This window comes from Coloeus monedula (genome assembly GCF_965178545.1).
Source record: "Coloeus monedula genome assembly, chromosome: 5".
In the NCBI taxonomy this organism is placed as follows: Eukaryota; Metazoa; Chordata; class Aves; order Passeriformes; family Corvidae; genus Coloeus; species Coloeus monedula.
Genome location: NC_138785.1, coordinates 3651801 through 3940158, shown reverse-complemented (window position 1 = coordinate 3940158; position 288358 = coordinate 3651801). Strand labels below are relative to the sequence as shown.

At 39.5% G+C, this 288358-nt stretch overlaps 6 protein-coding genes across 14 annotated transcripts; 3 read left to right on the top strand and 3 right to left on the bottom strand.

Moving 5' to 3' along the window:
- Positions 1-65820: 65820 nt before the first annotated feature.
- On the top strand, positions 65821-67514 carry MAD2L1 (mitotic arrest deficient 2 like 1; the record flags this gene model as incomplete). The annotated part of the gene is made up of 5 exons (XM_082282701.1): positions 65821-65916; positions 66090-66236; positions 66320-66440; positions 66764-66867; positions 67342-67514. Exons 1-5 carry the CDS (start codon positions 65835-65837, stop codon positions 67512-67514), a joined length of 627 nt encoding a protein of 208 aa, XP_082138827.1. The 5' UTR covers positions 65821-65834.
- Positions 67515-68769: 1255 nt separating this feature from the next.
- On the bottom strand, positions 68770-72585 carry RPL7L1 (ribosomal protein L7 like 1). Its single transcript, XM_082282259.1, has 7 exons — positions 72553-72585; positions 72303-72411; positions 70519-70682; positions 70210-70347; positions 69873-69982; positions 69488-69700; positions 68770-69230 (listed from the first exon to the last, which is right to left on the bottom strand). Exons 1-6 carry the CDS (start codon positions 72567-72569, stop codon positions 69492-69494), a joined length of 747 nt encoding a protein of 248 aa, XP_082138385.1. The 5' UTR covers positions 72570-72585; the 3' UTR covers positions 68770-69230; positions 69488-69491.
- A 24859-nt stretch (positions 72586-97444) lies between these two features.
- On the top strand, positions 97445-202995 carry PDE5A (phosphodiesterase 5A). Of its 8 annotated transcripts, XM_082281823.1 has the most exons (23): positions 97445-97516; positions 99611-99708; positions 145555-145657; positions 164734-165316; positions 166004-166093; positions 173113-173184; positions 174263-174352; positions 175570-175707; positions 176175-176242; positions 178325-178433; positions 180183-180267; positions 183067-183242; positions 184635-184694; positions 187823-187969; positions 189435-189560; positions 190812-190906; positions 193496-193583; positions 194717-194817; positions 194912-194989; positions 195332-195395; positions 195614-195688; positions 196168-196251; positions 197609-202995. In XM_082281823.1, the coding sequence occupies exons 3-23, from the start codon at positions 145575-145577 to the stop codon at positions 197744-197746; spliced, it is 2550 nt and encodes an 849-aa protein (XP_082137949.1). In that variant the 5' UTR covers positions 97445-97516; positions 99611-99708; positions 145555-145574; the 3' UTR covers positions 197747-202995. The 8 variants fall into 8 exon arrangements, with proteins under 8 accessions (XP_082137949.1, XP_082137948.1, XP_082137947.1 ...); XM_082281822.1 differs by lacking the exons at positions 97445-97516; positions 99611-99708; positions 145555-145657 and adding an exon at positions 152016-152249 and having other exon boundaries at positions 184635-184685; XM_082281821.1 differs by lacking the exons at positions 97445-97516; positions 99611-99708; positions 145555-145657 and adding an exon at positions 152016-152249 and having other exon boundaries at positions 184635-184691.
- A 4771-nt stretch (positions 202996-207766) lies between these two features.
- Positions 207767-209648, top strand: FABP2 (fatty acid binding protein 2; the record flags this gene model as incomplete). The annotated part of the gene is made up of 4 exons (XM_082282587.1): positions 207767-207833; positions 208500-208672; positions 209265-209372; positions 209598-209648. The coding sequence occupies 4 exons, from the start codon at positions 207767-207769 to the stop codon at positions 209646-209648; spliced, it is 399 nt and encodes a 132-aa protein (XP_082138713.1).
- Positions 209649-214631: 4983 nt separating this feature from the next.
- On the bottom strand, positions 214632-244529 carry USP53 (ubiquitin specific peptidase 53). 2 transcript variants are annotated; one of them, XM_082281618.1, is made up of 16 exons: positions 244496-244529; positions 236939-237634; positions 235152-235244; positions 232515-232649; positions 231335-231448; positions 231166-231248; positions 230741-230846; positions 230176-230322; positions 229489-229638; positions 228834-229005; positions 227761-227910; positions 226997-227140; positions 225871-226603; positions 223866-223939; positions 219034-219145; positions 214632-218260 (listed from the first exon to the last, which is right to left on the bottom strand). In XM_082281618.1, exons 2-16 carry the CDS (start codon positions 237080-237082, stop codon positions 217273-217275), a joined length of 3345 nt encoding a protein of 1114 aa, XP_082137744.1. In that variant the 5' UTR covers positions 237083-237634; positions 244496-244529; the 3' UTR covers positions 214632-217272. The 2 variants fall into 2 exon arrangements, with proteins under 2 accessions (XP_082137744.1, XP_082137745.1); XM_082281619.1 differs by lacking the exon at positions 244496-244529 and adding an exon at positions 244023-244112.
- A 12687-nt stretch (positions 244530-257216) lies between these two features.
- Positions 257217-272713, bottom strand: MYOZ2 (myozenin 2). The gene is made up of 6 exons (XM_082281909.1): positions 272560-272713; positions 271907-272010; positions 266752-266921; positions 265190-265319; positions 263880-264063; positions 257217-257643 (listed from the first exon to the last, which is right to left on the bottom strand). Exons 2-6 carry the CDS (start codon positions 271980-271982, stop codon positions 257412-257414), a joined length of 792 nt encoding a protein of 263 aa, XP_082138035.1. The 5' UTR covers positions 271983-272010; positions 272560-272713; the 3' UTR covers positions 257217-257411.
- Positions 272714-288358: the final 15645 nt, after the last annotated feature.

Below are 288358 nucleotides of genomic sequence, written 5' to 3'. Positions count from 1 at the left end.
CGAAGTCTCTTATTTCTCTCCTTTCCCAGTCTTTCTCATAGAGCCATAATTCACTAAGGGAGTGTTTGAACATTTCCACGACTGCAAGAGTTTGGACAGAAGGAATGGGTGAAGGAAATGCATTTTACCATTTAGCCCATACATGGTGGTCTCCTCCTATTTAAAGATGCAAGCCTGAAAAATTAAGAGGTGTGAAGTCCATACAGTCCAAGGTGTGAAAAAGAGACAGACAGGCATTTAAAACATTTATCACTTTTTATATATACTGATGTTTAAAACAATATTGTTTAATGACACAGTATTTTTTCTAAGGTACCTGAGTCCCTCATTACTGCTGAAGCCATTTAAAGAGATTATTCAATTTTTACATAATTTCTGCAGCACAATGAGGAAATCCCACGATGGCTGCATGAACATTCTTGCCATTGCTTGTGGTTTGAGATGCAGTGAGTTTCCTGGACCATTGTGAGAGAAAATCATGTGCTGAACATGTAAGCCAGCAATGAATGAGTAAATAGCTGCTCCTCTGAAGATCAGCTCATTAAGAAGCAGACACTGAATGAAATAAGGTTCCTGGGAGTCTGTAGCACCACACTTGCCAAGAAGAGAGGCATGAAGCCTCGTTATGTGCCATGACCAAGCAAAAGGAATTTCTACCTAGGCAGGATCTGTGGTTAATATTCTGCTCTTGTGCTTCGCCCACTGAAGTTCCAGCGTGCTTTTATTTATGATGTGGTTCTTGTTCAGCACATTTCCATGTGAGCAACTGCGAGTGGCTCTGTCACCCTGGGCACAGAACAGAGCCCAGCTGAAATGCCAGAGACTGCAGCTTTCTTTGTGATGTGAAGAAAACCAAAGAAAAATACCAGAATTTTTCTTTTTTTTTTTTTTTCTGTGACAAAAGCCTCAATAACAGCTTTCTTATTCAATAGAATGGTCTTGTATGGATATATTACAGCTGGTCAAAAGACTCCAAGGTTATTTAGCTTTTAGTTAGCTTTTTTGTACAGTTAATTTTGTTAGTCATAAATAGTTGAATGACACAGTATTTGTGTAACTTAGCAATACCCAGTAATATTCACAGCTTAATTAAATAATTCACATGCCAATCATTAGTCAGGATGCAAAAAGACCAAAAGACAAATTAAATAATCATAGCTCACTTGGCCAATTTGTTGAAAAGGAGGAGCAGGGTCTGTTTAGACATATGGCAAACAATGTTTTCTGCAAAACAGCAAACTAAAACACATCACTACTCCCACATAGTAGGAGGCATGATACATTTTCAAAGCACACTCACCCAGAGCAGCAGGTGTGTAACTGAGCAGTTGCACCAGTGTTTTAACAGGGAATTCGATTACCATGAATTGAAAGGTAAAGGGAGGAAGGCAGGAGAAGGGATGAAATATGAATTAAAATCTCAATTTCCCAAGAAATTTTTTTTATTGTTTGGAAATTTGTGAAATGTGACAAACAAAGAAGTGATTCAGAACACCCACTGCACTGAGATCTGTCTCTGCCAACACATGCATAAGTAGGAATCAGCGCTGGAATTAACTTAAGCACCCATGCCAGCAGGAGTGAGGAATGAAGCCACAGATTTAGTTGCTATACATCTGCCAAGGTTTGGGGTTTTTTCTTACATCCTGGCTTCATTCATACCTAATAACCCTGTTGTGATACATCCATACTGTATGCAAAAAAATACGTACAGCACGAAAGTCCAAAGAAGTCACTATGTACTGCTTTACATTGTGTTTAGCAGACATCATCCCACAAGAGAACAACAACAGTAACCTCAAATAACTATAGTTTTCTCTTGACCAGGTTCTCTGCTATGGTGATGTTATTTATGGTCATCCTGGTGTCACACAAGCAGCCTTGTGCAGGGAAATCCACTGGTGGCAGCACAATGGTAAGTGATCTATTTGTTCGTGTTTTTCTATTGCATATTTGAAAAAGTTAAACCCAAACAAAACCGCCAAGATACTATATTCCTTGAGAGGAAGAACATGGTTTATGTGTCTCAGCTTTGCCAAAAAACTGTGGAAACCAATGCTTCAGTTTGTGAATAAAGATGTAGGCACAAACACTGCCTTGAGCAGGGTGAAGACCACCCTTGGGCAGAAGTGTTTTGGAGCTGCAGTGGTGAAAGGATGGGGATGTGCTTTGTTTTGCAGAACATTTGGGTATGTATAACAGGCCTGTCTAAACAGAATTGGTGTGTCTGATGGCTGATCCAATGTTCCAAGGAGGTCCTCTATTCAGAACTTGTTTTCCTTCCCACTTACCCTACTTTGTGTATTGTGCTAGATTATACTGGTTTCATAAGTGGCAGTCACAGTTACTGTCCATCTGGATATGTTTTGAGGCTCTGTAAAGTTTTAACAACTGTGAAGAGGGAAAATACTGAAGTATGCAGCCAGTCTGAAGTGGTTATCTTGAGCTTTAACCTACTGTAGCCAGCAAGGCACAAAACACCCTTCACAGGGCATGTAAAACTTTTTAAGATTTGTACCTTAATAACACAGCAAAAAGCATTCTCTTACGAGATAAGAGATTCTCTCTTTGTATCTGTAATCTCTTAATGAATGAAAATTGTTATAATATTAAAATCATACTAACACATCTCTATACATTCAGTCTTGATTCAGGACATGTATAACTGAATCAGATCCTTGGTTAACTCTTGCACTTGTCTTATTGCTTGCCATTAAACAAGGAGATTTTATACTTTTCAATATTTTTAGTAAGAAAATTTATTCTCATATTATTCACGATGGAATGCCAATCAGTTCTCAAAATGCTTGTACACGCTTGTCATGTTTTTTCCATGTTTAAAAAGCCTTATTTTCCATGTTATCCCAGACTAAATTACCGTGTCAGTCTTTAACTCCTAGCTCTGTGATGACACATAATGATATACACCTGGCTAGGAAAGAGCATGGCTCTGCAAATGAACTACTCTGGTGCCCATCCTGAGTCTGTGCAGGCCTTTTGAGGTCAGTAAGGTTTAGACTGGTCATCTTTAAGTGTTAACAAGTCAGGGTCAAAGGGACACAGGGCATTGGGACCATGTCTCTCTAAGGTACCGCCGGCACATCATCAGCTAAGGCACAGCTGATCTCCCTCAGAGCCTGGGCTGGGGTTTGTTCCCTGCCAGGGTTGGCTTTGTGCCAAGGCGGGCCATGGCATGTGAGTGCAGACCAGCACAGGCCACTCACCAGCTCTCTTTGCTCCCTCAGCCCTCGGAGCTGCTGCAGGCACTGGCACCGCTCCCTCCGCTCAGCTCCTGCCTCAGGGCTGCCAGCAGGATGCGCAGGCTACCCCTGGATGGTGCTGACTGCAGCTCCCTTGGCACCTGTGAACACATTAATGGGGAACAAGAGCACAGCTCCCAGTGCCAGGTCTGTGCTGGGACTGCCTCTGCGAGAGGAGATTTATTGGCATGGCGAGTCCAGCTGAGTTGGGAGCTGAGCCTTTCTGTTGAGTGACGGGTACAAAAGGATGTGGCACTGGCCAAGTCCTGGTCCCCAGCGTGCCTTTGCATTGCCCCACTGCTCCAGCCTTCAGGTAGCTCCAAATCACACTGTTGTCCAGGTTTGCCTTCTGATAGATTGATGAACACACAGCAGAGGAGAAGCCAAATCACACAAAACTGTCTTGTTCTGATACATGGGGCAGTTAGTTACCATCAGGCCTCAGAGCAAAATAGTACCTGGGCTGAGAACAGGGCTCTTTGCACAGCAGCTGAAACTATGCCTGCAATTCCAAGTGTGATTTAAGTCTCTCTTGTTCATACACAGCTTTCTGGTACTTCATCCCTTGGCTATCCCAGATAGGCCGATAAATTCTTTCCTTTGTCATTTGTAATGGAGGATTAAACCATGTTGGGCTGGAGAAAATCTCTTCTGCTGGGGGGGGGGGGGGGGTGGAAGTTACTGCGAGACTATCATAAGGCAGAGATGCTGTTGAAACAGCAAAGGATTTTCCTGAAGGTTCTTACTACCCATCTGCAATAAATTTTTATGAGGGTTTGGATGAAATAGAGGCCTGGGCTAACCAGCAGGCTAGTAGTTTGGAAAGCTGCACAGCAGAGTTTCTGGCAAATCTTCATTTTATCCACCCTGACAGGTTCTGCCATACTATTTATTTTTCTAATGCAATAATATAAATCACTGTCAGGTCATCAGCATTCCCACAGTTTTCCAAAGTACTTTTGTGTCTGCCAAAGGTTCCCGCTGGACCTCTAGGCCTACAGGACGCTATACAAGCTCCTTTAATGGAGTGTGTAGTGCTGAGCTGTGCTATGCTGCAACATTCCTGCTCAGAGGAAGAGCTGTAAGGAATGAGGTGGTCCCAAGAGTTACAGTTTAAGGAACATATTAAAGACCACCTCTAGTGATAAAATGTCTTAAACCATGAAAGCAAAGCAAAGCAGTATTTTACTTAAACAAAAGCTTTTTTCCTTCACTATCCACTTAAGAGAATTCTATATGAGGAGCCCAGAGTAAAGTAAGACACTGTCAGGATACTGGAATCTATGCCATACTTCTGAGACCCATACTCCAGCTGAAAATAGCTTAAGAGCAATGTGTGCTGGCCACGTGTTCCCCTGTGCCTTGTTGTTCAGCTTTTCTTTTAGGTAACTCTTTCCCTTCTTCTTTTTCTAAACTGTAGTGGAGCATTTCCAAAAATGTTAAAAAATGAAATAGAATTCAGTTCACTGATTATTTTGTGAGAATCTTACTTCTGGGAGTTGAAATTATTGCTTTTACCAGCCAATACAACGACAGAAGTCCCAACAACAAGAGGTGGGGTCCCAGATCCCAGGGCTGCCCCTGCCATGCCACAGCAATGCCGCAGTGCTCTCAGGCTGCCCTGCTTTGCTGAATTTCAGGAAATCAAAGCTCCAGCCGTGCACAACAGGCCCTTTTATTTTCAGATCATCTCAAGGGTTTCTGAGCGTGGGAAGAAACCAAATGACAGCTAATGGATCAAGGAGGGCCTGACCTGAGGATAAGGTTAAGTGGTGCAATAATCTCCATCCTGAACTTGGTGCTGTGCAGCAGCTTCCTTGATGTGCTTGATCACCAGGTGAACCACTCTGAGCAAACCTCGCAGATTTTCTGCCCATGTCACTTAGAGCAAAGCTTCTGTTAAACACCTGAATACTCCCCTAAAACACTTCCTTTTCATTAAATAATGACTACTTTCCTCCACACTACACTCACTGATAAACTTGCCCTATTTCTGTGCACTGTCCTTTCTTTGGTGCTCTGATTTTTTGCCTCCAAAAGAAAAAGTATCCCATTTTCTAGATCTAAAACATTTCTTAGTTCAATTATAGGATTTCTTCTTTGAAAATCGAAAAAGTTAATGCATGAGTTCTCTTTGTTTGGCTTTGTTGTGAGTGAAGGAATGGTCTGGCTGCAGAGTTGGTTTTTTTCACAGAGCGTTGGATGGGCATATCAGTCAGATTTTTGCTTTTCCTTCTTTGAAGGAAAGATAAACTAACTAATGAGTTGCAGAGTTTCTCTAGGCAATGGCCTCTTTATGCTTGTTGTTAAGACCAGTGTAGGCAATGTTATCCACAAACCTTATTAAGGAAAAATATTTTAATGTCCTTTTCTCAGAGACATTACACATATCTTTCCAGTGGAGGAAAAACAGCTGAGCTAAATTTGGAATTTCTCTAAAATAAGAAAGAGACCATCAGAGTCTCTTCTCAAGAGAACCCACAAGGATTTATTCCCAATATATAATGTCCCAACTCAACCCAGCCATACTCTTGGTATATCATTGGGCTGGAGAAGCTCTTGAACTTACAAGACTTAACACCAATACACCAATGGTATTTCAGTATGGAGAGAAGAAACAGCCATCTGATTTAAAATAAACCAAACACTGAATAGAGGCAGGAAAGGTCATCATGATGAAGATAAAAAGTGAAGGAAACTCTACTCACCATTTCAGGATCATGTACGAAGTTCTAAACATTAATGAACATAGCTACATTGAAATACAATATGTCACTTGAATATACTACCTGAAATTTAAAAATACCAGGCTATGAGCTGATAACAAGATCAGTCAAAAGAAACGCTGGGGTAGGAGACCAACACTTGGTATGCAGACAAGCAAGGACGTGAATCTGAGCTCTGGAAGGTAGAGGGAACGGAGCAGTAGGCCGTGCAGTCAAGTAGGCAGCCAAGAAAAATGGAAAGGAACTGAAAAACAGAAAGGATAAAAATAATCCTTCTAAGAAAGTTACTCATCTTGTCAGGATGGAAAGGCTGCTAAGGAATTGGTTTGGAAACAGTGGCAGCTGCAATCAAAAAGTCTACTGTATTTGTAACAAAGGTACACAGATATTCTACTCTGACTTGGCTGTGAATTGTACAGATAAGAAAAGTGCAATTAGAAGTTTTTGAGAGATTTACAGAGTAGCTCCCTGTTTAAAGTGTTCATATGAGTGAAGGAGATGCGTGAGGGGATTCAGAAGTGGATGCAAGTTGTTTATAACACAAGCATTAAAGGTAGCATGCTTTTGTTTTGTTGGCATTCAAAAAAGACATTTGAATAACCCGTCATCTCTGCCAGTCGTTTTCAGCAAACTTACTCTTTCCCAAAGAAGCTGTGTGTGATTGATCTGTGAAGCAACTGCTGAGTTACAACGCAACAAGTAACTTGGAATTGCTGTCTGTTTGTGTTCTCTGGTAAGTTCAGCATTTTCACTTAATTCAGATTATAGTTGTCATGGCTCATGCTTTCAGCTCTAGGAATCCTCTGTCTGGCTTTCTGAGTTGGCCAAGGGAATTCCTGTACAAATAAACTTACAGGATTTTGTGTCAAGGGATCTTCTAGCTAATTCTCAAAAGGTCAGCATTTCTTCAGTTTGGTTGATTTCCCTGAACTGAGAAGGAACACATCAGTGAAGAAAATTCACACTTCTTCCAGCCCACAGGCTGGTTAATAACTGAGGTGCTAATGCATGGTCGTTAGGCTTCCAGACTGACACAGCAGCTTGGGAGGAGAGAAAGGATTTTGTGTCCTTGATGTGTCTGGTTTGTGGTACCACAAGACCCAGCAGAGCTCACCACACTGAACCCACTGTCAGTGTTTGTTCCCACATGCACATCTAGGCACCTTGATTTTAGCAACATATATCCCTAGCAGGAAAGAGAAAAAACAAAAGTGAATGAAATACATTCAGAGTCTTAATAAAACAATAAGAACTATAGCAGAAAGAATAATGAAACATTGGAAATGATTTATGGATGTAATGGATCACTCTCTCTGTCTTTGCAGAAAGAAAATATCCAAATTACCTCAGCTTTCATACTCATATTCCCAGTGACTGCATATGAGGAACTTTTAAATGTTTAAAAGTATGTTTAAGACTGGAAATGGTTATAAAAGATCAGAGGCTTTCAAAATTCACTTTGTACGAGGTCTAGTGAGTGCAATGCCAAGAGCAATATATGAAATCTGATCTGACAGTTTCATAATTTCCCTTTGTTTGAGGAGATCCCTGTGCAATGAAAACGTACAGCATCATGCCAGGACTAAAAGAAACAGTTAGTGGAAAGGACTCAGAGGTAAAGACCACTAGGCAGTTTCTCACTGGCAAAATATAAAAAGAAAATGAAGAATTAACTACATTAAGAAATCCCAAGGAGCGTGGTTTAGATTAAAGGACACTTTTCAACCAGGCCGCTGGAACATTGATGTAGCACTGTTCATGCAGATGTTTAGAGAGTATTTCACAAACTCTAATTTTGGAGAGGGCTTCTAAAGACTGTTGCTCTTCCACTACTCTGTGCTACCTCCAATTTATCTTAAGCCTAAAATAGAAAAAAAAAATAAAGAAACTACAGCTTCTAGTTAAATAGGAGTCTTTTTAAAGAAATACAGTAAAACATAAGATATAGTCCAAATCCCCTAGATCCTGTATCTGTAGTAGGCTGGCAGGTCTCCTTTTACCTATACACAACAAAAATGAAGTAAAAGCAAATCTGTCGAAACCCAGCAGGTTTAATGTAGTCCCTTGGTTCATACTGGCTGCATGTGAACAGTGCATGGAGCAATAAATTGCTATATTGAAATCTTGGGAGTTCAGACTTGGTTGTGTGGTCTATCTTTAAAAGTCTGGTTCTGTATTAAGCTCTGGCTATTGATTTTTAGCAGACTATGCACCTGGTAGCAGTTCTTCAGCCCTTCTCAGATATATTCCAAGTTGGACCGTGTTCCCTTAAACATTAAGCACACAAAAAGGCCACTTAAGTAAGATCTCAAGTAAGGGAGCTTGTGTTTGGGCCAAATTCTGGGTCAGTGCTCTGAAGTTCTGTTAATTAATTTTGCAAATTTTTGTTAAATTCTGACTATCAATTGATGAAGAGCTTTGAGTGTACTTCAAGTCAAAAGGCAAGAGCTTAATCTTCTCTCAAACAGAAACAAACCTGCCAAGTGGTGCCAGTTCAGCTCTGAAAATGACAACTCCACTCTGCTTATGTTCTGTCTACTACATTTTCCTGCAGGAGAGGAGAAATGCTCCATGCTGCTGTTCCCCTGCCTGCTCCCCGTTTCTGACTTTGTGCATTTTTGGGTAGCTTTTCTGATCATCTCTCCAAGACTCTCTCATTGTCTGGAAAAGGTGTTACCTCATGGCAATACCCCAAGGAAATAGTTTCTCCTTTCCTTTCCACATTCCATTGTTGCAAGTGCAAGATGTGATGAGGGATGGCTCTTGTCTTAATGAAAGAGAGTGAAGGTTCCATTGACTTCACTGGGGTCAAAACTTCACCCTCGGGGACCTATTGGTAGAAATGGGAGGGAATTTCCATTTTCACAGAGAATTTGCAACCCTTAATTGTGTTGAAACTTCAAATATTTTCTTCACAGGGCAAAGTTCGTATCTTATTTCGGATGAATGTAGTGGCTGAGCGTCATCTGCTGCTGGAAAACCTTTGGAAGTTACTTAAAACTAAAACAGGCATAAAAGAGAATCGGGGTGGGAAAAGGTTGTTTGCCATTAAACACCAACACAAACCAAGCTGGGCTTTTTGTCTGTGCCCTGCCCTTTTTGTTCACACACTCCTCTTCACCCTCCAGACAGCCTTAGAATGCTAATTTTCCTAAGCACTTGGAGAATGAAAACTATTATAGAAATCAACTGAAATATTATTTTAAACCTTGTTTAATGAGACTGGATCCACACTATAAAATCCTGATTTTTCCCTTCTTAACTTTCAAAAATGGTATTTCCCACACACTATACAATCTGTCACATTCCAATTCAAAGCAAATATTTGAAATAATTTTCAAAAAAAGGATGTTTACATGAACTGGCAGGTGAAATTTATGAAGAAATGGTTTTAAATAAAAGTCTGTTTGTCTCTTTTCACAGATATTTAGGATTTCTCTTCACATGGCAGCATATGATATGGATGCCCAGAAAGATTCAGTGCTATGATGCTGTAATGATAAAGATCTGATCGTGTCATTCTTTGTTGGGGTTTCCACCAGTTTCTGAACTTTAAGGTATTCAATTATTCTGTTTTTCTCAAGGGTAAAATATGCATGTAACCCTCAGTTAGCACTAAGAACAATGTGCAAGCCTTCACACATCAAAGATGTGACTATGTGCTTTTGTCTATCCTAATGGTTTGAGAGAAAATCTTGATAAATCAACATGAGATTTCTTTTTATTTTCCCTTTTTTTCCCTTTTTCTCTTTCTTACATTTTGTTGTCTTGATTAGATAAAAAATAATAGGGGGCTGTCAATCTGTTTTCTTTTCAGGTCTTCTCTGTCTCTTTCTAAATTAGTTACAGCCTGCTTTTTGTAGCTTTATAGCCAGCCTGACCTAATTTAATTACCATGACTTGTGTGGCTTAAAGATAAATAGTTTTATTCAGCCTGCTTACTTTTGTATAAGTTTTCCCTTTCACACATCTCTCTATATTTTGGCATTCAGAATTCTTGTCCACTGTTCTTCAGTAGGTTAACACAAGGTTGGTTTATAGCATTGTCCATATTTTCACAAAAAGGCCTTTGATGCTTTTAGTCCCTGCTTTGCTCTGAGTCTGGAGGCCTTTGTGGGACACAAATGAACATTAGCTGGGGCTCAGAAGCAGGGGATGGGAAATACAGCCCTATGCCCATCATGAGGGAGAAATCCTCAAAGCTTGCTTCTATATTGCTACTGTGGAAGATTTTTTCTTATTTAAGGAAAATACTTCAGAAATCAAAGCTTGAGACTTCTCTACAGATTATGGTAAACACATAAGTGGCTAGATGATCTCCAGTAACATAACTCTGTAGCATGAAAACGCCTTCAAGCTGTCCAAGAACACAAACGCTTCACACAGAGATGTCCCTAATGCCCAGATCCCTGAGGTTCATGCCAAGATCACTGACAAATCCTTTGAATACAGAAAGCAAGCAACCAGCTTATAAACTCCAAAATCCTACTTAAAAGAAGGGATCATCATATTTCTTCCTCTCTGTCAAAATGGAGAAAGATTGACCAGGAAACCCTGAGTGATGCTAGATAGTTGTTAAAAAATCTGATTCAGGTTCTCTTACATTCCTATAGTCAGTGCTTTTTTAAAAAAATCTCCCATATAACACTCAGATGAATGTACAGAGACTATCTCCATGTAAATATGTTGTGTTTTGCCTATGAACACTAAATATATTTTGCAGTAGTTTAAAAATAATTCTTTGGAGGCTTACTGTAGTTCTTAATACAAATGTAGATACAGAATTTAGTGTCATTGCTTGTGTCATCTGTATGTCATCTTAATGCTGCTAAAAGAGCCTCATGCCCTTTTTAAAAAATGCATCTACTTGGGTTTAAAAAGAGTATATCTGAGATCATTAGCAAAGGAAGTGGCCAGCATTAATTCTAAACTACCACAGGTTTTAACAAAAAGAACAAACTGTGAAACTTAAAAGGAAACCCAACAAATGTGTTTTATGAATACATGTGCAAAATTTTGGTTACAATCAAATAAAATACTGATATGTGCCAGACACCTTGAAGTTGCTCTCCTGTGTCTAATTCTTCTGAGCTAGATTTAAATTAATCTCCCAGTACTCAGCCTCTTCCCACCCTTGTTAGTAAACTAACAAAAGCAATTTATACCAACCACATCATAAGCAAATATAAAATAAAATATAGCAAAATAAAAATAGCAAAATAGCAAAATAAAAACTTTTTCAAGCATTTGCTTCATCCTGTTGGACACCTTTACCTATAATCACAATAATCTTCGATTAAATAAAATTACATACATGCAAGCTTATTTCAATATGTAAAATGTTTTGTTTCCAAGTGCAATATTCAAATGCCTTGTTTCAGTACTGTTGGTCTATTAATCTGATGGCAGTATTCCACAGAATTTACATGAAACTAACCTGAATAGTTGTAAAGCTCCCAGGAAGCTGATTTGCTTCAGAACAGATTGTGACATTTCTGTAGGTGTACAAAAAAACCAAATCCAAACATTTCATATAAACTTTTCAAGAAATATTGCAATCCTCAGCAAAATCACAGTTAACACATTTTGAGAAAACTCAAAACTTCAGAGCCTTAGGGCATATTTCTCACACAAATAGGTTCACCTGCAAAGGAATAATTCCCAGACATCCAGTTGGAGACATCTGAGTGGTTCAACCAGGCTTTCCCATTGTCCTTTTAATATTTAATAATGCCTATTTGGATCTTTTCCTTGACTGAGCTGGAGTATAACTCACGAATACAAACAGACCAGTGTTTGACACTTGAGGCAGCTGCTATCATTGTCCTTAACCCTATCTGCTTCCTGTGTGCCATTGCCTCTGTGGAAGGAAAGATGAGCCAGAAGAGACAGGGAAGCAGTTCATGAATGGCTCAGGCTCAGGCTCAGTTTACTACAGTAACTTCCATCATAGTCTGATAATTTAAAAACATTAGCACTCTGTATAATAACGAAGGCACCAGTAGTGGATAAGAACAGCAGAACCAGACACACATAAAATAGAATAGAAAATTTGTGTGGGACATGGAATCTGTGCTGAAGGACTCAAATGAGAGTACCTGGGCTCCTTGAGAGGTTCTTCTGTCAAAGGCAAAATGTTCTTGGCAACAGTGACTGGTCACTTCTGCTCTTCCTTCTGGGAAGGTATAAATCTGCTTCTTTTATGTGTCCAGAGTACTTTACTTTTAAATGCTTCACAAAGGCTACCAGTATGAGAGTACAGTGGTCCTTGACCGCATTTGGTGTCTATAGTTTCATGCGGCCAAAAGTAATATAAGAGCAACCACAGATGAATTTTAGAAAATTTCATTCCTTATTTACATATCTATGTTACACACTGTACAAAAATTATGCAGAATGAGATATGCCATGAGGAAAAAAAAAAGCACAAATCAATTCACTGGTCTGAATGTGGATCAAACGCCAATTGCACTTGGCAGAAGCACACATCTGATCATTACTGCAGTCAGATTCCAGGAAATAAAGGACAAAATATGGCACATATTCCACTGCTCTCATCATGCACAGAAAACAGCTGATATTTCGAGGTTCTGAGGTTACAACATGTGGCTCTTCTAAAGAGCAGACTGCAACCTTGAGGGGCTTGTTTTGTTTTCCAACTGAAATCTGACATGCATTACATGTGAACATTTGGAAGTCATATTGTTCATCAAGCATTACATCTAATTGCTTTAACTTGTACAGTGTGCAGTCATTAAAATGACTTCCAAAATAATAGAGCACTTAAGGGAACCCTCACCCACATGTGACCCAATAAAGAGGAGCAAGTGCCTAACTGCAAGCACTTTGTACTTTAGCACAGATCCATAAGCACCCTCTTTAAATGGGGTGATGCTTGCAGTGGATAGGAAGCAGGTCACCCTGTGATCTATGGACACATAAACACATACAAGGAGAAATTATTTCTGGCACAGATTTACTTCACTCAAGATTCTCTGAGCAGCAGGGAGACAACTGATATGTAAAACAGTAGGCCCCAGCCAATTAGTCTGTGACAGATAAGAACCTTTCCCTTATTTGTGTTATAGGGTTTCTATGTGGCCTGTTCCTTAGATGATTTCATGTTCCCCTCTGACTTCACTGAAATACAGTTTTTATCAACTGGGATTCTGGCATGCTTTCCAGGTGCAACAAAGAAATAACCTGTTTGGAAGGAAGGAAGGATGATATGTGGGCCTTGTTTCTGTCTTATGGGAAGAAATGCTTTTGTAGTATTATTTCTCAAAAAAAAAAAAAAATCTGTGAACAAGGAAAGTACTTTATTATCCATACAAATGTACCCTTTCAAAGCATCACAGGGGATTCAACCATTAATATCTAACTGCAGCATCTATCTAACTATCTAACTCAAGTATGCTGCTTTGGAAATCTGCCTTGCCATACTGGTGCAAAAAAAGTTCATATAAAAATAGTCAAGAAACATTTAGAAAATCTCCCCCATCATGAATATCTTACATTGCCTTTTATATCTGTGCATTACTACATTCCCAAAGTTAAGAAAAGTAAAATTCTCCTAAGCCAACATCCCCAAGGTGGATAGAGACCTGTGGGATCTGCTAGATTGTTGAGATGGCAATGTTTAGAACTTGTAAAATTTTAAACTGGTACTTGCATTACTCCACTACATCGGCAAAAGCAGCACCTCACACTTCTCTCAGTAATCATTTCACAGTGTGAACCTCAATGTTCATTCACACCCCTAAAAGGATTCCCATGGGGTTTTTTCCCTTCAATCTTGTGGCTCTGCATTGAAAGACCTAGAAAGGCTTCATTCTACTGATGGGAGTGGAATATTCTGAGTGGCAGATGGAACAGCTCCTGAAACAACTTGGTCCGTGGTAAAGGCAGTATTTCAACAAAGGCTATAGAAAATATTAGACCAAATGTTACAGGAAGCAAGAACTACCTTCTCATATATTTCTACTTTAAATTAAAAATTGAAAGGCCTGGCCAAAAAAAAAAAAAAAAAAAAAAAAAGAAAAAAAATTATAGTTCTTTTAGGTATAGTATAGAAATCATTTTTGAGGCCTTACAGAAGGGATTTTTTCTTTCTTCTTCTTGTTAACTTGATTTATTTTTATGTATCCTGAGAAGCTGCAGTCAAACTTCACACAAAAATTACTTCCAACAAAAAGGGTTCATGCTTCTGGATAGAAAACAAGAAAAACTCAGATCCAAATTCCTCCTTTACTTCTGTGACCTAGGGCAACTACTGCTGCCTTTTAAAGTATGCGTGCTTCTCCTGTCCCTGGTGATTGTTATTAATACAGGTTAGGGAAAGTGCTGATAAAGATCAATTCCCAACCCAGAAAAGAAACATTAACTGCTTCTTTCATGTCTTCCATAGTAAGTGAGCAGCTACAGTTTCAAATGATCCCCAGATGTTTACTACTCCTGGTGCTCAAAAGCAGTGTAGGTTTTCTCCAGAGCCATGTTGGGTATTTTTGGTTATCCTGCAGACTTCAACCCCTTGTCATCAGAAGGAAATGCAAAGGTGGAACAGAAAGCTTGTGTAGTGTAGAAGTCCAAGAAAAAATAAACCAAGGATGGCCTCTTACTGTTGGCCAACTTAAGCTATGCCTTTGCGTACTAATGCAAGGAATTCCTACAGAGATGGGTATGGGAACACTACAAGCTTGTCACTTAATTACAAAAAGATTTCATGACTCTGGTAAAAATAAAATTGCTGAGATCTCTCACAAAAACAGTGTTATTTTTCTGGTTCTTTACAGCAGTGTTTTCCTACTTCTTCTTACTCAGAGCTTGGACACAGGATAGTCTGCCTACATTTGTAAACATGATAGCTAACAGAAAATGAAAAAAAAAATATCCTCCTTAGATAATACAGATTAAGAATAATAAGAACCATTTAAATTCTACTTCTCTTTCCTTTGCACTTAGTCCTAATTATTCCCTGATGAATACTTACCTTTACTAAAGCGTAGTCCCACTGGAAGCAATTAATAGTGATAAAAATAGGCACTTTCCAAGAGCTTTAAACAGATTATTATCTGAAGAGCCTGACGATTTTGTCATTATTATAACCAGGTAAGTAAAGACAGAAGAAGAACACGCCATACACTATATTAAAGTACTTCACCTTCTTGGACTGCACCGTTCCTTTCTCCTCTCATCTTCTGAGGAACGTTGGCCAAAAGATTTAGTGCTGCATGAGCAGCAGAGATGGAGAAAAAATACTCCAAACCATGGTAGGACTCAAAGCCAATCTCTTACACCTGCTACAGTGTGTATAACTTAGAGAATGTAATGCAAAACAAAAGCCTCTGATCCTCATCTCAGGACAATTACTCTGACTGAACACTCAGGTAACTGAGCTGGGCTCCTCTTTTTAATGAACGAGAAGATGCCAATCTGACCTTATTGGATCAGCCCACATTGAAATTAAACATTTACATGTATTGTTACAGTTTTTCTTTTATGCCAAATAGGCAGGCCTCAAATTGACTTCTCTGCTCCCATACAATGTCAGAATGAACCAAGTTGTTCAGTCTCTGCAGGATCCAAACCAAAATACTCTCTGAAAGGTATTTTGAACAGAGGATGGAATTTTTGACCCTCTTTCCATTGCTGATACTAAGGTGATAGGATGGCCTTGTACACAAAAATGTGTTCCCAGTGGGAACAGGAACTTTTGAGTAAGACCGTGTTAACACAGCACAGTTCTCCCAATCAGTGCCCTGGCTCAACATGAAGCTACTCTTTATTCTACTGCAAAAATATTAAACATCTGTTTCTGAACAGAACAGCACCTACTTCACATGTGAAACATTTTCATCTGCTAGCATATAAAGGCTAATGAGTGTTGAGTTAATAGTCTGTTAATTCTTGGGTACTATCAGGCATAGATTTGTTCAAATTGAACTGAAAATTCACTTACTCAATAACTCCTGACTACAAACAATCTTACTTTTATCAAAGTCATGTTACTTACTGATATATTTCACCCAGCTTGTCAAAAACAGGTAGAAAGGCTCTGAAATGCAAACACCACAGCCAGAGGTCTTCCAATGTGAAGAGGCCAATCTTCCTGCTGGGAAAGCTGAAAAAATAAATGCACAATAAAGTGCATCATTGAATTTCTATTTACTGGGGAAAGACACATCTCTAAATCTTAAGAAGTAAGTCCAAATCAGAATCTCTCTTCCATAGCCCTGAAATGTGAAAGAGACATTAAAACTATGCTGACAATTTGGTATTGTGGTTTGCTGAGAGAAAATAGAGGAGCAGCTGGAAAGCAACTTAATAATTTCCACACTGTTTCTCCCACTTGCGATTCATTTTATTTCGAGTTTCTTTCCCCATTCCCAAGTCTTTCACCTTTTTGTTTTAGCACTTTAAGAAATCTTTAACTTATAGATTTCCCTTTCTTTCCCCCTTTTTTTGCAATCCAGCAATTTTTTCCCTCCCATTTCACCCTGGGGGAAGTCAATTTTCACAATTAGCTAGATGGTTATAGAGGAGAAACATGAAAACACATTGAAAAAATACATACAATAATTACAAAAATAGATTTTTTAAGAATTGCAGAACTATCTTCTCTTGAAAATCAATTTCATTGATAGGGATCCTAGTTCAAAGAGAAATTCTATTGTTAATTAAGAAAATTTTGCTCCAAAATACCAAACAATTATAATTAAACATGGGACCATTTGGTTACTTGCAACATCAGGGATTTCCCAAGTCCTCATGGGGTAAGTTGTCTTAAAAGCAAGGACTTGAGAGTTTATGGAGCTCTTGTGTAGGCCACCCCTTGAGGACATCCAGGGAAGCACAACAGAAACAACTTTCCAGTTGCACACCTCCTCCTAGGATTAACTGGCCAGTAAAAGTCAAAGGCAGGAATCCACAGTCCCATTCTGCCCTGACAACATTACCTGGTGGTTCTTTGTAGGAATTAGGATGCAAAGTCTTCGTTCACTCTTCAAAAGCAGATAAAAGCACACCTTAACTGGCCATGACAAGAATGAGACTTAGCTGCATGCATAGAATTAAAAGGGGATTTACAGACTTCCCGGAAAAGGACCAGTTTCCACAAAAAGCATCCTTCTGTTTGCCCATCACCAGAAAGGCGGTCACAACTCTAAGATGATATTAAACTGTAGAGACCGTGAGGCTTTTAAAATATTCTTTCATGTCCAAGATTATTCATGTATCCTTTTAAAGTGTTATTTTTGTATAGATTAGCTGTGTTTTCCATCTGAATTGCCAATGAGACTGCAACAGCAGTGTGACCTCAACTTTTTTTTTTCCCCTTTTAAATTTTTTTTTACTTAGCACAGATTTTAAGATAGGAAATAATAGCAAGCTCATTGGGCTTGAAGACAATCCCTAGTGGTGCACACTTTAGCTGGGGTGTAGCTGTTAATATGTCTGTGATCTAATTCCCCACAAGTGAAAGTCAGCCAGAGAGCCCACTTAGTCAAAACAAAATAATCGTTAGGTTAAATATCCTGGGATCTGTAAAATCCACGGTTTCTAAAATTAATCTCCTTTAGTCCATGAAAGAAGGCTAGGAGGATTATGCATCTGCAAAGAACACTCTACTATAGGTAGTTAAACTCTTCCCTCATGCAAACTGCTGAGGTCACTGCAGTTACAAAAGCAGAGGGTTTCCCTGCAGCATCTGCCAGGGGACTGGGGAGCAGATCCTGGGGATACTTCATGCAGCAGGATATAATTCAGTAATGGTTAATAGCACAGCCTTTAGCAGTTTTAGAGTAAAATGACACCTTGTACCTTTGAAACATTGGGGCTTGCTGGCATAGTCTGGCTATTTCCATTGGGGCACACACTGCAGCAAAGGAGCTGAGTCCACAAATTGCTCCATTGTGTGACCCAACCACACAACTGCCCCTAAAATACAAACAGGGGACAAGTGCAGACACTGTGCTGAGACTAACTCCTGATCTGTGCAAACCAAAACCAGCTCAAACAGATGGACAAAAGTACAGGTGTAGTACACTCTCTTTGCCCCTTTCCCACATTCCCTATTCTTGTGCATCCATTGAAGCCTTAAGGATGAAGGACACAGTTTAAAAGTGAAGAATTATGTTTTGCGTCCTTTAGATGAGAAACGTGGTAGCAAATGGCTTGTTTGGAGGCAGATAAATTTTTATTTCATCTGTGATAAGTGTGTCTCATCAAACTATACCTGATTTAACAACTTCCTTAAAACACACATTTCTAAAATAGGGCTCAGGACGAATTAAAAGACCACATGATTGTTTCTGTTTCATTCTTTCTGAAATTTTCTGGATGCAAAGCCCCTTCACTACATTGTAGCATGTTCTCTTACAAGATAAAGATTTGACTTTCTTAAAATATTGTTCACTTCTGAAGCTGCCCAGGAATGAAGGAACAAAGCCCTGTTTGGTGAAAGGCTGCAGATGAAGTGAGCATGACCAACAGCCACAAGGACACAACCTGTGCCCTGAGCAAGTGCAGTCAGCCAGGACAGGAAGCCAAGCCAACACAAAAATGTGGTGCAGATGGGCAAGATGATTGCAAAATAAAATAAACAGGCTTTAACAGGAAGCAGAAAAGCAGAAAGCTTAGCTTGTCCTTATACAATTCAAGCTACATTTGCAAGTGAACATGCTTGCAACTAATAAACATCTCCACTGACCACATTTTACATGAAATTGGAGAATAATCAGTTTTTTATGATAGGAATGAGTACATGAAGTGCTTTGCAGGAGCTCATATAATCTACTGTAACACTCTTGGCTTACTGAACACTTTGAAACAGAAACTGAGCATTTCAGCAGAAGTTAACCCAGCTCAAGAGCCCTTGAAATCGGCTTTCATTCATCACCCATAGATTATCTACTCTCATGACTACTCCTCCCTTTCTGCACTATTATTATTATTCATGATTTGTCAGCAGCCAAGAAATTCCTCTGGGTTTCAGTGATGAAGTGCTTCATTTGGACTAATTGTTTCATTTACTTTAAAAGAACAAAGAAATCTGTCAAAGCACATTTACTCTTTTGAGGCCACTTTTGGATATCTATTGCCAGTCATTAAGATTTTTGGAACTGAACACTGAAGATTGAACTTCCAAAAATATTTTAAGTCAGAGCAGCACACAGGAGACAAGGTGAAAAGAGCATCAAAGCTGTTGCATTTGTGCCGCTGCACAATTCACCTGGATGTCACTAATTTTCCCAGCCTGCCTTGGCAGATCTCAGATATGATACTGGAATTACAGTTCTTCATCCTCTGTTCCCTGAAAACTCAATCTTGTTTCATCCCAAACTTTTGTCTCTGCTCCGCTGCCTTGATGTTACAGTTCTCCTGTACCAGTGCATCCTGTTCCTTTCTCTTCTGCTCCTACCCTCTGCTTCACTTCCAGCTTACCTGCATCACCCTCACTGGCCTGCTGGAAAACATTAAACTGTAGCTTCACCTGGTTCAGTGCATCATGGGTTGTCAGAATGTGGTTCAGGTTAAACATACTCTGGTTGGCCCCCCAAAAATTGAAAATCATTATTTTACCGTGTACTTTTCCCTGGGCTGTGCCTGGACTGGTATCCATTTACACTGCTCCCCAGTCTCCCATCCCAGTGCCTGTGTGGCTAACGAATTAAAACTTTAGTATCCAGAGAATGTAATGTACCTTTTTATTGTAAATTTTTATGGCATTATTTCCTTACTATATCAGTACTCAAGAAGAATGTTAAGAGCCATTTGAATTCAACTATTTGCATCTTTCTGCAGACTATATAGAGTTGTTAAGGGAATACAAAATAGACCTCTGTCATTCTTTAAGCTGAACTTCTTGTCTCACTGACAAGCCACCTGTGATGCTAATTCTGTGATATATTATAGGCTTTTGTGCAAGACTGAAAGGAGTTTGTTAGGTGCTACAGATGATTAACCATGAGACAAGTAGAAAAAAGAAATTGTCACCCCTTTAGTATTTACCAAATTTAAGACTTATTTGTTGTCTGTCAAACTAATATTTAAAAACAGAGGACACTTCAGTTTTGAATGGCATTACACTGAGAATTTGCCTGTTACAGTAAAAAATAGACAATTTTATTTTATATTTTTCTTTCTGCAGACCATAAAATAAATAGTATACCTGCATTTTGTGTCATGTACTTGGGCATAGTTGTAAAGATGATGCTTCTCCTCACCTTGAAGCCAAACAGATTGTAGTTTTTCACCTAATGCTTAAACAAACCTGAGGAAAAGCTCTCATACTGTCAGTTCCATTTTCTCCTAGGAATTCACAGTGGAACTGTCTTTCCCAAAGCACTTGGGCTGTACAAAGACTTGAGCTCCAGCTCACAATGTAAGCAGCAAAGAGGATTTTGACACTCTAAGATAACTGGAATGGAGTTGTCCAGGCTGTCTCCAGTACCAACCGGAAGATGTTAAATAATGGCCAGCAGCAGGTGAGGTGAGTCCCTATCTTGCATCAAACAAACAAAAAAGCTGATATTGATGATGGCAGAACCAAAAAGAAACTCAAGTACTTCAGTATAAAATCATCACTCCAGCAGCAGCCTAGCACCCTCCCTGATTCTAGGCCTGCTGGCCTAGAGATTTCTCCGCATGGCAGAAAAAAGATTATTGAGCACATAAATCATCATCTGCCCCCAGAGTACGCCCCATAAAGTCTATTTATTGCAAAGGGAGTTCCATGAAGGCAGATCCTATAACACCATGTTTTCAAAAGGTATTTACCAAAAGCCTGTGGCTGAAGTCCAGGAGTGTAGCTCAAGACCACATGCACAGGCATCTGACAGGCACTGCATTCCCTATGCAAAGCAATCCATCCAGAGTGAGCACTTGCTCCAACAGAGCAAGATCTTTGCAATCTACTAATCTCCTCCCCCACATCACTCAATCTGTCCACCCTTCTCCTATTTCATACTCCTAGAGACAAGCAAATACTCCACTTTTCACTGTAACTTCTCTAGCTTCACGATTTCCCTCAGTTTCCTATCATCAGGTTTACTCAAGGCAGCTCCCTCAGATCAACCACCATTTTCTGACAGAGTAGAACCAAGACAGAGCCCAAGGCTCTAGTAAAACATGCTTGTCCCATCTCAAAACCTTGCTGAGCACAGGTTTCTGCTTTTATTCATTATTCACATTATTTTAAGAGTTTTCAAGCGATTTTTAGTACTATGGTACATTACACCTTTTGTGCAACTGTTGCTCCAAGTCAACAGGTTTTGTTTCTTTACCAGTTTTAGACTCTCTTGACGCCTCTTTAGTTTTTGCATTTCTAGGCAAATTAGTAGATGATCCCCTTCACTAGTTTGTCAATGTTTTTTTTTTTTTTTCCTTCTTTTGTGCAGCCTAACTCTTCAAGTGGTGTCCTTTGACTTGATTCCACACTGTACCTTCCTTCACATAGCATTTGCAATGCTTTGATCACTCTCCTTTCATCATTTTGTTCCTCCACCAGGAAAAATATATTAACACCAGAAACTTTCCACTCTAGGTAAGGGGGCAACTTTCTCCTTGGAAACTCTGCCTGTCATGCTCAGTTTTACATTGTGCCTCGTTATTGACATTGACAATGAATGTTGGCTACTTATGGAAATTGGGGACATAATTCTCACCATAAAACATTTACCAGAGTAAACTCAACCCCACAAACAAATTGATGCATACAAGTGGAACAGTATAAAAGCCACCAGCAGGGCACAGCTTTATTTTATGCAGATGTACAGTTTGCACATTATGGGACTCAACAGCACTCAAGTTTCCAATAACTTCTTTTTTTTGCTTGACCAATTTTGTTCATTACTTATAGGTCCCTGCAGAATTCTGAGCTGTTATTACAAACATATACATTACAGAAGGAACACGGCCTGACATGCATAGCTGTTTAATAAGGTATTCATCAGCTGCTTTTACTGACATTTTTCATTTCTCTTAAGCCCTGCTTTTAATGTCTCAGTCTTCATTTGATACCATGAAACAAAAGGAGTTGAACAGAATGTGTTCATGGCTGAATATCAAAAGAATCACACAATGCACTTGAAGCATGAAGGCTCTGTAGGCAATTTCCGTTCCTGTTTGCATATGCAATCTAGACTGGAAAAACTTTCCTCTTTTCCTATATCAGATCAACCCCATAAAAAAAAAATTCTCAAAGAATTGAAAATAATACTGAGTTATAAGTCTAACATCCAAAGAAAAGCACGCCTATTTCCATGAAGAATTTGGTGAAATTTTCCAAGAACTGCTCTTGTGAAACTGTACAACACAAGTGGATGTTCAAAAATCACCCATCCCAGAGAACATGAGCCAAAACAAAGTGTCCTTTTATCACTGAGAAGTGATTGTGAAGTTCTAAACTTTAATTATTTGAGCTAATAAGGTTGGCAAAAATAAAAAGCAGTCCTCTATCTTACCAAGATGTCAATAAAGTGAGAGTCTGATGGCCAATTCAGATCCACTAGGACCTGAGGCAAATTTATACTGGCTCGAGGGCACAGCTCTGGCTCATACAAAAAAGCATATTTTAACTGGGGCTACATTTACTAAAGAGTGGTCTGTACCCAAAATCAAATTGTTATGATCCAATCATTTAAAAAAAAAAAGCAAAAAACTCTGATAATTTTTTCAACTCACAGGTCAGTATTAATGGCGTCTCTACATCCCTCTCAGCCAAGCTTTCCCAGCAGAAAAGAGGTTGAAAGAAGATCTAGTACATTTTTTCTAGATATTTTTCCTACTTTGGTGGGGGGTGTAACTCTTCAACATGAGATGTTTCATGATATGAAGAGGAGAAAGAGAGTGAAGCTTCACAGCCTGTGGTCAAAGGAGGTGAACAGAAAGTTTTCCTATGGATGCAATCCTGCTGCAATTACATTTCTGTTCACTTCAGTGGATTTCTATCAATGGCCATTCTTATAAACCTCTCTTTTCCTTAGCTCACAGTTCAGCTCTGCTGCATGGGGTTGGCTTTGTCCCAGCTATGCTCTACCTCCAGCAGCTGTGATGGATGAAGGATTCAGATTCACAACCCCCTTTCCTGCATTTGGGACACACTACAACATTCTGGGCAAATAGAGTTTCTTTTTCAGATCCCCATAAATATCAGCAGGTAACATGAAACCTGAGCTGCTTTTGCTCAGATCTGATACCCAGCACTGCCAGAAAAGAGGGTTATGCTGAAGTGTCCTGGACAGCTTTACGGATTGAAAATGCCAGTGCCAGCACGTCTCAAAAGAATCTCAGAAGTTGACTGTTGATGCAATAAATCTGAAAATACATCCAACAACAGCACAGAACAAAGAAAAGCTGTGAAGGGTGGAGAGGAAGCTGGGAGAAAAAACCAGACAGGCTAAAAAGTTGGGAGTTGGTGTTCAGTGTTATAAATATTACCTAATTGTTTTGTCAAGACCTCTGCATTCACAGGTCATGCAGGATGCTCCAGAATTAGTCAGTGTCTGTCAGCTAAAACAATTCCCAAATGCCCTGATACCTTCAACCTGGCAAGTAACCCTACTGCCTACAGCTATTCCTTTTAACATCTGGGGGGATGATGATGCTGTCCATACAAATATCTACTGGACTTGCAAGTCACATTCAGGAGCAGTCATTACATTACCAGTGTGCAGTCAGAAATAAGTGCAGCTGGTAAAATACCCATCATTCAACAATCTAACGAGATTGTCACAAAGATGATTAAAACAAGGCCCAGATTCCTACTTTGACAGTCTCTTACTCAGGCAAGCAGTTCTGAACCTCTTTAGCCTCTGTTAATATAGGTATTAACAGTTAGATCCCAGATTTTACTTGCCTAAAATGGAGCTCACATAGTTTCTAGGAGTATTCAGTGATGTTATTTGATACCACTTTGCTCATTTGTCAGAAGGAGCAGTATTTTTGTTATTAAATTTTAATTTGCCATGGCATCTATGTAAGACTGCCAGCTGCAAGGTTTTGTATATGTGTTAAAACATTTCTGCTCCTACAGTCAGGTCCAAGTCTTATCAAAATTAAATGGGTATTTTGAGCATGTTTTGAATCACCTCTGATTATTTTAAGCTATGGTTTGTATCATCAGACAAAACCACCCCCTTAACCTAAAAATAGTCAAGAAATATGTAATAATTACTTTTTTAAAACCTGCAATTTACAGTGACATTTAACCCATTTTCCACAGCTGCAATTTGACAAGTATGTAATTACATCTGACCAGTGATAATCACAGACATAAATAAAATAAGGCACATTGAGGCTGACCTTTCTTAATTGAACTTTGCCTGCAATTAATGATCCATTGTCTGTATATTATTTACAATCAAGAAACAATTTATAATAATCTTCTATGATTACATCCTATTTTTCTAAATGAAAATGATATAATGGGTTGTTTAGTTTCTTAGTTATTTAGTGTAAAGGGACTGCTCATTTCTCATCACCTTCACTCCTGCCAGGAAGCACAATCCATAGGCCAGGTGGGATACCTGGGAGACCTGAGATGGCTTTAGCCCCCTGTACTTCAGACCATGGCTCCCATCTCTTGTGATGACAATGACAACATTAAGCTTTCCTCTTTAGCTCAAGTAGAAACAATGGATGTGGTTTATGTCTGAAAACAGCTAAATATATACAAATATATAGCTAAATATATACAAAGTGCCACTTACAAATATATGAGAACAGTTATTAAGGCAACCTGTGATGAACACATATTTATCTCCAAGAACTTCCACTTTTAATGGAGAAGCATAACCTGCCTCCCTAATTTGTTTTCTCCACAGACCTTTGTCTTCCATCCCCAGCTTTATTTTAACAATTAATGAAGTCATTATAAGTCTTTCTATTGATTTCAGTAGCCTCCAGTAGAAGCCTCCAGCCCTGCCTCTGGGAGCTGCTTTCAGTTCTCTTGGCTAAAAGGAATTTGTTAGCTGCTCAGCATTACATATTAATTTATACCACCAGGTCTGACAGTCTGCCTGGGAGGCAGTAAGGCTGTAATTTAATATTTTAAGGCACATTATGTTCATTAAGTGATATGTGTACATTACCTGACTGTAGAAGTTAACAGAAATTAATTTTCATATAATAGAGTGCAGTATAAACTAATGAGAAATAAAGGCATGCTGGTCACCACACCATAACAAAACATTCTCACATCCACACGTACCCCCTGAGAATTGTTACCTCATGCCCTGCGTGACAGATGTCTACCAACAGTGGGCTTTGTTGTCTGAGGTGACTCACCTGGAATAAGTTAATGCTTCTAAGTGAAGCCAAGGAATGTTAACATTTTAAAGAGCTCAGGGATACAATAAATCCTTACACTGGATTTATGGTATTGGCATCATATTTAACTTTAGTATCTGTGATGTTTTTCCACATTAGGTATGAAAAGTGACTGAGAGGTTACAATTGTACTCTAGAACATACCTATACTGCAACTAAAACCTCTTTTTTCTTCTCTAATCCCAAAGCTAAAATGACTGTATTGATCCACCAATGCCTCAGGATAAAAATGTGTGCATATTTAAAATCATATTCTATAAAATGCAAATTGGCACACCACTCAAAAAAACCTACTGAAATGACACAAAAGTAAATGGAAGAACAAAAGATTCTTATAGACCAGATCGCTATTCCTATTTGATAGCAAACACCTGACGTTTTCATGGCATGTTTATTCTGTCTTTAGCATTATGCTCCTTAGGACAGATGATTTCTCATGGCATCGGAAGGCAGCAAGTTCTGTCAAGATTTGCATGCCATAAATTTAGGCAAAAAGCACTGGAAAAGGTGCCTGGGCCTAAAAACTATTGAAACACAAAGGAATATTTAGATTCAAGATGCTTCGGATCAGCACATGAGTGCAAACCAACTTTTGTAAATAAACATTTTAGAAAAATAATGTAATGAAAAAGAAAATAGGAGTATCTGATGACTCATCTCCTTCCATGTATTCAGCTTCCAAATGATGTACCTAGACATATGTATACATCCAGAATCTTCTCTGCAAGAGGGACTTAATATTGAGACATCACAGCTTTCTTTGTATCCTTCATACTCTTCCCTGTGTTGCTATTGCCTCCAATGACCTATTTCTGTCCATTTTTAAGAGACCAGCTAATCCAACTGCACCTCTTGCTAACACCAGATCTTTACAAATGCTTTACAGTGACTCTTGAAATTCCTGATTCCTCTCACCTTTGACTGAGATCCAGAGTTTCCAATGGCAAATCCATACTCTCACATCAGAAAAAGAGACTGCTCCCTGGATGTACTTCGGCTTCAAGCATCAAAAGCAAACATCTGGCAGTGTCTTGGAAATTGTTCTCCACTTTACAAATACGAAATGGATTTTTCTACAGTGCCAGTGGGAACTCAAATTTCTAATAGCTTTGTGCTCTACTGGCCCTCAAGAAGAAAATGTCCAGGTCTTAGCCATAAGCACTATTAGTAGATATTCCCTAATTATAGTTTCCATGATACCTGAATGAATACACCTCAATGTAGGCTTCCAAAGCATGTGCCAAAGAAAGCATTTAACTTTCACTTGTACTTGTGCATGTACTACCCACATGACTGAATGCATGCAACAGAAGAGCACCAATTCAAAACTACTAAAAAAATAACTCTCTAACCATTTAGAAGTATCATCATTTACTTTATAAGGACTACGATGCAAACTTCAGCACAGCCATTCTTACGTCAGTTTTCAAATCCCTGCATGGGGGATCTCAAAATTCTCTGACCCTCACAGGCAATTTTATCAAGCAGTGAGAATTTTTGGAACTTTTCTCCTCAAAATAAAACTACAAAATCAAACTGAATAACAGAATCAAAAGTCAGTAAAACACTAAGAGTAGTGCCTAAATATTACAGAATTATTTCCTTTTTCCCTGGCTGTTTTTGGGGGGTTTTTTTATTATTTGATGAGATATCGCCTGGTGTAAAGTAGAATTCATTCTTTTTAGTCTGGAGCAGAACAAGACATTACCTACTCAATAACAACAAAGAAGCCTCTCCAATGTCAGGGTTTATCTACTGGTTATCATGGAGGGCTGTGATGCTGATGGAATGTGAGCACAGGTCCTGCCACTTTGACCACACTGCCTTTCCAAACCTTGTCCCAAATGGAAACAAAAACCAGTTGCGACATCAGAAACCTGATTAATTGAGAGTGGCATTCTGAGCCTGCTGCTGGTGACCCAATGACTGGGAATTGCCCTGGAGGTTTAAAGTCTCGTGTCCTTCCCAGGGTGGCAGTAACAGATGTAACAAACCTGTCCAGTTAAATTACATTAGCCAAGTACTGTTTACAAATGTGGGGATCACATACGGCCTGCCCCTTGTTTGGCACAGACAAACATAATCAGCCCTGGCATTTGAAGCTGCTGACAGATTGCCAGCCCCTGGTGCAGATGGTGGCAGCTCAAGAGTGCTAATTACCGATGACATTAATGATGAGGTAACCTGTCTCTCTTCAGCTAATAAACAGATGTAATGTATTTCCTATTAATTTTTTTCCCAGATAACAAATTGTTTCTTAGATAACAAATTGTAGCTTTAATGGTGGAGAGCAACAAAACCAAATTATCTATTCTTTGGAAAAATTTGTTTTCCACTAATTGCTCTAAACAATCAATAAGAGAATTACAACTGGCATTACCCACTGAGAACAGAATCAGAGGAGTCAAAGACAATTAGCTTCCTACAGTATGATGCATTCAGATGGAAAGAGTCATTACAACAGAGTGTAAAAGTCAAACTATAAAGTGTGCAGCTCCAGGAACAAAGCAGACTCTGACAAAGTCTAACTGAAGGCTTTTACATACCTGTCAATTCTTCATGTACCACTGCAGTTCCCAGTTTTCCTTTAGATGCTTCCAAGAAAGGATAAAAGACAAGGTAAGAGGGCATCCTTGGCTCTTGGGAGCTCAGTACAGCTGTAAGTCTTCAGAAGTCATGACCGAGAAACATCTCATCTACAGAATAGAAGGAACAGACAATCAGCTCAGTTCTCTGTCTTAGTACAAACATGATAAATGTGGAAAAGCCAAGAACTCCATGGGAGCTAGTGAAATATTGTGCAAGTGGCAGTGTTAGGTTTACAGGTGGACTCAATGATGTTAAGGTCTTTTCCAACCTAAATGATTCTATTGACCATCCATACCAGAGAAAAATTCAAGCACATAAAATAGACCTATTCTGCTGGAGTTCTCACTGGTGTTCTATTTCATTTTCCTCAAATGCATGAAGTTTTAGATTTACTTTTATGTTTTAGACATTATTCACACATTCACACACTACTTGGTAGTTCTAGTGCATTCAATTAGAAAGTAACATTCTAACACACTTTGTGTTGGATATAACTCACTTGGTGTGTTGGAAGAGTCAATTACTTCACATTAATTCACATTAATCCCTTGTACCCCACAGTGAAAAAACTTCTATTTTGCCCTTGAAAACTGAAATCATGGAGCGCTACATGAGCCCCTGACTGATTTATCTTCTCTCCTGGGCCGAGTTCCTCACTTTTAGTAAGGAGTGGCTCTGGCACAAGCTACTTGAATGACAGTGCTTGCCTCCCCCAGACCTTTCCGTCAGGACACTCTCCCGCACGGGTTTATTTCCCTACAACAACATCTCTAATTTTATACAGGGTAAAAATTGCTGACCACCCATGATCATAATGAACTGAGCAATGTTTTCAGCAGTGATGTAATGCTGTATTCAAAAACACATTATCTTCCCACTTTCTACTTTCTGCTGTTGCACACAAAGCAGTCCACTCACTCTTTCATGCAAGCACCATTGCAAAGGCATCCAAAACTTCTGTTTAAGGCCACCTACCACTGCTTTTCCATGAGTTATCAGAAACAACACAGCCAGCCTATTGAGAAGTGAATAGCAATGAACGCTGTTCAGGGCTGGGAAAGGTTTACATACATCCTCACAGCACTCTTTATTCAGAGATTGTAAATAACAACAGTGTGCAAGCCCTACAGCCACTAATTTAACACCACGTTGTGTCTCCCTCTGTTTCCTTCCACTTGCCTCAAACAAAGTCAAGTTCTAGTGACCTTTTTTGGCCACTATATATAAAACTGGCTTTTGTGACCTCAGTAAAAAGCATTAAATACCTCGTACAAAGCAGATAGTACAGTCTGTTGATTATCAATGGGTTATTATGACTGGGTTTATGTTAGTTTGTCTACACACTGGTGACTAATTAAGTTTTGTTGAAAGAGAAAACAAACATTTTGTTCTGTTTTGTTGCAAAACACTACTAATTCAGAAACTATTCTGCTGCAAAGCAGAAAAAGGAATGAAAAAAAATTATCATATTGAACAGTTCTCAGCTCTTCTCCTTGGCCAGGATTCTTGTGAAATGAAGGCAACATTCCTCCATGGCTGTACGCATAACAACAGTAAGTTAAGCCACCTGTATAACATGGTCTATTTTCCTCTGCAAGAGAGAGCACGTGGTGGTTGGAACGGAAACTTGATAGAGGAGGAAACATCTCTCATACAGACTCTTGTTTACAAAGCCACTGACAAAATTTTAAATATTGTTCCAAATGCCTTGCTTACTTTTCCACCAGAGATGTTTTTTTCCTGTGCTAACACAAGATAGATTTCCACAGAATGCCAGCTGAGTGCTAACCTTTGTTCTTTACAATGTATTCCTCTACAGAGGAGACCAAATTCTGCTTTCTTTCTCATTTCGGCAACTACTGTATAAGTATAGTTGCACTGCGTCATTCTGAATCCCAAGTTTTGCTTATAATTTGTAGCATTTATCTCATGTTAGACAGCTTTTCTTCCTTACCACTAGAATCCTCATACTTTAAAGATACACAGGGTAGGTATCCAACAAAACTTAAGTCAGCTCTCACTATGCAACTTTTGCTCTTCCTTCACACACATGAAGTGTTTACACAATGAAAGGAAATCTTTCCTTATACTTTCTGCTCATCGGGGTCACCTGAAATGTGCCATGCAAAATGAAATTGCTACAAACAGTACCCCAGCTCATCCCTCCTTCTGCACTCTGCTAACACTTCACCATGCACACAATGTGGTAATTGCTTTTGCTTGACTTGTTCAAACAGCCATTTTCATGATGTGACAGCTAGGGCACTAATATATTTATGCCCTTTGTAATCGGCCAGCACTGCTTGTAATTAGGTGCAAAGTTAATTAAGTGCAATGCATCTAATAACTGCCTGCCAGAAATTGTAAAGTCTGATTTAGCGCATGAACTGTCAAGGTGTCAGAATGGTGTGCTAAAAAATAAGTTGCTAACAGAGAAACAGTCCTGCCACAAGCCAGAGAAAAGCACTGTGACAGTGAGTGAGCTGAGGAAAGGAAAAGCTAAGTCAAAACTTACTATTTCCAACACTGGGACATGAGCCACCGGCACGTTGATAAGTTGTATCTTGCTTAATGGAACAATAAATTGAAGTATTCTTTTGTTTACCAGCCACTGTCTTCTCCTATAGACAACCCTTCCCTTCAAGAGCTATACATATGGTATAGAACTTTTTAAAGTCTGGAAATAATAGTAAAAGAACAGATTTTTTTTTAAGTAATGCGTAAAAAGGGTTATAAGCAGAATGAAGAAGGCCCAGAGAGTCTCATTTCATGTTCAGGGACCTGGTTTTATTTGTTTCTTTTATTGCATAAAACACAGCTTTTCTTCTACAGAACCTAAGAGAATATTCCATATTCTTCTTCCTCCTTTACCTTTGATTTGCTCAAATGTTCCCTTCACCTCCATCCCTATTTGGTATCAGCTGCAAAATGTTCTTTTCCTCATTTTAAGCGTTCAGGGCAGATGCAGAAGAAAAGCACAGCTGATCAGCAGGGGCAAAAATAAACACCCAACAAGCAAATGACACAAATTCTCCATACAGAATAACGCAGGACTAGCTGTACATCAGGTTAGAAGTTCCAGCAAGCACAACTAATGAGTTGCTCACGTACCACAGCAGCACAAGATACCTGCATAGTTCAATAATAATAATTTGATTACTAACACACACACAGATGGATGAAGCTCAGAAAATTTCCTGTAAGATAAGAAGAAGGAAAGCATGGGCAATGCTCTGAAGCTTTTTAAAGCCAGCAGATGCAAATAAATTGATGGAATTTGTATACATAGAGGATAGCTCACAAACCTTCAGAGATCATCTAAGTTCAAGGGGAACATTCCTACCTCCAAAGCAGTCCCCAGTAAAGCTCTCCTTTTAAAACACTTGGCAGAAATCCATGTCAGATAAGTCAGTCTTGGTGGTTTGTTTTAATGAACTGATATTTGATCAGGGAAATTATGCTCTGGATTGACATGAAATTAATAATGCTTGTTGTGTGGTGCCCAACGACAAAGGTAAATGCTAATAGCTCTGAAACCCTAATGAATGCCAAAGTACTCTTCTGAGCTTTGATTAGTGCTTGTGTTGTGCAATTATGCTTTTCTATAATTACTGTGAATTACCATCATGATATTATTATTCTCATATTTTCTATTCCTCTGAAATTCTCAAAATTTCCTGCAGCTAAAAATGGATTTCATTTGCATTACCACAAGCTTTGATTGTTTAATGAAAAATAATTCCATGCAGACTCTCTTGTTAAATTGTCCATTTAAAATTTTCCTGTTATCTAGATTATGTTGAAGTGTCCTTTCTTTCATTTATCATTTGCCTCTATTATCACAGTCACTGCCCTCACTTCATGCTACATTTCAGAGAGAAAGAAAATATGAAAGCTATTTTTACTCATACCCTCATCTTTTGCCTGGAAGCCCTTTCCTCTGCATGTTCTCCCTTTTCCCTAAAATTCCTCACTTGGAAAGCTTAAAATGAGGGGGGGGGAAAAAAAAAAAAAAAGCAAAAGCTTACTTTTCAGGAAAATGTGGTGGGTATGCTAAAAACAAATTTTTTTTTTTTTTTTTTTTTTTTAATTACAATAGGGTCTGCAGAAGGATACCTTGGACTTGCAAGTCAAAATGAGTATGGTACCAGAACCAGCAAAATCCATTCAAAAGCCAAGCTGCAAAAACTCTGGGAAATGTGGATTTGTAAGAGTATGAAGGAGACTCGGAGGCATTGAGCTGAATAATTTTTAAAAACCACCAGACAGATATGACCTTCACAATTAAAAAGTACAAAAGTGTCCCATAATATAAAGAAGAGTTCATCTGATATTTTAAATATTTCTTCCTACATCTATCACTGCTGCACAAAGCGTGTGTACATTTAAATAGGTGGACAAAAGGAGATAGAAACAGCCTCTATACTTCTAAATTTAGGGGAAGTCAGTTAACTTTTTCTTGGCTTACATTGAAAGTTTTCATTTCTATTGCAACAAAAAAGGAAAAATCTTGTGACCTTTGCACAGTTCTGATAGTTTTAAGATCTGATTTTCATGTTTTCCAGTCCCTCACCATCATTTTGCTGCCTGCAAATTAAAAGCATTCTTGCGGTATTTCTACTAAAAGAGTAATTCAGTTATTTTTCAAGTAGATTATGAGCAATTTTTTGATGTATTTAGAAATTATGGACTAGAAGATGGTCTATATAACTAAATTTATATTATGTATTTCACATACATAAAAATATTATTTTGTGGTTTTTGTCTCCGTTATTTCTTTCCAGCCTTTTCCAACTGCTTCCATTTTCACCTCATATATGCATCTGATTTTCCTCTCACATACACACAATTCTCCTGTGCAAAGTGTTAATAGAACATGTATGGTCACAATTTCACACTTGGATTATTCAAATAGCTCCCAAGTTAGTCAGGAGAAGTTTGACCATGTCCATATGCATACTTAAGGAGATGAAAGCCTGGATCAGATGAGGGAAAACAACCTTTTTAAAAAACCAAAAATCTTATATGAGGTTATTCATGCCTTCATGATTTTTTTTTTTTTTTTTTAATTTTCACCAGGGATAAAACCAAATGGAAATACTTCATCTCTAACTTTATTGTGATGTGGGGAAAATTGAGCCCACATGGAGCATCTGCAGATTGCCTCTTTCAAAGCCGTGCTGCACCAGGAGGATTTTGTAACGACAGCTAAAGAATGTTGGGAAGCAATCGAAGCAGGGATGTGCACTCATGAAACCATGGCTTCTTTTCCTATGTTTGGCAGCATTACCAACCTGTTCCCATCACTTCCTACATGGATCACCATCCCAGTGGGCTGTGCAGATGTCCTGATGAGCCTGGGATACACAATCATCTCTGACCTTGCCATAAATACCATCCCTTGTCCAAGGGAATAGGCATGGCCATGACACTGATCACAAGATTGGCACCTTGCACACTTGAAGCTGCACTGAATTAAGTAGGGCTGTTATTTAGGTACCCAAAATGAGAGCCCATAAACAAACAAGATGGAACAAGACAGGGATCAGGGATGGGGCACTGTCCTTGCCAGTGAGCCAATCTTCTGCAACTGGAACCACTATAAATGGAAATTATTAGAGAAGCTCCCACCCACACTTCATGGAAACTTCCACCCTGCCACCCACATGGTCACTGCCCAGTCTTACCCCTCCTATGGGAGGGTCAGTACAGATTCTGCTCACTTCAAAATTTTTCTTTCATATTACAGATCAGCTTCAAGGGCCTAGGAGAGAAGCTAATCCTACACACATGTGCCTCTGGTGAGATGGCAACTGTCCCTGGCCAAGGAATTAACACCCCTTTTAAAGTTATCCTCTTTATTCTGAGCGTCCAACAAACAAATCAAATCCAGCATTTAGCAACTGCATGTTTCACATCACCAAAAGCCCTTTCAGATCTCGAAGCTGTACACACTGTCTGCTGGAATGACCCCAGGCACTCTGTGGCAATTGAATTACAAGCAGTGACACCCTCTTTCCCACCCCACTGCACTGAGTTACCTCCACTGGCTACAGAGAGGACTCCACAAGCTTTCATGCAGGCAGCAATGTGCTGGACAACAGTGGGAACAGATTATTAAATATTTCTTTTATCTTCACTTACAATGGCCACAGATTAAATGAGCCCACAAATATTTTCCATTAGAGTATTGCAGCCACAAGGTTCCAAGCCTTGGAGACCAAGGGTGTTTTAGGTGGTTATAACTCTTCAGTCACTTTTATCTAGCCCAACCCACTTTATCCACAAAACCTTGAAGAAAATACTCAGCCACAAGCCACAGCACAAGACAAAATGTGGGTTGCTCTGCTGCCTGCTAGGCCTCTGAGATATCACAGGTTTAGCTGTTGACCTTTCACTGCAGTTTAGATTTTGTTTGAGGATGTCAGAAATATTCCCTGTGATTGGAGAGACTGCAGCCAGTGAGCTGGGTGGTCCTCTGCAGTTAGAGGCTTTCTGGGCTCTCAGGAAGTGATTGTGCTAATCCATCACTGAACTCAGTGGCTTGAGCAGCCATACTACTTCATTATTACTGCAGTGTGGAGGGGGGGGTTCCTTTCTGGATGAACTGGACTGGCATTGACTCTGGATCCTGCCAGTAAATAAATATTGTCTAATTTTTTAAATTATCTTTGTATTACTTTGTGCAATGCTTCACCTGTTTGCAGGAAGCATTTTACTTCCTTCCCTCTGGATGGTCTGCGGAGAATGGAAGAGCAGCCTGAATGCAGAGATGTGAAGAAATTACACAGAGTGCTGTATCCAAATCCCTTCAAACATGGAAACGGTCTGATGGGTTCATATCCATTAGCACATGGCTATTCTATTTATTCTAATCTTTTAAATCTACCTGGCTATGGCTTAATGCAGTGACTCTTAACTCTCTGTGGATAACTCACAGGGATTTGGGAGAGGGAGGTCACATCCAGGATCTACTGCTTCGCTCCTAAAGAATCTTGGATTAATCACTTTCCTCCCCTTGTTACTATTTCTGATTGCAAAGCACAGAGTTATTTAAGGGCAGGAAGCTGTACTAAAAGTCATTATTATTAAAGGATACCCTTCTTTTCAAACTCCACTAAACTAAAGGTTTAAAAAATGTGCTGCTGTAATCAGTAAAAAACACAATTTGTTTGCACTAGGATGGTTCTACCTGTCACCAACTAGGTCATATTATGTAACTGTGGCCAAACAGCATTATTTTTTTCCTAGGCAGCTACATACAAGCCTGGAGGGATGAATGAGCTGTCACAGAGTCTGGCTAGAAAGACACCAAAGAACTTGTAGTTGTATATAACTACCAAGTCCTTACTTGGGCAACCAGGGACAATATATGGAGTAACTCACACAGCTTCAATGCCCTGGATCAAACAGCTGTGAAGTAAGGAGGAAGCTCCTGACTGGCTCTTTGAATAATCCTTCTAGTGGGAGTCAGATACACAGCACATACAATCGTGGCTGAATCTGTAACCCATTCAGGTTGGCAGGTGATAAGATCTTCCAGACAACCCAAGTTATGCTGGAGATGGTGGCCCCAGCTGCCTGCTGACAGAATGCCACCAGAGTCACACATTTTGTTAGTTAGCTCCCAGACTGCAGTGTCAATCACAGTGTATGATAAACTAGGCCAGTCACTTAATTGCATTTCAAAGTGGACAACTAAAGAATGTCATCTGTCCCAGATAAAAACTGGACTGTAGCCAGCAATCCATAAATCCCTCTGTCCTATCCTGAAGGCCACATACAGCAACATTTTGGACTCTCTGGAATGATCTTTACCACAGAGATAACAGATGAGATCCTGTTGGGCAAACATCACTGGCCATGTGGCTATGACACGGAAAGAATACTTGGCAGCACAGCTGTGCTGCCAGGATGCGTGAGCAGCACTGAAGATGCTGAAAGCTTGAAGGTGTTTGTCTGCTTGTCCTGCATCACATTAACCCAGTCCAAATACTGCAAAGCAGAAGTTTGTAGCCTTACACACAACCCAAGGTTATACAAATAAACAATCAGTAATCACAAGCACAGCACACAGCTGACCAAGCCAGCACACTGATTGTCTCCCTCTGAGAAATGCCTGAAAGCAAACAAGTGCTAAAAACATTTACAGCCCTCCACAAAAGCAGCAATGATCTTCTCATGTAGAAAAAAATCCTAGGTAGTTATTTGATCTTACCTTCAAATAGTTTTGTAGTTTAGGAGAAAAAGCCTTTTGCCTTAATGTAGCTATCAAACAGAACCAATTTGAAGCTTGCTCTGTACTACTGCATCCAAAGCTCCATTCCAGCTGGGATCTTCACACACTAACACAGAGTGAGCTGGAATGTGTGAGGGTTTGTTCCATCAGTTTGATTTTTTTTAATTTTGTATTTCCCTCTGTTTCCTGCAGCAACTGTTCTCCCGTGTAAAATCTGCAGATATCAAATACAGCAGATTCAGGACGAGCTTATTCCTAGACTGTGACATTCCAGCTCTTGGCTTCCTAAGCTTAGCTTCTATCAACCATTTAAAGATGAAACCAAGTATCTCGAAATTCACCAACAGACCTTTGTAATAAAAACCCCTTTACTTGCATATCTACACACACTAACAGCATTTTTACAGTATTTCGAAATGACATTTTAACACCAATGGCAAACAGAGCAAGTGCCTTTCAGAGCCAGGAGAGGTTACTTTGACTCTGGCACCACCTACTGACCAGGGAATAAAAGTGCCTGGACTACGACGGCAAGAAAGGCCACACTAATCAAGGAAATAAACCCCGATTTCTTCTCGCAGTGTGAATATTTGTACTTTTTCATCCCAAAGACAGCTTTAACTTACATCCTCGAAAAATATTTTCTTAGCTTCTCATTACTGTTGACATTCATCAGAGTACAATGATATAATGTAATAGGATCTTTCCAGTCTGTAAGATAACCAGTACAAATAAACAAAAAGCTGCTTGCACTGATTTTGCAAGCAATTCTTCACCACAAAGACACCGAGGAGGAACGAGCTGTTTCAGTGTAACTGCCAGGAATGTACTCAGCTGTGCAAAATACATTAAAATATGAACGCCAAAATAAAACCTCACACAAAGGCTTAGTTTAGAAAGCAGTTTTCTTATTCCTGCCTTCCTAAATATTTCATTTTCCCTTTCTAGACAGAAAATATTATCTATGCATTAACAAGGAAATCATAAATGGTATGGGAATGTATGTTCTGATTAATATTGAGGCTGAAAATATTTCTTTTTTAAGAACAAATGGCAACTTTTTATCTGGATTTCAAGGTTACTGAGAAATACCAAAGTTGAGTTTCATAAATTTTTGCCACTAGCAAAAATCAACTATTCAAAGAGAGAACATTTGTACTAAATATATATATTTTTAAATATTGAAAACTACTCCTAAATGTTGTAAAATTATAGGAGTTATGTGGAAAATATTTTGCCTTTGTCTGTATGAATGTACTGACCTCACTTAACAAGGAAATTTAAACAGAATTTAAATTTCAATCAAAATGTGTAAGGACAAGTAGGGGTTACAGCAAATTCCAAAGATGAAGACAGAGGCTGGTAAGTAAAAACTGCTGCAGAATAATAAGAATTGATCACCTGTAGCTCTGGGGAATGAAATGAAGACAATGAATACTGTCTTAAGCCTGCTGGACATTCAGAAGAACAACCCTGTCATGCTTGCAGGGCCTGCTGATTAATGCTTGGCTTTAGTGTAACATAAGATTTATTGCATTTTGCCTTAAGTGGGTAATTGAATAATCCCTCTAAAAAGCAATAATTTTCCCATGAAGTTCATAAAGTTAATACACTTCAGCTCTCCAAAGAGCAGAAAAGAAACAGCTAGACATCTACCTGTGGAAATCACTGGACATAAATCATCATGCACAAATGTGACTTCATAGAAGTTTGTTATTACAGTGTTTTACAGGAAAGAATAAATAAATTATTTTAAAATAGTGCCTATGTACACCTCTCATGACTGGCTGAATGAACACTGATTCCTGATGTCCCATCTTTTTATATCATAGTAACTTCATTGGATCAGTGAATATAATTCTCACTTTATTTGGACTAAAATAAAACTGAAACTCAAATTAGCCTGACTCAAAATCTGGTTGTTAGTCTTCTGGGAGAATAAGTTCCATATGTAGTGCCTAGGCTCTTGAAATCAATGGGAAAATGAGGCAAAGGAAAGAAAATTCACATTGATTGGTAGTGCATTTGGGGTTTATAGACCATATCCCATAAAATGCACATTAGGCTCAGCCAATCAGCCAAGGAAGTAGCACTGAATTGTTAGGAATCACTGTGCATGGATGGAGGATGAATCTTTGTCTGTGCTCCACAGATCCCCAGAATGGAGATCCTGTCAGACCAGAGGAAAAGCAAGGTGTCCTCTTCTCATTTGTGCTACCTCAACCAGGTCAAAGGGGCTACAAGAACAACCATATTCCATAGGGATGGATTTCTAAGTGCGCAAAGCTGTAGGTTGGACTAGCTCACCAAAGATGAGCCACTTAATTTACACAAAAAAGCTGATAAAAAAATTAAAACTAAAAGCAGCATCTGGAAACAATGTGGTGATCAGAAATTCTGCCTCAGATAATAATAAAGAAATCTGAACTCACAGTGTCTTTCAAAACCACACAAAGTGAGCTGAAATATCCTCAAATCTACTAACACCAAACCTACCAAAACCCTCAAGATTATGTACTCAAAAAGTATCACCTTTAAGGCACCAACTGTTACCACACCTCTAGACATTCTTCTCCAGAGAAAGCACTGTACCAATACTGGTTTTGAGAAGAAGGAAATATCAAGCACTTAGACTGCCACACTTGAGGACACATGCTACAATATTCTTAATATTGAACACTATAACAAAGGTAGGGCAATATTTCAAGTTTCAGCTTCAACTGAAGTTTTGAACTCTCAACCTGTATTTTCTCTGTAGGCCCTAGGTAATACCGCAGTTCAGAGGTGCAAAATTATTAACTCCATATCAGAACGTGGACTCCAGGTTTTCACATGACTTTTCAGTCTCTGGGTTCCAGCTGTCTGTGACAACAAAATGACCTTCTTGCTGCGGTGTGCAACTTACACTTCCCCTATTCCCCTCAGTGGATTACAGCTGAGAAAACTGTCATTTCTTTTGCACTAATGAAATGATTCTCAAACTGGATTGCAGGGATACAATGCATTTCAGACATTCTTCTGTGAATTAATGCACATGGGGCTACTAATGTACTTTTGACATCAGCGATCTTTTTTGATAGTACACTTCATGTTACATGGTTTCACTAGGAACACCAGTGGAAACATTGGAATTCTCTATTCATAGTTTTAAGTTTCACTTTGAACCATCTGGCAGTCTCAGCCAGGTATGAAGTAAATTATGGGCCTCCAACAAATTTTCAGGACATTCTCTAGTACTTCAGACTAGATAAAAAGCACATTTTAAAAAACATGATATAGACATTTCAAATTTGAAAGCAATGTGATCACAACATAAAAAGTAAGACAATGAAAGAGGGAGGGCACATTTTTGGTACTAATGTGTACTTAAAAAGAATTATGCTTTCATCCTTCCATCAGTTTTAGCATGGTACTGCCTTGGGAATTCTGTGCTAAGAAAAAGGCCAGATGGGATGACATATTGGCCCAACAGCTCTTAGGAAGTAAAGGGATTTGGGTTTGCTCCTATTAGAGTAGACTGATGGCATATCAAAATGGCTATGAGAAACAAGGGAATTGTTGGCTGAAGAAAAGTTACTCAATCTCAAAAGCAAGCAAGCAGAGTGGGCTGCCAGTGAAGCAGTCCTCAGTGTAAGGCATTACACAAGTGATTTTCTTTGTTATTGGTTTAAGAATTTACAGTTCTTGCCCATGTTGGTCTGAAACATGATAAACATTGATTTGTGTTTCCATAAGAAGCCTGTAGTATTTCCTAACTCAGTAAGAGAATTGCTTGGATAATGTGCTATGCCATATTCTTCAAGGCTGCCAGTGAGCTGGGCCTGATTGGGTGGGAAGTATTTGGGATGCCAAATTGGCATTGTTCATAAAGCAACCAAAACACATTCTTTGGTGTCAAATTTAGGAGCTGTGGTAATGCAGCACCTTATGTAGGAAGGTCTGTTCCAGAGAGCATGGCAAATACTAACAGGAAAAAACTGGAAAGGGGAAGTCCATGACCTGTAAGCAAATTACAGTGGGGCCCAGTGGATGGAAGTTTGGAATGGCTCAAATATTTTGAGGGGTGATGAGGGGGATTGAAAACTGGGAGTAATGCGAGATAGCAAATCTTGCCAAAATATTTATGTCTCTGACCTAGGCAGGTTAGATCTTCAGATGAGAATCTGTTTGCAACAAAGGGCAGCTCATAAAAAGTAAAATTTATGGCTTTCTCATCGTAAACGCTGCCCCAGATGTTCAGACACAAAGTACATAGGTTCACCACCAAACCAAATGCAAGAAAGAAGATCAATAAAACAACATCAGAGTATCCTTTTACTGGTAAAGGCAGAGTATTTGTCTAAAGAGCAAACAGTATATGGTATCTCAAGTGGCTCCTTAAAACTCATGCCATAAAGTTATTGACGATGTTAATACGAGAATTGCAATATGAAGACCAAAGACTACGTTTTTTACTCTTCTTCTTTACAAGGGGAGAAACAGAGCAGGTCTGGAAAGCTGAACAGGACTGATACTGCTCCTGAAAGGTTATGAGAAGTTCATCTAATGAGATAAAACCCCTAAAACATGAAACATAGAATCATACTGTCCTTTTATTTGATCAAACCTACTCCACATGGACTTTGATGTATATTCTAGCAATAAACTACTTTCTGAATTATTGCACAAAGAGTGACACTGGAATTACTGTATCTGTGATCCCAGTGCTGTGCACCACACGATCCTTGGTTTCACCCAACAGCTGATTTTGAGGCAGACATTGCTGTGTTATATTTTATTTTGACACAGACATTGCTATATTATATATTATGTATAAATCTGATTAATCACTGTGCACTCTTCATATTCTACAGCCAAAAGGATCCAGAGCTATAACTGCTGAAATGCAAGATTTCCCTTGCTGTTTGCTGAGTAAGTCCAAAAAGCCTCAGTGTTAGCTGAAAATGCCTGTTTTCAGTTGCAAATAAGCTTTCTGCTATTATTCATAAAGTTCAGGGCTCAATGCACGATTATGCTAATCCTTGTGATAAAACAGCAATAAACTTGCAACCAGTTAAAAAGGTGAATGGTCCCTGCAAACAGAGAAAAACTAGAATAGGTTGGTGAATATTTTTGTGGTCCAAACTTTCAATTTTTCTTTTTTTCTATATTTGCCAGCAGAGCTTTCTGTCTTTTTCAGTGCTGAGGCTTAGGATCTCTTCACTACATTCTATATAAAACTCAGCCTTCTGTGCTTCTGCTCATTAGACACATTAGAGACTTTTTGCTACCAAATATTCAGAGATCATGGATAATATACAGAATTAAGCACATCTTGCCTCTAGTAAGCTTGTGAGGACACCATATGCCTGGTTCTCCTAGATTGCTTTAGCTGACAATCTAATAAGAAAGAAAGATGACTTCTTATTTCATGAGAGAGACTTTTAGAGTGTATCTATGGGGGAAACAGCTTTGGAAGCATATAAAAGTTGCAAATTTTGGTTCTGCTTTGCAAAGGAAATAATTAGAAGTACTTGTCATTTGCTGAAAAGCTAGAAATAAGCAGACTGAAAAGAAGACTTGTCTTTTTCAAAGCCAAGTTGGAAGACCAAAGGGTGCAGAAAGCTGAGCAAGGTATGCAGGGATGAACAGCATTCTATGGCAGTGGTGTGAGGAGCCAACTTCTGTACCATTTCTGACATTACATTACAGGATTATATTAACAACATTTCAGTTGCTAAAAATCAGTCCTATGAGTGTTCACGTGCGTGATGTCTCCATCATTTATGTCTCACAGTGCTCTCATTATCCATAAAAAGGAATGCCAAAAATTTAGGACAGGAAGCCTGATTAATTGCTTCATCCCTGCTGCTTTCCTCTATCTACTGCTGTTCAACACATGAGAAAATCATCTCTGGTCAGACCAAAGGTCCACAGCTAGCTGAGTAGCAGATGCTTAGGAAAACAAGGTATTTAGGGATTTACCCTTCCTTTGAGCTGCCCTCTCAGTCACTCGAGAACTGCCTGCTGGCATCTACTCAGGTCCCTCTTTTCTCTTATTGGAACAAGTGTATTCAAAGTAGAGCTCGTTTCTCTGGGATACACAAAAAAGGATGGGACAAAGGGGATTTAAAGACAGTTGAAGCCTGCAAAGAAGCTGAGCTATAACCCTTGTGCTAAGGGTTTCATTGTAGGAACCCAGTAGTCCACCACACTGGATTTACTCATAAAATGCTTTCTGCATTTATTTTCAGTTTCAGCCTCTCCTTTAAACAGCACTGCAGTGCCTGACTTGAACAGCCCATGTTTCTGGATCAAAACTTACTGTTCTTCCTTGAAGAATATTGTTCTTTGTAATGTCACTTGTAACGACTGCACTGTTAGGCTAATATAAATGTAGTCCAAATTTCACTTCCTTTCACATTCCATTTTTGCTGAAATGAAGTAGATGAGAAAAAACCAGAAACTTTAACAGGAATAGTCTTGCGCAGATGGAGGAAACCCAAATGTGCTTAGTAGAGCAGGTCTTGGTCAGAGTCAAAAGAGTCCAAAGGACAGATGTGTTGTTTGTTAATCCTTCAGGAAACCCTTGTGATTAGGAACTCCTAGATCTCCAAAAGGCCAGCCAACTGAAAACCGTACGGTCTGCTCCAGCACTCATAGTACTCCATTTGGGAGAGTCAGGGGATTGCTAGGCCAGAAATAAGAAAGAACAATGTAAATAAGGTTATTATACATAAAAATCAGAGTGCATGCCCTGGAGGATGGGGAGATTTCAGTTCAATAAATCAGCTAGGAAGATCTGGCAAAGTTCATTGTCCAACTGGCTTAGAAATTTAACAAGAATACTAGGGCAGCCATTTCTTTAAGAAGTTTAAGGAAAAACAGAGGTAGATTCAAGCCAATGTATTAAAACACTATGAAAGGCAAGTGAAAGCCATTAGTAAAGAACCTGAAAGCAATTCACTGTGACCCCCAGAGAATATCAGTGCAAGGGTGGAGGAAAAGCAGAGAGTATCCAATGAGAGCTAACAAATAAAAGCATGAAGTCATGTGGAATATAGAAAGAGTTCAGACTGTACGAAATTTCTGCATGGATGAAAAGAAATGTCTCCATTTTCTATAATTCTACCATTCTAATTTCTATAATACATGTGATACCCTATACTGCATTTAATCAACAACATTATTTTAAAACTTTTTTCTTATTAATAATTACTTGTATTACTGGGGAGTATTTCACAAACAAAAACAAAGAACACAGCTGCTGTCTCCGAATATGGACAAATACATAATAATCCCCAAAAAAGAAAATAAATTAGTCAACAGTACAATCAATTATTTCAGCACATCATCTACATACTTGCTTTCAATATTTCTGTAGACTTCATGGCAATGCAGAAATATCAGAGGGTGAAGCCCCTCAAGTGCCTTTGCTAACTCATGGGGAGCACCTTCTAAGCATGAAGGACATCATAGAAAAAAGTACAAGATGTTTCTTTGGAAATCTATAGGGGAATCAGCAGAGCAGCTCATATGGCAACTGCAGCACAGTACAGGAGCTGAGTTGCTGAGCCGAGCTGATGGTCCATTCAAGAACAGAAGCTCATGGAGAACAGCAAAGATTTCAGTCTGGACTAAAGGAGACACTGAATGTCCTTGCCGAGAGATTATCCAAAGCTAAGTCATAGAAGGAAAAGAGGAGGAAATCAGGGGCACAAAACCCTGAAAAAAGGAGAAGGGAACTGGAGAGGATTTGCTTGTGATGTGCTGAAGGAATCAATAGGAAACTAGAAGACAAATTGGGATAAGACAGAGGCAGGGCAGCCACACCAGACATGGTCTCAAGCAGGCAAGTGCAGCTGGATAGGTCAAAGGGAATGAGCAGAGACACTGACCAGAGAGGCCAGGAATGCTGGATAGAGCTTCAGTCATGCTAAGTTGTGCCACCAACTTGGCTCAAATAAGCACCATATTTAAGTATTGGAACTCAGTGGAACAAAATGGTACAGTACAGCAAAATCATCTCTTTCTTGTTATTCCTAGTACAAGGACTGAGTACTGAACAGCTTTATGGCCCATCTGTGAGAGAACACAGCAACTGAAATTATATGTGAACACTAGGACCCTGGTTTCAAAAAAAAAATTAGTAATACTAATGTTCTCTTGTTATGCATACTCACTATCCTGAATGATTATATGTTCATCACATCATTTTCTTGTTTTGATTCTTCACGACAAGCAAGATTAAAATACCACTGTGTAGTATGTTCCACTGTTCTATAGCTATAATCTCCCTACCTCAGCTGACCTAAGAGTTACTGAACAAGGAGTAGGAAGATAAAGAAATTCAAATTCTGTTGTTTTCTACTCATAGAGGAAACAATCAATACATAACTCTACTTCCACATTCACCCACACTAGGTCCAAGGGCAGTTCTGTCATTTCTAGCAGCAGTGGTAGCACCCTCCTGCACACTAATGAAAAATGCACCCTTTCTTTGGTAGCAATTTTTTTTCAAACACCACTTGAGGGTTTTGGACAGAATAACGTTTACACCAGCAATGTAACACCAAAAATACCCCACTGTGTTGATAGTTATAAAATGACATCAACCAACACATCAATTGATAACTCTTTATTAGTTTTGAAGATGCAGAAGAGATTTGAAGAGCCACAAGCTATGTAACAGCCTCAGCTTTGTATCTGACACTTAGCTAATCTGAGACTTGGTTTTGACCCAAGGGAAATTGGAATTTCACACATAAATGGTTGCCCAAAACAAATAAGCAACTTGCCCACAGTCAGATCTGATGTGGGAGGCCCTCTCCAGATAACATCACAAATAATCCCAAAATTAACAGAAATATGTTTTCATTTACTTATCCACATTCTGACACTCCATTTCTTATAACATAAATAAGTGCAGAAGTTGTTTTAAGGAAGGAAGTAAAAATTACTAGGTGTCGATCAAGAATTACAGAAGAATGCAAAATATTTTGATCACAGGATTCATTTCTTGCTAATTCATTTCAACATTTAGATCTTTATCATTTCAGGTATAGCCTGCATTAATAGTACATGTTTAAGAAAGAAACTCACATCAGGTAAGTATTATCTGCCAAGAAAGTGCACTTTTTAAATATTCTTTAGCATGCAAAAGAAATATTAGATTTCCATGAATTCATTCTTAAGTTCTTACTAACAACTGTCGTGGACAGCAAGTAGTAACAGAGACAGGCCAGCACAGCAGTAAAATATGTGAACACATCAATTTATAAAAACCAGCAATTGGTTATTATTGTTGGTTTTGAGGAGCAGCCTTGCCAGCTGTCACAAAATGCATAAAGAGTTCATAATCTGTAATAGTTCCTCAGACAGCTGCAAGACCATAAGGAAACAACTTTTATTCCTCAAATGAAACATGTTATTTAGGTCCAAAATGGACAGCTATTTTAGAAAACATATTCCAAAAATACAGCAGAAAATCAAGACTTTCTAAAAGACTTGCAGGGTTCCAACCAGATAAAACTCAACTTAAAATGCTTATTATCACTCACTACTTCCTAGAAGCCCTTCAGCTTCCTGTCTTCTCATAACTGTGTTATGCAGCAAATGAAGGCCCCTAAGAGTCATGGCATGAAAAAAAACAAAACAAAAACAAACACAGGAAAATCACATAAATATTCAGACTATGCAACATAGCTGTTCAGAGTTGGTGTTTTCCTTTGCAAGAGCTTGTGCAAACATTCTGCTCAATTTCATATCTGTGGGAGTTTACATCCCCCACATTCAATTTTCAAAAACAAACTCTCACAAACCCTTATTCTCACAATAAACATCCCCAGGTACATCTCACCTAAATTTTCCATGGTGCTGAGTTTAATAAAAGCTGGATTTAGCGCCATTATTTGGACAAGAATGATTAAACAGTTTCTTGTAAAGAATCCTTTTTTTTTCCATCTGCACTAAGAGAGGCACAGAACTGGGTGCCTCATTATTCTTTGCATGACTATAGAAAATGAGGTATCTTCTAACACAAGGCAACTTAAAGAGAAGTTTAGTGATTCCAGCATATAAACCCATTCCATTGCAATAATGCCTTCTATGTGTACTATCAAACGGAACAGTTAGGGAAAAATACAACACAGCATTCAGAAAGATTCAGAAATATTTTTTTTCTGTGAACAAATTCTAGGATTGAAAGTTTTCTAGCATTATTATAAAACTGAAGTAACAAGTGCTTTAGAAGAGTTTATTTCTGAAAGTATGCACATCACAGAAAACAGTTCCATGCCAAGTATCACTATTGGAAGACCTGTACTCATGTTTGAACAACATGTTCTGTCTGAAGCTATGGCTCCCAGCTTTCCAGCCTTTTAAATACAGTAGAAAACACTACACTGTGTTTCTTTTAACAGAAACTTTGATAACAAAGGCCTGTCATGCTTCCTTGCTGAAGTTTGCACTCCGTTAGGCTGATCTGGAAGGCCATCTGGAAATTACCACTGATTAATTAGCTGTGAGCCTATGATGTGAACAGGGCAGATGGAAGAACACAGCACTTCATTGCTCCCAGCCCTGCAGCCCTACCAATCCAACGCCCAATCCATGTCAAGGTCCCAGTCTCTTTCCAGGAAGATTGAGAAAGATTCAGATTCAGGAATTCTCCACAGTAATTGTATTTCCTTGGCTGCTTTTTCTCCCAGCTCTGTTCACAATGTTATCAATGCTAACAAACAATGTCTAAGAACCACAATGGAAGGGACCTGACTACAGAGTGTTTTCACCAGAAGTCCCACCTTCCTATCCACAGGACTTAGACAAAAGCATCTTGGTTTTACATTTATCACTTCTAGACATATTCTCAAACGAAAAGACTGCAGTATTACAAACCTTTTTTTTTTTTTTTCTCTAATGGAACAAGAGTATTTGCTTATCCTCCTGTACTTATCCACCAGAGTAACTTGCACATGTCCCAAACACACACACATTTACTGCCCATGATCTTCTGGCCAAGATATGCAAGTCTTTTAACAATATCCTGGTCTTACAAGCACCAGAAGTACAAAGAAGCAGTTTTAGACTGAGAAGGGGTGAAAGCAATTCAGCTTTATCTCTCCACTGAGCCTTCCACTTGCCCTCTCTCCATACACTCTAAGTGGGAAGGACAAGATGAAATTAATATCATTATCGTTATGCAAAAGCCAAACTATTCTGTAATTCTCTCATTATTGTCAGCTACTTTTACTTAAAAATTAAGACAGATAAGCAAAGAGGTATCAGCTTTGATAAACAGCTTTTCCTGCACAAACAGTATCACAGCACAACAGCTTAAATTTAGCTTCTTTCAAATTTATCACAGATTAAATACATATGCATGAGCATCACTGAAAACTGCACTTCACAGGTTTTCCAAAAAATGTGGTCATAACTAATGACTTATGATTAACCTTAGATCAACAACATCCAACACTGGCCAGAAGATGGCTGGCTAGGAGAGGGATGAAGAATTATAGTACATTTACTGTTGAGACAGAATTTAAGACATAAGTTCTTCAATAAACGTGTTTACAAATATTTCATTGTAATTGGATTACGATGATATTTTGGTCCATATTAAAATATAAGGCTCAGTACTTGTTCATCAAATTCTTTTTCTCTCTTTAAATTACTTTAGAGCCCCCGTTTTGAAACACCAAAGTCCTGACCAGGAATAAAAAAAAAAGCTATCTGATGTCTGCTCAAAAAAATCCTTCTTTCCACACTGAGACCTGAAAACAGAGTCAACCACCAGCTATTTTGCTCTGTCATATTTGCTGCTATCAGCTGTGCAGTTTTCAGCTTGTCAAACAGCCCACTGACTAGCTGTTTTTAAACTACATTTTAAACATTCCAGGAGCAGCCCAAAGGTAAATAAAACCATTAAATCCAGTTTGCAAAACCTTTCCAGCTCATCACTATTTTCCAAGTGGTAAGTGTAAAGATCTTTTTTTCCCAATAGGATGAATGACATACAGTCCCAAATCTGAGTCCATACATTAAAGTACTTAAGCTCGTGACTTTTCCATTACAAGGTGAGAAGTTCAAGGCTTTTGCTATCAGCTAACAGTAATATATGTGTATGCAAAATGTTGCTTACTTTTCCCTCCTATTCTTCTTTCCTCTTCTTCCTTCTCCAAACCCCTTCAGTGTCCATGTCTTGACACACTGAACTCCCCAGGTTAGGCTGCTTTTGATTTGCAAGGAGAGCCACAATAGTTAATTACAGAGCGTGGTCTTCTGTGCCTCAAACATTTTGCATTTATAGGCTCCTGATATAGTCCAGAGCAAGAGGCTAACCCACATTTAATTTGTCCAACACGTTTCTGGTTAAAGTTCCATCAAATGGGTGACTGGAATCCCTCCGATTCAGCTGGAAAAGTCACTTTGAAGGAGGCGTTTATTAGCAACATTTGCCTCAGTCACAACAGGAGGCCCTGAGGGCCTGGGCAAAATCAGTGGTTGCTTGTAACAGTCAGACCTGGCCATTCCCCACGGGATGAAGTGTCAATAATAGGTTAGATATTATTATTCGGAATTGATTTTACAGCGGGTATAAAATTAAAGCATTGAGGCCGTTTCTGTAGGCAGCAGAGGCCTGTGCTGTGCAATGCCCTCCGGCGGGGCCCCGCAGCCCCCGGCCCTGCGGGAGGCGGCGGCGGGGCTCGCCCCCATCCAGGTGCCCCGCACCGAGCTCGGGGCCCACCGCGCTCCGCACAGTGACAGCAGCAGCCAGCAGCTCGCTCCTCCAGCGGCACAGGAACAGGAACAGGGTGCACAACACACAGGCCTTGGCTTTCTTCTGTCCTGTTGTTTGCTAGGGCAGTTTTGGTGAATGTTTAAACCTCTCTGCAGCCCAACTTTTGCATGAAAATTTAATGCATGTGTGGTTTTGACTGAAAAAGACCCAAGTTGGAATATCATCAAGTGAAATATTCAGTAGTTAATTCTGAGGAGCTTCTACATTAAAATGAGAAGCATTTTCAGCAGTAGTGGGAAGGAACATGTTGGGTAGCCTTGTAACTACAAATATTTATTTCTCTCTTCATGCAGAAGTTCCTCTTCTTCAAGTCAACCATTATTATCCTTTCCGGCTTATTTCATTGTTCCTAGAAAATTCAATGGATATTGTTCTCAAAAGCTTTCTCGTTCAAATGTTTCATGAAACCAAAGCTCCTCATTGACAAACACCTCTAAAATTTAGCCTAAGTCTTGAAATGCTACAGGCACTTTGGAGCTGAAGTCTCAGTGAAACTCTGGTACAGACCCTTTCTGAAAACAGACTAGTTCATAAATCACTGAACACTGTCCAAAAAAGTGCAACATTTTTACATTTTTTCCCTGTTATAATCAGGTACAAGTCCACTAGTCCTACTGCACTTATACCCAGCAATATCAGGTCTAAGTTTCATCAACCCTATGTAAAATCTTGAATGTATGAAACTCACTTTCAATTTTGTCTTTTTCTTTTGAGGGAGTTGTATGAATTCCGTTTTTAAAATTGTATTATATTTTCCATCTTTATTCCCTTCTCTCTTTGCCTCCTTTAGAACCTCCTTCTACATTCTTTGCTTTTGTGTTTCCATCTCCATTCAATACTTCTTCACTGTCCCTTTTTCACAAGGTTTCAAGAATTATTTTTAAGCATGTTAAAACCAGGAAACTTGGACTTTAATCTCATGGGTGAACACTATATTTCAAAAGAAACCAGACTTCATCTAGGAAAGATGGTATAGGATTTTTTTTTTTCTGCCTTACTGTCCCCTCTGGGTGTGAGTGTGGAAACCATAGTGCCCAAAGGAGGATGTAGGAAGTGCATGAACTCAGGGAAGAATAAGATGATGGAATATTCGTTCTGTCCACACCAATTAGCCACAAACATTACTTCTAAGCCTGACAATGCATTTGCATATGTAGAATCACAGAAAGGCCTGAACTAGAAGGGACCTTCAATATAATCCAGTTCCAATCCCCCCACTAGAGGCAGGGATGCCACGCACTAGATCAGGTTGCTCAGCAACCCATCCCAACACTTCCAGGGATGGGGTATCCACAATTTTTTTGGGCAACCCGTTCCAGAGCCTTACCACCCTCTGCATAAAGAATTTCTTCTTAACATCTAACCTAAATCTCCACTCTTTCAGTTTAAAAGTTTTCCCTTGCCCTGTCACTATCTGCCTGTGTAAAAAGTCCCTCCCCCTCTTTTTTATAAGCCCCCAATGAGGTGTCCCCGGAGCCTTCTCTTTTCCAGGCTGCACAACCCCAGCTCTCTCAGCCGGTAGGAAAGGTGCTCCATCCCTCAAAATCATCTTCATGGTCCTCCTCTGGTCCATCTCCAACAGACCTACATCTTTCCTGAGCTGGACATAGCATTCCAGGTGGGGTCTCATGAGGGCAGAGCAGAGGGGGAGGATTACTTCCCTGGACCTGCTGCCCACTCCCCTTTTCATGCAGCCCAGGACAGAGGTGTCCTTCTGGGCTGTGAACACACACTGTTGCCTCATGTCCAGCTTTTCTTGCCAAGAGTGAAGGAAAAGCTGGGAATTCTCTTTATGCATATTTGGACGTTCCAGGGATAAGAATGCTAATACCAAATCTCTGTCATCCAGCACTACTCCACATACCTGGATGTGGCCTTTCTTCTCATACTATGCTTGTTTAAGGAAAAAGTATCCCCTGTACTTTCTCTACTTGTGAGTTGCAAACTGATTGTTAAATCTTTGTGGCAAATGTGCTCTTATTCGGCAGCAGAGACCGTTCTCAGTCTGTTGACACCTTACATGCATTTTATATTCACCCTCATTCTCTTCCATAAGCCGTCATGTAAGGGCTATTAATTGCTGGGGGGGACCTTGATAAATTTTCCTCACTGCCAAGATTAGGCAAACTTTGAGGAAACTGTGCTGGTGTAAACACACACCTGACTTCAGTGCTACAGTGCTCAGCTGGAATGAGAGCTGGAAGCAAAAAATGGCTAATTTCAGTTTCACAGTTATGATACAAGTATCCTCCTCCTATCACACACTGAAAGCAAAATAAAAATGTCCCAACTTTGCCCCTCACTCCCCAGTTCCTGTCCTCTATGGTAAAGAAACAGCCCTGATGGGACCATGATTTGATTTACATCATCACAGAACCAATACATTAAATACTTATTGGAGATGACTTTTGCCATGTCCTTGGTGCACTGCTTTCTGATGAAGTGTGCACAACACACGCAGCTGGGCTAATAATCTGTGGAAATGTTGTGTGAACCATGTGGTAAGGGCTGATGGAAAAAAGAGACCAGAGAAATCTTCTGATTCTGGAAATAGCCAGCACCAAGCTGGGGTAATATAATTTAAAATGTGCAATGTTACATGGGCCCAAATATAGCAGTGTGAAATCTAATATGCCACAAGAAATGCTGAACTTCAGTAGGTGATGCTGTTAACAATCATGTGACATTTCTAAGAAAATACCTTATCAATACAACCCATGATAGTGTGAAACCCCTTAAGTTTCTGTGTCTCTTTAAAAAAAAAAAATGTACCTATTTAAACAGATTTTCCTGCTCCTATGAGAAGAAGGTGGTAGGTTGCTCCCTGGGATTAGGATGTCTGACTAACAAATCTTGGAAGACACATTTCATTTCCATAGCTATCCCTGAAGTATAGCTTTGTAGCCAAATTTACACTTAAGTATCTATAAATATGATATGAACTGTTTTCCAAGCTAATAATCTAGCTAGTTATATTAAAGCAGTTTGGAGTATTTTTGGCTGAAGGAGATAAACCAATAATATTTTTCAATTATTTAAAACCAGTGCATTCAGATGGATTCTAAACTAGTACTTTTAGATTATTAATGCCAAGACTCAGGCACAACTTTTCAAGCTGCCAGTTTGATTTCAAATATGTCTTTTGTTTTGTATTTTTTTAAATAGGAGCAGGTAGCAGTGCTGGGTTCTGGTATTAATTACACATGGAAACAGAAAACCTGAAGTAGACCTGGTAGCATTTTAAGAATCCAGCTATTGTGAATTCATCTGGAATTCATTGGGCTACCCCAGGCCATAATAAATTCATGCTGTATTAGCAGTAACATCATATGTACACTAATAGATGTTCTACTGAGATCAGTATTATTTAATTGACTCAAAGGATTACTTTAAGATCAGTTTTCTTCTAAGTGTATTTTTAACATGGCTTTGTCCTGAAGCACAGCTTCCCACAAGACAAAATGGTGACATCAGAAGAAAAACATGCATAAGAAAATACACAAAATCAGACTACTTTTTTCTCCTTAGGAAAGATACAAAGAGCATTAGAATCATAGAGTCTGTCCCTGATGTAAACAAATCCATGTGTTTATTTATAATTTTCTCTGTGGGAAACAAGACATCCATCTCTCCAAAAGTGAACATATGCAGATTCAAGAGAGGTATAAGATGCAACTTAGTAAAAGTGATGTATCTTAAAGTGAAAAAACGATGCAAACAATCAGTTTGCAAAGAAGTACTGAGCAGTACCACCTGCACATTTCTACTTTGTCATGCACACTAAATAGAAGAGCACAAATAACATATTGAAGACTTGTCTGGTATCAGTTGTGTGACTGGGATATGGTAATTAATGGAAAAACCATACCTTGGATATTTTGGGTTGGAAAGGAAAGATGTTCTTAACTGTTTGCTGTGTCTTATGAACTGTACCAGAAACACTGATGTGACTGGTGCTACCCCTTGGCAACTTACGTCCAGTTCACACCTTAGTTTATATTTCCTTCATGGGTTAGCTGCTAAGATGGACAGGCTGGTCAGCCATCAAGGCTCAGATCCATTTAATATAATTATTTCTCATCATTTGATGAGAACAAAACCCAGGTCTTCCCAAGTGTACTGGTTCGGCATCACTGCATAAATCACAAAAAGTAAAAATAAAGAACTGGTAAGGTCCCTGCTTCTCATGTTTTTGTGCCAAACTCAGTGATGTCCTGAGTCAATGCTATGCCAAAGCAGCAGTGAAATGCAACCACAGACAAGGAAACGTGGCTAAAAGGAGACCTCATCTCCTGACCAGCCAACTAAGAGTGTGTGGGCATACAGTTAAAAGCAAATGACAGAACTTGGTTGAAAAAAATCTTGTAATTCCAACTCATACCTCCTCTTGATATCCTGAAGAAAATAAGGCATTTCTGTTTTCCCTGTACTTTGAAAATAGCCTGGCTTTCTTCATTTTTTCCTCTAAAGAAAGAAACCACTGCAGGGAAGTGGAAAAAAACCCAAAAGAGATAAATAGAGAATACCTGGATTTGGCAATTCTACTTTTCTCAGAGAGTATATTCCACCCATGGACAGCAAGCCTTAGAAACCACCAACATTCCTTAAGTCAAACAGCTGCATTTTCTTATCCTTTTCTTTCAGATTATCATCCTCCCTGATTCTATCAATCAACTACAGAAACAGCTCTTAGCAGAGTTCAGGGCTGTGTTCATAAAATAAATAGTCTGAAGGATTCAGGAAAGCTGCTCTCTTAGCAAACAGGAGTTACACGCTCATGTATCATGTATATATCCATTACTGAGCCATCCCTCACAATAACTTTAAAGCTCTGCCAGCCCCCTTCAAACATTTTTATCAAAACAGTAGGGGTCAAAAAGATGTTAAATTTCTACAGTTTTCATGAACGGGGGAGAACTTACTAATGTCCATGTGGTAAGGGATAGTGTCTCCCAATCCTTGGTAGACATCAGATAATTTACACAGGGTTTATTATGAATGTCCCAAACAAAGGAAAAGGTTGAAGGAGGTTTGCAGCTTAGCAGACCTCAGTTAATACATTTCTAAGCCATTTTAATTGTCCTGTGGATTTTTTAGAATCCATTTCCAACTGTCTCATTTCTCTTTCCTTTTCTCTGTCCAGATTACCTGGCAACACTTCCAAGAATGTAGTTCTTACTACTTCAGTATCACCTTTCACAGTGATTTTAAATAATCAGAAGGTACAGCAACATAAATTCATTTAAGGGAAGTGTAACAGAAATGAATGCTGTGGCTTTACACTAATCACCCACGACACTTCTGCATACAAAAATCCAAAAAAAAAAGTTCAAGTGTCTCCTGGGATAGCCTTTGTGTAAAAGTGGGTACTTTGGAAGTTAATTAGAGACAATCTGATTATTATACTGAGTTTTAAAAAAGCCAGTTAGAGTTAATGAGAATGCAAGTGATTGTCATTGAGATTTGTTTGATATGGCCCCTATTACAATTCTGTTTTTCACAGCAAAACAGCAAAATGGACATTAAAAGTGAGTGAACAGTGAAAGAATCCCAACTTGCTGGAATTCAATTTTCTTCCAGCAAACTCAGCCCTTGTGCAAGAGTTGTGAAGGCGCTGGGGATTAATTAAACAGCGTAAGAAAGATATACTGAACACATGGACACAACAGAGCTACAGAACTTGCTAGTATTCACCAAAAAATCACTGACACAGGGAAAGGAAACCTCCTTTGTGGAACACATTGCCTCATAGCACGTGGTGAAAGGACCTTTGTTACAGTGCGCTCTCCAGGCACACCCAACAGCCAGGGAACGGCCCAGCTCCCCTTTGAAGGCAAATATACACACACAGGAGGTTCACTGAACTGGAGGGGGCAGAAATTATCTAACAGCCACCAACCAAATCCTGTAACTAGATTTTCATACCTCTGCACAGCAGAAAGCAGTGAAGAGATCCTTGAACCAAGTCTAACACATTCCCACGCATCAAAGGGTCATGCAGTGCTGTTAGCTCTGGACCCCAGCTGCAACTATCCTGTACAAAGCCCAAGTCTGTTTTGGGACATGTATGTACCTGCTTTTGTTTGTAAACCAGCTACTGGCATGCAAGGAAAAGAGACTGCATTTTGTGGGCAGCTACAGTGGGGCTGTTGCAATCAGGTGTATAAGAGCACCTGAATAATTTAGTGTAAAATACACACATTCATTAAAGTGTCCAGTTTGGATAAGTTATTAAAAAGAGAAGGCTCATGTTACAAACATCCTCTATTCTAGTTGCTTCTGGTGAGTTACTGAGAGACATCTGGCTCCAAAGGTATTGTGCCAAAGCCTGTTCCCATTTTTTTGAATGTATCCTGGTTTCATTGTTAAACTAAGTGAGCTTGCCTTACTGAACATTTCCATAGGGGAAGCACCATTCCTGAAGACATTCTGATGTGGGTTTTGTTGATAAACTAGGGCTGAAGGCTTTCACTGCTTCATAAGCACATGCAATATTGTGTTGGCTGTGTTAACTCACCCAAGTGTATAGAAGAGAGACAGATGATGGTCAAGCCCCAAACCCCACTAACACCCAGTTTCACACATCATTATAAAACCAGTTAGGATTCTTGCTACTACTGAGACACCAGAAAGGTGAGGAGTTCTGTTCAGGGTTTTGCTGTCTTAGACAGAAGCAACCAAAGATGTCTTTACCAAGATGCCAAACTTTGATGCCAACCTTGTCATCACCAGGTGCTGAAAGCAGCAGAACCATTGTGCTGTCACTGACAGAGAAAAGGTCACTGAGCCTCAGTCTCTAAAGAAAAAAATTAAAGCAGATGCATCTGGCAGGCTTTACTCTTCTACAGATCCCTGAGGCTTCCCATTCCGCCAAATTTCATGAGAAAATGAAGGGACTTGGAGGCTTTCTGTGGTGTGTAGGTGATGGCTGGGGCTGTGAATGCTTTAATACTACCAAGACAAAGGAGATTGCTTAGTCCCAGAGCCTTCATGCCCAAAGCAAAAGCCTCTAAGATGCCTTTGGTGCACAATGCCCAAAGAAAAAAACTGCAATGCTTGTAGAAAAGTGAAGACCTGAAATTAAAACTACACAATTGATTTCCTAGAATTTTGAGACTTCTTCCTCACAGAAAAAAACCCTGTTCAGTAAAGTTCCTTATCCAGAGCTTTCCTGTCACATTTTTATTAATGGTCTGGATGATGGGGCAGGGTGTACCCTCGGCAAGTTTGATAATAGAAAACAGGGAGGAGCAGCTGATGCACCAGAGAGCCATGCTGCATCCAGAGGGAGCTGAACCACCTGGAGAAATGGGCGGACAGGAACCTCATCAACTTCTACAAGGCAATGTGCAAAGTCCTGCACTTGTAGAAGAATAAAACAGCCTTCATGCACCAGCACATGCTGGAGGCCAACTAGCCAGAAAGCAGCTTTCCAGAAAAGGATCTAAACACCAGGCTGAACATAAGGCAACACTCAGTCTCCTATGAAGAAAGACCGAGAGAACTGGGACAGTTTAACCTAGAGAAGATCTCCATCCTTGAAGATATCCAAAAGCCATCTGGGCCCAGTCCTGGGAAATCTGCTCTAGATGATCCTGCTTGAGCAGGAGGGGTTGGACAAGAAAACCTCCAGAGATGCCTTCAAACCTCAACCATTCTTTGTTCCTGTATCTCCTTCAAAGTGCTGGAAATAACGAGTGTTATGAATCAGCGCATGTTGAATACATATGTAACCTTTTCCCTTCTATTACCTGGAAAAGGTATCACGGAAAAAGGAAACCACCAGAGCAAGCACGTGTGTGTGTGTGTGTGTATATTTATTTATAACTATAAACCCTTGGTTGAGGTAGAATAATGGAAAAGCATGTAGCACAGTAAATACAAATGAGTATCTAAAACTTGACTTACTTGTGACTGTTTCACTTCCACACAGCATGTAAATGTACATGTTTCCTACTTCCTTACATTATCCAGAACTTTGCTTTTCATTTTCCTCAGATATGGACAGATTCTAATAATTTATAAAATCTGCCAGCAAGCCGATGCCAATTTTAGTGTATACATGATTTAGACTTGCTTTTAGTTTAATTGACATTTTGCTTATTTAAAACACAAAAACTGGCCACTGAGGAAAAAGCACTCACTTTTAACAGGATCATGGAAATATTAGCAACAGCAGTCCATAAATCACTAAAAATGATTTTTAGATTCTCAGAGAATGAACGGCCAGTGTGTCAAATAGAATGGAGGTTTGATGGAGAAGGAATGTGTTTTTCTGGGAACAATTATTTTACTTCACAAAAATGAGTCCTCTTATAAAGGGAGGTCCTATTCCAACATAAGCATGGTTTTTAGTGTTCCAGTTAATAATACAGTAAGCCAAATATAAGAAAATTCATTCTTAGGCATATAAGTGAGTAACTGCTAAAGGTACGGATAATTTCATGCTACAAATCTCAAGGGGAAATAAGCAAGATATGCAGTTCTAATGTCACACTCCCAGACCATGTCCTTCTCCTCCACTCAAAGACTGAGAAAAGAAAGCAGGAAAAGGGTCATAACGGGGTTGAGCAGGGACGGAGACTGCCTATTCTCGAAACACCAAGAGTGTTTTAACACAGCAGAAATACTCTGCATAAAGAAAAACTAAGGTAGCACTACATAGGTCAGTATTTTGTTTCACATTAGCTTTTACCCAAATCTGGACATAGTAACTTGTGGTCACTATTACCTAATACTGAACAGTGACTGAAAAATGGTTCAGGAGCCCTCTGCAAATTAGAACTAAGTCAAGTTTTCCAAAATGCTTTTAAAGTCACATCAAGAATTGAGTTGTGAAGGTGAAAAGTGTGCCACTGCCTTCTCAGAAGGTCTGCACACCAACACAAGTTACTCCCTTTTCGCAACAGCTCAAACACCAACTGCTCTATATGTAGCAAAGAAGGTACAGCTGATTTTTTTTTGAGCCTTTAACATACTAAATGTTGGATAAATCATCCTTATTCACAATTAATCATCTTAAGAGATGGGGCCTTTTTTTGGGTAACTTAATTCTTTGCCCAAATCTTCAGAGAGTCTCAAAAATCCCGCACAGCCAGTAGTTTCCCATTTGTGATTTCTCCATGTTAATCTCAAGTCACTAATTTTCCAGCTCTAGTTATGCTCAGCAGCTGTAAAATTCAGTTTGTACTCACTGCACATCCCTGAACAACTCTCTCAAGCAGGGCTGGCTGATGAACATTGCCCAAACACCACAATCTTTTACAAACCTATGTCATTTCTGGTACCATGACTACTGCAACCCCACCCTGGAGTACATGAAACTGAAGAATTGAATTCATTACTGCATGTTTTAAGGTGTTATACAAAACTTTTGTTTACAACACTTACCTTTAGCTCATGTCCTTTAGCTTTACAGCATCCTGTTTAATGTTGGAGAATATCCACATAACATATCCACTACTGCTCCTTTGCTACAGGTTTTTTTTCAGTCTAGGTTCAGTTTTGCTACTATCAGCATTTTTTAAAATACTTTTTCATATTTTTTATGAAACTGCAGCTGAAACTGGAGATGGAAACGATCACGTGCATGTCCTCTGCCATCTGCAGGGAATTTAGGTGGATTCTTTTTCCCTCTTTATGAATAACAGCACGATTTGTTTGGTAAATATAATGCAAAATCGCCAAGGGTAACGTGTAAAAACCCGCAGTTCAGCACAGATTTTTACAACGTCTAAATTCGTGTGCAACCTGGTTGGCCAAAATGTGCCCAAGGACAAAGCAAGGTTAAGGCTGCCATGGAGAGGAAATCTAAACATCATCAGAGTAATGCAAACCTCCTGTGTGGCAGTAACTGGAGACAGCCAAGCACAGCGAGATGGAACTTTTGGCAGGGAGAGTTCGGCAATGCGGCCATGCTGGTGAGGGAACGAGCTGTTCTGGGCACATGGAAGAGAACACAAGAGGATGCAGGGCATTTTACCCAACAAACTAGCACAGGCAACAAGCAGTCAAGGTATGTCATCCTGCAGCATTTCAGGGGATTATTTAGGTAATAATAACAGGAGAAAAATACCCCTAATTTCTTATAACCATCCAGGGCAACACATCTTTGTTACCATTTCCCACTAATATTGTTTTGTGGGTTTTTAACATTGTTGACAATGAAAGTGTTATACAAACAAATGTGACTATCAATAAAAAGAAATATTAGAGAAAAGGTTCTCTGTCAAGTTTAATTCAGAGCAAGAGACTCCACTGTTTATATTTTATTGGTATTGAAAAGCTTATGCAAAGTGAAAATACATGGAAGAGAAAGTAAACAAAACACCAAGTAATTTGACAGCTGGACTGTGGTTCTGCACTCTCTTTGCCAGGTTTGACCATTAAAGCTCAATCTCTTCCTCTTCCCTGCTGTCTCCAAATGGATTTTCAATTCCCTTCTGTTCTGTGGCACAGTTTCAACAGATGGGATAAGGAATGTTGCCTAGCCAAACTAGCTTAAAGACTAGTGACAACACCACTTCCCTGGGCATGAGAGATGAGGGTTTGGATTCCTCTGGATGCAAATATTACTGAACCTCAATGTTACATGACTGTTCTCATATCATAGTATTAAATGAGTGTGGGCTCTGTCATCACTGTCACACCTCTACCAAAAAAAAAAGTGGAGCCTCTCTGTTCTTGAAAGTAAAAGGATGTCAGTGCACAAGGCATCTCCAAGGTAGAAGCTGCAGAAAGTCAATGTACCTGAGCTTGCAGGACTGTTAAATCCTTCTGTGGAAATGTACATCTAAACTGATTAGCCCAAGTTCACACAAAGTCCCAGGTAAGCAAGGATGGAAAAGAGGCAGAGTGCTGACTCCCAGCTGCCACAAGGGAATTTTCCTCAGTAGCCAGAGTGACCTGACCCTTCAGGTAAGAATCTACCCTTGGTCTGCCTTCCACTGACTGTCAGATTATAACCAAGGAGTAGCTTACCTTGAGCAGCAATGCCATGTTTTCACTCAAATCAGATTTCGAGGAAGGAAGACTTTAAGGAACAATTAGCATCAAAGTGCTCCTCACATTACCAAGCCATCTGGTTTCCATTTTTACACTCCTAGCAATGTCACATTGTGGTTTGGATGAGACCATCCACTGTGTGCGAGGCACAGGTAACTTCTTTGAAATTGAACTTTCAAATATTGTTACACCCTTTCCTAGTTTCTCTCCAAAAAATTTTGCCAGTGCTGACAAACAGCAAGCAGTGAATAGAACGTCCTGGCTCATGAATGACTCAGAAAATTATTAGAAGATCAAATCATACCAGCAAATCTGATGCCTTGAGAAGCCACCTAAAAACAGAAACTAGACAAGAATAAGGGAATAAGGTAGGTATTTATTTGAAAGGCCTTCAAAGGTACACCCTGGGGAGCCAGAGGCTGCTGCTAAGATGGACCCCAAGGTGTACAACAGGTCACAAATTCTTCACATTTTTGTAAGTTTGGTTCATTTGCATATCAGCATAAATTCTCCAATTAAAGCTTCAGTTAATGATGTCGTTTCCCCAAGCTTGCACCCCCTTTAGAGGCTTTGGTTTACATTTTGGGCCTAGGACGGTCTGAGTGTCCTTGTAGAGCAGGCCTGGAGAGGCTTTGTTATGTCTGCCTAGCATGAGAGAGCAGAAGTTAACAGGCTACAAGAAACTTCAGAGTTACACACTAAGCAGTACAGGATTCAAAAAATATGAAAGTTAAAACCTAAGGCATCAAATCCTTTCTTCACTTGTTTTCACATGCGATGCAGAATTGTATAAGCTTTGGTTTCCACCTGATACTTCCCACACGTAGCTCAGTGCTGCTCTTGTGCAAAGGCAGCTTCTTTAATGGGTGTTAAGCCATCAGTGCTAGTAAACAGATACTGCTCCGATTTTCAGACAAAAACATTTTTAACAGTTCATGTTACTTCTGGACTGCTCATGTTTGTTCTGCTGTGAACCAGGAGAGCAAACAAGTTCTGATTAAGGCACCACAGAAAGTTTAGGAGTCAGGCATTTGTCTCCACACTATGGGATAAGACTTCCCAAGGAAGCAGAGTGCACTAAGAGATGCAGCTATGGGGTGGAGAGGAAGAGCTCAGGGTACAGTCCCAGCCCATGTGGGCTGGGTGCCTCATAAAATATTTTAGCTCATCTCACTGTTACAACTCATTGGTGACAATTTGTTCTCTTTTTTTTTTTCCAAGAAAGACATGCATGAAGTTGTCAAAACATATGAAAAAGGATGTTTTTCTTGAAATAAATTAAATTCTTTAATGAATTCCTCCTTCCACACAGGAATAAATATCTTTAGAAAGTCATCCTTTACCATTTTCTTAAACTGTCCAATACTTTGGAGAAAGAATTTGAATATTTCGCATGCCTGTTCTCAGTAATGATTATCATTCTGCCAACAGGACACCTAACTTGCCTGGAGATCTCACTATACAAAAAAATGCATAAAGGCTCCTAATTTTCAAGTGGAAATAAAGGAATTATTCATAATTTTGCCTCAAATATTTCTAATGCTAATAACATGCTTTTCACAATATATTTCCCTCTTCAGTCATCACAATTCTCAGGCATTATATAAGCTGCCTGTATTCCTTGCCATACAATCAATTGAACAAGCCCATCATGGTTCTAAATCAGAAGTGACATGATTAGAAAGCAATCACAAAGCAACAATTCCCATCTAATGTTGCAATCACACAACAGAATCCTATCAAAATTCCCTAGGGTACTACCAAGGCATATTTACTGTGCTACCAATCTTCAGGACCCTTTTGCCCCTCAATTTCTGATAACCCACCAAAAGTCTCTGCTGATAAACCTATAAATGATAAACCAATGCTCCGGGGTACTTAAGAAGGCCCATTCTGAACTTAAAGCTAAACTGCCAGTAATACTGGCTTAATAAATTTAAGCTACCTGAGAACTCCCTAGTTTTCCATTGATTTATTAATACAAAAACTTCAGATGTGACAGGAGCTAAAATGAACTGGATTACCATTCACCTTTCAAACTATCAGCCTTCAGGCTGGGGATTAAGTAATGAAGGGGATTAAGTTGTAAAGAGCTGGATTCAGTGGATTTCACATACCTGTTACCGGTGTAACATGACATCATCCAGCACTAAGGAGCTCTCAAGGCACAAAAACCTCATTTAAATCCTGAATCCCAATTCTGAAACAGGATTCCTATCCTCACTTGAAACGTTTAAAGATAATCATTCATCTGTTAAATTGTCTTTAGTGCAACAGCAACCCAAGGTAAACACAAAAACTGGGCATTAAAAATTCCCTTCATTCAGGAACAATGATTTTAAAACTAGCGAAAGACTAAAGTATGCAACAGTAAAACCAACTCGCTGTACTGCAAGCCGAAATTGAAAAGGTGCAGATAACGCATGTGCCTGCTGCCATCTCCTGGTAGTTAAGAGGTAAAACCATCTGAATTTTTTTTTTTCCCTCTGTATCCTTCAGAAAAATGTCAGGTCGTCCAGGGAATAGGAACAAAAGAAAAAAACCAAAAAACCAAGAAAAATATACCATTTTATGTTCTACAAAAGGAGCTTTCAAAACTTTCAAAATCTAAAAAAAGATATTTCACTGTACAAGGCAGCCACTACCAGAATGTAGCTACTTTCAGGCTAAATGGAGTTCTAACATTGGCTTAAGTAAAGAAACACCAAATCTCATTCATTTTATAGAAGAAATAAGTACTCACCCGAGTTATTTTAATTTCAAAACACATTCAGAAAATTAACTGTAAAAATTGCCACACGGTGTTCAAAACCAAATTAAGGAAGTCCCTTTGGGAAGCCTACTCATCATATTAGATGTTAGAGTGCAAATTATTGGCCCATAGTGACTCGTTTTAATATCCATTTCTTTTCATGAATACTTAAAGCTCAAGACAGTCTTTCACAGTTGCACTACTCTCATTGCCTTTGGTGAAGGACACAGCATTGCTATTTGTAATAATATTCCATGTTTTATGTTTTAAAAAGTAGGATTAGCCAACTTGAAAAGAAATGTTATGGTTATTTTGACAGCTGACTGGAGGTACCCTTACTTAGCCTGCAAACTTTAATGTTACAAAGACTGTTGAAATTTTCATTTCACAGACTATTTTGTTATGCTGGAGAGACCTGTCCATATCCTCCCAAAGGTTAAAAAAGAAATAAATAATGGGAATGAACTCTACAAGTGGGTTATGTCTTCTAGTGTGCTGAATGACTATGGGAATGTGACCTGGCTTGCCTTAAAAAAGAAATGAAGGCATACCAGTGATTTGGATTGCCCATGGTTTACTGACAATTGCCATGGGGAAACAATCATTAAATGTTGCAGAAAAGCCAAGCTAAATAGGAAACATTTCCTTTCACAGAATGAGAATCAAAAAAATTGTGTTGTAACATCAAGCTGTAATTGAGAAACGGAACAATGACTGAAGAGTTGTAAGAGACCTAAATTAAATCCAGCTAGGATTTCACATTCCTTCTGAAAATGAAGGTTTTATCATGAGATAATTAAAGCAAGGATAGCCAACTCCTGGTGTGCCAGAACGTATAACTTAGCCTGTCATCTTGGTTCGTGAGAGTCCCTCGGAGTTGGTCAGGAAGCAGCCTGTCACAAATCAGCCACTAACCCACAGCAGTCTCCCTGGCAGGAGCCCCAGAACCTTCCTCCTGCCTCCTCTGGACATTCTCTAACCACAAAATACAGGCACTGGCTATGGAGTGTGGTCAGGAACATGACAGAAGGACATCTGTGCCTGTCCCCATCACCCCTGGCCAGGCCATGGTCAGGTGGCAACCGCAGCTTAGTTACAGCACAGACAAAATGCAAAGGTGTTGGGGTTTTTTATGGGGGAGAGGGAAGCACATCAGGGCAAAAACCAGTGCTAACCACAATACAGAACTGGGGATGGAGACGTGACCCAAAACTCTGAAATACGGTGCCAGGTGCAGGAAGATTTAGAGCCACCAACATCTCTCAGTGCCTGCCAGGTGAATCTTGTGAGAAGTAATGAAGAAGCAATTAAGTCTGTAGTTGATAAACGTATGCACCTGATCATACCAAGAGCAGGCGTGTGTGCAAACCATCCAGACTGAAACACAGGGACATTAACTTGGTTAAACCAAGAATGACTTCAATTCTTTTCTTCTATCTGGTTTTAACAGTAAGACAGCTAGAGAAGAAATATGTCAAATATTAATTGAAAGCTCTACTATTCTTGCCTGGTCTCATGCTTTCAAGATCTTTTATTTATCACAAAAATGAGCAGCTCTCCAAAAGCAAAATGGACAAGGAGCCAAGTATAGAAAAAACCCCAGAGGGTTGAGATGATTTTGGGATAGATAAATAAGAGCACCATAATACATAAGGTTTTAAGCAAAACAGCTCATATTCACAGCAATCCAACTTCCAAAAGCTGGGCTTTGGATGAAAAATGCTTCCATTGTCACAGCCTTGGAAATACACCACTCTTACTCAGAAAATATTTTATTGAGAAGACTTATGTATAACACAATCACTAGTGAACAAGACCCAGAATAAATTTCCCTTGGTTAAATTAAACTATTCAGGCCGTTTCGGAACTTCAGCACATGACTTCAGGACTATACCATTTGTTTTAATCACAGCAGCCTGAACCCTGAGGCAAACCATACTTCCTCTTGGATCAAAAACTGGAACCAAGAGAAAGCCTTAGCTTTTGAGAAAAAGTGTTTTATTACAACAAAATAAGCATTCACACCATCAATTCACTCTCTTAACAGCTGGCCCACTGCACTGTGTAATGATCACATGGTTTTTATCCTCAGTATAAATATTTCTGTTTTGAGTGCAACTTCATTTTAAGACTGTTCAATTTGTTTCTTTCAAGGGCAATATGGGTATCTTACACAGGTATGCCTTAGATGATAATATCAGATAATGCTTTGGAAAAATCACATTCAGGGAATATTTCATTTGCAGCTCTTCTGTGCCCAGCAAATCCATTAATTTGCATCTTCTTGCCTATTAATTGATTTTATCAGCCAATTAGCTGGCCACCTTGTTACTATCCCAGCAGACAGTAACTTCCCCTCTTCGTATTATTAACATACTTCAACATTTACCCGTTTTGCTCAGTCTCTCTTACCTGTTAACCTCTGCCAGAGCTTCCTCCAGGTGACAGCCACTGCTGGTTGCAACATCTTCCTTGGTCTCCCTGTAGTAACAGGTCTGAAGTTGTGTGACCAAGTAGCAAATTCCCTTCACCAAGGCAGACCAACAACCCAAATGGCTCTTAACCCTTTTTTTTTTTTTTTTCAGGTGTTACTATGGATTGAAGGAAACATTGTTTCATTCTGCTTTCCCAGGTTCTCCCCACCTGCCTCTTCACAGTGCTTGCAAAATATTTTTATTTGAAATAGCTATTTCAATGATTTACATCGTGAATGCCACCAAAAAACCCCAATAAACTAAGTTTTGTTCAATTCGTACCTGGAAAGTAATATTTTTAAGTTGATAAGGTCGAACGCACCTAGGCAAACGCTGAAACCGAGCACCCCACAGCATTCCCATGGCGGAGCTCCTCACTCGCTCCACCCCCGCTCCGCTCGCCTCTCAGCCCCGCCCACAGACGCAGCGGCACCGGGAGCTGGCGGGGAGTTTAACAAGAGGGAAAAAACCTTCCCTTCCCACCAGGCAGCCGCAGGACCGCACAGGCTGCAGCCCTGCGTTTTCCACGTTTAAGGGGCACAGGGAACCGCGATTCCCAGAGGGAAGGCCGCTGGGGTGGCCTGAGGCGGCGCGCGGCCCCCTCAGCGCGGCCGCGCGCGGGAAGGGGCGGGGCCGGGCGGGGCGGGGCCGGATTCGAACCGGGCGGCGGGGAAGCGGCGGCCATGGCAGCGCAGCAGCAGCTCGGCCGCGAGCACCAGGGCATCACCCTGCGCGGCAGCGCAGAGCTCGTCGCCGAATTCTTCTGTGAGGGGGCTGCGGGGGATCTCAGGGACCGCGCTGGGAGAGAGGGAGGGAGAGAAGGATAGGGGAGGGAAGGTGAGGGGGTTGGAGGCCGCGTCTTGTGGGGCGTCATGGCCGCCGGCTGGGCCGTGGCGGGGTGTGGTAAACATCTCTCCCTTTCCTTCTCTGTCGTGCAGCCTATGGAATCAACAGCATCCTGTACCAGCGGGGCATCTACCCCCCCGAGACCTTCACCCGCGTGCAGAAGTACGGACTCACCCTGCTGGTCACCACGGACCCCGAGCTGGCCAACTACCTCAACAACGTGACGGAGCAGATGAAAGGTGCGGGCCGGCGGCGGGGCCTTCCCTGCGGTGTCCCTGCCGCTGTTCCTCGCGCTCTAAGTGACTGCCGTGGCTTCTTGCAGAGTGGCTGTACAAGTGCATCGTGCAGCGCCTGGTGGTGGTCATCTCCAGCATCGAGAGCAGCGAGGTTCTGGAGCGGTGGCAGTTTGACATCGAGTGTGACAAAACTGCAAAGGATGACAAGTGAGTACCACGGTCCCTCCACTCCTGCTCTTGCCTGTCCCGAGTACCAGTGCAGGCACAGGATTAATGCCAGAGACTCGTTTCTTCAAACCTTTCTTAGTGCCCTGCCCTCTGTCTGCAAACCAGTCATTATATGACTGAACACACAAACAATAGAGGGAGACCAGTTATCACTTAACTTTTCTAAGGACTTAAAAAGTGTCACTACTACTCTAAAAATACTGTAGCAAACAGTCTAACAGAGCTTAACAAAGAGAACTACAGAGGAAACTATCAGCCCAGTAGAAGGTTTTTCTCTTACCAGAATTTTCTTATTTTTCCAGTGGACCACGAGAGAAATCTCAGAAGGCAATTCAGGATGAAATTCGCTCTGTCATCAGACAAATAACTGCCACAGTAACCTTCCTGCCACTCTTGGAATCTGCCTGTGAGTATTCTGAACTGCATGAAAGAAATCAAATGCTTTTGAAAAACCTCAGTAACTTTCCAACTTTACAAGAGATCTTCTGATTTTCTGAGGCTTTTTAATTATTACACATCGTGTACCATCACATTTGTGAGACAGCAGTTTGTTAGACTGAGATCAGGACAGAGCTTGGGGTGTCTTAGCAAACTTGAGCAAATTAGTATGCCCTAAGGAATGCAAGCTTTCGTGAATAATTTGTTCATATGAAGTGTTATACAGAGCTCAGCTCCACAGCATTTTAACATGTTTAAAAAAAAATTTATGACACTCACTTGAGAAAACTAAAATGGCCTCACATGAATATAATTTAACTATTTTTTTTCCACATAACTATTATAACTTCTGAAAAGCTTGGTCCTTGTCTCAAGTTCCAGAAGATGCACTTCAAACCCTCCATCATCTCCTTATGGTGAATTTGTTCTCCCTTGCTCCCAGGTGCCTTTGACTTGCTGATATACACAGACAAAGATCTGGCAGTGCCAGAAAAGTGGGAAGAGTCAGGACCACAGTTCATAGCCAATTCAGAAGAGGTTCGGCTGCGTTCCTTCACTACCACAATCCACAAAGTCAACACCACGGTGGCTTACAAAAAGGATTCTGTTCCCTAAGATGCAGGGGGAAGTTTTGTGTGTGTAAATATCCTGTCACCTTGTATAGTTTCTGTTCATCATGCAGCTAAGCCATGAACCCATCATTACTGTCCTCTTGATGAAGTATGACACAGAGAAAAAGACAACATGCCTGTCTGATAATGTGACACTAGATTAAGCTGGCATCATTTTTAAAGAGGCTTAAAAGTATTCATGGTGATAGTTCAATTCTTACTTTACTGTATGAGCTAAATTAAACCACTGCCTCTGCTAGAAAACCTGCCTAAATCTAGTATTAGCTGCTAGAATTGTGTTCAGATCCTGTAATTTTATATTTTAGAATTATTTTAAGCTGCATTCTGTTAGCAGGCTTAAGTTCTCTGTAGCAACTAAAACAAATCTCATTTCTAGTGTGCCAGTTTTCATGTTAAAAGCCTGGGCTGTTTTATTACCAGAAATAGCCCTAAAATGAATCAACCAAACAATTCTTGTACCTTACTACAATGGAAGCAGCTGTTCATCATGGAAACTTTAAATACATGAACCTTTGTACTATAATGACCACTGGGCTCTAGTTGTGGGGACAGAGTTGTTTTAAGTCTGTGTATGTCTGTAGTGTCTGTCCAGCATTTTCTATGTTTGTACTCGTTTTACAGAATAAAGCTTCGACTTTTATAGTGCCCTAATTCAGAGTCTGCAGTACTTTGTGTTTCAGAGGATTTTATGAATGCTACATCCTAGTTTGTAACTGTCACGCAAGTAACACCCAAAAGGCATCCCCCTTGTGTTGTTACTTATCCTCTAAGTCTCCAAACAAATGGTGTGGAGTCCATATGAAATCCATTAATGGATTAACAGTTTCCCCCACGTAAGTTCAAGTAACAATATAAATAGTCAGTGCCCTAATGATTAAGCACAGTGCCTTCCGTATTTGTTAAACAGCACTGGACTCTTCATGTGTTCTTACCCATTTTTGTAGTGGAAGAAATTAGGGATTTAGAACTGGAACTCTGGAACTTTCAGACTCTTCCACGGTTTTGTTCACTTCCTTCACTAAATTCATTCCAGCCAGAGTGTTAAACTCTGTTTTTTACACTCTTTTGCAGTACTGTAGGACTTTCTGTTATATATAATTTCAGAAGTTTATTTTAAAAACATCAATTGCATGTACCCCACCCCACAGCTGTATTACAACCTTTCTGGGCTTTCCTATTTCCAGGAAATAATTCTCTCCAACAGTCCCAATCTAGCGGAAGTAAAAAACGCAGTCCTCTGTAAACCAGGAGCACAAAAATCGTATTTTTTTTAAATAAATACAATCTAGGTACTTAAAAAGTTACATTATTCACTGCTAGGGCTGCAGTAACAGAAGAATACCTGGTGTTTTCTTTTGCCTGTCAGCACAATTGTGACTGCACTATCTCTTCACCCCTAGAAGCAGGCGTACTTCAAAGAGTGACGTCTGCAATAGTGAGCATAAAAAACCCTCATTTTACAGAGATGCAAAAGTCAAATTGCTCCAAGAAGCTCATTCTTGTACCAAACGGAATTTATGATCTTCTTTTTTAAGAAGGCCCAGCCCGAAGTCCATCTCTATCATCATCTCTGTATTTCTTCTTTTATAGAGGGACCAGCAGTCAAGAGAAGTAGTAGATCATTGCATGTAAATAATGTCCGTGAAAGGTACATGTGAAAAGGAACAGGTCATAGATCCTGAAGTTTCTCACAAAGACCCTGCAGAATAGGAAAAAAAAAGTAAAAGTAAGTCATATTAATCTCCCAGGAACCAAGCCTTCATGGAGGTGTCCAGCACGATGTGCTGATTCCTAAGGGGACCCACACTCTTGATTAGCTTCTCCTACTCTGAGATCACTTTTATAGAGTGACAATCAAAACAAGGGAGCCCCCTTCATCTCCAATGGCAGTCTGCTTATCCTTAGGAAAGGGAATGAAGGGTAAGACTCAAAATTAACCCAGCAGGCACTGCTCACCTGACTAGTTGAGCTGACGGATGAGCTGGTTGATTGCTTCCCCTCTGTAGCCAGGCTTGCCCATCTCCTTGAGGAAACCCACTCTGTTCCGCGATGCATGGCGAGCCACTGACAGATGGAAGGGCCACAGAAAGCTGGTGACTCGTTTGAAATACTTGCCAGTTGAGTAGATTTCATGAATAAGGTCTTCCAAGCAAATAATACCACAGCCCCCTGCAGGAGAAAAAAAAAAAAGAGATGCCCAACTGTATCACCTTTCCTCATGCTGCTCCAGAATTGCCAGTCCTCCAGTTTGGGAAGATTTTGTCTCTCCCCACCCTCTCAGATCAGACTGTGATCTCTCAACACCTAACTCCTTCCTCAATTTTCTCCTCCACCTCCTCACCTAAATGTTGCTCTATCAGCATGTTGTCTGTCAGAGGCACCCTCTTTTTCTTGATCTTGGCTTGGCCCCGTTTCAGGATCAGCTCTCGTACAGATTTCAGGTTAGGCTGCCTGTACAGAAACAAAAATCAGATTCTGTAAGAGAGACACGATGCAGAGGGAAGCCCCACCCCACTTCCTTGTGCAGAGGTGGGGAAGTAACCAAGTTATGTTGAGAACAGTAAGAAAAGTTTTAGATATAAAGTTGATTACGTTTTGACCATTACTGGAGAAGTAATGGATCTGTGATACCAGCTGGAGAATCCAATGACCCCCAAGTCCCCAGGAGGGGTACATACCCCCACGCCACATAAGGCTCCACAATCCGCAGCATCTTGAGCGACAGCGGGCTCAGCTTAACGAATACCCCAGTGTAATTCTTCCTCAGCCGCAGCAACTCCATCACTCTTTTCACCCTCTTAGTCACTCCCTTAATACTGAGTCAGAAAAAAATAATGTTATTAGTAACCACATTTCTCTGATACAGCAACAAAAGGCCTCAGATCACCCACAACGAGATATGCCTGGGTTGATCCCACTGCCTTGGCATAGAAATGACACAACAAAGGCTAGCAACAATAAAGGAAGGAGCAGGGCAAGTTCCTTACTCCACAATCCGCACGACGAAGGCCAGTTTGCTCTCCTGAGGTGCCGCTGCCTGCCCAGGCCTCTGCTCCATGCGCCTCAGCCGGGTGTCATCCCGGCGTTTGCGCCATGAATCCCGAACAAAGGTCTCCAGGCGTCTGAACTGGATCTGTTTCCCCTTCTGCTGCTACAGACAAAAGGAAAAGAAAGAATCACCCATCCCAACAGTCTCAGAAGTTTGTATCTGAAAGGCCAAATGAAATGCAGAAGTAGTGAACAATGTTCTTTCATCTTTGGAAGCAGTAAGAAGAAAATAAATTTGATTATCTAAGCCCAAGGGAGACAGAACTGAGAGACAACACATGAATTTACACACAACTACTATTTATGAACAGTGAACAAAAATATAAATTAGGGAAAACAGAGCAAGACCCGTGATACTTCTAGGCATAGCTACACACACAGCTCAGCAACGGCTGGGAAAGCCAGAAACAACATCTAGGTAAAACAGATGCTACAGCAATACCCTAGTGTGACTCATAAATACACTCCAACAGAAAAAAACCTGCATTTAAAGTCCTTTTCTATACAGGCACACATGCAAAAAAAACCCCAAAAATTCAAACATTCAAGTAACTATTAAGTATTGCTAATTTAAACAGAGAACATCCGGCTCACCTGATAAAAAGTCTTTTCATTATTACTGGAAAATGTAAACCTCCTTTTTTAAATTGAGAAGATGTTTAAAGGCTTCTCCTTTATTTAGAAATGAGTACATCCACCTAAGTCATAGTGTTTTCTCAGATGAACAGGACTTGAAAATGCACAGCATTACACAATTATATTCAAGATACTCTACTGGTTAAATTAGCAGGCCATTTTGAATTAAGGAATCTAATGTCATGTGTCTTCTGTTATATTTCATCTTGTAAATCACCCATGAAATTGGTTTGAATTTTCAAAGCAGGCAGACCTAATCTAAGTCTCACCACTAAGATAGTTTTTCTAATGAGAATCTTATGGAGTGGTTATTTAACATTATTACTTATGCTTCCACTTCCACCTTGGAAATACAGCAAGCCACTGATGCTTTTAAAAATGTAAACACGGTATTAAACAGAAATGGCAGGAGTTTTGCATATAATCTCATAGAAAAAAGATTCACTGGGAAAGCTTTAAGACAAACACCTACTGTATTAGCTGAGGTACAGCACAGCAGGTCTCAAATCGGGAATTAGAAAGGTTTGCTGTGCTGTGCCGGTCTGGAAAAGGCAGTGTGCACAGGGAGTGTCTGCAGTAGAACATGTGCCACCCCACACGAAAAAAAAGGCTTCATGACGACCTGTGTCTGCTTTAACAGATAAATAAACGCAGCCTCAGAAAAGCACACTTTCCATGCAGGGTTACAATGCAAAGGTGGTTTCAGACAGTGAATTCTCAGGGCAGCACTGACAATTCAGCGGCGGTGCAGTTTCCCGCATGTGGCTGCTAACACCTGCTCACCACCACGGATCCACAGGCACAACTCACAGTCTTCCATGTATTTCTGTTTCAGTATAATAACCTGTAAAACTCTGTCCTCTTTACAAGGCTCAGAGACACACGGAGAAAGTGTTTAGGGACTCAGGCTCCCCTCGGAGGTAACCCCGAAGATGCTCCCTGCCCACCCGCAGCGCTCGGGCGTCCCCCCCTCGCTGAGGGGGCCGGTCACTCAGATCACTTCCGTACGAATTCAAGTGATTGCGATTCCCTCCTCCGGAGGACGAGCTGGGGCTGCAGGACCAGGCTCTGCCGGGACCCGCCGTACCTTGCGTTTGTTGAGCAGCGCCTGCTTGGCCTGGGTGGCCTTGATGGCCAAGTACGCCTTCCTCTTCTTCAGCAAGTTCTCCGGCACCAGCGGGATCCGCCGCCTCGGCCTGCGGGCGAGACAACCCGGTCACATCGCGCATCCCGAGCCCCCGGGCCGCCCCCGGCCCCGCTCCCAGCCCGGTGGCCGCGCGGTGCCCGCGGATGGCGGCAGATCCCGCAATCCCTCCACGCCTCCCTCCCGCACTCACTCCTCCAGCTCCGCCATCTTGCCGGGCCGCCGCCGCGCATGCGCCGGGGCGGGGCGGGGCCATGGCCGCTCCTCCTGAGGCGCCGCTCGCCTTTGCCAGGGATCGCGGAGCGCCGGGAAGCGCTTGTCCCGGTGGGGAGGGACGCGCTGCTGGCCGGCCTTCCGCTGTCCCAGCGCGTTCCACACGCTGCGGGCACTGGGGAGGAGCGGACACTGGGACACGCGGTGCGACAGCCGGGTCACCCGCAGGTGGTGCCAGAGCCTCACGCTCAGTTGGGATGGTGTTGGGGTTGTGTTCCTGGTGTGCTGCATCCAATTCCCCGTGCAGGATAGAGGAGGGATATGTGCCTTTACACTCTGAAATAATTTTCATTCACCGTTTACTCTCACCAGCTGGGAGCTACAGCCTTGCTGGAAGATTCAGTGGTGCCCGGGTTTCGTTGCTCGTCTCTGTGACGCTGCAAACCTTTACAACACTGTAAATGAGCCCACTTCTGTTCTGACGCCGAAAACTAGAATTTCTGTGTTTAGAAACTCGATCCCAAATACCACGAAGAACACAGCCCTCGGTGAGCAAACCCAGCTCCCCATCAACTTTTAGATATGAGACGCAAAGCAACGAATTTAAGAAATAAATAATCTGAAACTGTCACCGAAACAAATCCATAACTACATACATTTTATCCTGACTTATAAAAATAGCTGGAGTCCCTGGTAGCTGACAACAGAAAAAGTGGCCCATTTAAATCTACAAATGAACATGCTTTGTTTAACAGGAGGGAAATGCAAACAGACTCTTAGGTATTCCATTATTAATGGCAAAGAAACAATACATAAGTAAATATTTGAAGCGCTGTCGCTATGAGATGTTGCCCAGCACAGCAGCGTTCCTAGGCTGACTCGTTAAACTTTAACCAGTAGTTATATTGTTTTAATGAATGGATATTCAAATATCTCTGTTTGCAGGGATACCCAAGGAAAGTGTTCTCATTTTCCTAGACAGCAACCTGTTGTACACCGGCCTTCAGCACTCCGAACTCCTGCACGCAAGATTTTAGGGCTCCGATTCCAAAAGCCAAGTCAGGAGATGAAGTGGAATGTCAGAAGTCCATGAAACTTCTTGCCTCGTTTTCTCACTCCATGGGTATAAAACCCCATTAAATTAACTTCAAATCCCACAAAATCTTTATTGACACTGCGTGCAGTCTCAAAACAGCAAAAGAGCTTGAAGTCCATCACTCTCATCATCGAACCATGCCCCAGTCTGAAATCTGTCTGCAATAAATTCCCTATAAAAGAAGCCAAAGAAATTAAATTTTGTTTATTTCACCAAACAATGATCTAATCTTGGGAATATTTTAATAAGGGAAGTATCTTCTGATCTTAAATTATGCCCATTTTCAGATCTTTTAAGGAAAAAGTTTACATGATTTGAAAGATGCCCAGGAACTACTCCATACACACATGCAAAACAATAATTAATAGAGAGAAAAGCTGGGTGATCCAAGACTTTCTTTCATGGAAATAGCAATCATATGGACATAGTCTAATATTTCATATTTTTGAAAAACATTGTGGATAGATGCATGGGTTTATTCTTTTCAAAATAAGCTTCCTTAAGAGGGGCATTTTTGTCAGAAATCCTGCAAATTCACTGCAAAAGGAGCAATCTGGGTATAATGAAGACACGTGGATGAGACTAACGCAGGTGTGTACCCTTAGTTAGTGGCACCTAATATGTCAAATTGTAAAAGCTAAAAAATAAAACTTGTTTTTGTGTCTCCTCGGAAAAAAATCGGAGTGGGGCAAAACAGTTCATTCTTTAGTGCCACTAATTTACCAGCATTAATGGAAAATATTCCAGTTTCAAAAGCCCGATTTGACAATAACTACTGTGAATACTTCCCTGGAAGAAAAGCAGACTACTAATAAACCCCTGGCACTACTCACAGTTACTGTCCCTGGAAATTATATCTGGAGTTTTAAGTTATAAATATTAAATTACAGATTTAGATCTGTCAGAATGTTCTGACATTCTTTAAAAGAGTAGTGGTACCTATTTACAAGTTCCACGGTGAAACAGTTGTAAGAATTAAAATGTAAATTAATTTTGTTTTACTTCCAATGTACTTGTAAAGGCCTGGCTAATGAACCTGAAATAGAAAAATGGTTTTTCAATTACAATAAACAGCAATGAAAATAATTTATTTTTGTGTCTTGTCTACAAGAGAGTACACAGAGTGTCTGCAATTTGAATGTACTACAAATTTAATTGTATCTTTAAAGAAAAGTGGAGGTAAAAATAGGCATCATTATGTATGGTCTCCACAGGTCTCCATGACCTCTCTTCTTCTTCCACAGTGATGAAAAGCTGCATTTTATCTGGGAGAAAGACCGATTCAGTTATGTCTGAGATGAAAGACAGTGAGAACAGAATAGGAGTCTTTCCCACACTCAGTAATTGGGAATCCTACTTCCTACTAGATTACTTTTAAATTGAACCTTCAAGATAATTATGCCATTTAGGTTGTGGAAGCATATTAATAAGTACACCACAGCATAAACTATTCATAAAAATACTACAGACTGGGGAGCCATAAAAAGAGATGGAATGGAATAGCCTAATTAGGAAATTTATCATGTCAGTGTAGACAACTTAATAGGAGATGGTTTGTACAGACAGAATATGCTCTCTGTCCTAAATGTCAGCGATTCTGATACAATGGTGGTAGGTGGTGGACAATGACTTTTACTCTTTTTTTAAAAAAAGAAAGCATTTAATTACTTTTATTTTATGGCTCTGGTTACTGACACAACTACATAAAATCCTTTTGCAGGTTTAGTTTTGGAGACTAGACAAACAACAGGCAGCTGTTGTTTCAGCAGAAACAGCAATCAGAAGAGGATTAAAACATTGTAAGTGCAAAGTTACCTGCAGTAATTAATATAAAATCACAGCAGAGTAATTTCACTGGTTTGTAGCAAGGCTGAGCCCTGAAGGAAGCTGTGGCCCTGAGTGCTGTGACAGTGCACAACAATAGGGCTATAAAGGTCCTCTCATTTTTTTCTCTGGTAATTTATGCAGGGAAAGTTCTGACTGGAACATCTGATTTTGCCTGCAATTACTAGTGACACCTGCCCAGTCAAGATAAAAGTACAGAGCATTGGTATTTGGCCAGGAAATACCAGGCAGGGAAACACAGAGCCCGAGGGATGTAAGTGGTCACCTGTAGCTTTATCCCAAGAAAGGGGCTGTGTCCCTACACACAGCAGAAACAAAGGAAGGGAGGAGGTAGTTGCAGGATTTTCCTCACAGTGCAGCAGAAGATGTTATAAGGCTGAGAGCTAAGGCAGTGAGACAGCAGATGAAAATCAGTAAATAAAAGTGCAGCAATGATTCACAAATTTTTATATGAAATGACAGGCTCCAGGCTAGATAATAAGCTTGGGAGTAGGATTTTGGAATTATTAGAGATAGATAAAAATATCAGCTTAATGCTTAGCACAACAGAAGAGTAATTGAACATTATTAGGGAACGGGTAAAGAACAAAGCAGAGACTCTGATTCCACAATGTAGCCTCTCACACCCACATTTTGGATGCTCCAGGTTTGGTCAGTCATCTTTCTTCCATCTGCCCATCCCAACCTCCGCTCACCTTTCTGCAAGACAGACTTGGAAAAGGTTCAAAGAAAGAAGATCAAACACAGGGAGTAGTTTCCATCTGTGGAGCAGTTACATAGACTGGACCTGCCAGCTAGGAGAAAGGTGTCTGAGGGAAGATAAAACAGTCGGTAAAATGATAAATGCTGGAATAATTGCTCCCTCTTTCTTTCAGCACAAGAGGAAGGGAACCTTGCAAGAAGGTAGCAGGAGGCAGGTTCACAACAAATAACGTGGTTTTTTCAGCACATGAACTTGTAGTGAAGACCCAGACCACTTAGCCACCGGAGGAGTTAATGCGTTCCAGCCATGCATCCCTATCCACCTCCTGCCTTCCCAAGTGGATCTGGCCTTTCTATCATCTCGACTTTAAACTTTTCATTCAACTGAGATCTATCCTGTTTTGTATTTGTCCTTGCTATTATAGCACAACATTAGAAAAGGCAGCCAGAAATCTGTTTCTTTGCCTGCATACAGAAGGGCTCATTTAATCTGAATGCACGCCCTTCTCCCCCGTTCACCTGCACTGCATCCCATTTTCCTGCCTTTGAAGTCCATCCTTTCCAGGCTTTAAAGAGCTTTAGAGAAATGAATCCTGTTCCTGCAGTGATCTATTATCGGCATTGCCTAAAAGCTAAAAGGATGAGGCAAATTTGCCAAAAACCTGAGAAGAGGCGGAATAAGTGAGAAGGAAATCAAGGAGCTGTGTAGCTCCAGGTAGCCCTGCCTGGACCACAGCTGTGGAGAGCACCTGCAGCAAGCAAAGCCCAGTTGCTTGGTACCAGCAGCTTGTAGCATCACTGTCCAGTTGTAACAGTGATCAATCAGCTGAGACTGGGGCACTCCATCACCTGGAATAAAGGGGTATGAGGTGAGGAGAGTGCCTCAACAGGAATAAACCACAGAAATTCAAAGCAACTGTGCTGCTTCTCTGTGCTGGGCTCAGCAAGACTAGCTTCTTCCCTGAGAATTTTCCACAACCCCTGGAAGGATCAAGGCCTTTCTCTAACAGATGCTGTGTTTTCACATCTGAGAGAGTTTCTGACTCAAGAGACTTCCTTAGGAAGAACTCATAAAGAAAAACCAGATCCTGTTTCTAAACCAGTCAGCAGGATAACAAACCTGTCTTGCTAGTTTCAATTTTCTATACACATATTCATTTTTTGATATGTTGTATAGACAAAGTAAAAGATTAATCATATTTTTTTCTATTTTTTTAACAGTAAGAATAAGCTTCTTCCTGCCAGTACACAAACCCAACAGTGAAATAAATCACTCGGGTGCAGGTGTGCTTCAAACAAATGTTAATTATTAAAATTACCAAATAATTGTCAAAATATTAATTCTCAAAACAGTATTTCTCTCCTTGGCTTCTGACACACTGCAGTTGTAGATGAAAAATGCCAGCAAAAACACGCCATTTTTTTCTTTAAACCAGTTTTGTCAAGGTACTGCCTAATGTAAGAGTTGGTGCTATGTGATGAGGCAGAGCTAATTAGGCAGGTAGATTTTATCAAAGAAGAGAAGGCTCTTAAATCTGCGGCAGAGGGAAGAACCTGACCTACTTTGTGTGTATCCTGGTGCTTTCATTTCAGGTGTTTTCACAGTCTTCCTAAATTCCCCATACAGCTAACGTAGAAAGGCTTTATGTATTTTCAGACTTCATAATTTAATTGCTTTAACTCAGGTTTCAGTATCTCCCTGTCAAAGAAAAATCATTCCTCACAGCCTTTTAGACAGAAGGTGGAGATGAATACCTTCAAATTCACTCAATTCCCAAATCTTGAAATCTCTATACAGAAATGCTTTAATATGAAGAAAGAATGGTAAATGATGGCTTCTCCATCTCTTGTTCTCTTCAGCTCCAGACTGGCTCCCTTTCTGGGAGATAAGCTTGAATGAAAACACGTTATCTGCAGGATTCAGCACAGAGATAACAAGATGCAGTGTAATGGATTGTCAGAATGCACTGCTGCAATGTGATCCTACTTCTGGTGTCAGGAGGAACGTGGGTCAGGAAGAGCTGCCCATTCTGAGGCTGGGGCTGGAGCTCAGCTCCGGGGATTTGCCACAGGTGTTTCCAGCTCCTGGCAGGGCAGGCCCTGGCACCGTCCTCTCCTTCCCTTTGTACACTGATTTCTATGTGAAAAAAGTGCACATGCAGGGCAGGAAAGAGCCAGGAAACATTGCTGCCACATCCTAGTGAGGCCTAAGAACTGCAGACTACATTGCAGCACAGACCTGTATAGCCTGGGATGCGCTGTAGCCCCAGTATTTCATTCTGATCCAGATAAGGATTTAATTTAAAGAGGTCACTTCTTCATGGATACTTCAAAACCTGGAAGGCACTGCTGGAATGCAACCCTGTTATCTGTTTGTAATGATCTGAAGACACCTGCATTTAGTGGTCTTTTAATATTATTATTATGGATCACCCACCAGATGGTTTCAATAAAATTACTTCAGATGATGAATAGTGCATGAATTCCTCACATCGCTTTAAGGGTTTGCTTTTCTGAATTTGCACTGTGGAAGTGCTCTCTTGGGCACATGTTTTTTTGTTGCTGATTCTCTTCTCCAGTTTACAAGACACCACATCTACAAGCTGCTTCCTGAATAATCACATGTACCTTTGAAGTGTGGATACTTCTGCCAGCACACACGGGCACTTCCACTGCTTTCTCTTTCTACAGACTGAAATTCACTGGAAAATTAATATAAGGCTTCCCATATGGAGCTAAAAGGGAAATGTGGGGGATTTAGTGGAACAAATGGAAATATTTTTTTCTTCATTCACCCTAATTAAAATTAATATCACTTTGGCTCCAACTAACCCCACTGACTGTAAGGAAATGAGTAGTTCAGACTAGCAGCTCGCTGAGCTGAGATGCTGCTGCACATATGGTCCGTGTGATCACGGACTGTTCCTGAGAAGAGCCCAGATGGGTTACAGCAAGCATACAACAGAGACAGCCATGCTTTAGCCTCACTTGTTGTTATTAACTTGTTTCTCAGTTTCACTCGACTTTTAACTATGAGGTATTTGTCTATTGTCTGTTTTTGCCTTAGGCATAGTCTCTTTAGCTTGACTGTAATTCCTCTGCACTTTCTTGCACCCCCTCTTAATGACACAAGTTTTACTATATCAAAGAAGCCTGACCAAGAACTGTGCATCTTTAACAGACTTCTCCAAACATGTCACACCCTTGCTGCAGCAGTGACATTAATAACCCCTGTCACACCTCACAGTCCTTTGGGAAACTGCACTATCTGACAGTAAAACTTTTCTTCACATTATTCCCTAAGTGATCATTAAGAGTCTTTCACAAAAATGCACACAACATTCTTCCTGTTCTTTTTTTAAACTAGATTTTGAATAGAAATACCTGTTTTGTTGTTTGTATGCTTGATAGGTTCTGTGGCTGCTGCTTATAAGGTGTGAAATATTCCCTTTCAACCCTTCCAAATTCTATTAAAATCTAGTGCTTAAATTACTGTTCCCCTGAGCTTAACCCATTTTAATAAGTTTTAGATGCTTATTTGGTTTCTATAATTTATCATCCATCTCCTAAATCTCTTTCCTTGCTTTAGCATATCCTTTGGAAGACACATGCCCAGAATATATTAAGAAAAACAATTACCAGTGGTGCAAATATAACAGTTTAAAGGCATTAAATGGGAATTACTGGGCTTCTGAAATGCAAAGCACACACCCATGCCAATTTTTTTGCTGGAGAAGGTGGAGGATAGGTAAGAAACTGACGGGGTTTTGCTTTGTTAGCAATCCATTTTATGCCTGCAGTTCTAATGCTGGTGTTGGGCGGAAATTAAACATGGTATCTGTAGCAGAAGGTTTATTCATGAAACATGAGAATATCAGTCATGCTTTTGTACCTAAAAAATACCAGTAGCTTCTCATTTTTTTGTATTTTTGGTATCCGAGCACTTCATAGAGATTTCACATTGCATTGACTGGAGAGACTGAATCAGAAATTGCACCACTCCTCTAGAGCTCCCCTTCCTTCCACAAATGCATTTTCAGCTGAAATAGCAGCTTTGGCCACATGTTCTGACAGTGTGTATTTCGTTACTTTCTGTCGTCAAGTGCTGGATCTTTATTATGCTGACTATAAAACGGGATAAAAAATAGAACTATGCTAAATCTTAGTTTATATACCACTAATTTAATAGGGAGCTATTAAAGCATATCTAAAATAGAAACGTGCCCTTTAGCCCAAAACTTAATTTGTGCTGAACTTGTGTTCTTTCCAACATAACAGGAGGCCCATGCTAATTCTGTAAAAATGAACTTTTTAAGCTACACTTACTTATTAGTAGCATTTTCATTAGGACTGACCAAAAAAAAAAAAAAATAAAAAAGAAAAAGGAAAAACTTAAGCTTAAATCTTTAAGCAAAAATGTTCCCACCGATATATTACTTGCCTAGGAAATTATTTACTCTTAAAAAGCTATTACTTATTGGGATGGTTGTAATTCTTTGGGATCTTTTCTTTTTTCATCATGCTACTTTTGAGAAACTTAGCCTCTTGATTTCACTGAAATCTGAGTTAAGCATTTTCTTGGGAGAGAATTTGTAATACAATAGCTGCTCTGGTTTGTGTTAAATTAAGTGTATGTAACATGGTGATCCCATGATCAACATGACAGTTGAACACAAAGATCCCATCGCCACAGGTGGGCAGTGAAATCCCAGCCCGTAATGAACAAATTTATTGCACACAGTAGGTAAATGTTTGTTGTACCAAGTCTCAGAGTTGCTCCTCTTATTATTTTTTCCACAATCTCATTAAAACTGGATTATGGCTTAATATTGCTTTATTATCTGCACTTTGCCTGCCCAGCAGCACAGCGAGACAGTTGAGATTTTGAAACACTTTCACACTGACATAGATGAAATGACCCTGAATTCTTGTGGGGGGCAGAACAAGAAAAGGAACAGATGACCACAGAGGCCTGGCAAGGATGAAAATGATCCTTGGCTTCCACAGTGGGACTGAAAATTCAAAAACGGACCAAGGAAGCGTGGAAGAAGCAGCCCTAAAAATGCATCTTCACTTACCACATGTTACTGCATCAAGTTAAGAAATCTTTGCAACAAAATAAGCATTGACAAAGAGCTCTGTTTCTCCAGGAAAGGTCTCCACTTCTCTAAATGACTGAAGGATCACTTGAAACTGAGGAAAAACCTGCTGTGGTGACCAGTTCTGTGCACTTTATCACCAGCTGTAGGAATTTCCTATAATTATGCTCTGCAAGTAAATTACCATCAACATAACAAACACATCCAGACATTAAACGTGAACAGAGAGGCATCTGGGATCTTTGAAGAGACAGCAAATGTAATGTGATTAGAGTTGCTCTAAGATAGCTATGAAAGAACTTCCTGTTTGAGAGGATTTTGCCCACGTCTTCTACCAAGAATAATACCAAACAATAACTGACATTTCTGCAGGGCCTTTGGCCCAAGGAGCTTGCAGAACAAAGCGGAATTGCTTCCTAGTTACCCAAGGTTTTGTTGTGTTTTATGATCAGGGCCTCAAAGTCAATACTCCAACTTGAAGCTGTGCCTCTTGGTAGGGTGGGATGGTGCTGACATCATGTCACACATGGGAAAAGTTGGGAAGACTGTGCCTACAGACAAGGTGTCCATGGTCATTCACCCACTATGATATAATCCAAATCCCTTAGGGCTGGTGCAGGGAGACCTGCTTCACTTCCTGTGCTTTCCACACAGGAGTTAAAGGCCATAAGAGTAAGACCCAGCTCCTGCTTCTTCCTCCATCTCTTCCCAGCAACCAAATTTCAAGTCTGAGCACACTCCTGTGGACTGTTGTCTCTGTTTGAGAGCAAATTAATTACAGGCATATTGGAAATGTGAGCAAATTAAAATCCTCTCGCTTTATATATTTGCATCATCTGGTCTGAATTTCATGAGAGAAAATGGACAATTAAAACGGCACAGAGTTCCTTAGGAACTGCAAGTAGCTGTGTGAGAGCCGGCACACGGCTGTGAGAAGGCAGCCAGAATCTTGTGAAGGAATAATTGAAAGGACTAACAGGGAGCACCATATGCTCACAATCTGGGTCTGCCACAGGCAGCACAGAGCGTGCAGCCAGGCCAGTAAGGGCCACAGGTGCCAACAGCTCTAGAAACCAAAGAATAAATCCCAAAGGAAAGAGTATCTATATCTACGACATGGGTGTCAGTCAAAGGATCTGGACAGATGACTCCTAGAGGATTTTTCTGCATCTGTGCAAGATATTTCTGCAAGTCCACCTGTGAGTGGCTGGGGAATCAGGAATTGCTCCTCTGCCTCAGCCACCACTGTCTGCAGCCCAGTTTTTAAGCTAGAACAGTCCACTTTTGTGGGGTTTGTGCTAAAACAAGGACTTCTAACTGGCACATTGACAGTGAGGACATCTATCTCACTCTGATGTTGTTGCAGGGAGTGATGGATATTTATCTGTGGGCAGCACTGCCAGGAGCCCCTGCCAGCTCAGCTTTTAGGGTCCCATGTGAGCTGGAAGGGTGGTGTTGTTAGGGCAGATGGGAGAGGAATCTTCTTCCAGGTCCTGCCCAGACAACAGCCCGGCCTGGAAGAGAAGATTAATGCTCCTTCCCACTGGCTTGCATGTTCTTTTATCTTACCATATATCTAGAAACAACACACCTGAAGCAGTAAACTCAATTTAAAAAAAGCCAGGGGTAAGGTATTTACTATTAGTATGTGCTTTTCCTCAGAGATAAATGGTTAAACTCTTCCCAAACTATCTAAACACCAAAGACAAAGCTGCTTTTGTGACAGAAAGCTCAGTGAAGATGTGGGACTCGATTCTTGTGGATACTGAATTCTCTTCTCTGAGCTCATAGCCAAGAACTGGACACTCTGGGAGAGCCTGACTGTACAGCAGAGGTAAAGCACTGCTTACCCACTATGTAAGGAATAGATCTCCAGGCCTGCAATCTCAGCAAAAGGAGGAAGACATACTAATAAAGTACTATAAATACAGAAGTGTTTATAGGACATGTTATATAACACTTCTCCTCAAGCTTTGTGCCTTCCCTGTGCTGACAAACACCACGAAACATTTTATCTCTCTGCCTCTTTATATTAAAGGGAATCTAATTTTAAGAACAGAAACTGGGCCAGTATCTTATGATTTAAAGCTACAAATTAGCATTCATATGAGCAAAGAGTTTGCATCGTGTTCTATTTCCTGTTTCTATCCTACCTTCCCCCCCAAAAAATGTTATGCTTTTTTTTCTGTTTGCAGACTAATGCTGAAAGCAGCAGTAGTTCCACAGTTTCAGAATGCATTTAAGAGAGAAAAAATGTATTTTTCAAATGCATTAATTGGAAAAACACACTAAAAGGCTTAAGTAATTTTTATGATGGTTGAGGTAATAGATGGCATCTGCTTTTCTTTGCAAATAAATGTCAAGTAGCAAGCCTACGGTCCTAAAAGCTGTGAACAGCTGCTAACCAAAGAGGCCAGAAGTTGCAGTGGAATAAAGTATTTTCTTAATATGTTGTAAGGAAGACAGTCTGGCTAACATGAGGAGATGATATTAGATCCCCATATAATCCTCAAATTGAAAGAAAATGCAAATCCAGTGAAACCTCATCCCAACCCATCCGAAAGAGCGAACACAGTAATGATGCTGCTGTCTCCAACAAGTCTAACTTCCATGATAAATATAAGACACTAACACAAATGTTTTGATACCATAAAGGTTTTTGTCATTTTCTCCAGAAAGAGGTGTGTTTTGATAAATAGAATTTCTACCTCTGGGCTTTAGGGACAGTTTGTGTAAATAGTTTGATTTATAGTTGCTGGGTCCTGTGCCGGAAGGGAAGAGAGGGCCAGCCATGTAGGAAGTAGCCGACAAAAAGCCCGTGCTGTGGGAGTGCATCCCTGGAGTACATGCATGGGAGGGAGCCAGCTTTGTAGCACTGCAAGAAGTTCAGCTGGCAGCACACCAGGAACATTTTGCTCCCAGCTCGGAGTGAGTATGGGAAGAGGTTGGAAAATAGAGCACCTTCACAATATGTCATTTCTCATTGTAACTAAAGCTGTCACAGCTTGAGGGAAGAATGTAGGGAAAAACTGGAGCAGGAAAGAAAGTATATGGAAAACACAGGAGGAGAAAGAGTGTGACAACATGGAAGAAAAAAGGAGAAAAGGGGGATAGATTAGGTGGACAAATTAAAAGAGAATGAATAGGAGAAAAGAAAAAGGAATAGGAAAGAAGAAAAAGATCAAAGACTTTGGAAGTGGAGTGGATCAAAGACTGTGGAAGTGACCATGTCTGGGGCCCAGCAGGGCTGCTTGCAGGAGCAAGTCTTTATCTGGTCAACTCAAAGGCCTGCCTGGGCTCCTTTTCACCCAGCCCAGCCTTATGTTAGGTTTTGCTGCCCATATGTGTCAGGGTCTCCATACAAAGAGCTCCATGAGGGAGAACGTGTCAGGGCTGGGGCAGGGTCTCAGCCAGGAGGTGACACAGCCATTTGCACCTGGGGAGAGTGAGTTTCACAGATTATTTCCTCTGTGGACAGTAGTCTCACCCTTTTACAGATAGCAGAACGGGTGATTTGCACTGCTACTCCCAATCTACTCTGCCTTTGGTTTCCCTGTTTTTCACAGGGCTCATCTCTCCATTTCTTCAGTGGATACCTTTCCTGCACTTTCCTTTCCTTACCAATGCTCTTTCATAGCCTGAAAAACTCAGCTTAAGAGATGAACGGAGAGTAGCTCCCCAGTATCAGCTGGAAGCACAAGCTTGTCTCTGCTCCCTGGGGTGTGGGGAGCACTGGTTCCCAGTATAAACCCAGTACAAGACAGGCAGGGAAAGCCGAGCCGGGGGCAGCAGCAACGCCTGGCGTGAGGCTGAGGTGCATAGCTGGCCAAGGACAAATCCATCTTGTGATTGCATTCAAGGCTTCAAAATCTGCTTTTGTTTCCACAAGGAATTAAAACAAACCCTTTCAAACATTTCTGTGACACAGAATTGTGTTGAAACATCTGTTTTCTAGCTGAAGATATTTTTTATTACTCTCTTGGTTTGGATATGACCAAGGACTCAGTCCTGGATCCTTCCAATGAAATATTTTGTTTTGAAAGATCATGACTGTTTTAACTGACCTTTTCCTCAGGTTACTGCTTAGATATGATACATTCAAAATATCCAGTAAGTAATTGAAAGTTCTATGTATATACCTACAAATAAACTACCTTACACTCCCTAAATAATGAAAAATGAAAAGAAAGATGCCATTTATTAAATGGTTAATTGAAAAATAATTTGGCTGATGCATGATTGAAGCATACTTCACAAGCTCCTATTTCTTTATTCAAGGAAGAAAAGAAAACCTGAAACATGCTTCAAGCACCATTTCACAAGGGTTAATTTAATTCTTGGCAATGAAACTGAAAATTATTTCAGATTCAAAGAAAAGCTGGTCTACCGGAGAAAGAACCAACTTGCAGGAAATGCAGTTTTTGGGGTGAGACCTGAGCTTGTTGTGTTCTGAGCTGCTGAAAACATTCCACATAGGAAAGAAATACCAGGTACTGGGGTTCCAGCCAGCACCAAAAATAGGAAAAATGGAAGTTCAGTGGGGGTACAAAAGTATGTTTCATGCTAATTATTTTTTTCACTTTTGTTTCTCTTACAGAAGTAATTTAGCTTTGTAAAAACCTTTTTTTCAAGGGGTCTGTTTAGGCACTCACTGTTAAAATCAGCAATATGAACCTACTTATTTTTATCATTATTTTAGTTCAAGCAAAATAAAAAAATTATTATATTTCAGATTTGTAAGTTCTCCAAACGGGCTGCTACATTATGATGAAAGTTATTTTGAAATATTAAAAGAAAAATTATTGCTAAGGATTAAGAATCTGCAAAGAAGTAAACCGAAGACTTCCTGCTTTTTCTTATTGAGGAGCCCAAACTTTAAATTTCCATGGCTGTTTTTCTTATCCCCTCAGCTGTGGAAGTCTTTGGAGTCCAGTAGGGATTCTAAGGATAAATACAGTGAACATTTTGTCTTTGCTATTTCCTCAGAAGCAGAGAACATAACTTCAGAGAAAGCGTTACTCACTTCTGTGATCTGTCAAGTCACTTGAACATAAGGAATAATATTAAACATTTCCCAGAGGAAAACAGATTTCAAGTCCATTAATTTGGACAAACTGTCATTGTGTCTTCTTGATGTCAAATCTGCTGTAGGAACTTGATTTCAAGAATGGTCTTTTGTGGATCCTGCTCAAGGAGTTGAAATTTGAGCTGGACAGAAAGAAAATATCTAAAAGCTTTCCCAAAATGTAAACATTATTTTTCTAGCCTGTTTCCAAACACCTCTCCATACAGCTTTTGTTGGTGCTTCACAGCCAAGCTGAGTTCACACAGTGCTGGGCAGTTCCTCCTTGCCCTCAAGTAGAGGCATGGGGCCAATGGAAAAGAGAGAGGAAACCAGCAATAAAATCAAACACCACACTTGCTTCTTCCCCTCCCCTCCATGGCCAACTGACACCACACAAGCACCTCTTAATGTTACCTCCACACATCCACCATTCCTAGTGCTTCAGCTGGGAAGTGTCACAGCAGAAAACTACACAAACCAGCATCCCTAAGGTACGATCTGTGCCTTTGGAATACTGGAGAACTTGGGAACCTGAAGTCTTTGCAGAAAGTGGTTTCACTGCGAGTTGTGCTGGGCTCACGACACCCTTGTCAGACTTGCAATGAGATAACCCAAGTGGAGAAGAGAGTTTGGGCTTTGCCTTAGAATCAGAGAAGCCCTGGGAAGAGTCCCTTCCCCACTGGGGCACAGCAGTCACCCACCCAGATGCATTGCTTTCTTCCTACAATGTCCCTGTTGGGACTGCATGACTGCCACAAGCTTAAATCTCTTGTCTACCCCGCACAATATTGCTGGCAATGTGTTCCTTAGGGCAGGGTGTGATAGGCAGGTAGATCATAGGTTGATTTTGGCATCCTAGCCTAAGCTGAGTAAAATGGGAATGTTTTAAAACACAACAACATAAAAAGCATTTTAATAAAACAGGCGGCATCTCTACAGGTCAAATTTCTACCTAGCTCTCACTTTCAGAAAAAGATTATTCAGAACAAAAGGCTGTTGTTTCTCTCTTGTGTGCACTCCCACTATTGAAAAAGCCCAAGTCAACATTTCCAGACCTAAGTGCCTAAGCTCATAAATTAGATGTCAGGCCCCTATACCAGATTTCAGGAATTTGCAAGTAACCATGAGCAGGAGGCACTGACCCCACTGAGAGGCAGGCTGCTGCTTCGGATGCCCGAGGTGACCCTGCACGAGGCTGGGCCCTGGCACAGATCTGTACCCACTGCCAGTGCACCCCTGCCCCAAGCCCCCCTCTCAGGACAGGACGGTGCCATTTATTTTGGCTGTAAAGGAAGCTGAAAAGAGAGAGCCTAAGAGATGTCAGAAATTAATAACTTCTCAGATCAAGGCTCCAGCCAGTTCAAAAAGCTTTTCTGCTGACAGTAGGTTGTTTTCAATGCTAAGAATGAAGTATTTATCTCTGTCGTTTGAAGCTGTGCCATTCATACCAATAAAGACACAAGAATCCTGAAAAGGATACTTACTAAAACAAAATGCCTGTTCAAAATTAATATATTTTTCTCTTTGAAACCACATTGTACACAGAGATCCTTCGGAGCATTTTAAAGACAAAAGCAAGAAAAATAAAGAAAAAAATTTAAAACCATTCTGTTCCTATGCACCAAGCAGTAATAAAAAATAGAGAAGTTATGTCAAAGTGAACCACTAAATGGGTAGGCTTTTTGTAAATCAAGCCAATACAAATTTCATAAAACTTTCCTTGTTAGAGGTACAAACCATCCACTAAAAGAATAACATTGTCAGGCCATAATATTATCATTTGCACTGCTCCAGCTGAGCGTGAAGTTGCCTTTTGCATTGAAACAACAATATCAGCTATCACAAGGCCGTGTCCAGACCCGTGACAGCACACTCCATGAAGGCAGCCTGACACTGGGAGGTGAAATCTTAATTACTGAGGTACTGCTGAGGTAGTATTTTCTTCCAAGCATTAGGTTACTGGTGCACTGAAATTATTAAAAGGACATCTACAAAAGTGAATATCCATTTACTATGGTTTCCTAACAAAAACAGTAATTAATCCTTGCACACTGTGCTTATATTTGGAAATTTAACTTGGTCATTCAGGTTTTTACATGGCATTTAGGAATGGGTTAGCCATTGCAATAATTACTTTGGGGTGTTCTGACTTTTTGCTTAGTATCTGCTAAATAGCAGCATATTAAAAATAGTTCCAATTATGCATGTTAAGATCAAGATCAACATACAAACCAAGACTCATTATTAAATTCCCACAATGCTTTTATCATCAAATTTCAGAGTCAACAGACTTGTGAGCATCTGGCAGCTGCACAAATGACAAATCATGACACAAAGCCTTAACTGATAGCACATGAAGCTGACACCCAAGGGCATGGTGAAGGTCACAGTGGCAATTTATCAAGAGTGTAACTCTAGTAGTTTCCTGTCATATTTATATATTTGGAACGTTAAGATAAAGGAAGTGAATGCTGAGGTTGTTCTTGAGCAGAAATGGTAAAGCATTTACAGGGACCACTCTCCACCTGCTTTGTAATTTCCAGAGAGGTCACAGAGGTTATCACAAGTCTCTGCCTTGTGCCAAAAACTACCAACTTGTTATTGCATGTAATCTGTAAGAGTCATTGCTATGAAGTGACCCATGTTCAGATTGCTCACAGATATGCAGTGGCGGGTTCTTAGCAGAGTGAATGATGTCTGTGTCTGCTGGACTGAGCCAATCTTCCTTCAGAACTGCAGTGACATAGGGCCACATTTTGAGAAGAGCCTCATGCCCAAGAACTTTCATTGAAGCACCTAAACAAAAGCATTTTATGTGGTTCATGACAACACAGTTACTCACTTTTTGAATTAGCTTGAGAGGGATCCACCTTGAATCCCAGTCCCACTGCTTCATTAACCAATCTTGGAAATAAGGATGCATCTAGAGATTTCCCGCAACTCATCCTGTCTGCTGCTGTCATTCCTCATTTATGCAAGGACAGAAGCTCCCTGCTTCTGTGCCTTAAGGCATTTAGTCATATATCAAAGCCTTTTTTCCTTTTTCAGCCAAGAGAACTCTTGAAAGATACCACCATGGGAATCAAAGTAGGGCAGCAGATAACTTGAGGTTGTATCCTAACATTCCAAGGCCACTGTTTGTAAGGTTGAAATTAAAAGATACAGTAAAACTTTTCATAAATAGCTGCAGATGATCCATTACCTCACTAGAGCCTAAAGCACTTGTACACATTTGAATGCTAAATAATTTCTTTTTTGAACCTTTTCTAATTATTTGAAGAGCTTTTATAAACTCAATAATGTAGATATTATGAACTAATATACTCTTAAAAGGAAAGGAGGAAAAAAAAGTCCAAGAAAATACAAAATTCATTTTCAAATGAGCTTGAAAAGGTGTTAAAACTGTAGAAAGGAATACAGTGCAAAGTAATTTACTGTTGGTCTAAAGATTAATATTTCAAATATGTACATGTGGAGCATTCCACAATGTAAACTATCCACATGCACAGAGTGGTGTTTGTCCTATAGTAACACATGGAAAGGTTAATTCCTACTGTGTTTGTATGGAACAGATTGAACACAAGCTGTTTGAGGACAACAACAAGTTTGAAGGGTTTTTCATTTTCAGCTGCTTCTAAAACATGTCAGCTGCTGGGGTTGTTGTGTTTTATTATGACTTTCTGATCTATGCCTTCAGATGGAACCCATTACTTCTGCAAAAATGCAATGATGTGCCAGCCCCTTTGAGCAAGAGAAGTCTGCAGCATGAGCAGGAGAGGAAGCCATGAAAGAAACCCCATATCTGAATTCAGCTGGTTTCTTATGCAAGGCCACAGGCCATAGCTATTCTCTATTAAATAAGAGAAGAGGAAAACTCAGGTCTATAATGGAAATTATTTTAGAGAAACTATTTTTTCCAGCTATTCCAAGGAAATAAAAGTGCTGAGAATAATTAATCTCCTCATGTCCACAGAGATTCACCTGTGTTTGAAGGTAAGTACAGTCTCAAAGGCAACTAGACAGCAGGCCACTAATCCTCCCCTTCCCATACCTTTTGATCCCAGCAGTGTGGAGAGCTACCATCAGAAATGCCCAGAGCCTGCATTTCTCCACAGGGTGATGAGGTTTTCGTATGCTCTGTGGAAACCTCAGTAATGGAACTCCCTCCTACCCTCATCTCTTCATCCATCCCCACAGAGTGGCACAAAGCCTCTACTGTGGCTATATTGCTGTTTTAGTCTGTCACAAAAGCCCAAGAGCTTTCAGATGTTCCTTTGCACATTTTCTTTGTAGACTAAATTACATAACAATTTATGATGTAAAATGATGCAGGAAACCTCATTAGCTGAGGTGTGTCAGGAACCAATATAAATATCAAAGCATAGAAGCCACTGCCGTGTTTGTGATATCGTAGTGATATCTTTAATAAGGTCTCCTCAAAAAGCTTGAAAATCAAACCCACACCCCACAACATGAAGGGCTCATAGAAAAGACAGAACAGAGGACTTGGACATCAATTAATATGCATGCTAATTTACAATAAAATTGCTTACTGGAAGCAAGGAGAGGACACATCAGTACAGGTATGTTACAAGTGCCGTGGAGAAATCATCTGAAGTTCACCATCATCTGAAGTGATGGGACTAAGGCTTTCTAGAGGGGCACATGTGGTTTAAGAACAAAGAACAAAGCCAAAGACAGTTTAGCCTTCAAAAAGATCTTTCTTATCCAGAGAGAAGCCTGGTACAAGGTCATTTTTGAAGCAACCTTCCCAGACCCTCCAAGAGCAGCAAGGGGCCTCTCCACCACCACCCTGCTGTGATTTCTCTCCAAGTGGCAGCTCCAGCCCACGGTTACAGCCACACACCAAAGTGCCCAGTGCCTGCCATGTTCCCTCAGGATGACCTTGCTTCTCCCAGCCTGAGGCCAAGGCAGGGCAGAGGACAGAGCCCTGAAAAGCGAGACCTGCCCTGTCCTGCTCACCATTGTTGGTGGATGAAGCTGTAACTCAATCAGCTTTCAAACAGGGGCCATCTGCAATTCAAGCCTGGCAGCACCACGAATGCATCAGCAAAGGTGGCTATTTGCAATTCAAACTCTTTTCCAAACGTTTTATTTTTCCTGGAGATTGAATTATTTGCTGGGGTTTTTAAAATTACTATTTTATTTTATTTTATTTGAAAGTTATCTCTGATCAAAACCTGTGTCACAAGGCAGGACATGGAAGTAAGAAAAGTTTTGTTGGAGCTATAGCGGAAAATGTTTTTTTTTTTATTCTTTCTTCTACTCATTTACTTCTGATTAGCTTTTAGTGTTGAAAATTAACTTAATTTGAACAAATCCATTGCCCTCCTGCTTCAGAGAATTAACTCCATGTAAGGTCATAGACATTGTAGAAATGTTTATCTTTTGGAAGCAGTAAATTCAGATCTAGTGGGGCTGCAGAGATTTGTTAACTTCTGGTTTGATCTTTGAAAAGTAAATTTCTTTTTAGTAGCGGAGATGGTTTCACAGAACAAGTCTCTAAGCCAGTATGAAATTTCATACCGAGGACCAAAAAATTCTCTCAGTTCCAAGGATAGAGATGAGAGCAAGTTAATATTAATTTCCCCTGCCATTATCACAGTCCACCTAGAGCAAACATGAGCAAAATGGAAGCTAACGTGGCTCATGAATTCAGGATTTCTACCATGACCTCTCCCACACACCAGGGAGCAGCAGAGGCACAGGGAAAGGAGGCAGGAACATCCCACTGCCAGGTGGCAGCTTCCTCAGGGCCAGTTCTCGCAGCAAAGAACTGACTTCGTAGTGTCTCAGCTCATCAGCTTGTTCAAAAAATAACAGAGGGAGCAAAAAAATTCCTCCCTGGTATTTTCAGGCAGTATGTCCTTTGAATAATACCTCCTTTAATTCCACTGGAGAAATCCTAGTCAAATATACCAAAGTATGGCACTTGACTGGGAACATAATCCACTGGCCAAGTCTCTCCTCATGGTTTTACAGGTCTGCTGGACAGATTTAGATCACAGCAGCATCTGATGGCCTCAGGTGAATAATCCCCTCATCCAGTACCTGATTTGATGGGCAAAAGTGATTTTGTTTAACAACTCCTGGCAGAGGATCTGGTTAAGAGCTTAGTCATCTGATGGAAATCTAAGTAGAAACTCATTAAACAAAACCCAATGTATAATAATCATTGCCATTAATCAGTGACTTCAATGAGAAAATAATCTAAGAAACAGTCAAAATAGCTGTGGGTAAACGACAGGATTTTGTGACAAAAGAGAAAGGGATAATCATGCTTGTTTATTCCCATGAGAACCTTCTCTGTTGGTGAAGATACCCATATCAATACATGTTATAGAGGGGTGGAAATGCAAAGCTTCTGAGCTCATTACACCAACCAAATTCTGAAATAGCCTCAGCCCTGTGTTTTATATGGACAGTGAATGCTCCAAGCCATCCAAAGTTTGCAGACAATTGAAGACTGACGAATGGAGGAAACAATGGTGCACTTACACACGTAGCTGGTGGAATGAGTAGAACTGAAAATTAATACCGATAAACTCTTTTTTTAGGCACATGCTTCTTTGTCTGGGTCCCGAAGAAACATCAGGGAGGGACTTCTGGTTAGAAAACTAGGCCAGAACTAAAGCAGCTTTTCAGTCTGCAGTAGATGCAGGAACAGATTTGATCAAATTGCTCCTTTTGAAATATTACATAGGATATCTCTTACTTTTGTCAGCTGCTTGTATTATAATGAGTTTGCCCAAGGATTATCTTTTAGCATGTATAATGTCTCACAAAGTGAAGCTTCCCCCTTCCCCCCAGATATGATTGCATCTCCCAGAGTTTATATCAAGGCTAGCACTGTCATCTAGATTAAACTGGAAATAAGAAAAGAGCCTTGAAGAGAAGCAAGTCTATAATTCCAAATTCTAAACAGTCTCTAATTAAGGGAAACATTCCCCATTTGGGTAGATTATTGCAAGTGATCCTACAGTTGCATTTCCTGCACTTTCCAGAGTATTTGTTACTGGTCACCACCATCTATAGTAATGTGGCTGGGGTGCAATTCAGCATGACAATGCACTTATTTCACTGTAAAAACATACCAATCCTCTACATTTTCATTGTGCGAGTTAAGAACAACTGATTTTTTTTCTTTTTCCCAGAAAGGTTCACTGCAGTTCATTTACCTTAAGCAACACATTAATTTTACCATGACAGGGAAGGACTGTAGTCCCTTGGCACCAGAGAGTGCACGGTGCCAGCCTTGTTCCCCCTCTGAAGCCTTGCTGACTGATTAGGTGACTTCAGCAAGTCTCTGAGGTTTTACTAAATTTCAAATATATTCATATTTCCTTGACCAAGGGATTTGTTCTTTCTCTGGAGGTTTCCAATTTTAGATGGCTCTGTAACACTTCTCAAATATTCTCCAAGAAAAACAGGGCTGTCACTCAGAGAGGGAAGTTTCTAGGTGCATGGAGCACTGCTGAGCTGAGGAACACTTGTGATTCCATGGAACAAATGACATGCCATTACATGATGGGCATTTACATTGGCATAAAATTGAGCTAACTTCATCCTGCTAAAGGAAAGAGTTGCAGTTACCTCAAAGAAAACTTTGAATGCTTTGCTTCCATATAGTATCTGTCTTTTCAATAAATCAAGCAGATCTTTCTAGGATTCCCTCTGTACACCTGTTCTGGACTGGAAGCAACCTCAGTCTTAAATCAATTAATTGAAAATTGTTAAGTGTGAGAGCACCTCAAAGATTTCAGCATTTTCTGTTGCTACCTTAGAGAAGTCTCTTCTGATTAAATAACTTAATTGTAGGGGCAGATTCTTCATCCAAGGTCTCTCAATCAATTAACAAACAGGTCTAAGAATTCCACTTTTCACAGGTAATCTAAGGAGGTTATCCAATCATGTTTGTACACACACACATGCACTGGCACACAAAATTGGAGTATTTGGGAGCATGAACTCAGAAAGGGAAAGAATGATAAGCAGGTTCACTTTTGGTTAGTCAGACCTGAAACCTTTGGTCCTTCCTCAGCATTAGTCCACAAAAACATGACTTAAAATTGCAACCAAAACATGGAATGAAATGGATTCACATTAAAGAGCAACTAGAACTTTGTCAGTTTATTTTCAACACACACCCTGTCTCTGCCTCCCTTCTTCAGGAATCAGAAGCAGAAGTACCAAAATAGAGTGAGAAGCACTTCTTCCACTATTCCTTTCCTGGCTGAAATCAGGAAACAGCGGAAGTCTCAAAGGAAAGACCTTTCGCAATAGCAAACTTTTAGGTATGCTTCAAGTAAGTGGAGAGTTTTGGATAATTACCTGCCCCTTGGCCAGATTTCCCTAGCAACTCATTGAACTATACAGTGTTTCTGATCACTGATGAATACAGCTTATTTTTGCTTTCATCTAGGTGAGCATTTCTTCCTTTTCTCTAAATTTCTCAGAAAACGCAACAGTCAGAAAGGCTTGTGAAACCGAGGAGCCTGAGACTCCTGAAAATGGGACCTTGGTATTTGATAATTGATTTCTTTAAATGAAAAACCTAAGCACTCAAAGATCAGCTTTTAAATGTTTTTGTCTCTTCTGCATGCAGATCAGTGCCAACCGTGGTTTTCAGAAAATGCCTAGGTAACTAAACTCCTTCAGAAATATTTTTCTTGCTGGTTAATTTGTTCTGAAGTCACAAGGAAATCTTCTGGAAAGTTATTTATATCAATAGCTATCACACCACTGAAGTCATCCGACCTAATCATCCCCAGAGAGCTGCAACAATGGGAATTATAAATAGCAGAAATATCCTGGATATCATCTCCACTATTTTAAAAACATTGTTTTCATAGAGAACAGTAACTAAGAAGAAATCTCAGGACATAAAGTAGCAGAATACGTGCACATTTGTCACTGCCAAGAGGTCTTTCCAAGGGCCAGGTACTTTTCCCTGAGCCAAAGCCATTTAATGCTGCAAAGGTGTCACAATAGTTTGTACATTCTCTGCCTGGCTCCTGGTTTCGCTCTCATCATATTATACAAGGGGAGAACTGAAACTGTGTTGATAGATGGCCTGGAAATGCAATAGGTTAGACAAGGTAACAAAAAGCACTGTCCTAGCTTCTGGATAAAAGGAAAATTGCATTCAAGAAGTTATTTATTTCGAGTCCATTGGCAGATGAATTAATTTTTGCCATCTTCTGCATTGCAATTTAAGGGTGTCCAGGACAGACTGACCTCCACAAGGTCCCAATATTTGTTTTATATCTTAGTTCCCCGAAGAGTTCAAATCCAAAGTGCCTTAGATAATAGAATATGCATTATTTTAATACTGTCAGCATTTCTTTAATTTGGTAGAGTTACACACTTGCCCTCTCTGATGAGTACTGCCTGAGGAAAGCTGGGATCTTAGACCCTTTTCACTGTTTAGGTTTTATAGTCTTCAGAAGATCCTCCAAATCCAGATAAAACCAACCAAGATCTCCATACACGTAGTTCCTCATATTGAATAAAGTTTCTAATGCAGACAAAAACTGGACTGGTTAGTCAGATGGCATTGAGAAAGCCCTAACTCCATAGTGTGTGAAAAGTTATAAAGCCAAACTTCAAGCATCCAGGTGGAAATTTCTTCTTCTTTGACTTGGTAAGTTTTTTTTTGTTTTTTTTTGTTTTTTTTACATTTGGTAGAAAATAGTTCAGCCATTTTTGGAACAAATTTAGTGAAGGGTGGTTTTGCCAACATTCATATTTTTCATCTGTTTTCTGAAGAGCCATAGTGATTTATAAGAGGAGCTTGAAATCTGGCAGTGAGACAATCCTCAAGTTAGAATGGTATCTTTGTCCCCAGGAAAAGCCATTCCTAATCAGCTATGTTAGGAGTAACAGAAAAATCCCAGTTGCTACTTACAAAGCCGAAACACTTACATTTTGATTTTCTGAGTGTTTCAGGAGGAGTGTGCAAGCACTGGAGCCTGCTGAGCCTCTTGTCCTGGGCATGTACTACACATCTGAAGGCACAGCTCAGGGCAGGTTTATCTCCAACAGAGTTCTTGTTTTCTTACAGCAAAACTATGACATCAACAAAAATGGCATAACAGAGGAGTTGACAGGGAAGGAAAAGCTAATTAGGAATTAGTTGGGTATTAGAGACTCCTAACACTATTAGACAGCATTAGAGCCTTTGAAACTCTGCCTGCACAACAATAATTTCCCTAGAACTTAAGGGCTTATTCTCCAGTTGTTCTAACTCAGCTCTATTAATATCAGTGGAGTTACATTAGTTTGCCCTGACTAATATCCTTTAGGTATGCAGACAAGCAAATAAAATCACTTTAGCTGTTCTTTTAAAGTAATTTCCAAATCTAAAGTAATTTCCAATCATCTAAAAGGCTCCCTCAGTACAAAAAACAAACCCCAAACACAGGACCCCGATGCAGCCCTGAACTGGCTGCACATTCCAAATTGAGGGTCAACAGGAGATTCACAAGGATACCCTCGGTCACTGCTTCCTCACAGCAACTTCGGAGGGAGGGGAAGAAAGGGTTTGAAAAACATTCCAGATTTCAGCAGAGTTTTTGTAGCTGTGCAGACACAGAAGTCGCTGAAATGTCCAGAGGGACAGCCTCAGCAAGCCTGTGACCTTCTATGACAAACTGGACCATGGCCTTTCAGAATGCATTTAGCTGGGATTGTTAAACATGTGCCAAAAAGAGAACTGCTTCTTGGATTTTTTCAATCATGTAGCACTATATTTGGACTGGAAACAGCCTGTGGATGAGCAGGAATAACCATTAGAAGGCAAGTGAAATGTTTCAAGCAGATACTACAGTCAAGGAAGAAACAACTCAAACGTATCTGGGCAAGTTTCCATACTGACTGAAGCAACACTTTTTCCCATGACATCAGACTCAAAACAAACAATATATTATAGTCCATATGTTGATTAAGGAAAGCCCAAGCCGTGCAGAGCCATGCACCAGCCTTCAGAACAGCGGCTGAACAAAAGCTGGATCGCTTGCAAGCCATGGGAGTTAATCAAACAAACAAAAAGCCCCAGGTTTTCAGGATAAGGCGCCTGGGTAAGACTTCTCAGCACGATGAGGTTGTGAATACCGAGGTAAGACTGAAAGCAAACTGCCTGGATCAAAGTTATGTAGTCTGACTAGATGACAAGGGCAACAAGTAAACAGTGCTTTGAATATGCAGCAGCCAAAAGGCTCAGAAAACTGTAAAGTTGGTTGCAGATAACGTGCTTAGAGAACCTGGAGTCCTCTACCTACCTGAGGTCATATGGCATTTGCATGAGAAATTTGGACTTTGGAATGGTTTGCAGTCAGAGTTCAGAAGAGCTTTTGGCAGGTTAAGCATGTTCCCAGTAAGATGATGCTGAGGATAAACATGCAAGAGAAATATATAAATGCTGTTTTCACAAGAATAGTGCTGCTTTCTTAGAACTGCCTGTATTTTAGGGAGGAAGGCTAGAATGCAGTCCTGATGGGATGCCAATACAATCCATCGAGAACAGTCAGTAAATCATATGGCTTAGCAACTGAAAATGACACGGTACATTTTCAAATTTGAAACAAAAACAGAGCCATGTTCCACAGCAAAGAGGTACTTGCTAAGCATGTATTGATGCTGTTTACAAAAGAATTGGGAGTTTTACTCTAAAATGGCCTAATAATATCATAATTAGTGAGTACAGCTGAATTCACTGAGATATTTTATCAAACCTTGAATTATCTGATCCATTGATCCTCTGTAATAAGGAACAGGAGGGCACCTTTGATCTTTCTCATGGAATTTAATAAGTCAAAATTAGAAAAGAGCCCTTTCAAATGAGGACAAATTTGACTAGGAGGATAACTAGGCAAGTTGTTAAATTTTAATTGTGCTTTAACAAAGTTATCTAAGCTCATAGGTTTAATAGTCACAACAAATCAGGAAATAAAATGCTGTATTACTGTCACTGGTAGACTAAAGTGGCAGAACCTAGGTTTATAGACGTATTAAGGGAAAAGAGCATTTCTTTTCTTTGCACAGTACTGAACATATTCACAAATCCAACAAAAAATACCTTGTTCCTTATTCAGACATGGGAAAATGCAATTCACTTAATGATTTTTTTTTCTATTTAAAATGATGGGTACAGTTAAAAGAGTTGTTTTCTAGTTCTGTACATCCATTTTTATTCCCTTATGCTGTTTCCTGGTACTTCAGTCCAGGAATGACTTCTTTTAGTGTCAAACCACACAGTGAAAGTCTCAGCTAAAAAACCCATCTATGTAAACAAATTTGGCAACCACAATTCTTCACCACTCAATTTGGATCTCTGCAGATCCTTGTCCACAGAGATATTTAGACAACAGTAGACTAAATTAATCCCAGGTACTGTCAAAAAAAGAGGCACTGAAATGTGTTGCTTCCAAATAACAGCCACCCTCTGCAGACAGCCACTACAGCAAGCTGTTACCTGTCGGGAAGATCCAAGACCCTCAGTGTTAGTGATTAGCTCCTGCAGCTCTGGGGGCTTCACTGTACGTCTGCCACAGTTATTTGGAACACACGGACTTCTAAAAATTGAATTTTTCTGCCAACTGAGGTGTGTTAACATCTGCCTGCTGCTGTTGCATTGATCATCAGTGCCTAAATCCTAAGGGAACACTTAACAGCTTTTTTCACAGATTTCCCAGTTCTGATTTGTGGGAAGCAATGGTGACATATTGGCCAAATTTGTTGCATAAAGATCACAAGGGTTTTGAAGAGGAAGACTTGCACATCTTTATAAGATTAACTGGATTTTAGTTATTTAATTTGGTCTTTAGGTCCAGTCTGAAACTACTGGTATAAAAATTAGGTTCCTGCCATCGTTTAATACTCACTGGCAAGTTACTCGGTGTGTAACACAAATCAATGTTTCTTTACAAGTCTAAATAAACAAAAGAAGTAATAACACCTGGTGTTTAGCAGCTTACCTTAACATATAGTTAACAGCACCTTGGCCTTCACTCATGACATCCATCCCATAGGTTCATGAAATTCTAGAAGGAAAAAAAAGTGAAGTAGGTCGGATAGCCTTAACTAATCCTTAGGAAGTCATTAATGTGAGGCTGTGGAGAACAAATATGGGTAGTCTGACAATTATCAGCCACAAAAGTTATCTTTTAGCCCTTGCTTCTGACTTTAAATTATGGCTGTACATTTTCTGCAGTGTGTAGAAGGAAGAAGGGAGCTCAGCAAGACTCGACTGGGAAGAAATACTCTGAACCTGGTGACAGGCACTTGTCAAGACTTGTGCAAGACTGAGAGGTCAGTTGTGTTTTCAACAGTGCTACACTTCTGGTCTTCGATGCTTAATTCCTGATGTACGGGCAAGGGACGCAAAGGTAGAGACAGATATAGTGCAGTTTAACCTTGCACTTACTGTACTGCAGTGAGTACCCATTCCACAGGAAAAAACTACCTTTCTAATCTATTATATGATTGAATAGCTAGGATCTTCATTAGGGTCTGTATAAAGCACTGATCACTATCACAAACACTTCCTAGGAGCTTTCTCTATGTTCTCATTCCAAATTCAGGCAGGTAACCTCTGCTCACTTAACAGTAAATGGTTTAAATCACAGCAAGAATCTTTTTCATTATTAATCAGCACAAATTATCCCAGCATCTCTTTCACTGGATGCTTGTAAAACATCTCTGTGACTTTGTTTTGCTTTTGGTAGTTATGCCACCAGCAACTGAAACCTTTCAGCTACACAGATCATAGTTTCCACAATTTACCTAGAGTTTCTGTGAAACTTACTTCAGTGTAACATGCCAGTATGATTTAATAGGAAAAACAGAGATTTTCACAGTCAGTCTCCTTGTATATTTTATGCACATGATTGCTTTTAAGATAATATTTATTTTAGTGTATGAAAAGCAACTGAGTGGCATAATAGATTATCAGGAAGCACTGCGCAAAGAAACGTTCTGCTGGGCTGAAGCAGCTGTTGAAGATGTCTTCTCAAAAATCCTGAAAACCTTGTTAGCTGCTCCATCTCAGGTTTTGTGCACCTCAGCAGTTCTTCGTCCTGGCTGGAAGCATAAGCTGTGAAACGACTGTTCACAGCATTCTGAGTTTGGCCATAGCCACGGAGTCCTGGAATTGTAACAGTGTATTCTTTGGGGTCTATTCAATGCTAAACTAAGTTTCCAAATGTTTCTTGGCTCAACAAACAGTAACTGGACCTTGAACTTCCCATTTGCATTCAGTGGCAGGGGGCTAAACCTGCCATCTGTTTTGACAAATGTTTTCCATTGCCTCTGCATAGCTGACAGAACACGAGGCATATTAGGCAAAGTTAAAGTTCTCTTTCTGAACCACCATGAATTCTCTGAATCTTCAGAAATCCCACCAGAACACAGCTAAGCAGCTAATTGTAATTCTGTTTGCAAAAGATTTTAGTTTGTCATGAGCTGCAGGTCTTAATATCTTCCTAGATCCTTATCACTTGTTCTCTGAGCATCTGCTTACTGTCCATTCCTTTGGGGCAAAAATCTTCACTGACTGGAAAATCATAGCTGCAGGCCTTCTGGAAAAAAAATAAAACAAAAAGACAGTATCACTTCTACTTGTGTCTTCTGCACTTTTCTCCAGCCTGAACAGTCCCAGCTCTTAACAGAACCATGAAAGTCAAGGGAGCTTGATAAGAGTTGCCAGTTATAATATGAATAAAACAAAGAAACTTTCCAGAAAAAGTAGTAATGAAAAGCTACAGTTCTTCTTGACTTTCAGAGTGAGCTTTCCTAGGTTCTGTGGAAAATATGTAATACTCAGACACAACTGGTCTCGCATAAATTGTCCCACAAGATGTGCATTTAAAATATTCGGGTTTGAACTGGAGCTGAATAATGAATTGAAGGTAACACTACAAGAGAATAAAGGAGAGATGAAGAATAAGGTTGCCCTGCTAAGTGACCTCTTTAAGTTTGAGCAGGTGAATCATGTCAGCACGGAAAAATGCTCCTGTATCATTCATGTCACATGTAACAAGATATCCTACCTGTTATTGCTGCCGTGTGCCACGGAGCCACTGTGCACATGAACAAATCAGACAAAAGATATGCAATTAGGTTCCAAATATCTGGGTTCGGATCTGTTTCAGATGGAAAATTTATCTACACAGATGTAGTTGTCACTTTTTACACACTGAACTGTCACTAACAGACTGTAACTAAACACAAACCTTGAGAGCAATATTCCACATCCTTTTCACATTAGGTTTTTTCACATTTAGAAGCATTTTCACATTTCGGAGCATTTAGGTTCCTGGTCATACTATAGGTTCAGCTGTTGTATATATGCCAGAAGTCTGTCTGAAGGATCCTGAGAGATTCCCAGCCTTCCCCTGGCAGCCACTCACCCTACCAGGGCACAACAGAGAGGTTTTGCTCTTTCCAGATGCATCAGTTGTGTCTGTGCCATCCTGTGCTCCATGAAGAATTAATGGTTTCCAGATGTTGGCTCACAGGGTGCTGACACAACTCTTGCACCATTAGAGTATCACACAACAATATTATGAGAAGGATCAGAACACAGGAGAATTTTACAGCCTTTGGAATCCGTAGTGACGAGAAGAGCAAGATACGATGCTGTTGTAACACTTTCCTTGCTCGGCATTACTGCCTAGGATCTTGTCCAAGATCAGACTTGTGCTGCAGCACCAGAAAGGGAGCAACCTTTGAATTTACTGCTCAAGTTCTAGCATTAGTTATCATTCCTGAAATGCTGTGTAATTACTTATGTAATATCATGAATAAGTATTAGTAGCCAGGTCTGGTTGAAAATGATACAGTCATTTTATATAAAATAGTGAAACTTCATTTTCTCTTTCAATGTATTTAAACACATCAATTTTCTTTTCTGAAACACAAAATGCTTCCATATTTGCCTTTCCTATTTGTCTTCACTTACAAAACCACATTGAGATAAGAGAAAAAGAATAGAGGAATATTTAAAAATTGGTCAATCACTAATTTTTTAATCATTATCCGATTAAATGATAAAACTTTCTTTAGAAAAATGAAAGACTGGCAAACATAAAGGTAAAATCTAGAATTTGAAAATACAACAACTGTAGTATTTAAAAACTTGAGACAGACTTAAAGAGGATTAATTGAAGCTTCTCCTAGCATATCTGAAAGATTTTAGACCCTGAGAAACCTGCTATTTTTCAGAGATATCATCTCGTATATAAAGGAGAATATAAGGAGTTCTTCACTCTCCCCATTTAGAAACTTTTCCCTCATCTAGAAAGCAGAAAAAACAACTCTGTTGATATAAATGACAATAAAAGCAGCCTCTGATTTGTGGCTGTATTTGTATTTTAAAAGGTGACCATGTAACAGCCAGTAAACACAAAACACGAGAAGAGGAGGGAAGCCCAGTGATAGTAACCATAAAACATTTAAAAGGCAAAACTAAGAAGAAATATGATTTGATCCATTTTAGTCCATCTGACATTTTTATATCCACATTTAACTAACAGGTCATTAATATCCACACAAATGTAAGCAAGGGAATTTTGAGCCGAGATGTCTTGTTCAGAGCAATAAAAGCTTTATTCACACTCTGCTTGTACCTCAAACATTTCATAACTTGGCAGCCCTGAACAAGTACTCCGAGAGCCGCCAGTCCAATTGCACAGAACAGAATCAGTCAGCATCTGTTCAAAAAATTCTTGCTCTGCTATGGAAAAAAAGCAATAATCATTAAAGTTTTTCCCTCAGAAAAATCTGGCTACACATGAGGGGAAAAATCAGATAGCAAGCTGTGTGCAATAGGGGGTTTTAATTCTCCCTTTTTGCCTTCTAAGTAGAAGAGATTCCTTGCAAGTGAACTCCTTTTGCAGATTATAACTTCCTAAAGAGCCACAAGAGGATTTACTCATCCAAGTTCCCTTAATACAGTCCTGTTCTATTCTGAAACATTCTTAAATGCTAAGATCAGCAGATAGCAAGAACACATGTCAGAAGAAACGTGTTCTTTTTCATTCAGGAGAAGATACCAGGGAGTACTTTTTCATGTTAGCTATTTGCAATTTGTCAGAAAGTCTCAGCTTCCCCCTTCAAACAATGGTTTCTGCAGCTGAATTTCTTTGTGCAGACTGTGCTTTATAGAAAACAGAATATAACAGAAAAATAAGGAGGAGTAAAATATTAGAACAGTATTTTTACCAGCATAGTATTTTTAATAAATTTTGCCATTTTCTTGACAGCTTAAAGAGAAAAATTTGTTTCTGAGATGACACTGTTTTTAAAAAGAAAACCAAACAGAATCCCACACAGAATTATGTCTTCCCAACCCCAAATCAATTTGCCTCATGACTTCAAGTTTGTAAGGAATATTTCTATAAGGTTTGCATTTAGGCACAACTAAAGTTGTGATTCTCACAATACTCATAAGTCTAAAAATGTCAGTGTTCCAAATATATGCAATGACTAAATCTTCAAGAGTGGTTTCACTGACTTTGAGGTCCGCAGCTCTGATTTTAAGAGTTTTTTATTCTAAAAACAACACTATGGATCTGGTGCAGTAGTGAGTCTCATCTTGAACTGGGTTTTTTTACATAATTTCCAGGTTAAGGGGAGGATCCTGTAGTATTGTAATGTCGTATAACTGAATGGTCTGTTAGGAGAGTCCCAGTGTTTTCAGTGGCAACTACAATTTTAATGCAGCATTTTTTAAAAGGTAAAGATTATTCCTGAGGGTCTTTAGCAAAACAAGCAAATGTGTATCTTAGTATGAAATATATTCTATGTCCACAGAATTAATACAGAGCTGGATCAGCAATATTTCAAAGAAAAGGATACACAAGGAAGAAACTGATAGGAGACATAGGCCAGGCTTTGAGAAGCCTGGCTGAATCAACAACATGACTAATGGTGTGTATCTCAGCTGAGAACACATCTTTGGGAAGTGCCACTGTAAAGATGACTGGTGAGAGCAGGAAAACTGATGACTTACTTTGTCAAAAACATCTCTGAATGTACATATAAGCATAAGGGAGCATTTTCAGGATATATGAAAATCAGTTTGTCTGGGCTGACATCAGTCACTGTCTGTGGATCAGGCTGTGGGTTCTGTGTGCCCTTGGTGAGCTCATCTTTCCACAAATCCAAAATATGTTGTGTGTGATAGTGGCCGTGGCCATTTAGTGCAGCAAATATTATTCAAGGTCAAACACTTCAAAACAATGTGGAGACAGCCACAGCTATCAGAAAATCTGGGTTTAATTACAGAATGCTCAAATAATTGACATCCACATTGGATTACTTCGGGTCCATGACTTATGTTAACATTTCTGTAAGTAACGTGCTGTGTTTAACAAACTGAGCTCATCATCTGTGATTTCAGTTTTGCTTGGAAACCCTCTTGAAAGTTTAATTGCTGCTGCCATGTTCATATGCATTTTCTCTGTGTTAAAAGCTAAATTAAACTGATTCCTTCAGACAATTCCTGAGGCTAAACTTCTGCAAGGCTCTGGGCTTCCCCTGCTTTAAAAATTAATGGCCTCTCCTACTTAAAATCTAAAGTGGCTTTTAGTCACCATGAATTTTTTTGGTGTGCCAATGTTATCAGTTAAATAATCTCTTCTCACTAGCATTTACCTTCAGTTATGTAATATGTATGACACATCACCTGTCTTCTATTTCGCTAGCCTAAATATAAGAAGTTTTCCCATCTTTCCTTATGTGTCAGATGAGCTGGTAGATTCCATCAAGATATCTGTAATATTTTATTTTTAGGTTTTTTTTCTTCCATTTTCAGTTTCCTGCCAGGTATTCAGAATAAGTTTTGTAGGTAAAGTCTGTGGCAGGACTTTTGCCTGTGGCACATGGCACAGTCTAAACAGATCACCAGTCCCAGTCAGGAAGAAACAAGAGAGCACTCAGACTTCAGGATCTAAGTGAAACTTTTGAATCCAGAATAATATCAGTAAGTCAAAGGTGAAAATAAAGTAATTTCCTTCCTTCACAGAATTTATTGATTCTTATCCTGAAAATTGTTGCCCCTCAGTTCTCTTGCTGTTCTTTGAGACATGTTCCTGCAGAAGAATATTTTGCACCAACTGATGAGCTCATGTTGAGAGCAGCCTTCAACAAAATTTCCATGTCCAGATGGCATATGAATTATAACCCTCTATCACGGACTTAACAAGACGTGGGCTGCTGTTAATTGTCACTTCCAGGTTTCAGTGCTGTTTATATGCCACTAATAAAACCTGCTGTTCTTCTTAATAACAAATCAAAAAATTTTAATTTTTAAGGGATACACTTGGCACCCTACTTTCCTCTTCCCTCCTATTACATACCTGCCATGACTTTCTCCTGTGCTTTTCCAATGTAATCAGCAATAGGTCAGATCTCAATATTTTATTGAGTTTTTCTTCATACCTCTTTCAGGCAAAGTTCTTTAAGGGAAGAACTATATGCCAAAACCCTTCTGCCATATCTGCTCATTACTGAGAAAATAATTTTTTCCCTTCATGTTTATTATTGTGAAGCAAATTCAGAGTCCCTGGTGAATAATACCTAAACAGAACATGCATAACATGAAAATGCATTTAATATTTTATTATATTTTAGCTGCCTGTTAGATACCTCACCCCAGCCAGCAATTTATAATCATGTGCAAGAGGCAGCTTCCTGAATTTGCATAGTTTAGAAATAGCAAAGCAGAAACAACATGGTGAGGGTAATTACTTTTAAACAATATTAGAGCAGAGCTTAGTAGATCAATGCAGCATCTGCAAAGTTCTGCTCATTAAGAACTGCAAAGCCTTCAGATGAGGCCCTGAAGAGCACGAGCTGCACAAATTCAGCCTGTTAATTGCAGAGCTTTTATTAAATTAGTTGTCAGATAATTGTAAAGCAGACGTCGGAGTTGGGGCTTTCAGAGCTGCTTGAGGAAGTCCAAGGTACACAAAACAAACACTACTTGAATGACCAGAAACAAGGCCTTGGTGTCAGCACAGTCTCAGCCCAGAGCTCCCGCACAGAGTTAATGGGAGCACTCAGCACCTTGGCCGGGCAGGGATGTGCTGCTCCCCAGCCCCGGGCAGCTCCCTCTGGGCTGGCCAGACCTGTGTGTACGCATTAGGAGGGCCGGGAATGCAGGAAGTGCGTGCAAAGAGAGGTGAGGGTGCTGAAAGCCGCGCCTGGAAGGTGAGGATGTGCAGATCTCCCATCACCACATTCCTCCCTCCACAGCAGCATTCGGCACAGCAGGCCAAGGTCCTCCTTCATAACCACAAAACCGCCTGGCCATCTATGGATGGGATCTCCAAGGAAGTCACTTTAACCTCAAGGCCTTATGTACAGCTGTAAAACATCTACATGGCCCGGAGGGAAGGCTTCCTCCTTCAGCCTTCAAGGCATTTCCCAGCACAAAGTGCAGCTGTTTGGGGTTTGTGCTGGAAACAATTTGGAATTACGGCTTTGAAAGTCCTTCCCTTTTTATAGCTATTTGAAAAGTAAATGCAATTGGAATTCACCGCAGAGAGGTCAGCTAACCCAGCAGTGTGGTTTGCACGCTTCCTCTCCACACACATCAAAGCAAACCCAAACAAAAAGGCTTTTCTTTGCTCTTATAATTGGCACTGGGCTGAGGCCTGTTCTCTTATGCAGGCCCCTGAAAGAAAAGTAACCTGATAATGCAAGCTGGAGACAGACAATTCAATAAAAGTCATGCACCCCAACAGCTACACAGATGTGGGCATTGCCAGTGACCCCTTCAAATTGATTAAAAAGTAGAGAAGAGCAGCACATTCAGGGTAAGTGACATCAGCACAGCCTGGCAGCTCCAGGAGGGACAGTGTCACTTTGTCACCAAAGCACCCCCCTAACAACCAGCTCTGCTCAAGCCTCGCTCTCCTCACCTACATTATCCTGGCTCCAGGACAGAGTATACACCGTGGACTTGGATCCCTAAGTTCAGGGTGGCTCTTTTAGGCTCCAACTCCATATTAAACCTTTTTCTCAGCATGTCAGTCATGCTTAAAAGACAAATATTGCATGAATGCATATGAGATTCCAACATACTACAGCCTTGTATGCAAAGTAGAAATAAAATCCCAGTAAAGTTACTTTTTAGACAGCCCCCCTCTCGATTTCTGGGAGTAACTCCTGCTTTGCCTTTAGAAATCTCTTCTCCTCTGACTCCATGCACAAATACAATTGGAACTATATGTATGTTGCATATTAAGATGTATGCACAGTACATTCCTTTAATCACACATGAGCTTCCTGACCTGTATTATTTTTCATCTAGGTTTTGAGTAAATAATTCAGAAAAAAATGCTGTGTTCTTCCAGTGTTTTGGAATGTGTATTTTGGGGTAAGAAAGTATTATGTTGGATTTACTGTACTTTGGTACTTCTGTCTCAGTTACTCAAGATCAAACCCAAATTCCCCCAGCCAGGGGGAGGGTGGGAATCACAGTAACCCAGGGTTACATGGTACAAATGGTATTTACATTTGGATATTATCAAACAAATCCTACCATCAGTAAGACAACCAATCACTGAAGGATGCTAAGAAAATTCCATATTTTCTGTGAATTGAATCAGCTGTCCTGACTTTGTTTCCATACACTGGAAGATGTTATATACCTATTGAATTGGTATTGTTAGCTTTAAGCTGCAGCATTTGGTTCTTCAGGGTATTTTGGAGCAACTGCATGCAGAACAGCGTAGTGTAGGTTTTGAAGTATTTTCCATAGCATTCGTGATTTTAGTAAGATTTAATTCCAACAGAAATGGTGTTATTTCATTTAAGAGGAACATCTCTGCAGCAGCTCTTCTGGCAGAGGCAGCTCCTTCAGGAATCTCTTGTTTCCATGCATATTGGGTCAGCTTCTCTCAGGGGTCAGTCCTGCAAATTCTTTTGGGGCCTGGAGGAAGCAGTGTTCTCTTTCTTTTGGATAGTCAAATCAGATAATTATAACCCATTTCTTTATTTTTTTTTATAATTTAACTCTTTCCTTTTGCATACTGATTTTTTTCTCAAATATTTTCTGCTGTGAACAGGCCTTCAACATACATCACAGGGTAAGACCTGTCCTTAGCAGAAGGAATTTTCAGACTCTCACATCCTATTCAAACCCCTCAGATTTTCATGCAAGTAGATTCAGCAACTACTCTGATAACAAACTTCCTGAAAAACACACCAGCCAATAGAGAGAGGTTCCCCAAAAGTCTCATTCCTTGACCCAAAAATTATCATTTCCCTCCCTCTCTCAGATGCTTGAATCCCTACATAATCCAAACTGCACAGAGCAGAAGTAATCCAGTGCTCAGAGGAAAGCAGAGCTGAAAGGTCAAACAAATCTCAAGCAACGCTGCCTCAAGCCTTTCTGCTTCCAAAGGAGTGGCTAATGACTTGTTTTTTGGGAAGACTGGAAAGAGTTCAAATATGAAGGCGTGATTAAGAGAAGAAAAATCTTCCACACCAATTACAGCGTCCATGCTTTTGGCCAGAATCCATAACCCAGCTTCCAGGGGCAGCCCGATGACTTTTCAGTTGCCTTATGCTCCACAGGGTCAAAAGGATAGATGCATGCTATCAGCTTGCTATTTTATAAGCTTGAAAAAGAGAAATTGGATGGGCAGGCTGCCTTGGAAATTCTTTTGGAACATAATTGGCACTAAAAGTTTTCCCAGAAGAAAATGATTCAGGTTTCAAAATTTTCTGAGATTCGGGACTGCACGCAAGTTATGTTTCTCTCCAGCTCATCACCACTACTGTCTCCAGTGCCATCACAGCTTAAAAAAAACCTTCAAAACACAGGACATTAGAATAAAGTAACAAATTCCAGCACTTTTTAAAGCACTATGCTCTGCATGCTCTCATTTGGCAGCCTGCTACTTTCCAACACTTGTTAGCATGCTCTTCTCTCTGCATTTGTCTGTTGCCTTGTTGGCTGACACAGCCAGAATTGCTCACATCCATTCCAACAGCGTTCAAGGAGTTCTCCAAAGAGAGAACTTGTGCATTTACTGATGGTTGCCCAATGATGTGGAGAGTTTCAAATCCTGACAATGCTCTAAGTATTGCCAGGTGAGTGAGAAATGTCTGGATCTGTGTTGAGGGCATGAGAATTTTAGTCAACAGAGCAAAGATGTACAGGGACAAGGCATTGTACTGCAATACTTAGAGCTGCAGGAATAAATGCAGGAATTTGAGAAGGAACCATCCTACTTGCAGCTGCATGTATGAGAACCACAGATTATGGATCACTGTTACGAATAGGTCCCGTCCATCTTTCAGGGTTTGTCACCAATTCAGTGGATAAAATCCACAGCTCTCAGGAGTCTCCCTTGTGCTCCTGTAGGCTTTTAGCTTTACCTCCACACTACTTGAGCACAGGAGCAGTTCAAGGGTGAGGTAGGAGGAAAGGATGCAGAAAGTATTCCAATGGTCCTAGCTGGAATAACAGCTCCTCTGATAAAACATCCATGTGGCTGCTGTAATTTGCAAAACACAGAGAAATTACCCCATTTCATTGATGTGATAAAAAGTAATTGGAATCAACCCAGACTTTTTCTGCAGGGATCATGAACAAAAAGAAATTGGACCAGTGTTTGAGGTTTGAAGAGCACTTTCTGATTTTCCACTCACTGGCTTTATACAGCTGTGATCAGCAGCACGTTAGGGAAGGGTGGAGCCGATATAGATATTTCCAGTTCACCAGCAGTAATTAGATCATGAGCATGAATATAAATCTAAGGATCTGACACCCAAATGGCTGCTTCTGGGCATATTTCTATTTACTGTCTCAAGAGCCCTCTTTAATCTCTTGTAAAACTGTGTATCTCATTCAGGTTAAACCTTGGGATAAATTTCTTGTCTTTCCACTTCACGCCAATGGAAATGATTTGGCTGCATTACACAGCAGTCCCAAGGACAGCTATCAGAAATGGCAAGAATTTACCTAAGTAGTAAACAGCCAGCACAGCCAAGGTTACACACACTTTTAACTAAGCAGTGGAGCTTCAGTTTTCCTCTCCAAGCAGACAACCAAATATACAGTGTGCCTTAGCAGAATTGAAGAGACTTACAAGTGGAATTTCCTTTTGGATTTCCTTATTTCCTTACAGGAGGACTAATACGTTATTTTTCAATTACATCCTGTATTTTGGCACAGTTTAACAGAGTGGGAGGACAACAAACTTGGGTCCTGTGAGGGAGGAATACAGCAGGCAACGATCAGAACGTGGATGTGACTGCAGCTCTTTGCTCTTTTTTTCCCAAAGCAAAAGTTTGTCAGAAATAACTGGAAAATGGATATTGAGAGGATGAACAGCCAGCAGGAAGACGCATAACCAGGATAAACAACATAATGCAGTCAATAGCTGGCATGTTCTGCTATTTCTTTATCCATATTAAGAATCAAGTATCGATTACCCATAACATGCAGCACATTTTACAGAGAGCTCCAGGAGTCATGAAATCACAAACACACCCCTGACATGCTCCTGAATAAAAAAATAGATAGCAACTATTCCTACAAAACAGCATCAGTGGACCAAAACAAAGCTAAAAAAAAATAAAGCCTTCTACAATATCTTTAAAAAATTGTTTTTGAGACAAGGAATGTTAATACATTAATCACCAGTTAAGCTTCAAGAGTCAAGTAAAAATACCATCAAGTAGTATTGGAAGCTCTTACATTTAATATTTTAAGTAAAAGGCAAAAGAAAACTTTTAAGTTTTAGCTGAAATACAAATTTGCTTTGTGACCTGGGGCCATGTCTTGTCTCCTTTGTGCCTCTATGAGCCCAGCTGGAAAGCGTAATAATAAATTAAGAAACACAAAAACAAAAGGCAAGTCTGCAATGAGATCCAGATGCTCCATTAAACTGCCGTTCCCCTTAAACACCTTCCAAACCATTGCTAAATAGAAATATGCCTGACAGCTGGATTTTAAGCATGCCTGTGAAACCGTAGAACTGTCTTTACCTATTTTCCAACAATTAGAAGCTACCAAGCCTCTTCAGGAATAGGAACCACACTAGCCTCTTCTATCCATAACAAGGTAATTAGAACAGAACTACACTGATGCCACCTCAAGATTAAAGGATCATACACTTCATGATTCTCTGTTTGTACAGTAACTTATTGTGTGGTTTACCTTGGCCAGGCAACGTGCACGCTGAGACTGCTGCGTGTTACGTGAAATTCAAACTTTCCACTGTTACCATGTCTTTTCCTGGCTTTTTAATTCCCTGCCCTCTCTGAACTTTGTAGGGGGTTTTCTCATCTTTACCACTTTAGATACACCACTTTACCAATGGTAGTATATTGTTATTGCATGTACCTACAAAATGATGATTGGAGCTGAACCTGGCCATATAGAAATTATGCTCAAGTGTCATTATCTCAAGGTGTTTTAGTCAAAGCTTTAGCTGGATATACTTTGGCTGCACAAAAACATAAGCAGAAAATGGGAGAAAACTGCAGGACTGCCATCTAACTAAAAACTGATATCATAATAGACACAGAAGAAATTAAACTGGCATGAGTGTCTACAACACCACTGCTTTGTGTCTGTGGTGTTTGGCTTTGCTACAGCAACTTCCTTTCTAGTATCATTTTTGTCGGAGGCATTTGCAGCACATACTACCAAACACTAGACCTCCTGCAGAAACATTTAGCAATTCTGCTGGCTCAGATTGCCCCACCAGGATCTCAAAGTGAAGAACATGACGTGGGGCTGCTTCAGAAGCAGCTTCTTCTCAGATGTAAGGACATGCCTAAGAAGCCCTGAGTGCTGTTGAAGTTGTATTCCACTGCTAATGAAAGTGCTCAGTTGAAGTGTGACACCTACAGAGGAATGCTTTCCTGCAAGCAGATAAAGAGTTCCCAGAACATTCCAGAAATGAGGAATTCTTAATGCTGATCTTACTGCAACTTGGGAGAAGTGCTGCTGAGCTCTGCTGGTGTCCTTGAAGGTTATTTTCTTGCCTCAATGGGAAAAAATCCTAGTGAAAAACGTTACCACTTTTCTCTGCAAAAGTTACAACCTCAGGATAGGCCAGAAGCAAATATTTCTCTGAGAACGCAAACTATTACCAGCTTTTTGCTGGGTGAGCACAGTGCCCCACATGCTCTTATGTCTTATTGCTGGTAACAGTATACACTGGCTCGAGGAGATTTCAAGCTCAGCATAACTGCACATGATAATTGCCATTTTCTTTAAAACATCCATCACCACTTCAGTAAATTATCAGGCTCATGTTCTGAAATAACAGAACGTGGTTGCTTCCCAAAGGACACGGAGAGTGTTAAAACGTGACATTGCTAAGTGGCAAATGACAAAAGACAACCAATGGAATGGAAACTGATTCACACCAACTGGAATGAAAAAACTGCAGTCACTGCCAGCGTGCTGAGATGCATCAGAAGCCCTAAGGCGTGTGCTCCACAGGAACATGGCTTCTCACATGCAATTCCCAGGTACTGCAGGGGATGGTCCTCCCGTGTCCCCGGCTGCAGCGCCACAGCTCATTGCCACCTGGTGGCTGAGAATGTTTTATACAGCCCACCTTGACTCCTGGGGTGTGCATAGTTTCAGGAGGGTATTTTTTAAGTTTACTCCCTCCTGCAGATCAGCCCCTTCCCATGGCATTGCATGGGAATGCACGAAACACCCATACTAGCAACTGCAACCGGAGCTAATTTTCGATTTCCTAGAAATGTCTAACGAAGCTTGTTGCTAAAGCAGTTCCCTGCTTCTAAAGCAATGTGAAATCACAGTGTAAGTTTCCAGCTAAAGAATGACATGCAGCTAAGCACAAACACCTGAACTGGGACCTGCACCTCAGCAGTTGCCCAATGCTTACATTTTATCACAATGAAAAATGTTATAGATTATTCAAAATAAGGTCACAGGCATTTACTTTGAGATTTTCATCTCTGCTCTGCATATGGCTCACTAACTTTAAATTAAAGTGCAAGAAGAAAATTGATACAGGCTAAAAGCGAGCTCCATTTTTATAATAGCCTGAACCTTCTAGGGAGAATCCAATAAAGCTTTCTTACAGCATCCTAAAATTACTACATACCCCTTAGCATCTGTATTTCTCAAGCTGGCCTACCCCAAACCCACCCCATCCAAAACTGGGCAGCTGAATAGTTGTGGCCAGACAATTGACAGTTCAGATGCAAAAAAAAAAAAAAAAAAGCCCTTTGAAAGACAAAGCCAGATGTGAATACCAAATTGTGCAAGTGCCCAAGAGAAAATAATAAAATCATAGGCTTGACCTTGCTCCACCCATTCATTTTGGGCAGAACTTGCCTAGAAAAGTTAATGGATTTGACCTCGGTTTTAAGAGATGAAGCTAGATCATGTTGAGCAGGGCTTTTGATGTCAGTAAAGTTATGCCCGATTTACCTCAGCCTAGCCAAAATTAGAATCTGGCCTGAGGGTAAAAACATCTTTTAAATTACCCAGGCTAATCCTCCCCTGTGCAGGTTTGTAGCTGCACCACACTGGCCATTGTGCTATCACCTATTCTTGCGACTTGGAGTATTTCATCATTTCCTCCTGACCACGGGGCAGGAGAGATTTTCAGGGTCCCAGTTATCATGGGACATTCCCCAGTGAAGGGAACTTTTCTTACAGACTTCTCATATGATCCCATTTTCCTGCATTCTCTTCTAATTGTTTACATCTCCAGCTTGGCAAAACCAGAGAAACCCACTGGGCGGGATAACCTACATTTTCTCCAAGTCTGGAAAGTCAGTGAGTAGTTCTGAAGTAAAAAAATATGAGAGAGGAAGACACAGGTTGTATTTACTTTGGTATTCTTGAGAATCAGGATTCTCCTGCCAGCCAGAGAGATTGATACAAGTCTAACTATTCAGGGAAGAGACATTATATTAGTGACAGATGAAGTAGGAGCAGAAAAAAACCTAGATCGAGTGAATAGAAAGCAAGTTCATTATTGGTTTTGACTGCCAAAATATCTTCCTGTATCTGCCCCTCCTGATAATTTAGGGAATTATATCCCACAGTGTTTGTTCTCCCTTGGAACCACACAGAACATTTACTTTCCTTTGCCTTAAAGCACTGGCTCAATGCAGGAAAGCCAAGTGTGCCAAAAAAGGTTTTCAGGCACACACTGGCAGATGCACAATCACTGGTCACAGCACCTGGGACCCAGCACTGGTCCCAAAGCCTTTTGAAGGCTGCCTGGGAGCTGAACTGAGTGGCTGCACTGAGCACATTTCCCTGGGGCTCCTACAGAGAGGCACTGGACAGGCTGGAAAACCTCGAGACAGACACCAAGAATATGACTGCAAAAGGCCATGAGCATCCTGTTCTAATGTCGACATTAGCCTGCCTGGAGCAGAGGAATGGGACTAAATCACTTCCTGAAATCCCTTCCAACATAAATATTCAGAGATATTACCAACATCTTTAAAATTTCACATTTTTTTTTAAACATTAGTTAAACACAAATAGCGGAACGGAACCTCTCCAGAAATAAGCTGTGCACTATTAATAAGCATACTGTAATAAAACCTTTAAGTGAGCCTTAAGTGACCACTAAACACATAATAATGCACTTTCCTACAGACAGCAATGAAATTGAGCACTAAACACTACTGTCAGAACAAAATCATTTAGCATAGATGCCTTGAAAATTCATTATTAAAATAAAAACAAAGGACATTTGTTCTTGCTATGTGGGGTGCCATATGCAGAACTCATTCCCACATTTCTACTAGGCACTGGTTTAGCTGAAGTGAACTCTGTGCTTAGGAAAGCAGAGTTACATGTAAAGCTTCTTAAAAGTTGCAGGAGAGATCTTTGCCTAATAGAGAATATTGCAGTAGGCTCACATGCTTTGTTCGCAGCTTTTGCAATTACCACCGCAAAACACTGCCTAGACAATGAGGAAGTAATACTGTAAAGAATATTTTTTTCTGGCCAGGTAGACAAAGTTCCTCTTGTGATACCATAACCTTGATTTGTTTGTTTTATCACTGCTTATGTACTCTGCAGCTCTCTGTTATCAGGCTTTTCCAATGGCTGTCTCAGTCATTGGTGTGACTTACAGCATTCCTGCTGCAAGCACAGATCCATGGATAAAGCCTGCTATAGGAAGTGAAAAAATCTATGATCATTTTTCTGAATTAATGTTGCTTTGCTTCACAAAGCAAACACAACACAAGCCAGTCAGTAAATGACTGCTTCCAAAGATGGGGTAGACACCTGAGGGTGGGAATGGACCATTTATCTTAATCAGACAGAACTCATCTGTCTCAGCCAGAAAGGCCAGTATTTCTGTGACAAAGATATACACCCCACTCCAAACAACCAAAAGTTCTTGCTGACACGGAGCTACATAAAATCTAAGAACAAATTCTTCCTATTTTCTATTTGATCAGTAGATGCATCAAACTGTTTTTCCCCGTGTGGTGTCTCCCCTATAGGTCTACACAAAAAGTGAGGTCATGTACCTTGCATTTCCAGCCCCTGGGTGTTCTTTCTATAATACAAGTCAAACTAGGCTTAACCCAATAAACAAATATTTCCAGTCTTGCTGCATTCTCTGTGTCCTGCCCCACTGCAATGACATCACAGTGTCAGTTCCCTGCACTCTGAGATGATGGGAAAGTATAAACAGTGCTCCATCTGCAGTTCATTTGCTCTCACTATAAAAAAGGGACCAAAACAACCCCTTGACTGATGGATGGTTTCCACAGTTTGGTGAAAACAGCTTTGCAAATGAACTATTTCAGGCAGGAATTGGTGGCAGTTATTTGATAAAACACAGCAGTGCTGATAATACACGAGGGTTTTTTTAATGTGGACTTTGTAAATGATAGGATTCAAGGACAAACTTGTCAGGTCAAATCTGACCCAGGTGCTGAATGTGTAAAAGCTGAGAGGTAGAGATTACTGCAGGAAAGATTAATGACCCTATTAACATGACTGTGTGGAGCTACATAGCTCTGCTCAGAGGAAAAGTTTGGGTTGCAGGCATAGTAAATGAAGTCTGGGTATGCTCTAAGCATATTTTTGTTCTCTTTTGTGTACAGAGATGTTTTATTTCAGAGTTATTCAAATATACTCAAGTTGTAAAAGTGAACTTTAAAAATTAACACATTTTAAAAATTATTTTAGCTGATGAATGAGTTACAAGGTAAAATCAGCACAAGTTTGCATCAAAATACCTTCCATTTAACGTTATCCAGCTAACCTGTACTGAAAGTGCAAAGTGCTCTCAGCAGCACGCACAGCTGCTCCCTGTAACAGAACACATTTTCCATGCTGCTGCAGTGCAATCAGTGTGTGATATTTTTAATTATTATCATTTCAAATGTGTAAAACTGAGCTCTGATTCTCCTCAGGAAAACCATTTTACAGCTCATCAGAGGTGAAGTACTCCTGTATAGAGAACACACTTCTTGTGTCAAACAGTAAGAAGACTTGAAGCCATTGTGGACAATATTCCTTCCTTGTGAAATCAGCCAAGACTGTTTTAATTTCATTACTTCACTCATTTACATTGGCTGAAGGGGTGGCACCCTAGGGAGGCAGGGCCACCCAGAGAGAAGGGCAAAAAGTTCTTTATTCCCCTGACTTAAATTCATCCTTCATTTACAGCTGGCCTGGCTCCTGCCAATACTGTCAAGAAAAATTCTGAGATCTGCTAAGAGGTTTTAGCTCATCTTCCTGTCATTCAACAGTTTCAGTTTCAGGGACAAGAAGCAGTTTTGGAGGAAACTGGATTGTGAGAACACGACCAAAATGTTCCTGAGTTTAATGGAAAGTTCATTGAATTCAGTCCACTGAGCTATTTTTCAGTCATCCCTGCTTCCAGAGATGGATAAATAATTCAGTCAAACATAAACATAATAAATTTTGAAATCTGTTGAATAAAGGAGCCTTGTTTTTTTTCCTGATCACTGCCTGAAGCTTGTTTTGGGTTAGTGGAAATGCATTGTGATTAAAGCACTGCACATCACCAGAGCAACATCCTGTTCCCAGGTCAGCCCATGAGAATTGCTCCTTGCTATCAGTTTGCAAAGTTCCTGAATATTCATGGACCTTATTCTCTTCAGATTAGACTGAACTCTGGAGACCAGGCTGTGAATATGCAGTACTCAGATTTCTCATCTGCAAAATGGTGTTTCTTTACATCACAGAGGCATGAGAAGCAGGAATTAGAAGAATTCCCTGGTATGGAGGGCTTTTGAAGAAAGGGCTATGTAGGGGCTGTGCAAATTCACCAGGTATGTGCAGGGGTTCTCATCCCTTTTGCCGCCACTGGAAGCCCCTGGCATGTGATGTGGCCATAATCGTATGCCGGGACTTAACTTTTGACTGCAGCTGCTTCTATTTCAGAATATTACAGGGAGGTAAAGCAGGAGCCTGTTGGTTGCTGCTTCTCCATTTATCTCTCAAATACCTCACAGAGCTCCTAATTGAAAGCTTGAAGTTCTCTACTAATTCATTAAAATATTTATTTTACAGCCTTTCATTCCTTCTTTTTGCAACTGCATCTTTTGTTTTTACTAAACCTTTATTCATAATGGCAACCTGGATATAATCTCTCCTTTCCAGCAGGGAACTGTTTGTTGCAATCCCGTTGTACACACCAGAAATGCAGGAGGATGAATGAAGGCAGTGACAATATAAAGTTGTGTGCCATGTTTTGTCTGGGTATGACATATCAGGATATCTGCTAAAATCCAACATGGCTGGGTAACTCCATCCTCCTCTCCTCTCCTCATAATTATTTACATGGAACCATCAGAAGACAGTGTGTCATAATATCCATTCATACTTGCAAACCCCAAACAAGGAGAGAGCTGAGCCAGGACTAAGTCAAACAGACAGAGCAAGAGACAAGTACATCTGGCTGGGAATAAACAGCCAGCTTTTTGCTTCCTCTCCTGGAAACTTTCTTGACTTTTGTTCTATCTCAGTGTATCCTCTCAGAGATGGAATGGCCTGCTTTGGTACTTGTGCAGCAGTTCAAAGCATCCTCAGATTCGGGTGTCAGTAAAGACTTAAACACACAAGAGCAAAAGCAGAACCGATTTTCAGAGCTGGCAACCCATTGCTGTATAGATGAGCATAGGCTGAAGGAAAGAATCCTAATTGTATAATCAGTTCTACATCTATAAAGCCAGTACCAACAGGGGTGAGAATGATGAGCATTTCCCACTGCTCTTTTAATGTTTGAAGCACCCTGCATCATAATGAAAGAGAGCTTGGGGAAATATACACAACAAATTGAGTCAAACTGGAAATGCTGTTTGCCTCCAGAACAGACTTGGTGAATTCATGTTAGAAACCTTCATTTATTTTATCTGTCTCCATGCCACGGTAACTTGCTGTGTATTTTAAAGTGCAATAAAAAGTTCAGTTTACTCTTCTCTGAAGTTATTCTAATGGAGTCATTCATCCTCTTTTAACAAAATTGCAACAGAACATCACAAAAACATTTACTGGGGAGGCTGAATAATGGTAAATAGAAAGAGACTTAGGATTTAATAGTAATATTTGTCATATTTGTCATAGATGAGCAGGTACATTTCAGTTATTTCTACTGACTCCTCTAAACCTAAACTTATGTTCCAGACAGAATTCTCAAAGATATTTTTACTAAAAGGAATAAAATTTCTCAAAATTCAGTCAGTTATGTGTAAAAACTTCATATAGAAAAACAAAAACAAATTTTACCTGATTCTTTTAAGGAAAACGTTTCTCTGATTGTAATTGATTATTCAAAAATTAAATCATATACAGCAGAAATATGAGGGGTATTTACAAGGCAAATGCTACCAGAAAGATAAAATCCAAGTAGCAGCTGTAACTTTCAGTGGTCAGAATATGGCCTTTATTTATTTTGTTATTTAGAGTCATTTAGCATTTACTCACAGAACTTCATTTTGTAATTTTTCCTTTTATGTTTCTTAGTTTTATGTCTCATCTCTCCCCTAGCTGAGTGAACTGAGCTTTCAAACAGAAAGGATTTCCAAAGGGTTCCATAGCTCACAAATCCTTCAGCAGCAGCTCCTTGTCTGTTCAATTACTCTACAGTGTAAATAACACAGCATTTCAAGAAAAGGTGAGAGTTTGCTCTTGTAGATCTCCCCTGCACATCTGTCCAGACTGAAATCAAGAGTTCTTTTGCTTTTAGCACACAAGCTTGGAAATAGAAAGCTTGATAGTCAAAAGGTCACAAATAGGAGTGTTTTTCTGGAACCAGACCTGTGTGGATAGGCACTCACATGTACATAACTCTTCCAAATTTGAAAGAGCTCCCAAATGTGTAAAATTAGGAGCCTTTTTTATCTGGTGGCCTTGAATGAACTGGGCTGGCCCATAGACAGGGACCAAAGATAGAAGTTAACCATATTGGGAAGTTTTACATTTTTTTGCAAGAAAACTTATCTTTCAGCTACATTTACCCACCTCAAACAATGAGATCACCACAAATGTATCTGCCTTGCTTTGGGAGTAAATCAGAGATTATTTATATCCAGAGCTTTGAATTTTTACTGCCTAGTAACACAGGACAAGACTAAGGAGATAAAAAAAGGAGAAAGTAGTTCATAGATATCTGATAGTTGGTGCCTTTTCCCCATCCTGTTGCTTATGGGTTTGAGACCTCATTCTGAAATCAGTGCTTTGAAATTTGGCTTGAAGACATTTCCCAAGTCCGGTATTTAAGCTTTAATGGTGCAAGACTAATGAAAGGGCAGGATACGCACAGATTACTGTAAATAAATAGTATGGCATGCCAGGAAAAATGAGGAAGGGAAGTAATGAATGACAAGTGTTCTACCAGGATTTAGCAAGTCCCATCACAGACTGCCACCAGCACAGTGAGGTTCTCCTGTTACGAATTCAAGCAAAGCTGCAAGGACAAAAGCTGTGAGTTCTTATTTTGTGCTGAAAATGTTTTGAGAAGGTACTTTTCAGGAATTTATCATCATGTAGAAGAACTACGTTTCCCTACTTGCACTCTCTCGTTGCGGTTTTAATAATTTAAGGTAAATTATTCCTGTTAGATATTTCTCTTAGGATTTTTTTCCATTTAGGGGGAGAGAGATGACTGTTCTGAGAAGGATTTAGTGCAGGCATTCAATCTCTGCTGCTGGAAAGAGTTAGTAACAAGTGAAACAGATCTCGAATGTCAACTCATTCTCTTTATGTTCCATTGCAGTCAGGCTTGGGTAAACCTGAGCAAATTGAAGTGTGTGCATCCACACATCCTTCTGCTTATGGAGAGTGTAAAACTCCGGGAGAGCTGGAGTATTGTGGCAGAGAATAAATACAGAACGGCATAAACAGATTTCATTGCACCTGGGAGTCCTCAGCTACAGTTTTTGGGTATCCACATAGTGCCAGCCCCAGTAAAGACAGCATTTAACAAAACTGAATGTAAAGTTCAAACCTAGGATCCAATTCCATTTTAATGCATAAAAAAACTCTGGATGCAAATATTTCATTACTAATCTGGGCACAAAAAGCTTAAGATCTGACCCCATTTCTCAGTTTTCTGCAGATCAAAGAATCCCGTAAACTTTGTTATTATTATTTTAAAATGCTCTTAATTAAACTCAGAACAAGCTGTAGCTAACAAGTCATCATTTAAGAGCTTTAGACCACAGAGATGCAGCTCTGAGGAAAAGTGTGTTTTTGTGTTGCTAGGGGAACCCTTAATGTGCTGTGGCACCGGGAACGTTTGGAAAAACAAGAAATGAAGCAGAAGTAAGTATTCGGTAATGAAAAACACGAGAAGATTAAATCAAGGTCTAGAACACCAAAAGAGGGAGAGACACAGCATTTTAAAGAGTATTTTAGAAGAGTGGTATAATGTCTATTTAAAATGTTTATTTAGAAAAAATATATTTAGTTACTTCAGGGGAAAACTTTAGACCTGAACTATTGCCAGAGATTGCTTAAATAAAAGGACTAATGGTACTCTGAAGGGTCTCAGATGTCTGATGTTAAATTAGTAGAACTGTGTGAATAATTGAATTTTTGGCCAAATGATCACACCGTTTCACTTAATGACACTGAAGTATTAGTATAGCTAAGCCAAATCTCAAGCATAGTTTGATATTCAAAATTACACTATCTAAATTTTGAAACAAAAAAATTTAACTAATCTCAGAGAAATCTACTTGTTTGGTGAAAATTATTTGAATAAACAGCCTGAGGTTATTTCATCCTTTCACTGTCGTGACATTATTTTGCTGCATATATTTGAAAATATTGCCAAGTAGAGTGGCAGGAAAGCAATCCTGATTCAAAAACATTTTATACCCAAATGATTGACATAATATATGTTTAGTCATACAGGAACTGACCACTGCTTGATAGAAATCTTCCCGTCTCTCACAGCATCCACAGAGCAATGCTAATTTATACCAGATGCACATCTGGCCTGGCCTGTGTAAAGAAGCTGTTGAGGTGGAAATTTAATATTTAAACTAGTACAAACCTACGGAGTTCTGCAATAAAATTAAATTTGGGTAAAGGATTAGTTACTACTTTGATTATCTACTACAGGAGGCTTATTTTTACAGCAGACAGAAATCACAAATAATTGGAAATTGTATTTTTGCTGCTAATGCAGTGTCAATGTCATTATACCCTGAAGGTATTTAGCTCTGAAGTGGGTGAGTGACATGGCTAAACATGGTGACAAAGTGACTCTGAACCTCAGGTTTCTTCCCTGATTTTCTACAAAAGCTGCACACAGCCACAGCCACATACATGAACTGTTTATGGATGAACTTCAATATATCACAATGCCCTTAAGAAGTCATAAATCCTGAAAATCAGGGAAGGTGAGAATAGAAATATTCACCACACCAGGATTTTTATGAATCAAGGTTTGCAGAAGATACTTTTGGGACCAAGGCTTGAGCTTAGCAAGTTCTTAAAGAGAAAAGCTTTTGCATCAGTCCCTTCTCCTCTCTAACTTTCCCAGTTCTGCTGCTTTTTCTTCCTCCTTCTGCTTCCTTCCTTCTTTTTATCAGGTTATAAGAAGGGGGAAAGGATAAGATGGGGATCAAATTATGACTTTTCTTCTGTATTTGTTTCTGTTTTCAAGAAGTGGGACTAGTCCTGAGGGGAGGTGACCAGTGCCCGCTCAGTGACTGAAGAGGATGTAGAAGAGCAGCATGGTTGGCTCCCTGTTGTCCTGCCTTTCCTTAGCAAACCCTATCCTCCCTACCCTTAATAGAGTTTCTCTGGCTTTGCTACTGATGGGTGTGAGTGATCACAAGTTTTAAGAGGAGACCTGAAAAAGATAAACAGAGTAACAGAATATTAAGCTGCCATGTGGTTTTTCTTAGCTTCCACCTGACATTCCAGAGATTTAAATAAATTTCTCCAGTTTTGGCCACTGCCGGGAAGTGTGATGGAACAGAGCGGGATCACTGGAGTTTGTGCAGTCCTTGCCTGACCTGAGGCACAGCAATGTGAGGATGTGCTGGAAAGTCCTTCAGAGAGCCAGAGGATACAAGGAACAGTGTCGTGCATCTTCACCCCCACAGCACGGAACACCTACAGTATTCTCCTGACATTATTTTCCTCTGATTAGTCTGACCTTTTTTCCAATGTGATGCCTGTTGGATAATGGGGGCACTTAGATAACAGCTCTAATCAGCCTTAGAGCTCCTGCTTTTCTCTGTAATGGTCTCTGAATGGCACTGCTTCCACACCCACCCTCAGCATACTCTGGAAAAAATACATTGTGGAAGGACTGGTGGTGGGAGAAACAAAAGGCATTCGCCATCAACAGGAAAGGAATAATTCTTTAGATATTTATTTGTTAATCTTTATGTGCTGTGTTATTGCCTGCCCAATGGGTGAACTCCTGTAGAATTAGCAACAGATTTGCCAAAGCTTAGGGATGAGGTAATGGTGCACTGGAAGTGAGACCAGAATGACTCTGAGTGTGCAGGACACCGCACATGCTACACAACAAATGCTTTGTGCACTTTTCAGCAACAACAGCAGCTGGAAGTTTTACTGGGATGACGAAACGCTGGAATATGAGTGGTTTGATGCCCTTTCTTAAGAACAGATTTGAGTCAAAGACATCAAAGCACAGAGAAGGACTTCATTTTGTATTAATACCCCTTTATTACTAGATTTGAAATATCAGCTGTTTCTATTCTTTTTGGTTTTATAATTTTTCTTTACATTTTAGGCCAGCAACGAACTAATTAGCCCTAGATTTGATAAGGGATCTTCTAGCACATATCCCTATCAGTTTGTCCCTCATGACCAGCTATCAGGAAACATTCAGCACAACCTGACTTCAAAATGACAAAAACCTATTTGGGATATTAAAAAGCAGTCTATGCCCTTATTTCATTAAGATGTATTATTTTCATGGAGGTCCGAAAAATTATTGAAATATTCATGGAAAAATGTCTTTCCTTTTGGATGTTTTGAGCAGTTATTATTCTGTTGGGAATATCTATTGAGCCTGATCAGCATTCAAAGTTCCTTTTTAAACAAATGTAAAATAGTTCACCATAATACTACAAACTCTATAACCCTGACCTGATAATCCTTTATCAGAAATTACAGAATGATCCTGATTATGGTAGGTTTCTGCCAAACAAATAGTATAGAATACAAAACAGCTACAAAAATTATAAAGCAGAATTGGCCTTGTGGACCATTTGGCTAATTTTTCATGGTATTTCCCCATGTTTTCATGCCTCATTAGTCCCCATGAGCACGGCATTAAATCTGTGCCTAAGGCCGTGAGTATGAAATAATAAATTTAAGTCATGTCGGTGGACAGGACCAGACAGGAAATCTATGCGAAATGCACCCAATTTAGTAGTTTTCAGCACCTTCTCTTATTGAAAGCTATGAAAAAAGCAATAAGTTACAATTAAGTTATATTCTGGTAGATTAAATATGCAAACTGGACACTCAGTGCTCACACTCTTAGCAGATGGCTAAAGCATTGCCAGACAAGCCACCATTTTCTGCATAATATTCTTTTTTATTTGGTATTTCCAGCTACTCTGAAAGAGCTGTCTTTGCTATTCAGTATAAACATGCCCTGTGGAAGATTTTCCCCTAAATGGTTAAAAAAGAAAACTGTCTCCTCTAAAAAACCAAGCATTTGCTAGAGGTACTGGGAAAATGGCCCTCCAGCTATCTGAATGTAATTCCAAGAACCAATACGGAACTCTGGATCGTGGACCTTGTGCATTATCAACAGCGTAGTTCATTCACCTATTTCAAAGCATATATTCCTTAGAGAAGGCAATATTTTGTCCTAGTTTATTATAAAATTGCTATAAATCACAAGTGGTTTACTTTAAAGACAAAAAGTCACAAACACAAGCGTGGCCTAAGGCCTAAGCAGTATTTTGCTCTATATTCTATATTTACACAGCAGCTGTACTATAAACACAAAGTATGCAGTTCCACAATCCTCAAAAGAAAAGGCAAGTGGTCTGTTTTTAATTTTAGGTTTTCTACATTTATATCTGGGAACGGTATACTTCCAGGAATTATGGGTTAAGTTGGAGGAGAAACAGGAGCAACTTGCTTTGCTAGTTTAAAATAGAGTTCACTGATTTCTGGAATAGTTTCTTTTCCACATGCTGAGACTTCTCCTGAGGGAATAGCTCACTGATACAGTAAGGACAACAGGAGCAAGATGTCTTCCTACAGTGTAAAGTCAGAACAGTAATGACTAGATATAAAAACCTGTAATTTAATGCTTTGAAAGGACAAACATTTTGAAAGCATGTTTCCAAAATACATCTGCAAAATAACTTGTCCTTTTCTTTTATTCATTGTTCCATGAGACTCATGGCATTATGTTTTATGGTTGCTCAACTCCAGGCACAAACATTTTCCTGCTGAAAGACTGGCAATTTTTTTTTTTTGCAAAAAGCATAAGCCAAAGCCAGTGTGGAATGGATCTCCAGCATGGATCCACTAAAACAGTGCACTGCATCTCTGCAAGTGACAGCAGCAGTAAAATCTCATAAACATCTTCCCTCCTGATCCAGTGTTCCTCCAAATGAATTGAGATTGTAGATGAGGTATATGATATTCATGGTCAAAGCTCAGAATCGTTATTGTGTATTTTTCAAGACCTATTAATAACTTACCAGCTGCTAAATTCATGGCTTCTGCATCTAAATTACACTCTATACTTCTTTTGGCACAATTAATACTGGTGGTCATGGTAGTTCCAGTGGAATGGAAAAGCTGTGGAACAGCAACAGACAGAAACAGACACAGCAGAAACAGACACAGCAATAAGGTCACGATGTATGGAGGAAGCAGCCAGCACTGAGATTTCTGGACAATAAAAAGCAGAATGAGTTTTCATAGGAAATGGAAAAACACCCAAAGAAATGTCTGTTAGCACAGAGCAAAGATGGTCAGCCAGGGCCTCTAGGATCCCAATTTATAAGAATCTGCCCTTGAGTTCTCAGTTGTGTAGGTGGCTATTTTTAATAGGAATGACAGACAAAAGACTAGTCATATCACACAAGTAGATGCGTATACACAAAAAGTATCTTCTGTGCTTCCTTTCCTTTTTCCCAGAAAGTTTGGAGTTTTGAGCTATGCAAGATGGATGAATGAAGACGTGGTCTTGTCTTTGGAGTTTACACTGTTCAGATTAAACTGAGGATATTTTCCAAAAGCATGTGTTATGTATTTAAGAAGAGAAGTTCACTCTGGAGTGATAGAGATCTACCTTTTTTTTTCCTGGAAGAAGCTTTGTTTAGTTTCCATTAAGTAATGAGCTGCTAAAGGATTTGCTGCTACAGGAATCAGAAAAAAAGGACACCTTAAACACACTACAGCAAAGTATTGTCCTGTGGGACAATTCCGTAGTACAAATTAGTGCCAGTAGGCATTCCATCACTGAAATATCAACTAGAAATAGCTAAACACTGAAAATTTGTTCCAGAAACATTCTTGAGAAAATTGTTTTCCTGAAATACATAATCATGCTTATTTTTTTACATTCCAGTGTTTTTACTGGTTTGGTAGCCTTGACAGGAGGCATGAATCACAAACTTACAAGCAGACAGCATTCTGCATTCCTTTTTGTGGAAAAGTTGGCCCCTAATGGTTTTATGCAAGATACACCAAGGGAACATACAACGTGAATATTGATTTCAGTTTCTTTTACATAAAAATGAGAAAAATGGATAATTCTATGGCTAGAGCTATAAAGAAAGTAGTGTCAAAATCATGGGCTTGATTCTTTACTTAGCCACATAGCAATTTATTTCATAGAAACAATTATTTTGACTGGAATACTCTGTGAAGTGTGCAAGATTGAGAACAGAGGGGCAGTGAAGTAAGATGAATTTCATACTGAGGAATTGTTGGTCAATGTACCATCCAGCCCTTATACTTCAGAAAGTTTCTATTTGTTCCAAAATGATAACCAATGTCAGCCCAAATGAAATTTTTCTGAGTGCTCAGTATTCACAATTCAGTATCTGAGTTGTTTGCTCAACTTAGTTCCTTGATATTGTTTCCTCTTCCTGACCGGATAACCTTCCGGACTAAATTTGTTTCAAATAAACTCTATCTCATCATTAAATTAATCTCAAGTCCAACAGTCACTTTCTGCAAACATATTGTCACAATAAGCAAATAAAAATGAGTGCAAGCATTTGCTGGGAAAAGGGTGAATATTTTCCTGTAACGCTGTTGCATTGCTCCGATCATCTGGTGTCCTGTAAAATACACCAGCAGTAAAAAAGTGATAAACGATTGGCCAACACTTATCTACTTATTTAGAAATAGTTTCTTGGTGAAGATTTGCAATTAAGACTGTGCACGTGTCCTCAGCTGTGAGGCAGGATATGTATTTTATCTAGCCACACAAGAAGATCTCATCTTTAGTTCCTACTTGTGGAAGTAAATTGGGCGTGATCCCAAGCCATAGCTCCTTACACACACACACTGTTCTCTGAAACCAGATCTATATGGACCTCACAGCACTGGGTTTGGCCTTACAGGAATCTTGTAGGGCCATAACAGCAAGCACTAGAACCAACCCCAAACACCAAAACTCCACATGTGCTTACCTACAACTCTGTTCACTCCAGCCTTACTGGAAGCCCACAGATTTCAGCTCAAACAAACTTCAGTGAGCTCCAGGCTGACAAAAATAAATCTGGCTGGCTTCAGGTTTGCGTTTCACTAGAATAGCTTGGCCCTCAACACACTCATAGGGAAGACATCAGGTATCAGGGCTCCATGCTGACAGCATTCCACACTGGAATAGTTTCCAAGTGGTTTGAATAAATCACTTTGAAAAAAAACCTCCAGATTAAAAGAGCTCTTCCTTGCAAGGGCATCAAAAAAAGAGTGGTAACACACCCAATTCACTTGTGCTGGAATTGCAGAGCTTACCAGCTGAGCTTGTGACACCTGTGTAATGGGAACAGTGCTGTTAATCTACACATTTGCACAAAGATTTTCCAGGGTGAACACCAGGAAAACATGTTGTGAAGACAGTAGCTCAAGTTTGAGACAAATTCAATTTAGGTCATTCAATATCACTCCAAAATCTCTCTGTAGGACAGAAGCACAAGTATTACTTGTAAAAGGGCTACAAGTATTTGTACAAAGTCTGGGACTCCATCACTTCTTGGCTGTTCTAAGTGCTTGCCAACCTGTAGGATTAAACCTGATATTCATATAGGGGACAACCTGGAGCTGAGACCTCCGTTTCTGCTTTGAACTGGGGTATGCAACTTTGTCCTCCAGAGACAAAGTTTCAACATCTGTCAGAAAAGGTCTGAAAGTACTATTTTTCCTTAAAGGGAGCACTATAAAGTGAATTAGTTAACCCTTAGAAAGGGTTTAGGGTTTCAGGAAACTAAGTACCATGAAAATGCAGGGTGCTGTGATCCCTTTATAATGGAACATTTTATCATCCAAGAGTGGCAATTTCCTTACTTTGTCCCACTGTTATTCCATGATATCCTTAAAAACAGACACCATAGGTTCTTCTTTGCATTTCTTACTTCAGCCACACAATTCTCCACTCCTTCTGCTTCAAAAATAATTGAGTACAGTAATGGTTCTGCTTCCACCCTACAGAACACTTGGAGTTTTACACTTCACACTTGGGCTCCTGTTGCATAGGAAATACTAACGGTGACAGCAATGAAAAGAAACAGCCTTTCTGAGTGGTGAGCTCCTAGGTTAGCTGCCTTTGATTTCTGGAGTCAAAGCATGGTATGAATATTCTAAATTAAGATTTAAAGCATTCCATGTCTCTGAGTACATGTATAAATTAAAAGTAGGAATTTATAAAATACTTCAAGCCCTTGAACAACAGCAGGACATCACAGCCCATTCCACAATCAGTTTTGGACTGGTCCATTACTGTTTCATATACAGTTGGGCATACATCTGACAAACATCCCTACATAACTGCACTTCTTTTTTGAAAAAAGCACTTTACATGTTAAAACAAAGATGTAAATAACAGGGGGCAAACCAAAACACTAAGTGTAAACACTCATAAATTTTCAGAACTTTGAGATCTTAAAAAAACTTGCATTCTGGATCAAGCATGCTCATACTGATTTTCAATTTACTGGATGGCTGGAGACTTCAGAGTAGACGAAATTCAGTAAGCATATGCTCCAAGTTTCTAAAACTCACATACTTACCTGAATTAGAAGTATATCATGAGTTTCTCTTCATACAGTACCGATAATTTAAGTTGCATTTGGTACCCATCCATTAAATTATGCAGACTTTTAAAATGCACAAGCTTATAGTAAGTACCTCCAGGACATTCAGAACAAAAGAACATCTCTTGGTATTTTAATTCCATATGTTGAAGAAGAAAGAAATCAATATAAAATATGTTATTTTTAATGTGTGCTTTCGAAGTTTCCCGTTTACTGCATGTTAAGCAATTCTTTTCAGAATTGCATTATCGAGAAACAAAGAGGAAAGCAAAACTATGAATCTTAGATATTTAGCATTTATTAGTGTTATGTCACAGCATGTTAGGGAAAAGGGATCTCCACTGTGCGTGCAAAGCTGAACAGTTATGTTCTTTATCAAAAGGAAGATGTACCAAATGGATGTTCCACTGGGGCCTGTCCCAGTGTCATTCAGTGCTTTCATTCCTTACCCAAATGTCACATCACAGAAGAGGCTCTTTTGACTTAGAGACAAATGAAGTCTGGTACACTGCCAGTACTTTGGTGGTCAAGAATAGGATTCCCTATAGTTGTGACAAACTGGAGATATGAATGGAAAACTTTTTATCTTTTTCAACTTCTACAAGTGTAAGCACCATGCTCAGGGATAACCTGCACAGACAGAAAACGTGGAATAGCTGAGGAAGGAGAAATTTGGATGGAAAAGAGCATAGAAATGACAGCTGAGAGCAGACAGGATGTAAGTTAACAATGTCATGCTGCTGCCAACACAGAGTGTCATTCTGGAATGTGGATAGCAGACAAGTAACCCTTTTGCTAGAGCAGCACTGATAAGACTTTAGCTGGATTAATGGGGCTATGTCAGGGACCACACTTCAAGACATCTATGGACCGGTCAGAGGCAGTCCCAAACACAGCAATGAAAATAATGAAGTGATCTATAAAATATGAATTATGGTAAAATATAGGAAAAGTGGGATACTTAGCCAAACAGACTGAGGGAAGCCTTGATAACAGTCTTTCAGACATGTAGAAGGCTATTTAATGTGTCTGCAGAAATAACAGGATAAAATTCAAGAAAGATTCAGGTTACATCATCAGAAACATTTTGTAACAAAAGGGCCAAGAACAACAGGAAAACTTGACAGAGGTTTTGTGCATCCCTAATGAAGATTTCAAGGCAGCCTGACAAGTGTCTGTCAGGAAGCACCCAAAGGTTGCTGCTTTTGCCTTGTATTAGGTGACTTTGTATTCCTTCCAGCCCTATGATCCCACGCTTTCTGTTTGCTCTTTGTCCTGTCTAATTCAAAGCATTTTAAGTGCTGACACACATCACACTGTGAAATACATTTGATTTCAATGAGCCCAGAATATGTTTCTGCTTATCTACCTTCTACTTTTACCTTCTGCTGAAGGCAAAAGACAAATTATTATTGTTCTCATTCACCCAATTTTTTTAGTGAAACATCAGCTTCTCAGGGATGATCTAGATACTGAAAGGCTCAAGCCTGTGAGATGTGGTCCTAACTCAGATATAAAATGAAGGTTAAGAAGAACCAAACACATACTTGCTGTTTCAGTAAGTGTGTCAGTGTCCGGCAGCTTGTTCAGAAGGCTCGTTATCTTGTATGGAGAGACTGAGCTCTGTGTATTTCATTCAGGCAGAAAGACAACAGAAAATTAAATCTTGAACACTGGCATAAATATCTCCAAAACATTGTTGGTTGTTTAATTTACAATTTCAGATGATTGGTACAGCTCAGACTGAAAGGACAGAAGTGATGGAAGTAACCACAGGAACTAAGAAATGCCAACAACGGCATTAATCTTTCTATGGAGATATTCTGGAAGCTTCATAGAAAAGTTGGATTGTAGCGAAATAGGTACTAATTTTTTTTTAAACCAGCCCCAGTTTTATATCAAATGTCCATCCACAGCTTATTTGGAGCTATTATTGGGATTAGGTGAAAGGCATAAGCTGTAATTACAAGTCAAACCATGCCAAGCCAACATGGGCATTGTTTAGGAAGTCATGCCAAATGACATCCCAAGCACATAATGTGGAGAGAGGATCTGCCAACAATTTTAATTTGTGAGAAATTGTTTCAGTATTTTGTTTCACTTCAATAGTAACATGTTTTTAAAAAATGTCAGCCAGTTACACAGGGGCTGGCTGCAGTCCAGGTGTGAAACTGTGATGAAGAGGGCCATTAGTGAAAAATGCCAAGCTCTGAGTTTCATGCCATTAATATTTATGACACAGTGTGAAGAATCTTATTTAAATGCCACTCTGTGTGTGGGTTGGGGTGAAGGAAAAGAGGGATGCTAGGGAAGGAGAGTTACAGTATTTATGCTAAAGTGCGCAGGCATCTTGAGAGGGACAAAGCCCTTGACAGACACTGGGTAGCAATAATTAGTCTAATCTTTGGATAGTTACACTTTATCTGACCTCTGATTTTAATAACATAAAATTCTAAAAATGACCGTTCTGTCAAGCTGCCAACTGGAATGCATTTGGATGGGTATTTGGAAACCAAATATCATTTTTAACCATCATCTATTATTTTGGGGAAATCACCTGAAGCGCACTGAACCTCAAATATTTATTTCATGCCAGCCTGCTCATCCTGAAATTCTGTTGTGATTTCAGGCAGACAATATGTTTTGTTCAGTGCCTGCTGAAGTCCTGGAGTAACTGAAGTCCTCGCTTTGATGAGAGTGGGAAAGAAACTGTGCTGCCAGGGAGTGCTGCCCTACACCCTTCCTAGGTCACAGGAGGTGGTGAGGCATTTTCACATCCAGGATTTCCATAAGCAGTGAGGTTTGTGCACTCACTAGACTCAGAATTTGGGTTTCTCCAGTGAAACTCTGTACTGTTTGTGTGACCTGTCCTGGGGTGACAATGCTCTGCACTTTGTCACATGGCTGCAGTGAGTCCCTCTCATATTTTTATAAAGTTCATGTAAGATTTGCATGAACTATGCAGCAAGTCGTCGTCTTCCTGGTTTTAATGTGAATTGTCTCCTTCTCTTGACATAAATAGTCTGTTTTATGTCATAACTTAATTCCTACAAACTGCTGTTTTTTCAGCTGATGTTATGTCAAGAAATTAATGAAGTACACAATACACATCATATTTTTAATGCAAGTGTCTGGCATGTGTATTGCTTACCTAAAAATACAGCATTGTTTAAGAAAGAGAAGAATTTAGAGGGAGCTGGTACAAGGTATCCATTTTTTTTAAAGCAGCAATTCCTTGGAGATTAATTTTTTTTTTCAAATGATGGTATTTCGTAGGCTGAAAAGAAAATCTGCTGTTCAAAACAGAGAAAACCATCAGGTGAAGTCAAAGTTACAATTTTATACAAAGGAATCCTGCTATTTGTAGTACTAAAATATAAAATGAAATGCTATTTGAATTAACTGCTGAAAATTTATTTTAATATGTGATAAGAGAAACTTGGTCGTGCACTGTTACCCAGGAAATGTATCAACTTTGAAGTCACTATCTCCTGTTGCTATTCAGAGAAGGTCAAAGCTAAGGTTCCGCAGGAATCCAGGAACTTTTAGGGCAAGGATGAATTAACTCACGTGGCATGTTGTCCTAAATTATTGCTTTGTAACTATATCCATCTAGACTATGCAGTAACATCCAGAAGTTAAGAATAGGAGATTGTACTTTGCACTACACAATTAGCCCTGAAATAAGAAAGGGCTTGGTTTCTCACTGACTTTAAACTGATAAATAATGACCACAGAGAAATTCCTCCTAATGAATTTTAACAGAATTCTCATTAGTGGGATATCCCCTTTTGTACTCTTATGGTGGCTCTTTAAATCTGACTGACTTTCGTCCATTTGCCAGCCTCATCTCAGGGTACATATGGATAAATTTAAAAATGCTTCTTGCCATTTCAAAAGAAACCTCACTGGAAGGAGAAGGAGCCCTGTTTGATAATCCAGGAGGGCCATGTTCAAGTGCAGCGAGGATCAGGGCTGACTGGAGGGCTCACCCTCCAGGAGGCTTAACACCTGCAATGGTGTTAAGTTAAAGGGGAGGCTGCCCAGCGCCTGGAACTGTTTAGGGCATTTTCTACTGAGCACTGAGATTATCTTATCTCCTTTCTACCTCTGTGCAATGTATAGACGTGTATTTCAACACTGTTATTATTAGTGGGATTGCTACAGCCACACAATTGCATCAACCGAGTGACCACTTTAGACACAGTTCCTGGGCACTTGATCCATTTCCTGCAAAGAGGGGAAGGTCTTTGACTTCAGGCCTAACAAGGGTGACTGGAAGGCTGACCCCAAAGATGCTGAACACTGATGATCAGTACATCTCCAAAGCAAGAGTTTAGGTGAAGAGTTCAGCTGAGAAGGTCCCTGACTCCCAAGAGCTGTGCACCTCCTGGGAGTCACCGGGCCACTCCAGCTGCCCTGACCATTAATGCGAACTGAGGGTGCTCAGTATTTTGCATAAACCAGCTATAAATGCATTACACTTAACTGCATAATCTCAGGGATAAGGGAACATCTGTCATCCAATAGCAGCAAACACCATCTGCTTTTGTGTCACCATATTCCTACTTATTTGAACAAATGGAGCTCAAGGGACACTGGACACTGCTTAAGAAAAAACAAAATGTATTTAGACTTGTTACTTTGTCCTTTTGCACATTTGGAACAGCTATAATAAAAGGCTTTCTCACAAAAGCTTTCATTAGAGTAATTTGCTATTTGTGCTTTCTCTGCAGTAGTTGCAGAATTATATCATTTTTCTCTAACCAGCTCATGGAAACTATCCAAACTCATTATGAAGTAACTCACCTCCCATTACTCCCAACCTTAGCCAGTAGCCTACATCCGTTTTCAAGATAATATCAGGAGTCTTTCTTGATCTTTTCAGCTCCTGCCCAGAAGAATGGCTGGTCCAGCCTTCTGCTTCTCTTTGCTGGTACTAAAACAAAAGAACTGCAAAGGCAGCACAGTATCAGGCAAAAAGTCTTCTCTGGAAGATTAAAGCAGACCTCTGGAATTTTGCCAAAAGAAATTTACGGCTGAGTTCGTTTGAACACTTTGTATTGTTCATAATTTATAGTGACTTCTTATTAATAATTTTAATGTCTGGAGGAAAATGAAATTATACTCTACTGCATTGTGGAGTCAAATTTTAAAGATGGTCAAATTATCTGACTAGATAATTGTTCCTCTTCTGGCTTTTGACTATGACTGTTCCTTGTTACTTGATTAAACAGATAGCAGAGCATGTGTCCTGGTCTGAAGTAGGAAATGGTTCTTTAGGAAGCTTTGGGAAATCTATCACTTCTCTCACTACTCCAATGTACTCTAAAGGCAGTTAATGATAACAACTGATGCTGTGCTTTCCAAATTTAGCCCTCGAGGGATTGATGTACTGAGTATCCCCAGAAGAGTACTTGACTGGAAAATCAAACTTAGGTACAGTGTAGAAAAGGATACTCAAGTAGGCCAAATCAACCAAGTATAAACACAGCTCCAAGAACTAAGAGGAAATTAGTGGAGAACTAGAACAGCTCATATAAATCTAAAGAGATAAAAGTATGTTTATCTGGAATCTTGGAATTCAAAGTCAATTTGTATCTAGTGCTTGGTTGAACTTTTCAGACAACATTTTACAGCGTTCGTCATTTGCTATGCAATTTGTATATTTTATTATAATTTATGGAAACAGTCTCTCTGTTTCCCTAAATATGTATAGAGGCAAGGCCTGTAGGCAGGTTTTGTACATATTTGACCAATTACATCCATGCACAAACCCCCTCAAAGAATAAAGCATTCTATTTGAAATGCCTTTAAGCTCAGAGATGAAGTTCCAGCTTTAAAGCATTTCTAAAACCCCAAAATCTTCATCAGTTCCACACTTGCATCTCTGTTCTCACCATAAAAATGAGAAGTGACCTCTCAAGTTAATGTTTAATATTATTTGTGTCTCACAATAGCACTTGAGAACCTGAATGACTGTTCCCACTGTATTTAGAACTGTGCAATACCTGTAATAAGAGGCTGTCTTGTAGGTTGAGGTTATTAGCTCCTAACAGACTTGGGGTAGGAGGAGAAATAAGCTCTGAGAGGTGAAATGTTACAGCTCTATTGAATTTCAATCCAGCAAATGGCACAACAGAACACGTTAACTCCTAAATTATCACGGAAACTGGAGCAGCCTCTGAAGTGACACTCACATACTTGTGCACCATTGTTCAAAATGATCTTCTAAGTCTGAAGACTGAAAGAAAGTTTTGCATCTCTTTGCACATTGAAAGAAAATAAAAAATTGTTAAAATTCCCAATGAGCACATCCGGAACAGCCTCCAGTATTTTGCTTCCAGCCTTCAGAGCCAGACACTGTGAGGTTTTTCTGCTTTTATCTGCACCACTAGCCGTGGTACAGCATGGACATAATTGAGCTGTTCCTGACCACTCTGCCTCAGCTGCTGAAAACAGGATCCTTATTAGTGCTGACATTAGTGCAAGCTTATTTATCTCACTCTCCCTCCGCTGGATTACTACCATGCTTCTCAGAATGTCTTCTCAGCCTCAAATTAAATTGCAAATTCTAATGTAAATTAAGTTGTTCTTTTTTCCTGGCTATGTTTGGTTTCAAGAGGGCTGTATTTCCCAAAAGAACAGTACCATAAGGCCTTGGAAAAAAAAGACATGGGGAGAAGCTACTGGTGTTCTTTTGGCTGAAAATCAACTGGATAAAAAGGTTTCTGTCATGATCACACTTCTAGATTACCATCACCTAATATTTTTTGACATAAATAGAGGTAGTTAAACCCTTAGAACAGGTACTTCAAAACAACCCAGGTTACTTTAAATATTAGTAGAAGTATTTTGATTTGTTGTTTTTGGGTTTTTTCTCTAAATTAATGCTCTTTAGCACAAATTTCATTTATACCTTTGTCATCAAATTTTAGGGATCAGTAACCTCTGCTGAAGAAAGGGCAAGTCTTGATGAGAAACTTTAATGAATCTGCACTGGGGGCATTAACCTCATTGCTGTGGTTTGCTGGAGCCTGAGCAGGGCCCAGCCCAGCTGGCTGACAAAAACAAGTCCTGAATATGGGATGTGAAACGAGTCAGGAAAACATCCTTCTTTACAAGACTGCATGGAATACAGGCTATTCCCTTGGATAATTCCCAATCATTAACCATTTCATTAGTATTGAACCCTTCAGTGCCTGAGAATGCCCACCAGCACTCTCCACCGCTGCACAGGCACCACTATAGGTTCTATAAGTACTGTGTGCTGAGGCTGTGCCACGTGAGGCTTTTAAGATATCCCCCAAACAGAAAATGTTCTCTGAAACTTGTTTTGGTTAAGTTCCTGGAAAGACTTATGGGGTGGGTTTTTTTTTCCTTTTCATAGAAGACCAGTTCCAAAGTGACAATTTCAGTCTTGCAGTGGTAAAAGGAATTTGAGCTTGCCCTAATAACTGAGTACTTTAGGGCAGTTTACAAAAAGTTTTGAGATAAAGATACAGATGCAGATGAGATAGATATGAGCTTTTCCAGACTTTTTAAAAGACTTAAGGAGTCTTTCAGGGGTCACATGCAATAGATATCTACTCACTGGTGCTGAAGTAACAGCTTCTTTTCTCCTTTTATTTGCAACTGAAACAGACTAAACCCCTTTCCCTTTTTCTCTGATGGCCCTTATATTCTTTTACACGTAAATACATAAGGAAACAAAATCCTTTCCAGTACAAGTCATAGGTTGATGACATACTTTTAATTGTCCTTGCTGGGAATATCAAAGCAGGCAGTGCAATCCTTCTTACTTCAGCAATAGGAATAAACACTTGTATGATAGTTTGCTGATTCCTAGATGATCTCTCAGAAAAGATAAATGGCCAACTTTCTTCACTTCCAGTCACTGACATATTTGCATATATCAAATGAAAATACATGGCAAAATAATGATTCAAAATCAGAGATCAGTGTTCTAGTGTAGAAGGCAAGCAAAATATAACCTATGACAAAGGAGATTCCACATATTTATCGTGAAACTTCTGGCCAAATTCCACTGGATGATACTGGCAGGCTGGTGTTTCAAATTCATGTTCAGTACACATGATTCTTTAATTCATCCATATGGGATTCTGCATATTTATTTTGAATTAACAACACTTTTTTCAGTAATAAATTAATAACTAGTTGTAACAAAAATAATCCTAATTTGTGATGGGGTAGAAATGGAGGTAAGGAATTCTGACTCTTTGTATATTAAGTCAGTAAAATTAGCCAATTAGATAAAAATGGCAGGAAATCAGAAGGAACTAAACCCCTAGTTGTATCCAGGAAGAAATTGCAGTGCTGGAAGCTCTGCTCATGAAACTGAGAGCTTCAGCCACTGCAGTACTTAGTGTCTTTCTCTGGGTCACAGCTCCAGCTTTCTACCCCTCTTTCCACAGGTGTTTTATTTCTGGTCTGTGCACTGCAGCCACGTTAACTAATTGGTGAGATGGAAACTCTCCTTTTCTGTGAAGAGGCCAATTCAAACCCCAGAGCAGGCTGGGGGAGACTGGAGTTCTGGCCCATGCTAAGCCTCTCAACCTGCACCCCTCTGCTGGGGCTGGGTATCCCTCCCACTATCCCAGCAGCACGAGTGTCGGGACAGAGCTGATGGCCAGATCCCACACAGCCTGCCGATGCCCCTTGCACTCTCCCTCCTCCCAAAAGTGCCTGGCAGAGCACCCTCTGACTGAGAGCAGCACTGGCAGCTGTGGAGATGGAGGGAGAAGCGCTTGCTTGGGGCAGCCCAGCTGCCCCTCTGCCTGTGCACGCCTCTATCAAAAGGTGACAGCTACAAAATACCAAGGACTGCTTTTCCTCTCCAAACTCCCTGCCTGTTGTTTTTTCTCCAAACATGCGTCCATCTGCGTCTTCCCAAGCTATGGACGTGTGGTGACATCTGCTTTGAAAAAAGCATTTGTGTGTTTGCTTCTCACGGGAAGCGGGAATTGCCAAGAAATAATTATCAAGGCCCTTTGTTGTTTTTCCCTTTTTGTACCTGTTATTTCTGAGCAACCTCACCAATGCAAATCTGATTTAAGCTCACAGAGTTATGGAGAATAAGGTTCTTGAAGCATCAGAACAAATATTCTTGATTGCAGGGGATATCTATTTACTTCATTAGATCACACAGATAATCCACATCTACACTGAGCTCTCAGTGACATCACTGTACTTCCTGTGTGGTAGCGAAGTTCTTAGGGCTGCTCTTAGGGCTCATACACTGTATGTGTCACTCAGAGATATTGACTGATGGACAGTTCCAAGAATTCCCAAGACAGCACTGGAGACAGAGGCAAGACCATTTCTATAAACTGTTGTGGGACAGAAGCAGTAAACATGTTATTTTAGAAAAAGCTGAATCTGGTGGTTTAAGGAAAAATAGTAACAGCTTTTAAAGCAAAAATGCCAAAGTGAAATAACACCTTACCATCATTCAGATTTGGTGATTCCTTACAGTTTTGATAGAAACACCACTTCAGGTGCAAATCTTCCAAAGAAGGCAAAATGTCATCATCAACAAGCTTCTACATTTGCATAAATACAGACAAACCCTGGTGAAATGAGTCACTCTAAATACACAGTACGGGGTAGAGAGGAGAATTTGACCCACTGCATAGTGACTGTGCTTCTCAGATTTAATTAGTTTTGCAGTAGTGAAGACAATATGATGGCGAAGGGGACAGCAAAGAAGTATCCAGGTACCACTGCAGCCATTTCTGCTCCTAAGCCTGTGATGTTTCTACTGCATTCTGCACTTAGTGAGGTCACTGACGGGCATGAATCTGTGCATCATACCCTGTCCTTATCTCGGAAAGATGAAACAATGAGCCACTCCTTGCCATAAAATACCTGCCTTTCACAATTCTGCCTCTTTTTCATCATCATGATTGTTTATTTCAAGGAAGCTAATAAGTGCGAAATACTTTGTTTCCACTCTGCAAAAGATGTGGGATTTTCCTGACGAAAACCAAGCCACACAATGACAACACTGTTGGTTAAAAACACAACATCTACCATCCAATGCAGTTTATGACTTATCCCTTCTGTGGCAGGAGGGACATTATTTTGATAGTGGGGATGATAAATTATGGAAAGAAATTAAAATCTTTTATCCAAACCTTCCATATGTATCCTTAAAATAAACCCATCAGTTCTTCATTAATTTTCCTTTTTCTTTGGAGATTCATTTGTGAGTTGCAGCTCATCCTTAACTAATAAAAGTTTACTTAAACACAAGGTTACTGTAGCATGAAACATTCAAAATGATGAGAATAAAAAGTAAACAAAATTTAAATATTTTGGCTTCTCAAGACCAAATTATCTTTTCAATCACATTTAAAATCTCCTTTACATTCCCCAAAGTGAGAACTTCTGGCTCAACAGCCAAAAATACAGACTTACGGGAATGGAGTAAAATTTCATAAATATTGGTATTTATCTGCAGAAGCTCCCAGATTAGCAATCAATGTCACAGGTTTATCCATGAAATGAAAATCTACCAAATCTTAGCTAGTAGTGGCATTATGTAGCAGGTTGGTATTAATCTGAGACAGCTATCTGGTGGGAAGAAATCATCTTTCTACAGGAGTATTCTTGGTGTTCACAAGACCTCTGTTTTAAATCACATTCCCAAAGTACTAGAAAGTAAGGGGAAGAGACAGATTTCTTCTGAGGCAGTCCTATCTCTGGGCACTAGTCGCTTTTCCTTCCAGACAGGATTACCCTGTGGGAGTTGCATGAACTTTCTTTGAAGGACACAATTTTTGTTTCAGAATAGCTCAGACTGTTCTGAGCTTCAGGTATTTTGAAAATAAAATTAAGATTCCATACAAGGTTAAAAATATTCCCTGAGCCCTCTCCGACATCAGACTGCAGAAGCTGGACACTACTGTGCTACCAATACAGTCAGTATATTTTTCAGGAGAAAAATACAAACATTGAGTTAGAACACTTAATGTAAGTTTGCTAAGTACTTTTGCTTCCTTTCTTGGTCATGGTTCTGAGAGTGTTTGTTTAAATGAGGAGGAAAATGAATAGATTCCCCAGACTTCCCTCCATTGCCAGCAAACACAGTGCTCACCATCGTCCTTTGCATAACGTGGTGAAAAGAGAAAAATTAGATTCTCCTGTTAGAATACTTGTTGTCTGTCACACTTTGCTTTTCACTTTTCCTATAAATGTATACTTAGGGCCACTTCAGTTTCTACTGACTTCGGTAGAAAAACACCTTTCTGTAGAGAAACACCTTCGGTCTAAATTCTGCTCTCTCATGACCTGGCATCAATCCCGAGCTTTCCTACCATCCTGACAGCAACGCTGAGGAGGAATGGGGACATGGCAGTGTGCTGCGGGACTGCCCCGAGGGTGACAGCTTTTATTGGGGAGGTTTAGCCAACCACAGCAAAAGTGTGGTGTTGAGGAGGATGCCACTCCAGCCTCCCCCTTCTGCTGGGCTGAGGAGCTGCCTGGAAGCGGCACACTAGAAGGCTCTTTGAAGAGTGAGATGTGCACCATGCCCCGTGAATAAGGATCACATCTCGGCCCCAGCACTGACAGATCAATCCCTTTCAAAGGACATTAAAACTTACATGCAAATAAAAAAGCTTCTTTCCTAAACTTCTGGGATATGTAACTTCCAAGAAGGAATTTTAATGCAATGTGCACACATCATTCCCTACTAGATTGCAGAGACAGACTTCACAGAGATAAAGACAACAGTATTAACTATGCGTTAACTTCATATCCCTCTTCAACAAATTTCTGTCTCATCCCCACGTCTCAAACATCTGTGAACAATTCTGCCAAAGCTCTGGAAGCTACCAGGCATCAGGGAAAACATTTGTGCTCTGGATAGCAGGGTGTATGAATGGTACTGCTCATCTGCCTGTGGACCCCAGGCCAAGCCAACTGTTTGACAGGATAAACTGGAAAGCAGATAGATGAGAGGCTCTCTGAGAGAGGCCATGGCACACCCCAAAACCAGCTTTTCTCCTTTCACTCCCTTGCTTTTATGCACTGCTCATACTGCTTCAGATATTTAACTTCTTTAATTTGATAAATGTTAATAAAGCAGCAAGTTGTCCTCCCAGCACTGAATTTTTTAATAATTTCTTTAGGCAGTGAGCTCACAGTCTGCTCCTTTGCCAGGGTCAGACAGCTCAGATTACACAGCCACCTTCCTGCATTCGCACCCAGGGATTTATGCAGAAAGTTTCTATTCTGCTTTGTAGTCAGTGAAAATCAACAAGACCAGCAGAACAACCAGCTTTGTTGTAATGCCCTGTTCTGAAGGGAACATTGTTTTTGATTACTCAAATGTTTTTACCTTTAATGGTTTTCTTTAAATGGCTTCATTTCATTGTGTTGTGCTTAGCTCACTGACTAATTTGCTCCGCTGAGGAAAGAAGTATCAGTTGTATATTTCTCATTTTTGAAATAAAAACAGATTAAGTTGAATTCAAATTACCCATTTTGCCAACAAGGAAGAACATAAATATTAAGAAAGCCTTCCTCATCAGTTTGAAAGCCTTTTCTTCTCTGTTTACAGCTCTTTTTATTTGAGCTCCGTGAACATTTGTGTGGGCAAAGCTGTGTTGGAATGAACCATACACAAGAGAGAATTTCGGGCCTGTAACAGAGTTGCTATCTCCGAATTAGATTCTTGATTAAATAAACCACATTTTGACAACCTTAGAGTTGCCTTCTAAAGGTCAAGATATTCAGCCAGAGAACAGAAACACTCTGTACAAAACATAAAGGCCTGGTCCGTGTCCCAAGGACCTTCGCTAAGCAGCACAGATCTGTGAGCACAACACAGCGAGATCAAAAGGGGAGCAACAAACCAGAAGCAGCAGCGTGCATGGTCAGATAAAGATGACTCTCTGCTGCTATTGACTCGTGTCTCTGAGTGCTGCCAAAGAAGAGTTTCCTGAGGAAGGTGTGAATAGGAGAGGGTATTTTGCTCTTGCATTGGAGTGTAACGTATTTTCAAGCACTGGTGATGATACAAGAATGAAATAGAATATGGTGAAATGTGGTGAGAACACCAGAGACACCAGAAAAGAACTTTACCCTTGATCTGGAAGCTGGACGGTCGATGTGCAGAGGGACATTTCTCCAATTCCTTCCAAAAGAAACTAAAACTAGGAGGGCGAAGTTAGGCAAGGTAAGAAAGTTAGTTAGTAAAGGCTGTCTCCCACTGTTCTTGCAGTAGTGGGTAAGACATGTGTGAGCTCGATGTTAGCAGACGGAAAGGAGCAAGAGAGCAGACATGAGTCCAGCCTGAAACAGGAGCTGTTTGCTCTGGGAGCATTAGTATCAATCCAGCTGCATTTTTTCTATTTGTATTTTGTGGCTGCCAGGTTTTTAAGTGAATCATATTAACACCTTCCTGGGACCGTGCAGAGGTACAGCTGAAGCTCCAGCACCAGCAGGATGCTGGTTCTCTGCTGCCTGGGTGCTGTCCCCTCCTGAGATGGTCATTGACATCCTGACTCTCGATGAAGGCATGAAGACTGTGTCTCTTTCCAACAGGACTCCTAATTTTTTTTTGAGATATTCACAGTATTTTGTTATATTTATTTTTCCACTGAACGTACGTGATGCTGGCTAGTGAATTTGAAGGGTCCTGGAGCTGCAGGAACTGACAGATATTCAAAGACACAGATAAACACACTGATTTATCTGTGTGATAAAAGATCTGAAAGATATTTCAGATGTTTCACACACACGCACACCCCTTTTTTTATTCATTTTTAGTAAGAGCTTCAGAAATCATTTTGTATTACTACTCACGAGCATAACTCTTCAGAAACAGCAAGAATCCTGGGGGAATGAAAAAAAAAAAAAAAAAGAAGAAGAAAGGAGCTCTGTTTTTGAATGAGGGAGGCTGTTTCAATCTGAAGCTTTCCTACTGAGATGTGAAGTGACCAAGCTGTCCTAATGCTTCAAGCCACTTGGAATGGAAAACAGCCGCAACATGCAGAGACCCCTGAAGCAAGTAAGGCCTGTTAGCAAATGGAAACAATAGTACTGTGCACGTTTCAGCTCGATGTTCAGCTGGGCTCTATCTGCGGTAAAATCTACTTTCTGCAAGTTTTTATGGCTGGAAAGCACTTGGGAGAACTTGCAGCATTCACTTTCAATTTTACCAGCCTGTTTAAGAACAACTTGTATTTATTTCCTTTCCTTATTAGTAACTATAAACATTATAGAATTCCAATTCCTGTTCGTTTTGTTTCTATAGATATATTTATATCCTTTTTTTGTTCTGCACTTTCCATTCTAAATAATTCATACTCTAGCAAGCAATAGAATTACAAGATTACATGAATGCCAAGATTTGTCTTACCTGGTTGTAATATTAAACTCCACGAGTAAGTTAAAATTAGTAATAGTCCATATAAAATCAATATCTTTTAACCTCACTAAAAATCCAAAACCACCAAGAAGACTGATTTGGTTTGTGCTAGTTTTTTCCTTTTGCTGGTTTTCATTCTGTATTCTCTTACCTCCCCTGAGTACTTTTAAATAGCAAAACTAGAATGGTCAGACTTTTATTCACACACAGAGATCAAGAAATTAAGAGTCAGACACTAAGTATTTAGAGGGAAGAGCTCTGATTTATCTTCCATAAACTAACAAAAATATTTTGCCTAGGACAGAAATGCTGGAAGAATAAATCAATCCACATCTGAAAGACAAACAGCAGATTAAAAGAAGATATAAATTGATCAAAAGAGCTACTCTGATCAATTAGCAATGACATGTTTGGTTTCCCTTACGCTGAAAGCATCTGTGGTGGCAAACATTTCCTGATTTACTCTGGGTTTTCAGGGCCTTAAAGTAAGAGCAGAGGAAAAGATGTGATTTAGAGGGCATGAAGTAGCTGTTTTCCTGTTAACACAGAATGCAATCCTGTCAATACAAATTCAATCAGCTGTGAGGTTTTCTTCACAAAATCCATAATTCAGCTGTCACAGAAAAAATAGATTTTGGCAGTTCTAATCAAAAGGCACACACTGCAAATTCAGATAACACAGTATAAATGAATCTGAAGTCTGTGTAAATGTACTGAAGTCCAGTACTGCAATACTTCTCTGTCTATGCTTTTACCTGTTAATGTCACTGTACTGGCAGTGTGTAGGTAGCATAAAATTCTCATAAAACACAGAAGCTCTTCTACATCACCAACAAAGGAAAACAAAATGGCAGAGAAAGACTATGTCCCCCCCCCCACAAAATCCTGCTTTTCAGTCCATTTTGCACCTCTGTGACTCAGTCTCACATGGAAAGGAGGAAAACAGCAGGGAATGTGTATATGCTCAGTGCAGGATGAACTGAGAAGCCGGGCTGCAGCCTGCAAGCACTCAGCTGTCCTCACAGGCTGGCCCATGCTGTGTCACTTTTCATTTCCTCAGGGGTGCTCGTATTACTATTTGAGCCATGAGAACACCACACAAACTTGTTTCCACATAAACATTTTACTCTGGAAATAAATAAAATTAAGGTAAATTCAATAAGCTCAAATAAAAACTGGGTTTTTTTCAAGGTTCTAAAAAGAGACCAGACTTAGAAGCCAGAAAGCAGGAATGTCAGGCACAGCCGGTAGCTCACAAGCAGCTGGAAGGAGTTTTAGGCTCATCAAGACAGACTCTCCTTAATATTGTTCCGTATTGGAACAGTTTAGCAAAATTATGTGCTTATTTCCATCCTGCTGTCCCCACATTCCTCACTCTTTCTGGCAGCTTTCATCTCACATGGTTTGATTCTCCCCTGGTCTAAAATCAACATGGAAGGCCTCAAAAGTGGGGTGCCACAGCAGTGAACAGGCAGGGATGAGCCAGCTACCTGTTTTCGGGGCTGAGTGGCTGAGGTTCTCCTTCAGCACGAACCCAGGCCGGCAGATCAGGCTGTGAGGTACACGCTGTTTTCAGATGCTCACATTATCCATTTGGGAGCAAAGGTGCCAAATGAGGTCTGCCACATTGTTGACAACACTCCTTCTGTCTCTCCTAGGACCTGGTACAAGCTGCCAGGAGTGAGTGTGGAACCCCTGTGGCTATAGAAAGATAGATTAAAAATCAGCTCCCTGGTGATTTAGAAGACTAAATGTAATACTAAACACAAGTGACTCACTTGATGTAGTTTTAGCTATGACATAAACTTTTTCTATAACCTAAGTCAAATCCCATAAACTTTCCATTTTGCTATAGACACCTGTAGTACAAGACTAGCGACAATGATTGCTGTCCTCACTGATCTAATGGAGGGACAATGATTAATGAAAAAGCTCAATAGTGATGCAAATGATATCTGGATTCCAACAAAAATGGATTTAATTTGTCCCTTGTATTGGTTTTACAGCAGCACGTGAAGTACCAACTATGCTAAAGGCTGCAGAAACACATGGCCATGGACAGCCCCTGTCTCAGAAACCTAACGGTGTGCAACCTGCCAGCGATGAAATGTAAGTGGCAATTTCAGAAATGTAGCACCAAATGTGAAAAGATAGGTAGTTATCACAATTTGGACCCAGCAGCTCTTGTAATACTAATTTCCTGAGAAACACAGCTTCACTTTTTCAGGAAGGCAGGTTGATGCTGACCCCAAGCTATTTGATGGGAGAATCTAAAGATCCATTTCACTGATTCACTCTAATAGTTTTCGTCTTGTATTTACCAGAGAGAAACTAGTTACCAAGTATCAAAAGGTTTTGAAAGCTCCAAGTGCTCACATAAGCCAAAGCTTTAAAAAGAGATGAGGAGGCATGAACAGGCACTGTGGGGAAAACCTCTCCATGAGATTGCTGCTGATTCGGGATCAGCAATGGTACATTGGGAATACTCTCATTCAGACTCCCTTGGCCAAACCACAGATGATTCCAGGGATAGGTATGAAAACTGAAGGAGAACATGGCAGGATCCTGAGTACGCCACACCCCTCCAAAAAAAAAAAATCAAATGGGATAGACAGAAATACACCCACACACCTGTTTAACAACCTCTTTTCAATCTGACTGTTCTCATACTTTTCTTCTTGAGTATAATTAAAATGCCATGCAAACCCATTATATTCATTTAGCAGCGCTGCAGTGAGCCTTAGTCACAAGCTAATCTCTTACACATTTTCCTTTCATATTGTTCAGAACAGTGAAAATTTTGTGGTTATACCTTTAGGTCACAATATCAATGTTATGTTATCACTGTATTTACTGTTCAATTTGTTGTTGCTCTTTCACAATCAAAGATTAACATTTTCCTTTAATACCAGAATATGTCTGTGCATTCCTAAAAAGCCCTGAAAACAATTCTTATGCCCACTGCATAATACTTCACCAGCTCTGTGCCACTAAAATTTTTCTCATGTGATCTATTAAAGCAGAAATTCGTATGTTCACTACTAAGATTCCAAAATATCAAGAAGTAAAATAATACCAGTTTAACAGGTACAAACCCTAAACCTCAGTAAGATAAAATTTAAAAGAACCAAACTAAGCAAAACATGTCTTGAAATTCCACATAAGATCCCCAAGACAGAGAAGAAGCAAGCATTGTTCCATTATTTAATAAGGAAATTGCAGATCATTTTGCCTGACATCAACGTCAGGGAAACTGATGGAAAGGCTGGTACAGGAAGAAATCAGTGTACAATTAAAGGATGATAGTACAATTAACGCCAGTCAACACAGAAAATTAGTTTTGTCAGGAATAAAAAAAAAACTTCCTACTTTCCCATGAGACCACAAATTAGTTTGATATAGTAAACTCCTGTAAGATTTCATCACAACTCACAACTTTACAGGATTTTTGATAAAAGCCCCAGCAATGTATAGTATCAGTCTGATCCATACTAAATGGACCCAAATAATACTGAATGATCTGAAAAAAAAAATAAAATTATTGATGGAAAAAGCTGCAAATTACAAAATGTCACACAGTTATAAATAACATAAAGGGCAGGCCCTTAATATAGACCAACTAAGAACACTTAGTGAGGTCTGGCCTATATTTTAACACAGAGAAATCTAAGTTTTTCATTAAAGGAACAAAGAAAATCAGTCTCGTTTGCAAGATAGAAAATTATTTTGGGAAAAGTCACTGTGGAAAGAAAGAAACAGCACTAGCAGGCCAAAACAGACACATTCTCAGAGCAAAGCGTAGGCAAAAGTTATTCTTATTGCCCAAGGTGGATTAAACAGTGACACAGGAGCTGGTGCTACTACACCTCTCTGTGGTTTCAGAAAGATCATTACAGGGACAATGTGCTGAAAAAACAGCTCCAGAAAACCAAGGGTTTTACTGAGAGAAAGAATACTAATTTGTGATGATAGGGGGCCTTCAGAAACTCCAGCTGCTAGGTTAACGTGTGAGAAGTTCAACAGAGAATTGTGGTGTACATAGAAATGAAAGAGTGGATGCCCAAATTGCAGTGGTATGTTCTTGAAAAAAATCTGACTGATTTTTCATTTATATAGTTTGCCACTGAGTCTCCATCTCCAAACAACCACAACTAGGAAAACAAGCCCCTTATAATTTGACTCAATAATTATCTGTAAGACTAAATATAAACCAAATATAAACCAAATACTTCAATTCAAAATCACAATTACTAGAAAATGTAGTAAGAGCAACCGCTAATTCAAAATTACTAAGTAATTGCTAAGAAGCTCTTTAAAAATAAGCTAAGTATCATGTAAATAAAGGAAGGGTTTGGTATGCCATTGAGAAGGGCCTGGAATGAAATCTGCCCTACAAATTTTCTACCTGCCCACTACCTCCTAAGGAAAATCCACCAAATCCTATGCATACATTATCCACCTACAGTTTCACCTACCTGCATCAAAACCCATCACTGCCCACACCTGTGCCCTTCAGCAAGTCTGCACTAAGCTCGGTGAGGCCAAATACACACTGGAGGACAGGCACAGAATTTGGCATTGATAAATCAGAGAGACATACTGCAAGCACAGGATGAAATTAAAAATGTTCAAGAGCAAGAAAATGCAGTTAGGCAGAGGCAAACATAAACACAGGCAGCACCTGACTACATGGCAAGTATATGAAAAAAGGGAACAGAAAGTACAGAAGTCAACAACATCATGCTGTTGCCAAGAAGGCATGAGCAAGGGTGACTGTATTAGCAGGAGCAGAGCTTGCAAGGAACCCAAAATACTCCTTCCACTTCACTGAGATTTGATCTGTGTTCAGCTGGATTACTTGATCCTAGCTTGCTGAGACACTGCAGGAATGGTAGAGACAATCTAGGGAATGCCCACAGTGAAAATGAATGATCAGAGGGCTGGAGAACATGATGCTCAACGAAGAACTGAAAGATGTGGCACTACTTAGCTTAAGGGACAGAAGGCTGAAAAAAAGAGAGAGACTTGCTAACAGCTTTCCAGCTTATCCTGAGACTTCCAATAGAAATCAGGAAAAGTTACAATTTGAGCATACTGGCCGGTTTACACATCAAATGTTAATATGTTAAACTCAAATCCTAACTTACATTTTTCAGGAGATAAAGTCTAACAGTGTTTTCCAGACAAATGTCCATGTATTACAAACAGCTTTGAGAAGCTGCTGCTTTCCTGACGTGAACAATAATTTTGCCTGGTACTTTGATTGACGCAAATGCTCAATCACATTCAAATCAAAATAGGAGGAAGCTACTATTTTCCATGGCTTCCTGTAGGACATATCCACTGTTATCCCAGAGGAGAGGGTAGGTTATGCAACTGCTGAGCAGCTCTGGGGAAACATTTCCAGCAATTATTTGGAAAGGACTAAGAGAATAAACTTATAAGACATTCTCATAATTCAGTGTTTTCATCACTAAATAATGATTAGATTTTGAATGAATGGCATTTTGGTTGCTATTTCACTCTCCTTATGCAATGGAATGGAAGGGAAATGGAAACTTGCCTCACTAGTATTAGGATTCTTCCACTGCGTGTGTGTGAAAGTGCTGGCTAATAAAGAAGTGGAATAGTTTCCTCTGCCTTATCATATTCTAGCCTCACTGGCCATACAGTACAGTCCTAAACCTGATTTAGGAGCCAAAATGGACCAACTGTTTTCCAGATTTAAGAGATGGCAGAAAGATGGCCAATTCCCACTTTGTAGCAAAGCTAAATGCTGCTCCAATTCATCTAATGAATAAATCAGGCAAGTTAACAATGTTGACATCTGAAACCATTTCTTTTCTTCTTTTAAAGGGAAATGAAAAAGAATTATATTACTTTCAAATAAATTTAAATAGAGTTCTTTAATCATAAATTATCACATAACTACTTCTCCTCTGGTTACATACTTCCGTATTTATTCTTACTAATTATCCTGAGTTAGCAGCATTTCAAATTTATGTGCCTTGAGCATACAAAAAAATCCCCGCCTTTTTATCTCCTTACATGACAATATTTGCAAAACATCAGATGAAAGGTTTCACCTAAATAATTTTTCCATCCACCAGTCCTGCAATAGCATGGCCTACTGATGGAAAAGCTTCCCGGCTTAAACACTGAGCTCTCAAGCGGCTTCTAAACTTGAACTGGACATTTTTACTTGTGTGTCATTACCACAAGGCCTTTTCAGGTTTAGAGCTACTCCACATCAATTCTATCTTCTGAGCTGTGGAAACAGACTGGAAAGCTGGGCGAGAGCTAAGATACATGGAGCTTTTTCAGAGCACTTTGGAAGCCAAAATTATGGAAGACTTTTTCCACTTTGAGCATTCGTTCTTTGTTATGCTTGGCCTTCATCCCCTCCTGTCACCTTAAAAATGAAAACAACATGTTCATTATTATTCATGGAAATTCATTGGATACGGAGAAGGTATCCCTTTTTCCCCCCAGCTGTTCCATTTTTATTTCTTTTGGGAAAGTATATGCTATTCTTTGCTTGGGTAGCAATCCTTTGAACTGTTGCTTTGCCACTGACTTCACAGGAAGATAATAATTTGCATTGGCTTCACTGGTTCTTATCCGTAAGCTAAATAAGGGCCCCAGCAGCAGCAGCTGCACCCATGGGTCCCAGCTCCTTGGGACATGGAGTACAGGGATGCTGACTGCACCTCAGCTGGCCTGGCATTTAATGCTACATGTTTTCAGTGCTCCTTGGTGCAACCTCTGTTCTTGACTGGGGCGTACTGGATGTTACCACAGGACAAATGCTTATTTCTATTAGTGCTACTCCTAATTACATGAAATGAGATGCTATCTATTGCAGCTGACATAATTGCATTGACCATTACCTTGTTATTCTCCTATGAGACAGAGAGAAAATACTATCTTACTTTTTAAATACCAGTAATTAAATTATATATTTGTATTTCTCCTTTTGTAAACAAACTCCTTCTGCCTCCTTACAGAAAAGATATTTCCATGAGTTTGGTCCTTCTTGTTTTTCCTGTCTAGGTCACTTCTGATGATTCTGCAATTGCTTTTTGAGATTGGATGAGCAGTACTATGATCAATATTCCACATAAGACCATTCAGGGAATGGCATTTCAGTTACTTATACAATCTGCATTCTATAATTGTATGTTTTACATTACTATTTTACTTCAGCATTTTAATATGGTGTCATTTTCCAAAACCTCTGCCTAGCTTAGGAGCTTTAACTGCCATGTCTACTGTAGCCTCGGAACCCTTTTTCTGAAATGAAATGGTTAATGCAGAAATCTGTGATTTACACAATGGGTTTATTTATTTTTTTCTAACATGCCACTCTTTCCAGGTTTTGGCACTAAACATCTGCTTCATTTATTGCCATGTTGTCTGTTCATGCAGTTTGCTTGGTAATTCTGTATTTCCCTGCTGAAAGATTCGTCTTTGCCTTGAACAGCAGCTTGACTCATGCTGCGTGTAACTGGCTTATGTTTTATCTTCACATTTGCTCTCTGGTCACCATGCACAACATTTCCCCTGAGATTCTCCTTATAACAGAGTAATATTCATGTAAAACCTCCCTTTCTGTGTGCCTCATATTACACACAAACTCTCACAGCCAAAAGACACACGTGTCCAAGTGAGTGCTACACACAGATGTGACACAAAGACACAGAAGATAGAACTTTTCCCTTGAGCTCATGGACAGGCTCTTAATGCCTTTGCTGTGAAGTTCCTGCTGCAGCCCCTTCTCAAGGTGCAGAATCCCACCTCTCTATATACAGGACATATATCTTTGTATCAGGAGTCTACAGTCACCTGAAAGGGGGTTAAGAGCAGCAGAAAACATTTCATACAATAGCTCTCAATTGACTACACAGGAGAATAACTTTCAAGACTCTGTATATTCCCTTCCTCTGAAACATTCTGCTATTTGTTATCTTACCTTCAAAGACACTGCACGTGTGGCAACACAGGACGCCATTGTTATGCATCAGACTTTGTGAAAGGTGTATTGTGAATGCAGAACATAAATTATCATAGATGTGTGCACATCATAGAATGGAACTACAATACATGAAAGCGATGCTCAGTGTTAACCAAAATTTCAGTCACAGCTGTCTAATTTTGAGAAAGTAGAGGATGTGTGTTGAGCATCTTCAAAGCTAGACTGTGCTTATTCAGTGTCTAAAAGGGATCTAACAGCCGCACTGTAGGCATGAAGGACTGTAAAGCCAGGGCTTTAGTACTCATATCCAGGCTGAGGTCTGTCAGAGATCACACACTGACACCCGACAGCAGAACCCTCCGAACTGACACTCGATTTACCACTTTTTCGAAGCAGGCGGGGCCGCGGCGGAGGTGGAGCCGGCTCTGCCCGCTGCGGGACCGGCGGCCGGGCCGGAGATGCGCTGAGGTGCCGCGGGCCAGGCTTTCTGCTGCCCGCACACCTGGGAGCGGGGCGTAGGCGGGGGGTGGCAGCTCAGGGCACCGGCAGCTGGAAGCGGGCCGGGCCAGGGGAAAGCAGCGCCGGTAGCCGCGGCAGGAGGCGGCAGAGCGGCGGCGGGAGCATGGAGCGCTGCTCTCCCTCCCCGCCGGAGCAGGAAGCGGTGGAAGCGTGGCTGGACGATCACGGCGACTTCACCCGCTCTTACTTTGTTAGAAAAGCTACAAGGTAAGACCGGAGCGGCGGCGGATAGAGGCAGTTCCTTTCTTTCCACCAAAACCTCGTTCTTTTCCATTTCACTTTGCTGCCTCCAAAGAAAATAAAAAGAAGCGACTCCCACCCCGCCCCACCGCCCTCCTCCCCCCCCCCCCCGGCCTCGAACGAGCAAGAACTGAAACCACCACGCAGCAGCCTGGCTGCCACCGAGGGGCACATGCGGCTCTTCCCCACGGGCTCTCGCCTTCAGCCCCCGGCCCGCGGCCACTCTACGGCGGGGAGCGCCCGCTCGGCACGGCGAGCCGCTCAGTGAAGCTGTCCCAGCCTTGGAGCTCCCTGCCTTAGGCTTTTAGTTATTTATTTTGTGTTCTCCTCGGTTCAAAACAGACATGGTCAACTTCTCGTGAGTAGCAAGCAACTATGTATTTCCCCGCCCTGCAAGTAGGTAGAAGCCTCAAAGGGCATCTGCTATCTCGGGGAGGGCGGGTTGTGTCAGTACTTAGTCATCTCAAAACAAAGCGCTGCTCTTCAAGAGTTCCGTCACCCTGTGGGTTCGTCACCTTTTCTGACATAAGGGCGGCCCCCGGAGCGGCGAGGGCTACGGGTTAAGTGCCGAGGGAGCTGACGAGCCGTGCGCGGTGCATTCGAGACCGGAGCTCCTCCCGAGGAGGAGGGCGCGGAGCCCGTCCAGCCGGGCGAGTGCCTCTGGGACGCTGCGCCTTCCCCCGGGAGGGAGGCGGGGGTGCAGCCCGGGCAGGGCGGTGGGCAGGGAGGGATCCCTGCCCGGATGAGCGGGGTGCAGCGCCGGGCAGGGAGGGATCGCTGCCCGGGGAGCGGGCGCGCTGCCGGCAGGGGGCGGCGCGGGGCCGGTGGGCGCCGCCGCTGCTCTGGGGCGGCCGCTCCGCGCTCGCCCCTTCTCGGTGCCGGTTCCTGCGAAGAACCCAATATTGAGGACCTGAAGAGCTCGTCTAGGCATTTTCCCCCCTTGGCTTGACATGCTGCCTTTTGGAGATAAGACGAGGTATTTGCTCACTGTTGTCACACACTTCAACAGCGGGACTTCAAGTTGAATTGGAGTAAATTCGGCTATTTTTAGAAGTGGGGTCAGGTTTCCATTTTGAATATTTTCCGATAAACAAAGCAGCGGGGATACAGAGCCCGGGCGATCTGCGGCTCCCACAGTATATCTTAGCGGGAGCTCGGGTTAGTAAGTCTTGCGGTTGGCTCCTCGGACACGCCGTCTCCGCGGGCTCGCTCGCTCCTCTCCGCTGCGCTCCCGCTCCCGAGCCGCTCGCACCATCTGCTCACCGCTGCTGGTTTGCTTCTTTCCCGAGTCACTTAGCAGGGATGGATGCATTCTGAATGAGGTTTTGCTGCTGCTGCTCCTCTCTGCATGGGATGGGGCGGTAAGAAGAGAAATCCCCATTAATAATTGACTCGCCAAGAGCTAGAAAGCTTCAGGGGTCACCTGCTTGCTTGTGACCATCTGTCAGGCAGTCCCCTTTCTTCTGCTGCTGCTTCCTTAGGTTCATTTAACAGGAAGAAAAAAATGCCTTTAGAAATGTCTTTTAAATGTTGGTTTGTTTTGGGGTTTTTTTTTTTAAGGCTGTGAATAGGTGCAGGATGTATAGATGGAAGTCGTTAACCTTGATGCTCTCCAGAACACTAGTGCATGGTGTGGCACTGAAGGGCAGCTTGTTTGCCCAGGAAATAGGGTGTTAGCAGCTTTGAGAAGTAGCATTTTCCTAGTTCAGCCTGTCACACTTTCTTTGGAAACTGGATGTAGTATTGGACAAATAGGAATACTAATTAATAGTAACCACTGTGTCAGATTTCTTTTCCCCATGGGCAGGTTCGGTTAGACTTTTTTTTTTTCATGCTGAGGCACAGTTTTGTGTTTGTACCATTCTGAAAAAGGCAGTAGTTCAGAAAACACAATTCAGTCGAGTCTCCGTGATGGCGATGCCTCTGCAGTTAGAGATGGGTTTGCAGGAAAACTGTTGACTTTTGAGTCCTTGCTTGGCAACAATTCTGTGATGTTTTTGAAATGATGGAAACATTGCAATTGTCTCAAAACTCTCTGCTGTCTTGCATGGAATGTTTTTTAGTCCTTATTGTATAAATAGAAAACTATATATAATAAGGAATACCTATTTTATGTGTAAGTTTGTATTTGAAAAGACAAATGACAAATTACTTGACTATGTTGGTTCAAAGATGATAGCATGTAGAGCTAAGTAGTTTGAAAGAACTGCTGTACTTTGTAAAGAGGTTTAATGCTTCACTTGGTAGTGTTATTTAGAGCTTGAAAAGAGAAAACTGTAACATCTAATACCATGCTTTGTTTTAGCTGAATCTTTGCAGAGCAGCTAACACTGAACAAAGACTATGCTGTTAATGTTTTGCTACTTAGCATTATATTTACTCCCTCAAGTAAAGCAGTGTTCCTTGAGCTAGTTTCAACTCTCTTCTAGTCAGAATTTACTGCTTCTTTTTTTTGTTTTGTTTTGTTTCATAATATACCAAAGTTCTCACAGATCCTGAAAGCAATAGACCAAGAAGTTAGTTAATTTAGTATCTTGCAGAGCACAGAGGCATATTCAGCTGCACGTTGTGAGGCACAATTGCTACTGGATAGTTTCTGTATCTGTTTCTCAAATACTTCTACATAGGAATAGAAAAAGATCACCAGCTCCATCATTGATGACTGTACCATACCAGCCGTTTCCACTCATATTAATGAGCTTTGAGTTAGAACCTAATTTAACAATTTTATAATGAGTGTTGAGTAGTTCATTTTTTTTCCCTCCAATTAACTAATTCCCTCAGTGTTTTATATGGTAGTTCTGTCAGTAATTTCTACACACGAAGAAGTTTTAATTAGGTGTCTAAATAATACTTATAATATGTATGCTTTGTGTGGTGTTACACCTGCAGATTTTTTAAAGTATGGGGTTAGGGTCCTTATCTCATAAAATTGAATAGTTGCCCCCGATCCAGTTTGCATAGGGCAGTTTGGTATCAGTATCTGTTGTCATGGTTTAAATAAAAATTGTATTTTCTGGCAAGGTGGCACTTTAAAACGTGTTTTCACAATTTGTTCATCAAGTGACAACTGTTGAAGTCACCGTGTTCCCCAGTCCATGTTCTGGATTCTTGGAGAGAAGGGCTGCAGGTCTGCTTAACAAGTGTGCACCTGCATTCCTGTCTGCCCTACAATGTGTTGTACAAGATGAGCACATTCCAAGGGCTTACACCTCGTATTTTGATCTGCAATGCCTCGAGATTGGTAGTGTCTGCAGGAAGGCCACATCCTGGCCTCTTTCCAGGCTGGGCTGGCTTTATGGATATTGTCTGATAACACTGCATTGATTGAACTCCACCTGTGCAGTGCGAGGCTACGATTCTCCTTTAAATCCTTCCTCCTTTGAGTAGGTGAACCAACTGGGATCCCATGAGTAGGAAGGTATGGAATCACTTATTTATTACTTTATTTTGTCCCAGGGAGACGAGTGCTATGTGGAGACAATATAAATAGCTGTTATCCATGAGGTGCTGTTCCAGGATGATCAAAGTGCAGCACAACAAATGGGAAGCGTGTCACCAGCACACTCGGGGATGAGATGAATTTGGTTCACTCAGTGAGACTGTACTGGCTGACAAAACTTCTGGCTGGCGTTTGGTACTGCACACCTAAGGGTCGTGAGTTTTTAAATGCCAAGCTCTGACAAAATTTAAGCTTTTTTTTTTCCCCCAGCTCTTGTTGTTTTTCCCCTTCCAAAGTTTTCGAATTGCCTATCATATTCTGGCTTTCCAGAAGCAGAAACATTTTCAAGTAAGGCAATTCTTCTTTGTTTCTACAACTATAGTTGTTCTAACTAGATGCTATAAAGGTGTAGTCTGCAGGTTTTTGGGTGTTTTTTGGTCACATTTATGGCTAAATTCATTACCCTTTTTGTCTTCCTGAAGTTTTATCTTTTTACGTTCTTTTAAAAAAACAAGCCATGCATTGCCATGCTCAAACATCGCACTTATTTCAACCCACTATGGAATATTTCCGTATTTCTGACTTCCTGTTTGTCCCTACTTTTAAAAATACAGGAGTGATTCTCTCTTAGTGCTCTTTGCACTCAGAAGACTGCCAAAACAGCCAAAGTAAAATTTCTCCTCTCGATTAGAGGTAACTGCATTGTTACAGGCAGTTTTTGTCTGATTCCCTAAAAGTATGGTGTGACGAAAACAAATTATTGACCAAATCTTGTATGCCTTTCAGTGGAAATAAGATTATTTTGTTATAAGTACATCTTGGCTTATTAGCAGGTTTGAGAAATATTTACAAATGAATTTAGGTGGGGTTGTATTTGGAAAAATAAATGTCCTTAACAGCATGGTATTTCACAGTGCTTCACTGAGGATTCCAGAACTGGTGTTTACTGGGAAACTGTGCTAAAATTCAGATATTGCATTACTTGAATATATCAATTACATTCATTACTTTCAAAAAACTCAAGCACAGTTCTTTGGGTTTTTTTTTCTTTTTGATGGCTGGTGGACAATCAATCTGTAATGTGCTGCCTGCGGTACTACATTACTCAGGACATTTGCCTTCCAGTCTCTGTCTAGAGGACTTTTAAAAACGTTGTTCAGTTTGAGCCAGCTATCTGAAGTTGAATCTCATAAATATTATGTGTCATATGCATTCTGTGCATTGGGAATGCATGTGTGCTTAAATTTTTGTAATTGAATGAAAATTCTGATTTTCAAAGGGCTGTTGAAGGTTTTCTGCACTGAAATGTGCTGTGGCCTATGTTTTTCTTTAAAAGGTATTGCATACAAAAAAAAGTAATAATCCTAAAAATGCACAGGTATGAGCCATATGCACTCCTAACATGACCTTGGTAAGTGGACAGTGGGCTTTGAACTTCCATGATTGATTCAATAGCTTTCCACTGGGGGCATAGAATCCTGTGCTGATGGTTGGCATATGCTGAAAGGGTGCTTGCTTTTCTAAGTTACCCAGTGTGAAGCATTTACAAGAGGGCTGCAGACCCACTGATTCTTGGGACCATGGCTTGAAAACGACAGGAAGCAGTGGTGTCAATGCAGGGGATCAGAGTATTTTCTCCCACCTACTTGGTTTTATTGGATGTTTACTGAGCTTTTCTGAGAACTGAGTACAGGAAAAAAAAAATCAATTTCTGTGAAATCTTGGAAAGTTTTCTCGTTGGTGTAATGATGTTCATAGTTATGCCACTTATAAATAATGTATCCATATCCTTCCTTATGCCTTTCTTGATAACAGCAAAGTTTTAAGATCATCCCAAAATATTTTTAACTACTGATGCAAAAAGCATTCAGAAGGGTATAAGGAATGTTACCCGTATTCATCAAGTTGTAAACGTGATTGAGTACTTCTGGCATTTGTTGTTGGAAATGAAGTGAGGTGTGTGCTGGAGCATTTTGGAAACAATCTCTTAAACAGCAATTACTGTAGACTGAAGAAATTGTCATTTGAGAAACGATAAGAAACCACTTACTAGCAATTTACATCTTAAATTCCACCAAAGCTCTAAACTGAACTCCTACACAGAATTTTTGGTGTGAAGATGAACTAGTTAGCAGAAACTGAGAGGCTACAAGGAGAATGTGCTTTTACTCAGTTCTGCTTGCCCTAGGTGATAAAGAAACAAACAGGTTTGCACAATACATTAATTAAAATACACTGGTAAACCTTAGAGGATGGGTAGAAAGTAAGATGGGGTGAAGTACTCTGACAGTTAACATCCCTTTTTGCCTCCTTCTGTTTCAGGGTAACTATTACCATATTACAGTATAGTTTTGATAATGCCAATAGGCATTGAAATCTCATTTCCATTGTTGGGTGGCTTTTTGGCTGTAACTGGGCAGATTTTAGAGAACAGGGTCAAATTTCTGGCAACTGGGGAGAAAAGTGGAGCTGAGGCATATATTGCCACTGCAGAAGACTCAAGAAAGTTCAATATTTCTTTCACTTCTAAATTGTAGAGGTTCATGCAAGTTCTGTGTTAGGTATCTGCTGCAGAATCCTCTTGTGAGGAGGATTTAGGCAATACGTTCTTGACTTGAACTAATATGCTACCACCTATTATCATTTTCCCCATTAAAGCCTTTTGGTTTTGTCGTGGAAAAAATACAATTAATAAAACCACAGTATAGAAGTATTTCTCTTCCTTACTGGCAAAGAAACATACATAAATTTACATGGAATACTTTCTGATTTATATGATTTACTTGAAGAAAACTATACTAAAAAAAAAGGTTTTAAATACAAAAGGAGCTCTTTGCAAAGTGCCAGAAAAGAAGCCCATCTCAAATAGCCCTCGTGGATAACACAATGGTTGTGATTTCACACTGGGTCTGGCACTGAAAATATAGCCACAAAATATATTTGCTTAGTAAAAGATATATCTTTTCCCACTTATTTGTGCATTATGGAGAGCTCAGCCCAGCAGAGAGAGCTGTCCCAGAGCCTCTGCACCACTTAAGTCATACTTAACCCCTGGTTTAGGAATTTAAGGGGAACTGAAGTTGTGCCGAAAGCTTAGGTGAGGTCTCCAAGCAGGTGTGACCTTACCTCTTAATCCATCTTTCACTAAAAGTATTGGTATTGCTTTCCACAACAAAATCATTTGGTACCTACTTACTTTTAATTTTTTTTTTTTTTTTAGCTTGGAGCAAGAAGCAAACATATAGAGGAGAAATAAAGGTCATGTTTTAGAATTTGAACTTTAATCCCTGAGGATTTATTCTGTCTTTCTTTATAGTGCAAATAGAAAGTCTATTCTGTGGAGGAAAGGATTCTTGTAAAAAGTGAAGCTTGCATTTAGGTTATTAAAGAAAACTTGAAAATAGCCAAGAATAGCCTGTCAGTGTTAGTTTTCCAATTTGAGTACTTTTCCTACAAATAATAAAGCAACCTCTGCCTTCTATTAAAAAAAAAAGAGCATTTAGACAAGATTAAAATTTCATCATTCTAAAAAGTTATTTCAGTCTCTCATGAGCATAGTTTGAATCAAGAATTCATGTTCTAAATTAAGAACTGTATTCAAACAGAAGTCATTTGTGCCACTTGAAATGTTAAAAGCTAAATGTATGCTAATATATTTGACCAAGTTGTGCTAAAAAACTGGCACTGTCATACTTCATATTCCAGAACTGCTTGCCTACCACTGTGAGAAACGGCATCTCCACTAACTATAATTGGGAAGGGTTTAAGAAGAAACAACTATTGTTTTTGTCAATCTACTCTTTTAGTCAGTTTGAAAACACTTCTGTCAGTTTACTGTATCCATCTAGTGAGGCCTTATACCATTTATTTAAATCTTTCCACTGCTAGGAAAGAGACAAAACCACTTAGAATGTGATTGTGAAATAGGACGTGCTAGAAAGAAAATGGGAAGGCAGGTGTAATATCCAAATGGCTTTGCATTTCAAACTCATTTGCTAAAACATAATAGTTTTAGAGTTTTTGCTAATGCTTTAAATGATTTCCATGTCTAAATTATGTCAAGATGCTGGAGAGAAATTCGAAGACATCTAGTGGTTATTTTATGGAAGGCAATTGAGAAACTAGTTATGAAGTTCAGCTTGAAATATTGTTGATTTCAACACTGGCAGGATTAGGCCACAGGAATTCAGACACTTGAAAGCTGGCATTTTCTAGCTGGCAAGTTTGTAATCCCTCTCCTAAAGTGTGTTATCAGTAACTGCTGTTTTGAATGAGAAATTAGCAGAACAGACCATGCAACTACTAAAACATTACACACTGTATATATGAATGGTTTGTGAGCAACAGAGAAAATGGGGAATTATTTGCTGTTTCACTGGAAACTTCTTATCGCTGTGTTCTGTTACAGAACTGCAAGTGTTATGCATTCTTTGTGCAAGATAAGTAACATACAGTTTTTACTGTCACTGTTGCATCTCAGTGTTACCTTTGCATTCTGTTTTTTGCACATTTTCTCCAAAGGTGCCAAGCAGTTGTGCTGAACAGTCACATTGGTGTGTTCTTACATAGGCATCGTGGTTATATATGTGTAAACAAGACAATCACAATCTGGCTGTTAATATTTAAACATCTTCACTGGGTTGGGGTTCTTTTTGAGAAGTCTGCTGTGTACTTTGAAGATAATCACAATGAAGCAAAGATGGGTACAATAAATTATTTAATATTCCCAGTGTATGAGTAGAATAGTGATTAGTGTTGTCAGTGTGATTTGATGCATATGGTACAGGAAATACAGAAAGGTTCTCTTCAGCTCTATTTGTGCCCTCCTGCATGACCTGGCTCAAGACATGTTGCCTGTGTTTTCTCAACCATCTTTCATCATGATTTTCTATTTTTATTGCCTATAAATACTGAAAACTTCATGCTCTAGGGACAGGTCTACCTTCTGTGCAGCATTTAACAAATTGGGGCCAAAGGAGTCTTTCTTAATTCCCCTGAAGCGCACAAGGTCTTGTGAACTGCAGATTATGTGTGCTTGTATATAAGCAGTGATAGAGGGAAGAACCATGCCATTTTTTTTTTCTTCAATGTTTTGCCTGCCATTGCATTTTTATCCTCTTCTTAGCACTATCTCTTCAAGATTTCTCTCCCATTTTGTCGTCTGCTGATGAAGTCACCAGCCAAATTCAGCTGTCACTGCTGTCATGTTTTATAGAGGAAAGATTGGATTTGGCTGATAGAAAGGACTAAAAAATGGTTACTTCATATTCTACTATTCCTGTTCATGAACTCTGGGATAAATTACAGCTTTCTTGAGTGAAGGTTCATATTAAAGGATCATATTGCAGTAAAGGAGGCATGCAGGTCATGAGGAATGGATGCTGTAACTTCTCAACATGCAGTGATTGCCACGGTGGGACAGAGACACTGCGTTAAGTTTAACTGTCTGCGTGGATCACTATGGATCCGTATCTGCTCCTGCAACTTCTAAACTACAGCCAGGTCTTGTCCTTACAGTCAGCTCTTGACAATGCCAATGCTTCCTGAAGACTGTTCACATGAATAGTCACAAGTGTTTGTTTCTTCCTGCAGTCCTTTCAAAATGTCATCTTAATTGTACATGGCACTCACTCATTGCTAATTTCCAGGAACCTCACTTGTGGCTCAGGACATGTCTGGTGTCAGATATCTGCTGAGCTAATTCTGTGCTATGAGACTACTTGTGTTGGTCATAATACCCTTCTTGTCATGCATTGTTAAATAGGACTGAGTGTCAACAAGCAAATTAATGTCAAGACACTGAGAGATTTTAAATAGTTAGAATAGGTCAGCTCATGCCAAATGCTGGTTCTTCCACCCGTGTGTGTAACGGGGTGAGTAAAAGGAGCTAAATAGTTTCCTTGTTAGAAGAGGCATTTGGTAAAGGTCACTGAACACTGTTCTTTTTCCAGTTGAATTTGAATGGCTTTCCTGTTGCTCAAAGTAAAATGCTTAAATGGTTTGAAGTTGAAAACGATGCTTTAACCAGTTTGGTTAAGGGTTTGTTGTTCATCTGAAGAGCTTTCTGAGAATCACACACTATGTTGGCAAGTTACTGAACCATCATCCAAGAGACATTAAAGGACAAGAATATCTTACTCATAATTATGCAGCTTCACGTATAGTTCTGTTCTGTTCAATGTTTAAGAGCTTCATAAAGAGTGCAGATACCCAACAAGTAGTCAGTTCTTGTTAAACTTAATTCCTTTCATGTGAAAGGTTTTTCAGCTATGGTCCACATCCCTCAATAACCTTCATAAGAAATGTATGCTTATTTTACGCAGTAAAAAAGCAAGAGGGCAAAAAATTAATAATCTCACGGCCACCTGTTTGAGAACAGGTATTAGAATTCAGAGTACATTGTTCTTACTGATTGCTACTCCTACACCATTAAGGCCTGGGGAAATCATAGCACAACACTGCAGAATAAATAAAATTACAGGTTTCAACTGATCAAATTTCTGCTTTAGCTTTTGCTTTATGCATGAAGGGTACAGGATTATTTCTCTGCCTTGCATCTTGTATCAACACATCCATGTATGAAAATTCAGTGTAAATCAGGAGAAGGGAAAATGATAGCTTTTTATATTCTCCTTTCCTCAGGAGTAAGTAAGCAGTGAATCAGATTGCTCTGCAAATTGCTGTTGCCCAACAACAGTACAGGCTCATGCCTGTGCATTTTCAATTACATGGCTTCTGGGCCTCATCATTTGTTGGAGAACGCCCTCCATCTGGTACTATGTTATTACTGCGACTTTTCGATCTTACCTTCCATTAATGCCAGTCCTCAGTGCTCAGAAATCAAGCCAGCACACACATGAATCTGGGTCAAGCCACCAATCTTCTTTAAAACTATCAATTATTCTATACCTACCTTCTTGTGTCTGAGGTTTAAAGGCATCCAGCTGGCATTTTCAGGTTCTTTTCTGCAGCCTTAGTTCTAGATGGTAGTTTTGTTTTGGACCACGTAATTTTTTATTTTGAGGAGATCAGAGTAAAACAAAAAGGAGCCCTATATAACACATGTGCTGACTAGAGTTACCAGCACTGATTTTAGAGATTGTACTGTATTTACATACAGATTTTTGTATCTTTAGCTTTTTAATTTTCTTAAGGATATTTTTGGTCATTTTAATCAAAAATTTTTACTCTTTCTCATTCAGTTAAATAGATGAAAATTCCAAGTGCTACCAAATGCTAGCTTCTTATTTTGACTCTCACTGAAACAGCTTTTGCAAATGTGACACTGTCCTATGCAAATCATATTATGCATTGCACTAATAAATGGTCACAGTCTCCACATGTAATGTTTATCCTGTTTAAGTACTGTAAAGTAATATTGTTAAAGTCAAATTTCTAATAATAAGTTAATTGTTCTTTGCTTCAGTGCAAGAAACACTTGGCTAAAGTAACTCCACAAAAAATTGGCATCACTGCTTTAATAAAGAACAATCATTGGTGGTTTTTAATAATTCAACTTTTTATAGTATGTTTGCCTACAGTTGAGGTCTCCACAGGATATGTGATTGAAAAAACTCTTTCAAACTTTCCTAACAGAAGTCAAAAAAGTTTGCTTTTGTGAATGGCTTGCTATTAAAAATAATATTGTTGGACTTTAGATTTTAATTGATCACTTTGCTTTGAATTAATGGTTAATTGTGCTTGCAGTATTGCATCCTACAACAAAGATAAATTGTGCTGTAAGGAAAATAAGATTGTTGTACAGTGCTTCTCATATGTAACGTACACCAATGCGTGTAACTGATCAGCGGCTGACTAACCTGACTCAGTTCCATGGTTTCATTCAGCTTCACTCTCAGAATTCCTGTGGTCTGCTGAAAAAATAAAAAATATCCCAAATTTAAAACATGACCACCATGAAAGGTTTCCAAAAGATCAGACTTGTTAATAGGATTTTTGCTGTTCCTAGGCTTGTATGTTATGTAATACAGCAAAAACCCATTTCTTCTGAGAGTAGGGCATGTGCTGTGAGGAGTCATCAGCGCTGAGCAAGTGAAACAAAAAGCCCTGTGTATAAAAAAATCCAACCAAATAAAAGACAAAAAGAAACCCGAACAAAAACCCCTCCAATTTTGAACAAGAAAATATTGTAGTGATAAAAAAAGTATATTAATGTTATGACAATATGCTGTATTTAGTGAGGACATTATTAGGGCTGGCTTCCTCATACTAAGTTAATTTGAGAAACACGGTTAAATACTAGAGATGCGTGGTATTTTTTAATTGGTGATGAACTCTTAAAAATACAATTTTAGGGTTATTCAGTATTTGGGGTTGAGTTAGACAATGAGCGTCATCTGCAAGGAAAGGAAATAGGGGAGATGCATGAAAACAGTCTGTTCTTTCACTATTTTGAAGGGGGTTGAATTGGAAATATTCATGTTTCCTTGACGGTTCTTAAACAAAACTTTTATGCTTGGAGTCCAACCAGCATTTTTTATTAACTTGGAGGGCAGGGGAAGCTTACTTAAAAACAGTATATTGGCAACAGAAAAACAGGAAGGGCTTCAGGTGATTGACAGAGAGAATTAAAGTTCAAAATTATCTTTTTAGAGGTTAGGAACAGAAAGTTTTGTCTTCATATGAATATATATATGTGTCTTGTACAGAAATGGAATGGGAAGGACTGGAACTCTTCTGTCACAAAATTATGGTGTAAACTTCTGATCTGCATTCTGAAAGCCACAGTGTAAGTGGTCCTCCTCTGCTCTATTCATAATTTCCTCTAGGCAAAAATAGCTTCTTTTTTATGGGGCAGAAAATGTTAGTGCTTAATCTGGGCTAAGTGCTGCATAAAATTGGAGAACATTGATACAGAAGAGCCTAAAGGTACTTCAACGTCCTCTGTGTGTAAAGGTTTAGTTATCCTCTTCACCGTGTCAGCTTCCATTGTGCGTTAGAGGATTTTCAGTTTGCATCATTCACTGTATTTTTGGTTTTGTTTTACAGAGAAATGGTTAATGCATGGTTTGCTGAGAGAGTTCACACCATCCCAGTCTGCAAGGAGGGAAGCAAGTCCCAGAGTGAAGCCTGTGCCTGTCACCAGCCTGCTTGTGCTGAGACCACCAACTCTGGGACACCAGCAAGGAAAATCTCTGCTTCTGAATTTGACAGACCCTTAAGGCCTATTTTTGTCAAGGACTCGGTAGGAGCAGTGAGCTTCCTCTCTGGCTCTGACAAGAAGGAACAGATGCCTCTGCAATCTCCAAGGATTGAGACCAGTGCAGGGGATCAGTGTTCAAGACTATTAGAACTTGTCAAAGATATTTCTAGTCACTTAGATGTCACAGCACTTTGCCATAAGATCTTCCTACACATCCACGAGCTGATCGCAGCTGATCGCTATTCCCTGTTCCTGGTATGTGAGGACAGCTCGAATGAGAAGTTTCTCATGAGCAGGCTGTTTGACGTGGCAGAAGGATCCACCCTGGAAGAAGCTTCCAACAACTGCATTCGCCTGGAGTGGAACAAGGGCATTGTGGGTCACGTGGCAGCCATAGGGCAGCCTCTCAACATCAAGAATGCCTATGAGGTAAGCCAAGGAAATTTGTCTTCAGCAATTCTTGAAAAAAGAAGCAGCCACATTAGCAGCTGCTGTAATGTTGCCATTTTAGTCCCTGTATTTGGAGCCATATTGACTTAAAGTGGTCAAGATGCAAACCTGACACCATGGTTTTGGTTATAATATACGTACTATAGACACATGTGCATACAGAAACATGAAGCAAGGACTAAAAAAATCAGAGCTCTATTGAGGTGATTATTCAGAGTTCAATATTGAGGTGAATAAATGAAACAAGCAATCTGATAAAAGCAAAACCACTAACCACATTCATGAAACAGTGTTCCTCTGTGGGCCCATCTCTCTCGGTTTATTTCTGCAATTTCTTCATAAAAGTTAAACTGGGGATGGTTAATCCATCAGCATTTTATTATAATGATGGTCTAGCCTCAAAAAAAAGGCTTCTCCTAGGGTTTGGGTTCTTTGTTCTTTATAGCAGTTGTCTTCTACTGGCACTCATGTTCCACACAAACGCTTTTTTGTTGTTAATGCACCAATAGTAACGACTTTATGTAATTATTGGCTAGTAATGGAACCTTTGTTATCCTGGGTAACAGTCAAATCAAATATTAAACTTCTCTTAATCTATAAGCCAAGGAAGAAAAAGAACTGGTGTTTAGGCTAGTAGTCTAATAATTGTATTTTTTCTTGTATCAGGATCCAAGATTCAATGCAGAAGTTGACCAGATCACAGGGTATAAGACTCAGAGCATTCTCTGTATGCCAATAAAGAATCACAGGGAAGAGGTAAGTTGCAATCTTGGGATCACTTCATGTAATACTATTTCCAGTCATGCTGATGCTTTGAACTTTCCTTAGCTGGCAGTCATCTTCCAGTATAAAACCATCCTTTTTTTTTTTTTTTTTAAAGACTGCTTACGTTTGTTTAGACTGTAATTTTATCTTATCTAGTTCAGTAATGTAAGCCAAAGGGAACTGTCAGGAAGAGTTTAATCCCAGATGCAGCAGTAGAATATATGTATTTAACTCTAGAAGTGCTGTTTCTGCTTCCTGTACTCAGTATCTGTCAGCATTAAAGTTCTCTGCACACTTACTGGTCTATCTCAAATTGTGATTAAGTTACTGTACTTCAGCTTAGCCTGTATCTATATTGCTTAATTCAGAGGGCACAAACTCGTTTTTATCATTGTCGAAAAACCTGATTATTTTTACACTCTCTTAACTCAACATGGTTCCTAATTTATTACTTACGAGCTAAGTGTTTGACATCAGGCATTGAAAAACACACGGTGTTGATGTGATTCAGAAAAGTCATCCTCAAGTCATAACTTAAATCACTCCTAATTTGAAACAATGCTAATTTGCTAACTGAACTCTTGTCCATATTTCCTGTCCATGCTGCTTCTCATGGGAGCTCTCTCATCCTGTCTCATGCTATTGCAGTAGGAAGAGTTCTTATTATGGGCTAACATCATCTTCTTGCCCTGAGTATTTGAAGAGTGAATTCAGTAAAGTCCATGAAAGCTAGAGAATGGGGAAAAGATGTGATGCCCTCTTTGTCTTAGGGAGTAAGGAAAATATGGCTGGATTTTCTTTGATCCTGATGGCCTTCAGCCACATCACCACTTCTTAGAATACTCACAAAATGTAAGGCTCTCCACACAGTGTGTCAGAGCTTTGAAATGGAGATTTTTCTCTCCTGGAATTCATTTATTTTTCAGAACATTTATAGTTTGCTTCTAGACAGCTCAAACTCCCAAAAAGAAATGTTGCCAAGATTGATTTGAAGAGATCATACCTTCTTTTTTCTGCTCTTCCATCTTTCACTCCTCTTGTGGAGTGTCACCTTGACTTCTACTGCACTGAACCTTTTTTTTTTAAAATTATGTGAATTGATTAAACTCCTGCATTAACTTGTTTATTGAATCTTACTCTAGCTGACCCAGATGATCAGCCAGTATTTCCTTTCTTTACGTACTGAAAGTTTTAGCTTAAATTATTTTGTTCCAGTCTTCCAAGGACAGCAGTTGATCCTTTCCTCTCCCACTCCTGCTTAAAAGTCTTCCCCTTTCTACCTGGCAGCAGCCACTGCTGGCCCTGGGCCAGTGGATGAGCAAAGCAGATGCTGTGTGAAGAGCTGTCAGGGACCAGTGGTCCATGTCAGGCTGATGCAAGGCTTCCAATTTCACCCAAGCCATGCCTTTTTCTTTTTGTCAAATGGAAAAAGATGATATGCTCCATGGAACTGGGAACAGAAATGAGCTACAAAGCCCTGCTGACTGGAGAGTGTGGAAGTGCTCACTTCTCACCAGGTCCTGGTGGTGGGTGGGGGAAGGAATAAGAGCTGCAGTCTGTTTGTCCACTCCACCATGACTTAAGGGCTGAATAAACCTGCAATGGGCCGTGTCTTCAGCCAGCTTCCTCCTCCTGAGTGCATCAGCAAGCGGAAATGAAGCAGGAATTTGTTTATTTTGACAAGTTCAGCCAACCTGAAGTTTGAGGAGTGTTAGACTCATAGGCAATAATTTGAAGGTACTGAACTGTAGGATTTCTTATGGGAAAGGATGGCAGTTCCTAATTTTTTTCAGAGTTTTACAGTCTCTACCAGAAGGTATTTCTCATTCTTGCTGTAACAAATGACTGACATGTTTTTGGAGAGACGCTGGAGTCAGTGAATCAGTCCTTAATTTTCCAATTGCATTCTGCTGCTTTTTCTGTTTAAAAGTCCCCCAAACAACAAAACCAGAATACTGGCTCCTCCCTATTAAAATAATAGATAGATAAAATTTAAAAATCCCCAAAGCCCCTCTAGAAATACTCAGGCTCATGAATGCTGCCTTAGCCCAGGACGTCAGCAATTACAGTGAAAAGATGATTCTGGAAGTCATCCAAGAAGCAACACTGAGAAAGAGGAGCAACTGGGGCTTTCTGTTTGTTTGTTTAGTATTAGTGCTGTTTTTTTAAAACAAAAGAGTCAGTAATTGAGAGGAGGAAAATCTCATGCTGATTACTAAATCCTCTGGGCCTGCTGAAGTATGGAGATTTTTCCAGTAGATGTTTTTCACATTTGTCTATATTTCCACGAGGCATGTGAGAAACCAAAGTCTCATTTAAAAATAACAGCTAGTAAGAAATTCCATAAATGAAAAGAAAACAATTGGATTCACAGAAGAGTTCACAGGACCCAGGAATTAGTAACAATGAGACACACTGCAGTGCAGTAAGAGGGCTTTACCTTTGCACAGACACACATGAAGAATGGAATTACATCAACTTAATACTAAAACAACTTTTGTTAATCCCCTGATCAACCTATTCTTGCTGACACAAGACACGTTGCATTTCAGATGCAGAAAACTCTGCTGATCATGTCCTGTAAGATCAGCTTTTCTCTTCTGGTGATTCTTCTGTAAGAGCAGAGAACTGTATACAGTTATCTAGACATTAGTAGGTAAGAGGTGCTGCTTAGATTATTGATGTGCATCAGAGAACACAGCAAAACCTTCAAAACACACTGAATTTTTATCCTCAGTAGTATAGAAGTGATGAAAAGTTACTATTGCCCAGTTTGTGCCACAAAGTTACCCTGGTCATTTCTCGTGCAGGAGGAAACTGGTACTGCTGGCACCAGGCTTTAGCTGTAGCTGTTCACCTGAACCATTCCAGTGCTATGGGGCTTTTCAGGAATCAGGGCCTTACTACTGCTGGCAGAAGGCCCAAGTGTGGGGCAGTTCAGCACTGTGTATCTCAAAAAGAAGCTTCTCATTCCTGGTGTGTCCTCAAGCCTCTAATTCTTCAGAAGCTCTGAATGGTACTGATTTGCTTCCTAGAGCTCCTGTAAAGTCAGTAAATGCAGTGGCACATTCCTCTGGTGTTGTTTGGTCTTGGATTCAGAGACCCAGGAAAAAGCATTACAGAAGTTGTTGCAAATAATTATCACCTAGAATGTCTCCATATGGTTTTGTAGACACTTGTAAACAAAGTCATTTCGACAGGACTGGATAGGGAATAGAAGTCCTTGCTCCATTCCTTAGCTTAAACCAACTTGTGGAGCTCTCCAGAGCTGATGGAAGACTCTACAGCTCTCCAACAGGTCTGGAATACCTGGAGAATGGATGGTCTCTGAAGCACAGAGCCACCACAGCTACCATACATCTCCAGGAATGACACAGTTTTCTGTTATTGTTGCATTTTTTTCTGTTTGAGCTGTGCATAATAATTTGCATAAAAGTCAATCTCGGTTTAATTTCTACTAAAATCTGTAGGATTTTCTCATATGGAGCTTTTAGCTGAATTAACTGAGACCTCTCTCCCAGGCTGTGAGTAAGTAAGATTGAATTTCCTCGTAACTGGCTTGCGAAATGTTGGGGCTTTTTCCTGGCAGCGCTCACTCAGTTTGGCTTGTTGTTTACTGGGCCCTGTCTCCTGTCACTGAGAAGCTCTTCCAAACAAATCAGGGGTGCTACTCTTTACACCAGCCTTTGAAAATACCCTGTTGAATTTTATTGTGTAAAATGGGACTGGGCATGTCACAGTTAGCCAGCTGAGTAATTTTCTCCCCTTCAGATATCACATGTCCCAATCATTGCAGGATAGAGCAGGTCTAGCCAAGCTGTCTTTGAACAAACTCCCTCAGTTCCAGCAGCAGTCTTGATGCAGGATTATGGAGATCAGTAATTTGCTTCTTGGATGGATTTTCAGCTATGCTGAGACACACATTATAGTAGGTAGACAGCTGCAAAGCATGGAGGCTACTGCTGGCATCAGTGATAGAAGAGGATGTGAAGTTTTTGTTGATAAAAAATGAAAGTCTGTAAATACAGTTCTGTCCCTGCAGGATAATTTTACAAGGTTGAACCAAACCTCTACAAGACCAGGAGAGCAAAGTAAGTAAACCACTTTGTCTTCTGAAGTGGGTATGCTCTCTTATCAAAAATGTCAAGTTTCCCATTTTCTGTTACCATTCTTTGGCTTTAATGTAATATTTTTTCAGGTGCCAGCAAAGTAAATAAAAAATTTATCTCCTTAAGAAGCAAAATTAATTACAGTTTTAAGTCAGCTAAAGTAAGAACCTACTAAAAAAGGCACCAGCTGCCTGTAGAGCTGGAACAGCTTTCAGAGTTAGGCCTGTGATTCTAATGTGCAAAAAATTGCAGCATGAAACAATCCAGACAAAATCCAGAGCACAGTCATCAGCATTGAAGTCATCAGCCATCACCTACTGGGTACTCAAGGTAGACTGCTACTTTTAGAGGCAGGACTCAGCTATTGCAATAAAACAGTAAAAATAAAGTTCTCTGATAATTAGAAGAAATCTATCTCTCCTTGTAATGTGGATCAGGATTTATTAAATTGGAAGAGTAGCACAGACAAAAAAGAAAGGTTAAAGAACAAGTACTGGAAGATGACTGGTGTTACCAGCAAGAATACAATCAGGAAAGCTGTGTTCAGATGTGGTAAAACACGTGTGGGTATTGACTCAGCAATGGATGGAAGGTTTGATCTTCTTTGGGACTTAGGGAAAGTAAGGGAACAATTCCATCATCAGAATTGCTTTTTGTCTTTATGGTATATGTCTGCATTATGTGATCTGAACGGAAAATAGCAAAGTACTTGGTTCCTGATCCAAGGGGAATTTCCTTCTCCTCACCCCTTAGGCTCTTTCAATACAGCAAACCTGGAAGAAGGCTCTTGTTGGGAACTGCAGAGGACTCCTCTAGATACACTGTGTTCTGTAATCCCACCTGCCTAGTCCATCTGGGGGAAAGCTCAGGAGAAGGAGTGTGTAGCACTCCACTGTACACTGCTTACTTAAGTGATTAGGCCATACACTCGCAAATGTCAAAGCATAAGCAGGTCCTAATTACATCAGTCTTTTCCTTAGCCTTAGTTTTCTTCGGTCCATAGTAGTATCTTAAGCTTTTTCAGTTCCCTGTGTAGCTGAGCCCAGAGCAGTTGGTCACCTTTGATTCAGTTTTTCTGCTGGTGCAAGCATATCTCCCAGCTGGAGATTGTGGCTCAGGCCTATTGTTATGTCTGATTTGTTTAGAATAAGTTTTAAAAATGGGGATTTGGGTTTCATATTGTGCTTAGTATTCTCTAAAATGCAGGCCTATGTTCTCCATGGCCCCAAATACTACCACATGATTGACTTTTGTCCTAATTACATAATTACTTTAGTAACAGGAGCAGATCCTCTCGAGTTTCTTACGTCTTCTCCTAATTACCTGGTTGCAGGCAAGACTCCAATGGATAAAAAATGCCTGTCTGAAGTTTTTCTCATTACTGTCTCTGCACCATATTCTATGGAATTCAGAGAAGTGCACTGAAATTTGTACTGATATAAATGAAGCCAGAATTTGGACCAGTTTAATTTTTTAAACTGCTCATTTTGTATGAAAAAGAAATGGCCCAATAAAAAGTTGTCTGGAAGCTTAGAATGCCACTGAAACAGCAACGAAAAAGAAGACGGTTTGTATATACACAGAATTTTTATCCTAATCAAGCCAACATGAATTTTTAGCAGGTTTGTTCTCATTACTTCCTCCTGTTTCAGTTAAAACCCTTTATTGAAAGACCTTATCAAAGATCTAAGAGTGACCATTGCTCTTGGAACACCTGCCTTTATTAATGTATCTGAAACCTGGAGCACTGATGAAAAGAGCCTAATTAGTCTTTTTTTTTTTTCTGTATTAATATGGTCCTTTTATTATTTTCTTATAGCTTTTTTTTTTTTTTTTAAGCACTGCAGGCTTTCCTTTCATGGAGGGGATGTATTTAAACAACCAACATGAAAGTACTCACCTTTTGGGTGAAAAGCCTCTGGCCTCATTGAAGTTGTCTTAGCTCATGCTGGATCAAAACTGGAAAAAAATAACAAACCCCAAAATCAATACCCAGAGAAGACAGTGGCATGAGAAGAGGTCTAAGCATTAACCTCTGCACATGTTGGTTAACATAAAAGCATAATAAGTGGTTAAGGGATTTGCTTTCATTCAAAGTCTGCCACAGAAGTATACAGGCTAGTGGTACATTGTTATTGCAGAAAGGAAGTTCACTGGATGAGAAATATTCCTCACTGAAGTAAATGAGAGGTTGACTGTGGGAAAAATTGGGTTGTATGGAATGGAGCTGACAGTGAAGCTTTATTTCAGACATTTTTGAGCCCACAGTTGGCAGTGATTCATGTTAAAGAACAATGGCCTTACTTACAGCATCAGTATTTTGGGAATGCTAGGCTGAGAGATAGTAAATTGTCTTCTTTTCCATTACAAAAATGAAACCACATGTCTTCCATCAGTTTAGCAGTTACAACTTTAACCATTAATAGTTAAATATAACTTTTTAAACATGCACACCACACCAGTTTCCTCTGATACTGTTTATCCCAAAAAAGCAAGATGAAAAAGATACCATCATTAACACCTTGAATTGGTTTTGCACTGCTTGGACCTCAAACAAAGGAAGTTCTTTGCAGCTTTTTCTATCACTTGTTGTAGTCATGCCAAAAAACCCGAAAAGATCTAAAAGCTTCGCATATACTTTGTCAGATTAATAATACTTTGTCTCAAAAGGAATGGAAACACAGAATTATATTAGGAAAAAGCTAAGGTCTTGAAATCCTGTAATCTAGGAAGTGTTTATGCCTGAGAGAGAACCATTTATTATACTAACAATTTCATTTAATAGTCAACCAAGCAAATACATGTAATGATCATTTATTATCTTACATACATATGCCTAGAAATGGAATCCAATTACAGACTCCTAAAAACTAACTAATTTCTCTATTTTGAATACACTAGGTTGTTGGTGTGGCTCAAGCAATCAACAAGAAATCTGGAATTGGTGGCACTTTTACTGAACAAGATGAAAAGGTATAAAAGCTGCATGTTTGCATCTCTTCTGTTTTCATAGGGGAAGGGGATGGATATGTTTTTAATCTTCCTGCTGCTCAGAAATTTTTACATTATTAAAAATTAAACATCTCTGAGAAAGTAAACATTCCTGGAAATACTGCACATTTTTTTTCTTTATGAGGCCATGAGAAATGTGGATGTGAAATAATTTAACTTCTGGATCACCATGTTGTCTGTCATATATCTCTGAAACACAGGCTTACTCTTCTGAAATGCATTGTGAAACTTTTAATGGACTTTAACCTGGCAATAATAATAATTTTTGACCCACCAAACATAATTTGAGTATTAAAATTTGTAGAGTGATTCTCTTTTAAATACCATGTCACTTCTTAGTATAGCATTTTCAGGAAAAGAAAAGCTTTAGATAAATTATGAACAATATATCAGAGAAGCAGAAGAGCAGACAGTAGAACAGATTCCTAATTCTCCCAATGCAGTTGCTTTCCAAAAATTTCCAGACTTCATGTTCAGACTGGTGGGGCAAAAACCAGGCTGTGCTCAGGCTGAAGAAGTTGACTTAACAATCAGCAATAAAAGAATCAGAATTCACCCCTTCTCTTTGAAAACTTCCCCTTTAAAACAAAATGTACACTGAGTATCTTCAGGCTATCAGAATTAATTCTATCCTGAATGAGGAAAAAACTGTGGGTTTGCTATGATAGCAAATTTTTGTTTTCACTTCCCAAGAGATTGAATTCCCTAAGAGGGTTGTCTGTGGTCAGTTTTTCTAGATAAAATATGCATTGCAGCAAAATTATTTATTCCTTTAAGCTGGATTTTAGATGAACCCTACTTGCACCAAGATAATGATCTTCAGATTTTAGCTTAAAAAAAGAAGGGATTCTTGAGCAAATAAGAAATTATGAGTAGCTGAAAAAAACCCAGACCCTGAGTGTGCAATTGCCAAAAATAACAAAAATATCAATTAATACTTCAGAGTGAAAACAAAATGTTGCAGTAGCTTATCTTTGAATAGAGTTAAGATGCTGTGGAACATTATCTCTGTGAGATGCTGATGTTCATCTGTCTCCAGGATTTTGCTGCATATTTGGCATTTTGTGGAATTGTTCTTCACAACGCTCAGTTGTACGAGACGTCTCTGCTCGAGAACAGGCGCAATCAGGTATGGCCAACAGGTTTGTCCCAGGGATGCAGAAATTAGGAGGGTTTGCAAGTGGTCAGTGCCTCCTCTTCCTGTTGCTGATGTGGTAGTTATTCCTTGCCTGCTTTTAATCCCTGTAACTGAATGCTGTGTGTCTGTGATAAAGCTCTCAGGAGCTGCACTGGGAAGAGGCTGGGCACATTCCAGCCTGGGCTGTGAGAAATGGCCTGTCATGGGGAAGCAGGTAAAGCCAGATGTCAGAAAATTCATTCCATGTTAATATACTTGATATTGCCTGAAGTTGTCCTGTGGTTCACCATATGTATTAAACAACCAGAGGTGTCACCCTCCAGGAATTTCATGCAGGATTATCCCTATGGAATAGCAGAGGTCATGCGGACTGTTCTTTTCAGCTATTACCACTGTAACCGTCACCAACCATGTTTTCAGTAATGATCAGAGGGAAAAGTGAATTTCCTTCTGATTGCTAGAGCTCTGCTTTGGAACCAACTTTGTAATGGTGGGTTATTAATGCTATGGCCTTTATGGCTGAATATGCCTGACCTATATGATGTGATAATGTTTTGGAGAAAAGACTAGACAGCAGTTGTTTTAAATTTTTTTCCGGTAGGTCTGAGTTTCCAAGTGATTATCAGTGTTGGCAAATTGGTACAAATTTGGATAATTTATTAAGTTGCCTTCATGTTTCTTGTGAGGGGGGAAAAAAAAAAGAGCACATCTGAGCAGCTAAGGCCTTCAACAGCAGCTTCGAAATACAGCAGACTGTATGATGTTTTCACCACATGAGTTCATTAGGATCTGTTAGAATCACACCAGAGAATAATTGTGTCAGAAGTCTTAAAAAAATGTAAATAACACTGGTTTGAGAAGGCACACATGAGCCATAGGAAAATAGGTTTCCTGTGGACAAGTAACTGTATTGTCTGGATTTCTAAGGTTTCATTTGACCTATTAATGCCTAAATCTCTTCTGCCTCTCTGACTGAAAACATCAGACAGCTAACTGTGCTATTTAATTCTTCCACAAAAAGTGTCAAATTGGCTAGTATTGACTGTTACCTTGCAATCTCTGTGAGAGCCAAAATCTACTTTTGGTCACAGACATAAAACATTGGTGTCCCTGACTCAGGGGAGAGCACAAGACTCAAAGACATTAGTAATGATAATTACTGCATAAATCACGATTAGTCAAACCCTCACAAACGATCTTTTCTTCAGGTGCTTCTTGACCTTGCCAGCCTGATTTTTGAAGAGCAGCAGTCTTTGGAAGTAATCCTGAAGAAGATAGCAGCCACTATAATATCTTTCATGCAGGTGCAGAGGTGTACCATCTTCATAGTGGATGAAGACTGTCCTGTGAGTATGTTTATTTTGTCTGAAAGCAGAAGTGTCCATTCCCTGCGAGTGGGCTGGGCTTCCCTCCATTCTCATATGTTCTGTTGTCTTTTCAACCTTGGTCTTTTCTTTCATGGCATCTGCTCAGGTTGGGTGTTGACATGAGAGGTTTTGGCCTTTGTGTAATTAAAGAATTTCTGTGCTGACATATACATTTGGCACCACTCAGAAATACTGGCATTTCTTCTCTGGGTCATTGGTAGAGATTCAAAACACTTCAGTGATATTTAAAGTTCTATCAAAAGATATCTTTATGGTAGGATCTAGTATGCTTGATGATAGATGTGAAATGAAGCTAAATAATTTTACACTTGTCTTTAGTACAGAATGTGTCTCGGTAACTGCAGCAAGGGTTTAATGAATAATACTAGTCTAAATAATGACAACCTTACAGACCTGCGTATTCAAACATCCTCTTGATATTCCAGGATACATTTTCTAGTGTCTTTCACATGGAATCTGAGGAATTAGAAGATTCAGCTGAAAATCTCAAGAGGTAAACCAATTAATTCAGGCTTCTGTTCATCCCAGGAGAATGCTGAAGAAACTATGCTTTTAATATTCTTTTCATAGTAACAGACTTATTTCTACTGAATCCCATGTATTACTGCTACTTTTATAGAGCAGGTTTTCCCCTGAAGTGGGCATAGACCAACTCTCTTGCCTTAAAAAGGTCCCACTGAACAGAACAGGAGTAGGGCTTGATCTCTTTGCTTTGCCAGTCTAAGAACATATTGGTATTTCAAGGCTAAGATATGGAGATGTACAGATGAGCTGCTCTAAAACTGATCTCAAAGAAATCAGCGTGGATGACTATGTTGTAGAGGGGACACATGCAAATTAGGAGATACTAACCAAAATAATGCTTTTAATCAATTATTTTAATCGTGATCTTCATCTCACAGATAAGGAAGATGACTCAAGGAAATGTCTGACTAAATTGAGACTAAAGTCCTAAAGTTCTAACTCACTCATCTTTGGGAAACCACTAAGGAGTTCAACTGGGAGTAAATAAAAGAAAAAAACAGCTGAATTAAAATACACAGATAAAATAGTTCCCAAAGTTAGCCTGAATTGTGTATTGAAGTTTGAAAATTACTGTCTCTGTCATCAAAAACAGTTGTTTCAAATACTGTCAGAAAGAAACACAGTTGTATATAAAATGCTCTACCAGGGATATTTTGTGCAGGGAGGAAACAGATTTTCTGACCCCCTTTGATGTTGCTTTGCAGTAAATATTTATTATACAAGTTTAATTCCATATATTAGAAAATGATGTCCAAAGTGTGTGACTTGAGCAACTAAAAGCTGTTGAGCTGTGCTACAGTTTTAGACACTGTTCAACCAGAAAGTACAGCTGTACAACAGCCCAACAGGATCACAGGATGTAAAAGAAAATTCCTTTTTAGTCCTCTTCTACTCTGTAAGAATGAAGCCTTCCTCCTCATTAGCCCTTTTATGGTTGCTAGTTAATGGACTCAAAATGTTATTAACTGCTTGCATGGGCCACCAGGAAATTATTTCTCATAACTGATAAGGGAGAGAAATCTTGGAGGCTTACTTGCCTATCAGACCCTTCTTCATAAGACAGCACAATTATATGCCAAGGACTGCACTGTGCGTCAACCATTGAACTTACAACTTCTGCTATGCTTGAAGGGCACAATTTCAGGCAAGAGCAGAAATATGATGACATGGATTAGATGGGAAGTATTATTTTACATAATATAAAATTTCAGGTTTGTTATGGAATCAAGGACACTGAATCAAACCCCAAATCAGACTGTTTTTCAGAATTATGGGGCATTGCCTTGTATGTGTGAAATAATGAAAGAATAATTTCTCTCCTCCAGTCCTGGAACATCCTTACACCAGGAGGTTAACAAAAGTAAAGTCAAATGTTGGAGGGAAACTACAGGAGCTTGATGGGAATAGGTTTATAATTAGGACATATGTCCTTCTCCAAGGCAGGCAAAGGGTCTAAGAGAATTAAAATACCTTAAATAAATTGTGGCTAAAAAAGTGGAGATGAGTGATTCTGTAAAGATACTTTATGTCCTGATTTGGTATAGACAGTTCTATTTCAATAACAGAACCTCCATGTGACTGATTGTCCCTTCACTTTTAGAACAAATTTGAAATTAACTTAGAAGTAGAAAATTCACAAGTGATACCTGCTGCACTCTCTTGAACTAATATGTGAATTTCACCCAGTATTGGTTTTTCAAGAGTATCAGATTTGTGAATGCAGTTTGTTTTCAAATAGTTCTATTTATTTCAACATAAACCCAGCTGTTCATTCTTTATCCTTTATCTGTGTAAACTGTAGGGAATTGTTTATTTTTTCAGTTTGAAGTTCAGTGTTAATGCTGTTGAACATTAAAGAAATGGTGGAAAGCATGCGCCAATTCATGCTGCAGTTTTGTGATGACAGCTGGATTAGGATACAGGATTTGAACTCCATGTTCTATCTATATATCCTTTTCTGATATGAGAAAGATACTACTGTTACCTGCCTGGCATGATGAAATGACTCACTTTTGTGCTAAGCACATAATAATAATGTTGTATGCTTCAGGGACTATGACACAAACAAAATCAATTACATGTATGCTCAGTATGTCAAGAATACGATGGAGCCACTCAACATCCCAGATGTCTGCAAAGACAGAAGATTTCCATGGACGGTAAGTCAAATAAGCTTAGGTTTGAAATTCAGAAATAGAAAATGTTTTCCTGTATACCTTTCAAACTTTTTTTGCTTAACCCTTATTATTTCTGCCAGGGTAGTGTCCCCAGTTAAAATGGTGCAAACACACAGTGAGTGTTAGGAGGCTCTCAGAAGTTCCTTCCCTTTTACCCTTTGCTTTCCTTCCTTGTTCTGGCAAAGATTAATGTTATAATTGCAAGTTCTTTGCTGTAGTGGAGATGGATCAACTTCACTTTTCTTTGGGAGCTTTTGCTTCACACTTCCTCAAGTGTGAGCTGGTGGTGTGGTGCATGACTGAGCACAGGGATTCTGGAGAGTGAGGAGGGAAGGTCACTTGGCTAGGCTTGGTTTCCAGTCAGGTTGCCTTTATGGTCATCATCAACAAAAAGCAAACTTTAAATTATATATTTTCCTGTATTTTCAATGCAGAAAGTAGACAGATATCTGTTCTTACTATTATGTTTAAGTGTGTTGACGAGAGAGTAATGAGAGGGAGAAGAGCTACTATGGTCAGCAGATACCTTTTTGCCAAAATTTGCTTTGTGATACACAACAAAAGTCTCAGAAAAGACAGTGCTCAGTGTGATTGTTCCAGTAAGTGGAGAGAAGGGGCAGGCTCATGGTGGGGAGCTGTGTTGTTTCCCTTATTTTTCCTGTGCAAGGTTTCTTAGATGTGCTGGAGTGGGTTTCTGTGAGGGACAGAGCAACACAGGAACTGAGTTCTCAGACTAACCCTGTCTTAACTGCAGGACTGGAAGTACAGGCAGAATCTGATGGATATACTGTATAGATTAATAAAGAAAGAGGTGATGATTTTGAAAACATTTAAAAATCAAATTAATATCTTGAGAATCATCCAAACAACTGTTTGTCTGAAACAGGCTGTTCAGTAGGGTTAGAGTTACTTTGATTTTTTTTTTTTTTTTTTTTTTTCTGGGAATACACCTTATGCATATAAAGGAAACATATAAAAGGAAAGTAATAGTGCTTTTAGAAGGAATTCTGGATAATGTTTTTCGGCAACACAGAGACTGCACTTGCACTACTGCCTAGGAGCAGGGCAAGGCAGGGCTGTAGCATAAATGTTTTGAAAGCTGATGCACCCTGACGTGAGGGAAATCCCAGGTGTTGCCGGTGCCCTGGAAACCTTGGCTTGCCTCTGTCTTTGGAGGACATTCAACAGCATGCTTACTCGCCTCATGAAAATCCTGCCAAGATACTTCTACAGTCCTTGCACAGCACCAGAGCACAGAGCAACAATATGAAAAAAAAAAAAAAAAGATAACCTTTTGGTCAGAATTATTAGTGTGTGCCCATTTCTTTTGGTGTCACATACAGTTAGAGATCGGACCAAATGTACTTCTCAACAACTGCCACGTTATTCCTGGAGCAGCCAGAGCAGAGCTATGGCCTTTTCTCCCCAGGTGTTTGAAAAGGAGGCATTATCATTTTGTTCTATCCTTCCACTCCCCAAATAAATTCAACCTCCTTCTCTTGGAGCATGAGACATGCTGCAAAGTCTTGGGAAGAATGCAGAATGCTGACCTAGCTGTAGTAGTTTTCCTGCCTCTTGTATGTGTGCAAACTCGTTGATCACGTGGTTGTTTTTTGAAGGAGGATGTAAGCCAAGAGTAGTTGTGGAGCCCAGTTCTACAGCTTTTTCACTTCAGCCACCTGAACAGCAGCCTTTAAAACTGGTAACTCTGTTTTTCTGTTTGTTTAACAGAGTGACAATGCAGAAAATGTAAGTCAGAACATAAAGAGTTTGCTGTGTACACCAATAAAAAACGGGAAAAAGAATAAAGTGATAGGTAGGTATCTTTACAAAAATAATGTTATACATTTCATAGGTAAATTCATGTGCTCCACAGTAGAACCACAGCAACATGCAATCGCAAGCCAGGAGAGAAGATCCTTAATTATCATGTTTTCAACTAATAAGTCTACTGCAACCTTGAATATAAATTGCTCACCTAATAAGCTGCCAAAGAGTAGAATGAGTGTCAACCTTCGTTCCTGGCATCAGTAAGACCCACAAGCAAAGAGAAAATAAAATAAACTGATTCTTAGATAGGAGCATGAATCCAATTTCACCAGCTTTACAAAATTTGGCAAGTAAATATTAAGAGTTCCAAGAATGCCTTTTTAATGGTCTTCAAATAATTTTCTTTGAGAAAGATAGCAAAACAGGATGGCCCAATTTGTAGAGTAAATATGAGATCCCTTTTTTGTGAAGACAGATTTTTTTTTTTTTTTTAACATCTGAAGCAGAAAGAGAAACCTCATCTTTATCTAATGGAGTTCTCTGAAATTTGTTTTGCTATTAGCTTCTTTCACAAGTTTTTATTACTTTATTTAAATATTCCAACAAACCCTAGAAGACCAAGATGAGGACTGAACTGTGGAGCTTTAATTAGAGATATTTCACCATGCTGTGAGCTATTGATAAAACAGTGGCATCTGATTGGGTTTTTTTCTATTAAAGTTCGAACTGAAACATTCAGTCAGGCCACCCATTTAGGTGGGCTTTTCAAATCTGAGTCGTTCTCATTGGGAAATGTCCTTGAAGTCTTTTATGGCTTCACAGCTGCCTCATGTTCAGTTATTTAATAGGGCAAGGTTAAGAAGTTGTCTTTGGGACAGTACCCAGAAGTTCCTTTACAACACTACATAGCATGTATGACTATTACTATGTCTGGTTTCTTTTTAAAATTGTTTTGAAGATTAGGATACCCCAAAACAGAATTTGGGAAGTGGTATGGGGGTGGGAAAAACTGTCCACATCAAACCCAAGCAAATCATACTAGCAAGAAAGATGAAAAGAACTTTATTCTCTTGACTTGTGCATTTCTCAGGTATGTGGTAAAAGCCTTACAGAATCTTGCTGTGATCTTCTAACTATCTCCCAATGAAAGACTTTAGAGTTCCTTTATTTGTAATCAATGGACCTCTCAGTGCTTTGGGGAAGTTTTTGAAAGAGGTTAAAGAGCCTTAAGTAATACACAGTATATTCACTGCAGTTCTCTATTTTTTAAAGACACAGTGCAAATACTGTCTTTTAAGAATTAATTTAACTTTTGTGGCATATTCACTGTTGGGTCTTAATCTTGTGTTCATTACATCACAGTTGCTATGGAAATAATTATAATGTCATAAACTGTACTAAACAGATATCTAAAAGTCAGTTTCACAGGAGTTTCCTGAAGAGTTTTGAAAGTCAGCTTCTTTTTTCCCAGGGAAAGTTAATCTTGTTCCTTATGTGAATGAATCCTTTTTTGATGGGATTATATTTTTTTACTGTGATTCAATGTTCCATTCCTTTCCATCTCATTCCATAAAGGTTCAGAATCCTGTTTGCAATATTCAGATACCCCAATCCCTTCCACAACACTTTACAGCTACAGCTGTAATGATCTTACTGATCTCTTTAGAGGAGATTCTTGATACTAAGTTCCCCAAACAGAATATTGTTTGGAAACAGGACAGTGTTACATTGTCTCCAGACATTAAAACTTCTACTTGTGAGGCCAACGTTATTCTAAAACCACAGTTGCATATGTGGCTGATGCATTCTTTCCCTCAGTTTTATTATCTACTGTAATAGGGAAGATGCACATGTGGTAAATTTTTTCAGAATTTTTAATTTGCAGCTGGGATATCTTGGCACTTGGCCAGGAAAATGCAGCCTTTATGCTCATGGGAGTGAGAAAACATTTGGGCTCCCCTAAGACAGTACTCATCCTCAAAGTAGTTTTGGCCAAAGACAACATATTCTTGTAATTCAGCTGCTTTAATTAATACTCTGATTTCTTACCACGTAAAACTAAGGGGAGGTGTATGTCTGAATTCCCCGCTGCTCACAATGGTGTCAGGGATTTAAGCTGCAGCAAGGTGTGGTAGAAGTTACCCATCAGACTTCTTCAACAACATGCACAGAAAAGGCCAGAAATTCTTAACAAAAAATAAACAAATGTAAATATCAGCAAGTCTGAACCTAACAAGCTGAATTCAGTCAGATGCTTTTCAAGGAGTTCAGTCATGTTTGGAAGAGGCTGTAGTTCAAGCACATCCTCATAGAATGGGCGAATGTACTTCAGCTTTGAACCTCAACTTGGGGTATTCCCTGTTTAGTTCATTTACTTGAAAAAAATCCTAGTACTGGCTCAAATAAGGAAGTGAAAACTCTGTGTACCACTGTTCTGACTTTCATAAATGTTCTTTTGGCATGGTTGCAAAAATTTAATTAGCCTCCAAAGGACAAATTGTCTTTAGGGATTAAATCAATCTAGAATACTATTAATAATGAAAGTTAGGATGAAAACGACCCTAGAATTTCACAGGATAATCAAGTCTCTAAAGCCCTAAATTTTTGGTTTATAAATCCTAATAACTACTTTTGAATTTACTACCTATATATAATATTTTAACTTTTTTTATAATACATTGAAATTACACTGGGGGGGGGGAAGAAAATCCTACAGCATTCCTATGTGTCACTTATGTATGTTGGTGGTTTATACCGTAGGCTAATCTGTCCTAAACTTAATTCCTGATGATACAATAGGTGATATGTTGGCAGTATTACTTTTCATTTCTGTGTCCTGACATAGGGGTTTGCCAGCTTGTGAATAAGATGGAAGAAAACTCAGGAAAAATCAAGGCTTTCAACAGAAATGATGAGGAGTTCCTGGAAGCATTCGTCATCTTTTGTGGCCTGGGGATCCAGAACACACAGATGTACGAAGCTGTAGAAAGAGCCATGGCCAAACAGATGGTGACATTAGAGGTGAGCCCAAAATCTTGGTGGTCCTTAATTAGCCCCAAACAGACCCTAATATGCCCCAGACCCTGTCTGTTCTGCACATCAATGCAGCTACTCACAGGGACACTGAACAAAGACTGTTGTCCCTCAGGAGAGCAGCATTTGGGCTGTTGAGTTGCTCAGGAATGTTCTGCTTGTTTCTGACTCTGCCAGCAGGCTCGTTAATTTGGTATTGTGTCTTAACTTCACTCCTGAGATTTAGTGGGGAGCTGGAGGCATCCTCTCCTCTCCATGAGGCTGCACACTGGCAGCACAGTGGGTGCGTTCTGTCGCGTAGGAAGAGGAAACAGTTTGGCAGATTAAGGGACTTCCTTTTCTCGATTGAGGGTTTTTGTGATATTTTGGCTTAGTCCTTTAGACAAACCAGTGTGAGGAGTAACAGCAGCATTATTGTAGGTTTTCAGCAATTTCCTCAGACTCCATCAAACCATATCAAGATGAACATCATCTGGTCCCAGCCTTTGAATTGGTTACTGTTAAGCTTCACAGCTTTAGAGAGCTTTAGTTTGAGAAGCTGAATTACTCAGAGGTGATAACTTGAAGCTGAAAGTGAAAAATGTGTAGCTGTTGGATCTCCTAACATTCATTATGTAAACAGAGTGTTTGCAGAGCTCCTAAAATGGGATTATGTGCCCTGTAGCTTCTAAAAGAAACATTACAGTTCTCAAATAAACCTGTATTAGGTCATGTTAAATAAAAGCTGGTAAAACTATTGTCAAAATCATTTGCTTATATGGCAAATTACCAATTCTCTCTCCTACCATAAAACTTTTATAGATAATATAAGCAGTTCCAGCCAGATTATAGGTTAGCATGTAAGATGAGTTCTTTACAAAAAAAAAACCAACTCCATAACATTTTCATGTCATACGTTCTCAATAGCTAAAAAATATGAGCTTGGTTTTTTAAAGTGAATATACTGTCTTTCAGACTCTTGTGCCAAGTTTCAGTTAGGGCAATACTTTCTTTTATGACTGAATAAAGTCCTGAAAGAATTACAATGGCAATGACGTTAGGCTTGTAATAAGCGATGTTTCGTGTATTATTGGTCTTTGAAAGTGGGCCATGAAAACTTTCCAAAGAGAAAATCAGAGTTCATTGCTCTTGTATAGAAACTATTTATGTTTTCTCGGCCTAATTATCTCTAGAAGATTCTGTGCTGTGGGAGATTTGTAAAAGATGCAGGTATCTCCCCATGTGCATTCAGAGAGCCCCCCTAAAACTGGCTCAGGTCCTGTATGGACAGAAGATTTCATCAACAAATGCAGAAATGTTGAAAAGTCTGCTCTAGGAAAAGTACCTTGTTACCATATCACTCTCTTGTTTGTACTAAGGGCTGCTTTTTTCTTCCCATAGGTTCTCTCATACCACGCTTCTGCTGCTGAGGAGGAAACGAGGGAGCTGCAGGTAACAGTGGTAATTGAATTTTTTACTATTACTTTAGAAATAATGCTTTAATAGAACAGCCAAGAGCAGTCCTGTACACAGATGTGATCCCTAAAGGGGCAGAAGCACACATTCCAGAAATAGAAATGACAGTGAAGCTTATACTGATGGACTCCTGCGCTGAATCACATTAAAGGGAAATATTACAATGCCTACAGTAAGAGATACAAGCTGGCCAGAGCACTGTGAGAAACAGACCTGTGCTGACTAATTTTTCTCAGGAGTCTGAGACAGTCACAGCTGGTGCAATGTCAGTATCAAACTCATAATGATAAGTATTCCAGAAGCAAAATGTTGAGAACTCTCCATTCTGCAGCTAAGTGTGAATGCTGTTATCTTACAGCTGTGGTACCTTTCAAACATCCCATGTATGGGTGCAGCTTTGTGACCTTACATAAAAATTCTGTATTGAATTTTTTAATGCAATGATTGTTACAATTTTTTTATCATTGCTTTTCTGTTAGGTGTCCTGTTCTGCTCATGTTTAATTCTGTGTTTAGAAGCCACTGCCTAAGGAATAACTACAGCTAGGATTTCAAGTGCATTTCAAAGCACAGCATGTGCTTAGTTTCTCCAGGTCGTCAGCAGGTATTCCAGAGAAATAGCATCACCTCTGCTGCACGAAAACAAGTGGAAGGAGGGAGAGGAAGGAAGGCATAGGGGAACATGAGCTGGGTAGCATGGGACTGGTCTGGCCAAGCAACATAAGACTAAGGGTGTTTCTGGAGCAGTGCCCCACAGATTTTTGAACTTCAGTCTTACCACACTGCTGCTCATCAATAAAGAGCCAGTGACAAGACCAGAGTGCAACACCTCTCCTAAGGTTTCTCTTCAGTGCTTGTGATGAAATCTTTGTGGTTGCACTGTTGCTGCTCAGTGAAACAGAACCACGGCAAACGCAGAAGTGGACCAGTGTCCACCTGCACAGCTTAACTGTTCACAGCTTCCTAGCACAGTCCTGGCCTGTGTCAACCACCGCTCTCTAAGGTGATACCAGAGCACAAGCACAGGCCTTTTTATTTGCACTCACAACATTTTTATTTTAGTTTTTATTTTTTGCACTCATGTTGTTGTATAAAGATGGCCAAAATAGTTTAAAATTTTTTCTGGATACACCATTTTGCTGTTTTGCTTCTAAATAATCTGAAAATAGATACTTAACAGGCAGTTGGACTAGAAGATGGTAGCAGGGTTCTCCAAACTGGCACTATTCTATTCTACTCATTATCTGCCTTATGGAATAGCCTGCAGTCGAATTTTTTACTTTAATCATCATTTCCAAATACTAAAGAAATGTCCTATTGCATGTCACCTTCTTTGAGCCTGGATGCTGTCGGCAACCTGTGTTTTATCATCCAAAGCAGATGAAACAAAGCAAAACTCTTTGTAGTTGTCACACAGTGGTCCCACATTTTTCCATAGCCTTATTTTTGCTGCCAATGTATTTACAGAAACCATAGCTCAATAACTTGAAATTAAAATAGCTGATGAACTTTCATACTGTAAAACAGGAGGCAGAAGGCTCTAGTGGCTTCAGTAAGTGAAAAAGGAAATATCTAATCTGGCTAAACAATGCTACAAACTGCTATAGAGTGCAGGTTTTTCACGTCTCAGCTGAAATTAAACTTACTGTTGTGGCTGTATAAGGCAGGAAATCAAGGAAAGATAAATTATGAATGAAGTGAAGCATGAGGTGTTCTTTTGAGCTCCTTCTGTGCCCTTCCAGCCCCTTTACTTGTGAAAAATCAGTCTGCAGTTGCAGTTTTTCAAAATTTTCAGTAACTTTGCTGAACAGTTGCATTACTTACCACTGAACACGCAGGCCTTTCGTGTGTTTACATCTGAAATACCACATGAATCCAAACCGAGGGACACAAAATTACTGGCACAAGAAATATGTAAGAATGGTGCATTTTTTTCCTGTGTAAATACTCTTTTTCATAATCTTCTGTGACTTCCTGATTCTGACACGCAAGACAGAGGACAGCACACTTAGATGGAACAGAGGCTGGCAGTCATAGTTCAGTGGATTTGCATGTTACATGTACTAATATTGTAGATTAGGACAAATGCTTTCTTCTCAGTTCCTCAGCCTCCTGGGACACAGCTGCCCACACTAGAGAAATGTTTTCCTCTAGAATTACAAAGAGGAAGATGAATACATAGGTTTTATTTCCTTCACCATTTCAGATTTACCTGATTCTCTTCGGATCACAATCATATTGAGGTGTAACAGCTCTAAAGTAGTAGCATTGAGAACCCCACCTTTTATTCTACTGCAGAAAATTGCACTAAATTTTGTTCTATAGTATAAGATTTGGCACTTATTTTTAGTATAAGAGTTAATTTAAGACTTAGCATAACCTCAACACTGCAATTTTGAAGGGCAACCAATATAAATACCCTGTATTTTATAACTAGAAAAGGGATGCAATACATGTAAATATTACTGACAATTAAAAAATCAGATTTAAAAATGGGGGGAGGGGGGTGGTATTGTGTACCTTATAATTTCAAATTTCACATTGAAGGCTTATGGTTGTACACAAACTGCACCAAAACCACTGGCCATGCGTTTTAAAGATTACTGATCACAGATGAACTCTAATTTTTCAGGTTTCTAGCCCTGAGAAAGCTCTGCCTGTGGACATGTTGACTCCCATCGTGCTGAATGTGGATTTGGTTATCAAATCTGTTTTACTGACATCTCTTTCCTCACCATTTTTAGAAAAATGTCAACAGTTACAGATTTCGCTGTCTGCACATCCATAAAAACAAGCATATAACTCCACTGCCTTGTTTTCTCATTCTCCCAATATCATCAATACTTTTGGTTACAATTGCCTCAGGTGGTTTAGATAACCAGACTGACCAGGTAATTCTATCCTTATTCTCTTATCTATGGAAAAGTGCTTGTTAAATCCAAGGTAATAAGGTAAACAAGAGTGGCTAGGGGAAGTAAGTGAGAAGCAATCATGAGTTTCCAGTATCATGTGAAGGTAAAATTTAGTGTCTCCTTTTCAAATTCTCTTTTGAAAAAGCAGGTATTCTGCTTTCTCTGCCCTAGTGCTAAGTTGTGTCCTCTCATTCTTCTCCAGGCTGCTGTAGTGCCATCTGCACAAACTCTCAACCTGACTGACTTCTACTTCAGCGATTTTGAGCTGTCAGACTTTGAAACAACGCTGTGCACAATTCGAATGTTCACAGACCTCAACCTGGTGCAAAATTTCCAAATGAAACATGAGGTATGGTTGCTGCCAAATGCTGCTCCCCAGAAAGAGACAGCTTAATTATTAGGAATTCAGAGTAGTGAAATGATCCCACAGTAAATACAACTGGACATCTGTATTAAAGAGTAATTAGCAAACTAGGAAGGTATATGAAGTATTGGGGTCTGTCCTCAGTTTGGAAGGATTAATAATTTTACAGTCTATGATTAATGGACGGGAAAACAGAATACTGAGGGGGGAGAGGACAGCAACTTCTCAGGAAGTGAAAAACTCTTACAAAGAGGACAGCAACATTGTTCACTATGTCCTTAAGAGGTAGTTACTATCTTAGTCTTTCCCTACAAAAGAATAGATTAGAGATTAGGGGGAACTTTATAGTTACAGAGATAGGAAAGACTGAAACAGATAACTTAGGTGGGCTGTGGGAATTTCCCTGAAGGTTTCTAGCAATACATCTGTCAGAGGTGATCAAGACAGGTAAAACAGAAAATCTCTTCAGCCTCTTCCACTCAGTGCACACAACATGTATTTGTAGAAACCTTCATTTTTAAATACTTTAATTTTGCCTTATAACCTTTTCAACAAAACCATCAAAACTCATATCAAAATGCAAGATTAATTTGTAGAGCTTCATAGGCAAACCCATTAGTTAAAGAAAACGTGTTTATTTTGTAGATCAGCAGTTTATAGACCAATTTAGATTAGCAGTGTTCAAGGGCCAAAAGGAGTACAGTAATACCTAGTCTGATCTCTTGAATATTCCAGTATTTAGCTTCACCTCTGTAGTAAGGTCAACAACCTTAAGGAATATGTCCCCACATCAAATTACTACCTGACCTTCATACCTGTCACTTCTGTACAACAAAAAAGGTAGGAAAAAAGTGTCTATGTATGTGTGTGTATATATATATATATATATATAATTATAACCCACAATTTCTAATACTGTTGAGTAAAGCATCCAGGAATCCAGGACATGCTTTCCTCCTGGACAAAAAAGAAACTACCTAGCAATATAATAATCTTTCTATCATACTTACTTGCTTTCCAAAGTCCAATTCCACTTGGGTTTTGACAAGCTGATAGGAGGGAAAAGCTGCCTGTTAATTTTCAAAACAGCTCTTAAGAGGATTCAATAACTAACCAAATAAATTTTCTCTATCAAATATGTCATTATAAACAAGGATTTTTCTCTCCCAGTTAGCTCAACATACCTCAGTTTCTGAATTAACAGCACTGCTTCTGACATTGACATGTAGCTATTAGCAATAAAACCCAAACCCACAAGTATTAAATACTCAATGAGAAGCTGCACTAGTGGTTGGAAGCCTGTTCTTATCTACGTTCACAGTTACAAGTTGAGTTAAATGGATTTTTTTTTTTCAGTAAAAGAGTTTCCAAGTGGGATTAAGAAAGTTTGAATGTATTAGAAGTCTGTTCTTCTTGTGAAGACACATCTATGTGATGCTGTTTCTTAAAGGTTCTCTGCAGATGGATTTTAAGTGTGAAGAAAAACTATCGGAAGAATGTTGCTTATCACAATTGGAGACACGCCTTTAACACAGCACAGTGTATGTTTGCTGCTCTGAAATCTGGGAAAATTCAGGTACATTTTCAGTTCCTCTATTAAGACAAATTCGCTAATGATGCACAGCTCTGATTGTCACATTAGTAAGATGTTCATGATTCTGTGGTATTGCCAGTGGAATCTTCTGCTGAAGAGTTCTGGCTATGAGGGCTTGGTTTGTGAGACTGCTGCCATGTTGTTTTGTACCCACTTTCAGTTAAATCCTCTGGAAATGATTATCTGGATGTTCCCGATTAGGAATATCTCAAATAAGGCACGTACGTTGTTATGACCTTTTGCAAAGTTAATTCTTATGCTACAAGCAAGTCTAAAAGGTGGAGAAGAAAAGCCTGGCCCATTATCAGGATGTTTCCTTAAAATATTCAACAGGAATTTTTTAAAGATGAAATGCAGAGATGAGTACTGCTTTAGATAAACAACAGAACATAAAAATGTAGAAATGAATATTTAAATGTTTATTGCAATGCTTTTGAACAAATTTTTAACCTTCCACTTAAAAAGACACCTATTAATTTAAAAAACAACCTAATCATTCTGATTAGAGCTAGATGATCCTCAAGTAAGATATTGATTCTACATTCTTTCAAAACATGTCTTTAGGTTTTGTTTTTATATTCTTGTAGGAAACAGAATGTTTCTGTTCATTCTGAATAAACGTGCTTGTTCAGTTTGATTACAGACAGTTGTTACTAGTTGGTTTGCACTGCTTTAGAGTAAGCACTTCTGAGAGCATAAATAAATCTCCTTTGTTGGCCAAAACCCAATAGCAATGAGGAAGAGACATTTCTTTCCTCTCAAATCTTTGTCTCACTAATGAAAATGACAAAAGGTGCTGAAAGAGACCAAGGGAAGGACATCCATCTTCCTTCTCTGTTGGAATGGACATGGTAGTTTTGCTCAGTGTGCGGTCGAGCAATCTCTGATGATCCTGATAGTTTGCCTGCTATTTTTGGAATCCTGACAGTCTCCACTGCAATTTCCATAAATTGTTTATTCTTAACTACACTGGATTCTCTCCCTGCTAATTCTCATGTCCTAGATTCTGGAGTCTGAACAGCATTGAACATAACTCAATTTTTTTCTAGTTTGAGGGGAAAGGCAAGCATTGGGAGACACATCTTCCTGGGAGAAACATAAAATCAATCATTTCCAAACTGAGTTGTCTTTTGACTGTACTAAGAACAGCTTTCATTATTTAGAAAGCAGATGTAAAACACGTTGTACAAAATAAATCCCCAACTCACTTCTGGCATTACTCTTTGCTTACAGAGCAAACTGACTGACTTAGAAACACTGGCTTTGCTGATAGCAACTCTGAGCCATGATCTGGATCACAGGGGAGTGAACAACTCTTACATACAAAGGTAAGTGGGTTTGAGAGAAGTCAAAAACAAGTGAGTGAACAAAAACAAGCACAGAGCTAAATTAGGTACAACCTGATTGCTTTGATGAGGTGGGGCTGTGCAAAGGAGCTGGTTTTTACCAAGCAGAAAGTGCAAGAACAGGCAGAACCATTCAAAAGTCCCAAGCAAAGATGCTTTGAATCTGCCCAATCCAGTGAATTTGGTATCACTTCAAATAACAAAATACAAGTCTTTGGTTGAGTTAAAGCATGGTTTAATGTGATTCCTGTGATACAGCAGTGTGTCCTGCTCTGACCAGAGATGGGGAAAAGATATCCAGAAATGTGTGCCTGTATCTTTTTCTGGTAGAGCTGGAGAATGGTTTTGAAGTGACCTGTGAAAAAGTGGTCTGCTATTCTCACTATGTGTAAAGTGAGATAGGAGGGAAGGAAAAGCTTGTTTGTGGCACAGAATACTGAAAGGTAGAAGATCAGTAACGTGAAGCAGAAATTTCAGATTTATATGTTTGGCATAACACTGACTGATGGGTAAAGAAAAAGCAAGCTCCACAAAATTGAAAGAGTAACCTTTTTCTAGCTTGGTAATAGAGGATTCCAGCAGTAAGTGTAGCCTTGCAGTGATCTGAACTAGTTAGCTATTTTTTGCTTTATTTATTTAAAAATAAATTTCCTGGAAGACATCTGGAGATGCGTCATCTCCTCTCAAAAATGTCCTGGGAAAGTGTCATAGACAGCAAAATGTAACATTTACACATGCTGTAAAGCTGAGATAGTTACAGTTTAATAATTCCTTTTTCAATAGAAAGTTCCATGATTTTTTTTTTTTTTAATCTAAATACAAAAGTTTTTATTTCTAGGAACAGATCCCTTTTGTTTGTTCCTTTGAAGCAGCGTATGATTCTCTTCTTAAGCAGCAGGGTTTCAAAAATTGAAATGGTCCTGGTAGTAGAAGTTACAGAAAGGAAGTGCTTGAAGGCCTTCCAATAGATATGCAGGGGGGGTTATTTGCTTTTTCTTCCAATCCCACATGTAAAATAGGAAGCACAGAAAGCTGTGTTAACCAAACCCCTGTGCTCAGAAAGCCATGGTGTCCTTCGGCCTGGTGTGGGGGGTTTGACAGAAGTCTCACTACAGAAGTTGGACCTGAATTTATTTTCAGCCCCAGCCAGGGTCTGTGAGTACTGAGCAAGCTCTAGTTTGGAGCAGTACTTGGGAAGATAACCTATGAGATTTCTCACATATTTTTCTCTCCAGCCAGGATAAACTCTAGGAGACACAATATGCAACTCAATTCAATGGGAATTTCACCCAGCATGTGTTGGCACCATCCTACAATTTGTTTCCTTGCAGAAACACACAAGTACATTTTCTCTACACCCCTTTTGTGGTGGTCTCAGAGGAGGTGCTGGGCAGCCAGCCCATATTCCTCAGAGGCTTGCATCCTTTAATATCCCCTTATGTGTTTTTGTTTGTCTTTCCATCTTTCTCTCCACATTTTTGTGCTTAAATCCCCAGAGTCTCCTCTTAGGACTTTTGAGTCGTTGTGCACTCACTCACACAGGGACCCAATCGTGCAACCACTAAGTGAATGGTCCTTAACCATACAGAAAATCTCATGGAATTATATGCTAAAAAAGAACTTCTTACATGATTAAGCGTTTGTGGGTCAGATTATAAATAGAGTAATAGGTCCGGGATCATCAGCAAAACAGACTTCCAAAAGAATCCAGATTTAGTTGAAGAAATGGCATGAGCAATGTGGGACCAGGGGCTGAAAATCAAGACAGAGCAGCAAAAACCAAAAACTGTATTATTTAACGAGGGACAGGGAGAATTTGGAAATCCTCAAGAGAGGAGGAATTTTCTGTACTTTGTCTACAGCTACTCAAACAGCAAATTCTATTTTCTAGAATAAGGTACTTAGTGCTGCGCTAAGGTATTTTTAAGTTCTGCACCTGCACAATTGGTTTCCTGCTTTTTTTCAATGCCTGTAGTACAGCCAACATCTCTATTGGCCTTTAAGCAGTTTCCCTTTTGGATTCTACCCCGGGCAAAGGGCAGGTGACGATGTTGCAGTACATCAGTCATGAAGATAGTGGTGATGAAACACCAGTACTGTTACTAACCCTAGGAAATTACTTGATCAACATTTTGGGCCCAGCACCGTATTGCACTGAGGTCAGCAGGAATTTTTCCATTGGTATCAGTGGGTTTCCTATTAGGCTTGCATTGTTACTTACAAGCTCAGTAGATGAGATGACTAAATATGCCAGGCAGGTGTTTAAGAACATGTTACAGAAACCAAAACTGTCTCCTAAACTCTGCTTGTGAATGAACTCTTCATGTTGCTTTTGCTTTTCATACAAGAATTTTCACTCTTTATAAAACCTTGCATTACATTCTCACTCCTTGCATGCAGCTGGTCTCTACAGGTAACAGAAGGCAGAAAACCAGAGTTGTCAGTGCTCTGATAAAGGAACAGCATTATCTTTTTACCCGTATTCCTACAAAGAGGATGTTAAAAGGGAAGTTATTTCTGCATCACTAATAGGTTTGTCTAATTTGATTTCTCCATCCTTTTCCTCCTCAGAAGCGAACATCCTCTGGCTCAGCTGTATTGCCACTCAATCATGGAGCACCATCATTTTGATCAATGCCTTATGATCCTGAATAGTCCAGTGAGTGCCACATTCCTGTGTATGCTGAAGGAAACTATTTTGCTTTCTATTTTTAGCTTCTGGATAGAATCCCACCCTTATATGTTCTTAAGTGCTCTTTATTCCTTTTTGGGTAAAGAAAGCAAATGCAGCAACATGGAAATTACAGTTCTGTTGCTGAGTGCCACCAAAGCTTTTGAAGTGCTGCCTGATAAGGGAAGCCTTGCTAACATCATTTTTAGTACCTGCTTCCTTGGACCAAAGGAAACAAAAGGCTTTGCTGCCATTTTCATGACCTCTTATGAACCACCTAACAAACCCAAGTCCTTCCTCTCCTTTCAAAAAACATTCCAGTCTACATATACACAAAGCAGCCCTCATGAGACCAAACCAAACACCGCTCATGTTGACATTCCAAAGTGAAGCCAAACCTAAGTTAAGTAAATATGCAAACAAAACTACATTCTTCTTGTTTGATGCTATTATGATTTGATGCTATAATTCTGAAGACTGGTGATTTAGCATGCACAATCCCTTCAAAGGACTGCTCCTTTTGTACGACAGGTTGTGGTACTTCTGGCATCCTTTGTATTGTAATGATCCTTTCCTAGTCAGGTAGGCAAATATGGAAAAACAACAGAGGCAAGTTCCATTTCACCAGCTCTGTAGTACTTTGGCTTAACAGGAGGCTGCTAAGCTTATATTTCTATTTAATAGCTTGTTATTTATGGTGCTTCATAAAAGGAAAATATTTTCATTTACTAGAGGTGCATGGGCAGGTATGGGAATCTGTTAGAATTCCTCTGCTTCAGGGAGGGGAAGGAAGAGGAAAGAGAACCTGTGATGCAGCCAGTGACAAATCTAATTTTAATGAATGAAAGGGACTTGAAGGCTTTGATGTTGCTCTGCTTGCAGTTTCATTTTGTAATAGTCAGTGATGATGTTGCTGCTGTGCGGCTTTCTGCCACTACTCAAGAAGACTGGAATTTTTATTTTTAAACTAGGGAATCTGCAAAAGGAAGCAGGGTAAAAGAATGACCTCAGATATCAGCAAGCAACTCATAATGATTTGGTAACTTAGAGATGCTTTAGCAAACTAGTGTGCTGTTGCCCATTTTACTGATAGCACTGTTTTGGGCTTTTTTTTTGTAAAGGGAAATCAGATTCTCAGCAGTCTTTCCATCGAAGAATACAAGGCCACACTGAAAATGATAAAACAAGCCATTCTTGCCACAGACCTGGCACTATACATAAAGTAAGTCAGAGGAAAGTTGGGCTGGATAGTCACTGCTGGATATTAGGATTGTGTCAGCACAGTGCAAAATCTTTTATTTTAACTTCTTTTAAAGGAGGAGAGGAGAATTTTTTGAACTTCTAAGGAAGAAGCAGTTTAACTGGGAAGACCCCTCACAAAAGGAGCTATTTTTGTAAGTAAAAACAGAATAATCAAGAAGTCAGTTAATATTATTGGATACCAAATTTCCTGTGCCATGTTGCTGTGAACTTCACTAAACCCAGCAGGTCTGCGTGGTCTGGGCCTGTACAAGCTGTCACTGAATTCCCTGGGTCAGAATTACCAAGGTGCAACCTGTATAATAACCTTTGTTAAATAGCATGTGGAGTTACATTTATAACTTAACTTTAATTTCACTTGTTTTTCTGACTTGGATGTTCCTTGAAATTCGATGTTCTATTTTACCAATCACTTGACTTGGTGGCTACATACATTTCACCATACAGTAGTTTATCCCTCTCTGTTTGTTCTACAGAGCAATGCTGATGACTGCTTGTGACTTATCAGCTATAACCAAACCATGGCCAGTTCAGCAACGGGTATGTGCTTAATTTTTAAGATTTCCTAAATGCCAACTCCATAAAAGTTTATTTCCTCCACCCAGTCGTTATTGCAAAGGCAGTGGTGGAATGCAGAGCTGGAGTCTCACAATGTGTGGGGGGGGCTAATATGATATATCCTAAGGGGAGATAGGAACCAGTCTTGTTTGTAGGTAGCAAGCAAACTTTGAGTTCTCAATGAGTGAAATATCTTACAGATTGCTGAGCTTGTGGCTACTGAGTTCTTTGATCAAGGAGATAAAGAGCGGAAGGAACTCAACATAGAGCCCACGGTAAGTGGCAGAATCACCTCTTGCAAAATGACTTTCATAAACAGCACTTAAACTTCCTCCCACTGACCACAATACAGGACCAGCTCCTTCCCTGTCTTCCTAGTAGTCAGTTTCTGTGGTTCCAAAACACCAATAGTGTCATTATCTCTGAACCAGAAGAACAGACAGTATTATCTTCTTTAAGCCAGTATTATTAAATTCGCTAGGAAATACATTCCTAAATTGGTACCTATTTGCAGCGATCCAAACCCTTTGTTTGCCTGTTTGTCTGGTTATTTGGGCTCTGTCAATCCAAACCTTTCTCCTGCGGGAAGTTATGCAGTCCAATTCCCTTCATTGTAAAACCTGCAGGGATACCCTGCTGAGCTTGCTGTGCTGTTTAAGGTGCTACTTTTTAATTCCAGACTCTCTCTTTGGTTCTGGTTGGGTTTTTTATTTAATGCATTTAAACACCGAACTTGTTTACTTCTTATCTGCAGGATCTAATGAACAGAGAGAAGAAAAACAAAATTCCCAGCATGCAGGTTGGATTTATAGATGCAGTTTGTTTGCAGCTGTATGAGGTATGGTGCCTAAGGAAGAACAGCAAATCTCTAAAACCAGAGCTGCTCGCTGGTAGACACAGATTTAAAATCAGAATGCAAATCAACCAGCCCCTTTGTTTAAAAAATATTTTTTATCTTATATTACATATGGTTCATTATTATGTTGAAGAAATTATTATTTTAGTATTTCTAATTGGTTGTATATTTGTCTGATTAATATATTTTGTTACAATTTTTTTAAACCTAGTAGTAATTGCTGTGCTCTGTGCAATTGGTGTTACATCCCAGGGTTATATTCTGGATTATCAGGGAAAGTCACAAAACTAAGGCTTTGACCTCTGGGAAAAGAATGGTATCCAGGTAGTGCATTGACAAAAAAAGTGTTGTTTAAAACTTTTAAAGAATTCAGAATTCTTCATACAAAAATTGATACGGTATTTATAGGAAATTTACCCAAGTTTAACACTTCCCATCCCATTTTTTTCCTTATGTTTTATCACACACCAAAGCACTGCATGACACAATTCACTGAAATGCTTTTTTGTCCTGGTCACAAACTGTATGAGAAGCTGCTTGGTCAAATATAGTGTGAAACACAACATGATTTCTGATTTTTTTTTTTTTTTTTAAACCAGTACAACATTAGAGTGAAAGTCTGTTTATTTGAACTGTAGCAAGTATTTTACAGGTACTGAGGTGAGAAAAAGAAAGGAGATGAACAGATAACCAAACTCCTAAGAATCCTCCAGTAGGAGGAACCAGATGATTACTTGAATTTTTCCCTCTTACCCAATAAACTTTTCTAAAAAGACTGTACATTCACCAGTTGAAAGGAAACAGGGATAGAGAAAAGGAGTGGGAGTTATTAGCTGCTGTCCCTGAAAATCAAGTGTTTCTGTGCTGTAGAACCTGTCAGGAAAACAAGGCAGCCTTTGCTTTGAAGCCTCAGAAAACTGTCTCCAGCAAGAGGTAAGCCACTGAAAGAAGGCTGAGTGTCACTGCAAAGGTACAGACAGGATGAACAGAAAACTCTGTAACAGAGCACCTGAGCAGGCTTGAATGCCCACAGTTCTAGAGCCTGAATATCTATACTTCTTCCAGTTAGGGGAGAGCTTTACCTTTCCATTTAAGAAAAGACCAGAAAAACTGGAATTATTTACTCTGAAATATGCACTGCTGCTTAGATTTACAGTTACCAAGTGATCCTAGTCCAAACTGCACCCAGCTCTTGTGTTAGGTAACCAGTGCAGTTAATGATCTACAGGTCTTTCCCCTAAATTCAGAAATCTGAAAAAATACAAAAGATGTGTTTCATTCTCCATTTTTAATTAAAAACTGAATGCAATCTGTTTTCCACGTTCTCAATTTATTTCAGGCCCTAACACACGTGTCGGAGGCCTGCTCCCCTTTGCTGGATGGCTGCAGAAAAAACAGGCAGAAATGGCAAGCCTTAGCTGAGCAGCAAGAGAAGAACCTGATTAACGGAGAAAGCAATCAAGGCAAACGGAACTGAGCCGCTGCTTTAACCGCCACAGCTAAAGTTCCCGTAGGAGACACAGTAATAGGGGAGTGCTGCGTTTTGCTGAACACTGTATGGATTTGGCTTACGTTTTGCCACTGCTGTATTATTTTTCCACATTTCAAGATATAGCATGACCATGTAGATGCCGAGATTATCTGAAGACAGTATGTTTCTTTTACTACATCTGACTGAGATGGAAAAAGACCTGCAAGGGTAGTTTTTGCTACCCTACCCCAAAAGAAGGTACTGGTGCAGGCACTGACTGTGCCTGAGAGCCTGTTGCTTTACAGATGTACATAATTGTTTAGTGATCATGTTGTGGCCAGTATCTGAAAGACTACTGCATTTTGCACCTTTTCTCTCTCTCTCTCTCCCCATCTTGCTATGTTATGTTATAAACTTATTGAGCAGTCTTGCCTGTTCTCTTTCCAGAGGTTCAGAGGAAAGATTGGGACTCACTCAGGGGAGCCTACTCCAACATAAACTATCGCTAACCTCTTTCAGAAAGCAGAACTGGGCTCTGAGGTAAAAAGCCCCAAAATCTGTGCACTCAGTAGGGTTTGGGTTTTTTCCATATTAGATGGATGTCTTAGCAAATGTGTTATTCCAACTGAAGAAATTCTAAGACCCCTGTGAATTACTAGGCAATGGGGGTCTTAGGAGTTTTGTGGAAGAAGTGTCATAGTTATCCGTGACCAATGGAAACTGCTTGAAGACTGATGAAATGTCCCAACGTAACTGACAGGCTGCCATGGAAGAACAGCTCCCATAGCTGCAAAAAGCATCCAGAGAAAAGGAAACAAAACAGGATTGATTCTGTATGCTGTTTTTAACATTATTTGGAAGTTGATTTTAACATCATCTAACCAAGAGACTGAATCACAGGCAGAAGAGAATGACTGCAAGAGCAAGAGGTGAAAAGCTGAATCAGAATGATGCAGGAATGGCACATTCCTGGTGACCATCAATGACTGATCCTTCAGGCCAGTGTTACTATGGCTATGACCACTTAGAAAAAAGTTTTATGATAACATCTCTTAAAAGTAATTTTTAACATTAGTTAAAAATGACTAATCATAGTGTCTTAAAGAAATAGGAAAAGAATAATACCAAAAGCAAAAATAGCCAAGAGTGCTACAGGGATTTGCCATTTGTATGTGAGGCATTAACATTCTGAAAAGTAATAAATCAATGAACTTGCACTAGTAAAAAAAAAATTGGTGTATTATTTAAATGAAGATGATTAATAAAAATAGTTTTGAATTGGGAACCAATTAAAGAAAAAATACACACTGGACAAATCCCAAAAGAGGAATACAAGGAGAGTACTCTTCTTTAGGTAGACAGGACAAGGAGATGAATGTCAGCAGTCTAAAATGCATTAGCAGTACATGTAACTTTGGCTGCACAGAAGCACACAAAATGTTCCAGTTTTCTTAATCTGTAATAATCTTTTTTTTTTAGTTAAAATCAGCAATTGTATTTGGCAAAAGTAGCACATTTGGCATTGCACTTTAAAGTGTGGGAACTTAGTTCTATCACAATAATGCAGGAAATTCTAGTTGGAAATTGCAATAAATTCTTCCCAGGAGATTGTCAACCCCAACTTGTAAGAGCTGGTCAGAAAGACAGGGAAAATTCCCCCTTTTTATCAATGTTGTCATTTAGATAAACTATACCAGAAGCTAAGAAAAGATGAAGCAAAGGTTTCAAAATATTTGATGATACTGAGTTACAGAGTTGATATTTTTTTATATGTAGAATAAGGTATTCTGACAGTCAGCAGCATTTCTGCCAACCTAAATTATTTGTCAGTGATTAAGTCCTGTCTCAAACTTCTCTAGTGAGCACCAATAATAAATTATTGCAGCTGTGAATTTGAAAACATTTTTCTGCAGAAGAATGTCTCCTTATTCTGTCCCCCAAAATTAAAAAAAAAAAAAAAAAAGATTTCAACACTCATTAAGAATTCCAGGACTACTGTTTTGCAGTGATCCACATGTGTATTTCTATGCATACACAGTATGCAGATGACAGCAGCCTGCCCACCCCAACACAAGCCCCCAAAAAAAGGTTTTTAGGTACTTTTTCATAAATAGAAAACTTTGCTTCAGGATTTGCATAGTCCTTGTATAGTCTTTTCCTTGAGTGCTTGAGATACTGAAATATAATTATTATGCTAACTGATGAGATACATATTTAATATAAATAGGAATAAAATATATGTATATAAAGGTGTATTCTTGCTTTTATGGTTGAGGTTAGTAATTCATGGTGACAACATAACTATGATGATATCAGTGTAGTGAAGTAACTTTGACATTAATATTCCAGTATTTCTTTGCCATATTGTGTGTTCAGCAAAGCTTTATTACAACTAAATTTATAAATGCTACAAAGGAGTGCTGGATTCATACCTTTGACTTGAAAAAAAGGGCATGATGTTACATTTTTTTAAAGGTTCACTTAAAGAGTTATACAGTATGTGCATATATTTAATTACATATCTGTACACATTTATCCCACACAATCTCTTCCACTATAAATGTTGGAATATACATATAAATACAGTTCCTACTACATAAACATTTAAATATCATAACACACCTGTATCTGTATATATTTCTACAAAACCAAAGCCTTTAAAGTACTGGTTTAAGAACCTTGAAAGCATAGAGTGCTACATTTCATGAAATTCAAAGCCTTTGCATAGTGTTTTACTCTGCCTGAAGGCAAAATCAGAGTGTGCTGGTTCTGTGTCATAGCTTTTTGTGAGTCACTTGCAGAAACTGCTCCTTCCTTTCATAATGTAGATAGGGGACAATATGGAAAAAAACCCCAAACCTAGCCTGGCTACAGGCAGGTTTCTTGCTTTGAAGTTCATTGTCTTCAGAACTCAACCTTTTCAAAGCCAGCTGGTGGATTACAGCCATGCAGCTGTCATTAATTTCATCATGTGCTGTGTATCTCATTATTATCTCAGTCAGCTCTCAAACACATTCTCCCCAATTTATATTGTCTAGCTATAACAATCAGTGTGGCTTACACAAGAAACCAGGTGAAATGGAGTTTATCACTTTGTCAGTTCAGCCTTAAATCCATTGAAACTATTGTCACATTTGGTATTTAAGTCTCTGGGTACAAGAAGTTGTCCCACTAATTCTTAATACTCCTCTCAATGAAGACAACTATTTTAGTATCCTACTTGATGTCAGATATGAACATATTTTCTTTCAAACTCACTCCACAGCACAGTTTAATGCCTAAAGTACACTTTTATTTCTCTGTTCTGAAAACAATTACTTGTATTAACATGCACAAAATTACTGATTAACCCTACCTCTTCTAATTCCAAATAACAGTGAGGCTCTTGAGCTGTAGGTACCATTTCTTTTCCCATAAGTTAGCCACACATGCAATATTAGCTGTAGAAAGCCTAGGTTTTCTAGTATCTCACACAGTTGGGGGGAGGGGGGTGGAAATAATGTAATGCTGATTTTGGAGATGGTGTTAATTTTTAATTAGAAGCAGTTTATACTTAAGAGCAGATTACTCATATCTTCACAGAGCACATGTACAAGTGAGCTACTGATAAAAGGAAACAATTAATTTCACTGATGATCAACTGATTTCTCCTTAGAAGAGAGAACCTAAGCCTGATTAAATGTATCACCTCCTGACAATTGCATGCATGTAAAAATAAACTTTTTAATTCCAATCCAATGCATTTTTCCTGGAAGTGGCATGAACTGAAAAATTCAGCACACTTAGTTAATTCAAACATAAGGTTTGTCAAAATTACCAGGTAACTGATTTTCCAGCCCATTATACAGAAAGATAATGAAGAGTCAGGTCTAGTCCCTTAAAATTTGAGGAGTGATCTGGAAGGTGTCCCTTCCACTTAGGCATAAGAAGATAGCAGAGACATTTTATGGAAAAAAAATCGCCTCACTCATGATAAATTAATATGTTTTTAAAGGTGTTATAAAGACCTCGTATTTCAAGCAAATTTATATAGCAGTATTAGTTCAGAGTCTTAGCGCTGATGCTGCAGTTCCTTCCTTCATGTCAAATCACATGCAGTTTACATTTCAGAAGGTTTCAGCTTTTATTTCCCAGGTACCTGCCATACTTCTTCAGGGGCTTGCACTAATTTGAAACATAATCTTGAACATCGGAGCTCGAATAACAGAATGAGTTTGGCCTGAGTATGGTAAATAACAAGGGCTGGTTTGGATTTGACAGGAAGAAGAAACAGCACAGAATCTGGCCTGGTAATTAGTGATGCTTGCTAAATGCAGCAAATTGTGACAGCAGGATATTTTATCCTGGTCATTGCGGTGGATGGAAATTGCACGGGAAAGTTTCTTTTCCACAGAAGGAAGTTTGTTTCCATAGAGAAACTCCTATCGAAGTAGCGCTGTTTGTAAATGTGTATTTATGTGACAATGCTCTGGGATAGCTGGTTCCCACTAACTTCCACAGCATGAGCTTGGCATGCCAGGGCCTCATGTATGCTCAGCTGCCCACCTGAAGTCAAGTATGTGATTCCCACTTACCTCAGTGGGAACTGAGTTGAGCTGTATAGAAAGAAAAAGAATGGGTCAAATCCACCTTTTTTTACCTGTAAAGAGGGACCGAACCCTTACCCTTGGTGACAGCTGCCTCACCTGCTCTTTGCTGTGTTCAGCTATTCCCACTGATGCCCAAGGTACCTTACAGATGTAGCTGAAGTTAGAATTTGAGTCCTCTTTGTATTCACACGGCAGATACCTGCATGTGTCTCTTAAAGAATGTAGTTTGAAATGCACTGTAAATAGTTTTAACATACATTCCTATTATAGTTTAATAAAAACCTTAATCACAGTCACTAGTCACTGAGTTTGTCCATTTGTATTCTTCTACCTTTTAAAAATAGCTGAACAAATACATAGTTTCTGGGCACAGTATTTTTGTACTAGGTTAAGGGGTTTTTCTGTATATTATGTTTTGCCTTTAAGCAGTATTAAAATCTTCTGAATGTTATGTGTTCTCTCTTGCTACTGTCCTATGACTTCTTAGAATAAAGCTAGTTACATTACTTAAGAGAACCATTAGCCCTACTTATTGTACAGCTGCTAGAGAACGTAAGAGTCAGCTTATTTTCTGTGGTCAGACTGCTGCTTATTACTTATTTCCTCATTCTTCTCTTTGTACTGTTTTCATGCTTTTTAAAATAAAAAGGATGATGTCAAATTTTACTGTTTGTTATAATTAATATTATTGAGGTGGAATTTTCAATGCCTAATTCAAACCATTGCTTCTGTAAATTTATATTTCATAGTAACTTCTGTAGGTCCTAGAAATCCTGAAGAGAAAAACGTCTCTGTTAATATCAAGATACTTCTGAGTACTACTGCGAGGACCCAGCAGTGAAGTAGCTCTTGTTTAAAAACAGCAAAAAATAATTCAGTGCTCCTGACCACTAGAGAGCACTGGAGCTTCACCTCCTGAGAGCTGTCAGAAACCAGTTTATTTCTGACAGAAAGCAGAACCAGCAAATACAAGAGTTGCACAGATGTATCCTCATCCTCTGCCACCATCTATCAGTTCCTGGGGGGTATCAATTGCAAGAGAGAAATAAATAGTCAGCCCAGTGACTTCAACCAAAACTGTGGAAAAAAATTATTTCTGACAACCAAAGCCTCATTATGCATAAATTGCTGATCCTGGAAGTAATTCTGGACCAGTGGGCTTCTTGGCAATTGCTGTTCTTTGCCTATTAGGTCCTCCACAGCAACACTTCTGGCTTGACTTTTTTTAGCTCTAGGCAAAACCAAGAAGTATGTACATCCCTGACAAACAGCAGGCTCATTCAAGAAGTTATGAAGGGCCAGATTTAGCTCAGCACAAAACACAAGCACTGTTTGCTCGAACCAACTGCAATTTATGAGTGCAACTGCACAACTGCCTGTGCATATCTACAAACATCAGGTCACCATTTGCTGCTGGGACACCTTTCCACCCCCTCACCACCCCAGTCATGCTCCTGCTCAGTCTTTCTGGCCTGCTGAAGATTTGAATTCCCTTCTGAGAAGTGGCAGTGTTTTCAGCAGGAGCACTGGGATACATTTCTTACCCAGGCCTGGAAAGAACACGACCTTGAGTGAGGGCATTTTTATTGAAGAGGTGAATGAACATGACACGAGGTCCTTCTCTTCTTGTACAGTTCTGATGCCTCATTAACAAATGAAACGACAAAAGCTCTTACCTCCAGCCAGATTTTTAGTAACAGTAGGGACAGCTATTGCATTTCACATTCCCATGAAACCTCACCCTTCAAGATTTTTAGGAAAAAACACACAATTGAGTTTGTTCCAATAGTAAGCTTTAGGGACAGACTTATGGAATCTGACAGTCATTGAGTTTTTCAACCCTTCAGAGAAGAGTAGCATTTCTTAGCACACAGAGAACTTTAGAACCATTTCAGTTGAAAAATGCCCCAAGTTCATAATGGCTGCGAAATGGCTGAAATATCTAAAGTTTACACTGGTTTCTCTTGTTTAACACAATCAAATTTTAAGAGTAAAATCCATGGCTAAATCATAGCAGTAGCTTGCACATGATACACTTGCGTATAGGCATTCAGAATCCTTTTATTGCAGTTAATGAAGTCCCTGGCAATTTATTTTATGATATAGAGCTTCTTAATGAAAGGAAAGTTCATTTTACAGATAAGTCAAGGGGTTAATTTAATCAAGGTCACAAAGAAGTCCATTTCTGAACTGAAAAGAGAAGCAGAACATGGGTGTCTGTTCTGCTTTTACATGAGACAAGAAGAAAAGAATTTTAAACTGAAACCATCTTTTCCTTTTGCATATACAAATATTTAAATATCTTAGCCATACAGGGTGCTCTCTTCCTATAATGCTGCACTCAGAACAACTCTGAAGCTCACTATTTTACAGATGAAATTAGATTCAAGCCACTAATCCAGATAATCACAATAACCTTTCGTGGGGTTTGGAACTATATTATAACCAAGAGAAAAATTTTACAATAAGCAAAAAAGTTATGTTGAAACGAGCTAAAAGTTCAGTGCAGATTTTGGAGAAACCAAAATGACCAATGCAGACTTTCAATACTGTACAACTTGACCCCACCCTAGGATCACATTTCATTTTCTAAACAAAAAGAAATTGGGGAATACAGGAATATTCAGATATAAAATTTAACTATCCTTAGAAAAGCCTGACAAAAAGCCCCATGGGGCAACTGGCGTATCAGTCTCTATGAGGTAAGTGTCAAATGGCACTAATACTCAAGAGATTCTTATAACCTTTTCTGGAAAAGCACACTTATTTTTATTGGCAGTTGTTCACTGTCACCCTTTTTTCATTGAAACAAGGCCAGATTCTATTATTCTACATAATCCTAGGATTCATACATACAGCATGATTTTAGCATATAATAACTGATAAATACCAGGGTGGTTACTGTTTTAATCCTAAATTTTGCTTCTAGAATTTTTCAACCTGGATCTTACTATTAACTCATGCACTTCGGTTCACTGCAATAAAAAACTCAAAAATGCAGCACTTTATGGATCAGAACGATTACACAGGAATTAAAAAGCAGTATATACAGACAGTTAAGTTTTAAGACTCAACAGCCCACTACTAATCACACAAATGGATCTATACTCACTGAAAATTTCTAGGTAATCCTCAAATGTTGAATTCTCTTGCTGAACAGATTTCACATTAGCAGCATCCAGGAGATTCTCCTTGAACGAGAATAAAACCAGAAATTCAGCAAACAGGCAGCTGGAGTGGGACAACATCTAGCTCAAGTAGGATCTAATCCTGCTGCAATGCAACACCTCACTGCAATATGTACTCTAAAATTATTTATCCAGGAGATGGCATTAGTTAGGCTCCATCAAGCTCCTGGTTGCTAGGCCACCCATTGTTATTCTTGAATTGGCTTTACTGGTGTAGAATTGTCTATTTATCACATCGATACAAAATTGAATATTGGGGTTCAAATGCTTAGTGAAACTTCACAGGAAGGAATCCACCTTTGCAATCCATCCCAAGACATAATGAAGAATCATTCAGTAGAAAACACTCATAAATACTGCACACTCAGTCTGCATGGTTGTATCAGGAATTAATCTCTCTTATTATATAATATTACACAAATCAATATTTTCATCAGTACATTGCCTTTATGCTGGCCCCAAGCCTTAACCAACCCAAGAGTTCTACTGTCCCAGCTAATTTTAGTCAGAACAACTCAAATACAAGTCATGAAACAAGAAGGATGAATACAACCCACTGCAAAAGCCTTTTTGTCACCCTGATCTTTGGAACTTCATTGTCAACTGCCATTACAATACAGGTTGCTATGATGATCACAGATTGGCAGGATGAGGTTGGCATGATCATATAAGTTAATAATTTATTCCCAGCTACCTTATCTAAAGATCAAACTTCAAAGTTAATAAGATTGTCCATTTTCAGTGTTCTGAAGCTGGCACGTTGAAGAAAGCCACAAAGCCAAGAACACACTCTTAGCTTTCAAAACTGTCATAAAACCAGCAATACTAGAAAACAAGATTTCAGTGCACCATTGAAGAAAATGTTGTAGTTCTGAAAACCACACAAGGAAGAGGGAGACTGAAGAAGGAAAAGGGCTGTGGAATATTCCAATTAAAATTTTAAAAAAATCTATAAAACCGATTTTAGTTGTGATTTTAGAAGGAAAACAAGCTACTATAGGAAGACAGAAGAACTCTAAATGAAGTGTATATTGTATGATCCTAGTACCTGTGGAAAACCAAAGTCATGTTTTGTCATATTGAGCAACTCCCATCATTTTAGGCCTCAATTTTCTATGAAATACAGCAGAAGCTGTACTACAACCACTGCAACACCAAGAACCTTTCTGCAAAGACTGTAAAGAGAGTTTTGTTATGTAACAACAGCTTGGATGAACTATAACTTGACACTGGGTATTTTTGTTTAAGTATATATACTACACAGAAAACATAAGAATGACCGTGATAACTACAAAGGTCAAGATACACACCTGCACACTAAAAACAGATAATCTGACTCTTAGAATGAAGTTTGCCCATTTTATGAGCTGGCTGAAGGGTAAAGATGGGCATGCATGATTGACACAGCACAGGGCATGGGCTAAAACACTTTTTGAGTTATTCAGGTGATCAAAAACTGCATGAAATTGTGGAAAAAAACTTCACGTGGAAACTACACACAGAGACCTAACTGTTACTGTGACATGCACATTGTGAGATACTCCCCTCATCACCATTAGGAGCAAACAGCCTGAACACCTTCCATCTGGCTGGTTTCTCCACTGAATGTGTTATACTGAAGAAAATTTGTAGAAGCTGCTGAGAATTTAAACTAAATATATTAAAAAGTGATCACATGAATAGGCACTACCATCCCAATTTTCACAGCTCAGTGTTAGACAGGGAGCAAGAGGAGAGTTTTCTGAAACAACCTGCAGCCATTCAGTAAATCCTCTGCCCCACACTTGTTATGTTGAGCAGAACAGACCCCAACCAAATCATAATGGAAAAAGTAGAGATTTGTGGGTTTTTTGGTGGGTAAATAATATCACCTCCAGTTGCATAAAGACTCTTCCACAAGCTGAAGATGCAACCAGGATACAAATGTCAAGAAATGCTGTTAGTTTAATTATTACTTTCACTAGACACCTGATTTTTTACTGCACTTGGTGGATAGAATAAATAGATTAGCAATTTGTAATTGAGATGAGCAATAAAGACACTGTCACAATGTGGGGGCAGATTGAGCAAACAGTGTGGTCAGGACTGGGAATTTGATCAAACTACAGGAAACTTCTTGAAGAGGTCAGTGCATCTGTTGAGCTTTACTCAGCCACATCATCCTGTAAATTGCTCTTAAGATAAGGCAGTACATAAATTCCCTTTGCAAAGACTTGTCCCTGCAGAGCAGCCCTCCTGCAGGAACAGCCATGGCATTCGACGGGACTTGGAAAATCGACAGAAACGAGAACTATGAGAAGTTCATGGAGGCAATGGGTAAGGCTTACTTTTCCAACCCCTTCTGCAGGAAAAATACCACTCCAGCTGAATACAAACTCAAACTGCCTGAGAACTACCTTCGGGCAGCCTGTCCTTTCACTCTTGGCAGTTCTGCCCCTGCATCTGTTTTCAAAACATTCTGGGGCAGGAGGGGAAGATGCTGAGAAACGTTCTGATTTTAATTTCAATGTGTTAATCTTAAGGACTTTAACTAATTCCAAATTTATTTCAGCAGAAGAAAATCTAGATTTGAGGGAAAGGCTCAGACAACTTGAATGGATAAACTTTAAACAGAATTTTATAGCTGGAATATTATTTTGACAGCATTAAACCAGTTTAAAAATTACATGGGGAGGAAACCATCATTCTTCAATTTCAGAGAAACACTTGTTTCAAGTAATTCTAACACCCTTAGGTTTGTACAAACTGTGCATTATATGGACATAAACATAACCACTCCAGTTAGACAGTGATTTGTATTATATGTGTACCAGTGAATATGGTCTCAATGAAAACTGAAAGAAAAAAGTTTGTGTCATTCTGGGTTATTCCAGAATGCTGGAATAAACTCACTTGGACACATAGAATTCACTAAAAAGGGACAAATACGATGCTCTAAAGGTTTGAGGTTTTTTTCTGATTTATGTTAACTGATTTTTCTAGGTATTGGCATGATGAAAAGAAAGCTGGGAGCCCATGATAATCTGAAGATCACCATCCAACAAGATGGGAACAAATTTACCATCAAAGAAGCCAGCAACTTCCGAAACATAGAGATTGAATTCACTCTGGGAGTCAACTTTGAGTACAGCCTGGCTGATGGGACTGAACTTTCCGTAAGAGTCTTTTCACATAATTCAGTATTTATTATGTGATAATAACTTAATGAAGTGCAGCTTCAAGATGAATAATTTGTCTTCCTAGTTTTTAATTTAAATTTTACTTTTGAATTACTTTAAATTTCACTGAACCTGACTGCTCAGGAATGCTTGCAGCTTATACACCAAAGCACAAGGGAGTGTTTACTGTTAATGGTTCAACACTGCACATGGATCTCAGGGTTCCAGTGAGAGCCCAAAAAGCAGAGCAAGTAGCAATTTTCACAAGACAAAATGAAGGTGATTTGCAATTTTACTTCTTCCAATACTCAAGTCCACCACCTAGAGTGCAGAGTGGGTATTTGTAAGAAATTTTCTCTGTTGATACAATTAATTAAAATAAGCTGTATTGACCAGTAAAAAACACCTAGCTTGGCTATTATGCATTTAAATAAACCAATAGTTTTATTAAAATTTCATTTTTTACAGCCTTTCTAAAAAGCATTATTATACTGTTTTAATCTTTTTTCACTTTTAAGCATTCTACAGCCTTTAAATCAAATCACTGTCATAACTGTTGCAAAATATTTGGGCTTTTTTACCATCACAGGGTGCTTGGAACCTTGAAGGAAATAAACTTGTGGGCACATTCACCAGAAAAGACAACGGAAAAGTACTTAAAGCATACAGAGAAATCGTGGGTGACGAACTCGTTCAGGTGAGTTAAGAAGCCATTTGCACACAAGTTTGTAATAAAACAAACAGAAAAAGTTTTAAGAACTGTTCTAGAAGTAGAAAATACTTTCTTCAAGCCAAATAACCTCATTTATCTTTAGTGAAAATTCTCAAGTCACCTACCGAAATTTAAAACTCTCTGAACCGTATCTGGGAAATGAAACTTTGCAATTCCAGCCACTGATTTTCCTTCCTGATTTCTTAACAGACCTACGTGTATGAAGGAGTTGAGTCCAAGAGATTCTTCAAAAGGGGCTAAGCACTTCACACAGAACTGCACCAGAATGAAGAAACAATAAGAGACCATTTTGTACACATCCTCTGTGTGTTGTTTTCCCCTTCCATCCCCTCACAGCACCTCCCGAGCTGCAGTTCACCTGATGAAAATATGGGCTCATTTTTTATGATACTGTTTTGTCTTGAATAAACAAACTCCATTAACAAATGCTAAAATGTCTTTTGTATCAAGTCCTACCAAAGTGTCATAACATAAAAGACTGCAGAAATTATTTTGCACAGGCAGAACTTCAGTATTTTTGCACAAGCTCTCAAATGGAAACTTAAGTTTCGTTACAAAGATATTTATACTGAGAAACAGTTTTTCTGTATATTTAATATTGTGCAAAAGGATAGGAAAACCGAGAGGTGATACAGATGGGGACAAGGCTTGAAAGGGAAGTACTATTTGTTTCGGCCCAAATCTCTAATATGCTTCATCTACAACACATGCTTAACCAATACTTGCTACATAAAGACAAATCCATCTTTATTTCTATTGACAGAACTTACTAAGGAAAACTGCTACACACAAGTGCTTGTTTAAGAGAAGTAAGTTCTGTTCAGAAGCACCTGTTTGCATTCTGCCTTCTCTCTTAATTTGAGGCTAAAAAGGGGTAATAGCTGCCAAGAGAAAGGATTTGTTTCACATACTCATGGGTTTCTGGTCATTCTTCTGGACATGAAAGTAATAGTCCTGATTTCAATATGGAGTGAACTGGAAGGGCTGAGGGTGGCACATCCCACCTGTAAGTGTGGCATCAGGGTGTGCCGCTTCATTTATTTTTATTTACTTCTTCAGCTGTGTTATGCACATAAAGCACACAGAATACACTATCTACATGAACTTTTCCATGTTTGCTCAGTGCACAAGCTCCAGCTAACCTTCAAAGAGAGGAGTGTATCTTAAAACAATTTCAATTTTCCTAAACTTCTTCACAACACGGTATCCCTAAACGTCTTCTAGTTCTTCTCAGGATATCATCTGCTTTCCAAGAAACGGCATCGGGATGAACTCGTGAATGTTTATTTCCACACAAGCCAAGGCACAGGTGGCAGGACAAGACCAACACGGTCTGACAGGACTGACTGCCGGCTCTTCCCCAATGTCCATAGCTCACCTGACAGACAACAGCAGCAGCCAGCAGCATCCAGGCAGGAATGTCAGTCACCAGCCCAAGGGGAGCCACCACAAGCACCGCCTCTCCCAGCGACAGAGAGACAAGCAGGAATCCTCTACATGTCCAACGTCTTCACCACCCCTACAAGGGGGTGCCTGAGGCGGGAATGGGGGACCTTTGGCTGAGGCGGGAATGGCGGGGCGGTGCCTGAGGTGGGAACGGGGTGGCTTTGGCTGAGGTGGGAATGGAGGGGGCTGAGGCGGAATGGCGGGGCGGTGCCTGAGGCGGCAGGGGCAGGGCGATGCCTGAAGCGGGAATGGGGTGGCTTTGGCTGAGGCGGGAATGGAAGAGCTGTGCCGGAAGCGGGAATGGAGGGGGCTGAGGCGCGAATGGCGGGGCGGTGCCTGAGGCGGCAGGGGCGGGGCGGTGCCTGAGGCGGGAATGGCGGGGCGGTGCCTGAGGCGGGAATGGCGGGGCGGTGCCTGAGGCGGGAATGGCGGGCGGTGCCTGAGGCGGGAATGGCGGGGCGGTGCCTGAGGCGTCAGGGGCGGGGCGGTGCCTGAGGCGGGAATGGCGGGGCGGTGCCTGAGGCGGGAATGGCGGGCGGTGCCTGAGGCGGGAATGGCGGGCGGTGCCTGAGGCGGGAATGGCGGGGCGGTGCCTGAGGCGGGAATGGCGGGCGGTGCCTGAGGCGGGAATGGCGGGCGGTGCCTGAGGCGGGAATGGCGGGCGGTGCCTGAGGCGGGAATGGCGGGGCGGTGCCTGAGGCGGGAATGGCGGGCGGTGCCTGAGGCGGGAATGGCGGGCGGTGCCTGAGGCGGGAATGGCGGGGCGGTGCCTGAGGCGTCAGGGGCGGGGCGGTGCCTGAGGCGGGAATGGCGGGGCGGTGCCTGAGGCGGGAATGGCGGGCGGTGCCTGAGGCGGGAATGGCGGGCGGTGCCTGAGGCGGGAATGGCGGGGCGGTGCCTGAGGCGGGAATGGCGGGCGGTGCCTGAGGCGGGAATGGCGGGCGGTGCCTGAGGCGGGAATGGCGGGCGGTGCCTGAGGCGGGAATGGCGGGGCGGTGCCTGAGGCGGGAATGGCGGGCGGTGCCTGAGGCGGGAATGGCGGGCGGGGCCTGAGGCGGCAGGGGCGGGGCCGCCGCGCGTGATCCCGTGGGTGTGGCCGCGGTACGTGCGCTCCGTTGTCATTGGCGCCGCACCCGGAAGAGTCACTGGCGCCTGCGCGGTGGGGCCGCCGCGCGATCCTCTCCCAGCCCGCCGAGGAGATGGAGGCGGCGGCGTGGCGGCGGCAGCGGGAGCAGGAACAGGAGCAGGAGCAGGAACAGCAGGAGCGGGAGCAGGAGGATGGTGGGCGGGTGCTGTCACGATCCCTGTCGGGACAGTCTTACTGGCTGGACCTGTGGCTCTTCATCCTCTTCGACCTGGCACTTTTCCTGCTTATTTACCTGCTGCCCTGAGGGCGCGGCCCAGGTGAGGGGCGGTGTTCGGGGATGGTCGGTCTGTCGGTCGGTCTGTCGGTCGGTCGGGAAGCCCCGACAGGCTGTGCCCCATGGAGGGAAGGCTGCGCTTCAGGAGTGGGCCCCGGGAACAGCCTTGGCATTCCCACAGCCCCGCCTCAGAAGGCCTCGGAAGCACAAATGCCTCTCAGGAATCTGGAAACTAATTCCAAGCCACCCTCAGCTTTATTTAATTGTTTGCGAGATTTACTATCCGCTCTCTGATCGGGAGGTGTGGTTGATGCTCCTTACAGATCAGTATCTTCCGAAGGGCTGTGCAGCACTATGAGCGTAACTAGACCTTTTCTGTTCCCTGTAGGGCCATTCCCACCAAGGGAATTCTCACCTATTTCGCACCTTATGAACACAGGCGGTGGAAGAGGAGGACCATTTGTGCGCGATAAACAACTGGGGACAAGACTCTAGTGGAGTCTCTATGGAGGAGGCACATTTTTATACACTGTAGCTTAAGAGATCTCTGTGTGTCACAAGTGTTACTGTTCAGGTTTTACCTGTATCTTGTTTGTGTGTCCTAAACTGTGCCTTAAAGGTCACGTAAGACAGACTGACTGTGCTTTTGTGATTAGTACCTAAAGGCTTCTTGTGCAGAAATGGAAGTATGCACTGTTTGAGTAAAATCTACTGAAAGGACACCCTGCAGAGTGGCTGAGAATAAAACCCAGCTCTTGTGTACACTGAAGTTATAGCATAATCTGTTCCTTCAACAGATGAAGCTTAGCCAGCTGTTTTATTTCCAAAAAGTTAATTCTGATGGGTTGATGCTGGTTGGTTTTGTATGATATCTTTCTTCTTTCTTTACCTTTGGCAGTTCCTGCGCCTGCTCAGGCTCGGTATTTATACATATAAATACATACATGTATAAACATGCCCGTGTTTAACCCAGCAGCAGTGTCCTGTCCTCACTTACTGATTAAGATAAATCAGGTTCTGATTTCCTTGCTAGAAAATGCTTAGGAGGAGCTGACAAGAGCAGCCTTGAGTCACTGGCAGATGACACATAAAGAACCCTCCTCCTCACCTTCCATGGATGGCTATAAGTAGACAGTAATAGGTAATTAAAAGGTTTCAACATCAATTTCCTCTGTCACATGAGAGGGAGACTTTCAAACCCATGTTACAGGCACGAGGCTCTTGCAGTCATTGGAGAAAGAAACAGAAGCTGAGCACATAGATGGAGCTTTTTGCCGGGACAGGTTTGGGGGAAGAGAGTCTTTCAGCTATGGATGAAGGGGGTTCAGTTTTCTTTGGTATTTTTCCCTTGGGAATACTAATTTCTAGTCCTGAGAAGTACAATCCATGCTTGGTTGGTATTTTTTCCAGGAATACATTTAACAAAATAACTAGATTGGAGAGACTTGGAAGTGCAGAGTGGTTCAGTGTCTTCCAACACATTAAAATAAAATGGGCCAGGATCATGTTAAACAGGATTTGGGATGCAAAAGTGGACATAAGCTCTTTCCTTTTGTTTTTCTTTGAGTGTTGAGACAATTTTGCTATTGGCAGTGGTTTGTTTCATGTGTCAGACCTGCATTTATGATCTTGGCTCCTGGTACCTGTGAGATCAGTGGCTTCAGAGATCTTGACTCAAGGTGCACAGGAGCCCTGAACTGTGATTGCATTCTCACAAACAGAAGAAGGGGGGTTCTAGTTTTTCAAATGAAGCCATTAAAGAGACAAGTTCACTGCATTCACTACCTTTTGTTTCCTCCCTCTCTGGCATGGTATCACAAGTGAAAGCTGCAGGGAAGAGCCTATCAGGAAAGGACTGTAATGTTGCTCCAGTTCTCTTTTGATAAGGAAGACAGGTGAGATTTAATGGCTATTAAGGCTTAGAAAGTTGAATTTTAAGGCATCTTCCACTAAGTTAGTTTTCTCCTTCAGCTAGATCTGACACGAAAGGTTTTGCTTATCTCAGAAAACTTAAGAGCTAACAAAGTGCAGGCTTGTGCTACACTGGGCTCAAGCTATTCCATAGGCACATGGAGCTCCTGAGTACACAGATCCCGGCAACTTTTGCTTATCCCTAGTAAAGATAGTAAGGTAGCTCATGTGTTGGTCAATCACTTGTCACCCAGTCTGTGGGACTGTGGTATAAAAATTGCTTTATGCATTTCATAGCTACTTTAAAAGTTTAATCTATTTAACAGCTTTATAAAATAGTTCAGAAGATTATTTTACTGTTCAAAAGAGTACTGTTCAAAACCCCATCTTCACAAAAGCCTCCAACCATCACTAGCAGCATTATCTGTCACTTTAAAAATGTAGTTCTGGAAAGCCAACTTTTTCTTTTTTTTTTTAAACGTTGAACACAAAAAGAACAGACAGCAAAGATTTTAAATTTTTATCTTGGTATTTTGAACAAGCAGAACTTTGCAGGAAAATAATTCTAAAGACTGAAAAATATATTAATTACAAGACTTGTTAATATCTTTACTGTTACAAAAATTGTCTAGGCTCTTATACAAATCTATAGCTCGAGGGGGACATTTATAAAAAAATAAATAGGCACCCTAGGTAAGTTAAAACAAGTTATCACACATTAGTTAGCAAATATTACGTACATACATACATGGAGTGCAGAGTCAAATATAAAAATGAAGGTGCCTTGATTAGCTGTCTATTTAATCATTAAATACCTGGTAAACAGAGAGAAAGTTGTCTGATAAGATTGTTTCAAGCTAAGCAAGGAGACTGAAGTACACCTAAGTTACTGCAGCTACTTTAGAGAGGAGTTTACCAGTTGTGCTTACTGGGAGCAGAGTTCATTGGTATCAGTAAGAGGCATTCATATTGCTCCTGGTACAGAAGTATCAACATTGCTATGCATGTTTAAAAATAAGTGTTCTAACATCATTCACAGTTGTTGCTGTGCTATCCATACATAAAAATACTGTCATTTCAAATAACAAGATTTTTTTTCTTTTTTGCAAAACATTTTACAAAGTATACATTATTTACAAATTCCAATAATCTTTGTTTTTACACAGGTATTAAGGGACAGTTGTACTTAACTGGCTCTGTGTATTATGTAACATGGCTAGATGAACTAGAAAAGTTAAATTTACAGGTTCTGAAATCTCTCAAAAATATTACAGTAGGAATCACCCAAGTTCTTTTTTAGCGTTCTTCTGTATTCAACTGATTTTCTTACAAAAGGATCATTGTTTAAGTTGCTGTTTACTAGCAGCCATACATAAACATGCATAGTATTTTCACTATAAATTCTAGAATTAATTTTTTTTCCCCAAGTGCTACAACAAATTTTGATCAAGGTAGAAAGAACGTTAATCTGAGATACCTGGTTTGTTGCATATATATAATGTTCCAGTTCTACTGTAAGGTACATGTCATTTAAAAGGAAAAAAACCTGACCTTGCTGCAGAATAACCAAAACTACTGTTTAAATGTTTACCTTGGATAATTGTGCTAAACAATTGCCATCATTTGGTTGAAGCACTAAAACACATGTACATAAGGTTATACACATAAAAAAAAGTCTTCCTGACTAACAGTGCAAGTAAGAATGTTTATGATGCATATTTTACCTTCTTGCATTATTTTAATAAATAAAAGGCATTGATGTTTAGGTGTAATCAGCAGCACCACAAGTTAACACTCTAATGTGAATAATAGAAAAATTTTGCCTTTTTGGGTTGTGTCAGGCTTTGCTGACGCTGCCTCAGCACTCACTAGATGGTTCCATGCACTGATTTAACTAACCAAATAAAAGCCAAATAAATCTTCCTCCTTGTTATGGAGATTAAGTCAGGTTAACAAAAGACAAGGTAAATTCCAGAGCTGCCAAAACTGGAGGCTGAGGGACAGAGCAGAGAAAGAGGAACTCCTTCTTCCCATGGCCCCTTAGCCACCAGTCTGAATGGCTGCACATTCAGCCTGATCTGCTAATGCAGACCATTTCCATATGTAGGACTGTTCCAAATGGGAAAACATGTTAGTAAAAAAAAAACAAACAAATGTGTGATCCCCATGAACCAAAATGTCAAGCTGAATAAAAAAGGGGAGTTTAATAAATAGCAGCATTGACTTTGCATGCAATTGTAGAATAAGTCAGAACCAAACATAAGCATTAATTACTTCTAAAATGTTATAAAATTAATCTTTCGTAGTTTCATGATAACTCTGTATTTAAAATTAGCATCCTATTCTGTTATACTGGTTTGTAACTTATGAAGTTAGATTTAATAAGGTAAAGTACATAGCTTAAAGGGTGAACAAATCTGATAAATGTGCTTAAAAACGTACACTAAGAGCAGGGGTATTAAACAGGACAGTATTACTGCAGTTTACTTCAATTCCCTTTGAAAGTCTCATTTAACACTTGCAAACAAGAACAGTTTTTAAAGAATTATTATTATTAAGGCTTTTCAAATAAAAAATAAATCCTCTGGGTAAACTTGCATTAAAGACACTTGAAGGTTTGTGAAAGCACAGACTCTGAGAGACATCAGCTGAAAAAACCACGTCACCTCGTGCTACCTCTGAGGACAAATACTGCGCTATTATGACTACAGGTACTGCATTAGTTGTGGTAGCATGTTTATCCCTTTTGTTAGTCTGAGAACGTAGTGACCACAGTCTGAAGGAACAATTCTTACACTGCAGCTAACTAGATCTTCTTACACAATCAGTAACATCCAGCCGATCCCGCTGCTGCAAGGTGTGCACTCAAGGGACCACACTGAATACAAACTGTAGAAGACAAGCTGAGTAACAGAGGTAAGCATTAAGGCAACTAGAGTAACAAATCAAAGGAACCACAAGTTAGCACCTCTTCTCCTCTGTTCACTTCTATTTGCATATTCATTTGAACAGTCACAACTCCCAAGCAAAGTGCAGTCAGCTGGGTACCTGGTTATCACACACACACACACACTCTCAAGGTTGTGACCCCTTACAAACTACATGAAATGCCCAAGTCAGATCCAGGTGTGGCTTTCTTGAAGAACCTATCTACTGCAGTGTATTCCTTCTGCATTTGCCTTGTACCTCTGTTCGGGGATGGGATGCCTGGGCTCAAGAGTGGCAGGGTATGTGGCATTCAGATCTACTCCAGCTGCTGGAGGATGCTTCTCCTTGTGGAAGCTTCCACTCTCTGTAAAATACAGCTTGGGCCTCTGGTGGTACTTGAGCCTGTAGGTGTCAGTCATGCAGCTGTCTACCGAGAAGTAAGTGGTTAGGGACACGCTGTCATTCCCATCCGCATAGCCAGGGCTGGGTCCCGTGTGACGGGATCCTTTCTTTAGCATGTTCTCAGACACGGTCCAGAACTCATTAACTGATAAGCGAGGTGGAGAATCCGGTTTATGAACGAACACTTCGTTCCCTGGAAAGGGCTCTTTAAGCCTTTGTTCAGCTGGGACTCCGCTTGCTTCTGATGCAGATTTTGAAGGTGCACCTGTTTGCCTTAATGGACTATTTTGCAACGCTTCCGGTGATTTTACATCCACTGCCGAGTTATTCTCTGATCCTGACAAAGTGCTCAGAGCGTATTTCTTCGGAGGTAAGGGGGGAGGAATGTTCTGGTACACGGCTTCAGGCACCCAGAGGGGCTCCGCCCTTCGGAGGGGGTGGCCGGCGTGCTCGCTGGGAGGGGCGGGCAGCACCGCCGGCCTTTCCGGCAGGGTCTGAGGCGCACAGGGCACCAGCCCCACCTTGGGACCCAGTGTTTTTGTGTGGTGAGACTGCGGCTGGGCAGGGGGGGGAAAGTCGCTGTGGATCGGCTTCCTACCACAGGCATTGTCTGGGAAGGGGTGGGGCACGCTGTCCGCACAATACACCGGCACGTTCACCTTCTCAAACCTCTCTGTGTGAAGCCACTCGGAAGAGTTTGGCTCGTTCGCCTTGTTCCTGTTGTCTGACTTCACAATCTCTTTGAGAACTGGCTGGAGAGCTGATGATGGGAAATACTTCCTGTTGATCTCAGGCATTTCAGCTCTAAAATACAAAAATCACACAGGATGTAAGTATCCCTGAAAACATATGAAAAGGCTCAAATAACAGGGATTTTTTCAAATACAGCTCTGGTGAAACCGCTGAAATATTCAAACTGACAAGAGAATTAGGCTCTGTTCAACATAGAGCCCTTGGAGTACAAGTTGTATTAAATTACTCCAAAGTTTCTTTCATTAGAAATGTAAATGTGCCCTAAGAAGGCAAGATGAATTCCTTCAACATTCAGGACTATGTCAAATATGACCTCTGCTCTCTTCTGAACATCCTCATGACTCTGATACATGCATTTTTCAAATACTGCATGTTACTTCCAGTTGATAAATTTGTATTTAGATTCTTGAGTTTTAGGAGATACTGAGCACATAGTGTTCATATTAGAAACAACAAGGTACAGCAGCAGCTTCTAAACACAAATCAACTTTTCCCCCCTTCCAGACAGACTTTTCAAAGCTTTATGGGGTGATTGCACTAACCATAAATTGGTTAATCACTGCATGTTACATATAATTCCAAACAGAAAAATGTTAAATCCCTCTTTCTGGTAAGATGGTTTAAAATCCCCTAATGGTGACATTGACAGCATCAAAATTAAAGACAGAGAGAATTTAGACCCATCAATTATGCAAAATTCAAAAGGAATTGCCTGTCAAAAATATTGAATACCTTAACTCTTCAATGCTTAATACTGATCATCGTAATATTACAACATTCAGTATTTTTGAACTTTAACAGAGGAACATGCCAGTACTGGTTACCTCTTTACTGGAGGACTGGGCACCTGCAAATATAATTCTGTTGGGAAACCAGCATGAGGATGAGGTTTGTAGTTAACTTCGGAACTGATCTGGTCTTTCCTCAAATCTGGGGCTAGAAAAGAAAATACTGCAATATTAACAGATATACAGTCCAATTCCTTCTTTATAATTCCTCAGAGGTTACAGAAACAAACAAAATACAACAGAACAATCTCTTTCAAAATTTGAGATTAATCAAAACCATTTTGAAGATAATCTGTCACAGGTGGTCAGATCTTAGAAGCTGGAGGAAATTTTCTGGGTGTTCTTACCAGAAAATAAGTAATTATGACAATTTTGAAGTCCTGTAGATATGTTTTCAAGATCACCTTAATATTTAATCTGACTAAAGCACATTTTCAAAAGAAGCTTTTACTAAAAGCATGTTTATTGCTTATTATGACATCTAAAGTCATTGAAATTACAAAATAAGAACTATGTATGACTTCTAAAGATTCATATTGTGTTATAATAATTAAATAGAATGAATACTGTAGAGACTGAGGTCTAGGTTGTTCTGTTGTTTGTGGGTTTTACAGAAATACATCCTTTGAAACAATTCAAACCCTAAAGCAAGACTGTAAGGCTCACAGAGAGACTGGGCAGACAAAGAGCACTGTCACCCATGTGCCCCAAACACAGCACTGAGTGCCTGGGCCAGCACTACTGCACTCCTCCTCCAGAAGCTCCTTCTTCCCAGGCAAAGAACCATTCCTTGAAAATACACAAGTTCTGAACAAGGCAGCTCCTAATGAGCTGGAAATAAAGGAAGCATTGAAGTATTCATGTCAACACCACACAGAATAAAACACTCTCTTGGCAAGTGACAAGCAGCAGTCTATTTGTTTAGACATAGATACTCCAAGTATATGGCAAGTAATGCCATGATTAGCCCATTAATATCAGTCCTGAAGTGGCTCTGAAGCCACTCAAAGAAATGGCTTCTTCTTCTCCTCAGTATTATCATTATTATTATTATTGTAATGGCTTATTTTGTCTGTGTACAGACTAGACTCACAACTGCTACACCTATTTCACTTGTTTCCCTAAGTTTAAATATTTAAAGTCTTAGAACTTTAGACTTATGAACATATGACTTAAAACCCCAACAACAGAGCAAAACTAAACTGAAAACTTTGGGTGTTGGTGTTTGGTGATACTCGTTTTGAGGCTCAATATCTGCCCTATTCTTTAGGTGATGTGAAACTAAAGACATGAAAGCTTTGACCAAGGACACAGGTAATAGAGGCTAAAGCAGCATATAGCACAGGAGACAAAGCCCCCATATGGCTTTCCTGCAAGTCTTGAGATTAAAAAAAAAAAAGTCACAATAAACAATACCACAGCCTTAGAAATCATATTTATGGGAAAATATTCTTACTGAATGAGCCCATAGAAGGGACAAGTATTTAACCTGAAGGTTCGAAACCGCTTGTGTGCCACAGAGCTACCTAACAGTGAGATAACCAACACTGAGGTTACATTTCACACAGAAACACTTCCTTCTAGTGCAGACTGGTGATTTTCACTCCAAGCCCAGCTCCCGGAGGACTCCGCAGGCTCCCAGGGCAGTGCCGCAAGCGGCCGGCAGGCGGCAGCAGAGGCAAGCGAGCGGCTCCCTCGAGCACGGCCAGCCGCACCAGGTGCTTTGTGCCTGCGGAATTCCAGCGAACTTAAAAATAGATGTGTTATTTTCCTTTCTGCTGACAGGACAGCCATGCACGGTTAAAACCAGACGCCGGCTCGATTGGGAATTTTGGCTCTACGATCTCTGCAAACCTAAATATGGGACACACAAGCCCTGCTCAGCTGGAGCTCGGCATCCTTATCAATGGCTCGTAAAGAGCTGAGCAATAAATGAAAGGTAATTATTGCCTTCTGACATATAATCTGATCTGCTTTTAACATTTACAAACATTCATTTTCACATCTGGGTAGTCAATTCAGATTTTCAAAAGATTAGCATCCATTCTACAGCCCACAGGTAGGACAGACAAGGTCTTGTTTAGTGTCTCCATTTACACATACAGAACATGTGCAAAAATCTGCCAAGTCCAGTTTCTGTTGAGAAAAAAGCTGAACTGAAAATAAATACAAAACCCCTACAAAAACCTCCAACAAAAACTCAACTCCACATTAAATTCAACTTCCTCTTTATGTGTTTTAGCTGCACATTTCCTGGATTTTTTTTAATATTTCCCAAGTTGTCACTAAAAAAAACCAACAACAAAAGTAATACTTTTTGTAACAAATATTGTGGCAAATTCCTCTCTCTTAGCCTAGACATTTTCTGTATTCAGTTGAAATGACAGCCAAACTTATTGGAAGCTTTGGAAATGTGGAACAACAACAATCTCTCAGTCAAGGAAGTAATATGTATGTTATAACTTGCCCAAAATGGAATATTATTTCTAAAAAACAGTGACCAATCTCCTTAAAAAAAAATTCTTATATTCTAGAAACTTTACTTTTGGAGCAACACTCAGTCGCAAAATCTTTCCTATATATTGTTCTTCTATCATTTAAAGACATTCCAGAAAAGCATTTCTTTGTTTCTGTTTCATGGTAAGCAAGCTAAGTAGCTACAAGATTTAGTTCTCCACTCATTTCTTGAAACTTGGCATTCACGTACACTGACTGCACCATAAGGGTAAGAACTGGTTTTCCTTACGTGCAGTTGCATGTTTTGAATTATTACTATAAAGGTACAGTTTTCCTAAGCATATGAGCTGTCTTTTTCAGAGTTATGGTTGGTTTGTGGGGTTTTCTGAAGTGACACAACAAGCAAAGGCAATTTGTATTCTTCTTCACACACTAATCAGATCTTCAGAATGATTCTAGATTTCAGTTTGAGTTGTCTCATGCTGTTGAACTGAACAATGGGAAAACCATTAAAAACAATGGGAAAACCATCAAAATTAGTAATCTAACTTGCAGAACAGGAGGTTGTTAATTTTCTCCTCACACTACTCATGTCTCAAGTTCTCTAAACACAATAAAAATTTTGCCTCCTGAGCTCACAAGTTCAAACTTCATAAACGCAAAGTGATTAATATAAATCATAGATACTACATCTGCTTACTCAATATTTACATTTTCCTGCCAAAATCTAACCACACAATTTAGGGATTGGCCTTGTGGGACCTTTTGCTTCAGTACTACAGTTATCTACTGCTTACTGCCCGTGTAAGGAGCAGCCATTTGATCTCCCAGTCACTGTGTGATCCAGTGTTTCTATCTTTATAATGTTCTGACAATAAGTTTATTTTTGTAAGTCAGGGACAGAATTCCTCAAGTGCTGAACAGTAGCCTCATTCAGCTCTACTAAAAAACAAGGAGCTGGTAAAGCACTACCAACGGTGGGCATAATTAGAAGTCCAACATTATTTCCATAAGAAGTTTTCCACACAAAAAAAACCACTCAGATATATTTTTTTGGAGTTGCCATGAGAGCCTAACAAAGATTTCTTATATTCCATTCCCCTCTCAGAAAGGACTGAGCATTTGTTTTTTAAAGTCCCATTTTCTGTGAGTCTGTCTGATATTTACCTACCTGTCTCGTTCAGACTATTCGGAGATGGAAAATAAGGTAATACAACTGATACCTGTTGTCCTTGCTAAAGGTGTCCTGACACACTTTTTAGACAGCCCAAAAACTGAGTCCAAATAAGTCTTTAACCCCACATACCTGTGAAATTATCAAATTCTTCAGATCTCTTTTCGGTCCATTGATCACTTCCATTAAAAGTATTATTTTCCAAAACTAAGTTAAATACATGCATTTTTTAAAAGAGCTTTTTAATAATTTGTTACTGAATTAGAATAACTGAATAGGTTGGATCCTATCATCAATTTTTTATGATAACTCTGAGGATCACCTGGAATCACTACACTTTTTTAAGAAAAACGTAGGATGCATGTTGAAAGCTTTAAGTGTACTTAAGTATTCTCTCCAGACAACAGTCCATTGTTTTAACCCACCCATTTCTCATGCCTGAAGAGTATTTTAAGTATTTTTCACTGGTGACTTTTTTCCCTTTTTCCTATCCAACTGTGTTTGATAAGAATGGTATCGTACGGAACTAAAGCAGAATAAATCTCATGCAGAACCAGACCTTTGCATCCCATTAATGGAGTTTGCGACTCATTTTTTTTGTTTTGGGTCATCAAAATAAGCAAACACCAAATTAGTTCTCTTTCTGCACCAAAAAATAGATTAGAATATGTACAGAAAACGTAGAAGTGGTATGGCAACACCCCCACCCCCCACTTTAAATCCTAGGAGAAGCTATACTATACATTATTTGAAAAGAAGTATGATATCTATAAAAATCAAATGTTTCCTGAGGAAGTGGCCTCATATTTATTGCCCCTCTTTGTACAAGCACCCTCCCATTGTTTCAGCAACAGCAGATAATGATTTTGGCTGGCCTCAGACTGACCTAAAATACTTATATGCCAAGGCATTTATCAACTTTATAAAACCCCAGCAGACATATTAGTATGTAAAAGGAAGTGGACTTCCTTATTACAAGTGTTTCTTCCTGATACTGCTTCATATCTAGGAGGAAAACAAATGGTGCCACAGTCCACCCAGATATCTTAAAAAAAAAAAATAAAAGTCTTGCTTAGTATCCTCCAAGGAAGCTCCTAGAAACTTTTTGGGGGAAACCACAGGGAGTGAACCAAACTACCATGTCATTTGTATTAGGTTTTTTTGGGGGTTGGGGGAATAGAAATTCTGGTACATATATGATAGTTTCTGAAAACTTAATTTTTATATGGGTTCTTACCATGGAAGTTTCTGTTCTGCTCAGGTGCTGAATGTAACACACTGTCAGCTTTTTTGGTTGGCAAGTTCTGTTCGCTGTAAAAGAAGCACATATGGGATTACAACACTTAAACTGTGGAACAGACACCACTGGTCATCCAATCCAACTTATTTGTAGGTATCAATATCTTCAGTAAGTGTAACCTGTTAATCAGCATTCCATCTTGTCCATTTTCCTAGTTTGATAATTTGCTATTCGTTAATACTTTGTTTTGATAACAAATATCATTAGAAGTTGTGATTGCCACTTGGTATCTCATTCCTAGTGATTTTCATTTAATTATTCTTCCCCTCAAACTGGAATACAACTGGAAGATCACAGCTGCTAACTCAAAAGGAGAGAAAAAAAAAAATTATCAGAGGATTTACTAAATCTTGCTGGTTTAGATAAGCAGAAAATACGCATGACTAATCCAGATAGGGGGCTGACAAACACCCTGCCAACTCCTACCTTCTGCAAGAGTAAGGCAGGGAAGAGATACACAGTGGCAAGAATTCAATTAAACTAACCCCTCTTATTGACAGGACAGGAAAACAAGAAAAACACTGAAAGAAACATGAAGAATGCAGTTAAAAACAAAACAGTAATTTTTTTCCACTTTTTAAAAGAACTTTCAAATAATTAGTTTATATATTTTTGGGTTTATGAGAGAGTCTGAAAGGTTAGCAGGAAACTAGTAAGTATTGCCAGCCAGTTGAAATTACCAATCATATAAAGCACTTCTGGAAGTCCCAGGAAGTCAGCTGTATTTTGATAACGTATGTTTTTTTCTTTATTTGACAAATGTTTAAACAACAGCATAAGCAGCTTCTTAATGAACTATGCTGTTTTAAATTTATCATATTCTCTCTCACAAAATGACACATTTGGGTGTCCCATTGCCTCATGGGCATGCTTAAAAATGAGTTTAAACTGTCAAAACCACTGTTTGAGGCACCTGTCAAACACAAAATAAAACCATGAGTTGGAGTAGTGTTATACATAATTATGTCATTAGCCAATAAAAGCCCATCAGGTTTTTGCATAGTGGGATTTTGTACAGTTTGGTGGGAGGGAAAGAGTGGGAGAAAGGGAAGGGAGGTCAAGGCCTTTTCATATCCTATTATTTGCCATTCTCTTTTCCTGTGAAATAGGTTGCCATGAAAATATATGCCTGAAAATTTGCTTGGATCCATCAAATTAGATCTATCAAAGTGACTAGGCTTGGGCTCCCAGCTGTGCTCTTCCGTTTTATGGATATAAACAAGATCTGAAACAAGAATGAATGGGTTTTAGAAGGATCTACATTCCACATACAGTTTGAGATACACAATACTGAAAACTTCATGTGGAAGGATTATAACTTGATTTCACAGCATCACAGATTTAAGTTGGAATGGACCTCTTCAGATCATCAAGTCCAGCCAGTTTTAGTAATTTTATACTTTTCAGCAAAGATTTATTTCCAACGGGTCAGTCAATTACCAAGTGATCAGTATGTGTCTGAGGTGATCTAGAAAACTGAATTTCTGCACTGTGACTGGTAACAGCACCCAAGATTCACCTACTGCCATTCCCATCCCCTTTTCAGGGCCTGTCTGTACCAATGTTACAGGTGTGATTTATATGGACACTGTATTTTTTCCATTACAGATGGAAAGTTACACGCAGTCTAAAAATCTCGTAAGAGTGTAGCAATTATTACAAATGAACACACCCTGCCCCTCAGCACAGCTTAGCAGTTCAGGCTCAGGGCCTCACTGACTGGCTCAGCGCCTCCCAAACAGAACCAGAGCGAAGGTAAATTGAACACTTAATTGCCCGCACCCTTTTTTCTAGATACACTTTAGCTTTCCACATACCTGACTTCAAGCAAGTTGCAAAGCACGTTTTCCTGGGTGGTTTTGATTTTAAACAACACAAACTTTAGAACAGGTTATTTTTCCATAAATACAACCTATGCAAGCTCGAAGAGCACTAGCATTACCTGCAGGAAGCACTTTCCTTCACAATCTTGGCATCTGCTGTATTGATTCCTTCGATAATAGGAGAGTCTGGATTTGCAGATCCGTTGCTGATATGGTCACTGCTTTCATACCCAGATTCTGTCCTCTGAATTTGCCAGTTATCACCATGGAGTTTTCTCTCTGTAAATCCTTTGCTTTTTTCAGCATTCCCTTTTCCCTCAGAATCCAGTGAACTTCGACTTCCTGTATCCTGTTTTGTCTCATCTTCATATATAGTCATTAAACCCTTCTGCATTTGGTTTTCCTTTGGCCAGTGATTAAAGCTCCGCTCCTTTTCATGCTTAGATTTACTGCTCAGGTTTGCTTTGTGCTTTGGGCTGTGCTGTTTTTTCTCAGTCTCACTGAAAATGCTGTCTACATTCAGTGTCTCTCGCATTGGTTTCCAACCTTTACTCCTGCTCCTGCTGCTGATACTTCCTTTGTCCCTGCAGTCTTGACTGGTGTCCGTATCGTAGCCAGTGACTCCATTGGTCCGTGTCCTTGTCACTGGTTTCTCTCCAGCAGGAAAAGGTTCTGTTTTGTTTGATCCAAGCACATGTGCAGAAAGCTTTGCTTGGTGAGGTGCTTGGTTGTCGTGCTTGTAGGGGCCCCTTCCCTGGCTGCTGTAGATCCGCTGATCTGGGCAGTGCCTCAGTCCACTTCCAACCGGAGGAGACCCTGACTTAGCACTGGAACGGTCTTCCCCCAGCAAGTCTTGCAAGAACAAAAAGGAAAAAAAGCTCCATTAAAGTTCTCATTAATATTTCATAGAATGATTTGTGTTGAAATGGACTTTATTAATCATCCAAGTTCCAACTGCCCTGCCACAGGCAGGGACACCTTCCACCAGACCAGGTTGCTCAGAGCCCCATGCAACCTGGCCTTAGACACTTCCAGGATGGCAGCAATCATTTAACAGATATTGTTACAGTCCTAAAGTCTCTTACAGTATCTCTAAAAATCCAGTATGCATTTCAGAATACTGAAAACTGGGAAACTTTAATCTTACAGTGTGGTCTCTTAAAAGGAGAAAAAAATCTGCACAAGCAGCATTGACACTACAAGTTTTTCAATCAACTGTTCTCTGGTTAGATTTTTAAAATGTACCTCTTTGTCTGCCAGACTCTTTCCTTGGTCCTCTGTCTGTATCTTTTCGTAAAGATGTGAAGTTTTTCATGTCAGCAGCTTTCTGGGCACACTCTCTGGATAAGTCCTTTAGCCTGTCCTTTTGATCACTGTATCCTAACTTGGCTGCAAAAAATACTTCTTGTCAAACACCATTACTCAAAAGTCATTCATCACCAAAACACACATATTTGGACTATAAGATTTAGTTTTTAGTGTTAGGACTACTTAAACAGACTAATGAATTATTTAACACAGATTAAGACCATGAGATTTTTTTCCAACCATAAGATCAAGTCCATTAACACACAGGACTACAAATAATGCTGATATCACGTGAGTACTGCTGGGGAAAAGCACTCCTCAAGTAGCCAGTGATCCACAGAGCCACACCTCAGCCTCAAACCACTAATATGCCTTTTAATCAACCACATTACTGGAAGCTTGACAATGTTTGAGAAATGGAACAAGGCCTTGAGAGCCACTTTAGTTAAAGAATAACAAGGGTAGTAAATATTCTGCATTTACAGTTCTCTGGAAAAGTTAGCGTTCCATGGCAGATATTCAGATATTACTTAAACATTGAATGAATCTTTGAATAAGAACTAAATCAATGATGGAATTCTTCCCTTAGAAATAGTTCTAGTCCTGAGGTTAGAACCCACCTGAAATGCTATCAATTGAAATATTTTGTAATAAGACATACCCTGTTCGGTGTTTTGGGGGTGGGAGTAGGGAATACATACCTGGACCTCTACCACCACTTGCTTGAATATGGCTTCTGCTGAATGCTGGATTATCTGGCTGAAGTTTTTTATTACTCCTTTGATTAGCGGAGTCTCCAATTCCATTCTCTTTCACATGATCTGATTTAGCAGCAGAATGCTTTTCAAATCCTGTCAAACAACATATTTATCTTTAGAAATAAAAGGCTTCCTTATTTAAATTTCCAATATCTAAATTGAAAAAAAAAAAAAAAGAGAAAGCTTTTTAATTGTGGATTAAAAAGACAGAAGAGAAACATCACCAGAAACCACACTACATTTCAATATACTAGGCAATAGGGTTCTGTAATATTTTATATACTGCCGTATTTATAGTGGTAACCTGCAGTGAAACAGGGTTCTCAATTCTTTGCTCCCTGAAGTAATCTATGTTCTATTGCTACACACGATGTGAACACTAACAAGTCAAATTCAATTTGGCTTTTATTTAAGTTACTTGTAAATTATGCTTAGTATTAAATTTAAAAAGCCAACCCAAGACACCAGTACAAACTACAGAACCAAAAGACTGGATTCTTACATACCGAGGCCTGTTATATATGAATGTGAGAGAAAAAAGGTTTCCTGAAGCTCCTTCTGATTTTTCCCAAAGTTCTGAACTGTGCTCTATGTGTATATATATAAACATATACAAACACACATGTTCCAAATCTCAGTATGTACACGAAGCTTAAGTAAAGTTTCCTTTAATGTAATTTATAAAAGGTATTTTGAATGTTTCAATACACACGTAAGAACACCCACATATACAAGTAGTCTACAATTTTCTTCTGAAATTAATGAAGTTCTGAGTGGTTACAAACAATCTACACTAGAAGATCTTTTTTTCCCATTACCCAATAGTCTTAATTTGTATCCCCTTATTAACAGGTCTAATACTGAGCATACACACTAATTTCTTTTGTGACCCTTTAGATAATGATTGATAAAAATATTACAGAACAAAGCAGCCAATCCATTTTTTCTCCTTTATAATCCCCGTTTCAGAAATACAGCTGACACTGTTATTAAAAAAATAAGATACATATAATTACCCAGGTCTTCCCCATTTCCTCCTGCTGCCTTGCATTGAGACCAGTGAATAATCTGCTTTGGTGCATCTTCTGGAGACACAGCTGTGCCATCTGGGTTAGCATAAAATAGCAGCAATGGCTGGAAGTGACACCGAATGCACCTGGATACCACATCTTTCCATTTTGTTCCAATCTAAGAAAAAAACCAGCAAACTAAAACCCCAAAACTTTATCAACAGTGCTGAACCCAAATATGGAAAGAGTAATTCATTAAGCAAGTGATACCAAATGTCTAATTCCAAATGTACATGAAGATACAACATTTTAGCACAGTGGTTTACAGAAATCGCAACAAAAAGATAGCACTAGTTCTACATGAGGGCTAACAATCAGATCATCACCCCTATGGATACAGCTGGCAGTATCTTCCTTTCTTTAAAAGAAGTACAAATTCAACAATAGACAAGTGCATGAGCATTCTGAAACACTCAGCATTTGTACGGCACAGCCATAAGGCACTGAAATAAATTCTAAAGGTCATTTTAAAAAAACTGACTTACGAAACTGAAGGTTTGTTAAAATAAGAAGGTTGATTTGACTTTCTTCAACATTGGTGTCAGAAGAATGCTCTCCAGAAAAGACCCCAAAATTTAGTAGGAGTACAGCCAATATTTACCTCTTTTACATTAGCATCATCAAACAGCACCCATTTGCAGCTCTTGGTGTGAAAGGCAAAGGCACAGTAATGTCGGCTCGTGTAGCAAATCATTCCCACTAGAAAAAGCTCACTGTTTTTGGCATTTTCATCTGTAACCCTATAAAACAGCTGTAAAAATGATTACATATTTTAAAACATGTGTAAAACACAGCCTCAATTCCCTGACCTACTACTGGCATTTCACCAAGGCAGCTGGTATTTAATGTCCTGTTGTATTACACAATTTTTCCTGAGTATAAATACTGATTTTTGCACTTGCTACATCTATTTTAACTTTTTTTTTTTTTTTTTTGCATACTTGAAAGAGTAAAATATTCATGCTCTGGAATAATTCCACAGTGTCAAACTGAAAATGATATTCCTAGATTTTCAACCAGGAAGTCTCCTACATTAATCATTGTACTTAAGGACAAAACACTTCCAACGGGACTTTTTCCTCTCAGAGAAACTACATTAAGCAGCACATCATAAAGAACAGTAAAAGTAGAAAAACTTTATATAAACATATAAACTTCTTATAAAGTTAAGTTGTGCTTATAAAAAATACATATGAATATTTCTATTTTGTATACATTCTCATATACGTAAAAGAAAAAGTAAAATTAAATTCTAGAAAAAGCAAAAAGTAAGCTTTAGGTCAGATACCCCCGGAAGATAAAGCTGTGTTGCCAGATTCCGCATAACCTCTTCTGTCAGATCAGAGTGTTCTGAATCCCAGACTAAACCGATGGTTACAATCTCAGGACAATTCATAAGAACACGACGAATTTTTATTTTTTGACCACAATTACTCTAGAAAAAAGGAAACAAAAACCATGATGGGAGGGAAAACAAAAGTGTTTAAAAACTGCATGTCCAAAGGTGAGTCACTACACAAGAATTAGTTCAACAAAACAACTCTGCAATGTCTTTAATTCCAAAATTTAGTTACGGTGTTTGTTTCTAACAATTTAAGGATAACATTCTTCATCATAAAAACACTTTGATGAAGACTACAGCTTAACTTCCATATCCAATCACCACCTTAAAGCAGAAATCTCTATAACTGGAGCAATAAAATATAACTTCAAGGGCTTTCTTCACCCCAAGCTTGCTGCTCTGAAACAGCAACACATAACCCTGCTTTTAGAGGAATACTTCTAGCCTGATTTAATATCCCAAAAATTTCTCCTTTGTATCCTAAAGTAATGTAACATTTTTGTTTACTTACAGGACACTTTCTGTAGTCATCAGCAGTATTTGCTGCCTGCAGCAATTCTGCAAACATTTCCGGCTTGAGACGTTCATGTCTCTCCATCATTTTTTCTACTTCATTACTGAAAAAAGTAAATTGCATAACTATGGGTCTCCCCTCTAAAGAGTAACAGGTTTCAGTCAACTCTCAATTAACTATGTTGTATAACTAAAAAGAAAACACACAGTGGTAAAACAGTAGTGATACAAACGTTTTTGTCAAGCTCTCTCTACATCTTGCTTTTGAAATCCAAATGCTATTTTTGGACAGTATCTCAAAAATGTGTTGCAACAAAAAGAATACACATTAATTTTTAGCGCTTAAAAGCCTTCTCTGGCATGCTTTGCATAATATTAGAAGGGTGTACATAGAAAAGTAAGTAACAAGAATAAAGCTCTTACCACAGGGCTGTGGTGGAAATGTAACGCACAAATTCCGTAAAAGGCAACGGATCTGATGATGCTCCACAACTGCGACACACACACTACAAAAAGAAAAATACTTCGGATTTTATTTACTCAGGACAGAGAAAACAAGGTATTTGTTAAAGCAATCAAATGAAGGTCTGACCTGCTCATACAGCGTCATAGCAAACTTCTGGTGAGAAATACAGGATTTTGAAGTGCACATATCTGTTTCACTGTTTGGCACTAAGTGAAAATGAATCCTCTCAAGGATATTTTCCTAAAAAGAAATAATAATAGAAATGTAAACTGAACTGATGAAGTCAAAACACACAAGGAACACTACAATTTAATACTCCAACTACGCCCCTTGGCTCCCTATGACTGCAGTGAGTTTGTCCCCTGAATCAGCAAGGCCATTTTTGCCTTTTGCCAAAAATACCAGAGGTAATGGGAAGAAGTCAATCTATTCAGGTAGATCAGACAGATGATTAGTTCAGGAGTCCAAATGCATTTTGCATAGATGGAGCAGTGATAAGAGGCTCTCTTTCATGACTGCAAGATCTCAAACAGCCTCTTTCAGGAGTTCTCCACTGGATTTTCCTACGTATGTGAAGAAAAAATCTAGCAGGTAACAATTAATTTGGGGATAGTCCCAAAGGATGTCCAAAGCTGAAAGGAACCAAAGCAGCGCTCCTATTTTCTGCCCCTCAGATCTGTGTCTGAAGATTAATACTGGAGGTGTTCAAGGCGAATATTTTCATTGTCTAACACAGGACCTCTTAGGAAGGTCCCTTTACCAGAGTTCGGTGCCATCTCGAGTTACCTTTAAAGGCCACAATCCATGGCTTGTGTCTTCCAATAAGACACTTCACTGAAGCAGAAGGTAACTACAGCAAGATCTTAAAGTACTCATTCACTCTTGGGTAAGAAAATAGAAATCTCTTCTGCAGCAAAATTCAGCAATGAGCTGGCCAGTTGTAACACACTGTATCTCAACAGCCAGTGATTCAATACTTGGAGGAACAGACTATATATTCAAATCCATAGGTGCTTCTCCTGATAACCCTTCTCTCCATCACAACACTTCTAGTAGTGATTCAGAGTTCACCATCCTCACCAACCTCCTGCTCTACCTGAGCTACAGAGTTAAGGGAGGAAAACATGGAACAAATGCAAGGGTCCTCCATCCCCCTTACCTGACACTTACTCCATGTGTCTGTTGCCCTAAACTGGCACAAAGAAACTCAGCAGGATTATATTATTTGAATCCTACCCATGAGGCTGGAACGACCAAACCCACTAAACTAACATATTTCTACTCAACTCTCACAAAGAACACTTACAAAGCACTCTGCTGCATCATCCATGAATCCCAGCTGGAAACGCTGCTCATCCTTGAAGCTTTCTGCAAGGGCATGTCTCATGTTATCTGACGGGAGGGCTTTTTCTCTACTGTGTTGGAACTGTGAAAAGATTGCCTAGGAAGAAATGTAATGATTACTTAGCTTCATTAGTCACTTGGCTAGACATCGTGGTTCTACACAAATACATAATTTCTTGCATAAATATGTAAAATATTTATATTTATAATGCTTACAGACCCATGTACCTTTCATAATTACTGTTTTTTCTTCAAATTACTATGCTTCTGTGTTTTGCTACTGATTCCTCTATAAGAAGTTATTGTACCAAACTGAACACTGAACCTGTAGAACAACAACATGCAGGATATAAAACTACAAGTGATTGACTTGTGCTCCCAGAAGCAACACAAGCCCTGTTCTGTATATAACTATATAGCTTTTTTAATTTAGCCACTGGAATAGCAGTTCATCCATATGTATCTCATGTTTACAGAGGTGTGTATTTCTTAGGGCATAATGTAATACCATTCATGATTCACTATATAATGTAATATTTACTACTTAGGAGGGGAGTATATTTTTATTAAAATTATGGATATGCAAAACCTCCCATAAACAAGATAGAATGCCGATAATCCTTGCTATGAAATTAGCTCAGTGCTGAATCAGTGCACATAAAACAAGAGGAAAGGTCAATATCTGCAGTTCTGGAACATGATAATAAATTGCACTTGGTTTTTAATTCATTTCCCAGAAGAGAGAGTTGGCTGCTATTTTTCTTTTTGGCAGAAATACCCATCCAAGTGAGCTCGTGATTTAGCAAGTAAGGGAGGTTGATTCTGAAAAGAACTGAAAGTTAAAAGCTATTAAATTAATTACAGATTTGCAGATATTTAAAGGTGTATTCCCAAGTCAAGAATTCTAAGTCAAACTTTAAGGAGAGCTGAAGAGACTAAAGACAAAGCAAGTCAGGAGAAGCCATGTAAAATATAAATAAGAATAGGCATTTTTCACATAGACTTCCTATGGTTAAATCTGTTGGATAGAAGGCAAAGATATAACAGATAAGCAAAGTTTCAGTGCTAACAAAAAGTAGTGTTTTAACCATGATGCATTCCAGGGGGTCTCTCAAATATTTGATCTTCCCTCCCAAAACAAAAAGCATGGACTACAGTCAAAAATTCAGCCACTATCTCCATGTAAACATTCAAAATGAAGTTTTTAACAGCTCTGCTTTGAAAACATTTATCCCTTCCCATTTTGGCTGCTAGGTCATTTTTTGGTATGAAACATAGCTTTATATGTCCTGCTAAAAAAAAAAACAAAACCAAACCAGTACAGATAAGCAGTTGTGCACATAGGTATGCTCAGTTTAGTGGCCTGCATAGTCAAAATCCCAGAATTTATTAGCTGTGCTTTTAGTTTATAGGAGAGGCTGACATAGATAAAATATCCTTCATTGTTGAACAGGTAAGAAGGGTTAAAATAGCCCAAGACCACCAAAAAAACGCAACCCAGCCAAAAAAACCCACCCAAGTCACAAACAAGTCACTGTTTACCTTCATCCAGTGTATATATTGCATGGAAATGAAAACGTTCAAGATTCTGAACACAGAACAAACAGAATTACTCAACCAGCACCTCTAAAGAGCCAAGAAAGCAAAAGCAGTAGAGTACAGAACAGCTGGGGACAGATACTTCCAAATGAATTAACTACTCTTTTTTTGAGGTCAGTACATGGAATTAAAGATCACAACTACACAGTTAAAAAAAATCCCACTCTAACCAACTCCAGGATAGGCAGAAATACCACTTTGTATCAGTACTCTTGGGAGTACAGCATTCGTTCTACCAAAATGGGAAGATGTCAGCCCAGGCAATGAAGGACATCCAGGCACAGTGAGCCATTGGGGTAAATTGCACAAGATGCATCAGGGGAGTAACGAATCCCTCAAAAACAGATACTTGAACAAATAAGAAAATCCCAACATTCTAAGTTACAGCAGCCTCGTGAAGCAGCTGAAGGTAGTGTATGGCTTTGGAAGGTGACTTAAAGTGATGCAAAACCTAAAGTAAAGCTGTCACCCTAAAACAGAAACAAGATTTAATCTGAAAGCTCTTGGTATGCCCAAGCTATGGGTCAGCACTTTATGTACTGAGAAAATCAAGTGCTTGGCACACAAAACCACCCTTATGCATTTTTTCATTAGGAATTTTATCACTTATCAGACGGTAATATAATTATTGTAAAGAAAAAAACCCACATATATTCAACACTTTGGGAAAGACCGAAAGCAGACGTATGCAAATAAAAGAGAAATATCTCCAAGTGGCAGCTAGAAATTTTAAAAGACAACATAACTCATTTGAACTGACAGAAGTTTTACGTTTAAGCAGACTAGAATTAGGGTACTGTAAAATTTCTTCTTTAAATATAAGAACATATTTCTGTTACAAACACCTGTTAAAAACTACCTTAAATTTAAATTGCTCCTTTACACAAGAATTCCTCAGTCACCCAGGAATAGGTGTGATACAGACACAAATCAAAAAATAATAATTTAAATTATTTTTCCCTCATTTTGAAATATGGTTCTTCCAGAATTTTTTATTTACCTTTAAAGCACAAAATATGCAGGCATCTCCTTGACACACGTGTCCAGTTAAACCTCTTAAACTTCGTCGAAATATGTCAAGTTGCCATAATACCTACAAAAATAAAGAAAAAATAAGTCATCAGTTCTGAAGGTTCTTCGTTTAACACAACACACAGTAGATTTTAATTGTTTTCTAATTTCACATCACATACAACTTAAGTACCAATATTGCTGCAAGAATTCTGGTTTTTTTCTGCTGGTTTGGTAAATTGTGGAGGCAGAAATGAAAGCTTTACATTCACCATTTAAGATTCAGATCTGTCTTTTAAATTTTGAAACAATGTAAAGAAAGAAAGAGCTGAAGTACTCTCAAGGAAACAAGCAGCAAAGCTAAACTCTGTACAGGGATTGTAGCAGTTTTCTTAAAGATCTACGTAAGAGTTATGTCTATACTACATTCTTATGGCCTCTTACTGAAAGGATTGCTGAACTACATTTGTTTTTTCCATAGATCAAAATAATCCTGGTGCTTAAACAGGTATGTTTCTACCTCTTATTTGTGTAAATACCCTGCAAAAAGGTAGTAACAGCTTGGCTACACTACACTGCTTTCAATATCTAACGTCTTGGGTACATACAAAGTAGTTCAGAAAGTTGTCCATGGAAAAAATAAAAATACAACCCCTAAAAATGAGTTGTCAAAAGGCACAGTAAGACAACAGCTGCAAATCCCGGGGGGAGAAGATATTCCTATCTATAAATACAAAAGCTAAAATGAATTAGGATATATTGGAAAATGAAAGTCCAAAGCTCAGTACTGAAGGTTGAGCACAGGTTAAAAAAAAAAAGAAAGGAACACATTCCTCCTTGTAAAAGGGCAGTCACCAACCATCTGCCACCGTTTGATAAACAGCATTGGGTTGTGAAGTTGTAGGATTGTCTGAAACTAGAACTAAAAATTACTTAGGACTTCATTTTAGGGCACCTAAGTGAAAATAGCAGAACTGCATGAGAATATTAGGTCATGCTACTCCCACTGCATGCAAAACAGCAACTGCTCTACTAAAACTACAGTACATTTTTATTTTAAATACATATAGATACCATACACACCACATAGCTATACCTCTCATAACTCCTAGGTTTAAATCTGTGCCATTTTAAAGTCCTCCAGTTTTTAGGAAGTCTACGCCTCTATTAAGCCCTCTGCCAGTTTGAGAAATAATTCTGTACAATTCAAAAACATTCCGGTCCAAAATCTGAGCACTACAAAAACTACCTTGTTATAAAGAGAATTCCAAGTCATGTTTCTTTGGTAGCAAGTGTATCTCCTACTCTAATTCCACAAATCTTTCCCAAGATTAGAATCAAAGCTCTCACTATATGCACATGTTCTGATATACCCCAGTATCATAGGTTCAGGTGCTAATTCTGAGAAAATGGTATTTTAATAAAAATAGTGTCCTATTCAATACAAGTAGTAATGGTTGCCCCACACAAAAAAAAGTCATGTAAATTTTTGCTATGTTTGACAGAAATGTTACTTTTAAAACTCAAGCAGAAAGTTTTAAAGTTTTGACTCCTACATTTTGAAATACAAAAGGGAAGTTTTTCAGATATCCCTGATACATGCAAATAAAATTCTGTGCAAAATTAAGTATTGAATACTCTCAATTCCTTAAAATTAAATGCTTAATTAAATTACCTTCACACGGTGTCTTCTTCCTACAATTGCCATTTTTGTTTCCCCCACACACTTTGGAAAGTCTGTTCAAAAAATGTTTAATAGATGAAGTCTTCTCTTACCTGAACAGCACTATTAAGAAAGCAGCTGTTTTGTCCAGGTTCGTTTAATAAGCCTTTTGTAGGGGCCAGGGACAGGATACTTCCAGGCTGATAAACTTTTCCAAGGTTACCCCCAGGTTTTCTTAGGAATTTCACCCATGCCATTATTTTTTAGAGTTTATAATCGCAATGTTCACGCTTAAATATTTAAGGATATGATGGGTGCAAGGCAAAGAAGGTGGTTCTACAATAATATTTCTAAAGTCATGCCATTCCATTCAACTCTGTGCAGTAGTAACCATCCACGGACTTAAGTCCACTCTCCATGAGCAGCTGTCAGCCATCCATCAGGATCAGTCTCCCAGTAAAAATAAGCTGAAGAAAGTTTTTAACCCTCAGTCTTAAAAAAAAAAGATAAATAAAGGTGTCCAGTTTAAGGTTAAAACATGTTAAAAGTCATTAGAATAAAAGTTCTTATTAAGCACGTTGCACAGTAACTGACTTCCTCCAGGGATATCAATAAAGTATTACTATAAATCATTAGTTGTATTATATTGAATGTTATATATGTATATCACTGAACTGGAAAGTTCTTTTCAGGTGTTATACTCCTGTTCTCTCATTTTGTTCCATGTTCTTTTTACTTCTAACTGTAACCCATGAAATATATTCCAGTTTAGAAGACTCCATGTTTATTTCATTCTCTTTCCAGTGAACCTGAAATAAGAAAAAACAGAAAGTATTAAAAAAAAAAAATTAAAAACGCTAAAGACCTAAATTAGAAAAGAGATCATGGCTAAAACAACCTCTAAATCTAAAGGCAGATGAAATAGCCAGGAAAGATGAGAAGAAAAAATCACCACCTAAAAATTATTTCTAAAGTGGGAAAATTAAGTTATTTTATCTATCATAATTTATTATCTTCTAAGTTTTTATACATCTCCAAAGACCAAAATAAAATTGCTGTAAAGGTTCTCCTAATAATCTGCAATAGCTTATAAAAAGATCATATAATACACAAGTTATTCAATCTTTAAATCTCCAAGTCTGCTAAAAACATTACCAAGAAATAAATACTTTTATTCAACACTCGAAAACCTAAGTTGGTTTTGATTTCAGTTCTATAGACGGATTGTCAGCTAGTACTCAGCTTTCAGAAATTTGTACTACCTACTAAACACCACATAAATGTGTCATTAACCTGGCTGCATTCTCAAAGCAACCAGAAAAACAGTGCTAACAGCAAAGCAAGAACATTCTGGTTGCTGCCCTAATAACCAATTCCAAGATTTTCAAACTTCAACAATAAGGGTTATTTCTCCAGTTCTTGAAGGAGCATGTTTAAGGTTAAATGACTCAATTTTCAGAAGATCCCCACAACCACATGTAAATCCCAAGCAGTGATCCTCTCACAACAATGGATTATTTTGCCAGTTTGGCATTACTACATCACCCACACAAACATTTGAAGGAATGGCACAGAAGAGAATGAATTTAAATAAATCAAAGTAATTAGGGTTGCATATGTGGGAAAGAAAGAAGAAAAAAAAAAAGGGTGACATTTGGGCCTCATGTTTCAACTGAGAGATTGATCTTAGATTTCACAAGCATGTGAGATACTGAAGACATATCAATATACTTCAAAACCTGCAGCTTCTCACTACAATTTTTTCTACTGTGTAAACCTTCCAAGATTGATGAGGAGCATTAAAAAACAAAAAAAGAATTGTGTAGTTGGAATACTGTATAAACTGGAAGAGAACTTTGCTCAGCTCAGAACTAGAAACGCCACATTCACAGAAAACCATTCTACAGCTCTTTAACACAGTACAGCTGGGCTACGTTGCTTTCAAAAATACCCGCAGGAAGTCTTGCACCCCTAAAACCAGTCCCCTTTATTTAAGAGAAATATTGGTACTTGCTTGTGTTTAAAAATAAAATCAATAACTGGAACCTAACCAAAACTCTCTTTTGCCCCATGAATAATCAGATGAGTTCTGTTTGTTTACTGATGTTCCTGTATCTCACCCGTAAGTAATTTGATTCAATAATACTGGAGATAGTAAGTGTGATTTGTGGCAGCACTGAGCAAGGAGTCTGAATTCTAACTGGAAACTGACCTTGACAGAACATCATGTAACAATTTTGTTTTCTTTATATTCACTTCAATAAACCCAGAAAGAGGAAATGAAAAGAGACTGTAGCTGGAAATGTGTATCAGTTTCAGATCTTATTAGAAATGCACATGTTGTTTTGGAAACAAGAGTTCATCCGGAACAATTTAAGATAATGACAAAGAGCATTCATTTACTAAGAACTTAGAGGAAGTAATTTTCTCTTGCATTTCAGGGATGCCCTAGAACTAACACTCCATGCACCAAGCATTTAGCTGTTAGGCTAGGTCTCAGGAAAAGTTATAATGATTCCCTGCAAGAATTTAATTAAAAAATGTTTCTGGATTAGCTCTGTGTTACTGTCCCATTGCATTAAAATGCTTCCTGTTTAATTTCACGTCCACAAAGTTGTGAGTACAAATAATTCCATCTATCATGCAATCTTAATCTAATAAATTGCAGAACACATTCGTTGCACAGTTTTCATATGTAGAAGTTCCACTGCACCTTTTTTCTCCACTGCATCAAATACTAAGGTGCATGGCTTCTCCTTCATTAGTAAGAGGGGCACTGTAGATGAGCCTTCCAATGGTGCCATAAGCAATGGGATTTATTTGTCATCACAGCCTCTCCCTAAGGTGAGAAAGTCTATAGTAGCATCTTGTTTTGAAATTTACATTGTACAAATATCTCAGTTTTGATTTGAAAAAAAAACCCCAAAACAACAAGAATATTATTCCTCTGCTGACAAGCCTACCCCCATCACAGATGGTTCCATAAACCAGAGAAGTGCTGCTGCTGATTCAGTTTTGCCTGCTTCACCTCCCATGAGTTTGGTCGAACTTTTAGGTGACTGGGACTTGGACCAGACTCCCATAGCCTAAATTCAAGTCAATAGCATTATAATTAGGACCTGAAGACTTCTTCCTTGCCTGTGGTAAGCCAGCGTTGCTAAGGGCACTGAAGCATTTATTAACCAGCAGGGTTTACCAGTTCTTTTTAAGTTCTTGGCTTGACAAAGGTGTGAGTGGCAGAGTACAGAGCATCAGTCAGTTGCGGATGCCCCATCCCCGGAAGGGTTCAAGGCCAGGTTGGATGGTGCTCTGAGCAACCTGGTCTAGTAAAAGGTGTCCCTCCCCATGGCACAGGGTTTGGACCATGATGATCTTTAAGGTCCCTTCCAACCCAAGCCATTTTGTGACTGAACCATACTGAGTCTTCAGTAAGTGCAATCTTTTAGGAAAAGAGTTATTTCACACAGGGTTACTGACATGCTACAGAAGATTTTTAGCAGCTGAGAGTTAAAGGAATACTCTTGCCCTTCAGACTACAGGAATTGATTTTGGACAACTGTTCTCAGTTGTCTCAAAGACACTAAACAAGGGATATAAGCTCTCAAACCAATGTCTATTTACCAGCCTAACTCATTCTACCTTGCCCAATTTCAGTCACTGTGCTTCAGTCACGAGTAATCTCATCAAGCACTTGGCTAGCCTTAGTCGTGCAGCCTTACAAGACAAAATACATGCCTGTCAAAAATTTCTGGCACTTGCCTTTACAGCTTTCAGAACAACAAACCCACTTGTCAGCAGAACTGCACGTTATCACCTGTTTGGTTGGTACACCCCAGCACGTAACTGCGGCTGGCACAGACTCCTCAATGTAAGAGGCAGTGTCACTGATGGAGCTTAGGAATCAGTGGAGCTGATATTTTGCCTAAACAATCACTTTCTACAAGCACATTTGGGTTTAAGCATCTTTGATATCCATTTAGATAAAACCAATGAGATAAACAGTTGGCTCTGTGAACACTGGAACTACCAATGCCTGGGCTCCTGATAATTTTTCTGTCTCATGGCTGAGTTCTTGCAGTTTTCTCCCCATTTGGGGCATAAGCCAACTTTGCTCCTCACATCATCTTACAAGGTCTCCCTTCCAGACAGCTGCCTCTTTTCATGCACTTTCTAAGTACATAATCATCTTTGAGGCTTCTATCCCTTCTGTCAAATCGAGTGGAAACCTGCCAATAAGTTCAGAAGTTGTTGACTGCTTCTATCCCTGAAATTTGGCTGACGAATAGTTATTTACATCTTCTCAGCTTCACTTTGCAACTGCTCACAGTGTGTTGCACAAATGAGTAATGGCAAACCTTTCTCATGCCCAGTGATGGGGTTACTTTTAAGCCACACAGCTTTTTGCTTCTGCTTGCAGTTCATGCCTCTGTGCTGAGCCTGGCAACCCCACCCAACAGTCTGACAATTCTGGAAAATCAATTCCTAAACTGATGTAACTTAGGAATTTAGACACAAGACAACAAAAATTGTGAAGGAACAGTGTTGAAATATATTATGAGAGAATAAAGCTATGATGGGAAACCACTAAAGATCTCTGCAACTAGCCAATATTATTAGGACTGGTGTTACTGTCTCCTCCTTAACAGAGTGAAATTCATCAAAAACTCAGCAACTTCCAACTGCAAGAATTTGAGTGTTTTCCTCAGCTCAAAAGGTTGTCATTTAAAATTGCCAATTTTTGTCAACAGAACAAAAATCTGATTTGTATTGTGACAGTGCTGGAGGTTGTAATGATTTTTCCCTACATTTAAAAAAAGAAATAAATAAACAGTGAAGCTGCTTTAAAAATGTAGAAAAAGACCAAAATTCGAAAGGAGTAATCTCTTACGCCCACCTCAATGAGGCTGAATCTTAATTTGTTTGGTCCCTGCACAGATCCTGTCCCCTTTCACCTTTAGGCCCCCGTTAAATATATTCGTCAACAGATTTCATGCACCATAAGATACACGTAACACTTTTAGTAGTCACCAGTCTCTGTCTTTGGAAATCATGCTATTCACTTCAAAAGCTGTCACAGAAATATGTTTACAGGAATGCAAATTCTCACTATTTTAAACATCAGAGAGGGAGAAAACTTCATTAATTGCACTTACTTGCAACACACCTAAGATGAAACAAGCAACACTACAAGAAAAGGCCAATACCAGTATATGATCACTGGCTGCTATTGGTCTGACACATTCTTTCTCCTTTGGTTACTGACTCAAAAGTCCCCAAGACACCAAAGGAATATTTGATGGTATCTCCTCTAGAAATTCTTCCAAACAATCCCTGAAGATTTTAAACCCAGACCTTTTCTATTTTCAAGATTCTATTGTCTCTTCTTGAGCCCTTGCCTACTTAGCTGTCCCTCCTATGCCAAACCACTGCTCCTGCACGTCACACTTCTCTGTATCCTTCCAGCACAGAGAACCAGAAGCATAGATGCTATCCCAGATGGCTTTTGTATAAGTGCACAATTTTTTCTTTAAGCTGTTCCAATAAAAACTTTCCTGTTTGCATCAAAACCAACACAACAGGTTCACAGCTCAGCCTCCCTCATCTGTTAAAAGAGAAACCAACTTCAGAAATAGCTACGACGGGAACTCTGAGTAAAGATCTTAAAGAACACAAATTCCCGGCCCAGGACACGGGCCAGCATTTACAGTGAATCATCACACAGACACTACGGAGAAGATTTTTATTTCTTCATCTTCCTACAGCTTTACACGTGATTTTTTCAAAGACTACAATGTACTCTTTCCTGAGCCTCAGAAAGATAGAACGTATCTTTACAGTGATAATTTTCACACTTGCCCTTTTATCTCAGATTAATTGCCTTGCCTTTCAGCTGTTTGATCATTAACAGAAGTGCAAAATACCAAGTTCTGCTCCTTCTTGAAAAGCTTTCTGATTTCTTAAGTCACCGGGAAAAAACGACATAACTGAGTTACAAGGAATGGTAACATGAGCATCATCTTTAAACCCACGCATATTTTATAGGCTTGACCAAAAAAAGAGAATGTTTTAACATCTGAATCACTACACTTCATGTATTTCTTCAAGAACAAATCCTGTACAAACCTTCCTACAAACATTTCACTCAGCCTACACATCTACAATCCCGATCCAGCCTCAACCCATCATTTAACCTGGCCCCAACAAACTCCAACTTGTTTCTGCTTAAATCATGAAGTTTCTGAAGAATTCTGTGCATGGGTTTTGCTCCCATCACTACACCCCTCAGTGACTAAACTGTTTTACTCTATCAAGAGGCATTGACCAAGAAAAAAAAACCAAAGTGCTGCTACCAATACCTTGGAACGCAGAGTAACCAAAACACATGATAGTGCCAATACCCTGTCGCACACCCAAATAATTTTGTCAGTAGCACATCATGCACACTGTATGGCCAAAAAATATTCTGCACTAATAAGGCTTGATATGTAAGTCAAGTGCATATTTTTTGTGTTTTTACTGTCAACATACCACAGGTCAAGAATAATAACTTTTTATACAAGTAATTTGATGCTTAAAAAAAATAACCAGTAAATACCTCTTACTTTACAACAATTTGTAAGGGCAAGAAGGGATTATTTACCATTTGACAAGACTAATTTATAGTCAGATTATAACATGAGGTCTCACTATTTTGACACCAAAAAACACCCATTCATTCTATAAGAAAAGAGCAGGTAATCATAAAATCAGTCAAGGGATTTTCCATTGCCTTGGGGTGGAAGGGGATACTGCATCATCAATCAGGCATAATACTGTTTGCACGATTAAGTTGTTGTTCTTAAAATAATGCTAGTAGCTTCAAAGTTAAGAAAGCTTAAGTGGTTTGGTGGTTTTGGTGGGAGGTTGCATGTGCAAAATAAAGCACTAAGTAGATATGTAAAACTCACACTTATTCTGGGAAGGGAAAAAATCCACGTTGAAAAAACAAGTCATGGTTCCTCTGAAAAGCTATTTTTGAAATATTTGCATTGAAAAACAAAATAAGGGATATAGGTAAACTTAGACTAGATACTAAGCAGGTGATTTGCATACATTTACATACATATACCCACATGCCTCTGAAACTCCACCTGTACGAACACACAGCAAACAACTCTGCCTCCAAAACGCTGCAAACTGATTAAATTTCAAACAAACCTGTACAAACTACCTGTACTGGCATTTCCTGTTCCAGACAGCCTCTGGAAACACTGCTGGAGAACTCGCTGGTGGGCATGCGACGGGCGCGTTGAACATTAACCGCGCACCGCGGCTCGCTCGGCGCCCTCACCGCCGCTCGCGGGGTCCCCGCTCCAGCTCCGCGCCACGGCCCCTCCGCTTACACAACGCGCGGGGGCAAAGCTGTCCGCGGCCCCGGAGCTGCCGCTGACCCCCACCCACGCAGCCCCGGCGGGGATTTAACCCCGGCCGGGAGGAGGTGGCGGTCCCGTCCCCCGGCGCTCCGTCCTCACCTCGACACTGCGGCCGCCTCCCCCGCCGGCACCGCGGCCACAGCCGTGCCCAATCCCCAGCCCGAGCCAACCTCTGCCCACTGCAATTTACACCCTGCCCGACCCGCCGCTCAGCCCCTATCCCACCCCCGGCTCAGTCCCCGCAGACCCCCGGCTCACCCGGCGGCTCCTCACGCAGCTCCTCTCCCGCCCCCTCCCGGCGGCGACTCCAGGCGCGGCCCCGCCCTCACGGCAACTTTTGCTTCCCCCGCTTCCCGCTCCTCCTTCGCGCTCCCCTCCCCGGCCCGGCACCGTCGCGCCTGCGCAGTGCGGCGGCAGCCTGGACGCTTTCCCGGCGCGGTATCCCGGATATTCCCGAGCCAGGGGAGGGAGAGAAGGAGAGAGAGGCGGGGCGGGGGGGAGAAGCGATTGGAGCGTTGGCCGCGCCTTCCGCCGGCGCGCGTGCGCGGTGAGCGCGCGGGAAGGGGCGCGAGGCTGGGGGGCGCCTGAGGGGCTGCGGTGGCGCCTGAGGCGATGGGGCGGGAGCGGGATCGGGAGCGGGAGCGGGAGCGGGAGCGGGATCGGATCCGCGCGTCCTGCCGGAGGTGCAGGGGGAGCCGCGGCGAGGTAAGGGGCTGTCACAACGCCGCTTCTCCCTCCCCGCCTGGTCACTGTTCGAGGGCACAGCCGTCCTCGGTTTAAATGGCGTAGTGGGTGCCCCTCAGGTACTCAGGTTTGGAATTAACAACCCGTTAAAATGAGCGCGGCGGCGCTTGTTTTTTCCAGCAATTGTTTTCCAGTTCTCATTCCAGGATATCTGGCTGTGCATATTGCCTTTCCTTGAGATGCCCATGGAATAGTACTGGCAGAGAGTGGCTTGTGAGCCAAACCCCACGCAAGTGTACATCCACCTCAGAGTTGCGTTTGACTTCCATGTGGCCCAGAAAGATGCTATATTATTATTATTTTATCTATCACCTGCCCCAGAGTCACTGCCCCAAAGTCGTGTTCCCTCTGATTTTTATCTGGTCTATTATTTCGGCTAGGGAGGGGTGTTTCCTTTTGTTATTTGAAAAAAGAATTCCGTATCCACAAATGCTCATATTTCTAGTTGCTCAAGTACCTTTTATATTCCATTATTATGGTCTTTTTCCTGGATAAACATGTAGATTTCACTAACACATTTCACATTCGCAATGATATTGCTACCGCACCCAACATCAGTCCTTGGCACATGCTAATGGATACAACTTGTATTTTTTCTCCTAATTTCCTTTCTGATAGCCTTCTAGGAATGGAAAAGTGCTTCTGTCCCTAAGAGCATGTTCAGTTCTCCAACAGCATCTTCTGCAATAGTAATTTAAATAATTTCCCTGTAAAGTTCCCTTTCGGCATCTACTTCAGGTAATCCAGGTTGCAAAATGACTGTGTGGAATACAAGGCGCTGCATCAAATCAGCTCAGGGCCTTAAATACTACATTTTTGTTGTTCTTGTATCAATTTTTTTTTAAATGGATACATTTTCCTCAGATTGCTTTTTGCTACTGTTTCTTCCATTAAATTGCTAATGTAAAAAGCCCACTAGCAAAACAGTTTTAGCAGGTTCACTCTCCAGTGTTTTTCACCAACTTTTTGATTTGGTGATTCTTTGGCAAGATTTTCATTATATTGTCCAGATTTTGTGATAGATAGATAGATAGATAGATAGCCAGCCACATTTTTCAGTGGCCATTTGTGTACTCATGTTCATAAGTTGGGGTTACTTAATACAGGATTTGTATAAAATGTTTTTTCTTGAGGCATTAAGATGTCGTAGCCAGTGACTGATCTATATATATACTTTTTTTTAACAGATACCATATTTGCTTGCCTCTTGTTTTCTTAAAATTTGCCTAGAATGTGTGATTTTTTTAAAAGGGAATTGGATATCTGATCCATTGTTCTAGGATTCATACAGTGTCTTCGCACTACTTTTTTGTGTGGTTCTTTCTTAGCTGTTTATTGATAGGTTCTCACTAGAAATTTAAGGGTAAAAACATATTGAAAGTCAGTGAGTTAACATGGTAATTAAAAATCTAATTTTGTGTTCGTGCATCTTGTTATTGTATACTTACAAAAAGCATTCTGCTTATTGTTTTGGGTAGTGTCAGTTCAGTCCTTGATGCCTGCATTAGTTCTTTGCAAAGCCAGTCAAGCAAAGGCATCTGTGTGTCCCAAAGTGGGATTATGACCTCATTCTGATTATGGCCTCATTTTGATATCTTTGTTTTCCCTGAACTCTGCTTTTCGTGTTTGCCTCTGCCCTTTCTTCAGCACGGATTTGTTTTTCACCACTAATCTTTAGAAGTCCCTCAGGATTTATATTGGTTTCTTCTGTTCCTTTTTTTCCTCTCCAAGTAAGTGTGGTCTGTGAGCTTTAATTATAGTATATTTTAAGAATCTCTAGCAGTGAATGTTAACAGAGTCTTCCACACACAGTTCAGGCAGAGAATGACGCAGGTGCAGCACAGGAAGCCCTAAATGAGGTAGCAGAAGAATGTTAAAATTAGAATAAATGGTGCACGTACAAAACAATGCTACCAAGGGCAAATGGTTTCCTGCTGCCGTTTGTGGCAGTACAGGATATGTGCTAGGCATGATGCAGAAGAATGTTTATGTGGGTTTATAAGTACACTTTGGTAATATTAGTAACATAGATTGTTACACTGGAGAGCTGATAGAGAGCTGAAGAGGTGTTAAATTTGGAGGAGAAGGGTTGAAGGAGGTGGGTTCAGGGTGTGACACAAAACACCAACCTGGAGGGAAAGGAGGCAGAACGTATCCAGATCCTTAAGCACATCCAGGGTTTGGGGATTTGCACATGTCCCTTCCAGGGTAAAATACATTTAAGGATAGTTATGTGCCAAAAGAAAAGTCTTAACATGGTTAGGAGACATCAAAATGTTGAAAAGTAATTGCATTAAATATTTTTTTCTCGGTGCTGCAGGCATCACACATCATTTTCATCAATGAATGAGCTGCAAATGTGTGTTTTACAGATGCACACAAGGGTTTATTTTTGTGTTACAATTTTCCTGTTCCAGGGTCAGCTCTAATCTTGTTGCCAATGGCTGATCTGTAAATAAATTCTGATTTCTTCCTCTGAAATAATTATATTGTGTCGGGTTTTGTTTGGTTTTTTTTTAATCATGTTTTTATGAACATTTTCATACCTGTAGCTGTACTGGAACACCTGTTCTGTAATTTCTTTCATATTTCTTCTTAGTGCTTGGAACATCTTTACAACAACCTTTTCAATCAAGTGCTATCCTCTTCATGTTCAAATGTTTCATAAAAAATTATGCCTGCTCTAATTCTTCTTGGAGGGGTAGAATACTAAAGTTTGTAGGTTTTTTTGAAAAATAGTTAAGCAATGTTTTATTGAGTCATTGCATTGTTACTCTTGTCTTCTGCATGGATCTTTCTCCTTCCTCATGAACTGTTTATCATGCGAAATTAACTTTGTGTACTTAACAGGAACTGTGTCTGTACTTACTGGAGTGTTTTGCAAAAAGTAAATTAGCAAATTACGTGTAGGGTCTGAAGCAGAAAATTCCACAAGCCAATGCAGAATTTAAGGTGTGGTTTATTAGTTACATCTCTTTTTAAAAGTATTTTCACTGCATTTAATTCAGCACTACACATTATACTGCCTGTTATGGTCCAGTCTGTTTTACTGACCTATCATAAACAATTTTTATGTGATCAAGTACCATTTAGCATTGACTTTAAGATACTTATGTGATAATGCCATTTTAATTGAAAAAGGTGTTTCATTCCAGTGAATGGGAACTGCCATCGTGTTTTTGTGAAGTAATTACTGAGTTCTGAAGAGAGTGAGGCTGTGCTACTCTTCTCAGGAGAAAAAAGGATAAAAAAATCATTCTTCTAGAAGAAAATGTAATTTGAAAGATACCAGGGACACTGGGCCCTATTCTGCATAGACTGTAGCAGGGTCAAGTTTCATTAAGTAAGGTAAGGGTTACTTCAGAATATGTGATTTTTCCATGTTCTCTAAGCCCTTGGGGTATTGTCAGATCATATGTTTAAACAGTTCTGCCTGGAGAGGAAAAAAAATCTTTCAAATTCCAAGATGTTGTTGCAGTTGCTTGTCTTCAGGAGCAGTGCTTTTTCACTGAGTGATTCCCTCAGTGCTCTGCATAATTTGTCAAGAGTTAAGGAAAACACCCTGATAGGAAAGAGAGCCATAAAGGTGGAGAAGAACCAGAGAAAAGGTAAATAGTATTTTTATTATTTGTGGCATAAAATAGCAATCATATGCATTTCCTATGGGTTCTGAAGGGGACTCCTAACAGCACTTTAGCCCAGGTTCTCTAGGCTGTATGCTCAGCTGTATTGCCACAAAAAGATCCAAAACAAGAGCAGAACAAGTGAAAAATACATCTTCAGCTTGCAGTAAGGTACATGAAGACGTGTTATCTTATGGGGAACTTAGCCTAACTATTCCAGTGCTCAAATCTTCCCTACCACGAACACCTTATTCCCACCACCTTTCTTTTAAACACACTCTAGCAGTGTTTTCCTCATGTAGTCTGTAGCAAGCAGTCACATGAAGCTTATCCAATTGATCTCATTCCCACATCCTGCATAGAGCCTCAAATTTATACATGGAAATTGACATAAGAAGACATGAATGAAAGAAGGAGAAAATGGATCCTATCTGGAAAAAAGCATCACTGGCTTTTTTCATCTTAAAAGCTCTAATTGGAACTTCAGAAGCAATGAGAGTGTTAAGTGGTGGTTTATTTTAGCTAAGTTAAAAAAAAACTTCCTAGCATTTCTGGTCAAGTTTGATCTTTTTCCTCCTCCTCTCAGTTAGCTGTAGACACTTTCATAGAGCACAGCTGCCTTTTTTAAAGTTTTCTTCCTGTAGGTGCAGGAATAAACACAAGATATTTTGCTCTTATTCGTTGTACATTAGCATGACTATACATCTTTTCCTGGTAGCTTTCAAGGGCTACCATGTTCAGTGGGGTGGCAAAAGCAATTTCATTGAAGTCATCTGGAATTTCACCCTGAGAAAAAGAATCATTGGTTTGCATTCTTCTCCAGACTTTTTGATGATAATGGGCCTGGAACAAGGTCTCTGTGTTCTTGATTTTTTTCATTCTTTAAGAACAAGGAAAAGGGTGGGGGTTGCATAAGTCTTGCAAATGAATATTTTTCCTCTCGGATAATCCAATTTCCAGTCCAATAATCTACTTCTGTGGGACAACAATGCAATTGAAATCCTTTCCTATTTTAGGACATTCTGTTTTTAAAGTTAGTTGCTGAAACAGTCAAAGTATAAGAAAACTCTATGCATGCTGTATATATCTGACAATTGTTTGAAGTTGTGTCCTCATCGGGGTGCTCTTGAAAAAATAAAGTTTTTATGATGATCTTTGTTCATGTTGCATCAGTCTTCAACAATCCTTTCAAGTTTCCAGGTCTCATTTATTGCTTCCTCCTAGGATGTAAACCAATAAGAATGGATGTCTGCAACATAAAAAGAAAAGAAAGAGAGGTCTGATTCATACAGACAACTTCTGTGGTTGAATTGAACTTTCAGGGTGAAACTCAATGTGAAGTAAAATGAAAACAAAAGAGAAGAATTTAGTGAGTATAAAATTAGAAATAATACAATGGCTAACATTACATAATATATATTCTGTCTCATTAAAAGTAAAAAATACATTAAATACATAAGATAATAGAATTCAAAAAATGTTTTGTATTTTGTCTGGGGTGAGAAACTGAGCATTATTTGATTTAAAATACATGAGTTGAGTCCCTTCTTCATGCATCTCAGTCTATACCCAAGCAAAATGTAACAGGGTTAAAACACAGTATTTAAATAATGTGGTGACTTCTTAGGAAAAAAAAATGTGGAAGTAAATAGGATAAAACATTTTTTTTTGCCATAGACAGACCATGCCAGACTTGCTTACTTTCTTTCTGTGATAAAGGCCAGACTTGCCTACTTTCTTTCTGTGATAAAGTAACTGCTTTTCTAGATAAACAAATTTGTTACACTGAAGAAAAGGGGAATTTTTAAGGTAAGTGTCAGATGGGTGAAGAAATAGCCCAGAGGAAAAGGTGGCAATATCTTACCCATAGTGGCAGGGGGAAGTTGTTAGAGCTCTGTCCAAAAATGGATATTGAAACTCATAGTGTTTAATTTTTTCATTAGTGATCCTGGCACAAAAACTAGAACTTGCTAATGAGCTCTGTTGACATCACAGAGTTGGGAAACAGTCCCTGTAGGGTGATGTCGTACTGAACTAATTGGATGACCTTGAGGACTAGAGAAATAAAATGGGATACAATATAAAGTACAAGGTTGTGTGTTAGAGCCTAATGGGAAAGGCTCCCTGATAAAAGCCCAGAGCTTGTCGGATGGAAGATGAGAGAGTTTGAAAGAAGTGGGTGTGTAAGCCAAAGACAGAGTGGCTGTGAGTCACGGATTTGATGCTACTGTGGAAAATGTGAATCCAGTCACAAATAAATTCAGCCCTGTACTTCTTGTACAGATAAAGCAGTACTAATGCCATGTGTTGGTGAGACCTTAAAACAGAACAGGTCTGGAAATCCATATGCAAGAAATTGAACTTAGAAGGGTTGTAAAAATATGTTTTAAATCCCTACTAAAAGAGAGCAGGGGACAAAAGATTAAAAGAACTTGAATTGTTTCATCTGGACAACTGAAGCATAAAAGACCTTCCAGTCTTTGAATATACCAGTTGAAGCAAATGTGACAGTAAAGGAAGTGTGTTTTAATTAAAAAAAAAAAAAATGCATTAAGAAATTACTCTAAGATGGGTATGACCAAATTTAGGTTGGAAATTAGAGGAAAATGTCAAAGCCTCTAAACATTGCTAAGACAAAATGTCCTGTGCAAGGAACACATTCTAGAATAGAACTGTCTTCATCTCACAGAACGCTAGAGCTGCAGGTCTGCTTTACTGCTTCCTTCCCACTGATGCTTCCCATGTCCACATTTTCCTTTCTTTCTGCCTCTTTTATCAGCTATATCTGAATGAATGATAAAGTGACATCGTTAAATATAGGGAGACTTTTCATTTTGAACTGTGTGTATAGTATTGCTTCCTTTTCAGCAACGAGACATTAAGGAAACGTATTTGCATCACTGCAAAACCCGGATAGGAAATAGGCACTTCCATTTTAATTCAGCTTGCTCTTTTCCTTCCGTTTTGTACAGCATGTTCTTATTTTTACCCTTGCCAGCAAATAGTCAAAATGTGCTCATTAAGAACTTGAGGAATGACATAGTGCTGGAATCCGTTGCCGGAATTAGGCCTTACTTGGCTCCTTGACATACAGTAGGCCAGCCTAGGAAGAACCCATCATGCCTCGAATGTTTGTTTATGATCATTTGTAGTTACCTTGCATAGTCATCTTTCTGTAATCTGGAGGGTGATGACCACAGTAACTACTGTTTCAAGTTAGTATTTGCCTAGATTAACTGGGCTCTGCAGACAATCTTCTCAAAGGAAAAGGAAGTGGAATGATACCCTCAGGGCTTCTGCATGGCTGCCAGCCTTCCCACTATGGGGACTGGGTATGGTCAGCCTCCTGGCACCCAGGATAGCCTCAAGATTTGAAACTTTTTACTTTTTTTTTTTTTTTTTTTTTTTTGTTTCTCTGGAAGATGACTATTCACATGTCCTTCAGAACTCCAGAGAAATCCAGTTCTAAGTTATACCTTCCATGCAAAGCAGCCTGAGGGCATTCCTGTGCTAATGAGTACAGCCAGCTCTGAACTGGCGAAGTTCAAGCTGTTCTTTGTACCAACACCGTCGAATATTTTAATCTCCATTTGCTTTTGAAAGAATAGTTGGCTCACAATACCAGGGCTTATTTTCACTCTTACAGTGATTTATAAATCCTCTGCCTCTTGCAAGTGTTATTTAACTTTGTCTCACAGTGTGTTTGTGCAGTAGGGGAGTATTGCAAATTCTGGGGCAGGTATTTTGGATGAATAGTCTGTTCTCAGGAAATCCAATTTCCATCTGAAAACAAAAGGGTTGTGAATTCATCCTGAATTTAGTTTATAGTTTTGTCCAAAAATAACAGTCAGAGAAGTTATTTGGACTTTTTAATAGCTAAAGCTACATCTTTATTTAAAAAAACATCAAATACAAATACTTTTATTAGTTAGAGTCTGCCCATTGTAGAATGAAATCCAGTATTTCAAGTAAAATGAAAGTAAAATGTTATTCTACATTTAATACTTCTTGCATTCATTATATACGATAGCCTGGAAAATTATGTATGTACTCTTGTAGCCTATTTTTTACTTTCTTTATTTTTACCATGAAATTCATTCTTTAACATGAAAAAAAAAAAAAGCAACCCAAAAAAACCCCAAAAAACCAAAACCCTGAACCCCAAACATACAATAACAAAAAGAAAGGTTTGTACAGCCTGCATTAGTATTTCTGTTTTATTAATGGGAAAACTGAGGATCAAGTTTTATATGTTGTATTCTAACCCGAGCTCTCTGTATAGGATCAGGAATCTTGCCAAAGGCATAGCTGAAGTCAGGCTTTTGTGTTCCCTGCAGTGCCCATATGCTGTGTGGGAGGTTTAAGTTAACCCTGGCTCTCTCTGGTTCCAGGTTACATTTAAATGTTCCCATTCCCATGTGGGAATTGCTCCCCTAATGGATGGTTTGATGTAAATTAATGAACATCGGTACTAATGCACGTGCTAGAGTTGACGTGGTACTTTAATACATGGGTTTGGGGAGACAGAAAGTATTTCATAGGACTGACAAATCCTTCTTTCCTGAATCTTTGACAGTGTCCAGGAGAAGATATTTATAGAAAGAAATGGGGTAAACGGGGAGTGATCTTTCTCACACACTTCCTACGTTCCAGATGCAGATCACATAGTAGACATTATCCATAACAGGCATAGTTACCTCTAGGAAGTTGTTTGTCCTGTTTTGAAGTTATTAATAGTTTTTGACCCATAGCATCTTATAGCATCAGGTTCCACAACCAGGCATTTCTTGAAAAAATATTTATTCCGTTAATTTTAAAGTCGGTTCCTTACCATTTTATTAAGAGTCAGTTTGTTCCTGTGTTATTGTTCTCTCATCATCTTTTCCATACCATTTGTGGAGACCTCTGTCATAACTTCCTTTATTTGTGTTGAGATAGTTTAATTACTGTGTCCTTGCAGTAAAGTTTCATTTATCTTTTTTTCTGAGTCTCCTCTATTGTACTCTTAAACCATGCTAGCTTTTTATTTTGGAGAGAAGGGTTAGAGCTCTGTAGTAGTTTTTCCTTATTCTGAACACTTAGTCTGCAGTCTGTTTAAAAAAATGTATTATTTCCTTGAAAGGATTTCACCCTTTCAGTTGCTTTTAATTTCCTTTGAGTAAGAGTATTTTATATGCAATTTTTTGTTTCTTAAACTGTATCAGTATGCTGACTGCATTTTGTAACTATTTTTTATCATCTATATTCTAACACCCAGTTACATAACAGCTCTGTGGCAAACACACTATTTATAAATCATTTAGATCACTTTTTATTTGGTTTTGAACAGTATGTAGCCTCTGGGAATAATGAAGAAGATGGTGCTACGTGACTTGTCAGCCTTATAGGGATTTTCTGGTGTTTCTGTCTAATCTGATTATAATTTATGGGCCTCACAACAAGAAATTCTAATCTAACATATATGGGGGTTTATGCTTCACAGTCTTAATGTATTTCAGGAAGTTTGTTTTATCCCATTGGTTTAGGTGCTGTCCAGAATATTTTGTGCTGGTTAGTAAGGCCATCTGAGAGCTGAGGTAGAGTGCAGACTATTCGTGTCTGGTCTGAAAATAATTTTGAAGAGATCTCATTTGATATAGGCTTGTTTTTCCCTGCATTTTATTTCCATGCAGTTTCCCAGAGTATTTCTAAGGCATTATTAGGGTTGTTAGCACTTCACCAGATGTAAAATGCAAAACAAACTACATACATAGTTAGGCCCAGCTCTATAATCCACAATATCCATTCTGGTGCTGAACACATAGTATAAATTCTGATTACAAATACATGTTTAAGATGAAATAAATACCATGGTGAAGTTCTGTCTGCACAGAGGGCAATGCCAAAACTTTTCTTTGATTTCACTGGGAGTAGAAGTCTGTCTCCAGTGTGTTCTTCCTGCTTCTGATTGAGACAATGTGTATTAAATTAATTTAAACACGGGGATACGTTGAGACAATAGAATAATATTTTATTTCCATGATTGTCAGTTGTATGGATCATGCAGGAGGGAAAGCAGCCAAGACATGCTGACATAGTTAAGATATCTCAGAAGGGATCATGCAGCTAAATTTTTTTTCTCCAGAGCAGACAGTGCAGGCCATGAACCCTGACTTTTCATGTCAAAAAAGGTTCAAGGTGCATATGTTATAAAAATCTTTTATAGTCATGTAGCAATTTAGTAGTGTACATCTCTTATTTATTTTTTACATACTGTGACCATCGAGTATTTTGTATAGATGGGGAAAGAGCAAATCTATTTTCTCAATTCAACACGTTTTTAGTGAAAACATTTAAATGAAATTTTTAGTTCCCTTTATACTGCTGCAATGGGTGCCTTAATGTAAATAAAAATGAGGCAAAAAAGCCTTTGGGAACTAAGGGTTTTATACATTTTTAACTGTATATTTATTCTTAACATACTTCTACCTTTTCACCATACCCTTCAGTGCCTTTCTCTTTTTGAAGAAAATACGAGTATCTTGTGATAAAATGTGCATGATGTTATATGCACATTTCCTGAAATATTTATAAACTTGTGCTTGTTTCTGTTTGTGTAAATCTGTTACTTGTGTGTTTTCCCATTCAATCTGTCCTTGCTGCTGTATGTGTTACAGCTAAAAGAAGCTTTTAGGAGCCCCACTGCAGCTTTCCTTTAGTTATAGGATGCATTTCAAGTGCAATATAACAGTCTGAAAAAATAAATGCAGGTGCTAAAACCCACTGAAGGTAACAGCGGATTTCTGAATTCCCAGTCTTACCAAGAGATGTTCCTTTGTGGCAAAGGAGTTGGTTTTTGGCAGAGGGATTTGTTTATTGCAGTGGGACTTGCACAATGAGGCTCTATCCAGGCTGATGCAGCCAGGGAACATTCCTGGACACTGGCACTGGCTGCTCTGTGCTGTTGAATGCTTAGCACATTGCACAGCCCTCCCTCTGCAAATTAGCACTCTCCCAAACGATTCCCAGGCATGGTTCAAGAGTTTAGCATGGCCTCTTCCCAGCAGGTGGTTTGGCAAAAGCCCCTCAGTACAGGAGGTTGAATGGCGTGGCTGGAGACTCTTCCCTGCCAGCTGGGCTTCCATGGAGTGGTGTGGGCCCATGCCATGGGCTGGTGTGCTTGTAGCTGTCTGGTGGCAGAGCTGGGAGACAGGAGGCACAGAGCTCCTGTTCTGCAGCCAAGACTGAAGCTGAGAGGTGAATCAGAGCTACCAGGTTTGCTGTGACACAGCTCCTTTGGGAAGTCTCAGACAGAACATAAGGACTGTCGGTGATGCCTGTTGTTTGAGCCATCAGCTGAACACGTGTGTAGCACGCTCAGTGCCTCTCAGCCATCTGAAGCCTCCTGAGCCTGTTCTGCTCCAGTGGATCCATGGATGAATAGGAGACTAAAGTTGCCATTGTGTGTGCTGTGTAAGAAGCAAGGTGGCATGCTCTGCATGTATAGGTTGTTTTTACAGAGAATACAGTAAAAAATGATGTATCCCCTCTTCACAGTCCTCACTGTGTATGTGCTAAGCGCCAATTTTCTCATATTTCTCTTCGAATAGGCTTATGAATGCTCATAAAATACTAATTCCTCCAGAACTTTTTTGCATTACACCTCACCATGGATGTTTTCTTTAGTCTTGCATTTTTACCTTTGAAAAATTCATACTTTTGTTATAGTCCATATAATTGTTGTTCAATGTGCACAGTTAAGATTCCCAAACTAATCCCTTGCTAGGAAAGTGTTCTCAGTCAATGAGATTGATTTTTTTAAAGAATTTATTTCTTTATTTCATATTTTTGTTCAGGGCCTCTACATTTATTTGTGCTATTTGTGTGACAATGTAAATTAAAGAAAATGGATGGCAGAATTTCCTTTGCCAACTACCTGCCTTGAAATGATATTTGAAAAACACATATGCTTTTATTTATAAAATACCAGAGCTTGTCAGTATATCAAGAGCAAGAAAATTCTCTTGCTTTTAAGTCTCAGTGTACGTTGTGGCTGTAGGGGAAAAGGTCTATAAAATTTCTTTCTAGTAATAAAAGTATTTGTGGTAACAGAGCTTGGTGATACCATTTTTGTATGTTTGACATAACCAGTCATTGCTGGGCTTTTTAGCTGTGAATAATACAAACATTCTAGACATCCAGGAAATACCTCTGTACTTTTTCATACCACTACGTAGTCCTCGTCATTGCCAAATTTACTGAGTTTTCTGTAAACAAATCCAGGTGACACAGGCACTGATGTGCATCATAAAAGTTGAGGAAGAGTCAGAAAGGAGGAAAATGGCCTGAACTTGCTGTCACTGAAGTAATGACACAGTACTTAACTTGGGCCAAAGGCAGCGTTTGGGAAGAAGGTTGGTTTGTCAGAGCTTATCTTGAGTAGGCAGGACTTGGGGTGCACTGAGTAGAGACTTTGCTTGGTTGTTTTCCCTAAATCACCGTGCCTATCAAGTCAAGTCCCTTGAGAGTAGTGTCACTTCTTTTTTCTTGGTACACTTGTTCTTAAATGACAATCAAAGATTTCAGAAAGTAAAAGAAGAACATGTAAACAAATAGAAAATATCACTGTCGTATTTTCCAAGTTACTTTATTTAGCTCATGTTTACAGATGAAACTGGGTGCCAGAAAAGAGACACTGCATCTGACATTATTACTTATACTCCGGCTTCCAAGGACAAATTTTGTCAGTAGCCTTTAGTAGTATTTGGACCAAAAATACACAGATGTGCAGCTTTCAGCATTTTGTACCATGTAGAATGCAGCCTCTCTCACAGGTCTTCTGTTTCTGGAACGGTGTTGGATTCCGCCGGCTGAATGAACACTACAGGGATATTCTCGGATGTCCACCCTTTGGGAGTCCTGTTGAAGGATCTTCTGGCAGCAAGAGGGTTTGCAAGGATCATGAATCTGGGATCGTTTAGCATCAGCATATTATAATCTGGTACCTTGAATTTAACCAGCTTTGATGCTCTCTCAAAACCACCAAAGGGAGTGGCAACTCTGTAGATATCAGAGAAATAAAAGTTAAATGTGATTTTAAAAATACTTTTTTTCTTTTCCTCCCAGAAGCTGAAAAGAACAGATTTTTGTTCCAATTTCTTGTTTACATTTTCAAGCTTCGGGGGAAAGTATTCTGTTTGTTTTTCTGGGAAATTCTCTTTAAGATCTGATTTATTTCCCCTTAGATAAAGCTTGCAGCCTTATTAAAAATTCAAATGGATGGAAAAGCTGAGAGAAAAAGATGTTACAAGAAAACCCTGTAACTGGTGAGTCACAGTTACTAAACTTATTTTGTTGGTGATAAGTTGATAAGTCTGAAACTGTGGCTCAACACATTCTCTCTAGCAAGTAATTAGTTCAGAAACTTCTCACCCCGTTTTCTCCTCTCCTCAGCTGCTTGTTCCTCCCACTACACTGTTTCAGCACCATATTGTTGTACCAGTTAGAATGTATGTGGGTTGTGCTATAAACTCGAGTCACTTATGTGATCTGGGTTAAACAAAGACCCTTCAAAACAAAGGAGCACTTCAAAATCCAAATTATTTCAGCAGTCTAGTAGGCTCGAACAATTGTAGCAATATAAGCGAAGAGGAGTGGAGCTTAATGAGTGAAGCAGAAAAGAACAGCCAAAGACAACAGGCTCTGGAAAGGAGGGAATGGGTGAGGACTTGATACACCAGCTTTGTTTCTGAAGAAAATGTTTATATAACTAAACCTTGAAACACTGTTCACCCAGCGTTTTTCATGTTATTTAAATGTAAATTTCCCTCAGGCAGTAAGCCTGAGAAACTGAAAGATAAGGAATACTAAGCTGGAGCTGACTGTTACATCCATTTGGAAATACTTTAAAACAACAGTATTTCCAAATACCTCCCATGATCTCCTGTATATACAGGTTTCAGACTGAAAAAACCCCTGGAGTTTTCCCGTCACTTCTTCCAGCCTCCTTTGTACAAACAAACAGACTGTGGTATGTGCTCTGCATTTTGATCAGCTGCATAACTTTGCTGGGATATATTCTAGCCAGTGAAGAGTGTCAGATTTTCAAATTGCACAAGAGCACCTGGTTTATGCAAAGCCAGATATGTAGTGGCATAGGAAAATGAATTTCTGTTGAAATGGAATTTCACCAGCCTTGGTATATTTTGTGTGTGGTACAGAACAACAGATCTGATGGAATGTATTTCCAGTGGTTCCAGGTATTATAGCAGAAGACCAGAGAAATTAATACCAACAGAAACTAAAAGACATAATTTGAAGATCTGTCTAGGATTTTCAGTAGGATAAAACCCCCAAGTTTTGTACTAAGGATTAAGTATGCATACACAAAAAGAAGAGATTAGTTCAGAAAAATGAATCTGTGACATAAAAGAAATGGTGCTGCTCTGCCATTACATGGATGATTCACTGCATTTTGGTACGAGCAGCATTTGTTGAAGGGGATGGTGTTAACTTCAAAGCATCAGTCCTGGGAGATACAAAAAATCATGCAAGCTCTGGGCATGCACCCTCACTGAGAGAAGAACACTGCTTTGGATTAAGCTCAAAAAATGTTTCTCAGATGATGATAAGACAAGGTGTTGCAGCAGCAGCCAGTCCAGGCATTAAACTCTCTTGAGGTCAAAGGAAATTGTTTATCCAAAGTTGGTATCAAGCCTGTGGTATCAAGCTTTTCTTGTGGAGCTGTCTTCTAGGTCACAATGTCAACATGGATACCGTATGATACTGATTAAAAATAATTGCTTGGTAATTGGCACAGAGTGAATGTAGTGATCTACATCTCACCGGATAATAAATATTGTTTTAATTGCTGCCCTAATTACGATACACATTCTCACATTGTTGTGATGTTAATTATCATTGATATGTATATTAAAGGAATAATCCAAATAAACAGAATTACAATAGTTGTATAAATTGCAAAACAATTCTGTTGTCTAAAACATCCTCTTTGTAGTATTTATGGGTTTTAAATAGAGTGTATTTCTGTATGTAACAGAAGCAGGAGGGCTTTCTTTGGAAATTCAAACATCTTTTGTGGCAAAACACCCCCCTGTAGTTGCTATACAAAGTCTGGCCTCAGAGAACTCTGTATTCCTGCCTTATAGGCAGGGGCACATGATGATTGACAGAAAGGAGAGTAGAGTAATTGGCTAATAGATGTTGATTTTCCTTTACAGCAGCAGTAAATATATTCTTGTGAGCAATAACTTGTCTGACAACATGGTGTTGTAATGACCTCTGTTGTGTGCACATCAGCTGTGCTACTTGAGCTCTGATTCATTGTATAGAAGCCTAAATCTCATGCCTAAAAACTTCCAGTAGTCATTGCTCATAATTAGGGCGGAAATGCTGGTTCAGAGCCATAGGAAATAGCAGCAGGAAGGGTAACAGATTGTTTAATATTCACTTTGCATATTCCTAAAAAGTAGGTGCTTGATTTAACAATAGCAGGCACAATCATGTTTATTTTTAGCTGTTGTTTTAGCAGGCTTTCTTTTTAATTTTTTACCCTTAGTCTTTCTTATTAAACATTATATTGTGTCGACATTGGAGACTGCTTGTAGCTGATGATTGGGGAAAGTCTGAAGAAATGTTTTAACTGCATTAGATTAGCACCTTCAGTTACATAATTACAAAAAATGCGAGTTTCACATTTTAAAATGGGAATGTCATTCATAGAACATTTTGCTTGTTGTTAATTCTGGAAAAAAATGAGACATAGGAGCAAATAATTTGACCCTGAAAAATGCTCAGAGTTTCATGGGAGCTTAGTGCAAGAGCTAATGCTAATTTCATAGAGGTATTTGGGTGCTAAGGAACTGGCTAAGCACCCAGCTCCCACTAATCTCACATCACTTCAAGTTAGCACCCAAAATTTCTGTGAGACTCTGGATCTTAGCATTTTGTAATAGACTCCAGAATCCATGAATCAATGAAAACAGAGCCCAGCCCAGATGGACTGGATTCCTGTAGTGCTTTTGAAAGGATAGTCTTTGGGAATTGAGAAAGCTGAGTGAGAATTTATCTGGTAGGAGAGGCAGAACTAGTCTGACTTGCTTGTCCTGCGTAAGATGTAGTGCTTTGTATATTACTCATAATCCTACCTTTGACATTTTATCCAGCTCCAAGGAAGCAGATGGAATAAAGGTACTAATTTAAGTAATATTATAAACTCCTTAGCAAATGCAGATTCATGCTGCTTTCCCACAGATTGATTACTTGGTGCTGGTAAAAGAGACAAGAAATTTTTTCACTAGTAAATGCTTCTTCAGTCCTAAAAGGAATGAATCTCCCAGAGAAACCAGATGGCATGGTCTGTTCTGCAGTATTTCTCTGCTAGCACAGATTCGTTTTCATCTCTGAGGAGAAAGAGTGTGCAGTGTGTGTTCAGAGCCCCTCTGAGCCCCATTTCTCTCTTGCCGGTGCTGTGCTGTCAGAGCACTACTGGCTGGCTCACAGACAGCCCTGCCTCACAGGGCAAACCGGCCTGACATTTGCTGCCACGGCTCTTCCTCCAGTGACCTGCCTGCAAGGTCCCTGCAGCTCAAAATGAATACTAGACTCCAACTAATACCTCTATGAATTCCTTATTTGTTTTTAAAAATTCCTTAGTGTTATAAAAATTGCACTGCTGCAGGATCCAGAGTCACCACTGCTGGACAGCAGGAGAAAAAATCTGGATGCTGTTTAGTGCTGAATATACTTTTAAGCTGTGAATGTGTGTCTCAGTTCCAACTCCTCCCTACCTGCTCAGGTTGTGCTGCTTTTCAGTTTGTTGTGTAACAAGGAAAGCTGAAAGGAACCTGAAATGGTCTGCAAAGTCTGAGTGCCATTTCAACAGACGCCAGTGAATGAACCGGGAAGGATCTCAGGTCCATTTCCCTTGGGAATCCTATGCCTCACACTTACTGTTAACCACACCCCCTCCTGACTAATGGTGACTGTACCAGTGCTTTGCAGGAGAACAAACACATGGCACTTTACTGGATGATGAAGCAGGATAGAAAGCCTAGATAGATACCCTAGCTGATAACAAAATGGTGCTCTTATATCACACTTTAATTGTTTAATACAGCATCATTTGCTTTCTCTCCAAGACTGCAATTAAACAAGCCAAGGATGCTGTGACCTAGATGCACAGAATGACTTAGTAGGATCTAAACACAGAAGTCCGGTTAGCCTTCTTCTGTTGGATAGCTTGGCATGCAGTGTGCTGTTTTGAATTCCATCATCAAACACTTTCCTGCACATTTTTAGGAGTGTAGACGTCTAAGTCATGGCCGTAAAATTCTCTCCACAAGATGAGTATCTTGAATTTTAATTTTTCAAATTCTCAATTTCTTTTTGAATCTGCTAGAAAACAAAAGTCTGACTGTAGGTTGTAACAGCTTTTCTAGGGCCACCAGGCATCCTTTTCTACTGGATATCAGTTTTTTTCCACAAGAAGGAGAGTTGTGGTGGACTATGTTGATACATTTTTGGTTTGAATTTACCAGTTTCACAGTCTGGATCCGGATTTATGTGCCAGATTTTAGTTTTTTATGGCAGTTATGAGGGAGAACATTGACCTTTTCCTTATAAGAATGCATACATGTTCAAGAAATTCAGACTGTGGTGAGCCACAGTTCTGCCATGTCATACACAGAGAAAATCCACATAAAAAGAAATCCAAATAGTTAGTGTTGTAAAGAGGGCAGCTAACAGAACCTAGGACCACAGAGACAGCCTAAAAATCCACAAAGAAGCCGTCAGACACCGTCTCAAGACACATATCCCTGTTAATGGAGCCTCTGTGCCCTGTCTGATGCTGTTCTTCACAATAATGAGTACCGCCTCTTGTGAGAGGGAAAACTGATTCTGTTTCCATCTATATGTATCTTTAGCATTTTTTCTTGGGCTCTTTATTTTTTTCAATTTTTTTTTTTCAGTTACAATAAGCACAGTACATAAACTGTGCTGTTACTGTTCCAATGTTGGCAGCTGTGGCACATCTCTGACTTGCATTTGCTATTTTGTCTGCTGAGAAGAGTTAGCCACACAGACTCAATTATTAACATGGCAATGTATGCTGCTGCTAGGAAATCAGAATTAATGCAGTGTCTGCAGTGCCAATTTTGATGTTGAATTGTGTAATGTTTTAGTATTTGCACACATAGTTGAGGCCCACATCAATATCAGGAACACAAGTGATGTTTGTGATATTTTTCTCTAGGTTTGTATTGCCATGAACCATTTTCTTTTTCAATAGATTGCTGTCTGGCCTTTTGAGGAGGGGTTTTGGTTTGGCTCAGCTGTCTGGAACTCAGCCGGGTTGTCCATTACTTCAGTAAATAAAAATAGTGTAAATGGAATGAAAGACAGAAAAAGACATGAGTAAGGATTTGCTTTAAAGTTTTAAAAACCCAAAGTTGTCCATATAGCTAGAAGTTCTACTGAAAGCTATAACACACTAGATGCTATGTAAGTAAAACAATGTTTAATCTGTTAATTTGTTGCTGAAGGTTGTCAAAGATATAAAAATGTTATACCGCAATAAAATAGGAAATCATCTAACTGTTTAGTGTGAAGGATTGGTTGTGGGATAAAGTCCATTGCACTATCATTGCCTAAAACAAAGCCATGTGAGTTGTATTAAAAAGGAATGGTTTGCATTATACAACTTGGAAACAAAGTTCTGACTGAGGGTTTCCCTGAGAGATCTTATGACACCATACCTACTGAAGTCAACAATGGGCATCCTGAAAGGAGTTTGAAGCTCATATTTCCCTCATATTTATTTATTGAGTACACTGAATCACAGAATCAAAGAATCATAGGAGGTTTGGGTTGGAAGGGCTCTTAAGGATGATTTATTTCCAACCTGCTTGCCATGGGCAGGGAGACCTTTCTCTAGACCAGGCTGCTCAGAGCTCCGTCCAGCCTGGCCTTGAACACCTCCAGGAATGGGCATCCACAACTTCTCTGGGCACTGGATTCTGATACTTTCTTTCTTTCAATATTTTTCACAATTTATCTTATATTCCTAGTTCTACAATTTGAATTTGGGCCCATACTTTAGAGATAGACTCATTTCCTCCTTAATGCTCTTGTTGCCACTTGTAATCTCTGTGCATGTTCCTGTTTATGCACACACTTGCAAACACAGGTGGTACGGTTTTTAAAGGTGGTGGAAACATTTTATTTCATAGTCATTTTCCTCTGGTCAGTAAAATTCAGTTTTCATTCAGGATTACCTGTTAAAGCTCCTGTAGTCAGGCAGTTCCGGCTTTGCTTCAGGTGTAAAAAGTTTAGGATATAAAGCTTCCAGCAGTTCTGGATCATCCCTAATCGCTTCTATCCAGGGAGACTGGTAATACTTTGGCACGGCAGTAGTGTTGAACTTTTCAGGAGGAATTTCTTTCAGTGGTCCAGAATATCCTGCAATGTGATCGAGGTAAAACGATTATAATGTTGCTTTGTGTTTTCTGCTTCCTTGCCACCATCCTGTGAAAATGTGAACAAAAAGATTTTTAAAACAGCCTTTTGATTAAAACTAAGATAATTCTACCTCTTTGAGTGAAATTTTCCACAAGTACATCCACATCTAGGTCTTTAAATTATTTCCTTCTATAAACTTAACCCCCCCTGTGGCTTAATATCTACCCCTTTCACCAGACCTTTTCTGCCTAAAGAAAGGTTTAAAGATTTGTATCATGTCTTAGCAATGGAAATGGCCTCTGTTTGTATTGTGTTTGGCCAAAGGATGCACAGAGCCTCAGCAGTCACCAACAGAGCGGGACTGACCTAGTTTACATGGACTGGAAAAGGTCTGCACAAAACATGCATTGAGTAATTCTGAACAAAGAATGAATTTGTAAAAACCATGGACTGCTCATGGATAATTCATAAACAGGAAGAAGGGCTATATCACTGAATAAATTAATTAAAACAAATTAGCCTTCTCTAATCTTTAAAGAATACAAAATAAGGCCTTATTGTAACTCACGCCTTTAAATAAAGCCAACAGTACCCTCACAGTTAAGGATTTAAAAAAGAACAGTTTATGCAGCCAGAGGCAAATTCCTTTTAAAGTTACTCCTCTCTAAAGAGTTCTAGCAAAACTCAGTGGCTTCAGATTTACATTTATGGATAATTAAGCTACAATGAATAACTTTCAGACTGTTGGGCAGGGTGTTGCATATTGGAAACAATGGTTTGGCAAAGGAAAATCAGTATATTCATGTGGTTTTAAATCAGAGGATCTCTTTCTCAGTGTTTTTAAGACCTGTAAATATAGGAGCAATCTCTTCTTGATATTAAGATATGTTTTCAGTTAAGAGAGAAGAAGTACAAATGATATATCAGATCTTTTAAAAATGAACCCAGGCAACTAATCACTTTACATTTCTGGGAGAGGCTCTGATTAGTTACCTGACTCAAATGTATCTATTTATAATATTAGTCTATTAAAAAATTCTTGTTGAAGTTACTGTCTTAAAAAATGGCCATCTCTTTGCTATGAAATGAGACTAAATCTATTTGGTGCTGTAGACTCACATATTACCTGGGGCAATGTTGTCAGGGTGTGGAGGGCTCCGGGGATCAGGTGTGTTGGGAGGTGTCATTGGGGCGTGCTGGGGAATTCCTTCCACACTGAGGCCGTCCATTCTGACACTCTGGATGGGCTCTCCACGCTGTATTCAGACAGAAGGAAATTGCACTTGCAGGCATGTGATTCTCTGGGGAGGCTGCAGTAATACTCTGGTTTACAGCCCAGATCTGATTCCCAGAGTGTACAATCCTAAAGAACACTGTCCTGCTGTTTGGTACAGTATTCCCTTCACACTTAAATTGTCTAAGTAACTGAAAATGAGCATTTTTTCAGTCACTAGACACTAGAGGCTGTTCTGTGCCACACAGAGCACCCATGCTACCCAAAGGGTCAAGAAATCTGGCAAGTTTGAGCCCTTTGAGTTTCAAAGCATTGATTCTTCAAAGTGTCTCTTCCCCTATCAGTTGAAAACTCACTGCATTTGTTAAACTGCTTTTGTTTGGGATTGTCTTTTCCTTTATTTGTAATAGAAATAACAACTTCAGTGCAGGTCACTTTCTGGAGATTCATGATATGCTGTTATTTTCCACCCTCCTATTGGGTTATCAGTTCTGAGGAAACATCCAAAGGCTTAATCATTGTTGCATAAATATAGAATTAGAGTCTCATAAGAAGTCAGCATCTTATTTTAGCTATGACACATAGGCTAAAAGCAATTCAAATATAGACTGGTTTAGAGTAAGAGTTTCTTGAAGTAGGAAAGCAAACAAATAATACTTGTTTAAGCTTGAAACAACAACAAAAAAAGATCAAGGCAGAATGTTTTCTAGTCATCCTGAACTATGTTAGAAAGATTAACTTTGGCAGACAGAATCATAAAGATGATGAAGACACCACCAGCAGTGCTAAATAGACACTTAGGAGAGGGAACAGGAGCCAGAGGCATCGTTTTTTCATGTGTTGCAATGTCATACTGACTGCAAACTATGTACCCTGTGATTTTGGGGGGGGGGGGGGGGGGGAAATGGACTAGAGGGAAATGGATTTGTCAGACAGTAGCAAAATCATGGAATTGGTTACAGAATTCTGACAAGATTGATGGTGTGCTCAGAATTTTTCTGTGTAGCTTCTAATACTCAGTAGAGGGAGAAATGGGGGGACAGTATTCATAGATGGGCTTTTAAATAATAGTGTTTAGTAATAGCCTTGGGTGCTCAATTGAGTTATTCAGATTTTTTTATATGGGATTTCTTTTGTGCAGGTCTGTTTTAAAAAGGCAGATGTATCAAAGCTCAAACTTGATCCTGTTTTATCCCAGTGTAACTTAACTTTTGTTGAGCAAGGGATCAAAGATATTGGAAATAGCTATACCATATAAAAAGAAATGTAACTTTTTTTTATTTGTCTACAGGATCTCATTTAATAAAATACAGTTGGCTCACTGCTTCTTAACCTCCTTCTAGGATTTTGCTTTTATTCTTCCTGAAACTACAAATAGATCATGCACAATGTGTATCACAAGCACCAAAGGAACCCAATCCAGAATCATTAATAAGTCATTACAAAATACTCACATTTCTTGGCTTGTTTGCCATGTAATGATAATTTTCATACGTGTATTTGTCAGATCTCCGCTGGCGTCTCTTGAAGAGCCTGGCACCTCTGTTGCTGAGCGTCGACAGTTCCTCCACCATGATATCTCTGGGCGTGCTGACCTTTTTTCCAAGGTTCAAGCTGGGTGAGACTGCAATGCAATGGGTAAATACAAACCTCTGTTTGTCTGCAATGCCTGATATTCCATGCCCTGAACCTGAAATCCAACATGTTCATGCATACGTAGCTAACAAATAGCACAGCGTCACATGGTGTTAGTGAAATTAAGCCTTCTTCCAGAATTTTGGAGATTATTGAACACCACAAACCTCTATTTTCCAAGATGATAAACACCTCAAACTCCAATTTGCTTCAGCTGTTATCAAGGTCAGATCTATAGTGTCCCACACACTGTATTAATAGCAGGCTAGTAAAAACTGGCTTCTGCTGAAATTGGGAACAAAATTCCTTCTGATCCCAGTGTTCCCACATCAAACCTTCAGTTAACTTTCTGTGTCCTGCATTGGATAGATAAGAGAGAACCACTTTTAAACATATCTACCAGTCTCTATTAAATACTGGTTTTAAACTATTTTTAAACTAACTTTCAAAATAAGCTCAAGGTGTGGAAAATGAGAGTCCTAATGGAGAATTCCAACATGCTTCTAGTAACTGATTAGTTTAGACCATTTTGGGGTTTATTCTCTCCAAGAGGAAACTGAAGTACTGGATGCATATTTCTTAATTCACTACTTGGGGAAAACGTCTTCTATGTCTTTATTCACATCCTGTGGTATTTGAAAAGGAGAATGCATAAGCAAGAGAAGGGGAGATCAATCAGGACTGTAAACAAAGAATTCTGAATGTCAGAATTCCTATGGTCATCTTCATGGCAGTGTTCTGGTAACCGGGATGCTGGTGGCACTGAGCAAGCTATTGCTTAGTGACTGAACTCTCACTGAATGTCCTCAACCTAGAAACAAAACTTAAACCTTAGAATACAGAAAGCTAAACAATAAAGAAACCATTTTCTATGTATTTGCTTTTGCTTAGAACGCTGCAGAATTTAAGAAATATTACAATAGTAGGACATTCTATGCGTCACATATTCTTATAGTCTCCAGGATTTAAAATTTTTAACTTTGACATGTATTAAAATGAAATGAGGGCAAATTGTATGTACTAAGTAACTTGCTAGTAAGCAAGGAGGCCCAGTTTAAAATTAACATTATAAATTAATTAACTGCAGAAGGTACCTAATGCCAAAGTCAATATTGCAAATGAAGAGTTTTGTTTTGAGTAAATGGCGTGTCTCCTAGTAACTTTATGTTGGAAAAACAATGTGATGTGCTGACATTTAGGAAAACATAATTGAGACAGGTATATTAAATATTTAGCTGAAGCTGGATAGACAAGAGTTTTCCACATAGTAAATCAAACAAGTCGATGGGCCCTGGAGTGCATCACTGTTGATTTCTGTCCATACCAATTTCAATTGAATGTTTGCAGTGGATTTCACTGCAACAAGAACAAGTTAACTGGCTCATGAACTGGATCGTGTACTTCAGCTTTAAAAATAGTGTGTGTAAAGAATCCTAACAACCTCCTGTTATTTAAGAGACAGTTACAAAACAAAGACTTAACATGGAAGAAAATGACTCAGCTTGCCCAGTGTAGCCCTATCAGTGACTGATAGTGGTGGGATTTTGGCTCTGAGGTGGAGATAACTGCCCTGGTTATTGGCCTGTGGCCTGAAATTTAGACCTCAAATCATATTTTGATTTTATCATTTCTCAAAATGACTGCAGGGGTAGAGACTGCTGGATGGTTTTATGTTAGTGGGAAATAAGAAATTCACCTCACAAATCAGCAACATGTTCACGTAGAAAAGCTTTTGTTGTTTGTACACAGAATGGGGAGCGTACACATCCTCAGAGACTGGGGTGCCAAGGCAATTGCAGAGCTCTGTCCAAACCACTCGGGATTCTTCTGGGACACTCTGGGTGTTATCTATTTTGGGCCTTGCTGTTCCCTTACATACACACTGTTCCTGTTAATGTTAACTGAAGGCTCCAAGCTACTTTGTACCCTTCCGTTGTGTACTATTGTGTATCCAGGCAGCATCCCGAAATTGTAAGTGTAAAGTTCATTTGAATTCCTTGCCAACTAAAATCTAATCATCTGTCTAGTTTTATGATGTGTCTAGGGATAGTTGCAGTGTCAGTGCAGATAAGGTGATGAAGAATGAGAGAAGGAGGACATTTAGAGGATGACAGAAAGAGAACATTAATGTCAGAGATGGACATTGAAAATAATGCTGAAAGTTTAATTCATAGTTTAATCCTGATCTTAACCTTTTAACTTCATTTCTTTAATTTGTTCCTGCCAAGTCCATCTTAAAATCACAGCAGATTGTATTTAAATATGATTTATATAGTTCTTTCTGCATTCACTATCTAATACTCCTTTAATCCTTCAGTTTACAATCTTCTAAATACCTTAATCTGGACTATAAACTTTAATAATAAATATTGGATAGTGTGTTTGTTGTAGTATCAGAAATAAGATTTTTTAACTGTATCAGAAAAGATAGTTAACCATGTAGATACTAAAGAATGCATTTAAGAAGTAGTATAGAACTGGACATGGGATTTAAGTGATGAACTCCAAGGGCTTCCTTAAACATATGTATATACATCCAAGTTTACCTCTACCAAGTAGTCTTAGAAATGTGACAATTAGTCCAAGTCTGCCAGTGACAAACCAAGAGTTTGAGGAGGTCACTGTGTGCACACACTGATTTACTCATATAGTTTCTCTTTGAGACCATAAGAAGGTTTACAGTTGGTGTCTATTCCTGCAGCATTTTAGGATGTGTCCAATTTCTCTAAAAAATGGGACAAAGTCACGTCCCATAAGCCAACAGCAGAGGTGGACTTTCAGTCTTCATCAGTCTTGCCCAGAGGTTGGTAATCTCAGACACTGGCAAAAAACTTGGCTGGTTTTGGAGTTTTTCAACAGCTGTTTCTGCTATGAACATCTTTTAACAAGGAGGTGGAGAGTCACTGTTTACCTAAAAGCATTATAATAAAAAGGGTCTGAAATAAAAATGCAGTAGGAATGCTTTCACCATTCCATGGTGCTGGGGCTTGTTATAGAACCTTCTGTTACTGTGTACCTGTGTTAGCAGTGGAGATTTTCACAGGGCTGTGAGACTGGCTGGAACAGTACACTTAATTTTGATGTAATTACCAGGCCCAGGACTGTCATTAGAAATACTGATGCAGAGCCCAGAAAGACAGCAGTTCACCTTCTAGATTTCAAGTTAAGCTCATTGAATTAACAATTCAGGGCAAAACAAAATGTCAAAAATTAGTAGAGCTGAATTCAGCCATTTAAATACCAGATTTTTCCAAGGCTTGTTCAGATTTGGTCCCAAAGAACTGGCTTATACTTTGTGTCACTACATCTTTGGTTATCCTTCTGTTTTCTATCTGGCTTCACTGAGCTTGTTATCAATTTCAGTCTCTTATGACACCCATTTCATGGACTTTCATGTTTTTTTTGCAATATATGAATATCCCAGGCATCCAAAGAAGAGGCAAAAATAGAATGTTTTCTAAGAGTTAGAATTGCCTTCAGTGGCCATGTATCACAGCATATCTTGCAGGATAAGCTGCCATAACTACGAGTATGAATCTTGACAGCAAATCTGATAATATGTAAATAATAAAAGGGAAGATTATGTGGGGCAAATGTTAAGCATCAGCACAAACTATCCAGATACGCCAATGATTTCAAGGGATGTGTGCTACATTTATTGGTATTGCTATGAATAGTAGCAACATTTACCATGTGAAATGCCTGGTTCCAAACAAACATATGAAAGACTATTTTTTTCCTTTTGCCCTGAAGAGCTTGCAGGCTATTTCAGGCACATGTACTGCTTGAGTTTACAATACCAAAAAAGAAGGGGTTGTAATGAAATCTGGAAGGGCAGACTGGCTTCCAGACTTGAGTGCATGTTCAGTGGAGAATGGAAATAGGAAAGAGGTATTTGCTTAGGAATAGAAACTTCAGAAAAAAACCTCTGGAAATTTCAGAAGGAGTAGGACCAGGCACTGAAACTCATACCTTCTTTTTCTAAAAATTCTTAAGTCTCTCACCCTACTCTTCATGCAATTGCAATGGTCATCAATCAAGTGAGTGCAGAAACAATCCACAAGTTCTTTGAAACAGAAGTCCACTGGAAAGATTTTCAAAACTGGAATTCAGTGTTCAGTATTTCATCCCATGAAAGTGGTATAACTTTCATAAATTCTAAATATTAATGCAGCTCCCTGTTGTTCCAGGGAGGCTTGTGGGGTGCTTATCACTTTTAGAAAATTGATCTTTTACGTAGATGGTAAAAAAGGCTTCTTGAGCAGGATTGGAAGGCTCTCCAAAAGCATCCAGTGCATGCCTAATGAAAGCCAAGCTGATTTGTATTCCCAGGTGAGTTAATTGCTTCTTTAGGTCTCATGCTAGAAGCATAACTTCAATAACCTGTTTTAGAAAATCAAACAACCTTCTCCTAAGTGCCTTCATTTTCATCAGTGCAACAACAGAGAAGTAAAATTTCCATCAAATAAGATTAATTGGTGGCTGTGCATTAGAGAGACTGCCAAGAGCTAGTAAAATGTGTTAGTTACAAAGACAAGATTTGAGAGGAGCAGAGATGTAAACATTTGATTCAAAATTTTTTATCATTTATATGAAAAAGCAGAGTGAAACAGAGAAAAAGAAAACGAGGGTACAGGTCATTATGTTTCTTAGATGATAGCCTTTTAAAATGGAATGAAGTCATGTTATTAACCCCAAATAATGTTCTGAAAGGCTATCCTAGCAGAATGTTCATCAGCTGTTAGATTACTTCATTCCTCCACAGCAGTTGTTCATCTGAAAATAGCTTTCAAATGAAAAGAGGCAACTACAAAAGGATTAGTTACCATAGGCAGCATGATACTCCCACAAGATTATTTATGGCAAAACACCCAGAGACAAAGCTGTAACAGAGTTAAACTCTATGATTAAAAAAATGTATTAGGGAGGGCTAGAGGACATTGCATATGCAGCAAGCTGGGTTCAGTGCTATACCAGTTCTGTGTATTTCATCCATAATGGCTGATGCTTGCTCTTTCCTCTCTTTGACCAGGGCAGAATCTGATAACATTGTGATTTTCTGATACGATTTTTCCTCGCTGCAAAAAAACAACACATTTTTTACATTGTTGAGCCAGCGCGCACAATTTGGCCAACTTTCATTTCCAGCAGCCTGTTTAAAATGGCCAAACAGTGAAGTCAGGGGTTTCTGACTGAGAAATACTGCACTGCAAAATGCACTGGCAGTTCTTGCTTACAGACAGATGTTAGGACATGTTTTGATGGATAAAAGATTCAAAGGAATGGACTTTGAGTTGGTTACATAAATTCTTCAGCAAAAATCAGTGTCAGGGTCTAGGCCTTCTCACATCTACTCACTATGCTACAAGATGTAAATTGCTAACTAATTTTAATTTACATCTTTGTTTATGTTTTCAGAATTGTTACATTTTGGAATTTCTTAATCTAATAAAGAATTTGAGGAATGAAACTAGTTCCTCTGGCATCTTTAAAGAAGGCGCACTTCTGACTAAGTAAAAATATAAACATCTTTTAAATTGCAGAGTCAGGAGGTTACATAAATGTCTTGTATATGACAGTTTGTAGGACAGACAATGTCAAAATATTTCAGGAAACAATACACTTACCCTACTGTTTTGTTGTGCAGATAAAAAGCGATGTCAACCCTTTAGCTGAGGCTTCAGAAGTTAGTTATGCATGGGGATGACCTGCCTGGTCCTGGATGGTTTGTACCCTTGTGCTGGGATCTGCATGGTACCTAGTACTGAGACAAACTGGGGGCTGATCCTCTTCAAAGGGGTTGGCATCCAGCTGACATCAACCAGTTATATATAGAATCAAACACTCCAGCCACTCATATCTTCCTGGCAAAAGAAGAGAACAGAAAAGATTCAACTGCACCCACAACAAAGAGTTTATATCCCCTTCAGATCTTATTGAAAATTTGATGGAATGGCCCCCTCATACTTGTACGGATGACCTCCTCATCTTCTCATTGCCTCTGAGAATCATAATCTCTGCGTTACAGTCAGGAAGGAGACATTTAAAAATAAGGTGTTAAGTGTATAGATAGGCAAGACTATAGCAGATGAGAATGGTATGGGCTAATCCTTCAGTGAAAGATGAAACCATGCTTCTGTAGGGGCTGATGGCTAAAGTCAGTGGCAGATGGCTGATATACAGAGGCTGCTCTGGAAAAGAAATGAGATTTTCTTCAGTATTATACATGCTAGGGAGTAATTGCTCAACAAGCACACGCCTTGCAAACTGTTACTCAAAATCCCTTCACTTTCTTTGTGCATTAGGGACAAAAAACTTTCACCAATTTGAAGCTCAGTAATATCCAGCATTCCAGGATAGTGTTGTATCAGTTTATCAAAGAAATGTGTGATTCGTAGCACACAGATACTTCAAGCGACCAACTTTGGACAGAATAAAACAGTGGCAGAGGGAAACATTCCCCCCTTGCCCTCGTGTCTGAATGCAGCTAGATGAATTTTGGGGCAGTAAAAGCAAGGTGAAATTCTTGTATTTCTGGTTTGGATTTGAGTTTGTTTTAGGAAGTCCCTTTTTGTTGTGGAAAATGATGGTCTTATTTGGCTTGGAGGATTGATCAGAAAATTGCTTGTATCCTGACATGACAGGAGAAAGGAATTCTGTCAGTAAAGGGAATCTGGAGAGTAATAAAATAAACCAACACAACATGCAGAACTTTTCAACAAGAAGCACTTTGAGACAGGTAAAATGTATGTGCCTGATCCAATGTCCTGAAAGTCTGCCTGTCCAACTAAAAAACTGCATTATTTTTCCCTCAAGCTCTCTATTCCCTTTGCTTAGCTTTGCAAAACATATTTCTGAGATCCTGGCCACCTCTGCCCCAAAGAAATGTTCATTTTAATCCTCACCATCAGAATTGACCTCTGCTATTGCTGATTGGTGATTTTTTTCTAGTTTTTGTGCCTGGATCAGACACTTTTAATAGTACTAACAAGCATGGTCACAGTGTTGATTGAATCTTATCAGCTCAACTAGCAACTTAGAATAGTCTTAGTGGTTCACCACCAGCCTGTCAAATGGGTTTGAAGGGAAGAATTTAAATGTTAAAATAACCTGATGAGTTGGAGGGTGGTGGGGGGGGGGAAGATCAAATGCAATTTGGTAAAGCCATATCCAAAAGCAGTTATAAAGTGGGCATGTCAATCATCTGATTGACACTGACTTAAATGTTTAATCCAGGAGGAAACATCAAACAGCATCCAAAATGGGATAGTCTCATGTTTAGTCCATTCTAATTCCCATTAGCTAATGATTTGACAGAATAAAAAGTACATAAATTTTATAATTTTGAAGTTGAGCTTTAAAAAGCTTTGTAGAGTAACTGTCCTAGAATTTCATTTACTACTTACTAGTATGTCAAGGTTTTGCCACTAGCTGAAGTAGTAATAAGCAATAAGTCATTGCAGCTGAAATAAAAAATGTGTATCTGTCATGACTGCAAAACTAGAACTGATCCTGTTCGATGCTACTTTCTTTTATAATGCTCAAAGAAGTTCAGGGCACCATAAAATACACAGGGTTGCTGAAACATCATTCATATATGCACATGACCAGTAGAATGTCCATAATTATAAGTAAAAGCTAAGGAAGGTGAGAGAATTACAGTGACATCATCAAAAAATCAAACCTTGATTGTCAATGAGAACTACTTGACTAGTGCCAAACTAGGATGTTTAGTCAGCCTGGTAACAAGGGAAACATTTTCCTGTCTTCTTTATTTAGGCCGTTTTTGTTTAACCAAGTAAGACTTTTCCTTTTGGTCTGGTCTTTTCAAGCACCTTGTGGGTTCTTTCCCACCACACTGCTTCCTCTGAATTGCATGATTGACCAGAAAGGACACCCCACCTGGCATGTGGAAAAATCCTGAACTATTTCTCCCTAATCTCTCCTCCCCTCCCCTCCCCTCCCCTCCCCTCCCCTCCTGCAATTTACTTGCTGAATAAAGCCTCAGTTCTTAGCAGGTGCTTAATTCAACCTGCGACTGTGACTGCCATCTATGCCTAACTTCACGCCATAAATTTAAATCTATGAACTATGCAGGCTGTTAATATATGTGTAGTGTCTAATTCACAAGATGAGCAATATTTGTTTGTAAAAAGGGGGTTGTAATTACTACACAATGGCAAAATTGCTGTTCAATTAATGATGAAGCTGATGTTTCTGTATTCTGTGTCCATCTGTTCTTCAGACAGCAATTTAGAGGTATAACTTACTGTAAGATAACTGACTAGAGCAAAAAAATAAGCTAGACAGACATGTTAGGTAGACATAACGTGCCAACAGTTGCTTTTTAAAATTAAACTGGTCCTTTAGGTAGAGATAAACTGCCAACAGTTGCTTTTTTTTCAAATGAAACTGGCCCCCATAGATCTAACTATACTTATAATCTTGTTTTTACTTAAATTCTCAGCCTAGGCCTCCTAAATGTGTTGCAAATGAGACCAAGTCATGTTGTTGTCATAAATTTTCATGAAATATGTGTTGCAGTCTGACAGAGGCAGTACAGGGTTCCCTATTTCCACTTCAAATATGTTTGAGTGCAAAAAAAATCCACTGTAGAGTTACCTGGAATATCTTTCCCTGCCTATGAAAAGTGTGGAGAAAGCCTTTTTTTTTCTTGATAGATCCAGTTTGAATTTTTGCTTAGGGATTTTTTTTTTTTTCAGATGAAGAGTGAAGTGTTTTCATTTCAATTACAAACTGGGTTGGTACTTTCTCCATAACTACATTGGACAGACTGGCAAGGGATCATTACATTTGAGGTATTGATGTATTCAGTAATGTACAATATTCTATAATTTGATAGGCTTTTCAAAATATTGTTACTGTTGTCTTTCTGTTCAGGATCCAAAGAATATAGCTTTTTATCTGGGATCCATAGGAAGACATTCTAAGATTCAGTATATGATTTAGTAATCTCATTATCCTAAAGTTTTCTTAAAGCAAATAGGATAGTTTATTTTGTGGGATTTACCTTTGCCACATCAGACCCAGTAACAATTCACAAAAAAGCCTGAGAAAAAGAAGCTCCCTTGTCTTACCTGCCTTGTCTGTAACAGAAGAAGACCTAAAGGAGGATGACAGGTAAATATTGCCCTTGTTCACAGGCTGGCAGGCTGGTTTAATTATCTTAGTTGTTAAATAATACTTCCCACTGAAATTCATAGTTCAGTAGGTACAACTCATTGGAGACTCTGGTCTGTGTTTGACTGAAGTTAAATAATCTATAAAAATACGAGCATTTCTTCAGTGGCACCTTTTCCATGCTGTGGGATCCTTCTGCATTTAGTACAGACACATTGGAAATACATTTTCTGTGCAGAGGTGGGGATGGAGCTTCATTTTTGGAGGCACAGTGTTGCCCCTGCTGCTCAGTGCGAGTGGGAATACTGCCTCAGCAGCCCGGGGAATGGGGTGGTGGTGTGGGTATGGCTGTAATTCGGCCTACAGGGGCAGCAGATATGGGGTGACTCCTCAAGGTTTATTACTTACAGTTGTCTGACACTTTCATGTTTCATTTCCCGTTGAAATCAAGCATTTTAAGAAGGCACAAAGCCAACAGCCTGATTTAATCCCCAGGGCTAAGGCCACAAGCACCAGCCTGTGCTGTCAAAGACTTAATTAAAGCCAGCAGCTGGCCAGGGAGCTTTATTTCAGTATGTGTATGTTCTGATGGCCACTGGTTGAAAACTCTTTCATTTCTGTGGGTGGTCCACTGCACTTTGAGCCTGACATACGCTTTGGGGTTGTTTTTTTTCTCCTGTCAAAAGGATACAAGTCTTCTCCCCGCTTGCCTCAACACTGCAGTCTGACATTGTGTCACCAGCATGGAGTGTGTCTGAGTAAGGGGCTCTTAAAGAGAAGATCCCTTCTGCTTAAATATTGCAGGGCATGCACATCTCTGGCAGGTGGATGTTTGTTTGGAAATAAACCCCTTTCATACTGCATTCAGTTCCAAATTCCTTCTCCATACCTAGTGAATCTATTTAGATGCCTTCACCACAGGATTTGGATACCTGAGAGTTTTGTTTTGTTGTTTTTGATGTGGCACTGTGATTTGAAGAGGAGGCATTCCAAACCAAATAGCAGTTCAAAGAAAAGACTGACTATTCTGCCAAGTTGTTGAACTTCTTCTGTTTGCTAGGGAAGTTGGCAGAGTATCTTGGGGGTTTGTTTTTGAAGGTGAAGGGGAAAATTTTAGTCCAAAATACATTTCATAATGGTAAAGTACATAGTATGTTTTTAAAGTATTTGAAGATGCAGATCCAAGGCAAACATCTCTATATATCTTGTTTTTATGAGCTCTACTGATACGATCAGGTCAGTGGATTAGTTTCATACTTATTTTTCTAACTTTGTATTGACAAATCCAGCCATTCAGAAGGAAGAGCCATCTTCTGGACAATGGTTTCTAAAGAATGTGGTTTTAACTGCGTTGTGGGGAAAGTACATAATAATTTTTGTCTGAAATGCTTCAGAAATATTTTCAATTTTCTGAAAAGAAACTGTTGGAAGACTCAAATTTTTATGAATACAGGAGCTAGGGAGAAAAAAGCTTTAAAACTTGAGATTAAATACTGACAACAGCATTGCTCTTCCTGACTCAGAAAAAAAAACCAACTTGCTGCCTTCATCTGCACTGAATTATTTTCTCTCTGTTAAGGCAGCTACAAGTTTGGCTTGTGATGCTGGCAGTACTCATGATGTGAGTATCTTGTTGTTCTAACTTCTATAAATTAGGTGGTTTGAAACTAACTCAGAGAAGACAAAGACTTTGTTACAAGCAGTGTGAGTTCCTTTATATGTGGTTTGTAGTTCATATGCTTGTTTTTAAGTCAGGACAGTGCGAACTCTTTAAAATAAACAAAGAAGAGAGCAAAATGCCACCACTTAAAATCAGCCTTAAAATGGTTAACACTGGTAAATAAAGCTAAGAATAATGGGGGTGAGGGGAAATAATTTGTGGTTTAAAGAAAAATAAGCTCCTGCTCCTACCAGTAAACACCTGTTCAATTTTATGTGTGTTTGGTCTAATGATTGCTGGGGGTTACATCTCCAAAGCAAGACTGGAATAATTGAAGTATGAGTTCAAGAATGCTTCAGCAGAAAGGTGGTCTGAGGTGCAAATAAAAGGTTGTGGAGCTAGAAACAAATTTGAACAAAAAGAAGAGTTTTTGGACTATTTTTTTAAAATCCAAACATGAGCACCATCAAGCCCTGCATTTGTTAAGTGTGGTTTATATAGCTTTTCATGCTGAAATGATTTTAAATTAAACATAAGTCTGCCAAGCTGAGAGCACCATGTGAGTGTAAAGGCACAGAGGTTGAGATGGAGTTATGGCTAAGTAGGAGCACTGTGGTGTGCACACACAGGAACTGTGCTGGCAGGAAATGGTCAATAAAATAACCCAAGAAGGAATCAGCTGGCCAAGTGTTTTCATAGGACAAAAACTGGCAGGAAAATACCCTTGTATTAAAAAAGAAAAAAACAACAATATGAATAAGGTGGGAAAGCTTACTTTGATGTTTCCCTTTTTTTCCCACACTTGAGAAAGAGAACAGTTATCAACATTTTGCCTTGGTTCAAAAACAGGCGTTCTGGCTGCCAGCCAAAGGTAGCCCTGCTGTGAAAACATTTCTGTGGCTGATACAATACCTTATGGTAACCACTGCCTTCAGCAAGGAGGGCTCTGCAGCAGGTTAACACAGTACCTGTTTTATTGCTTATGTGGTTTGGTTATTTTAAACACTTTTTCCTGAAACGAATGTATTAAACAAGCATGTTTTCAGTATTATTTCAGTTTCTTCCTCCATTGTTTCATTCTCTGCATAGTTCATCATCTTGCCTGGGACCTCTGTGTAGAACTTCAGTGGACTTCTGGTTTGACAATCAATATCAAGATTCCTTTAGAATCTCAGGTTTCATTTATCACTTGCTCTAATTCTTTCCCCCAGCTGGTAAGCTTACTGGGGTGTGAACTTATTCATGTGTATTTTTTGTTCTTCAGAAAGGACAACCTGCCTTCTTGTATAATAAGAAACTTTATATAAAGAGTAATTGTGTCCAGGGATCACCATCTTCTGAAGTAGACTTGTTTTGCTTCTGGTTTATTTATGTTCCAGGCAGATTCTTTTGTCTAAATGAAGAATACAATCTAACATAACTTCTAGTTACTTATTTTGTTATGCCGTAGACTGTATCAGCATCCACTTTATTATAGCCATTAGGTGAAAAACGTTTTTCTGTTTTCCCCTTGAGGAAAGTAGCTCCCACAGCCCCTCACTGGCTTCACTGCCTGGAAGCCTCTGTCCATGCTTCCATGATGGAGAAAGGATGAAGAGACCCTGTCTTTGAAAAGTGGCAGCTTGCAGTAGAAGGAACATGGATAATTTTGCATCCTTTTCTTAAGTCACTGTGAAGACCATAATACGAGTTTGAGGGCTGGTGCCAGTGCCCAATAGACCACAGCTAAAAATCCTGGGTTTTGATGCAGACGTGCACGAGTGTCTAATCCTGTTTTACAAGAAAAATAGAGAAATGATGTGCTGCCCTGAGGAAAAATTTTGTGAACATGCCTTCTAATCCCTTGACTTGAAGTGAGTCTGTCCTGGAAACTTCAGCACAGTTCCAAGAGAAGTGTCATCCTAGGTAACAGTGGTTTCTTTCCAAGACACTTGTTCCTCTGGGTACAGTTGCTATTTGTAAGTGATTCAGACTAACATCTCGTAGTCTGCAGGAAGCTTCAGTCCTGACACAGGGCAGCTGTGTTAACCTTGCTTTATCCTCGGGGGATTTGGGCAAGGCAGCTCTTGTACTCATTGGTGTCACTGAGTTTTAGGCCTACGTGTCACAGGGATGATACTGTTCTTTTTGAGGTGGGAATATGTCATGCAGTGTTGGGTGTAGTAGTTTTTGATTCTTCTTCCTCAGCATATTCCTGATGCTATACACAAGGATATTTCACCATAAATTAGAATAAATTAGGGGGAACTGATTTGTGATTTAAAGCAGCTGAAGTTTCCCTCAGTAGCAAAGCTCACATTCACTCCAGAGATGGCAAATTATGTCTCCTTTCAGAGACATGAAGCATATTTCAGTAAGTACACATTACATAACTTGTCCCACATTTCTTTCTCTTTTTAGTATCCCAGTGTTATGAAAAATTATGTTCCCATTAATCATTATAGGCACTCATATTTTTCTGTGGAAATAAATTACTGTCCTCTGCCCTTCCTGCACAGGAACATATTTAAATCAAAACAAGGATATGTCCACGATTGGTTCAGGGAAGGGAGTGTCAGCTAATGTGGCTTTGCTGCTGCAGAAGGATGAAAGCAGGATTTGTCTCTGTACTCAGTGGATTGCAATGCTGTGTGGTAGTGTCACTTGCCAAATAAGATTTCCCCTTTAGCACATGCAGAGCTCGCTTGAACGTCAGTGGAAACCGCGTGCACTCAGTGCACGGGGACCTGCAGCTGAGTCCTGAGTGTAACACTGAACCCACTGCCTATTTTGTCATTCCTACATCGGAAAACACTTGGGCTGGAAAAGCTAGGAAGAACCTATACAACTGGGAGAAAGCAGCAGGCCTCTAAATTCCTGTTTTAGATTGTCAGCAGCTTTATTGAGACTGTTTTTAGAAAGCATCTAAATCTAGGCATCCAAAATTGCATATGCAGCACTATATTCAGGCTGCAGAGCAGGGGGCTGATTTTAAGACATGATGGGCATTTAGACATTTACTGTTTCAGGTCTCCGGGCTTCTGCAAAGTAAGAATTTTTATTTACATGCTTTGAACATGAATTTAGGGACTTACCTTATCCAACAGTGTAAATATAGGGGCTAGGCTATTTTTAGACTTCACAATGTGATACTGGGCAAAAGGACTTTGGAAGCAGAGATTGCTGGGTACCAAACCACAAGCTTGGACCAACATTTTTCGGTAACTCGCTGTTTCTCTTTATTCAGGATATGTGAAGACTTAGAGAGCAAGTTAAAAGCTGGTTGTAGATGATTCTCAGGGAACAGATCCTCTATTGGGAGGTCAGTTCTCTCCAGTGAAGAAATCTGAGGACAATTCACCCTTAGGACAGACTGAGTTTTCTTTTAAAGTATATGCAAGATGTTAATTCTGTATTAGTTGTACAAGGAAAATTAGTTCCTTATTTGGCCTCTGAAGAGAAATAAATTTACATTGGTCATTGGAAGAGTACATGCTGTATTTTGTAAAATGAATATACAATACAAAAAAGACAGAAATTTTAGTGCAAAATGGATCTGTTTCATTTAGACAATTGAGTACTTAAGGACCGAGCTTTTCTGCTGACCTCTTCAATTTTGGCTGAGAAATGAAATCCTTACATAGTGAAGCTACTAGAAATAAAGGAGTCATCCAAATAAACTCTGGTCATCTTCAGCTGACAGTCAGGTGACCAAAGCAAGGGATGTTCCCCTTGCAACCGTGCAATATTTGCTGACCTTATAGGCATTGGGTGTCAGTTAACAACGGGGCTTGTGAAGCAGGGACACCTGGATGTGTTTTAGAAGCTTTCAGACATTATTTGCTTAATAAAGTAGCAGAATGATTATTTATTTGTAAGGGGACAGTTCTAAAGCTCTAAGTCTGCCTCTGGCATTTGTGAAAGTCCTTCCTGAGGTGTTTTTCATAGGCATACTCAGTATTAGCAGAGAAGATGCAGGGCGTATTGCTGTTGCGGTTTTTTTCCCAATAAAAAAAATGAGATGTAGACCTCACTTCTAAAATTATTGTCTGGCTGAGCTTGTTTTCTGTTTGGTGTTTTCATTATCAAAGAAGGTTCTGACTTTCTGTCTTGTCACTGTTAATTTTGCTGAGGAAAAAGTTAGGTCTTTGCCCACCACCAAAGTGGTCTCCATGTGGAAATGGAGATTCTTCTTTCAGAAACTAAAGCCCAACCTGTAAAATTCAGAGCCGTTGCAACCTTAAAAAAAAAAAAAAAAAAAAAAAAAAAAAAAAAAACCCACCAAAAAACAACAAAACCCTATCATTTTGGGGCAGTTTTTTCCCTATCTCATATGTAGGGAACTAATTTCTGCACTCACCAGTGCAAATTGTTAGCAATTTAGTGAAATCTTTAGTGAATTTTCCCTAAATGATACTGACGATGTTGCTGTTCTGCTTTGCGACATTTCCAGTGTTTGGGTATTTCCTGGTGATCCCATTAACTTTGAAGTTAATTGGAATACTTCATGGCTGAAATGTAGAAGGCCTGTAGTGGAGCAGATGTTGTTTTTGTAAGTTAGCATGAAAGCGGTGAATAAGAGTTACCATTTCTTTGTTGCTGTGTCATCAAGATGTGGCATGACCTTACCTTTCAAAAGTATGAACATTGTTTCCAAACCCATTTAAAAGGCTCTGCTAGTCAGGGAAACTGAATACAGTATCATTAATTTAAGCAAGTATAAATTTTAAAACTGCCACTTCACGACTGCATAATACCCCCAAATATACCAATGATTTTGACCCCTCTGAAGTGCAAAATATTGCAGCAGTTTTCATTGTGTAGAGCTCATCTGCTGTACTACTGTGCACTTATTTTGGGGATAATATCTGAGTCTGTGAATAATTCTTGGCATTTTTTCCTTTTTTTTTCCTTTGGCTGTTATTGGAGTCATGCAGAAAAGATCCCCCAGTGAGCAGGTTGCCACAGTAAGGATGTATTTGACAGGATATTTGGAATATGCACAATAGGTTGGATACTTTTCTTTACCAAATGTGAGCAATGGTGTTGGAAGTAATACTTGCTGGGTTACACCATCATCAGTCTGCCCCTTTAATTTTTTTTTTTTAAGTAATTTGCTGCATCCAAATAATTGTGAACTCAAATACATAACTCTTAAATATGAAGAATCAAAGACCAAATTTTGATCCATACTTCAATCTTTGCAAGAAGAAGTATTTTAAAATGGGGGAAGGAATATTTCACTCCTGAAATGTGCTGTATTTTCTCTTAATGTTGTTGTTCCTATTTCTTTCTTCTCAGATTCACTGAGTTTAGAGGCATTCCATGACTAATGGGCTTGCTAGATGATTAGCAGAAAACAAAACTCCTACCATCTCATATTTTCCACTTTACAAGAGTCCAGCCATGCCATAGATATTTTCCGTTCTTAGTCTTGATATTCTACAGATGTGGAATTAAAACTCCTTGCACTATATGGGAATGCACTGCGGGGTTGTACATGTGTGTTTTACCCTCCTGAGTAATTTCTCCATTACTTGAGCTGCCCTGAATGTGGCATTGTGCCCAGTGGAGTAACACTTGCTGTACCAACACTTTTATACGCCTTAATTCAGGTAAAGCTTATCTGTCAAATCAAACAGAAGCTGCCAGCATTTGCTGCTTAATTGCTTTTCCAAATTCCTCTTTTGCTTAGAACAGTGAACGAAACTAAAACAACCAAGAAACTATTGTTGGCAAAGGTCTGGAGTTGTCTTTATAGTTCCATCACCCTCAAGAATACACTGCAGGAGTAAAACTCATTGGTGCAGGACTTAGGGCTTTTTGAAGAGCAAAACTTCCCAGAATTGTGGACTCCCTTTCATCCAAACTCTGACAGAAGTTATTCTTTAATGTTATTGCACTAGAAAAAAAAAGATATGTATAATATATTATGTACACACTTAAATACAAAGGTTGAAGGTTTTTTCCTAGGGAAATACTTATCTCTATGCCACGACATTTGATTTAGAGCAAATAGCCATGGTCTGTAGCAACAGGAAAGAAGAGTCATGGATGGGTGATTAGGGAGGATAGATCCAATGTTTTTGCTTTTCCCCCTGAATTGTATTTATTGTTGGAACTTAAACAGCTATTTAGTACTGTCATTTAAGTGGATGGTAACTTGGGCTTGCGTGGCAAGGAAGCCGGAAACACCAAAGTCTGCGTGACTTTTGACTGTGCACATAATGCATTTTAATTATGCCAACTTCCTTCTCTTTCCCCCAGAGAATGTGCCTCAGTATCTTGCATGGAAATGGCTGGAGTTGGTGGACAAGTAATCACATGAACTGGCTATACATGTGTTCATTATCTGAGGGCTGTTCCTTGCTACCGTGCTTTCAAGGAAGATTCTTTAGCAGTGGTTGTGCTGTTTTCCATTTGTTGACTTGCTATCTCTCTTTTCCAGGAGATTTCTCTTCCCAGGAATTAGTATTGCTAATCCATTAGCACGGATTTTTTTCTTTAAGCTTTTTGTTCATAAAAATACTTTGTGAGCAAACTGACTACATTTATCTACATTTATTGTTATGCCACCTGCTAAGAAGGAGAGGTTAATTGTTAACTGTATTTTGTTGAGAAAGAAGTGGCAAGTTGGTCTAGGTTTGCTCACTCATTTTGAAATTAATCACAGTTTCTTATTAAAGCCGTTTTCAAAGAGGCACGAGAGAAACTCTTGCACCATCTTTCATAATTTTTCATGTATGTCACCTTTTCTCCCAGATTAATGGAAGTGACTCCTGATATAAACCTGCCTTGATCTGGTGCCTTTGAGTATGTCTGTGCCATTTTTTTCCCTTTAGTGGCAGGGTTGATCCCCTTGGTAGCAGCTGAGTGTATGTTTTACATTACTGTTCAGACAGATACAGAAACAACCTGTGCTCCTTAGTAACAGACATCAGATCGAAGACATTATCAGTGATGATTTGTCAATGGCTCATGGGGAGGCTCATGATTTAACAGGAGCTTAAGATTTGGTTCATTTGGATAGTTTCTGTTTGCTTTATTACAGAATTTAGGTGAGACTAGCATGGTGACATGGGAGAAAACAGGGGCTTCCATTATAGAAAGCAAATGTGGACTCCCCTTTAATTCTGGTATTTTAAACTAATCCTTCTACTGCCCTTGGAGGTTAATCTCTGTTCACTCAGCTGTGGTTACCATGAGTAAACAACTCCAAAGCCTTACATTCTCTGTCATGGGATTTGGTGAATTTTGTCTGCCAGACTGGGTCATAATTTGATCTGTGTCTGGAATTAGTAGTGTGTTTCTTCAAAGGACCTGAAGCTTCCTTCCTACTCCTTTTCTGAGCTATAAGAATGTAATTGTGCTGGTTGTGAAGTATGCATGACTGCTATAAATAGCCAGTGGATTATAGGTGAAGGTAAAAGCCAGGAATGTGCACGTCCAAGTGCAGCATTGCCCTTGTCCCAACAGCCTTGGGCAGTGCACGTGTTCTTTCCATTGCCGTGTTCTCTTCCGTTTTTAAGATGAGGTAATGACGTCGGTCCATCCCGTGCTGCTGAGGTCAGGAGTAATTAACTAATATCTATGTGGGACACATTAAATAGTGCTGCATGAATGCCTCCTATGCCATCTGATTTAGCTCAAACTGTAAAGTTTTATGGCATTTGAGTTCCAGTGGACGTGCTGATAATGACACTGTTTGGTGTCTGGTGTCCTGACAGATCTCTAACTGTACCACAGCTTCTCTGTTGAAACAGAGGCTTTGTCAGGGAGAGCAAATAGTATGGATTATATGGATTGTGTACCATTGCCCTCTGTTGGACAGCACTAGGCTTAGTCAAAGTGCTTGTCTTGTTTTGGGCTTGCAAAACTTTAGAGCAATAAACCTGATAATATTGGATAAGTAAGCTTGAAGTGTTTAGTGAGAAACTGACTGTCCTTGTTCCAGAGGTTGCACCAGTCCCTAAAATGCAGAGGGAAATCGAAGTTTGGAAACCTACGGTGTCCTACCGTCTGATGTAATAGAATTCTTCTGCTTTACTGGTAAAACATGATTTTATTTTTTCCCTCTTGCTCTCTGCCTACCTCACGTCTTCAGTGGCCTGTGAACATTCTGTGTATATGTAGGTGAGTGTTCAATATAATGTACTGCCTGTTCTTGAGTTTAACTATGCTTTTTCAGGAGGATTTTATGCTGTGTCAAAAAGTATAATGCATTTCATACATACCGTAATATCTGAAAGGGAAATAGTGAATAATGGCAAGAATTTAAAACAGGAAAGTAATAAACATGAAAGGCACAAACAATCAAATTATTATCTGAGGGGAAAAAGGATTACCATGTGCCTTGGAAATGCCCATAATCTTCATTGTAGTTGTGAACTTAGTCCTAAGCACTTTTGTGTTCTCTGCCCTCCAGTACACAGTTTATGGCAGAGCAGTCAGAGGAGTAGAAATTATTATAAAGGTCACAAGGAAAAATAAAGCTACTGTTGCTACTGTCTGAATGTTATTTGTTTGGATTGCTGCTCTCCAAACCTGTATTCATACTGCTGTTCATTTGAGGTTACATGTAGAGGAGTCACATCTAACTGCAGTAATAAACATCCAAACCACGGTGATCTGTATCTAATTCTGCAGGGTCAACAGCAACTTATTAAATGTAGGAAGAGATGAGCGGTGATCTGTTCCTTTGCAAAACCTCCAAGTTGATTTTGAAAAAGCATCTGCCTAAACTTCCAGAACTTACTTTATGCCTCCCAAAATAACAACAATCATCTCTTCACTGTCCTTGGGTGTATTATCTGGTCTGTTGATGATCCATTCCTCAAGTACAGAATTATCCAAACAGACCTCTGCAAGCCTAGGTGAGTTTGGAGTGGTATAAGTCCATGCCTGGGGTCCTGGGATCCAGTCCACCTATTTTAGGCATTTATTTGGGGGTGGAGTTAATTTCTTTTTGAGAATGCCCCTCCACATTGGTTATACAGAAGGCCAAGACAGCAGCTTGAGCCTCAGCAGAGTCCCAGCTGAGATAACTCTCCATACTTGTGCACATCAAAATGAGGAAGTTCCTAACGGGAGATGCTATTACAAAATCTGATGAATGCCTTATTGTTTTGTCAATCACATTTTTAAATTCTACAGGCTACAAAAATCTACAGAACTGATGACACCAGTTCAGTGCTTGTAAATTTGCTGTGTTTTGTGGTGCTGCACATTTCTGTGTGAGGTGAAGTCCTTGCCCTGCTGGCATAAGTGGTAAATTAGTCAAGCTCCCGTTGACTTAGCTGGGATCAGGATTTTGCTCCACGTGGTCAAAGGAGTTTTGTTGCCTTGGTTTGTTCTTCGCATTTCTCTGAAATGCAGGTTTTCTCAGGGCATATTGATTCAGTAGGAAGATTTATTAATTTCTACGCTAATCTTTTTATTTTATTGCCACATGGAAAATCTCTTGGGGTTTTAAACTGCCAGAGAAAGTAAAGAATGGTGAACTCCACAGACATAGTGGAGAAAATAATCTTCCTTCACAAAACCCATGTAGTTATGTGGATTCGTGGTGGGAAATTACTTGGAAACTATAAAAGTTACCAGTATTGCTCATCTTCTTTAAACTATTCTTCTTTGCATTAAAGTAATTCACTAGGGAGTTTCAATGTAAGTCCTGTGTTTGTATACAACCTATTTTTATAGGCAAAATATTTGCTTTTAAATAGAAACTCTCTTGAACATACCTAAAAATCAGAGTTGATGAGCACCTGATGGAAACTATTGTGTTTATGCTTATAAGCTTTTCTGTTAGAAAAAAACCCCCCAGAAACAAACATCAGAAATACCACAGAGCTAAGAATATGCTGACTTTATGTTGATTCTCGTTTTTCAAAAATTACTGACTTTCTGAGACTAAACTCAAGTGCATTCACTGCTAGTAGGAAGTGACTGATTCAAACTAAGATGGCTTAGCAAATTGTTAATAATATTGAAGTGTGGCAATTGTTTAATAGCTGCCACAGTTCAGTGAGGTTGGTCATGCTGGGAAAATAATACCAATACATCTATCATTCTGATTTAGAATTCTGTAAAGCTTCTTATTTTCCATTTTTGTCTTGGGCAAACTCTGCTTGTCTACAGCAAAAAAATATTTACAACATGCAACAATGTTTGTCCAGCAATTAGCTTCCTTTGGTTTCCTTATTTATAGGGAGGAAAAGTAGTCATGAACCTCTGCAGTATTTAGACAAAATTACCCTTGGATTTTGACTTACTTTAAAGATAAAATTAGATCTAGAGGTTTATCAACACCTCCTTTCCTATATGTGTGCCAGTGTGTTGTAACCTTCCAGCTGTTTGAACTGCAGTGCAGCACAGTATGTTCTCCTAGTTCTCCATTAACATGTTAATTAACCGTTACCTTTCTTTCTGCACAAGAAATCCCCACAAGTTTGTGAGCATGCACACAAACACTCCCGAGGTCATTTTGTTTTGAATGTGAAGTACTTGAGTCCTTTTTTAGGACTGAAAATGTGTGAAAAAACACCAAATATTTTCCAGCTTCTTGAGTGCTGTTTCTGAGTCAGCAGCAACACAAGGCTTCTTTTTAAGGTCCAATAATATATCCAGGGAACAATTTCAGAGCACAA

Coding starts and splice junctions, on each gene's coding strand:
- RPL7L1 (XM_082282259.1), bottom strand. Junction 70,348..70,518: donor TTCGTCGTGCGGATTGTGGA/GTAAGGAACTTG, acceptor TTTCTGACTCAG/TATTAAGGGAGTGACTAAGA. Junction 69,701..69,872: donor GCTGATAGAGCAACATTTAG/GTGAGGAGGTGG, acceptor TTTCTCCTGCAG/GGGGCTGTGGTATTATTTGC.
- PDE5A (XM_082281820.1), top strand. CDS start 152,146: ATGGAGCGCTGCTCTCCCTCCCCGCCGGAGCAGGAAGCGGTGGAAGCG. Junction 194,990..195,331: donor TCACAAAAGGAGCTATTTTT/GTAAGTAAAAAC, acceptor TTTGTTCTACAG/AGCAATGCTGATGACTGCTT. Junction 196,252..197,608: donor TTTGTTTGCAGCTGTATGAG/GTATGGTGCCTA, acceptor AATTTATTTCAG/GCCCTAACACACGTGTCGGA.
- USP53 (XM_082281618.1), bottom strand. CDS start 237,082: ATGGCATGGGTGAAATTCCTAAGAAAACCTGGGGGTAACCTTGGAAAA. Junction 229,006..229,488: donor ATGATGCTAATGTAAAAGAG/GTAAATATTGGC, acceptor TTTTTTTCTTAG/ATTGGAACAAAATGGAAAGA. Junction 218,261..219,033: donor CCCAGTCCTCCAGTAAAGAG/GTAACCAGTACT, acceptor TTTGTATTTTAG/AGCTGAAATGCCTGAGATCA.
- MYOZ2 (XM_082281909.1), bottom strand. CDS start 271,982: ATGTTATCAGATTCTGCCCTGGTCAAAGAGAGGAAAGAGCAAGCATCA. Junction 265,320..266,751: donor TGGCAAACAAGCCAAGAAAT/GTGAGTATTTTG, acceptor GTCTGAATACAG/CGTGGAGAGCCCATCCAGAG. Junction 257,644..263,879: donor GACTACAGGAGCTTTAACAG/GTAATCCTGAAT, acceptor TGATATCTACAG/AGTTGCCACTCCCTTTGGTG.